The sequence below is a fragment of the Balaenoptera ricei genome, chromosome 1 (genome assembly GCF_028023285.1).
Source record: "Balaenoptera ricei isolate mBalRic1 chromosome 1, mBalRic1.hap2, whole genome shotgun sequence".
Lineage (NCBI taxonomy): Eukaryota > Metazoa > Chordata > Mammalia > Artiodactyla > Balaenopteridae > Balaenoptera > Balaenoptera ricei.
The window spans coordinates 142,864,806-143,153,163 of record NC_082639.1 but is presented as its reverse complement, the minus strand read 5'-3'; the positions used below and the strand labels follow the sequence as shown (position 1 = coordinate 143,153,163).

The window sequence follows — 288,358 nt, the reverse complement described above, 5'->3', positions numbered from 1 at the left end:
TTTCAGAAAATGAAAGGAGGGCATGCAATGTTTTAAAGTTTATCAAACGGGAAAGCAGTTTTTTTTTTTTTTTTTTAATGCAGGGATTTTTAAATAAGTTTGGAAAATACTATAAGAAGGAAAACACAGTCTGCTTTAATATTTTAGAAATCTTTGCCTCCGTACAAGAGAAAACTGACTGGTAAAAGCGAGAGGTAAGGAGGTCAAAGAAAACACATCTTCAACACCCATTGTTTAATAATTCAATGCAAACTCTCCTTATTATGCCTCTAAAAATCATTATTGTTCCGAGAGGGGCGCTGGGGAGAGGAGCAGCAGCCTCTGGGCACAGAATAAGACAGAGCAGCACGTGAAGTTCCAGGAGGTGCAGACATTCAAACCTGCTCCCTCCTCTTTCTGGAAACCCTGGTGGTGAGAGACAAATGCTCTTGAGCATCTGTTCGATAGGCAGTTGTGAGTGGCGGGGATTCTTTCTAAACATATTAGTAGCTGTTGTGTAAACAGCTGGGTTTAAGAAATAGCTCCATTTGCACCAGCCTATTATTTGATGAAGGAATTTGAGTGTGTGACCTTGTGTCTCTGAGAAGGTCAGAGCGGTTGATTGTTTGCTGGGTAAAATGCTGCATTGAAAAAGTATTGTGTGTTCAGGCACTTAGGCTTCCACTCTCATTCTGCACCAGTATTTCCACCCCAGTTTTCCTCTGTATTCTTCTTATTTTCAATTATTTGTGATTAGAAGGATGGTAAGATTCATAGGCTCCAGAGACCATATCTGCTTTATTCACCAGTGTGCTCTCAGGATATAGCATGGTGTCTGGCACATGGTAGGTACTCAGTGAATGAATAACCCAAAAGCTCTTGCCGTATCCCGCTCTGGACTCTGAGCTGGTCATTGCCCAAAGCTCATCTGAGTTCACTGGGTCAAATTCCAAAGAAAGCAAGAGAGTCAGTTTTCAATGATGAATGGGCAGTGTGCCATTGCCAGGCCCTTCTTGCTACCATTTGGAAAGCAAACCACTGTTTACCCTGCGAGCCTTTTGGAAGAAAATTGGCACTTTGACACACCACCCTCAAAGGGTCTACCAATCCCTGTTCTGGAAATACAAAATCTGGGTTTCCTCTATGGCTAAAGTCTTGGGCTTAGCCCCCTTGGGGCAGAAGCCAGGGATGAGGGAAGCCCTGGAAAGCAGCCAGTGCCATCAGCATGGCCTGCAGCGACATTCCTCTGGAGGAGGTCCTTGGTTCAAGCCAAAGGAGTCGGCCATTGGATGCACTTGAGAAGAGATAAACTGCAAACTGGGAATTGATATGTATGGAGCAGAGGAGCAGGAGACAGGGAATGCCAAAGCTGAAGAGAGGCGAGAGCAGGCGGGAGACAGGTCTTGCATGGACGAGGAACCCTGTGTTCTAGTCGTACTTCCTGGACTATGAAGTGTCCGATACTACAGGGAGGGTATGCAAAGGAGAGAAGTCAAGTAAGCAGAACCTAGGCCCCTGGGATCAGAATAAGGGCCTAGGACAGTGAGTCTCAGTAGAACATTAAAATCACCTGGGGAGCTTTTGCAACCCATGGATGCCTGATCACACCCTTAGAGATCCTGATTTAATTGGTTGGAAGTGGGGCCCAAGTCTCAGCGGGTTTCAAAAGCTCCCCAGGTGATTCTAATGTACACTAGATCAAGCAAAATTGAACAGAAAGCAGGAAGAACGTGCTTATCCACGTAACTTCTTGTCCCACAGCTGAGTCCTCTCACCTGCTGGCCCAGCTCACCCCAGGCACTGTGACCTAGTCTGAGCCTATTCCTAGTCCAGAGAAATTGAAGGGAGCTGATTTCCGTAGCTCAGGTGACTGGGTTAATTGGGGCGGTGCCCTCCACTTTCTTCTTTGGTCAGCCAGACAATGTCCTAAATCAGCTGAAGACCAAAAGCCTTGCATCATAAGCAGTGTGATTGAATTAGCATATAATACAGTGGTTTAACTTTAGGGTTGCCAGTTGCAAATTAAAATACAGGACACTGAATTCGGATTTAATTTTTTTTTATTTTTTTATTTATTATTAATATTATTTTTTATTTTTGGCTGTGTTGGGTCCTCGCCTCTGCGCGAGGGCCTTCTCCAGTTGCGGCAAGTGGGGGCCACTCCTCATCGCGGCGCGCGCGCCTCTCACTATCGCGGCCTCTCTTGTTGCGGAGCACAGGCTCCAGACGCGCAGGCTCAGTAATTGTGGCTCACGGGCCCAGCTGCTCCGCGGCATGTGGGATCTTCCCAGACCAGGGCTCGAACCCGTGTCCCCTGCATTGGCAGGCAGATTCCCAACCACTGCGCCACCAGGGAAGCCCCGGATTTAATTTTGAATAAACAATGGATAATTTTTTTTAGTATAAGTATGCACCATGCAATACTTGGGACATATTTGTACTAAAACTTATTTACCTGAAATTTAATAGGGCATCTTGTATTTTATCTGGCAAATCTACTTTAGGCTCAAATATTATGTTTGAATTTAAGAGCATGACTAGCTTTTTATAGCAAAATTGAAAAGATTGGGTTACTGTGTATGTAACCGTTTCACTCTCAGAAGTGTCAAGTTTGAATAAATTATGTGGTCATCCTATGCATGGTGACCCAGGCTGAGAATACCGGGCTGTACTCAGTAAGACAAGGATTTTATTGGTTAGTCCCATAAAGGAGATGATCTCTAGTTTTCTTTCTGGAAGCCTGGGGTAACAGAACATGAACTCCATCTGGGCAGCTACTGTTAAATCTACTGTACCTTTCTGTCTCACTGATGCCTTTCTGTAGCTGGAGGAGGTGGACCCTGTAGGAGGCAAGGATGGCAAATTCCCTCTCTGCCACCAGCATGCCCTGTACCGTGCCAGGAGTGGCAAGAGCTGCAAACCTGACTCTCCCCTGGGGTGGGGAACTCCTCTTACTTGCCCACCAGATCTGGAGACTAAGGCAGGTAGCCATAAAGCTGCTTTTATTTTTACCTTTAGCTGGTGTCTTTATCTGCCTGTAATGAACCATTCATTTACAGGAAAAAAGAACATGTTCTCAATTCTACCTTTGGAACTAGGAAATTAGTCTTTAACCAGATGAAAGCGCTCAGCACTAAACCAACTGCTGTTTGTTCCATGCTGTCCCTCTGTCTGTGTCCCTCTAACTGTAGTGGCCTGATCATACGTCACACCTAAGGCAGCTGCGAAGAATCAGCCCTGGGCCATGGTCATGGCCCTGATTCAGATATTTATCAGCCTGCCTCCCTGTGTGGGCGGCCCATCCATTACTGCATAGCAAGCATGCGCAGAGCACCTCAGCTTTCTGCCCAGCGCCTCATATTAGCCTCAGGTTTGCCTCCTTGCTCTGATCACCAGACTTTCTTCTCCCATTTATCAGACTTGCAGCTCCCTCCACCTGTCCCTCTGCTTGACTTAGGGCTTTATTGATCCTTGCGCTACAGCATTCTTAAAGCTATAAGATGCATAAGGGACATACTCTCTACTATCTTTGATCTCATGGGATCCCTCAGGACATTATACCTGAGACCCTCAATAACCTATTCCCTATCTGTCACCTAGTCGGGAGCAATATTCTGTCTAGGTGACAGCATTCACAGCACAGCCATATTACTCCAGTGTCCCAGGCCTCACCAGCCTGGGAGTACCATATTTGGTGATACCTCTTCTCACCCAGAATAGAGTCAGTTCGGTCTTTTCTCCACTTTCTCTACCTCTCCCCATATATTGCCAAGAATGCTTGGCTCGCTTTCCATGTATCGGCTCCTTTATAGCTGCTTCCTGAAAAGAAATAACAACTCTGACGAGTGCTTGCAGGCCCGTCTCCGCACCTGCTGACCTCTGGACGGCCCCGATAGCATCCCCGCCGCGGCTGACGTGGAGAGCTGGTCTCTGTTCTGAAATCTGGACAGGCTAGGGAGGCCAAAAGGAAAAAAAGAACACTATTTTTAAAAAATCATTTTAATTGTTATGACCATACCCACTTGCTGTTCTTTGACTTGCTGGACCAGCTCGTTCATCTTCCCCCTGAGCCGTTGGGGCACCTATAGCTTCTCACAGGCCAGGATGGAAAATGACAGGGAGGGTCCTCCCAGACGAGCCCCAACCAGGCTGAGTACCCAGCTAACTCTATACATCCTGGCCCGTGCAAGTCGCTTGCTCCGAGCTGCCAGACAGCCCGATGCTGAGAGCTGTCTCACGCCTGGATCTCCGTGGATCTCGGGTTCCCAAAGTCCCTGTTGCGTACTCCGCCCACCTCCTGCAACACCACCTGCTACCCTGGCTGGATAGTCCCGACATTGAATGCCTGGTCCCTTGTGCCCACCCGATCCTCTGTGGTCACGGAGATTCCCCTGTTTGGCCCCAGTTCTTACCATATCTGTGGCTGGGCTGCCACTGAGCACGTGGTCACCACCATGCTTTTGATTTGGCCTTTCCAAATAACCATCAGCCAAATGCCTTCTGAGCTTCCATTCCAACAGCATGCTGGAGGGAAAAAAAAAAAGGACAGATGGAAATGAGGAGGGTGCTCAGGCAAGAGCAGGCACTGAGAGGTGCCAGGGGAGAGCAGAGCAGTTATACCAGATAACCCTACTTCCTGATAAACGTTCTGTGCCCTTTCCTCTTATCACTAATTCACTGGGGCTGGAACATGGTGACTCAATCCCGCGGTGGAACTGAAAATAGAAAGGCCAATACAGATTTTTCCCTTCCCTAAGATGACTTACAATAGGAAATGTGAAAAAACTATAAGCACAGTGTTGTTCAATATTCCTAAAGAACCAATGAGTTGGATTGAGCATAATTTGATTTACCAAAAACTTTCATTTATACACATAAAAAAAAAAAAAGAGTTTGACTACTGTATAAAGCTAGATACTAACCTAACTTGTTGGAGAGCAAAGTTACAACATCTTATAAAATAAGTAAATGCTACTGAACACTTAGTGAGCTGAACATTCTCTATGTTAACTTTGTCAGCAAAGGCATGGGTTACCCAAAGTCATTTCTGATGTATCTCAACCATATAGAGCTATAAAATAAAATGAGTTCATTAGTTGTTGGGCCAGAGAACAAACGTTTCTTTATTTCTTAGGGACTCTGAGGTGTAGCCAAAAATTCAAATGCCTAGTATTTATCTCTAAATGTAACTTCTAGTGTTTCCTTTGAGACACCCTAGGAGGAACATCTCATATGAGCACTACGGTAATGCTATACTGGTCCATGTGCACTCTGGATCTTCAATGACACTGGTTTTATGACCTCGAACCACTTTAGATTCTACCTTAGCTCCTACCTGGCACAGTGACATCCAGTAACTGCTCCCCCCTGGGAAAGTACCCATGGCTCTTACATGTCCAGTGCTTGTGAGTTTCATTTCCTGAGCCACTGAATTCACCTGCTCCAACCCTCTACCTCACCCCGTTCTTCTAATCTCTTTCACTTCTAGCTTGGCTGCCTTTATACTGTTTTGTTTTGCTCCTTCAGTTCACATCCTGGGGAGACGAAATAGCATGCGATTCCAAGTCTGCCACTTACCAGTTCTTCACAACTTGCTCAGCCTCTCTGAGTTTCACTTTTCTCATCCATAATAATAATAATAATAATATACCTTCTTATATGGTTATTGCGAAGGTTAAAGGAGATAGAGCTGGAAAGTGCTTAGCAAAGTGCCTAGCACATAGTAAAAGCTCAATAAATGTCAGCCGTTATTAACTACTATCTGGCTTTCCTGAGATGGCCAAAGGCTCAGCCATTCTTCAAATTTCTTTTTGTTTAACTTGACACATTCATGGATTGCTTTGATAGAATCCTTTCCAGTGCAGCCTAGCAACTTAATCTTTCTCTGCTCACCTTTCATACGCTTTTATACCCAGTCTTATCTCTGTGGGTGAGGCCAGACACACGATTCCATATAGCAACAGAGACAATCAGAACATGTTCCTGTAAGTTCTCATCTACATGTGGAAGGAAGCAGCAGAGGCAAGTCTTACAATATCACCTCATTATCACAAATGCCAAATTTTGGTAAATCAAGAAGCACATTTTCAGAAACTTTTATCATAAATGTCAAACTCAAGATGATCTAATCTTGATCTTACCAAGAATATCATCTAAGAAATTCTCAAAATGGGTGCATCGAGACATTTTATAGGCAGTTATGCTTTCAGCTGGTTGTTGATTCCATTTATGAAATTTAAATCTGAAAAATAACCTATGGAACTGGATAATAACCCAGTATGCATTCCATAATCCTATATGACAGTTGGGGCAAACCTCATTATGACTTGGGTTTGAACTGTCACAAACTTTTCTCTTTGGAAAATAGCCTGCTTTCATTTGGGATCCATTTTTTCACTTTGGGGTAAAATGAAAGCCTCTCCACATGTCATTTCCAGAAAAATTATTGCCATGGACCATCAAAGCATCCATGTAAAGCACAGGGTCTGTATGGCAGTTTTGTACAGCACTACTGACAATAGCCAAGACATGGAAGCAACCTAAATGTCCATCAACAGATGAATGGATAAAGATGTGGTATATATACACAATGGCTGGATTGTATAATCCAGCCATAAAAAGGAATGAAATATTGCCATTTGTAGCAACATGGATGGACCTAGAGAATATTATAGTAAGTGAAGTAAGTCAGACAGAGAAAGGCAAATATTATGTGATATCACTTATATGTGGAATCTAAAAAACAATACAAATGAATTTACAAAACAGAAACAGACTCACAGACATAGAAAGCAAACTTATGGTTACCAAAGGGGAAAGGGGTGAGGAATAAATTAGGAGTATGGGATTAACAGATACACCCTACTACACATAAAACAGAAACAATAAGGGTTTACTATAGGGACTTCCCTGGTGGTCCAGTAGTTAAGACTCTGCGCTTCCACTGCAGGGGCATGGGTTCAATCCCTGGTGGGGGAACTAAGATCCTGCATGCTGTGCAGCAAAAAAAAAAAAAAAAAAAAGGATTTACTGTATAGCCAAGGAACTATATTCAATATCTTGTAATACCTATAATGGAAAAGAATGTGAAAAAATATATAAATAACTGAATCACTGCTGTACACTTGAAACTAACATTATATTATAAATTGACTATACTTTAATTTAAAAAAACACGGCTGTATATTCTGTTACATTCCACCTATTGAGAAGTTGTATCTATATCACTTTTTACTTCAGTCTTCAGCAACAGAACATGGTGAGTTTTGAGCCGGGTGGAGGCTAGGCTAAGCCAAAAGAGATGCCTATGGATGCAAAATTTAAGGAGGCACTCACTCTCAAGTTTGTGCCAGTATGGGCATTAATGTGTGATGCAAAAATCTTCACACTTTGCATCTCTCCATGTGCCTTTACCACAGACCTCCTTGTCTCTGATCATTTAAATTTTTTTTCTTTCTAGGCTTTGGACCAGACAGCACTGCCTGGGAAGCTGCATATATTCCCATGTTGGACCACTTTCTCTTCCACACAAACTGGATGACCAGGTATACTGCTCACTGCACTACCCATTGGGAAGATTTTCCCTTTCCACTGCCTTTCAAGGCTAACCCTTGAAATATCCACAGTCCAAATTGACCCATTCATAAACCAATCTCAGGCAGGTCTTTCAACTGGTCATGTGGGATCCCTCATAGGAACAACCCAATGCAATCATTGGGGGGTGACATGGGGATCTAGGCTACCTAGTCATGCAGCTGTCTCATGCCTTCAAGTCTTGCTTGGGCTCAATCCAAGATGTACCATTGTCAATTTATGGTAGACTTTGCTGGGCCAATCTGACTTTACGACTTGGTGAATGTGATGGAATCTAGCTCATGAGCAGTTCCAGAATCATGGTCATCTGATGTCTCAGGGTCAAGTGTTCCATTCCTACCAGGACCTAACTGTACACCTAGAGCTGTTTCACAAAGGACACCTAATTCTCTGATGTGGGTGGCATGAACTTATTCCAGAATCTCAGAGATCTGCATTGTGAATTTTTTCTGGAGCGTGTCATAAACTCCTCACTGCATCAAGGGAAACCCACCAGTGACACCTCCAACAACATAAGATCTGGTGAATCATGTGGCTGAAGTGACGGTGCTGATTGCAGTAGGCCTGGACTTGCTGCAGTGTCCTTTCCTGTTCTGGGCTCTATTCAAAAACTGGAAGCCATTGGTGTCACCTAGTATGTTGACTGGAGTAACATTTCCAGGTGTGGAATGTGGATCAGAATCCAAAGGGGTAGAACCAGGAGCTACGCTTCCTTCTTTTTGGCAGGGGATGCAAGATGCAGCAATTTATCTTTTACCTTGATTTCACCAATTATTCCCTATTTTTTTTCCTGCCTCTTCCATAATGGAAAAGGTCCAGTGCAATGAATCTGCTACCAGAAGGCTGGTGGGTCTCCCTAGGAACTCTGCATTGGTCTTCACTGTTGCCAAGTTAGGCTCTCAGTGGTGGCAGTAGCCATATCAACCTTGGTGGGAGGAAGTCCGTAACTTTGAGCCTATGAGTAGCTTCTATCCCTATTGCTGTGACTACTCTGAACATGAATTCATTAAGCACTGGAATGTCCGACTGAGATCCAAGAATGGGTCAACTTATCATCTTGACTTTTTGATAACCTTCTCTGCATTGAACATGCACAAGGGAAACAGACATCCTCATTCTGTGCCACTTCAAGATGTCCATCCTTATACATTTTTCAGTCTTCCTGTCACCAATCTTCCCTTCCTGTTCTTTCCAATTCTCTGACCATCCATCCACTGTCTGTGAATCAGTCAGTGCCTATTTTCCATCCTGACAGAGTGGATAACCAAATATACTTCTTTTGTTTTTCCCACTGGAAGGATGTCCCTTTACTATTGTCTAATATGCACCTGATTTGGGCTATAATGCTGCGGCAGTCCCCTTCTGGTTAATGTAGGCATACCGTGTAGAACCATTTGTAAAGTATATCTGAGTTTTCCCCCCTTGGTCAGTTGATCACAGTGGACTCCCTGTGATGTCATAGGTGTGAACTGAGGAAGAGGAGGCAATGCCATAGGATCAGGTGCTGTGGGAGTCTAAGGCACTGCTCATGCAACTTACTTGTGTCTTCAGGATCTTCTTGAGTCCTATCTCTTATACAATGTTTTCACTTGATGATGGATTGCTGCTGAGCATACTCTAAACTTATGAATTGCTGGACCAGATATTACAAAGTTCATGATGGGCAGCTCAGTTTGTATTGTCACTTGATGTACCAAATGTCTCCACCAGGGCCCTGTAGCAGGCTAGGAACTATTTCTTGAAAAGAGAATTATTACCTGAAGGAGCAAGCATAGCTTTGTCCCCCCAGACTCCAGGAGTCTGCATTGTGATTCTCCTCTTAGAATTGCCAAAAGCAAGCATCCCTATTTGCCACTGATACTTTGAGTATGGCTGGATCTATTGGGTCATATGACTACAATTGATGTAGAACCTTTTCTTGCTTTGGGCACAATTCAAAACTGGCAGCCTTTGGGTTATTCTGTAAATGGGTTGCAGTAGCACACTAAAATTAGGTGCATATTTCTTCTAAAGCCCAAAAAACCCTCTGCATTTTCGTGATGTTTATCTCTTACTCCATGGCATGTATGTGTGTAAGTAAGGTATCTGTGGTGCTTGCTACTTTCTGCTCCTCGGGTCTAATTAGCATGCCATCAATTAATGGAGCATCATAATTTTAAAAATATTTATTTATTTATTTTTGGCTGCATTGGGTCTTCGTTGCTGCATGCAGACTTTTCTCTAGTTGCATCGAGCGGGAGCTGCTCTTCATTGCGGTGCATGGGCTTCTCATTGCGGTGGCTTCTCTTGTTGCAGAACATGGACTCTAAGCACGTGGACTTCAGTATTTGTGGCACGTGGGCTTCAGTAGTTGTGGCTTGTGGGCTCTAGAGCGCAGGCTCAGTAGTTGTGGCACACGGGCTTAGTTGCTCCACGGCATGTGGAATCTTCCCGGACCAGGGCTCGAACCCATGTCCCCTGCATTGGCGGGCAGATTCTTAACCCCTGCGCCACCAGAGAAGTCCAAGGAGCATCACAATTTATGTGGAATGTTAAGGTGACTAAGATATCTTTGGCCTAGATTAGTGCAGGAAGCAAGAAAGTTGATGTAACCCTGAGGCAAATTCTTGCCACTTGAAAGCAAACTGCTGCTGATGGGTCTTGTAAATTAATATAGAGAAAAAAGCATTTACCAGATCGACAGCTGTATATTAGGAGTCAGGGTCTGAGATGATTTGCTCCAGAATATACACCAAATTGGAAAAACAATTGCAAAAAATGCCTGATTGATTTATGATAACCTACAATCATTCTCCAAAATTTATCTACCTTCTGCACAGTCCAAATAGGTGAGTAAAATGGGGGATGTGATAGTAATCACTGCCTTGGGATCTAAGTCTTTGATGGTGTCACTAAACTTGACAGTTCCCCCAAGGATGCAGTGTTGGTTTTTGCTTACTATTCTCATTAGGAGAGGATGTTCCAGGATGCTCTTCTTAGCTCTTCCTACTATAATAGCCATCACTCCATGGGTCAGGAAGCCAGTGTGGCAATTCTGTCAGTGGCCTAGCATGTCCATTCCAATTACACTTTCGGGAACTTGGGAAATAACCATACAACGAGCCCATGAACCTATTGAGCTCACTAGGTGTAGACATAGGCCAGAATGTCATATTGCCTGACCGCCATAAGTCCCTGGTGGACTATAGTGGGTTTTGGGGTCTTCTGGGATTAGCATCAATTTAGAAGGCTGTGTTAAGTTTCCTAGAGTTTCTGTAATAAATTACCAAAAACTTGGCTTTAAAGAACAGAATTCTAGGGCTTCCCTGGTGGCGCAGTGGTTGGGAGTCTGCCTGCCAGTGCAGAGGACACGGGTTCGAGCCCTGGTCTGGGAGGATCCCACATGCCACGGAGCGACTAGGCCCGTGAGCCACAATTGCTGAGCCTGCGCGTCTGGAGCCTGTGCTCCGCAGCCAGAGAGGCTGCGATAGTGAGAGGCCCGCACACAGCGATGAAGAGTGGCCCCCGCTTGCCGCAACTAGAGAAAGCCCTCGCACGGAACCGAAGACCCAACACAGCCATAAATAAATAAATAAAAAAAATTTAAAAAAAAAAAAAAAAAAAAAAAAAGAACAGAATTCTATTCTCTCATCATTCTGGAAACCAGAAGTCTGAAATTAAGGTGTTGACAGGGCTACTCTCCCTCTAAAGGCCCTGGAGGAGGATCCTTTCCTCTTCCAGGTTCTGGTGGCTCCTATTGGCTTGGGGTTGCATAACTCTAATCTCTGCCTCCATCTTCACATGGCCTTCTTTCCTATGTCTCCTGTCTCTCATAAGGGCATTTTTTTTTTTAAAGTTTTATTTACTTATTTATTTAATTTATTTATTTTGGCTGCATTGGGTCTTTGTCGCTGCACGCGGGCTTTCTCTACTTGTGGTGAGCAGGGGCTACTCTTCGTTGTGGTCCGCGGGCTTCTCATTGCAGTGTCTTCCCTTGTTGCAGCGCATGGGCTCCAGGCACATGGGCTTCAGTAGTTGTGGCTTGTGGGCTCAGTAGTTGTGGCTCGCGGGCTCTAGAGCGCAGGCTCCGTATTTGTGGCGCATGGGTTTAGTTGCTCCGTGACACGTGGGATCTTCCTGGACCAGGGCTCGAACCGTGTCCCCTGCATTGGCAGGCAGATTCTTTTTTTTTTAAATTTATTTATTTATGGCTGTGTTGGGTCTTTGTTTCTGTGCGAGGGCTTTCTCTAGTTGTGGCAAGCGGGGGCCACTCTTCATCGCGGTGCGCGGGCCTCTCACTATCGCAGCCTCTCTTGTTGCGGAGCACAGGCTCCAGACGCACAGGCTCAGTAGTTGTGGCTCACGGGCCCAGTTGCTCCGTGGCATGTGGGATCTTCCCAGACCAGGGCTCGAACCCGTGTCCCCTGCATTGGCAGGCAGATTCTCAACCACTGCGCCACCAGGGAAGCCCTGGCAGGCAGATTCTTAACGGACTGTACCACCAGGGAAGCCCTCTCATAAAGGCATTTTAATTGGATTTAAGTCCCACCCTAGTCCAGTATTATCCTTATATCTGCAAAGATGCTATTTCCAAATAAGATCACATTCTGAGATTCCAGGTGAACATTCATGTTTAGCCAGTGTCTAGTAATTCCATAAAAGCATGAGATTTTCCCTTTTCCCTGTATCCATCAAGCCTAGTAGATGAATGTAGACCCTTTATGGAAGGCTTGTAGGAAGATCCACAGTATATTTTTGTTGCAGTATTGTAGTGTCCTTTTTCAAAGTGACCCAATCTCCCTTTCACGCAAGGGGCTATGAGTCTACAAATTGGCTTAGATATGGGAACTGAGAGAGCATATCAAGTTAATTCTGGAGGAACCAAATGCTAAATTACTGTTGCATATATCTAAAAGCCCCTGAAAGGGAATTAAAAAAAAACTAACATTAGTTTGCAGAATTTTCCAGTGGTCATGAACTGGCAGCTTTGGAACTTAAAGGATATATAGTCACCAAAAAAAAAAAAAAAAAAAGCATAATAGTTAAAACAAAAGGCAATGAAAAACAACAGAAACAAAAAACAAGGCAACCATAGTCCACCAGGCTTTACTGTATTCTCCCTCCCTGAGCTCCTAACTACTTATTCCTTTATCCTGATCAAAATATGAATTAAGGAGTGTGCCAGCTGGGTAGATGCCCAGGGCACCAATTAATAAGTAAGCAGTAAAACATCAGTAGAATACATTGGCTATATGGTGTAAGTTAATGCAGATCTCCACAAGAGAATTTTTATGTAACTGGGGAATATGTAATTTGGTCATATTCCCACCAAACGAGACACTATCTCAAATGGAAAATTTACGATATTCCTGTCCCATAAATAAATAAATATTGAACAAATACCTAAAGAGTATTGACTTGAAGAGGGGCCACATTTTTAGCCTTCCTGAGGTGCCACCTATTTTGGTCGAACCTGCCTGTCTTTGTCCATATGATGGTCCTTAACTGGTTTTCTCCATGTCTCAGCTATTATCAAAACTCCTTTGAATTAATTTATTTTCCATTTGGTGTCCTGGTAAATGTTTGTGGAGGATTTAAAATAACAGGTGTTAAAATGTGGAATGACTGAGTTGAGTTTTCTAGGGACCCCTATTTCTCCAGGGGGAACCCTTTCAGAAGGTAGCAAAGCAACTGGTTAAATTGTTTCCCATTGTCTCATGGGACTCAAGACAACATGCCTGCTGAGGCTAGAGATTTAGAGCACTTTGTAAAAAGACATTAGGTGGGATTTTGGATGTGGTGGCTGCTTCTTGAAGATTTCAATAATATCTTAAAAGAAACAAACGTTCTAATCTATACAAAGGAATACTATTTAGCCATAAAAAGAAGGAAATCCTGCCATTTGCGACAACATGGATGGACCGCGAGGGTATTATGCTAAGTGAAATAAGTCAGACAGAGAAAGACAAATACTGTACAGTCTCACTTATATGTAGAATCTAAACAAACAAACAAATAAAAAACCAACTCATAGAAAAAGAGATCAGATTTGTGGTTGCCAGAGGCAGGAAGTGACGAGAGGGGGAATTGAATGAAGGCAGTCAAAATGTACAACCTTCCAGTAATAAGATACATAAGTACTGGGGATGTAATGTACAACATGATGACTATAGTTAACACTGCTGTATGGCATATTTGAAAGTTACTAAGAGTAGATCCTAAAAGTTCTCATCACAATAAATTTAAAAAAATTGGGGGTAACTATAAAGGTGATGGAAGTTAGCTAAACTTTTTGTGGTAATCATTTCACAATATATGTATGTCAAGTCATTATGCTGCAAGCCTTAAACTTGTACGGTGCTATATATTAATTATACCTTAATAAAGCTGAAAAAATAGAAACAAAACTCTATTTTAGTTGGCCCATCTGAAAGCAGAAAGGAAAAAGATAGGCAGCTTTATTAAAAAGAGGTCCTTTCTAAAAGGCCAAAATATCACGTGCTCTGAAGAACTGTTAAAGCTGAATTTTCTGGGGACTTCCCTGGTGGTCCACTGGTTAAGAATCCACCTTCCAATGCAGTGTATGTGGTTCGATCCCTGGTCAGGGAACTAAGATCCCACCGCACATTGCAAGGAAAGTTCCCGCGTACCGCAACGAAGATCCCGCGCAATTAAGACCTGGCACAGCTAAAAATAAAAATAAATAAATATATATTTTTTTAAAAGCTGAATTTTCTGGGCTAATCTGAAGTTAATACGGACAAAGTCAGGGATGATAGACACAAAGGAACCATAAGACTGAGGTCTGGGTAGAGGAGAGTAATGGGAAGAACATGGTCCCCCCACAAGCCCAGCCACTGCTAGATGGACAAGGGCAACTGTATAACACAGTGCCCAGACTGTGTTAAAACCCGTGGAGCAGTGGTGTGCCAAGGGCAAGAGCAGTGGGAACAGTTCAGTCCAGATGCAGACAATAAAGGGGTGCATAATCTGTGGAGAATTTCAAAACATTAATAAAAGTCTGTACTGTTTGGAACCATCCGAGATCACTGCTGCTGAAGTTCACATCTTTAACCCTGTGAAACTACATGCTCCTGCTTTGAAAAAGTAGATTTGAAACAAACTAGGGGGACTTCCCTGGTGGTCCAGGGGTTAAGACTCTGCACTTCTACTGCAAGGGGCACAGGTTTGATCCCTGGTCAGGGAACATCCTGCAAGCCAAGGCAAGAGAAAAAAAGAAAAAGAAATGAACTAGGATAGTATAGTGATTGCAAAAGTCAAAGAAAGAGAACTTGAGTTACTCCAATGAAGTAATTTCATGTGACTTTTTGAGTGTTTGTGCTTAAAATTAAAAATAGGGAAACTGAGGCTGAACTGCAAGGTATGTTATTGTTGGTAAGTAGAAGTTTCAGTTCATACAGGAAGTGGTTTACTGATTTTGAATAATATGTTTAAAATTAAAATTTATTTTCCTTTCTCGTTAATTATTATTTAAAAAATTTTTAATGTGGATATATTTTATTTTTATTTTTTAAACTTTATTTTATTGAAGTTATAGTTGATTTATCTTGTTAATTATTTTAAAACTGAAGAATGATCCAAGATAACAAATCATTTGTGCAGAAAAGAAAGCAAAAACTCATGGCTCTCTATGTATACATTATACTTTTCATTAAAAAATAAGTAAAATATATGATAATATTTTGAAAGAGGACTAAAAGTTTACACACAAAACCATAGGTAGTGATAACCTTAGCGAGGAGAGTTTTTTGTATGTCTATGTTTTTGTGGTGTTGTTTTGCATAAAACAAAATCCAAGTAATGTTAAACAAAAAAGAATGAACCAAGAAAATAAAATATTGCATTTGTGTTATGATTTATTAGTTGCCTAAGTTCAATCTTTTGTAAACATTTCAGTTTTATCAATATTCACTTATTAATTATTGGATAATTATGTACATAAAATATTATTATCTCAGACTGTAACCAAAGGATCAAAGTTCAAACTGGTAGGTTGATATAACCACTACTGAATAAATATTATGCCTTTTTCTCTTTTAGTACTGCACTATTTATTTTATTTTATCTTTTTAACTGGAATGATTATATATATGAAGTTCAATAAAAGAACATTTTCACTGTCTGCAATTCTATTCTGACCATTATGTGTTTCATTTCACAAGTATTACCAAAAAATTTTTCATTGTGTGAAGGAGGGGAGTGTTTAAAATGATCTCTTCTGGGGCTTCCCTGATGGCGCAGTGGTTGAGAATCTGCCTGCCAATGCAGGGGACACGAGTTCGAGCCCTGGTCTGGGAAGATCCCACATGCCGCGGAGCAACTGGGCCCGTGAGCCACAACTACTGAGCCTGTGTGTCTGGCCTGTGCTCTGCAACAAGAGAGGCCGCGACGGTGAGAGGCCCGCGCACCGCGATGAAGAGTGGCCCCCGCTTGCCACAAGTAGAGAAAGCCCTCGTGCAGCAATGAAGACCCAACACAGCCAAAAATAAAAAAAAAAAAAGATCTCTTCTGGGCATTAAATATAGCTGGGCATCAATTGATAATATGGAAGCTCAATGATAGGTACATGGTGGTTTATTATACTATTTCCTCTCTCTGTCTCTGTCTCTTTCTGTCTTTCTCTTTGTCTCTCTGTCTCTCTTTCTAGCTATACATCTATATCTATATATGTATACAAAATGTTCCATCATAAAAAGTTTAAAAAAATTATAGAGACCAAATACATGATATCAATTACGTGTATCTGGAGGGATTAGAGGACCAGGATTATAAATGTAGCCAGGAATGGGAAGAAACAGTAAACAGAGATTGGACCTGAGTCAATTCCCAGATAGTCATCATTTAATACATCTGCCTAAGTACAGTGAGTGTGAAGGTAGCTGCATTCAAAGGTTCAGGGATGGAGCAGACTTGGGGAAATTTGTAACTGTCAATACAACTTTTAACATTATGAAAGAAGTTCTCAGATCTTTATTACCACTGCATACCCCTTGGGATTCTGGGGACCCCTAGATCAAAGAATCTAGAATAGACAATATATTGTTATTTTCCTTTGTGGACTATACCCTAGAAGTTAATTAGAGTAAAGGGAGTGACAATAATTGAGACCACCAATAACATCAGGAACTAAAGAATTCTGATGGTAAATGATCTTCCCCTGGAGCCTGATTCTATTAATAAGATCTTTTATAATCATAGGAGTTATCAGATCCCCATAAAGTAGAACTCTTCAATCTCTAAAATAAAGAAGAGTCACAGAGCCCAGAGTAAAGCCCAGCGCAGGCAACAGTGATAATTTCTGCTTCCTTGCTTCCTCCCCATACAGCTATGCCCTGTGCAGTAATTCCCAAGAACTTGCATTCAAAGAGCTGTTTGCTAAATTCAGGGTTTCCCACTGAGATCTATAGAAGTGCAGTTGTTTTGATGAGAAAATGAGCTATTTGTAAACGGATTTCAATTTAATGGGTTTCTGCTGTTGCTTCTTTAGAACCAACTTTTTTTTTTTAACCTCTTTATTGGAGTATAATTGCCTTACAATGTTGTGTTAGTTTCTGCTGTATAACAAAGTGAATCAGCTATACATATACATATATCTCCACATCCCCTCCCTCTTGCATCTCCCTCCCACCCTCCCTATCCCACCCCTCTAGGTGGTCACAAAGCACCGATCTGATCTCCCTGTGCTATGTGGCTGCTTCCCACTAGCTATCTATTTTACATTTGGTAGTGTATATATGTCCATGCCACTCTCTCACTCTCTCACTTCGTCCCAGCTTACCCTTCCCCCTCCCCTTGTCCTCAAGTCCATTCTCTATGTCTGCGTCTTTATTCCTGTCTTGCCCCTAGGTTCTTCAGAACCTTTTTTTTTTTTTTTTTTTAGATTCCTTATATATATGTTATCTTTTCTGACTTCACTGTAATCTTTCCTCCACATCACCCCCGGTGGAAGGCAGTTGGGTAGCACTTTTACCAAAAGTTTAGGGTAATGGTGGGAGAGAAGTCGAATTATGCCAGAGCCCAGCAAACTCCTTAGGATGGAATAGCAGCTATTTCTGTTCTAGTGGTCGTTGGTTAGCCCTTTGATTGAGGATCTTGCCCTGGCGAGATCTTACCCTCTCCTCTTCAGGGCCCTAGCTTCCTATTGAATAGACTATCCCTGTATATACCTCTTTATCTCTTCCCTCTCTTTCTTATATTCTCCACCAGTTAGCACTCTTGTAGTGAATTATAGAATTTTAGAGGCTAAAAGGGCTTTACAACTAATTTAATCCAACTCTATCGTTTAACAGATAAGGAAACAGAAGTCCTATGAGGTTGGGCAATTGGCCTGTGATATCTGAGCCAAAACTGGGCCTAAAACCGGAGTTTTGCCTTTTCATCTAAGACTCTCGCACAAAACTATGCTGTTGCCATGGTTCTGAAGCTAGCAAGTCAGACCGATTTGAGGTGCTTATGGATGGATGAATGCACAGCATCAAACAATAGCTCTCTCAATGAAAAGAAAACCTGGCTGATAATTGAAACCTCTGAAACACAAGCAGAGATAGAAGTTGAAGGCTCTGCAGGCTGCCGCCCTGCCTGGGGCGGGGGGGGTGGGGTGGGTGGACGGGCACAGGAGGCCCTGGCTCCACTGTGTCCCCCCGGAGGGATCATGTGGGAAGCCTTTGGTTGCGTGACACTGTTGTAGGCACCCAGTGGATTTTACATCACCCAAAGCTATAAATGGTTTTGCATTAAAAAAAAAAAAAAAAAAAAAAGAATTACAGGTCTCCCACAGCCCACAAAAATATGCTCCACCCAAAAGGAAGCCCATAATTTGGCTGCATCCAGCTGGGTTAAACAAAATCGGAGCCAAGGTTGCCCGGTATTGTCCTGAGAGATGGCCTAGCATTAGCACGAATGAAAGAAATGTAAAATTACTCACAATGGGCTAGATTTTCTCCATGGGGAAAGCTCTAATAGTTACACAGCAAGACCTTGGCATCAGACAGGTAAGGTCTACTTGCTGCATGAAAATCACTGCCAAGCTATTATTTACAATTTTATAGCATCTCACATTCACAAATTGCCTAGCGATGAATTGAGGCAATTTCTCATAACAATTCTGAGTGGGAGGTTGAGGATTTTAACCCTTCTTTTACTAAGACACAAAAATATTGAGACAAAATATGCATCTACCATAAAAATAGCTGGCCTATTTATTTTGGCCATGGCCTGTGGTCTGTGACTTGGCCCAGTTTAGGGTGACCAAATGTTTGCCTGGGACGGAGGGGTTTCCTGGGATGTGGGACTTTCCATGCTAAAACTGGTCCAGTCCCAGGTAAGCCAAGAAAATTGGTCATCCTATACACAGAATGATGTTGCCTGTGCCTGGTGCTAATTCCTGGCCATTTCTATCTGCATATCTTAAATGAATATGGCTTTATTTGTTTATCCTAATCTGTTTTGTCTTTCTGTGTTTCAGAAGGCAGAGCCTAAAACTGAATTTTTGTTGCCTTCTCATGTTAGAATCCCTTAAAGTAGTATTTACTAGCTGATTGTTCAGTGTTACTCCATTTAGGGAATTCAAATAACTACCACTGACCTCTGAAATGTTTTTGGTATTATGTGTCCAAAAGGTGGCTTAAAGCAAAATGCAAGTAAGAGAACATGATTTTATTTTTCTACTAAGTAATCCAACTTGGACACCATTCTCTGTCTCCCTAGACCCAAAGGTCACACTTTATATCTGGGCTATTTTCTCTGACAGAAGAACATTTAAACTTATAAAAGTCAGATAGCCACCAGGATAGACATAAAGAAACAATTTACCTATGGCTAAGAAACCCCTGAGTCAAAATGAGTCCCTAACATCACAGACTATTTTATCACCAGCCAAGAGGATAAGAAAGGGCCATGCATGCCAACATTTTTATAAGTAGGATGTCATAAATTGGATAAAGTTTTCACTAGCATTATAAGATTAAAAATCCAGAAAAGTCTAAGTAAGGCAATATAACCACTGGCAGGGCCTACTGATGTAAGGCCTCAGGAGACAGGTCAGTGGCAAAGCAGGCCCCAAACACTTGCAGGTTACAGTGACAACCGCAGATTAACCTTTATCTGCAGAGTTCTGTTCCTGGTACATTCCACTGCCCTTTGGTGGGCAATACCATGACCTCTTTAAAGAAGGTCAGGGAAGCACAGAGGGTGCAAAGAATGAATCACAATCACAGAACTGGATTGAGGGTCAGTCCAGACAGACAGCTGTCTTTGGTGCCCATTTCTAAAGATTACTTTCAAGAATGAAGTAGAAATATGGTGCCAGGTAAGTTCAACCCAAGGTTCTGCATATAACTGGTAAAATATCAAAGTGGCCTTACACCAATGAAGTAGACCATATCGTCCAGTGAAAACAAAACAACATTCTTCCCCAGTGTCGGCCCCCACCAGCACTAAGTCAATTTGAAAGGCACTAAATTCTTAGTCCACCTGGGATCCCTGTATTTCTTGGTCTGCCCTATAGAAAGGCCTAGAGTATTTCTCACGCCAAGTACATGTTGTTCCAAAGCAATGCCCTGCCTCCACCTCTGGATTCCTGGATGTCTCAGGAGACACTAGTATTCTCCATAGTATTCAGGTGTAAGTGGTAGAGATTAATAAGATGGGGCTTGAGGAAGTTACTTGAAAGTTACAGCAAAAAGAATCTAAAAAAGAATGGGTATATGTATACGTATAACTGATTCACTTTACTGTACACCTGAAACTAACACAACATTGTAAATCAACTATAAGCCAATCAAACTTAATTTAAAAATAAAATAAAATTAGAATGTGATATCAAAAGAAAAAAGAAAAGTTACGGCAGCCTACCCTATCTAAAGGTAACCTCAGATCGCCTTGAGGCACATTTTTTCTCTCTGCGTGGTCCTTGCATTGTCCCTGCCTGGTTAGCCAGGTATAGTTGTGCGCAGGCATCTGTCACCCTGGGGAAAGGGGTAAAATGGGTCTTTTTGTGATCTGCCAAAGCCTATCAAGACGCTATTTTCCCTTAAGGATATTTAGATCTTGGCACAGAGCCCAGATCACCAGCCCCCAAACCTCTTTTTGTCCTGGTGAATTTCCCTTTTGGGCACCTTGTCCTCAGGTAGATTGGTTCATCTTTACCTCTGCAGGTCCAAAAGTATTATCTGAGGCCTGGCTTTGACAAACTACAGGAGCTTCCATTGCCCTAGAACCTTGACTATGCTCTGGTTAGCATATGGCCCAGGCAGGAAGGCCCTCAGGAGGTAGCCGCCCTGGCCTTGCACCGAACGTATGAACTTACCTCAGAGCCAGGGGTCCATCGCACCATGGATCCAAACCAGCAAGGACACCACTGCAGAATAGACAAGCTCTGTTGGATTGTGCATTGCCAGCTTTTGACAGCCCCGACTGGCCTGCTTGGGCCATTTGCCTACCTCTGAATTAATGGCAATGGTTAGAATGATGGTATACCTGGATTGGTCAACTTGGGTCAGCATATTCGCCAGTGAAGCTAGGAGAGGGATGGGGCACCATGATTGACAGCCTCACCAGGACCTGAAGGGGTGGGGAGCTCCAAGTCCCCAAAGAAATGAAGGAGTACCCTATCAAAACAAAAGGGGAAGGACTTCCCTGGTGGCGCAGTGGTTAAGAATCCGCCTGTCAATGCAGGGGACACGGGTTCGAGCCCTGGTCTGGGAAGATCCCACATGCCGCGGAGCAGCTAAGCCTGTGCACCACAACTACTGAGCCTGCGCCTGAGAGCCTGAGAGCCACAACTACTGAAGCCCACACACCTAGAGCTTGTGCTCCGCAGCAAGAGAAGCCACCGCAATGAGAAACCCGTGCACTGCAACGAAGAGTAGCCTCTGCTCGCCGCAACTAGAGAAAGCCCGCGTGCAGCAATGAAGACCCAACGCAGCAAAAATAAATAAAAACAAACAAACAAACAAAAAACCCAAAAGGGGAACGGCCATTTCTGGGTGAACACCTATTCTTTCAATGCTCTCTCACTGCCTACACAAGTCCAGTGTTTTTACAAGATTTCCACTTTGTGCAAAAGTGGAAAATTGACAAAGAGATGATATATTTCCCCTTGCTCCGTGTAAAAGATTAACATAATTTTACTACCACTCACTTGGAACATTACTCTATCAAACTGCTGGTAGGAACACAGACTAGCTTCTCTTTAAAAATATAGTTGAGTCAGAAAACAATATAATGAAAACTAAATTCCTTTATACTCAAAATCAGGTGATTAATGGAAAAGACATCTGACAAAAATAGGTAAAGAAAATGGCATCATTCCCAGTACACATAAATGTGTTTTTTTCCAGGGTGCCAGGTGTAGTCACCACTTTATTAATTCTTATAAAACCCCAGAGTGGGAAGAGGCAAATATAGAAGGATGATATTCTCTCGCTCGCTCACTGGCTTGTTCTCACTCTCTCTCTCAATCCATTTCAGAAATTCAAGAACTGAGACTTGGAAAAGGGCAGTGATTGGGCCAAGGTGGCACCCTAGGAGTGTTCTTGGTTGCCATGGATATGTTCAGCATCTGACATTTTTTTCTGATCAGGGCCCAAGAGAGAAGAGGCATCACTGATGCCTGAGTCACTGATGAAATGTATGTCCTCTCTCACGTCTCCTTTTGTTTCCATCAGAGTGTTTTCTAAGAGTGGGCAAGGCTGCACACTCCCCATCCGTTTCTGTTTGCCCAGTAGATTTAGGTGAACAGCACTCAGCAACGTTGGAAAGCAGGCAATTTAAGTTTATCTTCATCCTCTCGGTGCTCAGGGCCCTCTGTGGTCTGCTGGTTTTCACCAGCAAGGGAGGGGAGAATGTGATCTTGGTCCTTTCATATTAGGGTGAATGAGTTGCAGCCATAACTTAAGCATGTTAACTCTGTAAACTTAACTCTGAAGATGAAATGAAATACCTTACCCTTTTTAAATAGAATGTTAGGTAAACAGCAGAGACAGCCCTTCCCAAGCCTCCCAGAATCACACCATGCCTATTCCTAAAAGCACTGTTAAGCGAATAATATCATTTTAGGGCATGTGGACTCTAAGGAAAGCAGTAATTCCTGTTTTTTACTCCCTACAAGTTTTCTCTTTTCCCAGAGGAAAGAACAGCCACGGACTAGCCTAGTCTAGCTGTGTTGGAAAGAGGCTGGCTGGGGGCAAAATGCCCTGGCCGCCACCCCACCAGCAGAGGTGCTTTACTGTGGTCACTCTCTCTGTTTAAGTTCTCTCCTCTTTCCCCAGTCCTTGCCATGGAACCGGTCTCAGTTATACTATGCTCCTCTCCTCCAGACTCCAGGGATCCAGGATCTAAACTCACCCAAACCTCTCTCCACCCCTGACCCCCATACTTTCCTCTCTGGGCCAGGTTTCAACCATCCCTCATCGCACCATTACTATCAGCTGTTTAATCAGTTGGTCATAGACTCCCATCCTTATTTCCACTGTCGAAAACTTAGCCCTAAAGACTATTGGTCTGCGACTTTTTTTTTTTTTGGCATGAGGACCAATTCAGTAAAATAGAGAAAATAATATAATAAACCGCTATATTCCCATCACCCATATTCAATCGTTATCAAGTTTTTGCCATATTTACTTGATCTATACCTCCTTTTTTGTTATTTATTTATTCCTTTTATTTGCTGAAGCACTTTAAAGTAAATCCAAACATAATATTTCACCTCTGAATCTCTCAAAATATTGACTTAAAAAAAAACAAACCACAATGCCATTATCACACTTACCAAAATTACCAACAGTACTTTGGTGTCACGAATTAATTAAGTCTGTAATTAAGTTTCCCCTATTGTCTCTAAAGTGTCTGTTTATAGTTGGTTTGTTTGAATCAGGACCCAGACAAGGTCCCATATTACATTTGGTCATCATTGAAGCCTTTAAAACTAATTTCCCATCCCTGAGCATCTTTTTAAAAATTAATTTTAAAAAAGCAATCTAAATAGCATACCTTGACTGATCTGATTATAATGCTTAGGGATTTTGTTGTTGTTGTTTGTTTTGTTTTGTTTTTTCATTGAGATGAGACCTGGTGGTGTATGTGTGGTAGGAGTGGAGGGGGGGGCTTTAAGATATTGGCATCTAAGGAGGCAAATGGCACTGGATTCATCTGCAAGCCAGAAACAAAATAATAATTATAGCTAGCATGTATTCAAGGCTTACTATGTGCTAGCCATTGTTCTAAGTGCTTTGCATGTAATTATCTCATTTTTAAAAGACACCTGCATTGGGGGATTTTAGGGTGCTGGTGAAACAGGAAGAAAGTGCTGCCTTTTTTGGTTGGGGGAAGATTGTCTAAATGGGTCACAGAGCCTGTGAGTGTGTCTAGTGAGACAGCATAGGTGGATACGAAACTCTCTGAAGACTGGCTGAATATTCTTCTCTACTCTCAGCTATAAAGTAATGTAAAGGGAATGTTTTTGCCACCACAGAATATTTTCAGGAGTCTCAGGAAGGGAATAGTGTACTTCAAACCTTTGTCCTGGACAGGGCTCTTTCCCCCATCCCCATCCTGTGACTTAAGTCATATGTGCATGGCCCAAAATGCCACACCTCTGGCGGTAACCTGGGTGATTCATCCCTGGTGGTGGTGGCAGAAGGCTGGCTAGAATTACTTAGCATGGGGAGGCTTTCTCAATGCTCCCTGTGAGTAAATGGGATTATTATTCACCAACCAAAATAATTTTGGTTTCTTATCCCTGAAATGGGACCACAAGCCTTATTGCAAAACTTAGAAGGCCATGTGTTATTAAATACTGCTTTCTACACTTAAGGTGCTCCAGAGTCTGAAGTTGCTGTTGAAGACTCCAGACAGAAGCCCCATGGGAGATGGGCCTAAGCATAGGGATGCCTCTGACCTTGAAGTGCGTCAGGGTCAGAGGTTCACAGGGGACCTGACTATTGGGACACTGAAGATGCAGTTAGGGGAAGGCCCAGTTTGGTGCTAGGGAAAGCTGGGGCTAGACATAGCATCTAGTTCCATGAAACCAAATTAGAGTTGAGGCGGTCCAAGATCAGACTTAAATTAGAATCCCAGGTTTATAATCCCAGAACTAAGCTGGCAGAAAGGCATAAAACCAGGGTGGCACCAATCAGCGTAAAACAGTTCCTCTGAGTAAAATTCTCTTCCATCTGGTGTCTGTGGAAGACTAGAAGACCTGGCACGACAGCCAGCCTACCTCTGCCTTAAAGGCATTGATTGCTCTCTGAACCTAGATTTTTCCCCATAGGGCTGCCCTTATGGGCAGGCAGTCCTGGACTTTTCCGAGCACACCTCCTCCTGTTATGTGTCCATACAGAGCTGAACACTGACGTGTGGCAGGCAGGTAATATAAGAATTGCTTCTCTTGGGCAGTCCCTGGTCATCTTTATTAACTGGAAAATAAAACAAGGAATCATTGTTCAGTCAAAATATTTGGGTATAAATTGCTATCACTAATCAGAGCCCTAGTTATTCTATCCATTTGAACCTTTGAGAAAATATATGTTTAAGATCCATAAATGTCATTATCTTATTTTCTGCCTTAGGGAAACAAATCTATATAGAGATCCACAACCAAAATAAATAGGAATTTAAATCAAATGGGCTTGCACACCTAATGACCCCCTTCAGTGGTAGAAATGTTTAATGACAGTTTAGTTTATGGAAACCCCAGGGACCAGGTTCCAAACAGTCTCAGCTGGAAAACCCAAGTCTTATTCTTTTGGAAATTCTCAATGATATGTTTTCAAAGCAGCTGATAAAACAGTTAATTATAGTGAGATGTTTGGCTCCTCTGTAACATACACTTTCTTCTAGTCTATGATTGGAGTTTCTTGTCATGTACCCTGAGCAGGGCTAGCTAATGCTACCATATTTTTTTTTCCTTGGTGGGGGGAGAATCTCCTTAAATTATGACATAGGTAACACTTCAGATAAAAAGGCAAAATCTAGCATAAGAGCATTCGATCGATTTTCTCCAAATGTGTAGAGAACTAGGTACCCCACTAACCTCCATTTCTCCAAAGCCAGTAGCTTCTTTCTGTGTTGGAAATCTCTTGGACTGATCCAGGAGAGCTTTCATCTGGTCAAGAAAAGAAACCTCCCTTTCGGATATGTGGACTGTAAAGAAACAAGCAGCGAAAGAACTAAGAACTCTGACATCACCCCTGATTTGAAATGAGCAGAATCAGTTCTTACTGCTCTTGGTGGAAATTAGTTCTCTGTTCTAACTCAGAAGGGTGACAAGTTGATTCAATTCAATACAGGCTCGTATATCCAATTGCTTACTCAACATCTCCATTTGGAGGTTGAATGGACATCGCAAACAGGTCCCAAACCTAACTTTCAGTCTCTGTGCCACCCCACCTCCCTGCCTCTCACCATAAACCTGCTTCCACTACACCTTTCCCCATCTCAGTTTATAGCAACTCAACTTTCCCATGACTAAATCCAGAAACATCTTTGATGTCTTTTTCTCATTCCCTACAACCACTCTGTTGGGAAATCCTCTTGACTCTCTCTTCAAAATATATTCAGATTCCACCTCTTCTCTCCACCTTTACTACTATCATGTTGATCCAAGCCACTACTATCTCTTACCTGAATTACTAAAAAAAACCCTTCCACTCTTACCCCTCTACGATCTGTTCTTAACAGCAGCCAGCGATACTTTCAAAACATATTGTGCCACTGCTAGTCATAATCTTGCAATGTCTCCACATTTCACTCAGAGTGAAAACCAAAGCCCTTCCAATAGCTCACAAGACCTCAAAGGATCTCTCCCGTTCCCCAGCCCTGCTCTCCATGCCATTATCTCCCCAGACCTCCTCTACTGATTCTCTCCCTCTGCTCCCTTCACTCTACCCATGTTGGCCTTGCACAAGGCTGGCAGCGCTTGGCACAAACCATCTAGACATTTATTCTAGTTCAGTGACTCACATTTTAGGGAACGTTGGAATCCTCTGGAGGGGAATTGCTGGGCCCACCAGAGTTTCTGAGGGGGCCTGAAAATTTGCATTTCTGACAGATTCCCAGATGTTAATGCTGCTGGTCTGAGTGCAGACCACACTTTGAGAACCTCTGCTCTAGCTGTTCCTTCTGCCTGAAGCTCTTTCCCTGTGTACCTCCTTGACTTACTTCTTCACCTCTTACAAGCCTTTGCTCAAATGTTACCTTCTCAGTGAAACCTTGTCTGACCACTCTATTTTATATCGCCACCTACAACCTCACTCCTGTCACTCTTGATCAATCACCCTTACCCTGCTGTACTCTTGTTTTTCTGTAGCGCTCATTACCTTCTAACATTCTGTATAATTTATTAATACAAGCTCCTCAAGGTAGTCACCTTTTAATTTGTTCACTGCTGTGTCCCCAGCGCTTAGCACAGTGCCTGGCACATGGTAGGCGCTCAGTGAATATTTGCTGCATGACTGTTTGAATTCTTAATGTTCCCGTAAATTACAAGGGCAAGAATCCTAACGTCTTCACAGGCTTCTTCACAGCCTTCAAAGGAGACTGTGTTTTTTTTTTTTGCCTCTGTTTCTATTTTCATGCTACTTCCTTCTCTCATTCTCCTCACCTTAAATCTATCTTTTAGGTCAGATCTACTTTCAACGGTGGCAACTCAGCTGTTTCTAACTATTCTCTAGTTTCCTGGTTGTTATTTTCGTATATCCTGGTTTTAAAGCCTCTGAGAACAGAGACCGTGTTCTGAATAAATGGCCAAGTAGTAGGATCTGAATAAAGGCGTGTTGGGTGATTGAACATTATCTTAAAGAATGTTTAATAAAACAATGGCTGTTATATTCATATTTAAATAAAAGTCAACAATTCACAAAGCCCTTTCATATTAAATTCTTTTAATCTTCCTAAGAATTCTTTAGGTTAGGCAGAAAAAGTATAATTATGTTCATTTTACATCTGGGGAAAGTGAATTTAGGTTAATTTAGGTTAAAATTCAGATAACAGAAGCTACTTCATCGGGATGAAATTATGAAGTCACAGAAATTTCTAACACAAAGCTAGAACTCAAAATATGTTAGTTTCCCTTCTCTAAGAGATCTTAGAAAAGCCATAAGCTTTCGCATAAGCTAATATTTATTGGGTTCCTACAATGTCCCAAGAGCTTAATAAATCTTAAGCTCTATGTTTCTAGATCTTAAACTACACTCCTGTGATGTATTGTTTATTACCATTTACTGATTCAGTAACAGACTCCGAAAGATTAAATATCCTGCACACAGTCACACAGCTAGCAAGTAATGGAGTTAGGATTTGAACTCAGCTCCAAAATCATTTTTCTACTTCTGTAGAGCACAGTCTTTTTTTTTTTTTTTAATTAATTTATTTATTTATTTATTTTTGGCTGTGTTGGGTCTTCGTTTCTACGTGAGGGCCTTCTCCAGTTGCGGCAAGCGGGGGCCACTCTTCATCGTGGTGTGCTGGCCTCTCACTATCGCGGCCTCTCTTGTTGCGGAGCACAGGCTCCAGACGTGCAGGCTCAGTAGTTGTGGCTCACGGGCCCAGTTGCTCCGCAGCATGTGGGATCCTCCCAGACCAGGGCTCGAACCTGTGTCCCCCGCATTACCAGGCAGAATCTCAACCACTGTGCCACCAGGGAAGCCCAGAGCACAGTCTTTTAATGGTAAACTTTTCTTTTTTAAAATTTATTTATTTAACTTATTTATTTTTGGCTGCATTGTGTCTTCACTGCTGCACAAGGGCTTTCTCCAGTTGCGGCGAGGGGGGCTACTCTTCATTGTGGTGCTCGGGCTTCTCACTGTGGTAGCTTCTCTTGTTGCAGAACACGGGCTCTAGGTGCATGAGCTTCAGTAGTTGTGGCACGCAGGCTCAGTAGTTGTGGCACACGGGCTTAGTTGCTCCATGGCTTGTGGGATCTTCTCGGACCAGGGCTCAAACCCATGTCCCCTGCCTTGGCAGGCAGATTCTTAACCACTGCGCCACCAGGGAAGCCCAAGCACAGTCTGTTGACTCAGAGTCCAGGGCTCTTCTGTGCATGCCAACCACTAAATGTCATGCTGCTCTGTGCTAATTATTAAATTATTAGCTTCTTTTTATAAATTTTATACAAATTATAAATGAACATTAATGCTGGTCCTCTTGGTTCAGCTACAGGGCAGTGAATCTTAATGGCTCCTGATATGTTTTTTTCTTTGGCTTTTACATACATAGAAAGTTAAGGCTGAAACAGACCTAGAAGTCATGGGTCTTACAATTTTGTTTCACAAATAGGAAAACTAAAGTCCAAAGAGGATAAATGGGTTGCTTAAAATCAAAGCTAGGGGCAAGGTGAAACCAAGTTGTGTTTTGCTCTCAGTGCAGACCTTTCTTTTACAGAGTGCTTTTTTGAAGGCTTTCGTGACAAGCTGGATGGACATCCTTTCTGGTTTGTATGTAAAGTTGGTGGGCAATGCAGGGGTTGGCAAGTGGCAGCTGAAGTACCCTTCGGCGGCCTAGCCTTTTCCTCCTAATGGCAGCTGCTGTCATCAGCAGTGCATAATGGTGAGTAGATCCAGATCTGCATCACGTGGCAAAACTCAGTTGTGGCGAAATGATGGATAGAAGCAGCCAAGGCAGGAACTGGTGCAGCACCCAAATGTCCTGGCTCAGAGGACCAGGAGGCGGCAGGGTCCAGCTTAACAACGGCTGAGAGCTGACCACTCCCGTCTGCAGTAAGAGGCTGATGTGCAGTTCTTGGTGTGTGCAGGGTGTGAGATCACAAGCACAAGTCTTCCGTCTCCAAAAGATGTTTTCATATAAAAGGGAGATCCTAAGACCCTTTAAAACGTCCCCAGAAAGCTTGCTGCTGCCTTTTGCTGGGAGCGGACAGGGATACAGAATCCACAACCACAGCGCGGAGAACATTTCTGTTAAGCAAGTCACACGACGCTGACTATGCTTGAGGCTCATATTTGCAGAGACATTGAACTGAAGGCAGGGCGGGTGCATCTCTCAGAGCAAGTCCTGGTGGTGGGAGAACAAGGCAAATGCCTAATTGACCTAAAGTCCAAGATGAGAGTTTGCCCTTCTGCCTGCTCCTCAAAAAAAAAAAAAAATCCTGGAAAGGCTTCCAGCAAATTCCCTGAACTAGTCTCTAGTTGGTTCAAACTTTAACCTGACCACAATCTTGGGGTTGTTTTTTGTTTTTTGTTTTTTTATTTTATAGCTAATTTATTTATTTATTTATTATTTATTTTTGGCTGTGTTGGGTCTTCGGTTCGTGCGAGGGCTTTCTCTAGTTGCGGCAAGCGGGGGCCACTCTTCATCGCGGTGCGCGGGCCTTTCACTATCGCGGCCCCTCCCGTTGCGGGGCACAGGCTCCAGACGCGCAGGCTCAGTAGTTGTGGCTCACGGGCCCAGCTGCTCCGTGGCATGTGGGATCTTCCCAGACCACGGCTCGAACCCGTGTCCCCTACATTAACAGGCAGATTCTGAACCACTGCGCCACCAGGGAAGCCCCCTTGGGGTTGTTTTAAAAGAAATCTTCTTCTCCACTTCTGTATAACATTGACCATGTCAATAAAGTGGGCTCTAAAAGCTACTTCTGTAAACTGTAACATATCAATATTTCAATGTGGAGCCTTGAGGCTTGTCAGACAACCCCACTGCCCAGAGTAGAAACTCAACAAATATTTGATAAATAACTTCTTGAAAAATGACTTCCTCGTCTGAACTGGAAGCTTATCAACAGCATGGACTTTTTCTGCAGTCCCTTAAAAGTTCATTTCTTGGGCTTCCCTGGTGGCGCAGTGGTTGAGAATCTGCCTGCCAATGCAGGGCACACGGGTTCGAGCCCTGGTCTGGGAAGATCCCACATGCCGCGGAGCAACTGGGCCCGTGAGCCACAATTACTGAGCCTGCGCGTCTGGAGCCTGTGCTCTACAACGGGAGAGGCCGCGATAGTGAGAGGCCCGCGCACCGCCGTGAAGAGTGGTCCCCGCTTGCCGCAACTGGAGAAAGCCCTTGCACAGAAACGAAGACCCAACACAGCCATAAATTAATTAATTAATTAATTTGAAAAAAAAAAAGTTCATTTCTTGTGCTCACCTATGCAAAACTCTTTGCTCGGTGCTGAGCTTGCAGTAGATATTCAGTGTACATTTGCTGGCTAAGTGAGTGGATGACAGGAGCAGAGGAAGTGGGAATAATCTGCAGCCTTGTTCTTATGGGTCTCTCAGTATTCCCTTGCTGTGTCCTCCATCCACCCCCTCAGGACTTCGCGCCATCACACACACGTTCACGCACACCTTCTGCCATCAACCGTGGCCCTGGCACCACGGAGGGCCACCTGAGCACTTTTTCTATATGGATTCACCCGAGGCTAGAACCCTGCCAAACAATTACTTTCCAGGAACCATATGACTCTGTTCTGTTTCTGTGATGCAGCCAGAGTTCTGTGCCAATGAGCTCTGTGCAAGGATGGGGCTTATTCTTTCAAGCCACTCTATTAGAAAAATCCACCATTGGGCTGTTTGCCCATTAATTAAATTGTCTCGTGCGGATGGAAGGGTGGGGAAAAGATCTGGGCAAGAAAAGGATCTGGGCAAGCTGTCTATTCCATGTTTAAGTGAATTTATAATAAACTTTGAAAAGGGATTGCAGTTTTTTTCTTCTTTGAGATTGAAACCATTTTATGAGTAAATACCGGCAAAGAAATGTTATTATGTGATTTTCTTCTCCTATTGTATTATTCTTACTGCTGCTTTTTGTTTTGATGTCTTTATTAAAAGATGATCTTCCTTCAAAGTAAAGTCTGAATCTTATTTCAGAATGATTGCAGCAAAGAGCCCTGGCCGAAGGATCAGAGAACCACTGCTTCAGAACCATCGAAGGTTGAAATATTGACTTTACCCTCCTAAACCAAGGTGTCTGCCCTGCCTACATCAGGAGGTTCTTTTGAAGAGTTCTCCTGAATGCTCCTTGAAAAACTGTATAATGTATTATTTTTCAATATGTTAAGAATGTGGCCCTTTACTTCTTTTTAAGAAACTGTTGAGATTGGTAATGACCATTATATTGTAAGAGGGACCAGAAACTAGGTCAACCACCTAGGAATCCTATGTAGAGAAGGCAGGAGGGAAGATGGCAATGGGCAGAGAAGGAGGCATTAGACTGCCCCCAAGTGGCAGCTTGGGCATGAAGCCTGGATGGAGGTAGGAAAGGATGACCCCACTAGCTGGACCTGGAGTGAAAAAAGGAAACCATCTAAGAAGTCAAACTCATCTCTCCTAAGAACCTTTAAATACCATAAAGAAAAACAAAAAGCTAACATATTTCATGCAAACTGTGCCCCAACTCACTGGCTGCCCTTTTAAGGCCTGCCACTCAATTCACTCTCCGGTGAACACAATGAAGTGTTTAGATTCCATTAAGAAACCTCAAAAAAAATGAACAAACAAACAAACAAACCTTGGGCCTTTAGAGTTAGCGGGAAAGCTCTTTAAAAGCTCCTCACAAGCTATCATTTCTGCATTCAGAAAACCATTAGGACCTCCTCCTTTGGAAATACATGTGATTCTTTAGCTTCTGATTTTAAACATTAATATTTTCTTACAGTGACCTTTACCGTCAAGAACAAATTTCTCATGCCTCAGTAGACAATGCAGCCAATTTCTGAGGTGCTGAGATGTGGCTTGGATTTATAACAGTAAAGTGACATATCTGATGGAAGGAAAATTGGAGTCAGAAGGAGTTGGGGGAGTGGAAAAGTGGGATGCATAATCATCCTGAATTCTTAGAAACGCAATAGGATTCACCGAGGCTTTGGGTGAGCCTCGTGCCCGAGAAGGGTACTTGCCAGTTGGGTGATGGAGATATCAGGGGACCAGACTGAATCACAATGGGAAACATCTCCGTTTCCCTCCTAATGCTTTCAAGAAATGGAGACTTAGGCAGACACCCCGAGAGGCATCATGCAGTGGCAGGCAGAGGCAGCAAACTCTGGGGCAAGCTGTTGGGCTTGACTTCCAACTCTGTCACTGGCTGCATGTGCTTGGGCAGTCAGAGAGCCGTGTCTTCAGTACCCCTGAGAGCAAAATTCCAGGTAATTCGTATCAAATTCCACAAGTTAGCAAGATAAATACCCGCTTCTCTACCCAACAAACCCAATTTTACTAAATTTATGAATAGGATGGGCCTTCCCAGATCTCCTTGCAAAGGAGAAGGTAAGAATCTATGAGTAGAGGTAAAGAGTGTAGGCTTTCGAGACAGACGCCAGGGTTCAAATGCCAGCCCCACCACCTACTTGCTAGGTGGCCTCTTATTGTCTATTTAAGCCTCAGTTTCTTCATCTGTAAATGGGGAATAATAATAATTTCTGTCTCAGAAGGTAGTTGTGAGGATTAAATACAATGATATATGTAAATTTCTTAACACATTGCCTAGCACGGAGTAGGCACTCAATAAATGGTAGCTATAGTAATAATAATAATTTTCATCCTTGGTATTTGAGACATGATATCATGATGCTGGATTAAGTTGAAGGAGATTGGGATGTCAAAGACATCATCTGTATAAAGGTTTAAATCAAAAGGTATTTCACAGAATGTTTGACCTTCGTATCTCTCTTTTTAAAAATGGAATTATTTACTTTTAGTTCTAGTCACAAAAGAATACATGAACAACACAAAATTTGGATATTTTGCAAAGGCACAGAAATAACCATTGTTAATTATTTTATATATAACAATACTTAAATATATAAGCGTATATATATATATTTTATCTATTTTTTTTTTCTGTAAACTTTTTATTGACACACAACATACAAGCAAAAGGTGCTCAAACTTAAGTGAACAGCTTGACAGTTTTATACAAATTGATCTCACTATGTTACTACCAGCACTCTAAAACACCTCCGCTTTCCCACTTTCATTCACAAATCCTTCATAGGTAACTACGATCCTAAATACTAACACCAAAGATTGGCTTTGCCTATTTCTTTTTTCTATTATTTTCAATTTTATTTTATTTATTTTTTTATACAGCAGGTTCTTATTAGTCATCAATTTTATACACATCAGTGTATATATGTCAATCCCAATCACCCAATTCATCACACCCCACCCCCACCCCACCGTGGCTTTCCCCCCTTGGTGTCCATATGTTTGTTCTCTACATCTGTGTCTCTATTTCTGCCCTGCAAACCAGTTCATCTGTACCATTTTTCTAGGTTCCACACACATGCATTAATATACGATATTTGTTTTTCTCTTTCTGACTTACATCACTCTGTATGACAGTCTCTAGATCCATCCACATCTCAACAAATGAGCCAATTTCGTTCCTTTTTATGGCTGAGTAATATTCCATTGTATATATGTACCACATCTTCTTTATCCATTCGTCTGTCGATGGGCATTTAGGTTGCTTCCATGACCTGGCTATTGTAAATAGTGCTGCAATGAACATTGGGGTGCACGTGTCTTTTTGAATTATGGATTTCTCAAGGTATATGCCCAGTAGTGGGATTGCTGGATCGTATGGTAATTCTATTTTTAGTTTTTTAAGGAACCTCCATACTGTTCTCCATAGTGGCTGTATCAATTTACATTCCCACCAACAGTGCAAGAGGGTTCCCTTTTCTCCACACCCTCTCCAGCATTTGTTGTTTGTAGATTTTCCGATAATGCCCATTCTAACTGGTGTGAGGTGATACCTCATTGCAGTTTTGATTTGCATTTCTTTAATAATTAGTGATGTTGAGCATCTTTTCATGTGCTTCTTGGCCATCTGTATGTCTTCTTTGGAGAAATGTCTATTTAGGTCTTCTGCCCATTTTTGGATTGGGTTATTTGTTTCTTTAATATTGAGGTGAATGAGCTGTTTATATATTTTGGAGATTAATCCTTTGTCGGTTGATTAGTTTGCAAATATTTTCTCCCATTCTGATGGTTCTCTTTTCGTCTTGTTTGTAGTTCCCTTGCCTGTGCAAAAGCTTCTAAGTTTCATTAGGTCCCATTTGTTTATTTTTGTTTTTATTTCCATTACTCTAGAAGGTGGATCAAAAAAGATCTTGCTGTGATTTATGTCAAAGAGTGTTCTTCCTATGTTTTCCTCTAAGAGTTTTATAGTGTCTGGTCTTACATTTAGGTCTCAAATCCATTTTGAGTTTATTTTTGTGTGTGGTGTTAGGGAGTATTCTAATTTCATTCTTTTACATGTCGCTGTCCAGTTTTCCCAGCACCACTTATTGAAGAGGCTGTCTTTTCTCCATTTTATATCTTTGCCTCCTTTGTCATAGATTAGTTGACCATAGGTGTGTGGGTTTATCTCTGGGCTTTCTATCTTGTTCCATTGATCTATGTTTCTGTTTTTGTGCCAGTACTATATCGTCTTGATTACTGTAGCTTTGTAGTATAGTCTGAAGTCAGGGAGTCTGATTCCTCCAGCTCCGTCTTTTTCCCTCAAGACTGCTTTGGCTATTCGGGATCTTTTGTGTCTCCATACAAATTTTAAGATTTTTTTGTTCTAGTTCCATAAAAAATGCCATTGGTAGTTTGATAGGGATTGCATTGAATCTGTAGATTGCTTTGGGTAGTATAGTCATTTTCACAATACTGATTCTTCCAATCCAAGAACATGGTATATCTCTCCATCTGTTTGTATCATCTTTAATTTCTTTCATCAGTGTCTTATAGTTTTCTGCCTACAGGTCTTTTGTCTCCCTAGCTAGGTTTATTCCTAGGTATTTTATTCTTTTTGTTGCAGTGGTAAATGGGAGTGTTTCCTTAATTTCTCTTTCAGAGTTTTCATCATTAGTGTATAGGAATGCAAGAGATTTCTGTGCGTTAATTTTGTATCCTGCAACTTTACCAAACTCATTGATTAGCTCTAGTAGTTTTCTGGTGGTATATTTAGGATTCTCTATGCATAGTATCATGTCATCTGCAAACAGTGACAGTTTTACTTCTTCTTTTCCAATTCGTATTCCATTTATTTCTTTTTCTTCTCTGATTGCCGTGGCTAGGACTTCCAAAACTATGTTGAATAATAGTGGTGAGAGTGGACATCCTTGTCTTGTTCCTGATCTTAGAGGAAATGCTTTCCATTTTTCACCATTGAGAATGATGTTTGCTGTGGGTTTGTCATATATGGCCTTTATTATGTTGAGGTAGGTTCCCTCTTTGCCCACTTTCTGGAGAGTTTTTGTCATAAATGGGTGTTGAATTCTGTCAAAAGCTTTTTCTGCATCTATTGAGATGCTCATATGGTTTTTCTTCTTCAGTTTGTTAATATGGTGTATCACATTGATTGATTTGCATATATTGAAGAATCCTTGCATCCCTGGGATAAATCCCACTTGATCATTGTGTATGATCCTTTTAATGTGTTGTTGGATTCTGTTTGCTAGTATTTTGTTGAAGATTTTTGCATCTATATTCATCAGTGATATTGGTCTGTAATTTTCTTTTTTTGTAGTATCTTTGTCTGGTTTTGGTATCAGGGTTATGGTGGCCTCATAGAATGAGTTTGGGAGTGTTCCTTCCTCTGCAATTTTTTGGAAGAGTTTGAGAAGGATGGGTGTTAGCTCTTCTCTAAATGTTTGATAGAATTCACCTGTGAAGCCATCTGGTCCTGGACTTTTGTTTGTTGGAAGATTTTTTATCACAGTTTCAATTTCATTACTTGTGATTGGTCTATTCATATTTTCTATTTCTTCCTGGTTCAGTCTTGTAAGGTTATATCTTTCTAAGAATTTGTCCATTTCTTCCAGGTTGTCCATTTTATTGGCATAGAGTTGCTTGTAGTAGTCTTTTAGGATGCTTTGCATTTCTACGGTGTCTGTTGTAACTTCTCCTTTTTCATTTCTAATTTTATTGATTTGAGTCCTCTCCCTCTTTTTCTTGATGAGTCTGGCTAATGGTTTATCAATTTTGTTTATCTTCTCAAAGAACCAGTTTTACATTGATGAAATATTCCCATGCTTAATACACATGTATTCATATATGGGCTTGTCCTCTCTGTATTCAGTTCTTCTTATCCTATAGTTTCATATAGTGAGTTGAGGTTATTGCCTTGACTGTGACCACAACAGGATCATCATCTCAGGCTGCCTGAGATTGCTTATTGATCAGAGATCTGAAGCCAGTAAGCAGGCCTGGGGGATAAATAAGTCCAAAGGGATTCTTCTTTTTTTTTTTTAATAAATTTATTTATTAAAAAAAAAAAAAAAAAAAAAAGAACCAGCTTTTAGTTTTATTAATCTTTGCTATTGTTTTCTATTTCACTTATTTCTGCTCTGATCTTTATGATTTCTTTCCTTCTGCTAACTTTGGGTTTTGTTTGTTCTTCTTTCTCTATTTCCTTCAGGTGTAAGGTTACATTGTTTATTTGAGGTTTTTCTTGTTTCTTGAGGTAGGCTTGTATAGCTATAAACTTCCCTCTTAGAACTGCTTTTGCTGCATCCCATAGGTTTTGGGTCGTCGTGTTTTCATTGTCATTTGTCTCTAGGTATCTTTTGATCTCCTCTTTGATTTCTTCAGTGATCTCTTGGTTATTTAGTAACGTATTGTTTAGCCTCCATGTGTTTGTATTTTTTACGTTTTTTTCCCTGTAATTCATTTCTAATCTCATAGTGTTGTGGTCAGAAAAGATGCTTGGTATGATTTCAATTTTCTTAAATTTACTGAGGCTTGATTTGTGACCCAAGATGTGATCTATCCTGGAGAATGTTCCATGCGCACTTGAGAAGAAAGTGTAACCTGCTGTTTTTGGATGGAATGTCCTATAAATATCAATTAAATCTATCTGGTCTATTGTGTCATTTAAAGCTTCTGTTTCCTTATTTATTTTCATTTTGGATGATCTGTCCATTGGTGTAAGTGAGGTGTTAAATTCCCCCACTATTGTTGTGTTACTGTCGATTTCCTCTTTTATAGCTGTTAGCAGTTGCCTTATGTATTGAGGTGCTCCTATGTTGGGTGCATATATATTTATAATTGTTATATCTTCTTCTTGGATTGATCCCTTGATCATTATGTAGTGTCCTTCCTTGTCTCTTATAACATTCTTTATTTTAAAGTCTATTTTATCTGATACGAGTATTGCTACTCCAGCTTTCTTTTGATTTCCATTTACATGGAATATATTTTTCCATCCCCTCACTTTCAGTCTGTATGTGTCCCTAGGTCTGAAGTGGGTCTCTTGTAGACAGCATATATATGGGTCTTGTTTTTGTATCCATTCAGCAAGCCTGTGTCTTTTGGTTGGAGCATTTAATCCATTCACATTTAAGGTAATTATCAATATGTATGTTCCTATTACCATTTTCTTAATTGTTTTGGGTTTGTTTTTGTATGTCCTTTTCTTCTCTTGTGTTTCCCACTTAGAGAAGTTCCTTTAGCATTTGTTGTAGAGCTGGTTTGGTGGTGCTGAATTCTCTTAGCTTTTGCTTGTCTGTAAAACTTTTGATTTCTCCATTGAATCTGAATGAGATCCTTGCCGGGTAGAGTAATCTTGGTTGTAGGTTCTTCCCTTTCATCACTTTAAGTATATCATGCCACTCCCTGCTGGCTTGTAGAGTTTCTGCTGAGAAATCAGCTGTTAACCTGATGGGAGTTCCCTTGTATGTTATTTGTCATTTTTCCCTTGTAGATTTCAGTAATTTTTCCTTGTCTTTAATTTTTGCCAATTTGATTACTATGTGTCTCGGCATGTTTCTCCTTGGGTTTATCCTGCCTGAGACTCCCTGTGTTTCCTGGACTTGGGTGGGTACTTCCTTTCCCATGTTAGGGAAGTTTTCAACTATAATCTCTTCAAATATTTTCTCTGGTCCTTTCTCTCTCTTCTCCTTCTGGGACCCGTATAATGCCAATGTTGTTGCATTTAATGTTTCCCCAGAGGTCTCTTAGGCTGTCTTCATTTCTTCTCATTCTTTTTTCTTTAGTCTGTTCCGCTGCAGTGAATTCCACCATTCTGTCTTCCAGGTCACTTATCCGTTCTTCTGCCTCAGTTATTCTGCTATTGATTCCTTCTAGTGTAGTTTTCATTTCAGTTATTGTATTGTTCATCTCTGTTTGTTTGTTCTTTAATTCTTCTAGGTCTTTGTTAAACATTTCTTGCACCTTCTCGATCTTTGCCTCCATTCTTTTTCCGAGGTCCTGGATCATCTTCACTATCATTATTCTGAATTCTTTTTCTGGAAGGTTGCCTATCTCCACTTCATCTAGTTGTTTTTCTGGGGTTTTATCTTGTTCCTTCATCTGGTACATAGCCCTCTGCCTTTTCATCTTGTCTATCTTTTTGTGAATGTGGTTTTTGTTCCACAGGCTGCAGGATTGTAGTTCTTGCTTCTGCTGTCTGCCCTCTGGTGGATGAGGCTATCTAAGAGGCTTGTGCAAGTTTCCTGATGGGAGGGACTGGTGGTGGGTAGAGCTGACTGTTGCTCTGGTGGGCAGAGCTCAGTAAAACTTAATCTGCTTGAATGCTGATGGGTGGGGCTGGGTTCCCTCCCTGTTGATTGTTTGGCCTGAGGCAACCCAACTCTGGAGCCTACCTGGGCTCTTTGGTGAGGCTAATGGCAGACTCTGGGAGGGCTCATGCCAAGGAGTACTTCCCAGAACTTCTTCTGCCAGTGTCCTTGTTCTCAGGGTGAGACACAGCCACCCTCTGCCTCTGTAGGGGACCCTCCAACAGTAGCAGGTAGGTCTGGTTCAGTCTCCCCTGGGGTCACTGCTCCTTCCCCTGGGTTCTGATGTGCACACTACTTTGTGTGTGCCCTCCAAAAGTGGAGTATCTGTTTCCCCCAGTCCTGTCGAAGTCCTGCAATCAAATCCCACTAAGCTTCAAAGTCTGATTCTCTAGGAATTCTTCCTCCTGTTGCCGGACCCCCAGGTTGGGAAGCCTGACGTGGGGCTCAGAACCTTCACTCCAGTGGCTGGACTTCTGTGGTATAAGTGTTCTCCAGTCTGTGAGTCACCCACCCAGCAGTTATGGGATTTGATTTTCCTGTGATTGCATCCCTCCTACCATCTCATTGTGGCTTCTCCTTTGTCTTTGGATGTGGGGTATCTTTTTTGGTGAGTTCCAGTGTCTTCCTGTTGATGATTGTCCAGCAGCTAGTTGTGATTCTGGTGTTCTCACAAGAGGGAGTGAGAGCATGTCCTTCTACTCTGCCATTTTGGTTCAGGGCCCTATAAGCATATATATATTTTTTAAACAAAACTGAATTCATACTATACACAATTTTATAATCAGTTTTGTTTCATTCAAAATATGTTGTGCACATTGTGTTATTTGAAAACATGAGGTTTAATTTCTGCACACATTCTATTGATGAATATGCAATAATTTAATCAATGCTAGAGTGTTGAATATTTAGATTGCTTTCAGTTTTTTAACTATTGAAAATTATAATGCTTTTTTCTTAAGGATACAAACTCCAGTAGAGAAAGATGTGAATATATTAAGGGTTTTATTCATGTACTAGATTTCCCATTAGAGAAATGAGTATGATAAAATGTTTGCCAATTTGATAGGTGAAAATGAGATCTCATTAGTTATTGTATTTTGCATTTCTTGAATTTCTAGTGAATTTGGATATTTTAAATATATTTATGGCCACTTGTATTTCTTTTTTGGTGACTTCTCCATTCGTGTGTTCTTTGCCCATTTCTATTGAGGTGTTCCATTTTTTTTCTTAATTTGTAAGAGCCCTTATCTGTATGATATTAACCTTTTATCTATCATATATGTTGTAAAGTTCGAAGGGGGGTGGTTAAAGACTTCCGTTTCTGCTTCTCCTGGTAAAATTAAGTGGAAGAGCCGAATACAAAACTATATATGTAGTATGGTAGTCATTTTATTTTTAAAAGCACATAAAACTGAAGAAAATACTTATAAGGAACCCTATGAATAAGTTAATAATTTTCTTTTTTATGCTTTTTTCCATTTTCCCAATTCTTTGCAATGAACATATTTAAATTACAATTGTTGTGTGCTTTTCCTCCCAATTAGATTGTAAGTTCCTAGGGGACAGAGATACCTATACTTCACTTGTCCCCTGCAGTGGTTGACAACTGTCTGACAAATAATACATCAGTGAATTAATATTTTTATTTTATTTGACCATAAAAGCTGTATTCTCAGAGATATTTTCTTGTTACTTCCACTGTGGTCTTGGTTGATTGACTTGGGAAGCAGAGGAATTAATTAAAGAGACTAATTTTAGAAGAGGCAGTCGGCGGTGCTCAGGTTATATCAATAGGAAGCAACCTTTGAAGTTTTCAATTAACATCATCAGTTAACTCCCTCCCCTTACCCCTCAAGCTCTCTCCGAGGCTTGCTCATGAAGTATAGGAACACATTGACAAAATCTCAAGGACAAAAACTTCCTTCTCTACTTTTTAATAATTAAAAAAAAAAAATCAGTCTCAGAGCTGTCCCTGTGGTCACTAATGATCTAATGATGAAAAAGAATCAGGACTTTAGCCTTGTGGATATGAAATCCCAGCAGTTAGAGATGAGGGCAACGGGCAGAGAAATTGGTACTTGGGTAAGACACTGCCCTCCTGGTTCTCCATTGTTACATGGCATTTCCTTCACAATACAGGGTAAAAAGGGAATTTCTGGCATTGCTTTGCACCTAGGCCTGTTTGGAGTGTGGCAAATGGGATCCCATCACTGCCTGAGGAGGCACTGAGAGCTATCGTAGTGGGTGGTCAGGGTTGGTTTCAACTGAGTTTCCTGCAAATGGGCAAAGGCAACTTTACGTAATATGGCAAAGTAGCTGAGAAATGATATTTCATTTAGTAAATTTGGGGTCACAGTTGCTAGCATATTAGGATCAACTTTCCTAATGATTTTGCCTCAGATGAAAATGAGTCAGAGGTCATGCTTTTTGAGGATAAGCTCCAAGTGAGGACAGTGAGCTATTGGGTGTTTAGTGCCCTTCATGCTTTAGGTGGCAGAGCAGGTCGTTGCAAGATTGGTGTATGGCTTTGCCTGGAAGAGCTATCTCTCCTGAATAACAGATTATGGCTCTGGTAGAAAAGTACTCCTTGACGTTCTTATTGATCAGCTTTCAAAAAAGAGTAAGTAGAGTGGTGGGGCAGAGGGATGGTGCCAAAGCCCAGACACCTTCAGAGGCAGATGGGGACTTGCCTAAGTGCTCTATTCACTTGCGAGGGACCTAGTTTATCCACCTTCAATACTGAAGACACCCAGTATGGTTGCCTGATGCTTCTCCTGGTCAGCTTCCCTCAATATTTTTCCTCCTCCTTCTCCTACACCCTCCCCTCAATATCTCCCTCCATATGACTTGCTGGAACACCCTCTATTTCCTTACTTTATTTGAAAATAATGTATTGTCAAATAAATCAGTGTGTGTACACTTGAGTACAGCAGAAAAAGCCTTTTGTCTCTGGACAGAAGATACTTCGAAAAATCTCACCCCATTATCTTCCAGGTAATTTGTCTTTTAAATACTTTTCTCCCACGGAGAAAAATCCAAATGACAGTAAAAAGAGAAATGGTTCATTTAGAAGACACAGTAACGGTGTAACAGTATTTTCTTAGGGTATTAATTAATGAACCTCTAATTGCTACAGTTAAGTCACATAAAATGGTAGATATTAAAATCAGTTTTAAAAAAGAAGCTTTGCACATATCTCATTTTCCCCAAATAGCCACCTCTCCCATTCCCTTTAGGGTTGTAGGAAAAACCTGCAGTTTACAAAGTGCTTTTGCACACATTTTCTCATTTGGTCATTATGTGCTAAAGTACGATGACATTTCCTCCCTCATTTTCTAAATGAAGGTGCCCAGACAGGTTAGGTGATTTGCTCAAGGTCTCCCAGCTTCCTGCCGCTCAGCTTTGCTCACTGCTCGTTCTCTGCACGTTCACATCTCCGTGCTACCTTCTGTTTGAAACAAGATGGAAAACCATGTATTATCCTTGGCACTATTGTGTGACTAGGTTATTCTTGGCTTCGCTTTGTACCAGGCACCCTTTGAAATGTGATTCTGAGCTGGGAAAAGGGCTATTTTAATACATACAAATGAGGCTTAGTTGAATTTTTCCTAGTATGTGCCTATGACTAATGGAACACAGTGTCTCCCAGACTTGTTCCTTCAACACTCTGATAATGTTTGCTTTGCTAGAATCATGAAGTGAGAAGTTCATTTCCTTTCTAAATACCCTGGCAATGTATAGTAACCAGTTGGGAAAAGGAGATAGGTTAAAAAACAATTTTTTATAGATGATAAATAAAGGAGAACTTCCCATAAGTTTGGGGTTAGAGGCTGCTGATAGTCCTCAATAGAAAATGTGGGAAAAACAAAAACATCTTCAATAGAAAATATCAGAAAAGCAAAAAATCTTCCTGTGTATGTCTTGGGAGGTGGAAGTGCCTTAGTTCTGTCTGGAGAGCCCAGCACGACAACCCACCACCACTAATACCTACTCGGAAATTCAGAAACACAGGATGGTGTTTTCTTAATTGTTTTGGGTTTGAAACGGCATCAGAAACGGCACTCGAATCCTCAGGAAATGCACCTGAAGACTCCTTCACCACCCCAGCAGCAACAGCCGCTGATGTGACATCGCTAACACATAATGATTTGTGTAGGTAATGTTACCAGCATTAGTTTCCTCCAAGAGACATTTCCTGGCTCCAAATTGCTTCCAAGTATTTTAAAACAGCAGAAAAGTTTGTGATCCATTATGACAAAGCCAAAATAATTGCTGACACTGTGCTTAGTAATTGAGGGACTGTCTGGCCAGGTTATTTTCAGGTTTTCCAAAGAATAGACTCCTGTACGACAGCACTAAGTAAATGGAGTTTCCAGCAAAAAAAAAGGGTGAGAATTTTGTCAGGGTTCAAGTTCATATTGGGCTCAGGAACTCTCACCTCTGTGGTGTCACTGGGCACTGACATCACAGGCATATTTTCTATACTGAGAATTTGGGTCTCGCTTTAATTTTGCGGTTTTTAAAAAAAGAAGAAAAATAATTACCTGTTATGTGTCCACTATTATGTGGCATCTATAGAGTAAAGAAAGCCAAGGGCATGATTCATTGTCTCTTGAACACATTGCTCACATTCCTGCCCCCGAGCCTGTGCCCTTTGCTCAGCCCTTCTCCAGACGATGCCCTTGCCCCGCCTTCACTCCCACACCCCGCCAGCCCAGGAAGGGTATGGCCTGTGAGCCTCATCCCTGGCCTGCCATCTTTCTTCCTCTCCCAGTTCAGTGCTGTCTCCCTCCTCTGAACTCTTGCAGCCCTCCGGGTCTGCTAACACATTTACAACTTGGCACGCCCTCTGTGGTATGGATAATTATCTTTTATATGCCATCTCTGCAAATAAGCTGTAAGTCCCACCAGTACAGACAAATCTTTCCTTCTTTTCTTTCTTCACAAAAAAATTTCCCTGATAGCATGCCTCAGACCAACTAGGTACTCAAAACCATCTCTCAGTTGGTTCATGAAACCTAATCTCTTGGAGATAAGGCTTTTGGGAAGCAGTCCTGTCATTTCTCACCATTACCTGGCTTACGGTCTCCACTGCACTGTGGATTCATGTTGTTACAGCCTCTCAGAGCAAGGTCTGGGAGGAGAACCACGGTGTTTGTTTTATAACTCCATTGGAACGTGTGTTCTCTCTCATCTGTGGCTGTTATGCCAACCGGTGGCAAGGACATAATTAAGAATTATGAGGATTCACGAAGGCTGGGTGTTCTGGCTTAATGGAGTGCGAAGCTTGGCTCCAAGAAGGCCAAGGAAACAAGAGGAAGAAAAGACAGCAGCAGGAGGGTCCCGCCTTCTCTCCCGTGGCCACTGGAGAAAACCTCTGAGGGATTCAGTGTAGGAGTCAGACATCCTGTTCACTTTTCTATGGGGCTTGATTCACCTACTTCGAGAAGGAAGTGGGGCAAACAGATCCAAGTTCCTCGTGTTAAATGAAGCTCTTTCCATAGGAGAGCTGACAAAGCAGAGAAATGGGGGAGGGGGAAGGAGAGACAGCAGAAAGCTACATAGGAGAGCAAGTGAGGAGAAACAATTCAGCGGAAAGGGGATCAGAGCCGATATGAAAATTATCTCAGGAGAGGGAGGTTTTTGAGGGAGAGCTCTTGGGGAAAGGATTCAATTGCATGGAAGAAAATGTTAGGGAAATTTTTACCTGACTCTACAGAAAGGTTTGCTGAGTTAAGGGGTGAGTAATAGATCCGAATTCTGATGACCTAAGGAGTACGTGAAGGAGACAGCAAAGGTCACAGTGAGGAACGTGAGCTTGCAGTAGATGGAGCTGGGTTCAAATCTCAGCTGTGCGTCCCTGGCCCCGTTACTATCTCTGAGTCTCTGTCTCCTTATTTGTGAAATAAGTGTGTTTCCCACAGTGTTGTTGAGAGGATTCAGTGAGATAATGTGAGCAGTCAGTGAAGTCCCTGGCATGTGATAAATGGTTGTTCCATCTCTATAAGGGATGGAACAGAAGGATGGGATATTTCTTGATCTCTTTTTGGGCAACTCTGGCTTTGGGGCTCCGGAGGGTTGCAAGGAGGGACACAGTCAGAGAGAAATTCCTCATGGGGGGAATGCCTGACGCACTTCTAGGAACAATGATGTCCCACGTTGCATTTGAAATTATTTCCTGCCCCAAGCTATAATAGCTCTGTCTGCTCTCATTAGCCACAACAACTTCAGAAAAGTCTGTTATGTGCAACTGCTTTGTGTTAGTGGTGTTTCACAACAGAAGGGAGACAGGCCGTGTCTGTGCTTAGGCTCTGTTCAGTGGGATGGTAGATAGCGAACAGCAAGGACTGAGCAGGAAGCAGGATTTCAGAGCCAGGGTGGTGGGTACATTAAGGAGGACAATACTGTCTCCACAGCGAATATCAGAGGCAAGACTGGTCTCAGAAGGGAAGTAGATTCAGTAACATCCAGGTTAAATTAACAGATGCGCAGCCACACAGGTAGAAGAAACCGGGAAATACCTCGTTATTGAATTAACCCAACCAGAGCCCAGAATTGATAGGAAGGTTTTCTTGGGCCCTGCGCCCAATGGCAGTTTATCACGTACTGATTAAGTTAGGTCAAGCTGACTCACCTGGAGTAGCTCTAGCACATTCTAATTAGACTGTACCCACTAAGTTTACAAAGCCAGCATCTCTGAGTGTCAGCTGTGGCTCCATGCACCCTCCTTCTCCTCTGTGTGACAGGGAGGTTTCCCCGGGTCGCCAGCCTCAGGTATAGGCAAGATGCAGATTAACAGTAGCGCAAAAATGGCTCAAAAGAGAGAAGGATTCCTAGGATGGCTCACAACTACTGTCTGTCGTGTTGTGTCCATGGCTGCAGTGACTCTCCCTGATTGGCTGCTCCAGCACCACCAATGAAATGATGCATGAACCCCTCGGGTAATGTACCAGCCACTGAGGCCACTACCTTCACCACCGGCTTGCCTTGAGGGCGGTGCCTTCACACACGCTTCCTTTGCCCCTTTGCCAAAGGAAGGCGGGGAGCAGGGTCCACCCTCACACTCAGGTGGGAACAGGGCGCCTGCTATTCTCAGGCTCTTCCTTCCTCACCTGGTGCCAGTGAGTCTCCCCACTCTGCCTATGATGTCTTCTCAAAGGTAAGCAGCTCTGTCAAGGGCAAGGGCCGAACTGCTGCCATTCATCATTTCCTATCTCTTTAAATAAACCCCGTTCACCCACGCAAGTGGCATGAAAGCCCTTTGCAAGCATCTGTCCTAAGTCTCCGGAATTTCTTCAGACCATCCCCCACTTGCTCACTTGGCCCCTCGTTATTTATTCTAAGCTTTCCCATCAGGGACCTCTCCCCTTCTACCCACTGCATCCTCCCCCCCAGTTTCCATTGCACGCTACAGCTCCCGTCCTTCACCTTGGAGCTGATTCCCTGGTCTCAGCCGCTGCATTCCTCTGGACAGAATCCCAGCTTTCCTCTACCTCAAATACCTATGGCTGTGCTGAAACCTTTAAAACTCCGAGCAGTGAAAAAACATATAAACTATAATTTAAAAATTATAAACCCCAAAATAAACATAAACTCCAACAAATTAAATGTTGACCATTTAAATGCTTTTTTTTTTAACTGTCAAGTGCTCCCCCTACCTGAGTATTTGGAGGCCTGATTTGCTGGTGTTCAAAGCCTCCGCTCAGTCTGCCTACTGGGGAAGCACACGTGTCCCGCCACACAGTCTGCCCTATGCCCCCAACCCACTCCCACCCCACCCCACCCTGACCCTCGCCCTCTGCTGGACCCTAAAGGCCTGTAAGAACTGACCAGCAGCTGCGTTGCCTCGCTTCCCTTCCCCTCCCCATCCATCCCAGACCATGTATAGATCTGTTTTATCTCTTTGACTCACTCTCATTGAATTGATTGCTACACATTGCTGTTTCAACAAAGATGACTAAACCCCAAGTGTAGTGCTTATCTACACGAGAGATAGTGTTGACACACTACCAAATGGTCACTCCCCGCTCTGGCCGGGCCCAACCCTCCTGGGTGATAATTGAGAGGGGGAGAGCAAATCAAGCAACAGGCTGGGACAATTGTTCTGACCCCAAGCAAATTTATAGCGATCACCAGAACATCCATCATTTCTCACACCAAGCGTTTTATGCCAGCAGAGATGGTTATGCATAATTTATTGTCTAATTGACTTGACCAAAAGGCCATGAGAGAAATAACAGGCATACCCAGAAGACGCCCCCTCTCTTTCCTCCCCTCCCTCCCTCCCTCTGTTTCTCTTTCTCTTTTTCTTTCTTCTCTTTTTCTTTCTTCTTTTTTGTAAAATCAAAGTGCATTAAAACAGGGTTTTACTTTTTATGTATAACTCGAAATCTTGATCTCATAACCTCCTTCTCTGCGGCATAACCCTCCCTAAACTCCTTCTCAGAACTTCCTTGAATCAAGTGGAACTATTGCACCATATATGGCTCTGCCTTTAATTATTAGTTATTTCGATCACAAATAGTTGTCTCGTGATCGTATCCTTAGCAACGGGAGGAAGCCTCTTTGCCAGGGAAACCAGGAATGGTGTCTGCTACCCTAGGCAGTGCAGTCTTTCCTGGAACCTTAACCCTGCTTTTTAAAAATGTTTTTTGTACCAGCCTTTTTTGTATTCTTAGCCTACCCCCTTGTTTTCCACCCAGGTCTCAATGGCCGATATGCTTTCCTCCTAACTCACTCATTTTATTTCTTCTAACTAACCTTGACACCTTTAGAGCAGTCTCTTCAGAATCTCCTGCCTATGCCTCACCATCCACTCCACAATAGACACAGGTGCCACAGGAGGAGAGGGGAGTCAAGCCAGTCTAATATTTTGGAAATGATTTAAAGATTTTACCCAAGAAGAGATATTAAGGAGGTTCTCAAGATGGACAGTGGGGTGAAGACCAGATAAAGGAAGCAAAGTATATGGGCATGAGGAATGTATTAGTTTCCTTGAGCTGCTATAACAAAGTGTCACAAAGTAGGTGACAACAACAGACATTTATTGTCTCAGTTCTGGAGGCTGTAAGTCCAAAATCAAGATGTTAGTAGGGCCATGCTCCCTCTGGAACTTGTAGGGGAGAATCAGTCCTTGCCTCTTCCAGCTTCTGGTGGTTTGCTGGCAGCATTTGGCATTCCTTGGCTTGCAGCTGCATCCCTCCAATATCTGCCTTCGTTGCCACATGGTGTTCTCCCTGGGTGTCTCTGCGTTCACCTTTTCATCTTATAAGGACACCAGTCACACTGGATTTGGAGCCAACCCTATGCCAGTATGACCTTATCTTAACCAATTATATCTGCAATGACTCTATTTCTAAATGAGGTCACATTCTGAGGTACTGAGAGTTAGGACTTCAACATATCTTTCTAGGGGCGACACAATTCAACTCACAAGAAGGAGCATGACCGTCCTGAAAGCAGTTGGTATTTCAGTTTGGCTGGAAATTTGTGTATGACTAGGGAGTAGTAGGATGTGAAAACAATCTAGCAACTAATTAGAGAGCAAAACTATAGAGTTGGTAACAGTTTAACGTGGAAGAGTTCTTTCCATCTCTTATTCCAGCCCAGCAGCTTACAATTCTTTTGCCACTGGTCAAAAGAAAGATAGAGAACTACCATGCAGGTGAGCCAATAATGTCTTCTCTAACTGCCATTCCTTCATTTATTAATCCGATGATATTTATTGGGCAACATGTTCCAGGAACCATCCCAGGCAATGGGGATTCAGTGGCAAACAAGGCAGGCTTGTTTCTGCCCTTGCTTCTGCCCTTCTGGAAAAACAAAGTGTGGTCTTACTAGTCCTCGGCTATGACCTTCCTCACCAACAATGACAATAACAATGTTTGGAAGGAATTCCAAGGTAAAGAAATTAAAAACAGACAGGGGGCAAAGTACAAAACAAAACAGGGAATCATTTGAAAAGCAGAAAATAAGTGACATATTCCAGATGGGTGGCAAGCCTGTGCAAAGCTCTTTCTATGTCAAGGCCAATGCCCTTGACATACTGTAAGGTATCAGATAACTAACTCCTCCAAACTGCTAAGGCATGCTCATCATTCCAGTAATAAAAACAGAAATCCTCAACTGACCCTGCAGGAAGGTGACAATACAACATGTTGCCTAGTGCTCAGCCAGCAGCTGAAGTGCGAGAAGCACAGCAGGAAATACACAGCTATTTCTTCCATACATTAGGGATAATTGGGCTATGCCTGGACAGGCACAGTGAGTTGGAAGCAAGCCTTCAACTCTATTCTGGCAGCACACTTGTTGATAAATTGTAAAATGTCTCCTGGTTTCCATGGAAAAGAAGAAGATGTTGCTGACATGTGACTCAGTGCAATTATGTTCACTACAGTTAATATTTTCCATAAACTACAGATGGTCTCTGAACTGGGCGATATTTGCAGAAATCATATTCTAGTCCTATCAAATAATGCACAGAATTACCTTTGAAAGGAATAATAATAAAGCAACTCATCTCATCATTCAGCAAGTGACACTACCCTGGCGGGGAGTTTTCCATTAAATAGTATAATATGTTTTCACAAACAGTAGGGAAGTAGGAAGGAAAAAAGAGTAAGATAGTGAATGTCATTACGGATGTTCATGAATAGTTCTGCTTTTCTCTCTTTCTGGGTACATGGTAGGATTGTACTTCTCTGCTCCCTTTGAAGTTAGGCATGACCATCTGGCTGACTTTGGCTAATGAAATGTGTGCAGAAGTGACTTACGTTACTCCTGAGTGAAAGCTTAAAGAGCCAGTGCACAATTTGCTATATTATCCTTTACTGCTGCTTCTGTGGAAGCAGGTGTCGAGATGGGTCCTGTCGGCATGGGTCCCTGATGACTCTGACGAGCAGAGGAACACTGTGAGTGAAATCAAAGATTTGTGGGGTTAAGCCATTGAAGTTTGGGAGTTTTTGTTACTGCCACGTAACCTGTCCGTTCTGATGGATATCAGCAGTAAATTCTTCATGTAAACTCCTACCAAACAACTAATCAACCCCTTCAGTGTTAATGGGGTAGAGTTCTCAGATGGGTGAATGATGCCCCCCAAAGGGGATTCTCTTGGATGTGCACCTACCAGGGTAGATCTGTCAGGGAGGCCAAGGTTGGGCTCCAGATGGACTGTAGAGGCTTTAGTAGGAAGCTACTAGAACACCCTTATTTTAACTACTCGATTGTAATAGATGCTTTGGATAAAAGTGAGAAACTTCAATATGATAAAGGGTAATATGATTTTATCCTAGTCAATACTCAGCAATGAAGGCCCTAGAATATTATGAACAAAAGAATAAAAGAAAAAAAAAAGAAGGAAAACCAAGTCAATCGAATGCCACTCTAGTAGGTGGATTGTAGCCATCGAGTTAACGTCAAATTCATCCATCTCTCTCCTTACTATTCTCAACTCCCTTAACTAAGCCAATCTCATCACCTATTTTCACCTCAAAATTATACTCTTACACTTCAACTATGACTGCCATAGCTACCAGTTCCAGGGAAAGGGAGTACGGGGGAAGAAGAGGCTCTTCCTTTATCATAGGGAAACTCAAGATTTGCATCACTTCACCCCCATCTTTCCCTTCCCCTCCCTGCTGCTCACTCAGTCCCCTTCACCCCAAAGCCAGCTCTCTCTTGCAAGTGTGCTGTGATGGCTTTTCTTGCGTGGCTTCACTCACCTGCAATGCCCTTCACACTCCTTTTCCCTATTCAAATCTGACCACCTCTCAAGGCTGCGCTCCCACCTCCAGGAAGCTCTGGAGCCTTCCTCTCAACACCAGTCCTCACTGATATCCCTCTCTTCTGAATTCCTGTAGCAGTTAACAGTAACAGTCCTTGGTACGTCGTTTAGAGCTGAATTATGTAATGGGTGAGCCCTTCTTTTGTGCGTGTGGGTCCCGTCCCACAATCACTACGTTGGTCTGTGCACAACTCAAGTCTTCTTTTCCTTCTCATCCCTTCTTTCTCTGTCTTATGTCTCTTCATAAACTCACCCCACACCATGAACTGAAACACAAAATGGAACAGACCTTCCTATTAAGCAAAAGAGCATGACAACTTGATGTAACAAAATAATTCAAATATTACCTTTACGTATGATGATAACATGCCCTTTCAAAAAAGGTATGAGCTATGTAAGATGACTATGACATGAGAGTTATTTTTCTGTTTAGAAGTTAGAAAAGGACAAACTACATATTTAGGATAAAATATCACAAAAAGACTTCATTTTTATCTTCTTGGTATTTAAGCAAAAGTATGGCTCTTTGAATCATTTAAAAAATATGTCAATTAAAAAGAAATTTCAGGGCTTCCCTGGTGGCGCAGTGGTTGAGAATCCGTCTGCCAATGCAGGGGACACGGGTTCGAGCCCTGGTCCGGGAAGATCCCACATGCCACGGAGCAACTAAGCCTGTGTGCCACAACTACTGAGCCTGCACTCTAGAGCCCAAGAGCCACAACTACTGAAGCCTGCACGCCTAGAGCCGGTGCTCCTCAACAAAAGAAGCCACCGCAATGAGAAGCCCGCGCACCGCAACGAAGAGTAGCCCCTGCTCGCCACAACTAGAGAAAAGCCCGCGCGCAGCAACTAAGACGCAACGCAGCCAGAAATAAATAAATAAACAAATAAATTTATTTTTTAAAAAAAAAGAAATTTCAGGAACTTTCTACTGCTGTGTTGTGCTAAGCACAAATATAGGCTCAATGCCTTTGATGCTTCTCTATACCCATATACACTCATAGAATCAGAAATGGTAATTAGCATGTGGTCAATTGTCAACAAATTCTTGCTAACTGTTCACCTTCCCTATAAAGCACTCTGATTTTTTTGACCAAGGCTTTTTGAACTTGAGCTCTGGCTTTCTTATGCTGTTTCACTTATGCTCTATATCTATAACCACGTATTTTAGTCTTACGTAATTTGAAAATATGTGTGTGTATTTAAAAGCCTTTTTGGAAAAACCAGGGAAATTTGAATACAGAGGACTGCATACTAGATGATATTTGTTACTTTTCTTAAGTATGATAACGGCATTCTAGTTTTATACTAGAATTTCTTTATTTTTAGAAGATACATACTATAGTACTTAGGTTTTGAAGTATTATGATGTCTGCAGCTTATTTTCAAATGGTTCATCAAAAAATTATAGGTAGACAGATAAAGCAAATATAGCAAAATATTAACAATTATTGAATCCTGGAGATAGATAATTGGGTGATTAGTATTCTTTCAACTTTTCTGTACATTTGAAAGTGTTAATACTAAACAATTGATTTTAAAAAATTTATCATGAAATAAATCAGAAGCAGGAACATCAATATTCAGACCAATTAAAATAGCCAGTGATGTTTATGTGTATGCATGAGTGTGTGATACTTCTATGTACCCATATACCCATAGAATCAGAAATGGTAATTAGCATGTGGTCTGTTGGTAAGCTTTACAGTGCTGTTATTTCAGAGCAATACTTGATGCACTCTAATTAAGAAATCTTACTATTTTCTTGACACATTTGGGGGAATAAAGGAGGAGAGGTTTAATTCTACAGCCAAATTAAGGCCTAATATACATGGTCATTTGACATTTCAAGAGATGGAAGTTAAAAATTACTATAAGGCTTCAACTAGAAAAATAAATGAATAATTTTTAATCTAAAGATATTTTTAGAAAAAAGTACTACATTCAAAACTACTTGGATGTTATCCTCTATTTTTAAGGTAATATAAGTGAAACTGTTTACATGTGATTGTGTCTGCCTGACTAGATTTTCTTGATGATAAAAACCATTCCTAGTTTTTGATGACTAATGTCTGAACAACTCTTCCAAGCATAAATGTCACAAAATTCATCAAAGTCATGGTTTCTTCCAGGATGAGGCTCAGCTGTGAACATCAATATCAACATAGAAGGGATATTTCGGTGAATGCAAACTGAAAGAAAATTTGGCATATGAGAAATTCAAATTTTTGTACGTTTTCATTCGCCAAGTCTTTTAAAATAAGCATGTCATGATATACATGCTAAATATTTAATCATTTGCTGTGTATTTTACGATGTCAATTTTAAATTTAAAGTTCCCCAAAATATTTGGGATAAGAGGATAAGGCACACAGGTTTGGGAGTGTAAAATGTTAATTTACAAATAGTCAAGAAAAGAAAATCCAAACAAAAGCAAAAACAACAACCAACAATAATCAAAAGCCGGTAATGGCATAGATCTAGAGCTAAGTTATCTCATGCTACACTTTATGACCTCTGTTTCTTACTGTGACGTTCAGAATAGTACATGGACATGTCAGAACACTTTTTTTTAACAAAGCACATCTTTTTAAAAAAATTTTCTTTCTTTCTTTCTTTATACAGCAGGTTCTTATTAGTTATCTATTTTATACGTATTAGTGTATATATGTCAATCCCAATCTCCCAATTCATCCCACCCCACCCCCATTCCACCCCCCCACCCCGGCTTTCCCCCCTTGGTATCCATACATTTGTTCTCTACATCTGTGTCTCTATTTCTGCCCTGCAAACCAGTTCATCTGTACCATTTTTCTAGATTCCACATATATGTGTTAATATACGATATTTGTTTTTCTCTTTCTGACTTACTTCGCTCTCTATGGCAGTCTCTAGGTCCATCCATGTCTCTACAAATGACCCAGTTTTGTTACTTTTTATGGCTGAGTAATAATTCCATTATATATATGTACCACATCTTCTTTATCCATTTGTCTGTCAATGGGCATTTAGGTTGCTTCCATGACCCGGCTATTGTAAATAGTGCTGCAATGAGCATTGGAGTGCATGTGTCTTTTTGAATTATGGTTTTCTCTGGGTATATGCCCAGTAGTGGAATTGCTGGATCATATGGTAATTCTATTTTTAGTTTTTTAAGGAACCTCCATACTTTTCTCCACAGTGGCTCTAACAATTTACATTCCCACCAACAGTGCAAGAGGGTTCCCTTTTCTCCACACCCTCTCTAGCATTTTAACCAAGCACATCTTAACACAGCCTGCTTTCCTCTTCACTCTTACTTAGTTCCTGGGTTCTGAGTCTAAATAAGAAACAGAATTAGGGCTTGACTGCTGTTTAAAATAAAGATATAATTACATAAACGATTGTTCCATTCACTGTGCCATAGGACGTGTAAGGTCTGTCTTTCCTAAGCCTGAAAACCCAAAGGACAAAGATAATGCAGTAAGCCCGTCACGCTGGCAGGAAACAAACTTTGCTCTTTGTCGGCATCATGTGGTCAATATGTATATTACGCTTCCACTCTCTTGATGCCCAGCAAGATGATGTTTTCTACAACTGCTCAGACAGGAGACTTAAACTCACAGGACTCACTTTTTTCTGTAAAGAAATTATGCTTTATGAAGGAACAATGTGTTAGTTATGTTTTTCGTTTCTGGATCCTTTATTCTTCAAACCAGTAATTGTATCTAGAAAAAGATTACAAAGATGGATCAGAAAATATTCAGTTTCTTAGTTTCAAGTTCGGGGATACTTTCCTTAAAGATCTTTACTTCTGATGCACCCGCAAATAGTTCACATTAGCTTCTGACAATTGACTAATAGCTCCCTTGCCATTTAATGAATTCTGAGCACAGTGTGTTGTTTTAGTTGATGTAAAAGCCCCAGACTGCTTAGAGACCTGGGTGTTAGGTACACTGGTCACCCACCTAAATATAAGGCCTGATACAAGTCACTTATTGTTTAAAGAGCCTCTTCTGGAAAAATAATGGTGCTCGATTGAGGACTTTTTTTTTTTTTTTAAATTCATTTTGGCTGAACCGGGTCTCAGTTGCGGCATGCGGGATCCTTGCTGCAGCACGCGGATCTTTTAGTTGCGGCACACAGACTTCTTAGTTGCGGCACGTATGCGGGATCTAGTTCCCCCACCAGGGATCGAACCTGGGCCCCCTGCATTGGGGGCGTGGAGTCTCACCCACTGGACCGCCAGGGAAGTCCCTCGATTGAGGACTTTTATGGTGAGAGTATTCAGCTAAAAAAATCCTATTAGTATTTCGCTTCAGGTTGCATCACAAGATTTAGCACTTAATGTTAGTCTTATTTGATTTTCTAATTGTTTCATGAGTCCTGATCTTGTTTCTCCAGCTTAAATTTAAGTTACTTGATGGTAAGGATGATATCAGACTCTTCAGCCTGTGTACTTTTTACTTATTTTTATATATTATCTGAAAGATTAATGTCAGCACTTAATAATTTATTGTTGATTAATTTTTAGCAAGTCAAAATAACAGTATGAAATTTTTAAAGTACTTACATTTACTAATAAATAATACTCATTAAGCACCACTAATGTACTAGCTACTATATTAACAACAACAAAATGTTTCAGACGTGGCACAGAAGTCAGCCAGCTCTACACACTTAAGTCCACTGATTTTCTGTATTGCTCTGTGGTCCAGATTTATCAAGCAGAATGGAACCCTTTTAGTATTGATTTGTAAGAATATGCTAGGCTTTTATTATCTAATCCTGTTTTGCTTTGTGGCGTGTGATTTGCCCTTATAATTGTATCCATATAATGATAAATTGCATTGCACAAAATTCTATCATAAAGTCAGTTTCTAAACCCATAAACCCATCCCCCAGAAGTTTCTGTTACTTGTTCTGAGTTAAGCTGTCCACTATCGTCAAACAGACTCTGCTGAGGTGGTCTCAAAATTAGTCACTTTCCCCGCTTATTTTTTAGTAGGAAATATCTAACTATTCCTACAAACTTGAGGGTGTAACTTTTTTTCATTAAATTTTGCTCATACAGATTTCACAGACACTCCAAGGTCAGAACTCTGATTTTCCTGTCATGATTCCTGATTTAGTACAATTCTGCTGGTTATTCTATTTGAGGGTGGTCGAATGGACTTCAAGTTAAATTAAATCATGCAAATTAAATCATGCAGTGTAATATCTCTCTCTACCTGCTTATCTGTCTATATGCTGGAGACCCACTAATGTGCTTAAGGAGTTGGATTAAAGGCCAGGGTTTTCCTAGAAGATTATTCCTCAATGAATACTAACAATTTAATTTACTGTTGTAAAAAGAAGCCACTGATCTATAAGAATTCTATTCTTTTAAATATTTGCAAAATAATGTGGCCTTTGTTAAGCAAGGTTTTTTCCTCTTAGGAGTAGGTTAACTTATATTCCAATTTTTAGTTTATGGTGGGTAAGAGACAAAAACAGCTAACTATAGTTCTGCTGTTTGCTTATAGCAATATTGCTTGCTATTTTTATACCACTGTGCCTTTGCCCATGCTACATCTACTGCCTGGTATGCCCTTTTCCACATCACTTGTAATATTTTATTGTCCTTATTCATTTACTATTCAGCCCTTAAAGAACAATGACTGTGTCTTTTATACATTCACTCATTTACTTATTCAGTAAAGATTTAGCTACCTGCCAGATCTGGGGAATACAGAAGTGATAAAAACAGACAAAAATCCCTGTCTTCATGGAACTTATATAGAAATGATGTAATAAATGAGTAAAATATATTGTAGTTTACCTGGTGATAAGTGCTGAAGAAGAGGGATAGAGAGTGATGGTGAGGATGGGGTTGTGATTTTTAACAGTTGGTCAAAGAAGTTTTGACTAATGTGTCATGTGAGCAAAGACCTGAAGGAGGTGAGGGCAAATCATGTGTGTAGATATCTGAGGATAAAGTGTTCCAGAAAGAGGGACTAGCAAGTGAAAAGGCACTAAGATGGGAGTATTCTGGGTTATGCCTGGTTTGTAGAGAAGCCACATGAGGCCCATGTAACTGGAGTAGAGTGAGAGAGGGGAAAAATAATCACATTCATCCTAGTATCCTAGGGCTTAGTACTGTGTCTGAAACATATTGGGAATTACCATATTAATGAATTAATGAATATTTTGATGGCAGTGTAAAAAAATGCAAATTCAATCCAGGTATTTTTTTTTTTTAAACTTTGGGTTTATTTATTTATTTATTTATTTATTTATTTATGGCTGTGTTGGGTCTTCGTTTCTGTGCGAGGGCTTTCTCTAGTTGCGGCAAGCGGGGGCCACTCTTCATCGCGGTGCGCGGGCCTCTCACTATCACGGCCTCTCTTGTTGCGGAGCACAGGCTCCAGACGCGCAGGCTCAGTAGCTGTGGCTCACGAGCCTAGTTGCTCCGCGGCATGTGGGATCCTCCCAGACCAGGGCTCGAACCCGTGTTCCCTGCATTGGCAGGCAGATTCTCAACCACTGCGCCACCAGGGAAGCCCAGAATGTCCGATTTGAAGACAGAGATAAAAGTCTCCCTTTCTGGGGCATCAATGCTAGTACTCCTTTGATGATAAGGCTCCTTTCCTAGGTGCCAAAGCCATACGAACTTGCTGTGTACAAGCTAATCTGTTTTCTTGTTTGTTTTTAACTCTGAAGGAATGTACTCCTATCAGGTTTGATGTTCTTTCTTCTGAAAGAACATAAAATTGTGCTGAAAACCATGCTTCTCCACAGCAGTTCCTCAGAGCTACCGAGAGGCTAGCTCCTGGACTATAGTCCTCAGTTTGGCTCAAATAAAACTCTCCTCTATTCTTTTTTTCTTTTAAAATTTATTTATTTATTTATCTTTGGCTGCATTGAGTCTTCGTTTTGGTGTGCAGGCTTCTCATTGGCAGTGGCTTCTCTTGTTGTGGAGCATGGGCTCTAGGTGCGCTGGCTTCAGTAGTTGTGGCGCACGGGCTTAGTTGCTCCGTGGTATGTGGGATCTTCCCGGACCAGGGCTCGAACCCGTGTCCCTGCATTGACAGGCAGATTCTTAAGCACTGTGCCACCAGGGAAGTCTTCTCCTCTACTATTACAGATTGGTTATTGACTATTTTCTTTGACACTATCACAATCACGTTATAGTTTCTGCAGTTTTCTGAGTTCCTTCAGCGCAGAACTATGTAGTACATTTTTGTTTTCATTTTTCAGGGTCTGCCAAAGCACAGTGGCAAAGGCTGAGCTGGGAAGAAGCACCGTGCTAAGGGCCCTGGGGTGTGGGTGGGGTCCCATAAAGCTCAGCGAGATGGGGGTCACGCACGCATGCAAAGCAAGACACGGAGAGATTGGACCAATCACACAGTTTGGGCGCTGAAGGCCCCATCTCCCAAATTTTCATTCACAATTCAAGTTAGAACCAAACTCTCCAGCAACGGATGCAGGTATCCGAGGCCCATGTGGGGCGCTCGGGACACATAACCTTGGGAGGCGGGCGCAGGCGGAACCTTCGTCCTCAGCTCCAAGTTTCCCACGACTCCGCTTCTATCGCTACACTACCAAATAGACGGCCTCCTTCCTCCACCCCCGATGGCCTAGTATTTTCAACGAAACGATTAACAGACACCTCAATGACTGAGGACAGTTTCTCCAAGCAGCGTACCCCCAGCGCGGTCGCATGAGTCCCGCAACATAGGAGCGGTGCCCAACGAAGGGCCACCCACGCTTCCCCCGCCCAGTGCGAAAGAGGCCGCCGGCCGTAGCTCCGGGCGCGGGCTCTGCCGCTCACGCCGCCCCGCGCTCACGCCGCCCCGCCTCCCTCTCTCCAGGACTTCCTGCTGCTTCTCGCCGACCCCCGCCGCGCCGTTGGACGGACCCGGCCTATCCCGAGCGCGCTGTTAGCCAGGGGTAGCCGGAAGAGACCGGGCAGCGGGGGAGAGCTGCAGAGGGTGGCGGAGCCCGCTACGCACGCCCAGGGAGGGCAGGGGGAGAGAGGGAGGCAGAGTTAAGCGAGGAGCGCGAGTAAGTGAGATTGGGTCCGACTTGAGCTCGGGCTCAAGACGGAGACTGGTGGGCCAGGCCCCCAAGCCGGCGTCACACCCCGTCTGAAGAAGACAGGCGGTCACATGGCTTCGCCATTCCTGCCTGCGGGAGCCACTACGGGCTACAGCGGCGGAGAGCTGAGCTCGGGGGACGACTCCGTGGATGTGGAATCCCTTCAGAGCCCGGAGACCGAGGCGTCCAAGAGCCTGACAGAGCTGTTTGAGAAGGCTGCCGCGCACTTCCGAGGCCTGGTTCAAGGGGCCAGCAGGGAGCAGCTCTTGTACCTGTACGCCCGCTACAAGCAGGTAAAGTCGCAGGGAAGGGGTGGATGCGGGAGAGCGACCACGGGCCTTCTCTTTCCTCCAAAAAACAGGTAGTAAACGTGCTTGGTTAGTGGCTAGGTGTAATGAAGTTTGTATGTGTGTGTGTGTTGTTTTTTAATCATCTGCTAAGGATTAGCATCATTCTGGACATGGAAAGGACCTGTCTGCTCTCCTAGGAGTGATATTTAGCTGACCTTGAATGACAGTTTTTCTGTGTCTTCTCTGACTTGCTCAGTGGCCTTGCACTTACGTTTTCACCAGCTTCAGAACATTTACAAAACAAGATTTATCATTCGCTCTTGCCAGAGGGTCGTTTGCAAGTAAACGTAGTAATGTTAAAAAACAGTTTCTGAGAATAATATGATTGTAATAAAGAGGGTGATGCGATGCCAAATAAAGTATTACTACTTTTATGATTGTGATTTTTTTTTTTTTAACCCTAAATGTCTTAGACTTATGTTTTGGCTGAATATGCTTGTGTTAGATACAGTTATAAAAATTTTAGAGCTAGAAAACACCTGATGAAATAATGCCCTTCTCTTAGGAATAGAGAAATCGGAGAGAGTAGATAACTTGCCTAGGGTCATACAGAACTAGAACCAGATTGTAGCTCCTGACTCTAAGACTCCAAAGATTACCTGGAAGTATGGAAATAATAATAATAATAATGTCATATGAGACATCTTTAATTTATGCTCAAAGAGTAATTGGGTTAGAAAAATAATTGCTTTATCATAATCGACAAATACTTGTTCAGCATCTTTTATGGCAAAACACTTGGGTGTTATGCCTGTGGGGATGCAGAGAAGCAGAAGCATCATGACGCTTGTCATCAAGAGACAAAGTTACTTGAGGTGTTTAGATGTAAACATGTGAAAAATCGCTCACGAGAGTTAAGTAACAGTTCAGGAAAACTCCAGCTCTTTGGAGCACTGGAAGGAATGAAGTTCTGGATAACAGCCCATTTTATGCCTCTTGGTATCTGTTTCCCCCTGTAGTCTTTAAAAAAAAAAAAAAAGTTGTGGGGTCCCTCTGTATTCTTAAACTGGATACACTAAGTAGAGATGAATCTTCTTTTGAAGATTGATGAATATCAGTTAAAGTGACCTGAGAGATACAGCTGGTAGGAACAAATGGTATAAATTATAGTGTTGAATGAAAATACGCCTGAATGGGCCTCAGAATTTGTTTTCACGCAAAAGTCCTGGATATCTGTTTTCTCTTTGGTCATTTATCCTGTCCTCATAACATTAAAACGAGACTTCCAGTTATTTAACAAGAATTTATTGAGCATCGCGCTTGGACCAGTAACATGGCTGACTGATGGTTCTCTGGGCAGTATAAGACTGATTTTCTCCAGATTTCCTAAAAACATTGTTTTTCTTTCTATGACATATCTTTATTGATATTAGCATCATCATTATTAAATATCTGATATTCGAGTCATCAGTGAACTATAGTCACCTGTCAGCTGGCAGCCACTCTGTCTCAAGTATACTTCACCCAGATAGTCTGGAAGAGGCGTGTGTTCCCCACCCTGTTGACATCAGTGTGGTTAGAGATATTCTGTTTCTGGAAATAAAATTCCTTGTTATTGGAGAATAAGATTATGCTTACTTAGATATGTTAGGGCACACAGTGTTTATCAATCTCTTCTAAATATTTTGTTTTTATCAGAATTCTGTGGCAGTATTAAAAATAGCATCTTTGATAGAATAACAAAGTTGAAAGTCCAATATAATTCCTGTATGGTGGATCAGAATTTCTCATAAAATAATTACATTTCTCATAAAATCAACCTTTATCATAAAATAATTACATTTTCTATTCCAAATAGCACTCTATTTTGTCAGCAGGAAGAGGCTGAAAATAAGCTGAGATGTGAACCTTATTTTCTCAGGCAGAGCCCTAACATAACATAATAGCTCTTTTAGTCTCGGATAAGCCTATGGCTGCACAATTATCTTTTAGTGTAGTTTCAGAAAGATCACACCAATTAACAGGGTTTGTTTGGTCCTCCATGCATTAGCCTGCACTCTCCCAGCAAAAGATAACTAATTGACACCTGTGAAACTAGAAGACAATGAAAATTTCAAGCTCCTGTTGAGGAACCTTCAGCACTAGCACAAGTGGGGATACTCAGCATGTCCTCCTACTTTAACCTGGGTACACTTGATTCACTGGCATTTACCATTGGCAAACTTTGTTGAAATATTCTGTTTCAGGGGCACTTGATACATCATATATATATCAGAGAGAACAGAGTTTAGATGATGCTCTGTTAAAGTGCTGCATTTTATAACTGTTTCATAGCTTAGGATTCATCATCCCTGATTTGGAAACTTACTCACGATGTCCTAAAATCCTGTAGTTTTATTTTCCCAGTCTTTCTGGATCCAGAACTATTCTTTGAATTTGGGAATACAGAAGCTTCTGTATCAGTGAGGATACAGGGTCAGCTGCTGAACTTTTATTTTCATCTCACATAATGGTCTGGAGGTAGGTGATCTAGGGCTGATAGGGTGCTTCTGTTTCATGTGATCATCCAGGGGCTTAGTCTTTGTCTATCTTGTAGTTCAGCCATCCCTCAAGGCAGCAGTTCTCAAACTATGGTCCCCTGATAATCCCTCAGACTTTCACAGAATATAAAGTCAAAACTATTTTCATAATAACACCAAGACACTACAGGCATATGTCAGAGATATCAAGGGTTCAGTTGTAGACCACTGCAATAAAGCAAATAGCACAATAAAGTGAGTCATGTGAATGTTTTGGTTTCCCAATGCATATAAAAGTTATATTTATACTATACTGTAGTCCATTAAGTGTGCAAAAGTGTTATGTCTAAAAAATGTATATACCTCAATTAAAAAATACTTTATTGCTAAAAAATGCTAACCATCATCTGAGCCTTCAGTGACTCATAATCTTTTCGCTAGTGGAGGGTTTGAAATATTGGGAGAATTAGCAAAATGTAACCCAGGGACATGAAGTGAGCACATGCTATTGGAAAAATGGTGCCGATAGACTTGCTTGATACAGGGTGTCCACAAACCTTTAATTTGTGAAAAACGCAGTGTCTGCAAAGCACAATGAAGCAAAGTGCAGTAAAACGAGATATGCTTGTATTTGCCTTTTTTCTGTGCTGTCATGGCAGATAAAACTGCTGATGTGTTAGCATGAATCAAGGCAGTGGCAGCAGACTGTACTAGTAGTTATTTTTTTTTAACCACTATGTACTCTGAGTTAAAAAAAAAAAAAGGCCAGTTTCACTTTAAAATGTCTTTGATGAAGCAGTGAAAATTATTGATTTTTATTCAGTATTAACTCTTGAGTACATATCTTTTTAATATTGTGTGTGATGAAATGGGGGTACACACAAAATACTTCTCCTGCATACTGAATTATGTTGGTTGTTTTGAGGAAAAACACCTGTGTAATTTTTGGTTGCAAGTTGAGCTACCCACATGAAACATGATTTTTACTTAACAGAGCAACTCACTGATAAACTATGCTTATTCAGATTTGAGCATTTGGCATACAGTTTCTTGAAAATGAGTGAAGTCAGCCTGTCACTTCAAGGAAAACAACTGACAGTATTTGTTGCCAGTGACAACATTTGAGCCTTCGAGTGAAAATTAAGTTTGGAAAATCTGTATCTGCCACCCGATCTTGACAGCTTCCTAATACTGAAAAACATTTTTGATAAGATTAGTGGAGGTTTTAATGATTGTGAACTTCCGGTATTGTACGTATAATGAATTGTGACATTTGGAAGATCTGCGTAACTCAGTGAACTGTGTTTTCAAATATTTCAGGGAGTGAGGTTACAAATTATGTGTGGATAAAAGATACATTGAAAGTGCAGGTCAGACCAATGGATTTTAATGTAACAGTGTGAAAAATTTGTTGGTATCACTTCAGATTCCACATTGCAATTAACCTTAAAGAAACTGCCACTTGTTTAGTTTTGGTGTGATATCAAAGGCGAGTATCCACAATTATCTGAAAATGCTACTAAAATACTTTTCTAACAGCATATCTGTGTGAAGTTGAATTTTCTTCATTTACTTCAACCAAAACAGCATGTACTGCAATAGATTGAATGCAGAAGTAGAATACACCTGCCTTCTATTAAGGCAGACAGTAAAGAGATTTGCAAAATGTAAAACACTGTCACTTTTCTCACTAAATTTTTTTTGCTTTAAGATATATATTTTTCATAAAATTTTTTTATTTATGTTAACGTGTAATGAGTTTATTATTTTTAAATGAATTAATACATATTTTAAAATTTCTTTTCATTTCTAATCTGGTAAATATTGATAGATATAACCCACATAAACAAAAGCTCTTTGGGGGGCTCAGTTTCTAAGAGTGTAAAGGGATTATGAGACCAAAAGGTTTGTGAACTGCTGCCCTAAGATTCTCTTCCCATGGCCAGAGATGGCTCACCATACGCATGTTCTAGCCAGGGCAGAGGGAAAGGGAAGAACAAGCCCCCCTTTCCTTTTAAGGAAGATATTTGTATCACTTTCACATACATCCAGCCCCCTGAACCTGGGCAGAAGTTGCATGGCCACATGTAATGTTCAGCTCAATGACCATGTGTCCGGCTGAGGCTTCTATTACCATAGGAGAAAGGAAGGATAGATACTGGTATTTGTTTCTGCCACTGGCTATTGTCTGGATAAAAAAACACAAATAGTAATAACTGCTATTTTTATGATGTCTAGTAGTTTATCTCATTTCATATTTCTAACACAGTGGTTCAAGTGATTTTAGAGATGCCAGAACTGAAGCCTAGATTCTATGTGGCATATAAAACAGAGTGTTGTATAGTAGAGTAATATTGGACTTTGGTGTCTGCCGGTCCTGGAGTCAAGTCTTGACTCCTAATTCAAGATTTACTCATGTGTGAGCTTTTTATAGAATGAATTTGTAATAGCAAGCCTAACAGGATTGTTGTGTGGCTCATTTGACATACATATGTGTAACTTTTGGTTTATGGTGATTGTTCAAGAAAAGCAGCTCCTGCTCTTTCATCATTTCTTCCCCCGTCCCATCATAACAGGGCTGCCCCTGTGTAAATGTACATTTTAATAACAGCCAGAGGGCCATGTGATTAATGGCTAAGCAAATGATAGAGATGATGGTTGTTAGGAAATCAGAGATGGATGAGATCATTGTAGATGGAAAGGGTTCTTAGAATTTGAACCTTGAGTGGGACTGCAAGGAGATTTAGCATTTTGAAAAGCTGAGAGAAGAGTCTTTTTAGGTGAGGGAAATAACATGAGCAAAATAGAATAAAAATTCTAAATGCAGTTGTATAGATCAGTCTGGTTAGTGAGTAGACCATCAGTTTGATTTTAGCAGAACGCAAGTGTGTAAGAGTAGAAGGAGGTAGTGGGAAAGTCTTTGAGAAGTAGGTGGGGTCCAGATTGTGGTATTTAGCTTTAGGGAAAATAGGTATTTTGTTGAACACATGCCTAATGTATTCATTCTATATGCAACAAACTTTTTTTTTTACTGCCTTAAATTAGACACTATGTTATGTGCAATGAGCGACTTAAGAATGGTTTCTTAGAGGCTATATTCTAATAGCAAGATGAGACTACACAAACCTTGCTAACACAAGGTAAAAGTGAAAAGTGCCATCAGAGAGATACAGAGTAAGCGCTGTGATGGTTCATCAGAAAAAGAGATTACTGCTCGCAGTGGGAATCCAGCTGTGTAGTGAATTCTACACTTGCGTGAATTTCACTTATGCTTATTCACAATGAAAATAATTACTGTGTAGTTTAACTACAAGTGTTTGAGGATTGGAGATAAGTATTGACCACAAACAAGAGAAGATTATTGTGGAATAAATAGAATTTATGTTATTGAGAAACCTTGAAAATTTTTGTGTGTGGCTTTTAGCATCTAAATTTATATTGACTAGTTTCATAATAGGGCACGTTAAAAATAGTGTGCTTTATCCTGGAATTTGAGAGAGATAAAATGCTGATAGTGTTATGAGAATCAACACAGACAGACGGTATGATGAATTCTGATAAACTGTACTTTAAAGCTTGTTTATTGCATGTTTAAAAATTCTTCTACATTACAAATGGTAATAAGGGTTGCATAATCTATATTTATAATTTGTTTTATATATATAATTTGTCTACTAATTTAGGAATGCACTGTTTGTCACCCTTTTAAAAAAATTTTTTTTTTAATGTATTACACTGTTAGATAACAGTTGTTTTATGCAGTAAGCCAAAGCAGCCTGTATTTAAAGTTTTTTTGGTTTGCTTTTGCAAAGCATGTTAAATTTTGTTATTTTATATGATGCAGATATTTTCTAACTTAGAGTTACGAAGTTTAACCTATAGTTACGAAGTTACTAGATTTAAAAATTAGAAGTTTCTCTGACATTTCTTTGAAAAATAAGTTCTTGATTTTACCCCTCTCCCGCTTGATTTAGGTCAAAGTTGGAAATTGCAATACTCCTAAACCAAGCTTCTTGGACTTTGAAGGAAAGCAAAAATGGTAAGAAATTCTTGGGATCTAATGTGGTTGTTGTAAATGGCTTAGGTGTTCAGGAATTAGAAAGTAGTGAGCAGATTAAAGAATTAGTTTTCTATTAATCTCTTTCTGCTGTAGACTGTGCTAATGATAGGCAGTTGGGAGAGAGATTAAAAGAATCCGATTTTAGATAAATCTCCTGAAGGGTTCTTATGCCATGATGTTGGTATATAAGTAGTTCACAACAGACACACATTCCTTACATATGAATTGCTTCTTAGAGAGGGACCAAAAGAGCTATTGGCTGGAATTTTCCTTCCCTGTCATACAGCCCCTAATGGGTCACCACTTCTCCCCTCTGGAGGGATCTTTGGAAGAAGGCCAGGAGGATGGGAAGGTAGAAGAGCAGGGTAAATCCCCAATTTTTACTCTTCTCCCCTTCCCAATTTTATCTGCTCATTTCTAGCGCCCTTCTGTTCCTTGCCCACCCACACCATGGTGTAGAAGTGCGTATAATACCCTGTTGGGCAGAAGGGGGAAAAAATAGATACTGAGTCTACTTCTTTCCTGAATACATAAAAAGATTATGCCCTCCTAGATTTTTTTTACTTATAATTCAAAGATTACCTCTTATCATTTGAGGCCTTATTTCCTCTTACCTTGTCTAAGTGAAAAGAGAGAAATTGCATACAATAGGGAACCTTAGTTATAGAAGGAAGGACTTTGGAGCATCAGCCCTGGAATTAAAAGTAGAGAGAGTAGGGTTTAAAAAGAAAAGATGAAATATGGTTGTAGAGAGAAGAAACGTATTTCACAATGTGGTCCCCTGGACAAGTTGCCTGTCTAGGAAATGCTTGTTACTCAGCTGTGAGGAGATGTAGAGCTTGAACCCGAATGCAAATAATAATGTCATTAAGCACAACTGTTTAGTTCAGCTGACTTTTTTTTGTGTAAGACATTCTCAGTGAAGGAAGCAGTGCTTTGATTTTCATTCTGGTGCAGGTTTTCTTTTCTGATGATAACGAATAGTTCTCTGACTGGCATTTTATTACTGTTGTAGAGAATACCTGATGTAAATTTTATTGTGAGTTTTTTGTTTTAGTTTAAGAATTATAATTCACCATTATTTTTTTCCCCAAGTTTGCCTGTTATCTCACTGTTTTTAGTAATTTTTAAAAGTTTAGACTTTACAACCACTATAATAATAATTCAGTCAAGAATCATCAATGGATGTTAAAATCATTAGATGAAAAACTACTCAGGAACAATATTCACACAATCTGATCCACAGTTTACTTATTAATTACAAAGAGGAAACCTGGAGATACTGCTTTTACTAAGTCCTGACTCCTATCATGATGGGACAAACTGCTGTCATGTGATGAATTGTAAACAACATGTCACCTATATGTTACTCTTGCCAAATATTTAACCTGATTCTAATCATGATTAATCATTTTTGGCAAGAACACTCTGTAGGTGAGGAAACAATCAGACAAATGCAAATTGAAAGATATTTTATAAAACAGCTGGTTCAGACTCTTAAAAAATAGCAATATCATGGAAGACAAAAAAGGCTAAAGATACATGAAACTCAGTGCTATGTGTAAATGTTGATTGGCTCCTCATCTGGGAGAAGAAAGCTATAAAGAACCTTTTGGGGAAGTCAGGGAAATCTGAATACGGTCTATATATATTTATTTAATAGTACTGATATTAAGTTTCTTCACTTTAAAGAATATATATTTGGCTGATACATTTGGGGTAAAGTGTTATGATGTATACAAGTAACTTTCAAGAGATTTCTGCAAAAATAAATTTAGAAAACCTCAGAAAGATGTTCTGTTTATCACAGGAGCAGGCAGGTAGTGAGAAAACTGTGGGACTGAGTTCTGTTTTACAGTAGATCAGTGGCTGTACTTCCCGGTTGGAGGTAGAAAGAATTGGCAGGGAAAAGCCAAGAAGGAGGCCTGTCCTAGCAACTGGCAAAAAAGAAGAAAAGGAGAATGCAGAAGGGGGCTCAGGACTAAAATACTGCTCTTGGTATTAAACTGCAGGAAGTCCCTACCTTCTTACTCATTGTATTCTTATCTCTGTCTTCACCTCCCCTCGCTTTTGTTGTTTTTGAATTTTATTTTATTTATTTTTTTATACCGCAGGTTCTTATTATCTATTTTATACATATTAGTGTATATATGTCAATTCCAATCTCCCAATTCATCACACCACCACCACCCCTCCCCCACCACTTTCCCCCCTTGGTGTCCATACGTTTCTTCTCTACATCTTTGTCTCAATTTCTGCCCTGCAAACCGGTTCATCTGTACCATTTTTCTAGGTTATACATATATGCGTTAATATACGATATTTGTTTTTCTCTTCCTGACTTACTTCACTCTGTATGACAGTCCCTGGATCCATCCACGTCTCTACAAATGACCCAATTTCGTTCCGTTTTATGGCTGAGTAATATTCCATTGTATATATGTACCACATCTTCTTTATCCATTTGTCTGTCGATGGGCATTTAGGTTGCTTCCATGACCTGGCTATTGTAAATAGTGCTGCAATGAACATTGGGGTGCATGTGTCTTTTTGAATTATGGATTTCTCTGGGTATATGCCCAGTAGTGGGATTGCTGGATCACATGGTAATTCTATTTTTAGTTTTTTAAGGGACCACCATACTGTTCTCCATAGTGGCTGTATCAATTTACATTCCCACCAACAGTGCAAGAGGGTTCCCTTTTCTCCACACCCTCTCCAGCATTTGTTGTTTGTAGATTTTCTGACGATGCCCATTCTAACTGGTGTGAGGTGATACCTCATTGTAGTTTTGATTTGTATTTCTCTAATAATTAGTGATGTTGAGCAGCTTTTCATGTGCTTCCTGGCCATCTGTATGTCTTCTTTGGAGAAATGTCTATTTAGGTCTTCTGCCCATTTTTGGATTGGGTTGTTTGTTTTTTTAATATTGAGCTGCGTGAGCTGTTTATATATTTTGGAGATTAATCCTTTGTCGGTTGATTAGTTTGCAAATATTTTCTCCCATTCTGAGGGTTGTCTTTTCGTCTTGTTTGTAGTTCCCTTGCCTGTGCAAAAGCTTCTAAGTTTCATTAGGTCCCATTTGTTTATTTTTGTTTTTATTTCCATTACTCTAGGAGGTGGATCAAAAAAGATCTTGCTGTGATTTATGTCAAAGAGTGTTCTTCCTGTGTTTTCCTCTGAGAGTTTTAAAGTGTCTGGTCTTACATTTAGGTCTCTAATCCATTTTGAGTTTATTTTTGTGTATGATGTTAGGGAGTGTTCTAATTTCATTCTTTTACATGTAGCTGTCCAGTTTTCCCAGCACCACTTATTGAAGAGACTGTCTTTTCTCCATTGTATATCCTTGCCTCCTTTGTCATGGATTAGTTGACCATAGGTGCGTGGGTTTATCTCTGGGCTTTCTATCTTGTTCCATTGATCTATGTTTCTGTTTTTGTGCCAGTACCATATTGTCTTGATTACTGTAGCTTTGTAGTATAGTCTGAAGTCAGGGAGTCTGATTCCTCCAGCTCCGTTTTTTTCCCTCAAGACCGCTTTGGCTATTCGGGGTCTTTTGTGTCTCCATACAAATTTTAAGATTTTTTGTTCTAGTTCTGTGAAAAATGCCAGTGGTAATTTGATAGGGATTGCATTGAATCTGTAGATTGCTTTGGGTAGTATAGTCATTTTCACAATATTGATTCTTCCAGTCCAAGAACATGGTATATCTCTCCATCTGTTTGTATCATCTTTAATTTCTTTCATCAGTGTCTTATAGTTTTCTGCCTACAGGTCTTTTATCTCCCTAGGTAGGTTTAATCCTAGGTATTTTATTCTTTTTGTTGCAGTGGTAAATGGGAGTGTTTCCTTAATTTCTTTTTCTGATCTTTCATTGTTAGTGTATAGGAATGGAAGAGATTCCTGTGCATTAATTTTGTATCCTGCAACTTTACCAAATTCATTGATTAGCTCTAGTAGTTTTCTGGTGGCATCTTTAGGATTCTCTATGTATAGTATCATGTCATCTGCAAACAGTGACAGTTTTACTTCTTCTTTTCCAATTCGTATTCCTTTTATTTCTTTTTCTTCTCTGATTGCTGTGGCTAGGTGAAAACTGTGTTGAATAATAGTGGTGAGAGTGGACATCCTTGTCTTGTTTCTGATCTTAGAGGAAATGCTTTCAGTTTTTCACCATTGAGAATGATGTTTGCTGTAGGTTTGTCATATATGGTCTTTATTATGTTGAGGTAGGTTCCCTCTATGCCCACTTTCTGGAGAGTTTTTATCATAAATGGGTGTTGAGTTCTGTCAAAAGCTTTTTCTGCATCTATTGAGATGATCATATGGTTTTTCTTCTTCAGTTTGTTAATATGGTATATATCACATTGATTGATTTGCGTATATTGAGGAATCCTTGCATCCCTGGGATAAATGCCACTTGATCGTGGTGTATGATCCTTTTAATGTGTTGTTGGATTCTGTTTGCTAGTATTTTGTTGAGGATATTTGCATCTATATTCATCAGTGATATAGGTCTGTAATTTTCTTTTTTTGTAGTGTCTTTGTCTGGTTTTGGTATCAGGGTGATGGTGGCGTCATAGAATGAGTTTGGGAGTTTTCCTTCCTCTGCAGTTTTTTGGAAGAGTTTGAGAAGGATGGGTGTTAGCTCTTCTCTAAATGTTTGATAGAATTCACCTGTGAAGCCATCTGGTCCTGGACTTTTGTTTGTTGGAAGATTTTTAATCACAGTTTCAATTTCATTACTTGTGATTGGTCTATTCATATTTTCTGTTTCTTCCTGCTTCAGTCTTGGAAGGTTATACCTTTCTAAGAATTTGTCCATTTCTTCCAGGTTGTCCATTTTATTGGCATAGAGTTGCTTGTAGTAGTCTCTTAGGATGCTTTGTATTTCTGCAGTGTCTGTTGTAACTTCTCCTTTTTCATTTCTAATTTTATTGATTTGAGTCCTCTCCCTCTTTTTCTTGATGAGTCTGGCTAATGGTTTATCAATTTTGTTTATCTTCTCAAAGAACCAGCTTTTAGTTTTATTGATCTTTGCTATTGTTTTCTTTGTTTCTATTTCATTTATTTCTGCTCTGATCTTTATGATTTCTTTCCTTCTACTAGCTTTGGGTTTTGTTTGTTCTTCTTTCTCTAGTTGTTTTACCTGTAGAGTTAGATTGTTTATTTGAGATGTTTGTTGTTTCTTTAGGTAGGATTGTGTTGGTGTAAACGTCCCTCTTAGAACTGCTTTTGCTGCATCCCATAGGTTTTGGATCGTCATGTTTTCATTGTCATTTGTCTCTAGGTAGTTTTTTATTTCCTCTTTGATTTCTTCAGTGATCTCTTGGTTATTTAGTAATCTGTTGTTTAGCCTCCATGTATTTGTGTTTTTTACGTTTTTTCCCTGTAATTGATTTCTGGTCTCATAGTGTTGTGGTCAGAAAAGATGCTTGATATGATTTCAGTGTTCTTAAATAACTGAGGCTTGATTTGTGACCCAAGATGTGATCTGTCCTGGAGAATGTTCTGTGTGCACTTGAGAAGAAAGTGTCATCTGCTGTTTTGGATGGAATGTCCTGTAAATATCAATTAAATATATCTGGTCTATTGTGTCATTTAAAGCTTGTGTTTCCTTATTAATTTTCTGTTTGGATTATCTGTCCATTGGCGTAAGTGAGGTGTTAAAGTCCCCCACTGTTATTGTGTTACTGTCGATTTCCTCTTTTATAGCTGTTAGCAGTTGCCTTGTGTATTGAGGTGCTCCTATGTTGGGTGCATATATATTTACAATTGTTGTATCTTCTCCTTGGATTGATCCCTTGATCATTATGTAGTGTCCTTCCTTGTCTCTTGTAACATTCTTTATTTTAAAGTCTGTTTCATATGATACGAGAATTGCTACTCCAGCTTTCTTTTGATTTCCATTTGCATGGAATATCTTTTTCCATCCCCTCACTTTCAGTCTGTATGTGTCCCTAGGTCTGAAGTGGGTCTCTTGTAGACAGCATATATACGGGTCTTATTTTTGTATCCATTCAACCAGTCTATGTCTTCTGGTTGGAACATATAATCCATTTACATTTAAGGTAGTTATCGATATTTATGTTCCTATTACCATTTTCTTAATTGTTTTGGGTTTGTTTTTGTAGGTCCTTTTCTTCTCTTGTGTTTCCCACTTAGAGAAATTCCTTTAGCATTTGTTGTAAAGCTGGTTTGGTGGTGCTGAATTCTCTTAGCTTTTGCTTGTCTGTAAAGCTTTTGATTTCTACATCGAATCTGAATGAAATCCTTGCCGGGTAGAGTAATCTTGGTTGTAGGTTCTTCCCTTTCATCACTTTAAATATTTCATGCAACTCCCTTCTGGCTTGTAGACTTTCTGCTGAGAAATCAGCTGTTAACCTTATGGGAGTTCCCTTGTATGTTATTTGTCGTTTTTCCCTTGCTGCTTTCAATAGTTTTTCCTTGTCTTTAATTTTTGCCAGTTTGATTACTCTGTGTCTCACCGTGTTTCTCCTTGGGTTTATCCTGTATGGGACTCTCTGTGCTTCCTGGACTTGGGTGGCTATTTCCTTTCCCATGTTAGGGGACTCCTTCTTGGTCCCCTATAATGCGAATGTTGTTGCGTTTAATGTTGTCCCAGCGGTCTCTTAGGCTGTCTTCATTTCTTTTCATTCTTTTGTCTTTATTCTGTTCTGCAGCAGTGAATTCCACCATTCTGTCTTCCAGGTCACTAATCCGTTCTTCTTCCTCAGTTATTCTGCTTTTGATTCCTTCTAGTGTAGTTTTCATTTCAGTTACTGTATTGGTCATCTCTGTTTGTTTGTTCCTTAATTCTTCTAGGTCTTTGTTAAACATATCTTGCATCTTCTCGATCTTTGTCTCCATTCTTTTTCCGAGGTCCTGTATCATCTTCACTATCATTATTCTGAATTCTTTTTCTGGAAGGTTGCCTATCTCCACTTCATTTAGTTATTTTTCTAGGGTTTCATCTTTTTCCTTCATCTGGTACGTAGCCCTCTGCCTTTTCATCTTGTCTATCTTTCTGTGAATGTGGTTTTTGTTGCACAGGCTGCAGGATTGTAGTTCTTGCTTCTGCTGTCTGCCCTCTGGTGGATGAGGCTATCTCAGAGGCTTGTGCACATCTCCTGATGGGAGGGACTGATGGTGGGTAGAGCTGACTGTTGCTCTGATGGGCAGAGCTCAGTAAGACTTTAATCCGTTTGTCTGCTGATGGGTGGGGCTGGATTCCCTCCCTGTTGGTTGTTTGGCCTGAGGCGACCCAACTCTGGAGCCTACCCAGGCTCTTTGGTGGGGCTAATGGCAGACTCTGGGAGGGCTCATGCCAGGGAGTACTTCCCAGAACTTCTGCTGCCAGTGTCCTTGTCCTCACAGTGAGCCACAGCCACCCCCTGCCTCTGCAGGAGACCCTCCAACACTAGCAGGTAGGTCTGGTTCAGTCTCCTATGGGGTCACTGCTCCTTCTCCTGGGTCCCGATGTGCACACTACTTTGTGTGTGCCCTCCAAGAGTGGAGTCTCTGTTTCCCCCAGTCCTGTTGAAGTCCTGCAGTCAAATCCCGCTAGCCTTCAGAGTCTGATTTTCTGGGAATTCCTCCTCCCGTTGCCATACCCCCAGGTTGGGAATCCTGACGTGGGGCTCAGAACCTTCACTCCAGTGGGTGGACTTCTGTAGTATAATTGTTCTCCAGTTTGTGAGTCATCCACCCAGCACTTATGGGATTTGATTGTATTGTGATTGCACCCCTTGTATCATCTCATTGTGGCTTCTCTTTGTCTTTGGATGTGGGGTGTCTTTTTTGGTGAGTTCCAGTGTCTTCCTGTTGATGATTGTTCAGCAGTTGGTTGTGATTCTGGTGCTCTCGCAAGAGGGAGTGAGCACACGTCCTTCTGCTCCACCATCTTGAACCAAAAAACCCTCCCCTCGCTTTTGATGTCCCTGCCCAAAGCCTCAGGATCCACTACTAGCAGCTTAGAGATGAGATAACAGCAGAAGGGGAGGTATATTTCTCACATCTTAAAATAAGAAGTTTGAAGCATTTCCCACAGAATATTGTTTTGTGTGACGAACGGTTAATATATTACTGAAATGCCACAAACACAGTTAATTCGTAAGGTGGGAACTACTCTTATTGTTTATAGACCGTACATTCTCAACAGGGGTTTGAAATTTGGGTTTGGGGGAGTTTTAAAATCTTAGATATTACAATAGTGTGTTGTCTTCCAAAATTCAACAGATGTGCAATATATGTGTAATTTAAAAATTTCATGGGGGAGGGTGATTAGGAAAAAAAATATCTAAAAGGGCTGCTTAGGTGGGGTGATAAGGTCTGTATTGCTGTGGACCAATGAAATGCAAAAAGAGAAAGCTTCTCATATATGGCTTATTATATCTGTATCTCCTGACCCTTAAAACGTGTGTGCCTTTTTTTAATAACAAAAAGAAGAAATATACTGTTTGTGTTCCTTACATAGTTAATGATAGGTCATTTTGGATATTCTCTACTTTAGGGAAGCATGGAAAGCACTTGGTGATTCAAGCCCCAGCCGAGCAATGCAGGAGTACATTGCCGTAGTTAAAAAATTAGATCCAAGTTGGAATCCTCAGGTAAGACCTAATTGTAAATAATATTTTCCAAAAACGTATTATCTTTCGCTCAAATAAATGTTTAAAACTAAGATTTAGGCTTAAATAGCATCCTTAAAGTTTTATTTTCTCAAATCAAAAGATTATAAAGGTATTGCAGTATTTATCTAAAAATACTATTGCTTATATGTTAACATTATCAGCTACTGATACTGAGAACTTCTCTGAATTGTAGAGAATTTTTAAAAGCATAATTGTAATTTCAATCGTGTGGAAACTCAATTCATTTCAGAATTTGAAAGAGTTTAACTTGAGATCATATTATTATCTTGAGAAAGGGAAGGTTTTTTTTTTTTTTAATGAGCACTTTCTATGAAAGTACAAAATGCTTGTTGATAGGGATAAAATATGAATGACATGCTTTCTGCCATTATGTAAAGTACCTTATAGAATATAAAACATATCAAAAATAGAGTAACAGTATAAAACAATAATAATGTGAATGCTAGGGTATCCAGTGGAAGAACAGATTACTTTGGACTTTGGGGGCAGTTATTACATTGTTACATATTTATTACCAGTATGAAGGAATTTTATTCCACCAGTGATGGAATCTTAAAGTGTCAGAGTTGTAAGGAATCTTAAAGATTTATATGTTATGACATATAAAAGTATATCTTAATTATGAGTACAAAGGGGGAGAGGTAACCAAGTTAGGAAATCTCTAATGATACGACTGCCATTCGGAAATCATTGAAACATTTCCTGATGTTTTTGATGTGCATGAGTATTCATTCTCAGAAACATTCCTTTTTATTAATATCTTTTATAGAATGTCAAGTTTGCGTACAGACATATACCATAAAGGTCCTCCTAAGGACTTAAACTCTGAAATTCAGTGGTAAAAACAGGTGCACCTCTGAGCTGAACTCAGCCTGAACACAAATGGCATGATATTTATTTATTTATTAACATCTTTATTGGAGTATAATTGCTTTACAATGATGTGTTAGTTTCTGCTGTATAACAAAGTGAATCAGCTATACGTATACATATATCCCCATATCTCCTCCCTATTGTGTCTCCTCCCACCCTCCCTATCCCACCCCTCTAGGTGGTCACAAAGCACCGAGCTGATCTCCCTGTGGCACGATATTTAAAAAAAACAAAAACAAGACTTGAAATTGCATGCCCTTAAATGAGTCCTTACTCTTCAGGTCCAGCCACTGTGGTCTCAGTTCTTCCCTATTGACTTATACTTGACTGTTTCTGATGCCTGGCTTATGTAGGCATTTGAGTTGATAACTTCTGTTAAATGACAGAATTTATGATTTCTTAACCTTCAATACTTTAATTACTAAGTAAAATTCCGTTAACTATGACTCTTACAAATGCACAGTCCATGTAGTTAGGTAGTTCTTCCTTAGGGAAACCCAAACAGGCATTACAGATGTTTTTAAAAATATCTAAATTTTACCTATTGAACTTGTAAAACTTGAGTAAACTAAGCAGAACCAAAGATACTTTCTTTCTTTTTTTTCTTTTCTTTCAACATCTTCATTGGACAGATACTTTCAAGTAAAAATGATTCTTTACTACATTGTTCTAAAAATATGTTAACATCATAATCTAGTTGTAAAGAGGAACTGTATGTTTCATTTACATTTTAATTTTTAGCTTAAACTTTCTGAGCTGGTCCCTTTGACTCATAGCTTTTTTTCCCCCTTGTTTTTGATTGGTATGGGCAGGTCATAATCTCAATCTCAAGAGATTTGGTATTTGGTTCATTATCTTCTAGGTTAAAAGAACCATTTTCTTTTGATATTTGTTTCTATAAATGATGAAATAATAACTCTCATGTTGAGTGTGTTAAGTTCTTTGCATGTATTGCCCTTTGAAATCTTTATAAGAATTTTAAGAATTAGGAACTATTATTGTCTGTATTTTAAAAAAGAGAAAATTCAGGCACAGAGAGGCTTAGTAACTTTTCTAACATTAGTCAGCTGATGAATGGTGGTGCCAGCATTTGGGCCTATGCTTATACGAGTCCAGATCCCCACCCCTAATCACTCTGCTATCTGTTCTATAGCTGACATTATGTGTATTAAGAAAAGCATGTAAACTTAAGTGTATGGAAAATTCAAGTAAAGATATTTATTTATTTTAAATTTATTATTTTAAAATTTTATTTTATTTTTGGCTGTGTTGGGTCTTTGCTGCTGCATGCGGGCTTTCTCTAGTTGCGGTGAGCGGGACTACTCTTTGTTGCTGTGTGCGGGCTTCTCATTGCAGTGGCTTCTCTTGTTGAGGAACATGGTCTCTAGGCGTGTGAGCTTCAGCAGTTGTGGCGTGTGGGCTCAGTAGTTGTGGCTCACGGGCTCTAGAGCACAGGCTCAGTAGTTGTGGCACACGGGCGTAGTTGCTCTGCGGCATGTGGGATCTTCCTGGACCAGGGCTCGAACCCGTGTCCCCCTACATTGGCAGGCGATTCTTAACCACTGTGCCACCAGGGAAGCCCAAGATAGTTACTTTTTAAATCAAAGCTACATGGTACCTTGAAGTATAAAATGAATAGTGCTTTAAAATGTAACCCTTTGCCTGTTTTGTGTTTTGTTTCGTCTTTCTCAAGAATGTACTGTTGAATGTCTAATATAATCAAGGCAATTCTTTTGCTTTTACTTACATAGTTTTTTGGGAGGGAGGCAGAGAGGGTGAGTTTTTATTTTGGTATAATTTACTTTTATTTCTATTATTTTTAACAAATAAAAATTATATATATTTAAGGTATACAATGTGATGTTTTGATGTTTGGTATATATCTTGTGAAATGATTATCACAGTCAAACTAATCAATATATCCCTCACCTCCCATATTTATCATGGTTTTATGTGTGTGTGTGTGGTGAGAACACTTGAGATCTACTCTCTAAGCAAATTTCATGTATACGATACATTATTATTAATTAGTGTACTTATTAGTAACTAATAATAGTACATTATTATTAACTAATGTATACTGGATGTAACTTTTTTAAAGTTTCAAGAATAGTACAAGACACTTCTGCATGGCCTTTGTCTAGTTACATCAGTTTTTTTTTACATTTGTTTTAACATTCTTTCTCTATTTACTCATAAATACATACATACTACATATAAATAAGTTTTTTCTGAATTATTTTATTATTATTTTTGAACTAAAAGTTGTAGACATCATGTCCCTTTACTACTTCAACATGTTACTATACTGCAGTTATCAAAATTGGTAAATTTTTTTTTTTTTTGGTGTCATGAATTCTTTTGAAATTCTTTTTTTTCCAGAACCCTGGGCTCAAGAGTTACTACAGGGCATGCGTGCATGTGTGTATGTGTGTAGATATGTGTGTGTATACATATTTCTTTTAATATAAAAGTTGTAAATGTATATTTAAGGTGTATAATATGATTTGATGTATATATACATAGTGAAATGATTAGTTAGTCAAGCTAACTAATATAACATCTCCTCTCATAGTCACCTTTTCTCTATGTGTGTGTGATGAAAACACCTGAGGTTTACTTTCTTAGTGTATTTCCAGTATTCAGTATTATTAACTGTAGTCATCATGCCTGTACATTAGATCTCTAGACTTATTCATCCTGCATAACTGCAACTTTGTACCATTTGACCAATATCTCGCTATTTCCCCTAGCCATTGGTAAACAACATTGTATTCTCTGCTTCTAAGAATTTCACTTTTTAATTTTTTTAGATTCTATATATGAGATCATATAATACTTGTCTTTCTCTGTCTGGCTTATTTCACTTAGCATAATGTCCTCCAGGTTCATCCATGTTGTCATAATGGTAGGATTTCCTTCGTATACACACACACACACACACACACACACACACACACACACTATATCTTGTTTATGCATTCATCCATACATGGACACATAGGTTGTTTCCATATATTGGCTATTGTGAATAATGCTAAAAACATGAGAGGGCAGATATCCCTTTGATATCCTGATTTCATTTCCTTTAGATATATACCCAGAGGTGAGATTGCTGGATCATTTGGGAGTTCTATTTTTAATTTTTTGAAGAACCTCCATACTGCTTCTCATAATGGCTATAGCAATTTACATTCCTACCAATAATGTACAATTCTCTTTTCTCAAAATCAGGAATTTTAACATTGATTCAATATTACTGTCAAATCCATAGTTCATATTCAGGTTTATCATTTATCTAAAATATGTCTTTCATAGTTATTTTTTAAAATTCTGATCCATCATCCAGTCCAGGATCATACATTGCATCTAGTTGTCATGTCTCTTTAGTCTCCTTTAATCTGGAATGGTTTCTCAGCCTTTCTTTTTCTCTCTTGACTGTGATATTTTTGAAGAGTATAGGCCAGTTATTTTGTAGAATGCCCCTCAATTTATTTGTTTTCTCATGAGTAGATTTAGATCATACGTTTTTAAGAGGAATACCACAGAATTCTTCTCAATGCATTATACCAGGACATACATGATGTCTGTTTACCCCAAAATTGGTTGTTAACATTGATCACTCGCTTAAGGTGGTGTCTGCCGATTTCTCTACTGAAACTTTCCTTTTTCTCCCTTTGTAATTAATGAGTAATTTGTGGGGAGATACTTCGAGACTATGTATATATCCTTTTCCTAATCAGATTTCACTGACTAGTTTTAACATCCATTAATGATTTTCTAACTCCATCATTTCTTCTACATTTATTATTTGGCATTCCACTGTAAGGGTGGGCTTTCCCTTCTCCCCTATTTATTTATTCATTTTCAAGAACTGTGAAAGGTGTAGGATTGTACCCTACTTGCAAGCTAATAAGTTAGCCTGTTACTGTTTCTTAGATGCTGGCAGAGGCTCCTGGGTCTGAGCCAAAGGACTTTATTATTCATGGCATGGCAAACTGCATGAGCTTCATTTGATTTGCATCAGTTTCTTGTGTCCCCTAAGTCCCACAGGGATGATGCAGGTGGGCCTAGATGGATTCCTGCATATGCAGTGGGTTGTGCTATAGGGAAGGAGCACTGAGCTTTGGGGATTCACCACTTTTATAGCAGGTAGAAGCAAGCCTGCTATTTGTCAGGGGTTGGGAAGACATGACGTCATCCCTGAAGGTGGCTTACGGTACATACAACCCTGAGAAAAGGCCTAGATAAAGAGTGGTCAGAGGGCTTCCTTGGTGGTCCAGTGGTTAAGAATCCACCTGCCAATGCAGGGGACACGGGGTCGAGCCCTGGTCTGGGAAGATCGCACATGCCGTGGAGCAACTAAGCCCGTGCGCCACAACTACTGAGCCTGTGCTCTAGAGCCTGCAAGCCACAACTACTGAGCCCACGAGCCACAACTACTGAAGCCTGCGTGCCTAGAGCCCGTGCTCCGCAACAAGAGAAGCCACCGCAATGAGAAGCCTGCACACCGCAATGAAGAGTAGCCCCCGCTCGCTGCAACTAGAGAAAGCCCACACACAGCAACGAGGACCCAACACAGCCAAAAATAAATACAATAAAATAAATTAATTAAAAAAATTAAAAAGCTTTAAAAAAAAAAAAAAGAGTGGTCAGAGCCTGGCATACTGAACATGAATGTATAGGGATACTCAGGGCCCATGGTTGATTGCCTCACCCAATATAAACCAGTATATACTCATAGATTTCTATTTTATTCAATGGGTAATAGTCAATTACCATCATTATTTGGCCACTGGGAGCCCATTCAAGATGGCTCCCCTGTCCTTTTGATATGTCTCCATCATTCTTTGAGCACTTTCTTACTTTCTGGCACAAGATGTTTCAGGCTGTATTAGTCTCCTAGGGTTGCCGTAACAAAGTACCACAAACTAGTACTTTGTAGTTTAAAACAACAGAAATTTATTCTCTTGTAGTACTGGAGACCAGAAATCTGAAAGTAAGGTGTTAGCAGAGCCATGCTGTCTTTGGAAGCTTCAGGGAGGAATCCGTCCTTACCTCGGCCAGCTTCTGATGGCCTCAGATAGTCCTTAGTTTGTGGCAGCATAACTCCAGTTGCTGTCTCTGTCGTCACATGGCCTTCTTCTCTGTCTCTGTATCCAGATCTCCCTTACTTTCTCTTATATGGACAGCCAGTCATTGGATTTAGGGCTCACCTTAAACCTCATCTTAACTTTTTCCCCTAGCTTTATTGAGATGTAACTGACATATAACATTGTGTAAGTTTAAGGTGTACAGTATGTTGATTTGACACATATGTATTGCAAAATGATTACCACCATAGCTAACACCTCCATCATGTCACATAATTACTATTTCTGTTTTGTGGTGAGAACATTAAAGATCTACTCCTTTAGTAACTTTCAAGTATATAATACATTATTATTAACTATAATCACCATGCTGTACATTAGATTCCCAGAACTTATTCATCTTATAGCTTGAAGTTTGTACCTTTGACCAACATTTTCCCCATTTCTCCCCCACTCCCGAGGCCCCTGGTAAAAACCATTCTACTCTTTGTTTCTATGAGTTTGGCTTTTATAGGTTCCACATGTAAGTAATGTTACGTAGTATTTGTCTTTCTCTGACTTTTTTTCACTTAGAATAATACCTTCAAGGCCCATTCATGTTGTTGCAAATGGTAGGATTTCCTTCTTTCTCATGGCTGAATAATATATATATATCATACTTTCTTTATTAATTCATCTGTTGCTAGACACTTAGGTTGTTTCCATATCTTGGCTATTGTAAATAATGCTGCAATGGACATGGGAGTAAAGATATTTCTTCAAGATCCAGTTTTCATTTCTTTTGGATATAAACACAGATGTGAGATTGCTGGATCATATGGTAGTTTTTTGAGAACCCTCCATAGTGTTTTCCATAGTGGTTGTACCAGTTTACATTTCTTTTTTTTTAAAAAATTAATTAATTAATTTATTTTTGGCTGCATTGGGTCTTCATTGCCACGCGTGGGCTTTCTCTAGTTGCAGCGAGTGGGGGCTACTCTTTGTTGGGGTGCGCAGGCTTCTCATTGCAGTGGCTTCTCTTGTTGCGGAGCACGGCCTCTAGGTGCGCAGGCTTCAGTAGTTGTGGCTTGCGGGCTCTAGAGCGCAGGCTCAGTTTTTGTGGCACATGGGCTTAGTTGCTCTGTGGCATGTGGGATCTTCCTGGACCAGGGCTCAAACCCGTGTCCCCTGCATTGGCAGGCAGATTCTTAACCACTGCAACACCAGGGAAGTCCCCAATTTACATTTCTACTAGCATCGCACAAGGGTTTTTTTTTCTCCACCTCCTCACCAACACTTATCTCTCGTCTTTTTGATGATAGCCATTCTAACAGGTGTGATGTTTCACTGTGGTTTTGATTTGCATTTCCCTGATGATTAGTGATGTCAAGCACCTTTTCATGTATTTGTTGGCTATTTGAATGTCTTCTTCAGAAAAATGTCTATTCATTTCTGCCCATTTTTAAATCGGATTTTTTTCTTTTTTTGCTGTTGAGTTATATGAGTTCTTTATATGTTTTGAATATTAATCCTTTATTACATATGTGATTTGCAAATATTTTCTCCCATTCAGTAGGTTATCTTTTCCTTTTGTTGATGGCTTCCATTGCTGTTTGGAAGTTTTTAGTTTGGTGTAGTCCCATTTATTAATTTTTGCTTTTGTTGCTTTTGCTTTGTGTGTCAAATCCAAAAAATCATTGCCGAGACCAGTGTCAAGGAGCTTTTCCCCTATGTTTTCTTCTAGGAGCTTTATGATTTTTTTTTTTTATGCTTATGTTCTTAACCCATTTCAGGTTAATGTTTGTAGGTAGTATAAGATAAGGGTCCAATTTCATTCTTCTACCTGTGCTTATCCAGTTTTCCCAACACCATTTATTGAAGAGACTACCCTTTCAATTGCTTGTCAAATATTAGTTGACTATATACCTCATCTTGATGACATCTGCAAAGACCCTGTTTCCAAATAAGGTCTCATTCTCAGATACCTGGGGTTGGGACTTGGACATATCTTTGGGGGTGGGGGGCAACAATTCAACTCACTACACAGGCTCATCTTATACTTTCCCTGTCCTTATCCTAGAATTGGCTGTTTCCCTTTGGTTCCTTTCAGTAGAGAATGATATTTAGAAACCAAAGTCTGGGTGTTGGTTATGTTCATTGCTACCGCTGTCTACTTCTAGACCCTCTCAGCAGACATACCTGAAAAATACATATACTCAAATGTATGTATATATTAACATACATACACACATATACTTATATCTATGTGTACACACATAAATATGTATGCATACAGATGTGTACATACACACAGATATATATTCATTGTAGACACAGACATGTGGGTATATACACACACACACCTACATAACCCTCTCTAACCTATGTATCCTATGTCTGTATTTTTATATTTACTTACACATTAAAAACCACAAGTTCATATTGGTACCTCTGATTCCAACCCAACACTATAGAGTACATTGTAGTCTTCCCTCTTTCCATATTTGTAACTCCTTTCTACAACAGAACCCTGGCTCCTAATATTCTCATTATATTTACTCATTATATGACCTAGAATACACAGGAAGCAGTTTCAGAATTGCTAACCTATACTGCTGTGAAAAGCAAGTTTACTAACTCAAGTTCACTGTTTGTTTACAGGTTGTTTATGTTTTTTATTTTTTAAAGTAAAATTTATGTAAGGTGAAATGCTCAAATCTTAAGTGTATAATTTGACATTTTAACAAATATTCAAGGTACTTTTGTAAAAACTTTGATAAAATTGGAAAATAATTGCATCTCAGTCACCTTGTTTTTCCTGACTGCTTCCTAATTGACTGTGGTCATTTGGACGATTAAGATTCTTTTTAATGTGAATGCCCTGTCCCATGAAGTAACTCTGTTCTGAAGTGGCTGCCTTGCTTCTAAATAGATAACATGGACACAGATGTGTTTTTATAGCCCGATAAATATATTAGCAGTTCTAGAAGAGGACATTTTCAAAATTAAAGAATTAAGTGTTTTTCTGTAATTCCTAGTTAATATTTGATGTATTTCCATAGCTCTTTTGAGAAGATTCTTATTCCAAGGTGCATAGTGTGATGAGTAGCATTCCTTTTGAGTCCTCTGTGAAGGCTTTTGAGTATGAATAGCAGGATGATTTAATTTGAGTTTATTTGGTATCTGTTGGTCCTACACATTAGGCCAAAAAAGAAAAAAAAGCATTTAATGACCTCTTTGTAGATCTTATTAAAAGACCAATATCATGTATTTTGCATATATAATTAAAGTTTATCTGTCATAGATTACTGTTTCATGTTGAACCAAATGTAAAATGAGGACTTTTGTCCTTTTTTTGGACATCTGTTAAGGTAGTATTGATATTAGTCATTCATTCATTCTACTCATTCATTGTACACTTATTGTGTATAGGTTATAGCCCTAGAGGCTGGGAATGTATCAGTGAACAAAGGAGAACCATCTCTGTTCTTAGGAAGTTTACAGTTTGGCAGGCATAAGTAATAAAATAAGTAAATATTATAATGTGTGAGAAGGTGATCAGTGCTATGGAGAGAAAGCAGCGGAGAAGGATACGATATACGGGAGGTGGGGTTACAATTTTTTTTTTATTTTTTAAAATAAATTTACTTATTTATTTTTGGCTGCATTGGGTCTTTACTGCTGCGTGCAGGCTTTCTCTAGTTGCGGCGAGTGGGGGCTACTCTTCATTGTGGTGCACGGGCTTCTTGTTGCGGTGACTTCTCTTGTTGCGGAGCACGGGCTCTAGGTGTGCAGGCTTCAGTAGCTGTGGCACGTGGGCTCAGTAGTTGTGGCGCACGGGCTTAGTTGCTCCGTGGCATGTGGGATCTTCCTGGACCAGGGCTCAAACCCGTGTCCCCTGCATTGGCAGGCGGATTCTTAACCACTGCGCCACCAGGGAATTCCGGGGGTTACAATTTTAAATGATATGGTCAAGGAAGGCTCACTGAAGAGGTGACATTGAGCATAGATATGAAGGAGTGAAAGAGTGAACCGTACAGGTATCTGGGGAAGAGCATTCTGTATGGAGGAAATAGCCAGTGCAAGTCCCTAAGGCAGGATCATGCCTATTGTGCTCTAGAAACTGCTAGGAGGACTGAATAGGTATATGGGAATGGGGGCAGGGTAGAGAAATAGGAGATGAGGTAGGGTGGAGCACATGGGATAGTCTATCATAAGGATTATGGCTTTTATTCTATGAGAAGGGAAATACACTTTGATTATAAACTTGTAAAAAGATATAGATATTCTATATTGCCCAGTAAATACTATTTTAATGAAGGTAATACAGGCATCTGGAAATAGAAATTCAAACAGTATGAAAGGGTATAAAATAAAACTTTATAAAGTTCTTTGTCCCATACATCATATACTCGTTCAGTCCTATTTCCTAGTAGACCTATCCACTTGTAACTGTTTCTGTAATTGTGCATTGCTACCTCCATAGCACTAACATCTAAGTTTTTTTCTTTTAAAAAAGTGTTCTTTGTAAATTGAACATTTATTTGTCTGACAGACAGATGAAGGTTAATCAGGATAGTTCCTGCAGTTTCATTCCTCTTTGCCGTGTACCTCCATTTCTACTCACACGTAGTAAAGCCTCTTGCGACCACCAGAGGGAGCAAAGTTCATTATAAATGGGAATTTTGTTCTCAGGAATTTCTAGGGCTTTCTGTGTGTTTCAGTAGTATTGTTAAAACCTTGCTTCTCATTGGCCATTTACTCTTTTGCCTCTTTTTAAAACTCCTTAGATCTTTAAAATTTTTATGTTTACTTGGGATCTTACTAGTGACTTTATTTTTCTTCACCTTACTGGTCTGATGACTCTTAGGTTAGCATCCACTGTATTGTATTTGTGTATTGTCCATAAAGATAAATAGCATAGATGGGAGAACTGACACTCTCTTTTGTTCTAAGTGGTTATCTAGCTGTGAAGTAGCCTTTTGTAAATTTTGCTGCTATTCATCTGTGGTTTTTGCAGCATCATCTGCTTATCTTTTACCTATAAATATTCACTGAATATTAGAATAGATAAATTCATACATATAGTATACTTACCTAAAAGGTAGTCATCATTTTTGAAATTTATATTTAATAGTTAGGCAGATATGTATATTTTGACCAGGAAGTTATCTTCTTTGATTTTTTTCCTTGTCATTCATATTTAATTTTTGTAGACTATCAGGTATTGGTATTGAATTGTTTCTTTTCTCTAGCTGCCTGATGCTGGAGGATAATTCTATAAGTTACCTTTTTTCATGTATGAAAACTCTCATCTCAGAACTTCATCTAACCTTTATATAGTACTACATTTAGTCTATAAGCGCCTCAAAGCCTAGGACCATGTTGGATTCATCTTTGTATTCTGACCATACTGCCTACAGTGTTTAGCGCAGGGCAATGCCACAGAAGGTATCTACCAAGTAGTTCTTAGATTATTCTAATTTCCTTTTCAAATGACACTACTTCCTTTACATTTCTCTCTTAGGACAGGACCCTGTTCTGGCTCCTCTCTTGTTTCTTCAAGTTCCAGGGCATAACTTGTACTCTGGAAATTAAGTATTAAGGAGATTATTTAATTCAGAAAACATTTATAAAGCATGAGATATGCAGGATGCTATTTTAATTCCTGAAAAAACTACTTGGAAATAGAAAATTTAGCATTTATTGTTGAGGACTAACAATGGTGCCAAAGAGATTAAAATATACAGACATGGAGAAAGTAAATTCTGAATTAAGATTTGAATGTGAGGGACTTCCCTAGTGGTCCAGTGGTTAAGACTCTGTGCTTCCACTGCAGGAGGCATGGGTTCGATCCCTGCTCCGGGAACTAAGGTCCCGTATGCTGCGCAGCGCAGCCAAAAAAAAAAAAAAAGATTTGAATGTGAATGTGGTAAAGGCCACTTTTAAGGTGATAGGAATATCATAAAGCGCAAAGTCTGCATAATTAAATATTGTTTTGCCCAAGCCTGTGTTGATGTTTCTCCCTACTATTCTTGCAGTTTTAACTACTGCCTATGTTGATTCTAAATTTATTTTTTAGCCCTAACCTTTTCTGTGATCCTGATCAGGGCTCAGAATTTTTAGAGCAGGATCACAAAAAATATTTTTTAAAAAGTGAAATGCCTACAGAGGCCAGGCCATTAATATAAATGAATGAACTGGGTTGGAATTTACATATAGTCATGAGAATTGTGGTTTACAGGGGAGTGCATGCCCATATAAACAAAGGAAATGGACCTTTGCTCTAGCCGGTTATTGCTATGAGTGCCCAGTAGTGCTAGATCAGATATGAAATCTTGGTGTTAGTGTGCTATCTCTTGATTTTTGAATGAGGCTTTAAAAGAAGAAAGTTGAAGTTGGCTAGGCTGTTGCAATACAGTGTGAGCCAAATCAAATACATCTACAGGTACATTCAGTCTTAAGGGCTCTACCTTTAGACTTTGTTTTAGGTTCATGTGTCAAAATACTCACTGAGTATTTTTACTTTAGTGTTGCAGTGGCACTTCTACATGTTCTCCCTATTTTGAATCTGGTCCCATTCAATCCTGTCCTCTACATTGCTTCTAAAATGGCTTATCTAAAATACATATTTGACCATGTTTTCCCAGTTTAAAAGTGATTCTCTTTTACTTACAGGCTAAATTAGTATGGTATACAAACTCCACTATAATCTGTTTCATATTTATATTACAATCCCACCTCCTGCCCCTCTTCAACCTTTATTTTAAGTTCCAGTACTATCAGACTTAAAATATTGTTTCACCATCCTGACTATGCGTCAGAATCCCTTTAGGGAACTTTAAAAATAGAGATGCATAATCTTTACTCCAGATTTCCTTAAAATTTACTGGTAGGGTCCTGACATCTCTTTTTGTTTATTTGTTTTGGTTTTGTTTTAATGGCTCACCAATCACTTCGAAGCGGTCTGAGGTTGTCAGTGTCTACCGCCCTACATCTTGCTGTTTTACATCTTCTGATTTTAGTTCAAGTTTTTTTCTCTATTTGGAGAACTCTTTCTGTTTACTAGATTAATTTATGCTCATCCTTGAAGACTAAGTTCAGTGTATTTTCACCTCTAGGAATCTTTTCCCCATTCCTTGAACCGTACAGAGATAGGCAAAGTGACTGTTCTTTGTGGTCCTCTGCTTTCGTTGTTCTCACCATTTTGAATTGAAATTATTTTTCTCTTCCACTATACTTTAAACTTTTCCAGAATTAAGATTGTCTTATTAATATTTATATTTGCTGTACCAGCACAGTATCTGAAACAGAAGATGATCAATAAACGTTGGACTGGACTGATCTGGCAGTTGTGTTGTGTGTGGTGCAGGGGAGGGGTTGAAGAAGAGTTTGAGTCCATATAGCTAAAAGTGCAGTTTGCCTGGATTACCTTAGTACTTGTGTGTGCTACACCTCTGCTTGTTTTTGCTGTGTATAGCTTTCCCAATTATTAAATACCAAGTTAATGGAAAATCAGGTTAAGGCCTTGTGTAAATTGAATTCTGAATTCAGTATCTTTATTCCTTTTTTATATGTGTTGTGTCCGTGTTTTCTTTCTTTCTTTTTTTCGTTTTTCTTTGGTTGTGTTGGGTCTTAGTTGCGGCAGGTGGGCTCCTTAGTTGTGGCATGTGAACTCTTAGTTGCGGCATGCATGTGGGATCTAGTTCCTGGACCAGGGATCGAACCCGGGCCCCCTGCATTGGGAGTGCAGAGTCTTAACCACTGCACCACCAGGGAAGTCCCGTGTCCGTGTTTTCTTAGGTTTGCTTTGTCTGGATTAATTGGGTAACATTAATTGGGTTAAATACTGTATTCCTTATGCAGGAACATGAAAGTTAATGCCATATTTAACTGCAAATTGAAATTTGGGTGAGTCAGAGGGGAGGAGAGACTTTAAAAGAAGTTGAAGAATATTTGAAATAGACATTTCTCTAGAATAAACCTGTTTTTTTAAAAGAGCTTTTAAAAAAGAGCAGAAGAATTTTGCTTCAGTAACAAGGCAGGAAAATCCAGAATTCCTTGGCTGGATTATATTGTGATTTAGGTAAATTGAATTGTCTTTTAGATCAATGGACTATAGAGGGCAGTGTTTTACAGCTTAAAGTGACTGATTTTCAAATACACTTGCCTATATTGTGCTTATTTTGTGTTTTTGTTTCCCTTATAGACACAAACTACAGTAACTGCAAGGTTAGAAATTAAGAATTTTCTTGCTGTATTTAATAAATCAAAATATACTGGGTTTTTTTTTTTTACAGTAAATTTTATTTTATTTTTTTAATTAATTTTGGTTTTGGCTGCATTGAGTCTTCATTGCTGTGCACGGGCTTTCTCTAGTTGCGGCAAGCGGGAGCTACTCTTCGTTGAGGTGCGCAGGCTTCTCATTGCGGTGGCTTCTTTTGTTGCGGAGCACAGGCTCCAGACGCACAAGCTTCAGTAGTTGTGGCTCGCGGGCTCTCAGGCTCAGTAGTTGTGGCTCACAGGCTTAGTTGCTCCATGGCACGTGAGATCTTCCCAGACCAGGGCTCAAACCCATGTCCCTTGCATTGGCAGGCGGATTCTTAACCACTGCGCCACCAGGGAAGCCGCAGATATACTGTTTTAATGAAAGATTAAGATATACTTTAAATAAAGAACATATTATTTTTGCATCTAAAGACGTTGGTGCCTTGGAATAATAGATGAGAACTAAAAATGGGAAAAGATTTTGTTGTCTAGTTCAATTCATATAAACTAAGAAAAATAAGCAACAAATTTTATTTGGTAATCTAAATTTATTAGACAGTTTGGAGAAATTAGTATCCTGTGTAACTAAACTTTTCTTTTACAAAAGAATGCTTAAGACTTCCTTATTTGTGCAATAGAATAGGATATATTTCTTTGTAAGTAAAGCAGTTACACATTTGAGTAGACTAACTGAATTATGATATTAAAGCCATAGGCAGAAGAAATAGGGAGGAGTAGGTCTTTTGGAATGGATTGTTTTTCAGATTTATTTTGATTCAAAAAACAACTTAAATTTATTAATTAGGAATTACTAATTGAAACTGCCTTTTATCTAGTTTCAAAATGACAAGGAGATTATTTTTTTCTCCTGAAAAACTGTTCTAATAGCAGAATTCTGTTATAACATGTTTTGTTATTGGGAACAAAGAGTAAATATATTTTGGGTCAAATTTGTTAGCCTCCATGAACAGCTAATTTCTGATACAGAAAAGCATGGTGTATTAGTGAAAAATAAAATGGACTGCGCTACTGACTTCACAAAGGGTTGCACAATATTTAGGAACTATTGAATGCTTAATGCTTGTATGTGTTTGTGTGTGTTTGCCAGTTGAATCCAGTGGTCCCTATTTGTGGTTAAAAAATATATGTTTTGGTTAGTTTTAGAGGAGAATTAACAAATAGATATTCATCTGGTACATTCATTGGGTATTTTCACCTTTATTCCATGCATTTACTTGTCTTTGAGTTTTTTTAGTTTTCTCCTGTTATATTTGCCAATTGAGGAAAGGAAGCAGTATGTAAACCTGTGCACATATGTGTGTGTATGCAAAAACTTTGAGTGACAGCTTCATTCTTTATTAAAAACATAGTTTAGTGGTATAACTTAAATGAAACTTGTGAATACTTTTAGGACTCATGTTCCATCTTTTTTTTTCTTTTTTTTAAACATATATTTGTATTTCCAAATAAAGTCCTTCAATCAGTTCTTTATTTATTTATTTAGTTATGGCTGTGTTGGGTCTTCGTTTCTGTGCGAGGGCTTTCTCTAGTTGTGGCAAGCGGGGGCCACTCTTCATCGCGGTGCGCGGGCCTCTCACTGTCGCGGCCTCTCTTGTTGCAGAGCACAGGCTCCAGACGCGCAGGCTCCGTAGTTGAGGCTCACGGGCCCAGTTGCTACGCGGCATGTGGGATCTTCCCAGACCAGGGCTCGAACCCGTGTCCCCTGCACTGGCAGGCAGACTCTCAACCACTGCGCCACCAGGGAAGCCCCTCATGTTCCATCTTTAAATAACACCATAGTTTTGCATTAGTGAAGTCATATAAAATTACTTTGGGATAGATAAACTTCTAGGGTTTCATTGATATTGGTGGGATAGGGTTGCATTGGAACCAGATTCTGATTTTAATATATCATGGGTGTTAGTTTTGATATTTCTTCTGGTAGCACCTAGTCATAATAAATAAGTGTAGTCATGTCACAGTTTTCCAGTTTCTTCTTAGGTTGAATATTCTATATATTTGAAAAAAATTTAGTGAAACTCTTAGTAATGTGTAATTTTAATTGAAGTAAAAGGGAAATACACTTGGGAAAGATAAGTTGTTTTTCTTTTTTAAATGTCCCAGTTACTCTTTTTAATATATAATTAGGTTTTATCATAGCGTTTCTCCACCCTCTAGTAGTCATGACACTGGGTCATTTTTTTTATTATTATTTATTTCTTTATGGCTGCACCGGGTAGTTGCAGCATGCGGGATCTTCATTTCAATGTGTGGGCTCTTAGTTGTGGCATGCGGACTCTTAGTTGCGGTATGTGAACTCTTAGTTGTGGCATGCATGCGGGATCTAGTTCCCTGACCAGGGATTGACCCCGAGCCCCCTGCACTGGGAGCGCGGAGTGTTACCCACTGGACCACCAGGGAAGTCCCGACGCTGGGTCATTTTAAATGTAGGACCTGAAGATTTGTTAATTGGATTTGAAATCCAGTGAAGGGAGATAGTTTTTTATTCCCCATTTACTTAAGAAAAAACTGCTTGGACAATTCAGTGTATCTCCTTCTTGAAAGTTTTAAAAATTCTTAACATTTTGGGATATTAAAATTTAGTATTATAAACCTAAATGGATAAGTTTTGAGGTTGATTTCCCTTCCCATCTCCCCAAATTTGGATCGTGTGAGAAAGTTTTGTATATCGAGAGACTGAATGTTTTAAATGTCTAATATTTTTGTACTATAGCTGACTAAATGATTTTTATTACTATTTTAATCTTTTTAATTTTTATAGCCCATGGGTAATTTCTCGTGTGTATGTTTTATTCCATGGAATTATTCTATATTCTTGTTCATTACTCTAGTACTGTACTAGATTTCTGTACTTCCAGTCTTTGTTTTCTTTTCAGATCTATTTGTGTTGTAAAACTAGGGGTGAATGTGTTAATTTGTCCTTTGAGATTCAGTTCAGCTAAGATTTATTGAGCTTTTTCAGGCTGCATTACTTAGCATAAACTAATGCTGTAATCCTGCTGAAATCTTACAATAATAATGATTAATTATATGTCATCTTCTGAAATTTTTAAAGAATTGATGTACTTTGGAATGTGATTTTCCCAGTAAACTCAAGATGCCAAATCACTTAGTTTTTACCTCTTTCCTCTAGCATTTCTGCTGATCATTGTAAAATCCTGAAATCATCCAATTCAATTACTGTGTCATTGGGCTGTGACTTAAAAAAAAAACTGAATTAGAAGATTTTATGATTTTTTTGCAATTATTGGTGATATATGTATTATATGCCTTTGTGTTTGTGGTATCTTGCAAGGAAATTTAAATTGGAGACATTTCCCTTTCGACCAATAGCTAACCTCCTTTGGCTTTATCCAGAGCTTCTACGGATGCCTGAGAGGTGCTTCAACTGAGTCTGCCCTGAGTCGTGATACTGTCATCTTCTGATAATCTGAGTCATTCTTGCCTATCAGTAAGGTGTGTAGCAATTCTTTCATAGTCTAGCTTTTTGCCAGGTGTCACCTCATCATATAAATCAACTCTGAGTAATGAAGTAATGGAAGAGTTAACATATTTGGTACCCAAATGACCCCAGAGGGTTTGACACTGTAGTTGGAACCCTCAGATCAGGCCCTGCCATGTGTATATAAAAGTTCCTAAAATTTCAGCACATCAGAAATAATATCATTAAATGTATAACTTTAGTAATTAGAGATGTAAGCATTGTCCAGTGTTTACAACTTTGTGTGTGTCTCTGTGTGTATGTGCATGTGTGAGAGAGGTTTTTGAGGAAACACATTGGTGTAAACCTCTGCTGAGGCTGAAAACCATGCATCTTGAATAATTTGTTATACGAACCACACTTGTGTTTTGTTTGATCATTTTTATGCTTAGATAAAACCTGCAGTCTTTGACTGCCTTATGCCTGTTGGAAAAGAGTGAAGTGTCGGTTATATCTTTCCTTCCAAGATGACAGATTAACTTTCAATTATTTGTATCATTTAGGAACAAGAAAATACCAATTGCAAACAACAGGACAACAGTTCTTGAGTTGCAAATTTCTATTTAAGTTGTTTTCACAGGTTAATTCAAAAAGCTCTGGAATTTTGGAAAACTTAGAATATACTTTTGTTCAAATACCACTTTTAAGAAATGGGTTCATTTTAACAAAAAACTTAACAGTTAAGTATTTTTACCCATCTTCAAACAATAATATTTGGTTTTAAATGCTACTTCAATCTTGTACTTTTAAAGTCAGTTCAGCTTAACTTTAAATATTCTTTTAAAATATCTTTTATAGGGAGCAAAAGCAAAGTACCCTCTTAATGCCTAGATAATAAGATTTAGTATTTGTATGAAAATGTTAAAATCTGTGTTGCTATCTTTTCTAGGCCCTTAAAATTTTTTTTTTTCTATATATTGGAGTTTCTCATCAGCTGTGTAAATATAGAATCATGGGAGGCTTGGGATCTTCAAGCATTTGAAATGTTGTAATATATACGCTAGTTTAAGTGTGTGCCCTTTTACAGATAGCCCTCATTTCATGCACAGTCCTGTATTTAAATAACTCATATCATTGCTATTCTAAGTAGTGCTTTTGCAGATTGACTTTTTTCCCATAGCTCCATAATTTATAAGAAAACATAAAATGAAAAGACTAGACCAAAATGATTTTGGTGCATGGTTATAATCTTAATATCAGTACTGAGAATAAAGACTAAGTCTGTTCAGAATAGACTGGTTAACTAGCTGATCAACTTAAATTTCATATAGTAATTCCTTTTCATTGTTTAGTTTGTGTTTTTTTGCATTTAATTTGTAGGTTTAGGGTGTCTTTGATTTTATGTCTTTTGAGAAATTTATGATCCGGTGCTTTATTTATGACATCGTCATCTTAGCTTTGGCAACTGATTGAAATACAATATAGGGAAATTTAGTATGTATTTTTTAAAAGCTTAAATTGGGAAAATGAACCAACAGTGCTAATGTGGAGCAAAGTAAGAAGGGACTGGCAGGTTAATTTCTTTATACTTCTATTGGTCTTTTATTGTTATAATCTTATTCACAATATGTGACATGATTTGCTTTTGGAGATTTGTAGTATATTGTCATGTTTTAAAGTTGTGAAGGAAGATTATAATTCATTGAGATTATATATGTAGAAAAGAGTTTGTAAAGTGTAGAGGGTAATGCAAATATAAATTATTTTTATTGTTATACCAACTATTATATTGAACAGAGGCAAGAATTTTATTAATATGCTACCAAAAAATAAATGGGATGCAGTGTTAGTGTTGCTGGGGATATTAGCGAGTGATAACATAGCACATGGTAGCTTATGTAGAATAAATAACTAGGTTGAAATTATAGAGGAATTATTCAGAGGGAAAAGTTAATACATTTCCTTTGTGGCTGTACCATATCATGCCTAAAATTATATAGGACTGACTTAGTTAAGTCTAAGTCATATTCCTGTAATTTAGAGTTGGAAAATAGTTTTTTTTCTGTGTATATCGAATCTGTCAGCTGCATGAATTAGATTTTGTTAGCCAAGTTGAAAATAAATACATTTGTTTTAAAAAAAAATATTACAAAGACTTGGGTTTAAAACACTATCTGAATACTACATTGTTTTCAGTCTCACTGTAGAGTAACTCCCTTCTGGAGGCATTATAGTTTTATTCATATTACAGTGCATGTGAAGTAAGACTTCCAGCTATTTGACACAGTTTCCAATTTGAGACCAAATATATTACTAACTATAGCTTTTAGAGTCAATAGGTACCATATGTTTGTTGGTCTTTCAATTTTTAGAGTATGGCAAAGATGAAAAGGGTGAGAGAGAGGGGTGATGGATTGACCCTTGGGTACAATGCAGAAATCAAATAAAAAAAAACAATAAGGATAATTCTTAAAAGGAAAAAAAGCATAAGAGGAAAGAGAGATGTCAGAAATTTGAGTCTGAATTTCTTGGTGCCTGTCCTTGTTTGAAGAAAAGGTTCTGTATTGAAGGAGGTTATGTTATGGTCAAATCCTGACAGTGATAAAAGAAAATTCCAACTGGACATTGGCAATGAGCTTGATTGGCTTAGAGACAGAGATGATGGCAAGCAGGGGTCATTGTTCTGACTGATACTGAGGCATTCTGGCCAGAGCTTGAGGTAACATGGAAGCTGATTGGAAATGTAAACTTGTCTTCTATGTGGAAGTTTCCCTGATAGAGTGAAAAGTAATTATGGAACCTGGGATAAGGAAGTTGTCATGTTCTTGCCTTGTCCTCTTCTGTTATTTCTATGGTTAGGATAACCAGCAAAGATTTTATGGTACTCTATGTAAGCTGATAGCCTTAAGTGTCTGATTCATAGGTAACCCAAAATAATTTTAGGAAATAGTGCAGAGCTGAGAGTAAAAGAATTCGGTAGTTTAATTATAGACTCCTAACGGAAGGGTGAGAAAGTACACCTGAAATGTATAAGAATAAGCCATCCCCAGAAGGAATATGAATGCCAGTCGATAGTGAAAGATGCTCTATCTCACTAATAACCAAGAAATGTAAGCTTAAGCAATGTATACTACTTTGCATTTGACAGATTGAATTAAAAGACTTGTTGGCAGAGCACAAGGAAGTCAGCACAGGCATGCACTTTTAGTGGAGCATGGATTGGCAGCAATCTTCTAGGAGATGATTTCTTCACCTCCTAAAACCACTTGCCCACTTAGCTTTTGCTGTGAGGCTTAGCTTCAGCAGGACCTCCTACCTGACCAGAGTCTTGGAAACTTTGACTCCTTCTCTTCCTTCTGGGCTCAGGGTGTGTGGCAGAAGCTCTTTCTCCAACAGCTGCTTAGAGGGGTTAGGTGGCAAGCCCAGAAGTTCAGGGGACAGACTTTGACCAAGGAGAGGCAAGAGATGGGAAGAAACTGGCAGTTAAATTGCTTTTCCTTTCTTGCTTTTCTTCGTTTCCCATTCTGAGATACGGTGGTCCATTTAGCCTAACTAGAAGACATCCTGTGTGACCTCGGTCAGTGAAGCCAGCTTGGTAACAGTACCATCTTTTGTTTGCTTTTCCTCCTTACCTGCCTCACCTCTCTTTCTCTCTCGTTCTTCATATGCTGAGATTTTACCTCCCAAGAATTTCTTAACTTGGAAGGTTTGCCTCAAGTTCTGTTCTTTAGGAAATGTAGGCTGAGAAGCTAACAATTTCAGTTCTGAGACTCTACTCTATAAAAATATTTGCAGGTTCTGGAAGATCTGTGTATAGGGATGTACATTGCAACATTGTTTGCCTTACTGAGCAGTTGGAAACAATCTAAATGGTCATCAATAGGGAAATGGTTAAATAATGATATATTATACAGTGGAATACTGTCCAGCAATAAAAAGAATGATATGGAAAGTTTTCCATGATATACTGTGTGAGACAGAGTGCAGATCAGTATGTTTAGTTTGATCCCAATTGGGGAAATTAAGCCACCAAACAAATCAGGTATAGGCACAGGTACAGTACTGAAAGGAATAATGTAGAATTGGGAATGTTGTTAAGTTAGGAAAGAGAGGGATTTCTACTTTCACCTTACACACTTTTATAAAATTGAATTTTTCTACATTGAATATGTAATGAAACAATGTGAAAAACTTGCTACTTAAATCATATAGATAATGGGATAATTATTAAAAATTTAGAATAAATATGCTTAGGAGATAGAAAGCATATCAGAGTGCTTAGTTCATCCAATATTAATCTTGGAGGATCATGAAGAAACTAACTTTTTAACTTTGTTTATTACACATATACATACGTATATATACATATATATATATATATAATGTGTGTATGTTTATGTATATAGATATAGATATGTTTGATATAAGCTGGGGCATTATTCAAAGTGCTTTATGGATATTATTTACTGGTCACAATAGCTCTGTGAGGTAGGTGCTGTTATTATTCCTGTTTTACAGATTAGGGACCCAAGGCTAGAAAACGTTTAAAAAACACAGAAAGCAAAACCTTTGACGTCATATAGGTTTAACAGTGGCGGTTAGGAAATTAAACTAATGCTGCCTGACTCCTGAGGCTCTAACCTCTGCCTGAGGTTCTAACCATACTGTTTCTAATTCAGTCCTATAGTATTAGTCATCACAGCCTATATATGATCTGATTGTAAAGCTGCTTGCATACTACTTGACATAGATAGCCAAGTTTTATTGTCTTTGCTGGGTGGAAATGGATTTTTTAAAAAATCAAAGTGGAAATTGTTTTTCTTCCCAAATGTAAAAAATTTTATAGAAACTTTTAGAAAACACGGACAAGTTTTTAGATGAAAATAAGGATTGTCTTTAAAATAACCATTGTTGACATTTTGGTGTTTATTTTGAAAATTTTCTGTGTATAGTCACTTACACATATAGTTAGAATTAAAAAAGTTTTTTTTTCTCCAAATGGGATTATGCTACTCAGACTATTTTTTAAAATCTGCTTTACTTGCCAGTTATCACAGTCATCTTTCCGTGTGTGTGTGTGTATAAATTTCTAATGGCAGCATAGTATGTTATTGTATGGATGAACCCCATTTAATTTAGCCAGTATTCTGTGTTTGGATGTTCAGCTGTTTTCTTCCTTTCTTTTCTTTTTATTATTACTATTTTTTTAATTGAAGTATAGTTGATTTATAATATTATTTTAGTTTCAGGTGTACAACATAATGATTCAATATTTTTATAGATTATACTTCATTTAAAATTATTATAAAATATTGTCTGTATTCTTTGCGCTGTAGGTATATCCTTGTAGTTTATTTATATTATACATAGTAGTTTGTACCTCTTAATCCCCTACCCCTATCTTGCCCCTCCCCCATACCCTCTCCCCTCTGGTAACCACTAGCTTGTTTTCTATATTTGTCACACTGTTTCTGTTTTGTTATATTCATTCATTTGTTTTATCTTTTAGATACCACATATAAGTGATAACATACAGTATTTTTCTTTCTCTGTCTGACTTATTTCACTAAGCATAATAACCTCCAGGTCCATCCATGTTGTTGCAAATGGCAAAATTTCATTCTCTTTTTTAATTGGCTGAGTAATATTCCATTATGTATGTACTATCTTTATCCATTTATATGTTGATGGATACTTAGTTTGCTTCTATGTCTTGGCTGTTGTAAAAATGCTACTATGAACATTGGGCTGCATGTATCTTTTTGAACTAGTGTTTTCATTTTCTTCTGATATATGCCCAGGAGTGAAATTTGCTGGATCATATGGTAGTTTTATTTTTAGTTTTTTGACGAACCTCCATACTGTTTTCCATAGTGGCTACACCAATTTACATTCCCACCAACAGTGTATTAGGGTTCTCTTTTCTCCACATCCTTGTCAGCATTTATTATTTGTAGACTTTTTGATGATAGCCATTCTTACAGGTATGAGGTGGTATCTCCTTGTGTTTTTTTTTTAAGATTTTTTTCTTGGTTATTTAAATGTTCTTTTATTTTTTTATTTTTAAATTAATTAATTAATTATTTTTGGCTATGTTGGGTCTTCGTTTCTGTGCAAGGGCTTTCTCTAGTTGTGGCAAGCGGGGGCCACTCTTCATCGCGGTGCGCGGGCCTCTCACTTTCACGGCCCCTCCTGTTGCGGGGCACAGGCTCCAGGCGCGCAGGCTCAGTAATTGTGGCTCACGGGCCCAGCTGCTCCGCGGCGTTGGGATCTTCCCAGACCAGGGCTTGAACCCATGTCCCCTGCATTGGCAGGCAGACTCCCAACCACTGCGCCACCAGGAAAGCCCCTCTCCTTGTGTTTTTGATTTGCATTTCTCTGATGATTAGCAATATTGAGCATCTTTTCGTTGTCCTTTGACTGTCTTTATGTCTTCTTTGGAAAAATGTCTATTTGGGTCTTCTGCCCATTTTTTAATTGGGTTGTTTGTTGATATTGAGTTGTATGAGCTGTTTATATATATTGGATATTAACCTCTTATCAGTCATATCATTTTCAAATATTTTTTCCATCCAGTAGGCTGTCTTTTCATTTTGTTGATGGTTTCTTTTGCTGTGCAAAAGCTTTTAAGTTTAATTAGGTCCCATGTGTTTATTTTTGCTTTTGTTTCTTTTGCCTTAGGCGACACATCCAAAAAGAAAAAAAATCCCTATGATTTGTGTCAAAGAGTGTTCTATGTTCTCTTCTAGGAGTTTTATGGTTTCAGGTCTTACATTTGGTCTTTAATCCATTTTGAGCTTATTTTTGTATATGGTGTGAGAAAATGTTCTAATTTCATTGTTTTACATGTAGCTGTCCAGTTTTCCCAGCACTTATTGAAGAGACTGTCTTTTCCTCATTGTATATTCTTGACTCCTTTGTCATAGATTAATTGATCATAAGTGTATGGGTTTATTTCTGGGCTCGCTGTTCTGTTCTATTGATCTATGTGTCTGTTTTTGTGCCAGTACCATACTGTTTTGATTATTGTAGCTTTGTAGCATAGTCTGAAGTTAGGGAGCACAATAGTTCCAGCTTTATTCTTTTTCCTCAAGATGGCTTTGGCTATTTGGGGTCTTTTGTGGTTCCATATAAATGTTAGGATTATTTGTTCTAGTTCTGTGAAAAACTTCATGGGTACTTTGATAGGGATTGCATTAAATCTGTAGATTGCTTTGGGTAGTATGGACATTTAACAGTATTAATTCTTCCAGTCCATGAACATGGGATATCTTCCCATTTCTTTGTATCATCTTCAATTTCCTTCATCAGTGCTTTATAGTTTTCAGAGTATAGGTCTTTTACTTTCTTGGTTAAGTTTATTTCTAGGTATTTTATTCTTTTTGAGGTCTTTTTTTTTTTTTTTTTTTTACCCTTGCAGATAATGCTGCAATAAACATTTTTCTACTTATGTTTTTACACACTTACCTAATTATTTCTTCAGAATGAATTCCTAGAGGTCAGTAGCCAAGTTTTTTAGTTTCAGTTTTTTATTGATGATTTAGACTCATCAAACAGTGCATTGTTTGTCTAGGAAGAAATAATACTGTCTTGTGTTTTCTCTTAGTCACTTGCAACTTTTCATTAATGGTTAATAATTATTATTAACAAATGGGACCTAATTAAACTTAAAGGCTTTTGCACAGCAAAGGAAAACATAAACAACACAAAAATACAACCCACAGAATGGGAGAAAATATTTGCAAACGATGTGACTGACAAGGGTTTAATCTCCAAAATACACAAACAGCTCACACAGCTAAATATCAAAAAAACAAACAACCCAATCAAAAAATGGGCAGAAGATCTAAATAGACATTTCTCCAAAGAAGACATACAGATAGCCAAACAACACATGAAAAAACGCTCAGTGTCTCTAATTACTAGAGAAATGCAAACCAAAACTACAATAAGGTATCACCTCACACTGGTCAGAATGGCCATCATCAAAAAGTCTACAAACAATAAATGCTGGAGAGGGTATGGAGAAAAAGGAACCCTTCTACACTGTTGGTGGGAATGTAAATTGGTGCAGCCACCATGGAGAACAGTATGGAGTTTCCTTAAAAAACTAAAAATAGAGCTACCATATACGATCCTGTAATCTCACTCCTGGGCATATATACGGAGAAAACCATAATTCAAAAAGATACGTGCACCCCAGTGTTCATTGCAGCACTCTTTACAACAGCCAAGACATGGAAGCAACCTAAATGTCCATTGACAGTTGAATGGATAAAGAAGATGTGGTACATATATACAGTGGAATACTATTCAGCCATAAAAAAGAATGAAATAATGCCATCTTGCAGCAACACGGAAGGACCTAGAGATTATCATACTAGATGAAGTAAGTCAGACAGAGAAAGACAAATATCATATGACATCACTTAATCTAAAAAAAAATGATACAAATGAACTTATTTACAAAACAGAAACAGACTCACAGACTCAGAAAACAACTTATGGTTACCAAAGGGGAAAGGTGGTGGGGAGGGATAAATTAGGAGGTTGGGATTAACATATACACACTACTATCTATAAAATAGATAATCAACAGGAACTCTACTCAATATTCTTTAATAACCTATATGGGAAAAGTATCTGAAAAAGAATAGATATATGTATATGTATAACTTAATCACTTTGCTGTAGACCTGAAACTAACACAACATTGCAAATCAGCTATACTCCAAGATAAAATTCAAAATAAGGACAGAAGAAAAAGAAAAAAACTATTGAATTCTCTTAGGGAATATTGAGCACCCACTGTGAACATGGCAACACCTCACTAGGTGTTATTTTTAGAATTTTTCTCTGGTTAAATCTGTGACTACCATCTGTGAGCTGGAGTTGCTTCATGGTAAAGGATGGAAACAATATAGGAGAATAGTATTCCATAGGATTTGGAGGGAAAAGAATGAAATATAACTTTAAAAATATGTAGATTATACTTTTCCTTATGTGGTATTTGTCTACTTCATTGTAAGTGACTTAATACTTTTCTCTTCCCTCCTATGAACTTTTAGCTCCAGGAGGTTAAGAGAACATATCTGTCTCAGTCACCATTGTACTCCCAGTTAGGAGGCAGTAACTATAAGTTGAATTAATGAATAGATGAGAAATAATATTTATACAGTGAAGTATGACGTCTGTTTCCTAGGTTGTTCATAGAACTATAGCTACTGAGTCTTTTGGACGTATGTTATGATGTTGCTAAAAATAAAGTTTTAAAGCTATATAGATGAGGACTTCCCTGGTGATGCAGTGGTTAAGAATCTGCCTGCCAGCTCCGTTTACAATAGCCAGGACGTGCAAGCAACCTAAGTGTTCATCGACAGATGAATGGATAAAGAAGATGTGGCACATATATACAGTGGAATATTACTCAGCCATAAAAAGAAACAAAATTGAGTTATTTGTAGTGAGGTGGTTGGACCTAGAGTCTGTCATACAGAGTGAAGTAAGTCAGAAAGAAAAAAACAAATACCATATGCTAGCACATATATATGGAATCTAAAAAAAAAAAAAAAAAGGTTCTGAAGAACCTAGGGGCAGGACAGGAATAAAGACTCAGACGTAGAGAATGGGCTTGAGGACACGGGGAGGGGGAAGGGTAAGCTGGGATGAAGGGAGAGAGTGGCATGGACATATATACACTACCAAATGTAAAATAGCTAGCTAGTGGGAAGCAGCCGCATAGCACAGGGAGATCAGCTCAGTGCTTTGTGTCCACCTAGAGGGGTGGGATAGGGAGGGTGGGAGGGAGACACAAGAGGGAGGAGATATGGGGATATATGTATATGTATAGCTGATTCACTTTGTTATAAAGCAGAAACTAACACACCATTGTAAAGCAATTATACTCTAATAAAGATGTTAAAAAAAAAAAAAAAGAAAAGAATCTGCCTGCCAGTGCAGGGGACATGGGTTCGAGCCCTGGTCCAGGAAGATCCCACATGCCATGGAGCAACAGAGCCCGTGTGCCACAACTACTGAGCCTGCGCTCTAGAGCCCTCGAGCCACAACTACTGAAGCCCATGAGCCTAGAGCCCGTGCTCTACAACAAGAGAAGCCACCACAATGAGAAGCCCGCGCACCGCAGCGAAGAGTAGCCCTCACTCGCCGCAACTAGAGAAAGCCCGCACACAGCAACGAAGACCCAACACAGCCAAAAAAAAAAAACTATATAGAAGAAACCAACATTCTCAGTTCATTTAATTAAGCCATACCATTTTATATGTCCATACCATTTCATAAAGCAAGGTAGTGAACTATCATTCTGTTTCCACATTATGCAGCCTAATTATAAACTCAGGGTCAGACCTATACTGGGAGATGGCAGACCAATAAATCAGTATTACAAATGATATGCCCCAAAGGAGTGTTTACCAGTTACTTTAGCCAGCTTACAAATGAATAGCTTAAGACCACGAGTAATTAGATAGGATCGAGAGTAAAGAGTACCTATAAAATTGATGGCAAGTTTCTTGGTATTTGAGGGTTGTTACCTCTTTTATGTTGATTGTTGTTCTAAGTTATCACTGGTAATCTCTGTATAGATGTTTCATCTTTCACTTTTCAATAGTAAAAGCTAAATAATCTTGGTTATAGCTATGAGAAAATAGGAAAAAATCACAAGCAGCAAGTTTTCTGGATCAATTGGAAAGTATTTTGGCATCCATGATCTGTTACTTTCTTGCATAAGCAAACTATTAATTAAAGGTAAATTTTAATGAAGATTCATCATAATTGTTTTAATAATAAAACAAAGTGTTTTTATTTGAAATTTAAATACACCCAATAATACATCATTAATTTCTTTCTCCACCAAGTCAAGGAAACCAGCAAGTGCTGGGAAAGTATAAGGCTCTTAGTAAATAAGCATTATAACCAAACTGCCAGACCACCTACAGATGACCTGATTCATTGCCAGTGACCACCAAAAGCCTATGAACTTTAAAAAATTTTGATTTAGAATATTTAAAATACTGTTTACGTTAAAGGATACTTAGAATAATTAGTTTGATCTACTTGATATTTTTGTTATTGTACAAAGTATGATGATCTCTCACCTTTGAAAATGTTTGAAAATGGTTAAATTTCAAAGACCTGGTTTAAACTTGTATATTGATCATTGTTTCATTATTATTATTATTTTTATTAATTATGTTAATAGTTTATTTCCTTTCTAAGTGTTCTTTAATGTTCTTCCCAATCATGAGATTCTCTATTTCAGTAGATGTTTGGGTAGCGTACAAAATATTAAATTCCTGTAATATGCATTGTACTACTATGCTGTAGCTACTGAGTTACAAAGAAAGATTTAATAATATGCTCGTTTGTTTATTCATTTACTTATCCTTCAGTCAGCTTGCCTGGCCTTTGTGCTAGATTTGGGGATACAAAAGTAAATAAGGTATAATCTTTTTTCTCAGAGAGATCAAAATCAGGTGAAAGAAAAAAATTTAAACTGATCATTATGGTGGAGTTTGAAGAATACTAATAGCATTATGAACAAAGGGCTGTGGAATCACAGGAATGACTATCTGCTTGTTGACAGGTGGAAAGCCATGAAGGTCATTTTTAAGTAGGGTCTTAGGGTTTGAGTAGGTTTATTAGAGGAAGAAGAGGATGGAACAGCATTTTGGGTAGAGGCAGCAGGTACAAAGGAGTAGATGCATAAGAGAGTTTGGCATATTTAGAAAATGGAGAGAAGTTTCATGTGTATGGATCATTGGTTAGGAAAATATGGATGGATAGATGAGCACTGCTAGATCATTTTTTATCAGCATTGTGAAATTCCTTCTGTAGCGAGGAGAGACTACCTTTTACTGTTCTTTAAAAGAAAAAAACTATTTTTTAAAATTTTATAATTCATTCATATATTAAAGATATTTAAATGCTCACTACTTGGTAGACCTTACATTATTGCTTGAGAATTATTAATGTAATAATTGAACCTGATTAAGTAAGATGTTTAGATAGTGATCTAGAAAAATGCATATGTGGAAGAACTAGATTTTATGACTCGATTTGAAAGGATATAAAGAGGTACGTTAGAGTAGTGTAAATGTATACTTATACTTATCAAGATATAAAAATAGAAACAGTCTGTCAATGATGTTTTCTTTTTTAAACTTGTAATTTCAATTGTGTTAACGTCTGTTTTACCAATTTCTGAAGGATTCTCTTTCATAAACCTTTGGTGTCCGATACAGTCTGCTCCTTCAATTCTGTTGTGAGATAGGCCTTATTTACTAGATTCTGTCAGAACTCATATTAGCCAGGATGGAATGTCAGAAGGAACAGCTATCACTCTAGTCTGTAAGGGAACAGTTGTCAGCAAATTCAGGGAAAGGGAACAAACGCCCAATTAGGTGAAGATATTCTGGAGAGGCTGGCAGTTTAGGTTACCAGTTCTATCTCATGTGTTGAGTATTGACTATGATGGATAAAATTCTTTCAGATTAGTGTGTTTTTATTGTTTTAAGGATTATAAAACTCTTAGACGTTATTTGATATAGCCTGGAAGTATCCTTCCTTCTGACAGTTTTGCAAGTGATAAAACAGACCCAGAGTAGGCTGCACGTTAAGGATAACTTAGAAACTAACCTTAAAGAGTTTCCTTTTGGAATTGTGATGTTTTGGCCAACGTAGCTTAAAAATCACTGTCTTAGACTATAATGCTTATCATTTATATTTAACTACATCATCTATGAAAGTTTCTTTTAAATCACAAAATATGGGTACTTTGAAAATAAATGACTCCAAATTTGTTAATTGCTGTGGAGATTACAACCCCACTGCAGAGAAACTGCTTTCAAATCACATGTGTAGTAAATATTTTTATAGAAATATGGTCATAAATAGTCCCAGGAAATCCCTCTTGAATATACTATATTTACATTTCAATTTTATGTTGTTGGTTTGTTGCTTTAAAATTGAATATAATTAGAATAAATAACATGCTAGTGGCTTCATTTTACATTTTGAGTCAAAGCTTACTAATTTAAACCTTTACCCCCAGAATAGCATCTTGAGTAAACACATGTGGTTTACCAGGTTTAAATATTTTCTTGAGATCATGTGTGTTTGATTTTTCCTTTTGTAAAATTTATGTGTTGTATAAATACAACTAGATACGTAACAATCCTTTCCTGTACAAGCATCCGTCACTTAATAGAATTCTGAATAAGAGGAATTTATATGAATTAAATTAAAAATTGACTTAATTTTTTTCCTCTTCCCCTTGGAACTTGAGGATCTTAGCACTGCACATATATTACCAGATGGAGTGCCAAAGTCCTCTTACTGTGTGTGTTACAGTTAAATTGAAATGAATGTGTGAGAACACTTTTAAACATGTACTAACAGCTATTAGTGAGATCCCTAAGTCCCTACTAAATAGACCTTTATATTGGGAATAGAATAGTCACCAAGGACCAGTTTTCTCATTTGCCTATCATCATCAGATTTCGTTAGCTGTTTGTCAGTTCTACCTAATTTGACCTGGATCTCCTTAGCAAAACTAGGATTGAACATTTCAGTCTCTGGCTTTATGAATGATTTCCCCACATCCAAGGATACCCTTAAAAAACTGTACAGATAAAATTGGGGGAGATGTTAGGAAATAGAACAGTAAATTATAGTTATGGAGGAAGTGCAAAAAAAGTTAAGATTATTGACAGTGGTTTCAAAATTAGAAATATTAAGGTGAACTGGAGTCAAATTACTAAAATATTAGAAATTTCTCTTAAATAACTATAATATCTTAAGCTCTCTATTATACTACTAGATTGCCTGATGAGCTTTCACTCTCAGTGTCTTTTTTTTTTTATAAATTTATTTATTTATTTATATTTATTTTTGGCTGTGTTGGGTCTTCGTTTCTGTGCGAGGGCTTTCTCCAGTTGCGGAGAGCAGGGGCCACTCTTCATCGAGGTGCGCGGGCCTCTCACCGTCGCAGCCTCTCCCGTTGCGGAGCACAGGCTCCAGACGCGCAGGCTCAGTAGTCGTGGCGCACGGGCCTAGTCGCTTCGCGGCGTGTGGGATCTTCCCAGACCAGGGCTCGAACCTGTGTCCCCTACTGTGGAGATCCTGAAAACTATAATTACTTTTACTAGAATGTTTGAAGCTATATGTTTTAAAATTTGGTACCTTCTAAGTGTGATTGTATTACATATGGAGAACAGTTTTATCCTGGAACATATGTTTCTCTTTATGATAAAGGTTAACAGGAAAATGACAAAAATTAGTTTTATACCAAAATCCTTAGGAACTGTTAGCTCAAATCTAAGTTTTTAATTCCTACTTTCAAGTCCTCTATAATTTGTATCTCTATCCCCAGCTTCTCCAGATTTATCTCTAACTTTACCCACTGTAAACTTGACTTCCATCTGACATGCTTCCTCATCATCCCTCAGATACAGTGAAGTTATTATGCCTTTCTTTCCTCATGCTCGTTCCTGACATGCTTTTTTTTTTTTAACCGTTTCTACCTCTGTGTTTTTTGTTTTTTTTAAATCTCTGATCAATTCCTGTTTACTCCATGAAGTCCAGTCCATACTAACTTGCCCCTTTCTATAAATTTATATTTATTGTTTATAGTGTACATTTTAATATTTGATCTTATTTGATTTATACCTTGTTTTCTTACCTTGTTTTATGTGGCAGCATAGCCTAAATCCTTGGTAATACTCAGTGTCTTAACAGCAGTTACCTCAATTAGTGTACCTTTCAATGATAAGAGAGTAAGTGCTTAAAAGTACTTACAGTGTTGAATTGAGTTGAACTGAAAAAAGTTGGGGATATTTATTAACATAAATTATGCCTCATAATATGGCATGTGTGCTTTTTGAGGGTGGTTCTGACAATTAGGTGTCTTTTTTCATTGTCTTTGAAAACGTTTCAGTTGCGGAATCATGCTTATTCACTGAAGGGCTATTTTGAGCCATGCTATGGGAGAGATATATTAAACTAGCATGTACATTATCAACATTGATAAAAAGTTAATATTTGTAGTACACTAGACTTTTATGGAATAATACCTTTAGTGTTCATGTATGTCTGTGTCCTTGTATTTTATTGTATGAAAGCTCTCTTCTGTTCCTTCGATTAATTTTGCCTACCTCAAAAGAAGCCACTCATTCTGATTCATCTTAGCTTCTCCCCCTCCTTAAATGATTATAATTTTTCTCTGACTACTGATTTTAGGTTTCCTTAGCACTGATCTGATTGTCGAGGTCTTTTGAGCAATAACGAACAAAGCAGACGTAATTTTTTTTTCTAGTCTAGTAGACCTATGAGCTCTGATTTCTCTACTGAGACAAGGTGAGATGATGTAAAAGAGACCCTTCTTTTCTTAGGAGAATGCTGAGAAATGGTAGGTCCCTCTCAAACGAAGAGATTTAGTCTACCAGGCTGGGTTAGGACTGCCAAAGTAAACAGGATTCACCATGTATAGGACCATATAGCATGTGGTGGGTGTGATCCCTCTCTACTTGCTAAGGGAATCTTTCTTTTAACTTTGTCAGGTGGTTGGGCCCCTGAAGTTTAGTTTTACTGCCATGGTAGATTTCTATCCTAACCTTTGGGCCTATGGATCTCTTGTCCTGCACCCTCTCCTTTTAGGTATACCATAATTTCTTCCAGACTTGTTTAAGTTGAGTTGCTTCAGTACGTTATATGGAGGGAGAGGGAACCAAGGATATGTGTTTAGTCTACCAGCTTCCTGTTATTGTTTTTAGGTTAAGTGTGCTGTTTCTGCTGTCTTTCTGATGTTTCCAGAGTTTCCAGGTTTTCAGGGCTCTCTGTTTTATATAGTTTCCAAATACGGAAAGCTTTTGTTATAGTGTGATGTTATGAAAGATAATTTATTTGGACTCTTGCTAAAGATCAACATTTAGTCATAGTCATTGTGAGTCTTTCTGATATTCTTCGTAGTTAGTTGAAAGGTATAGGTGGAAATATCTTTTAGAATTACATATTAGTTGTTCCTGTATCATTCTTATCAAAAGAATGTTGTGCATGCCTGCTGTGACTATAGCCACTGTGCTCACTCTTCACCTGCTTTCTTAGGGCAGAATTTCTGGATCAGATGCATCCAAGGTAAAGTTTACCGTGTCTCTTCGGGCTGACCCTCAGTAGTAACAGAAAATACCAGAGCAATTATTGCACACACATTAATGGTCTTCTAATCTCCAGCCTTGCATGTAATTGCTGCTGTCAAATACAATTACTGTCTGCCCAGGTTTCTTTCCCTGGGGGCAGTCATGCCATGCCTTGGTATAGAGTTAGAAAATGCAAAGAGAGTTTCTGAAACTTTTTGAAGGTTTTGCTTATATCTACTTTGAAAATTTTAAATTATAAAACTACACTGCCTTTTTTATTTTTTAGAAGATTGACCTGATTAAGTCTGACAGTAATAAGAGAAGAATAAGAAAAATGATTTGAAGGTTCATTGATTGTAATTGTATTTCTAAACAGTTAATTATGAATACATTTCCTTTATGCATTGGCACCACATTGGCCACAGTTCAGGAAATATAATGCTAGACTGGTGTTCCTTTTTTAAAAGTATGTATACTAGTTAAAGCTCTACACAATCTTGAATTAATTAGATTTTTGTGATTGTAGTTATAGGATAAGATCATACTCTAGTAGTTCTAGATTGGAGATTGCCTATTGTATAGTAATGCCTCCTTGATTTCAGATCTGGGGATGAACTATTCCACATGGGTGAATTTTTCAGCTAACCGGATGTATTCTTTAAAATAGCTAAACGTTTAAAATTTTTAGGTAAAACCTTTTCTAATATAATCATGTTTTCTAGCTTCTTTAAACATAATTTACTAAGCACATTTTATCGTTTTCCTCACAGGATTATCGTTACATTTACTAATCATTGTGAAGCTAGTGGGAAGCAGCCACATAGCACAAGGAGATCAGCTAGGTGCTTTGTGACTACCTAGAGGGATGGGATAGGGAGGGTGGGAGGGAGATGCAAGAGGGAGGAGATATGGGGATATATATATGTATATGTGTATGTATAGCTGATTCACTTTGTTATAAAGCAGAAACTAATACACCATTGTAAAGCAATTATACTCCAGTAAAGATGTTTAAAAAAAAAAAAAGAAAATAAAATTAATGTGATGAGCTTAAAGGCTAGTTAGGGTATGGATTTTTTATGTCTTCACCTACTATCTTGAAACTTTGTGCTGTTTTGGGTGCCTTTTTTAAAATTGAGACACAGCATAATTCATACATTATACAGTTCACCCATTTGAAGTGTTCAATTCAGTGTTTTTTAGCATATTCACAAAGTTGTACAACCATTACCATGATCAATTTTAGAACATTTTCATCATTTCAAGAAGAAACTCCATATCCTTTAGCCATCGGTTTCAACCTCCCGATTTCCTTCGGCCCTAAGCAACCAGTAATCTACTTTATGTCTCTATAGATTTGCCTATTCTGGACATTTCAAATAAATAGAATCATATGTGATCTTTTGTGACTGGCTTCTTTCATTTAGTTTAGCATGGAAGAACAAAGATTCTTCCAAGTTGCAGCATGTATCAGCACTTCATTCCTTTTTATGGCCAAATAATATTCCATCGTATGGATATACCACATTTTGTCTATCTGTTCTTTTGTTGATGGACATCTGGGTTGTTTCCACTTTTTAGTGTTATTATGAATAACACTGTAAGAACATTCATGTGCATATTTCTGTGTGGACGTATGTCTTCGTTTCTCACGGGTATGAGGAATTGCCAGACTTTTCTCCAAAGTGGCTGCAACATGTTGCATTCCCATCAACAGTGTATGAGGGTTCTGATTGCTCTACATCCTTGTCAGTACTCATTATTTTTCATCTTTTTGATTACAGGCATCTTAGTAAGTGTGAAGTTGTATCTCATTGTGGTTTTGATTTGCATTCCCCTGATGGCTAATGATGTTGAGCATCCTTTCATGTGCTTATTGGCCATTTGTATATTATCTTTTTTATTATTATATTGATCTTTCTTCTCTTATTTTAGGGCTGTACTCTTATAGTTAGAAAGAATGTTAGTGGTTGTTTAGACTAATTTTCTGTCTCCAGGTTATTCCAACATACAGTTTTTTAGATTCTATTAGAAGACTACTAATGATGGAAATATACTGTTTCTGAAGAAGTTCCCCTAATTTTTTTTAACAACTCTAATTATTAGAAGCGTCTTTCTATAGTAGGCCAGAATCTGGTGCACTGTTTTTTTTGTTGTTGTTGCTGTTACTGTTATTGTTGTTTTTTAATTTGTTCTATTTTTGCTTTCTAGGCCTACATATGAGTCCAGTTCTTCATCTACATAAGAGTCCTTCATTGTTTTAAGACAGCTTTTAAATCTCCTCTTCGTCAGGCTAGATATTCCTAATTTCTAAAATTGTTCTTCATCCCATCACCATCAAGTCCCACCACCATCCCAGTCATTCTTTGTGAACAAGTTTCTGTTTCTAATAGCTTTGGAATTGAACAAACTGTTTGAGATATAGTGTGACCACTATAGAATAAAACTTTTCTCTCATTTGAATACTGTACTTTTAGGGATGTAGCTTAAAACTACTCTAACATTTTTGGTAGCCACATTACAATGTTAATTCTTTAGCTTTCAGGAAACTAAAATCTCAGATCTTTTCACACGTTCTGTTATGTAATGTTTGTTCTGTACCAAGTTCATTACCTTATGTGTACTCAATATTAAATTCCATTTACTTGATTCATCATATTATTCTAACATTAAGATATTCTTTTGGATCATGAATGTGTCATCTAGGTTTGATGACCCTGTCATCAGGAAATTTGATTAGCATGCTTTTTTGTACCACAAGTCAACTTTTTTTTTTTTTTTTGGGCTGCCTTGGGTCTTCGTTGCTGTGCGCAGGCTTTCTCTAGTTGCGGCGAGTGGGGGCTACTCTTCGTTGCGGTGCGCGGGCTTCTTATTGTGGCGGCTTCTCTTGTTGCAGAGTATGGGCTCTAGGCGCATGGTCTTCAGTAGTTGCAGCACACAGGCTCAGTAGTTGCGGTGCTCAGGCCCTAGAGTGCACAGGCTTCAGTAGTTGGGGTGCATGGGCTCAGTAGTTGCGGCACGCAGGCTCTAGGGCACGTGGGTTTCAGTAGTTGTGGTGCATGGGCTTAGTTGCTCTGCGGCATGTGGGATCTTCCTGGACCAGGGATTGAACCCATGTTCCCTGCATTGGCAGGCGGATTCTTTACCACTGCGCCACCAGGGAAGTCCTTAAGTCAGCTATTGATGAAGGTGGTATATAATATGGATAGGGTCAGAGACTGACTTTGCTGCTAGAAACTTAACTGGAGATTTTTGATCCATTTATACATGACTTCTGGTTAGATACTCAGTAATAATAAAAAATAATTATTAGCATAAATGCTGGAGAGGGTGTGGAGAAAAGGGTGGGTATGAAAATTGGTGTAGCCACTATGGAGAACGGTATGGAGGTTCCTTAAATAACTAAAAATAGAGCTACCATATGATCCAGCAATCCCACGCCTGGGCATATATTCAGAAAAGATGAAAACTCTAATTCGAAAAGATATGTACACCCCAGTGTTCATAGCAGCACTATTTACAATAGCCAAGACATGGAAGCAACCTAAGTGTTCATCAACAGGTTAATGGATAAAGAAGATGTGGTACATATGTACAATGGAATATTACTCATCCATGAAAAAGAATGAAATAATGCCATTTACAGCAACATGGATGGACCTAGAGAATATCATACTAAGTGAAGTAAATCAGAGAGAGAAAGCAGATATTATATATTACTTATATGTGGAATCTGACAAATTAATACAAATGAATTTATTTACAAAACAGAAACAGACTCCCAGACATAGAAAACAAACTTATGGTTACCAAAGCAGAAAGGAGGGGAGGGATAAATTTGGAGTATGGAATTATCAGATACACACTACTATGTTTAAAATAGATAAACAACAAGGATTTTCTCTATAGCACAGGGAGCTATATTCAATATCTCATAATAACCTATAATGGTGAAGAATCTGAAAATATATATACATATATATAACTGAATCACTTTGCTGTACACCTGAAACTAACATAATATTGTAAATTAACTTTATTTATTTATTTCATTGAAGCAAGCTTAAGACAGGAAAGAAAAATTATTAGCTGTATTTACTGAGCTCTTACTATGAGCCATGCATTATGCTAAGTGCTTTAGATATGTTACTCTATTTAGTCCTCACCACAATCCTATAAAGCAGACACTATTATTATCTGTATTTTCTAGACAAGAAAACTGAAGCTTAGGGAAGTTAATAATTCATCCTGAAGTTACACAGCTAATAAGTGGTAGAGTAGGATTTGAATAATCTCTGTCATTCTAAAATTTATACTTAACTAAAATTCACTCTCATGTGAAAATCAGCCTTATTTGAAGTTATGCCTTATTTTTCTTAACCATTTATTCATGCATTCAGTAAATATTTATTAAGTGCCTTCTATGTGCCAGGCACTGTTCTAAGTTCCTAGGATATATCACTGAGCAAAAATGGACAAAAATCTTTCCCCTCGTGGAGCTTAAATTCTACCACAGGAAGACAAGGATAGGAGTATAGAATGAAGGGGGTATTGGGTTACAGTTTTAAATAGGGTGGTAAGGGTAAGCTGTATTGAAAAGGGTGACATTTGGACTTTAAATTGGTAAAGGAGTGAACTACTTTATTTTTTAAATTCTTTTCCATTATGGTTTATTACAGGATACTGAATACAGTTCCCTGTGCTATACATTAGGACCTTGTTGTTTATCCATTCTCTATATAGTAGTTTGCATTTGCTAATCTCAAACTCCTAATCCATCCCTTCCCTTCCCGACCCCTCCTCCCCCTTGGCAACCACAAGTCTGTTCTCTGTATCTGTGAGTCTGTTGTTAATGTATTTTTAAGGATTTTTTTCACCTATGTTAATGAGAGCAATTGTCTTCCTTTTTTTGTATCATTCTTGCCAGGCATAAGTGTCAAAGTTATTCTGATCTTATAAAAAGAAATGGGAAGTGTTCCCTCGTCTTCTATTTTCCAGAAAAATTTTTGTAAGATTGGCATTATTTCTTACCTAAGTGATTGAATGAATATAACAGTGAAGCTATCTGGTTTTCTTTGCAGTGAGGTTTTTAATTAAAGATTCAATTTCTTTAATAGATATGGGACTATTCAGATGTTTCACTTTTTATTCATTCAGCTTTGGTAAATTGTTTTTTTGAGAAATTTGTCCATTTTTTCCAAATAACCAATTTATTTGGCTTAAGTTGTTCATAAGATTTACTTATTAATTTTTGATTCTCTAAGATATGTAGTGATGTCCCTTTTCATTCCTGATATTGGTCTTTTGTCTTTTTTCTCTTCTTCATCATTCTTGCTAAAATTTTTCTGATCTTTTCACAAAACCAGTTTTTGGTTTTGCTTATTTTTCTCTAGTGAACATCTGTTTTCTGTTTCATTGGCTTTTCCCCTTATCTTTATATTTCTTTATATTTTCTTTAAATTTAATTTTTTGTTCTTTTTGTAGCTTCTTGAAATGGAAACTTAAATTACTATGTTCTTTTGGGAATTAAAAATCACTCAAGGGGTGTGGATCGTACCCGGTGACTGGCGGTAGCTCTGCTCAGTGGAGTAGGTCTGAGTGGAGAAGAGCAAACTGATCGAGAGGGCTTCGGCGGGACCATAGACAACGGATTCACGTATGAAGATTATCAGAACACTGCAAAATGGCTTTTGTCTCACACCAAACACCGACCTCAAGTGGCGGTGATCTGTGGTTCTGGGTTAGGAGGTCTGAGTGACAAATTAACTCAGGCCCAGATCTTTGACTACAGTGAAATACCGAACTTTCCCAAAAGTACAGTGCCAGGTCATGCTGGTCGACTGGTGTTTGGGATCTTGAATGGCAGAGGCTGTGTGATGATGCAGGGCAGGTTCCACATGTATGAAGGCTACCCGCTCTGGAAGGTGACGTTCCCAGTGAGGGTTTTCCAGCTTCTGGGTGTGGACACCCTAGTGGTCACCAATGCAGCTGGAGGGCTCAATCCCAAGTTTGAGGTTGGAGATATCATGCTGATCCGCGATCACATCAATCTACCTGGTTTCTGCGGTGAGAACCCTCTCAGAGGGTCCAATGATGAAAGGTTTGGAGTTCGTTTCCCTTCCATGTCTGATGCCTATGACCGGGATATGAGGCAGAAGGCTCACAGTACCTGGAAACAAATGGGAGAGCAGAGAGAGTTACAGGAAGGAACCTATGTGATGGTGGCAGGCCCCACCTTTGAGACTGTGGCAGAGTGTCGTCTGCTGCAGAAGCTGGGGGCAGATGCTGTTGGCATGAGCACAGTACCAGAAGTTATAGTTGCAAGGCACTGTGGTCTTCGAGTCTTTGGTTTCTCTCTCATCACTAACAAGGTCATCTGGGATTATGAAAGCCAGGAGAAGGCTAATCACAAAGAAGTACTAGAGGCCGGGAAGCAAGCTGCGCAGAAATTGGAGCAATTTGTCTCCATTCTTATGGCTAGCATTCCACTGCCTGACAATGCCAGTTAACCAGGCCTGGAGTGGTCTGGCATCTCCCTTCCGGGATCCAAGGAGCTGCTACCTACTTTGGCCTCTTGCTGGAGTCACGTGCCTCTGCCCTTAGGTAGTGACAGAAAGGAGTGTCACCTGCCCTACTTCTCCCACCAGACCTTTCTGGTACAGAGTGCTCTTCTGCTCAGTTGTCATCACAAAATGATTTCCACCCCTATTCCTCTTCAAGAGCCCAAGCCCTACCACACATCCAAGGATTTGCCCAGGATTTGACTTGGGGCTGTCCAACTCAGCCTAGTAGCTACTGCTAGCTTTTTGAGATGATCCTGTCACATTCCTGGGGGCTTAGCTCTGCTCCTCAAAGCACTGGAGACCACACAAGGAACAGCCTATTCCTTTTGGAGTTCTATACTATCATACTTTGAGAATAAAGAGAAAGATGAAATTAAAAAAAAAAAAAATCACTCAAGGACTTCCCTGGTGGCGCAGTGGTTAAGAATCCACCTGCGAATGCAGGGGACACGGGTTCGAGCCCTGGTCTGGGAAGATCCCACATGCCACAGAGCAACTAAGCTCATGCGCCACAACTACTGAGCCCAAGCTCTAGAGCCCGTGAGCCACAACTACTGAGCCTGCGTGCCACAACTACTGAAGCACGCATTCCTAGAGCCTGTGCTTCACAACAAGAGAAACCACCGCAATGAGAAGCCCGTGCATCGCAACGAGGAGTAGCCCCCACTCGCCACAACTAGAGAAAGCCCGCGTGCAGCAACGAAAACCAAACAGCCAAAAAAAAAAAAACCACTCAAGAAGAAACTTACTGAGGATAAACATCCAGATACATTCTTAACTTTTACTGGATTCTATGGCTTTTCACTTGAAAAAAAGGAGGAATTTGTTCTTGTTTCATCAAACAGGATGTTGATGAATAGAAAGAAAGGGCTCAAAATAAAAATTTCCTTGCCTATGTAAGGCTAATCTTATTTAAGTGTAAGCTAAAAACAGACAGACGGTTTATCTCAGGACTGCAATACATGGGGCATAGAAAGATAAATAAAGTAGCATTTCCCCAGAGAGTATATTTTAGACCCCCGACAATAATAAAAGTATCTTAAGTAACTGTCTCTGACCCATGCAGATACTGCAGAATATCGTCAAAGAGGAATGAATAGGAATTGTTTCTTTCAGTTAAATGAGTAGTTCACTCCTTTACCAATTTAAAGTCCTTATTCACTAAACTTGTCTTGCTTATCAGTCTCTGCACCTCTTTTTCATGAAATCATCCATTTTATTAAGATAGTTGGTTGAATGGAGGCAAAAGTAATGGAAAAGAGAATGGAATGGAAACAGTTTAGCAATACTAATCTATTCATTTGTGTATTCCCATTCATGCATTCTGTCAAAAATCATTCAGAGTTATTGGAATTCAGGGATGATGACAGTGGTTATAGCATAGTTCTTGAATTTTCCCGAATCCTTAACAAAATAATTAGGATAGCATAACCAAAAGCACTTGGGCAATATCTGTAACAAAACCTAGTTGATCAGAGAAACTAGGGACAAACTATCAACAGCTCCAAGATTTGTGTAGCATTGGCATCTCTGTAGGAGGAAGCAGAAGGAAACAGTAGGGAGTCTAATTGACCTGAGAATGGCAGAAGCCTAAAATTGCCCACAGGTGAAGAGTACAGGGGGTTCATGGGTAAGGTTTTCTAGAGCTGTCTGGAGCTCTAGAGTTTCAAAGTTAAGCAGCCAAAACTTCCCATCCAGTACACAGCCTCACACTGAGAGGAATCTGCAGACAAGTCAAGCAGGACAAGGACAATGAAGACAAAAGGAAAAAGAAACCAGATAAGAGTGGGCGAGGGGACCAGAGCCAAGTGATCTTGAAAGTATCCTAGGGGCCAGATTTTTAATTACTTCATGAAAATAACAGAAAAGGGACTTACATACCTAAAACTATATCCTGATTCACATTTCTATCTTAAAATTTCAAAAACATTAATTTCACGTAAAGATGAGCAACAGCAAAAGAATTATGGTTGAAACCTATACAAAGTTACTATAATTCAGAATTGTATCTTTTTTCTTATAATATCCAGAAGCTGTATTAATGGTTAAAACAATGAAAGTGTGCTAATATTTTTATGGGTCTTGGTAGGATTGCAATATTGCTTTCCAAAAGAGTAATACCATTGTACCAAGAGCATTAGGGCCATTAACTTAGTATAGTGCCTGTTTCACTGCAGTTTTACCAATTTGGATAATTTTGTTACCCTAATGGAATTAGTTTAAAATCTGTTGCTCGTTGTTGTTTTAATTTGCATTTTCTTAAATGATTATGGATGTTGAACTTTTTTCCAAGTAGTGATATAACATTATTGATATTTATGTATGTACGTGAATAAAATCCTAAACCTCTGTGTCACTTCAAATACTAATTGTTGCCTGCTCATAACCGTGGTCTGTGTATCCATTGAATCTTAATGTTTTTCTTACATATGAGATCATTTCGATATATTGCTTAGAATATTGTAGAAATATTAGCCATTCGTTTTATTTGCTTAAAATGCAGTTCCATCTTATTTATTTTTACTACATTATTACAGAAATGCCAGTTTAAGTACTTGAATCTGTTAGTTTTTTATGATTTTCTTTGGTGCTTAAAATCTAAGAAAAAGTTATAATTTCTTTATAGTATGATAAATACTATATTCAGAATCATCTTCTAAAGAACATTGAAATCTTGATCAGTTACATTTCTAGAAAGTTAGTTATAATAACCTGAAGGTAATCTTCCATGATAGGCATTTAAAAACAGCATTAAATTGAGTAAAAATACCTCACAAAGGTAAGTACCTTACATATTGTACACTGGAAACTGGGCATGTATACAAGTGATAATCTTTTGTACCTTAGGTTTTTTTTTTTTTTTTAATAAATTTATTTATTTTTGGCTGCGTTGGGTCTTCGTTGCTGCGCATGGGCTTTCTTTTAGTTGCAGCGAGCAGGGGCTACTCTTCGTTGTGGTGCGCGGGCTTCTCACTGCGGTGGCTTCTCTTGTTGGAGAGCATGGGCTCTAGGCACACGGGCTTCAGTAGTTGTGGCTCATGGGCTTAGTTGCTCCGCGGCATGTGGGATCTTCCCGGACCAGGGCTCGAACCTGTGTTCTCTGCATTGGCAGGCAGATTCTTAACCACGGTGCCACCAGGGAAGCTCCTGTGCCTCAGTTTTAAAGTACCCTAGAACCAAGACAATTGATAATAGCCAGGGAATTAAGAAGACAAAATTAATATATTCATTCTTTAATTCCATTATAGAGTGGTAAAAGAGCAATTTGTGATTTTTTTTTGGCTTTGTTTTGTTGTACAAAGTGATGAAATTTACTTGGTGGATTATAAGGATTTTATACGAGTTCTGTTGACCATGTTATCTGGAAAAATTATCTCATATATTTTAGTGATGCAGATTAAAGCATTTGGCGCAAAAAAGGTGTGTTTTAGTTTTTTTCATCTTTTAAAAAATCTGCATCACTTTTTAAGTTAGTGTATGTAGTATATATATACAAGCACACATATATATAAGATATTAGGAAATGTTGAAATTTGGAGGTTTGGATAAAATGTCCACTTGCACATATTATTTCTGCTTTTTTCCCTTTTATCTAAAATTATTTTCCAATAACAATTTAAGCATTTATGTACTATTTCTAGATAATTGACATTTTTTATTAAATGTCTGTTTTTAAGGTTTTAGGAGATGATTATTTTAAACTATGCTGTACGTTTGTAATTTTAAGAGAAGCTAAGATTTAAAAACATAGATTTATGGAGTTTATCTTTCTTGAGGAATTTTATAAGTATTACTGTTACAAATAGCAACCAGCAATATTTTCTTTTGTTTTAAAAATTATTTATTTATTTATTTATTTTTGGCTGCATTGGGTCTTCGTTGCTGTGCACGGGCTTTCTCTAGTTGCGGCGAGTAGGGGCTACTCTTTGTTGTGGTGTGCGGGCTTCTCATCGCGGTGGCTTCTCTGGTTGCGGAGCACGGGCTCTAGACCGCAGACTCAGTAGTTGTGGCGCATGGGCTTAGTTGCTCCGCGGCATGTGGGATCTTCCCGGACCAGAGCTCAAACCTGTGTCCCCTGCATTGGCAGGCAGGTTCTTAACCACTGCGCCACCAGGGAAGTCCCACCAACAATAATTTCATGGTAAAGTGTTTTTTTTTTTTTTAAATGCCCTTAATGAGAGATAAAGCTAAGGTAAGATTAATATTCTTAGTTTTGTATGTGAAAATGAATAACTTCATGTTTCAGGGAAAAAATAGCAGTGACTATTTTAAAGGGATTATTAGAAAAATGTTCTTTTTTAAGGGCTTAGAACTATCTTATTAGTCTCTTTAATTGATTAAATTGTGCATAATATAGCATAATAAATTAGCCTCAAAAAATGTTAAAGAGTTAACATGTTTATTTTAATTTTAAAGCTTCCTTTTGAACTGATAAAGTACTTAAAAATCTTTTAAATGTACACTTGAGAGAGAGCAAGATTTTAATTCAGAATATTTGTAAATATTTGATAATGGTTTCTAAAATAGCTTAGAGAGGTTGCGTAGTTTAATAGAAAGAGCATAGTCTTTGGATACCAGAAGATCTTGGTTTGGGACTCAATTCTGCACTTACTATGAGGCATTGGGTATTTCACCTCTCTTTATCTTCAGTTTTCTAATCTGTAAAATGGAGATATATTTTATCAAATATAAGGCAAACATTCAGTTTCTAACATTTAAAAAATTATAGATGTGTTTTTAAATTGATGGAGTACTATATCTAATTGGCTGTGTTGTCTTTCTTAGCATTATAGAAAATAATGGTACTTCTTATAATTGGTGATGTCTTAGATTGCATGAGATACAGTAAAAATGCCAATGTTATAGAATTGTTTTGAAGTTGGAATTGGATAGTATATATAAAGTGCAAAGCACATGGAAGACGCTCCTGAAGTCCTAGTTTCCTTTTTTTTTTTCCCCCCCTTAATGACAGTGTCGTTGGTTGGTTGGTTTGGGGATTTGTTGTTTTACCAGGAGAATCAGAAGTTTAAAACTATTAGATAAAAGACTTGTGGTTCTATATTGTTGGTCACCACATCAAAATATCTTGCATCTGTGTTGCTGAGACATTTTCACTTTGGAGAAATGGCCATATTGTGACTAATAATAATTATATATCAGCTAACACTTATATAGTGTCTACTTTGTGCTGGGCACTGTTGGTTTTACATATATATTTTATATCTTGGAAACACCCTTATGAGATAGGTACTATTACTTTTATTTTTATAAATGAGGAAACTGAGGCAGAGAGATTAATTTACCCAAATTCCTATAGCTAGACCTATAAACAAATTAAGCAAACAAACCGATAAAGCAGAAGCCAAGAAAGGTAGCACATGGAAGCAAGAAACTCCCTCCTTGCACATATTAGCCTGATAATCTTTGGAACAGTTATTTTTCAGATAGAAAGTTTCACAAGGTTTTACATCTTGACCCAACCCAGCAACTGACTAAGGTAGAATCTGAATCAAGTGATAAAGATTCAGCTAACAACTTACCTTTCTCCCTTGAGTGAAGGAGCATTTCAGTGTCTCAAATAATATAGTCACAGGCAATATAAGAATTGGCAAGTTTTATCCTACTGGCTGCCAACTTGGAGTCTCTTTCTTTAACTGCTGATGCAACATAAAAATAATGGATTTTGAGTAGAGAGAAATGGAATAAACTTCTTAAACCTCTATGAGAAGCATTTCATTGGAGTGGAAATCAAGAGAGTAAAAGTAGCCAAATTTAGCCCTTCTTATAGATGAAGTGGATAGAGAACAAAACTAATGCATCTTTGGCACCTTTATTCTGAATTCAATCTGATAATGGCAGATTATTTAAAAAATTTTTTTTTGCCTCAGATATAATCTCCCACCCCACTCTCCCAAAATTGTCACCAGCATTGTAATATGCCTGTGCAGTTGCTGCAGAAAGAGGAATTAATCCCAGGAAGAAATATACTTAGAATGCACTATAATCAAATTATAGAGTCAGTTTTTTCCCTGAAGATTTTAATTAAAACTGTATTATGCTTTATGTACAAAGGTATTCATCATATCTTTGTTTATGAATGAAAAAATGAAAATACCTAGACAGTTGTCAGATAATGGTTAAGTAAATTATGGTACATTACTTCATGGAATATTATGCTGTTTTTTAAATTAATGTTTTTGGAACTTCTGCTCTTGGGCATGGTGGTATAATAGGGACAAGATTTACCCTTTTATTTAAAACAGGAAGAAAACAAGACACAGTTGTTGAAATAATGATTTTCAGACATTGCACTGAAAGTAGTATGAAACTATGAGAGAAGAGAAAGTAAACCCTACAGTTTCCTCAGCTTATTATCTGGAAGCAATTTCAGCGCAGGGAGGGGGGATCCAAAAGAGCTTGGCCACCTTGCCAATTTGAGCCAGACTGAATATACAGGGCTGCATACTAGAGAGGATGCTCTTGCATACAAAGGGAGAGTTCCAGAGATCTATAGAAGGGTCTCTCTGGCTGAATACTAATCTGTGAATGTGTGAGAGGAAACTAACAGGCTGGAGAATGAAATAGAAGAAAGCAACAAGCCATACAATTCGTGGAGTTGACATAGGACTGAGACTCTTTCATTTCCTACTGGTCAGAGTGGAAAGAAAATGTAGTGTATGGGGCATATGATGGAGGCCTCTGAAGGATTTCACTTCAGTACTGGGGCTAAATTAAGCTCTAGATTAAAGGCTGCTCTGCCCCTGCCTTAACAAAGCTTAAAAATGAGCCTTGAAAGGATCAAATTGATTCCATGTAACTGAATTAATGCCCAAACAAAGTCTAACATAATTTAAAGGAACACAACAAAATCCAGCAAACAAGAGTGTAAAATTTATAATATCTGGCTTACGGTAAAAGTCTTTCAAGCATGCAAAAGTAGCAGGAAAATATGATCCATAACCAGGAGAAAAACCTGTCAGTGAAAGCAGGCACAGAAATGATAAAGATGAAAAACAGCTATTATAAATATATTCTATAGATTCAAGAAAATAGAGGAAAACATGAACACAATGGAGAGAGATACAGAAGATACCAGAAAGACCCAAGTGGAACTTGTGGAGATGAGAGTTAACATCTGAAATGAAAAATACACTGGAAAGAATTAACAGCAGATTAGACATTGCATAAGAAAAGATCAGTGAACTTGGAAGATATAGCAGGTGAAACAAAAATGAAGCACAGAGCATAAAAAGACTGAACAAATACACATATAATTGGAATCCCTTAAAGAAGAGAAAAAGTGAGAGAGAAGACAAAAAGTTTAATAAATAACGGCTGAAAATTTTAAACATTTGATGAAACCATAAACCAGAGTTTTTCAACCTTTGCATTATTGACATTTGGGGCTGGGTAATTCTTTGCTGTGGAGGGCTGTCCTGTGCATTGTAGGATGTTTAGTAGTAACCCTGGTCTTTACTCACTAGATGCCAATAAGATCACCCACTTGTGACAAACAAATGGAGGATAGGGGCAAAAAAAAAACAACAAAGAAAAACTTCCCTAGTTGAGAATCACTGCCATACACCAATAGAACAAGAAGCTCAATGAATGTCAAGCAGAAGAAATGTAAATAAAATGATACCGTGACACATCATAATCAAATTGTTGAAAATCAGTGAAAAAGAGAAACTCTTTTTTTTTTTTTTTAATTTATTTATTTATTTGTTTATTTATTTATGGCTGTGTTGGGTCTTCGTTTCTGTGCGAGGGCTTTCTCTAGTTGCGGCAAGTGGGGACCACTCTTCATCGTGGTGCGCGGGCCTCTCACTATCGCGGCCTCTCTTGTTGCGGAGCACAGGGTCCAGACGCGCAGGCTCAGTAATTGTGGCTCACGGGCCTAGTTGCTCCGCGGCATGTGGGATCTTCCCAGACCAGGGCTTGAACCTGTGTCCTCTGCACTGGCAGGCAGATTCTCAACCACTGCGCCACCAAGGAAGCCCAAGAGAAACTCTTAAAAGCATGCATACCAAAAAAAAAAAAAAAAAGTGATACAGAGGAACAAAGGTAAGAACTGCAGCAGACTTCTCTTCAATAGATCAATAGGGGCACCATCAAAAGGAAAAAACTATCAACTTATAATCTATACCAGTTAAAATAGCTTTCAGAAATGAAGGTGATTTGCTTACCATGAAAATGGTTGTTTATGAAAAGTTCACAGGTAGCATTATACTCAAGGATGAAAAATGGAAAGCTTTCCCCTTAAGATCAGGAATAAGACAGGATGCTTTCTTTTACCATGTACTATAAATTCTAGCCAGAGCAATTAGACGAGAAAAAGAAAATAAACAGCAGCCAAATTGGAAAGAAAGAAATAAAACTATCTCTGTTCACAGATAACATGATCCTAAATACAGAAAATCCAAAAAAACCACCAAAAACTACTAGAGTTAATAAACATTCAGCAAAGTTGCAAGATACGAGATCAACATGCAGAAATCGGTTGGGTTAATATACACCAGCAGTGAACACCCCAAAATGGAAACTAAGGAAACTATTCCATTTACAGTAGCATCCAAAATAATAAAATACCCAGGAATAGTTTTAAAAGGAGGTGAAAGATTTTACACTGAAACTATAAACCGTTGCTGAGACAAAGAAGACCTAGATAAATGGAAAGACATACCATGTTCATAGATTGAAAGATTTTATATTGTTAGATGGCAGTATTACTTAAAGTGACCTACAGATTCAATGCAGTCTATCAAAATTCCAACTGCCATTTTTGCAGAAATGGAAAAGCTGATCCTCAAATATATATGGAATTATAAAGGAACCCGAATAACCAAAACAATATTGAAAAAGAACAAAATTGGAGAATTCACACCTGCAATTTCAAAACTTACTACAAAATAACAGTAATTAAAACAGTGTTGTACTGGCATAAAGATAGGCACATGGACCAGTGGAATAGAACTGAGTCCAGAAATAAACCCTCACATTTATGGTCAGTTGATTTTTGATGAAGATGCCAAGACCATTCAGTGGAGAAGAATAATCTCTTAAATGATGCTGGGACAACTGGATATCTGCATACAAAAGAATGAAGGTGCATTCTTATATCACACTATATACAAAAATTCACTCAAAAGGGATCAATGACCTAAAAAAATATGAATTAGAACTATATTGACTGAAGTAAATAGGTACTTATCTCAGTGATTTTTGATTTGGCCATGAATTCTTAGATATGACAGCAAAAACACAGACAACCAAAGAAAAGATGGTAAACAGGACTTCATCAATATTAAAACTTTTCTGCTATCCAAAAAAATACTATCCAAAAAAGTAAAAAGACATTCTACAGTAAGGGAGGAAATATTTGCAAATCATATCTGATAAAGATCTAGTATCCAGAATATATGAATAACTCATAAAAGATAACTAATAAATGGGTTGAATATAGCCATTTCTCCAGAGAATGACCCACAATCACATGAAATATTAGTTATTAGGGAAATGCAAATCAAAACCACAGGGAGGTATTACTTCACACACACTAAGGTGACTATAATAAAAAAGACATAATAACAAGCGTTGGCAAGGTTGTGGAGAAATTGGAACCATCTTACATTGTTGGTGGGAATGTAAAATGGTGCAGGTGTTGTGGAAAACAGTTTGGTGGTTCTTCCAAAAGTTACACATAGAATTATCATATGACCCAGCAATTCTGCTCCTAGGTATATATACCCAAAAGAATTAAAAACAGGTACTCAAATAGCTGTACACAAATGTTCATGTTAATAATAGGGAAAAATTGGGGGAGAGGGGTATATGGCAACACTCTGTACCTTCTGCTCATTTTTCTTTAAACTTAAAACTACTCTAAAAAATAAAGGCTGTTAACTAAGTGAAAGAAATATACTCATTCCTTTCCAATACCATATAACTCCTAATTACTAGTATGTATTTTCACAGCAAATAATTACCAAGCAAACCACAGGTATCTATTCTGAATTGCCTACTTCACGTTAAGGGTTTCAGTGAATGACACCGTTAGAAACTATGACTGTCTTGTGAAAAACTGTGTGTTTTTGCCTCTAGTCTTGCCCCCCTAAAATACATTAATTGCTTTCTGACAAAAGACATGAACACCTCAGTTCTCTAACATTCTAAGCATACCCTCACCACAGGGCCTTTGCAATGGCTGTTTCCTATTCATGGGACAGTTTCCCCCAGATATGTGCAGGACTCACTTGTTTACTTCCTTTATGTCTTTATTCAAACGACCTTCTCAGTGAGGCCCTCCCAGACCATCTTATTTAAAATTCCAACCCTCTTCCCTACACTAATTTTTTTCTATAGCACTCATTACTTTTTAATATTAGAAAACTTTATCTTCTGTCTCCCTCAGACATGACATGATTTTGGTATGTTAATTTTGTATCCTATAACTTTTCTGGAATCATTTGTTACCTCTAACAGATTGATTGGTGGGAGGGGAGTATGTCTTTAGGGTTGTCTGTGTATAAGATCATGTTGTCTATGAAAGGAGATAATTTTACTTCTTCCTTTCTAACTTGGGTGCCTTTATTTCTTTTTCTTGCCTAATTGCTGTGGCTAGGACTTCGAATACATTGTTGAATAAAAGTGGTAAGAATGGGCATCCTTGTCTTGTTCCTGATCTTAAAGGTAAAGCTTTCAGCTTTTTACTGTTGAGTATGATGTTAGTTGTGGGCTTGTCATATATGGCCTTTATTATGTTGAGGTACATTCCCTGTGTACCCGCATTGTTCAGAGTTTTTATCATGAACAGATATTGAATTTTATCAAGTGCTTTTTCTGCATCTGTTGAGATGATCATATGATCTTTATCCTTAATTTTGTTAATGTGATATATCACATTGATTGATTTGTGGGTGTTGAGCCATCTTTGCATTCCTAGGATAAATCCTACTTGATCATGGTGTTTAATCCTTTTAATGTTTTGTTGAATTTGGTTTGCTAATATTTTCTTGAGGAGTTTTACATCTATGTTCACCATCAATATTGGCCTGTAATTTTCTATTTGTTTTCTTATTGTTGAGTTTTAAGAGTCTTTTAAGATATATGTTGAATACCAGTCCTTTAATAGATTTGTGTTTGCAAAGGTTTTTTTCCCAGTTTGTGGTTTGTCATTTCATTCTCTTAATGGTGTCTTTCACAGAGCAGACTTTTTAATTTTAATAAACACTAACATCAGTTTTTTTCTTTCATGGATCATGGTTTTGGTGTTGTTTCTAAAAAGTGATTGCAAACCTAAGGTCACCTAAATTTTCTGCTATGTTATCTTCTTGGAGTCAGTTCTTTTTCAGGAAACTGTGCTTGACACTATACTTGATTCTCTCTCTCTCTCTTTTTCCTTTGGTATCCAGTTTTCTCATTTCCAATTTTGTTATTCATTTAGCAAGCATCTCTTGGGCAGCAAGTATGTTTCAACTTTATCCTACTAATGGAGTATGTATTTAGAATGTAATTGGATTAAATAAAGTAAGTTCTCCCTTTGGATTGTGCTTTTTTAGTATAAGGGAAAACATTCTCTATCCTGAAAATTCTTTGCAGCATTTATGCTCTAAGACTGGTCCTCAGAGGAGAGAGGGAACTTGCATTTACTTTGTGCTTCTTTTTTGCCAACATCAGGCTATTGTACTTTATATACTTTATTATTTAATCATGATGGTAGTTGTTGTTTATGACATTATACCTTTGTTTCTGTCATAAATTGATAACCGACTTCTTCACCTCAAAAATCTGCACCATTTCTTGAAACTTTAGTTCCCCTAATGGTGTTACGAACTGACAGAATATGCTGCCTACAGGATCTTTACCTTAGCCAAGTGATTCACAGACCAAAAGAAACAAACAAAAGAAGTAACAACAATAAAGCAAAACCCCTTCTTTAAAGTAAGAAAAAAAACACGTATAGGGGAACTGTCTATATTTTTCTGAAGTGAAATTAATTATTTTTGCAGTCAAATTAAATAATAAAAGTAATTTTGACTCTAAGATAATATTTATGTTCAGAATCAGAGTTTTTATTTTTGTAGGGTGTCCTGGCCTAAAAACTGTCAATATTGCAAGAGATGTGGGCTTTTGCACAGGTTGCAGTTTGATCTTTCAGACAACAGTAATAGCCAGGTTCACTGCTTCTACATACATGTTTTGGAAGAATCTTACTTTTAAGTTTAATCTTAACCTTGTGCTTTTTGAGAACATAGAGGGACAGAGCCTACTGAATACTTGATTTTGGAAAGCGTTTCCATAAGTTTGCTTTTTTTCTTTTGTTTTAGAGCTCAACCTCCTTTCCTCTCTCCCTTCTACCTTCTCATCCTTCCTTCTTGCCACCTAAAAATATTTTTTTTATTTTTTTATGGTTAAATTTTAAGTTTTACTACAATTTAGTTTCTTATTTGGGAACTTTAATTTTGTTAACCTAGATATGATTTTCCTGATCACATTCAGGTCTGGTATTTATATTTCATATTTTGTTTTCATTTTTCCACACTGAATGTCTCTGTTTTCCACAATGAACATAGCTAACATAATCAGCTAGGGGAATGGCTCTTAGGTGGCTCCAGAAGGCAGTAGTGGAATAACCTTAGCTTGCTAGAGGATATTCATTCTGCTGATGTGATGACCTGAGAGTCCTCTTGCCTTTCTGACGCCATCCTAAAATTGTCACTAGGGCCTTAGAGAAATGGTGGACCATCAAATATTAGTGTTCCTTAACAGAGTAGTATTTTGTAACCGGTTTAAATGCACATTGCTTTAATCCATGTGTCTTTTTTCCACCAATTCCCCCCCCGCCCCCCACAGTCACCAGAGAAGAAAGGAAAAGAAGCAAATACTGGTTTTGGTGGGCCAGTTGTTAGTTCTCTGTATCACGAAGAAATCATCAGGTAAATTCTTTTCTGGTCTTCAACAATAGGGGTATATACATATATGTATATGTATAGTATGTGTGTGTGTGTGTTTATAAATTTATTTATTTAATACCCAAAACTTTCATTTGAAGAACTTTTTCTTAACATGAAACCGATTTGGTGGTATCTCTAGGAGGATAATAAATGGCAGGAAATAAATTTTTATGTGTATAATCTTTAAAATTTTTAAGTATCTGAATCAGTGCCAGGTATAATAACCTTTCTCCCACGTAAGTAGTTGGTAGGGCAAGGTTTTGTGTCTCAATCTAAAGCTATGGATTTTTGTTGTTGTTCTCATTAGTTTTCCTCAAAATATCGTTATTTCTTTTAAATATTTTAATTTCTGTAGTTTATTTACTCTAGCTACAAGTTAAAAATCATTTCAGCTTTACAAGATGAAAAAGTTCTGGAGACTGGTTGCACAACAATATGAATATACTTAATACTACCAAAGCGGACACTTAGAGATGGTTAAGATGATAAATTTTATGTCATGTATTTTTAACAAAATTAAAAAATTTTTAAACGTCATTTTGCATTATTTAACAAAGTTCCTTAAATTTTGTATGTTATGTATGACATTTCTTGGATTATCGTTTTCTTTACACACTGTGTAAATCAGAAAAAGGATTCTATCCTGCTTTAAAGCCATGTGACACATTCTTCTAAGATTGTTACTTTACAAGCAGAAACAAGAAATAGGAACTTCTGATGCTCTTACCCTTCTGCGTCATCTGAGCTTTACTTTTCTTACTACTAACATGAAATAAATGAGCTCTAATTTTCAAGTGGAAAATTGAGTTCACCTAAATTGAAGGGAAATATCTGTCTTCATAGAATGAAGAGGAAATTGTACCAAAATTTTATGCTTCACTCTTGCAGAAGAGTTGCTGACATTATTCACCACATAAAGAAGTAGTGATAAGAACTGCCAGGTAGAATTCTAGAAGGAAAGCTATTGATACCCCTCTGAATCAAAAACTTCAAATACTCATAGTTTCCAGTTAATGACCAGTTAATACTAAGGGCCCTGTCTTGAATCTGTTTGCATAGCAAGCACATCGTTTTTTACTAAGATTAAATGTCTACTTGGGGTGAGATAGTGGAAGACTGATGGAGATTTGAGGGGGATGAAGATACCCTTTAAGAATGCTGCTAGCCTGGAGTACATTTGCCACGCTGATCCCTTTGAGGTACCCTGAAAGCTCTGAGAAGCCCATGTAGTTTTGAGGAAGCACAGTTTAAAAAACATTTTCAGAGTTTAACTCCCCCTTCCCCTTAACCCTTATAGAATCAGAACATGTTTGGGGGGTTCTTAATTTGTATATTCTCTACTTAGAGCTTCTAAAAAATGGTGTATTAGAACCTTAACCGTATTAATCAAAGTTTATTAAATGTTCAAATCAAGTCAGTAAACCCTTAAGAGTCATTTTTCCAGGAGGGGAGGTTAGTCATTCCTTCTCTGTGTTCCCATAGTCTTTTATTCACACTTTTGTTATAGCATCTGTGACATTATGCTACATTGGATTATAATTTTAAAAAATTTGTCCTTTCTACTAAACTGTTAGTTTTTGGAGAGCAAGGATAGTATTTTATCCATCTGTGTATTCTCAGTATCTGGGGAAGTTCCCAGAACTTAGTAGGTACCTAGTAAAAGTGCCCAGAGCTTGGGAGGTATCCACAGCTGCTTCCCCCAAGGAGCTGAAAGTTTAGTGACTGGCTCACACACAGTTAGCCTAGTGGCCCTATCATAAATCAGACATGCCCATCCTCACCTCTTTTCCTAAAGAAATGTATAGGCCACTTTCCTAGTTAGATAATTAAATGGAGATAGTTTCTTAACTTTGCTTTTTTAAAATCACTATACTTAACTTTCTAATAATATCAGTCACTTATCTATAGTGATCTTTATTTTGTGTACTGATTTCCTTAAGGGCTCCCAGACTCTAGTATTTTTCAAAATGACACGTTGAATACAGTTTCTTTTGTAATATCCAGTGACATGACTGATCACAGTAGCTCTGCAGAACAGAAAACAAATCAAATGTACTCCTGTTGATGTGATAGTAGATATCTGGGTAATTGGAGTATTCCTAAGAGTTAAACTAAACTGGAAAAGTTAACCTACCTGCTTATCCTCTACCCAATTCCTAAAGAAGTGACTCAGATTTAAATCAATATTTAGAATTTTGATCTTGAGAAAAATGACAAAATAATATAGCTTTATCTTCATAAAGTAGAGATTTTAATTCAACTCAACACACGTTTATTATGAACCTGTGGTGAGACAAAATATTGTGGATATTTGTGCTTCTCAGCTTCTTCACATTTGAATAGTATGTTTTTGGTATTTTTGGCATCTACATTTGAGTATGTTTAATAAACCTTATTGGTTGAGTGAAATATGAACCTCCGCTATTGGCAAAACTGGTTAGTCTTGGCCTTATTTCATTAAGTCATCCAAGTATTAGTCTTCTTATGATAGGCTCTAAATCATTGTATTCTGGAACATACTGTTAAGATATGAAACAGTAAGGAACATGAATGTGAGAGAGCCACTGAAAGCCTTTCAGTTACAAACTGTAGTTTTGTTACTACTACAGTAGATCAGAAATCACAGCAACTAGTCATATTCTTATATTAGAGAATTCATCCTGTAACAATTCCAGTATCAAACTAGATCATGATAAAAGTTATTGTATAATGAAATGTTCGTTTATTCCAGTGAAGGACCAGATATAGTCCCTATTGTTTCTTAAGTATAAGAATGCAGTTACTGCAGTGAAAACAGGCTATTTGTTGAAGTTTGTATAATCAAATTTTGCTTGTACTTTGGTGAAATTTAATATCTGGTGTTTTATTTTTCGAAGAGAAAATTGTGCTTTAATTGAGGTTAATTGCAGTTTCTTGGCAGAATTAATGTTCAGCTGAGGTGAAAGTGACAGTAGGTTTTATAATTTTAGAAACATCAAATGGTAAACTTGGATGAAAGGAAAAGCTTTCTTGTATAGAACCATTAAAAAGAACATAAAAATGTATTTTGAAGGTCTGTTTTGGGTACTTTAATATATAAACTTCTAATTTTTTCCACATTTAAAAAAATTTATTTATTTACTTATTTTTGGCTGCGTTGGGTCTTCATTGCTGCATGCGGGCTTTCTCTAGTTGGGGCGAGCGGGGGCTACTCTTTGTTGCAGTGCACGGGCTTTTCGTTGCTTTGGCTTCTCTTGTTGTGGAGCACGGGCTCTAGGCACGCGGACTTCGGTAGTTGTGGCATGCGAGCGTGTCCCCTGCATTGGCAGGTGGATTCTTAACCACTGCGCCACCAGGGAAGCCCTCCACATTTCTGAAGGTTAGGAAAATCAGTATCTAATGAATCCCTTTACTAAGGCTTGGGCTCCATTGTTGTGGCAGCTTCTTGACTAATATGCATTGTAGGTGATAAGTTAAGGGCCCATTTTAGTTTTATTGTAAATGTTCCTGGGCCAAGGGCCACTGGGGCCAATTCTGAGCTTGCTCCCTGCCTGTTTTGGTTCTGACCTTTATTTCCACTCTTTCACAGAAAGTGACAATATAATGTCATAGGTACAGATCTCTGTGTTAATATTCCAGAGCCCTGACACCGATTTCTCATTCTGAAGCTACTTAATTGTTCTGTAGTATAATGGAGGAGATATAAGGTGAGGCTAATTAAGTGCAAAAAATTATGGAGCCTGCTGGAATTCAAATGGTGGTTCCATCTCTTATTAGCTCTGTGACCTTGGACAAGTTACTTATCTATAAAATGGGGATGATTATAGTATATTATGCTTTCTCATATAGCATTTTTGTGGATTATATGAATACTTATATACAGGCATCCTAGAATAGTATGTGGCACAAAATAAGTTACTTTGTAACTATTAGTTTTATTAGTATTGTTACTAAGCATAGAGTCCCCACAGTGGAGACTCAGGGCACAGGGCTGATGGTGGGAGCTAAAAGCACCTAACTATGGAATTAGGTACAGGTTGTTTGCTTTTGCAGAAGAAAATGGCAAACCGGGAAGGGAGACCAATGCTACTAGATCTGAGTTTGGAACTATAGAAACAAGAGAGTGACAGATCTTGTGACTCTAGTCTTGAGATCACTTGTGTTTCATTTAAACTGCAGACTGGCACAAAAAGCTCTGGTTAATAAGTATAGGGCTTTGCAAAGAGTCAAATGCTTCTGTACTACATATACTGACTCACTTAACAGGGAATCACTTTCAGTGACTTGTATAACTGAGAAGGTTTTACCTCGACGTTGGCACATAAATTGAGAAATTAGGACATGATTTAAAAATACAACAAATGAAATGTGTGCAGTATCCAACCCACCCTGCAATAACATTTGATCTTCCCTGTTATATTTTGTAGTTTGATGCTATGTAATCTATCAGAATCTTATTAATCCCACTTACACAGGCAGCCATCTGGACCTTCTTTAAGCAAGACCTGACCAGTATACAACTAAAGTGATTGATGGACTCTGGAATTGATTAGTTGTTCTGTGAGACAAATGAACTGTTTTGGCAGAAAATACCAGAGGTCACTGCTGTGGTCAGACACAAGAGCCTGTAGAATTTTAAAGAGATGCTTTCATCATTGACTTATAAAGTTAAAAATTTTAAACCATAATAGATTTTGAAAATATTTTAGAAATATTTTTTCACTGGTTGCTGTCTAGTCCTGATTATAAAATGGTAAACTGTAAGTATAAAAAACTAGAATGAAAGTGATAATTTTATGCTTTAATTTTGTATTTTTGGTGAAAATATGAACTGAAATAAAAGTAGCATAAAAACCAGTCACTTACACATAAATTGTACTCTAAAATTTTCCTGAAAGAGATGTAATTGGAGAAAAAGCTACACATAGCTTTGGTTTACATGGTTTAATGTGATTAATAGAATCAAATAGTATAAAATTCCATTTAGTTATTTATTCAAAGCTTCACATTGTTAACAACCTGTTTTAACAAATCTATTTAAGACTCTGAAACACCAAGAGTATGTATTACACATATTTTGTATTTAAAAAGTTGAGTATTTGGATTTTTATGCTTTTAGTAGGCTGAGTCACTCTGGGATACTACTGTCCCATTGATACCACTGCCCTTAGCACCAAAAAGATTATCCTGCTTCCCTCCATCTGTTTGGCTGGTAGTAGTGAAATCCTTCCCCGTTTCACCATGTTGCCTATGATCAACATTGTGTTAACACTTTGGTGATAGGTGATAAAATGGATGACATATGTCTTGTTACATTCTGGTTATTCTTTGAGGTCTGCACAAGTGTGTATAGGCAAGTGGGCAACTCCCCCTTGAGAATGTGACTGCTCAGAATGAACTTGAGTTATGGATTTATTCAGCCTGTAAAACCTCAGCTGGCATAAATAATTGAGAAAGCAAAGGTTTGTCTGTGGTGCATACCTCAGGGACTCATGGCTCCCTTCCTTCTCTCTACCTCCCTTTCTTATGAAAATGATCCCAGTTGCACTCCTAGATAATAACACACCAAGCAATTAAAAGCCATGGGTGGCTGGAGAGAGGAGAAAAGGTTTAGTTAATGAGCTTTTCCTCTTCCAGTGCCCATGAGAGCCTCAGGAATGACAAGGCGATTAAAGCGAAGAGATAATTATAGATTATGTGAAAATGGGTCCCTTGGGATGAGCAGGTCTTGACATAAACAATAACTGTTGTAAAAGTCTCCTGGCTCTCATATTCACCCTTTTCTTGCGTGCTTTATTTAGCTCCTGTGTGCTCAGCGTCATGATGCCAACCAAGCATATACGCAAATCTACCTGTTTGCAGATCAACATCCCTTTCTGAACAAGAGGTCATTCATCAACTAAAACCATCATCTTCTCTTCCTCACTCCTTCTCTTCTTTCTTTTTCCTTTCACATCATCCTTTTCCTCACTCTACCCCTTCTAATCTTTTCCTTCTCTCTTTCTTATATCCTTATCCGTATATATTACCTATGAAATGCTAGGCACTTAGTCTTGTTTAAGTGTTTAGCGTGTGTGTGTGCACGCATACGTGTACGTGCAATTATAAAGACACATATGGTTATGGATATACTATGTTATAATAAAAGGTGGTTATATGTGTTACAGATAATATAAATAAATGTTTTCTCCTATTAAAATGCTTTACAGATATATTTAAAGAAAGATATTTTAAAAGTGTTAGCAAAGATGTAAGTTTTGTGTGATAGACAAAGTCATCTTCTTAATTCTCATTGAATTGTTACCAGCTATTCTCTCAATGCTGAAAGCAAGCAATTTTGGTTCATTTCATTGCTTTTCAATTTATGAGGTCTTTGCTGATTGCATTGTATATATTAATAAATGCTGGTGTTTATTGAAGTTTGAGTTCTGTGTGAGAAAGGCATTATTACATTAATTACATGGTTTTTTATTTTAAAATTTTTACGTACTATAAAATTTTATATATTCATTAGATAAGTATTTTTAACAGTATTTCATGTAAAGTACGTCATTCCTAGGTCTATATGTCGTATTGGTCTTTTCTGTCTCTCTCTCACATCTCCTAACACATGAGAAATTCTGTTTCTTCATGTTCAAAATAATCCAAATTCATCTGCTTCTCATTATCACTGCTATCATGCCTTTTGCATTACCATCACTACTCTAAACAGCCATCTTCTCTTGGCCAGGACACTACAGAACAATTTACAAACTGGATTCCTCACTTCCTTTTCTGTCTCCTCCCCAGATTTATAACTCAAATCTCATAGCACTTTCCTGTTTAAAATCCTGTAATGATTTCCCATAGCACTTAGGATAGAATTTTAAAATCCTTAACATGTCTTGCAGGGCCCCTCATTGTCTCATCTAATGCCAATTTCCCCCTCCCCACTTGTTCACTCTGCTCCAACTAATTGGCCTATTTTTATTTCCTTGAAGGTCCAATTAATATTTGTTAGGTAAATTGATGGAGAGTGTTATATGAATATGAAAAATGACTCCAGCTTAAAATATATGCTAAAATCTTAAGGTAATAAAAATGTCAGCTAATATATATTGACCACTTATTGTATGCTAGTAACTATACCACATGTGTTATATGTATTATTCCACTTAACCTTCAGAATGATCCTATGAGATGTAGGTATTATTAATATCCCTGTTTTACAGATGAGGAAACTGAGACTCAGAGAGGTTAGGTTACTTGTCCAAGGTCACATGGTTAGTAACTGCTCTTAACTGCTACACTGTACTGCTTCTGAGATATTTGAGGAATCATTGTAATCTCCAATTATTGAAATTGAATTTGATAGTTGTTATTATATTAATATAGTGAGTATCTTCAGTTTACATTTTTAATTAAATTTCTTTTCCATTTAGTGTTTTTAAAAATGTGCTTCACTGGTAAAATTAGAGACTGTAGTCTTTAATTTATCAATATACTGATGATGATGTTTCCCTTAGATTAATTGTTTTTATTGATTTTAGACTTACCTTAATGGTTGAGAATGTAACTCATCTCTGTAGCCAAGGGAGTCTATAGATTTTTCTGATGTGGGCACTGGTTTTAGAGGGATTGATCAGAACTGAACTACGTTTTTTCTCATGGACATTTAGAGTATCAGAAATTTTCAATCGACTTTTTTAGAGTTAAGCAGGTTTTAACAGGTGAAAATGCATTTTTAGTAACTAGTGTTTTTATAAATTATGCCTAAATAACTTTTCCAGTATAACAAGTTATCTACAAGAAGTACCTGGGGCATTGATCTTTCCCTTGTCATTGCTCGTTTGAAAAAATATGAGAAAAATATTTTAAAATGTAAGTGGTTTCATTTGAAGGGACCCTTATCAACATAAGTAAGATAGTAAATAGAACTTTTTATTTGAGGCTTTTAAGAATTTTATGGTCCTAGAACTAAATACACTACATATACAACCCAGTCTGAAAATAGTTATTACTTGGTGAAAGATGTTGCCATTACCACATAATAGGAAGTGGTAAAACCAACTGGTTATTTCCTATAACTGTCTGAAACCAAGTGCAGATATAGTAACACTCTGAGTGGGAGGATTGTGATTCAATACATATGAATTCTCTCAATCATCTACTTGTCCATTTGTCACTGTGTATTTGGAACCTACCTTATTACTTTACTGATGAAAACACCATTGGTTTTAGAACACCATTATTTAAATACCATTAAGGAAAAAAAAGTCACTAATTAATTGTAAGATGCTGAAGGTTATAAGATCCATCAGTGATGTTAAAATATGAGAAAAATATGTGTTTACCCAGTTGGCAGTGAAATATGCCAACTTAGTAAACAATTTCTAGGTGTTTATTTGGTACCTAGGATTTCAAGAATTATTTTAAGAACAACTTAACAAACAACATAAAGCACTTTCTTAGTGCTTTGATCTCATTGCTAGGCTTCTCGAGCATTGTTACTGCTGAAGCAGTGTTCTGTCTCTTCCAGGACTTAGGACCGAAGTGTTTCAGAAAGGAGGTGCTATTTGTAAAATTTTACCTAAGGATCATAGTATAGACTCTCATTTATGGTCTTTGATAAGACTGAGACTCAAAAACAGTGTTTTACAAGGTGATGTTAACATCTAAAATTTTAATTAGATATTAAAAGTGGAGATTTTTAATATGCTAAGTATGACAACTACGACTACTATTTAATCCTTAAGTTAGGAGTTGACTTTACCTGTTTTGCTCCTTACACCAGTTTCCTTAAAAACCTTTGAGTAAGAATAGATTCTTTCAGGGAGAGAAACAGCTGTAAGTAAAATTAAAATATGCCTGTATTTTTTTTTATATTTGTAAATTAAAACATGCTTTTTTTTAAAATACAGAGGGTAGCTTAATTTTTTTGTAGACATTTTATCTCAACTTCTAAAATATTAATGGTTTATAGTCATATCAAAAATTATATAAAGATTTTATATGTGTATATATAAAATAAAGATTTTATATATATCTATACAGTTGATCCTTGAACAAGGTACGGGTTAATCCAAGTATAACTTATAGTTGGCCCTCCATATCCACAGTTCCTCTGCATCTGTGGATTCAACCAACCATAGAATGTGTAGGACTATAGTATTTACTATTGAAAAATATCCACATGTAAGTGGACCTGCAGAGTTCAAACCTACATTGTTCAAAGGCCAACTGTATATCAAGGTTATATAAAAAAGAATCAACAATAGGCTTTGTGCTTTGTATCTGGCGTACATAGTAGGATGTTGGAAATCATAGTCAAATGAGATCAGTGAGATGATATCATTGTTTCCTAACATTATATTTGAACAGAAGAGTAATAATCCTTTACCTTTCTGATTGACAACTTCTGGCCACACATCCAACAAATAAATAAGGAACTTAAATTCCTACAAAGAAGTAGTATTCACCAGCAGTACTGCTGAATTTTGTAAGACATGTGCAGGCTTTCGTCCTTGAAAGATTGGCTCCTAAGGAGCTTCACAGAGTGGCTTTTTGGTGAATTTACCTTAGGTCAGGGTCCATTCTTCAATCTCAAAGATCTAAATAAAAGGCACATAGATGACCAGACCCTCAGAAACAATGTAGCAGTAATAAAATTTATCTGAAACTGATGTGTAAACTAAATGGCTTATTTATTTACCAATATATATCTTTATAGTGATCCAAATGCTTTGATACCCTGTGTACCCTCAGTCTGAGTATTGAGGAACCCAGAAAGACAGTCAGGTGACCATTTGTGAATGTTAAATAGAGTGAGAGAAGGGGAATTATTTTTAGATTTGCTTTAGCCAAAGTCCTAATGATGCCTCTAGAACAGACTGTCTCCCAGCAGAGAAATACCTCAGAATGCCTTTTTGCCTTCGATTAACTGTTTCTTTTGGGCGGTGTTCAAAATTGGCTTCACAGATTTTTGCTTCCTCCTGTGGTTCATTGCTAACCATTGCTACCTCCTACTCATGGTAGTTGTCTCATTGTTTTGTTTTTTTAGATGTGTTAAGGTTAGTGTCTGAATCAAGCAGCTCTTCAAGTTATCTAGGAGACGTTCTTTTCTCCTCTCATTAGTAGCTTTTATTTAGTTTGTTTAGCTTCAAGAGGACAATTTTACTACCCTTTACTTCAAGTTTTGGAAGGTAGATAAATATTCTGTTCCCCAAATAATTTGTTACTTAACATTTGTTACTTACATTATATGCAGTGTACCAAGGAGGTTCTTTGTGATCTGTTGTCCACCTTTATCCCTTTAACTTTATCTCCCAACACCCTGCCGTAACCAGTTGCTTGCAGTTCCCCTGAACACCTCATTTTGTTGTGCTTTTCCTTTTCTTCTGTTCTTCAGGATCCTTCAGTAACTTAGCTGGGTTGTCAGTTTATCCTTCAAGGCTAGGTTGTAATGTCAACTCTTCTGTAACACCTTCTTTGATCATCCTTGGTTGAATGGCCCACTCCTTGGTTTGGGCCTCTACTTTATAGAATATTGGGTTACAGCAGTGATATTTTAAAAACCTTTGCTGATGTAGTTCCTAAGAAAATTTTGTAAGACTATTCCCTTTAATATTTTTATGATAGCATCTAAAATTTTTATTTAAAAATTTAAATAATTGCAAAGGGCATAATTTCTGGCATTTTGTAAATAATGGAATTTTAAAATAAACAGATTACTGTTTTAGATGTATCCAATAGAATCTAAATACTATAATGAAATCCATTTTTAAAAACACGTCAACATGTTACCATTGAGGGAAACTGGGAAAATACTACCAGCTCTCTGTATTATTTCTTACAACTGCACATTTCAATTGTCTTGAAATAGAAAGTTTAATTAAAATAAATAAAATTCTGATCTTGATTTTAAAATACAGAATAAGGTCTTTAATAGTTAGAAATTTTACATCATTCCTTTTTCTCCTTTAATTCTACTTCTCCCACACAATTTTATTTTAAAGCAATATATTTTTGTGTAGTCTTAGCACACTATCAATTCTTTGCAACAGAAATATGTATATAAGTTGGAATTGTTAAAATTTTAATTTTCTGTGATGCAAAAGCTTTAAGCATTAAATTTTTCTCATTTGAATTATAACTTATTTCTATACAGCTGATCAACATTCATTATACATTTTGTTAAATAATTATTAAGCATAAGTTAAATTTTATTGGAAATGTGTCTTAATGTTAAAAATAGTTTATTTAACAGATGAATGTTATTTTATTAGAATGAGACAGAGTTCAGCATCGTCTTTTTTTTTTAAATTTTATTTATTTTTGGCTGCATTGGGTCTTCATTGCTGCGCACGGGCTTTCTCTAGTTGTGGTGAGCGGGGGCTACTCTTCATTGCGGTGCGCGGGCTTCTCATTGCAGTGGCTTCTCTTGTTGTGGTGCACGGGCTCTAGGCACGTGGGCTTCAGTAGTTGTGGCTCATGGGCTCTAGAGCACAGGCTCAATAGTTGTGGCGCACGGGCTTAGTTGCTCCGCGGCATGTGGGATCTTCCCGGACTAGGGATTGAACCCATGTCCCCTGCATTGGCAGGTGGGTTCTTAACCACTGCACCACCAGGGAAGTCCTAGCATCAAGTCTTCTTTGTTTTATTTCACCTCTTCCATCCTCTAACCTTAGTTGTAGGAGGGCTTCCCAAAACCAGTTTTTCACCGAAATTGTCCCTTTATTTGGTACCATGGACAATTTATACCTTGGGGAAGTACAACCTGGGATTAATTTTTTTTCCCAAACCTTTCCTACCTAGCACAATGGACTCTTGTATGACATGAGTTTGACCTGCGCATGTTCACTTACATTTTTTCACGAAATATGTGCTACAGTACTACACAATCCACGGTTGATTGAATCCTCAGATGGAGAACCCCCAGATACCGTGGGTTGATTGTAAAGTTAATTGATGGATTAACTATTAACAGTTATTTTTGACTGTGGGGGGCCGGTCCAAGGGTCAACTGTATATTAGTTAAACAGAGTACTTTTAAGCAAAAGAGTAACAGATTTAGTTAATAGTCGTTTGCTAAATCTTAGTAAAGTCTTTTGGTTATGTTTCCTAGAAGTATACCATAGTATGGAGAGAGGTGTATGCTTTTCTTTTATGAACTAGGAGAATGGTTGAGCAGGAGGAATGTTGTAAAGGGGAATGGCGATGAAATATTTACCACAGGAACTTTTCAGGTAGATCAATTTAGGAAAGAATGTGTTTATTTAGAAGTTTAGCTGAAATTGATTCTCTTAAAATTTTCCATTCCTGCATATTCTTTTGGGTCTTTCTGTACCCCAAGAGCCCACAGGTGTACATTCCTTGATTTGAGGAATTTGTGGCATTTGTTTATATTTGTGTAAGTATTGGCTTACCCTTCTTTGTGTTTTCATTCATTCAATAAATACTTTTTCTTTGTCTATTTACTGGAATACTGTTTTTATATCTGATTGCCAGTTGCTTGATAAATACATGAATTGAATTGAAGTATTTACTGAATGTGTCTATTAAATAGTTAGATTTCTGAGCTAGCCCCATAATTGTGTTTTTTAATTCTGTGAGGTAGATGACAAGTAGTTAAATGGACTTTAGATGGCTTGCCATCTTTAGAGGGCTAACTCTCTGAAGTAGTCTTTTGACAGGAAAATGCAGTCTTTGTAGAAAGTGATGCAGATAGCATTTTTAGGAGTGGGCAAGAATCTCTTCTTCCCGTGATTCTGATGAAAGACAGCTATACTTAAACACCATCCCTCTCTTCCACAAGTGTGTGCCCTTATATTTCAAAAGAATTTCAAAGAAAACCAGTGGTTTTTTTCATTCAGATAAATGTATTTTCTGTCAATTTTAGGAAATTTGGAGTAATCTAAAGAGAGTCTTGTGCTATGATAATATGGGACATTCTTGAGGGTAGCATCGTGAAAATAATTCATACTCATCTATAGAGAGTGGATATGATAATTTTATCACTCACATTCATCAGAGAGAAGGAAAAAGATAACAGGGTAAGAATCAAAAGAGAAGGGAAGATAAAGTGAGAAGATGTAGAAGGGCACTAACATTTATTAAGGCTCTACTATATTTGGTAATGGTTGAATTTGTTTGCACCTGTTGTTTCGTTTAAGTATAGATATACAGAGAAAAATTGCCTGTGGAAGACTGTATTAACTGGGAAATACAGAGGGAAAAAGACAGAATTTGATTTGTATATTGTACATAATCTTGTTGGGGGCAAGAAAGGAGATAACGGAAAGATGTTGCTCCAGATGTTTCTCCATTTTGGCCACTAGGTGGTGACATTGTATAAAGACAGCTTGGTTGCTGGCAAGTAAGATAGTGAAAACTTGAAGTGGGGATAGATAACTATATTTAACAACTAAGCCCAAGAGTATTACTTAATATTTTTTAATATTAGGCACACAGCTTTGTAGCACATTTGTGGTGACTTTTATTGACTTTCCCATTTTATATTTAATTTATATTGTGTACTCTACCCTGAAGTATTTTATAAATACCTCTATGTGCCTAACATACTTAGCAATGATAAACTGCAGTTGATAAGCAGGTATACAAATGAAAAAATGCCCCGACCTCCAAAAAATTCACATACCAAAACAAAATAATTGATATAAATGATACATATAAGAAACATTGAGAATATATTAAGCAATATAAACATTTTAAATAAGTTTGTACTATATTTACTTTTTTACTGCTTATGGCATAAGTGTACATGCACATTTGGAATTAAGGAAAAAGGACCACACGGAAGGTCCTCTCATCTCTGAATTATCTTTGCATTTTACTGGGTATGGGTAACTTACATCCCAAGGATCCTCCATACTTTCCTTTCTGTGCCCCACCACCAACTCCCCATTATTTTCAAATCCAAAACAATTGGTGAGTAGTGTATTTTTTATTATGACTTAAAATGATGCAATACTTTCTCTCACAGTTGAAGTTTCTGCCTCTTGAATTAGAGGGGTCTCTGTTATTGTATTGAAGGACAATAGGTCCCTCTCTTTCCCAAGTCAGAATGCTGAATGCACTTTTTCATAGAAAGTATTTTTTGTGATAGTTAAATATAGCTAAAATACTATTATATGCAGCCTTAATTTACAAAATCAGACTTCTCCTTTCAGGGGTTTTGGCCTCAGACTTCACTATTTTCTTCCAGAATAAGTGATCTGGAAAAGCATTTTCTCTTTTGCAAATGAACATTTTCAAGAGACCCTATTTTTTTTTAAAACATGATTTTTTTCCTGGAAACTTAGCTCATTTTCTCCAGCTTGAAGCAGGCTGTTTCTCCTCTGTATTCTGATAGGCCTTTTCAAAGATCCAATTTTACCTTATGTTAATGGTATATAGATTTTTATCATCTCAGCCATACTGTACATGTATTGAATGCAAAGTTTCTTGCTTATCCTTATCATCTCTTATCAACAGAATCTTGTCCAGTGCCTTGCATGTAGTAGGTGCTCAATTAAATACATGACATGCATAAGGAAGGCTTAGACTGTTAATGTCAAAGTAGTGTGTTTTAAGTTAATCATCTCTGACTAGAAATAACTTTTTATAGGGTATATTGTATTGGCTTTTAAGATAGAAGGACTCCTGTGGTCAGATGCTTTTTTTCTGATGAATGGAAGCAATGACCTTACAGGTTGTAGAACATACTAGTTATAATGTTTGAAACTCAAATTGCATTATTTTATGCCTGTTTAGAAAATGTAGAACAGTTTCATTATTAATATTCCAAATTACTGATCTTTTGGGAGTCACAGATCCTTTTGAGAACCTCATTGAAGCTACCTCCCCCTTCCCCACCTACCCATTGCCAACACAGTCAGAAAAATGCATTATGCATTTGCACAGATAATTCTATATACTGTGTTAGAGAACTCACAGACATCATGTTAAGAACTTCTGCTTTAGATTCTGGAAGAGACTACAGCTTACTAATTGAGATGTAGCTTGATATAATAGAAAAATGGACTATACACAAAATCAGTTGATCTGAGTCCTTGATAAATGTGATGCCATTTGACAGGTCATATAACCTCTCCTTACCTGTTTCTTTATCTGTGAAGTGAAGCAGCTGTTGGATAAGATTAAGTGAATTAGTACATTGATATGCCTAGAATAGTGCTGAGTACATACTGTGCTTCCCAGTCTTTATTTTTATTATCTCATGAAGAACTTCTGAATTTTGTGATGCTCTAATTATCTTTCCCTTAAGAAAATTACTTTGGTGTGTGTGTGTATATATGTTCGTGTGTGTGTGTAATTTCTTAAAAACTTGGATAGCAACCAACTTATCATTCTTTTATTCTGTAAGAGAAGTAGTAAGCTATGTCCTGATCTTTTGCTACCTCTATGATCTTTTGCTACCTCTATACAGGCAATAGTAAATGACCTTCTCACTGCAGTACTACAACTGAATATTCTGAGTCAGAGGATATATGTTCCTGTCAGTGTATAAAAGTAACTGGGGAGAGAAAGAGCACTGAGAAAATCTACTCAAGATGTTATATTAGTGTACTAGTGTAACTTGTTAAAGCAGATGAAGCTATTCTCTATAATTATAGTTGCTAGGAACTTTAGTCTTTTTTTTTTTTTTTTAATGTCTGAAACATTTATATTAACATATTTCCATACAAATAACCCAATGAAAGTTTAGTATTAGTTGTTTTGTTTGTTTTTTTATACTGCAGGTTCTTATTAGGCATCAATTTTATACACATCAGTGTATACATGTCAATCCCAATCGCCCAATTCAGCACAACACCATCCCCACCCCACTGCAGTTTTCCCCCCTTGGTGTCCATATGTCCATTCTCTACATCTGTGTCTCAACTTCTGCCCTGCAAACCGGCTCATCTGTACCATTTTTCTAGGTTCCACATACATGCGTTAATATACGATATTTGTTTTTCTCTTTCTGACTTACTTCACTTTGTATGACAGTCTCTAGATCCATCCACGTCTCAACAAATGACTTAATTTCGTTCCTTTTTATGGCTGAGTAATATTCCATTGTATATATGTACCACAACTTCTTTATCCATTCGTCTGTTGATGGGCATTTAGGTTGCTTCCATGACTTGGCTATTGTAAATAGTGCTGCAATGAACATTCGGGTGCATGTGTCTTTTTGAATTATGGTTTTCTCTGGGTATATGCCCAGTAGTGGGATTGCTGGGTCATATGGTAATTCTATTTTTAGTTTTTTAAGGAACCTCCATATTGTTCTCCATAGTGGCTGTATCAATTTACATTCCCACCAACAGTGCAAGAGGGTTCCCTTTTCTCCACACCCTCTCCAGCATTTGTTGTTTGTAGATTTTCTGATGATGCCCATTCTAACTGGTGTGAGGTGATACCTCATTGTAGTTTTGATTTGCATTTCTCTAATAATTAGTGATGTTGAGCATCTTTTCATGTGCTTCGTGGCCGTCTGTATGTCTTCTTTGGAGAAATGTCTATTTAGGTCTTCTGCCCATTTTTGGATTGGGGTGTTTGTTTCTTTAATATTGAGCTGAATGAGCTGTTTATATATTTTGGAGATTAATCCTTTGTCTGTTGATTCGTTTGCAAATATTTTCTCCCATTCCGAGGGTTGTCTTTTCGTCTTGTTTATGGTTTCCTTTGCTGTGCAAAAGCTTTGAAGTTTCATTAGGTCCCATTTGTTTATTTTTTGTTTTTATTTCCATTACTCTAGGAGGTGGATCAAAAAAGATCTTGCTGTGATTTATGTCAAAGAGTGTTCTTCCTATGTTTTCCTTTAAGAGTTTTATAGTGTCCAGCCTTACGTTTAGGTCTCGAATCCATTTTGAGTTTATTTTTGTGTATGGTGTTAGGGAGTATTCTAATTTCATTCTTTTACATGTAGCTGTCCAGTTTTCCCAGCACCACTTATTGAAGAGACTGTCTTTTCTCCATTGTATATCTTTGCCTCCTTTGTCATAGATTAGTTGATCATAGGTGCGTGGGTTTATCTCTGGGCTTTCTATCTTGTTCCATTGATCTATGTTTCTGTTTTTGTGCCAGTACCATACTGTCTTGATTACTGTAGCTTTGTAGTATACTCTAAGTCAGGGAGTCTGATTCCTCCAGCTCCGTTTTTTTCCCTCAAGACTGCTTTGGCTATTCGGGGTCTTTTGTGTCTCCATACAAATTTTAAGATGATTTGTTCTAGTTCAGTAAAAAATGCCATTGGTAATTTGATAGGGATTGCATTGAATCTGTAGATTGCTTTGGGTAGTAGAGTCATTTTCACAATGTTGATTCTTCCAGTCCAAGAACATGGTATATCTCTCCATCTGTTTGTATCATCTTTAATTTCTTTCATCAGTGTCTTATAGTTTTCTGCATACAGGTCTTTTGTCTCCCTAGGTAGGTTTATTCCTAGATATTTTATTCTTTTTGTTGCAATGGTAAATGGGAGTGTTTCCATAATTTCTCTTTCAGATTTTTCATCATTAGTGTATAGGAATGCAAGAGATTTCTGTGCATTAATTTTGTATCCTGCAGCTTTACCATATTCATTAATTAGTTCTAGCAGTTTTCTGGTGGCAGTTTTAGGATTCTCTGTGTATAATATCATGTCATCTGCAAACAGTGACAGTTTTACTTCTTCTTTTCCAATTTGTATTCCTTTTATTTCTTTTTCTTCTCTGATTGCTGTGGCTAGGACTTCCAGAACTATGTTGAATAATAGTGGTGAGAGTGGACATCCTTGTCTCGTTCCTGATCTTAGAGGAAATGCTTTCAGTTTTTCACCATTGAGAATGATGTTTGCTGTGGGTTTGTCATATATGGCCTTTATTATGTTGAGGTAGGTTCCCTCTTTGCCCACTTTCTGGAGAGTTTTTATCATAAATGGGTGTTGAATTTTGTCAAAAGCTTTTTCTGCATCAATTGAGATGATCATATGGTTTTTCTTCTTCAATTTGTTAATATGGTGTATCACATTGATTGATTTGCGTATATTGAAGAATCCTTGCATCCCTGGGATAAATCCCACTTGATCGTGGTGCATGATCCTTTTAATGTGTTGTTGGATTCTGTTTGCTAGTATTTTGTTGAGGATTTTTGCATCTATGTTCATCAGTGATATTGGTCTGTAATTTTCTTTCTTTGTAGTGTCCTTGTCTGGTTTTGGTATCAGGGTGATGGTGGCCTCTTAGAATGAGTTTGGGAGTGTTCCTTCCTCTGCAATTTTTTGGAAGAGTTTGAGAAGGATAGGTGTTAGCTCTTCTCTAAATGTTTGATAGAATTCACCTGTGAAGCCATCTGGTCCTGGACTTTTGTTTGTTGGAAGATTTTTTATCACAGTTTTCAATTTCATTGCTTGTGATTGGTCTGTTCATATTTTCTGTTTCTTCCTGGTTCAGTCTTGTAAGGTTATACCTTTCTAAGAATTTGTCCATTTCTTCCAGGTTGTCCATTTTATTGGCATAAAGTTGCTTGTAGTAGTCTCTTAGGATGCTTTGTATTTCTGCAGTGTCTGTTGTAACTTCTCCTTTTTCATTTCTGATTTTATTGATTTGAGTCCTCTCCCTCTTTTTCTTGATGAGTCTGGCTAATGGCTTATCAATTTTGTTTATCTTCTCAAAGAACCAGCTTTTAGTTTTATTGATCTTTGCTATTGTTTTCTTTGTTTCTATTTCATTTATTTCTGCTCTGATCTTTATGATTTCTTTCCTTCTGCTAACTTTGGGTTTTGTTTGTTCTTCTTTCTCTAGTTTCTTTAGGTGTAAGGTTAGATTTTTTACTTGAGATTTTTCTTGTTTCTTTAGGTAGGCTTGTATAGCTATAAACTTCCCTCTTAGAACTGCTTTTGCTGCATCCCATAGGTTTTGGGTCGTCGTGTTTTCGTTGTCATTTGTCTCTAGGTATTTTTTGATTTCCTCTTTGATTTCTTCAGTTATCTCTTGGTTATTTAGTAACGTATTGTTTAGCCTCCATGTGTTTGTCATTTTTACGTTTTTTTCCCTGTAATTCATTTCTAATCTCATAGCATTGTGGTTAGAAAAGATGCTTGATATGATTTCAATTTTCTTAAATTTACTGAGGCTTGATTTGTGACCCAAGATGTGATCTATCCTGGAGAATGTTCCGTGTGCACTTGAGAAGAACGTGTAATCTGCTGTTTTTGGATGGAATATCCTATAAATATCAATTAAATCTATCTGGTCTATTGTGTCATTTAAAGCTTCTGTTTCCTTATTTATTTTCATTTTCGATGATCTGTCTATTGGTGTAAGTGAGGTGTTAAAGTCCCCCACTATTATTGTGTTACTGTCAATTTCCTTTTTTATGGCTGTTAGTAGTTGCCTTATGTATTGAGGTGCTCCTGTGTTGGGTGCATATATATTTATAATTGTTGTATCTTCTCCTTGGATTGATCCCTTGATCATTATGTAGTGTCCTTCTTTGTCTCTTGTAACATTCTTTACTTTAAAGTCTATTTTATCTGATATGAGTATAGCTACTCCAGCTTTCTTTTGATTTCCATTTGCATGGAATATCTTTTTCCATCCCCTCACTTTCAGTCTGTATGTGTACCTAGGTCTAAAGTGGGTCTCTTGTAGACAGCATATATATGGGTCTTGTTTTTGTATCCATTCAGCAAGCCTGTGTCTTTTGGTTGGAGCATTTAATCCATTCACGTTTAAGGTAATTATCGATATGTATGTTCCTATTAACATTTTCTTAATTGTTTTGGGTTTGTTTTTGTAGGTCCTTTTCCTCTCTTGTGTTTCCCACTTAGAGAAGTTCCTTTAGCATTTGTTGTAGAGCTGGTTTGGTGGTGCTGAATTCTCTTAGCTTTTGCTTGTCTGTAAAGCTTTTGATTTCTCCATCAAATCTAAATGAGATCCTTGCCGGGTAGAGTAATCTTGGTTGTAGGTTCTTCCCTTTCATCACTTTAAGTATATCATGCCACTCCCTTCTGGCTTGTAGAGTTTCTGCTGAGAAATCAGCTGTTAACCTTATGGGAGTTCCCTTGTATGTTATTTGTCGTTTTTCCCTTGCTGCTTTCAATAATTTTTCTTTGTCTTTAATTTTTGCCAGTTTGATTACTATGTGTCTTGGCGTGTTTCTCCTTGGGTTTATCCTGTATGGGACTCTCTGTGCTTCCTGGACTTGGGTGGCTATTTCCTTTCCCATGTTAGGGAAGTTTTCTACTATAATCTCTTCAAATATTTTCTCTGGCCCTTTCTCTCTCTCTTCTCCTTCTGGGACCCCTATAATGCGAATGTTGTTGCGTTTAATGTTGTCCCAGAGGTCTCTTAGGCTGTCTTCATTTCTTCTCATTCTTTTTTCTTTAGTCTGTTCCGCTGCAGTGAATTCCACCATTCTGTCTTCCAGGTCACTTATCCATTCTTCTGCCTCAGTTATTCTGCTATTGATTCCTTCTAGTGTAGTTTTCATTTCAGTTATTGTATTGGTCATCTCTGTTTGTTTGTTCTTTAATTCTTCTAGGTCTTTGTTAATCATTTCTTGCATCTTCTCAATCTTTGCCTCCATTCTTATTCCGAGGTCCTGGATCATCTTCACTATCATTATTCTGAATTCTTTTTCTGGAAGGTTGCCTATCTCCACTTCATTTAGATGTTTTTCTGGGGTTTTTTCTTGTTCCTTCATCTGATATATAGCCCTCTGCCTTTTCATCTTGTCTATCTTTCTGTAACTGTGGGTTTTGGTCCACAGGCTGCAGGATTGTAGTTTTTCTTGCTTCTGCTGTCTGTCCTCTGGTGGTTGAGGCTATCTACGTGGCTGTCTCCAGCAGCCGGTGGCTAAAAGAGTAGGTCTCTGCATGTGCTGCCAGAATCTTAAACGTTTACATAGAGGTGTTCACTGGGTTCAGTCACGGATTCGGTACAGATCGTCTCAAGAACCCCTTACTCTCTCAAGGCTGTGTGCTTGAAACAGCTCCTAAGCCTGAGGGTCTACGCGCTGCAGGAAGATGAGAGCGCCTGCGGCGGCTTGCAAGCCGTGAATATTGCCACGAACCCTGCTGCCGCCGTTGTGGAATCCGGCTTCCCACGCCGCTGCCGGAAGAGGGCCGGAACTTTAGTCTTTTCAGAGATTGGATATATTACATCTTACTGAAAATCCACTATTGTTCATGTAAAATTCTTTAGAAAAACAGATTCCATTAATGTTTGCAGCAAACAGATTGTATTAAAAATATGTAACTTTTATGTATTACCTAGTAAGACAAACACTATTTTTTTTTTTTACTCTAATTAGGGAAGAAGACAAAAACATATTTGATTACTGCAGGGAAAACAACATTGACCATATAACCAAAGTCTTCAAATCAAAAAACGTGGATGTGAATATGAAAGATGAAGAGGTATGAAAAACATGCACTGTTAATTATTTTCTTATGCTTTGTTGTTTTGCCCCAGTGCTTTTTTTCTACACAGCAGACCTCTGAACTACAACTCAAACTACATTATGGTTAAGAGTATATCAGAATATCTAAATGAGATGGTGTCACCCAGTTAAGATACTGTGTGTCTGTTTCCATCATATTTCTGTCCATTATAGAAGTTACTAGCTGAAACTTGCAGCAGGAAAATAACTTATATTTGTTCATGTTAAAGGGAGAGACTATTAACATATTTATGTGAAATCTATAGGTAATATAAAAATATTTATAAATAGCTTTAGTATCTTCTATCATTATACCTGAAACAAGCATATTGTCCTTTGCCCAGTAACTGTATTTCTAGAAAACTGTCAAAATTTTGGTAAATCCAATCATTTAAATGCAGGCCCTCTATTTAAAGGGATCCTATACTAAATTATTTTGTAAAATATGTTACTTATTAATTTATTTATTTTGTGAATAAAACTGTTCACATATTGAGCTTAAACTGTCCCTGAATTATAGTTGTTTAAAAAGGAGCAAAATTTACTAATCACTTTTAATCATTTTTCTCATTCTTTGATAATGCAGTGAAGATGATCAAAATGACCAGAAGGTGGCAATTGTTAGGAAGAGGACATGCAGTGGTCATAGATGATGCGTAGAGTAGATGATCAACTTCTGTATTAATTGAGGGCTCTCTATACAGGTTAGCCCTTAATATTATCTCACTTTTAGGCAGCATCTTTCCTGTAATATATTTTTAGTGACATCTGGAACTGAAAATGTAAGACTGTAATTCTACAGTAAAGTTTGTTCTCCTATAAATAATGAAAGGAGTCAAGAAAGATGTCGCTAGAGAAAAGTGGAAGCCAGATTGTGAAACAGTAACACCGGCTCTTCTGATTCCCACTTGGGTTCTTTTTTTGCCTTTCAGGATCAGAATACATTTTATTTTAGTCAATCAGGCACGATTGCTTCCCTTGATTTTTATTGTTGTTTTTAATGTTTGTGCTCATGAGTTAAGATTTTTATGAAGTTAATACATGTAGATAGTTCAAAGGAAATCAAATAGTACTATAAGTCTTACAACAAAAAATGTACTCCCTTATCTGCATCCTTCTCACATTTGATTCTAGCTCCCTTGAGGCAAAAACTTTCAGTGCTTTTAGTTGTTTCTTTTGCAATTTACCTACATAATTCTAAATAATATACTTGTATCTCTTGATTTTCCAAGTCTAAACATTATTGATTTTCTTCTATGTTATATTAGGATTTAGCTCTTTTACTCATCTTCCCCCTCTCTCTCCCCACCCTCTTAACATAGTTATATCACAATTTTTAGTGTCAGTTTTCTGATTGCATCTCTATTATATCAGTGTTTTTATTATAATTACAAATTATACTATAATTAATAATGTAATATAGTCAATTATGATTATAATATAACTATATTATTATGACTATGTAAATATTGTTTGTTGCTGAGCTATGGACTGTATTATGTGTATTAGTCAGCTTTTGCTGTAGCAAAAACAAAACAAACAAAACCCCAAACTTCAGTGGCTAACAACATTTATTTCTTGCTCATATCAAAAGCCTTGGAACCAGTTGAGACTCTGCTGGCTTCTACTAGCCTTGTTTGTGCTCAGTTCATCTTGATTTCATATGTCTTCTCATTCTGAGATCTAATCCCAATGGATAGACCCTATATGGGGCAGACAATAAAGGCAGACAGAACCAGACCCCACAAATACATTTAAAGCTTTCCTTGGATGTAGCATGTGTCACATCTACTCACATTCCTTTGTCTAAAACAAGTCACAAGGCCAAGCCCCAGGTCACTATAGTAGGAAGTCCGCTCTGATTACAGGGAAGCAAGGCAAGGGTGGAAAGGGAATGAATAAATTATATAATTATGAATAATGCAATTTACATACCATGGTACAACATTTTGTTTTTCTTAAGGTTAATAATGGCCTCTTTTTTTTCTTTCTTTCTTGGTCTTCTATGTTCTTATTGCAATTCTTTCCTCAAATTGCCCAGTAGCGGTCTTCTCTGTGCAGTCAAGCACATCAGATAATCAATCCCATTTTTTTTTAGCAATATCCCTCTGGAACCCTCCTTCCTTCTTCATCTCTAAACTGGACTGGTTGTTCTCTAGGCCTCTCGCATAGATGTCATTCTGGGATTATGCTTTACCACTGTCTTTGGAATTCTCTTCCCCTTTTTCCTGGATTTTTCTGTTTTCTGGATCCCAGGTCTTCATCTTTTATTGTTTACTTCTGTGTTTTGATGGAGTGTCTCGTCCACTAGTGTCCTCTTTTATTTATTTCCTGGTTTTGAAGGAGCATTTCCTTTAGTAGCTTCCTGGGTAAATGTTTTGAGATCTTCCTTGTTGAAAATGTTTCTATCAGAGCTCTTGGTGTATTCCATATGCTCAGTAAAGATTTGATGAATTATGAGTGAATGAATGAATAAGCAGAAGCAGCATAGTATAATGGTGATGAGCTGGACTACCTGGGTCTAAGTGCTAGCACTGTCACTTCCTAGCTGTATGACCTTTGTCAAGTTCATTCTGTCTAGGTTCCTAATGTGTAAAATGAGAATAAGTACCTGTGTCAGAATTGTTTTGAGTATTATATGTAAGACACTCAAACAGTACCTGAAACACACATGCCAAGCACTCAAATGTTAGCTGTCTTGATCATCCTTAGTGAATAATATGAATGAAGGATGATGTTATAATGAAGAAATGAAGAAACCACAACTTTTTTTTTGTAAAGACTTAATTTTTTTTTTTTAAGAACAGAGCAGTTTTAGGTTTTATAATAAATTTGAGAGGAAGGTACAGAGATTTCCCATATGACCCAACATTATTAACATGGTACTTTTTTTTTTTTAAACCAAGGATGAACCTACAGTGATATATCATTACCATCCAAAGTCCATAATTTACTTTAGGGTTCCTCTTGGTGTTGTATATTCTATGTATTTGGACAAATGTATAATGAAATATTCATCATTACAGTATCATACAGACTCTTTTCACTGCCCTAAAAATCCTGTGTGCTCTGAATATTCATATCCCCCGCTACCCTGGCAACCACTGATCTTTTGGTTGTCTCCATAGTTTTGCCTTTTCCAGAAGGCCATATAGTTGGAATCGCGCAGTATGTAGACTTTTCAGATTGGCTTCTTTCACTTAGTAATGTGCATTTGAGTTTCCTCCATATCTTCTGATGGCGTGAGAGCTCATTTCCTTTCAGCACCGAATAATACTCCATTGTTTAGACGTACCACGGTTTATTTATCCATTCACCTCCTGAGGACTTTTCTTGGTTGCCTCTGAGTTTTGGCAGTTATGAATAAAGCTGCTATAAACATCCATGGGCACGTTTTGTGTAGACGTAAGTTTTCAGTTCCTTTGGGTAAATAACAGGGAGTACAATTTGTAGATGATATGGTAAGAGTATGTTTAGTTTATTAAGAAACCACCAAATTGTCTTCCAAAATGGCTGTGCCATCTTGTATTCCTACCATCCATGAATGATGCTCTTTTGTTAGGTATATACACGTTAAGAATTGTTACATCTTCTTGGAGAATTGACCTCTTTATCATTATGTAATACCCTTCTTTATCCCTCATAACTTTACTTACTTTGAAGTTTGTTCTGATTGAAATTAATATAGCTAATCCTGTTTTCCTATTGTGTGTTAGCATGGTATTTTTTTCTCCATCCATTTACTTTTAATCTATATGTGCCTATATATTTCAAGTAGGTTCTTATAGACAGCATATTGTTGGGTTGTGTTTTTGATCCACTCTGACAATCTGTCTTTTAATTGGTACACTTAGGCCATTGACATTCAGAGTGATTACTGATATAGTTGGATTAATATTTACCATATTTGTTACTGTTTTCTATATGTTGCCCTTGTTCTTTGTTCCTGTTTTTGTCTTCCACTCTTTTCCTGCCTTTTGTGGTTTTAATTGAGCATTTAATATGATTCCATTTTCTTTCCTTTCTTAGCATATCAGTTATGCTTTTTTTGACCTTTTATAGTGGTTGTCCTAGAGTTTGCAATATACATTTATAACTAATCTAAGTCCACTTTCAAATAACATGATACCATCATGGGTAGTGTTAGTGCCTTATAAAAACAAAATATTCCTAATTCCTCCCTCCTGTCCCTTGTATCATTGCTGTCACTCATTTCACTTACATAAAAGCATGCATAAGTATGTATATATGTGTGTTTGTGTATTTGTACACACATAAGATATATATATGATACATAAGCATGTATAATCAAATACATTGTTGCTATTATTTTGAACAAACTGTTAGATCAATTAAGAGTAAGAAAAATAAAAGTTTTTATAGTACCTTCACTATTCCTTCTTTGATGCTCCTTCTTTCTTTATGTAGATCAGTTTCTGACCTACATTATTTTCCTTCTCTCTAAAGAATTTCTTTTAACATTTCTTGCAAGGGAGGTGTATTGGCAACAGATTTCCTCAATATTTGTTTGAGAAAGTCTTTATTTCTCCTTCACTTTTGAAGGATAATTTCTCAGGATACAGAATTCTAGGTTAGCAGGGGTTTTTCCTCAACAGTTTAAATATGTCACTCCACTCTCTTCGCGCTTGCATGGTTTCTGAGGAGAAGTCTGATGTAATTCTTATCTTTGTTTCTCTATAAGCGATGTGTTTTTTTTCCTCCGGCTTCTTTCAGGATTTTTCTTTATCTTTAATTTGCTGTAATTTGAAAATGATATGCCTAGTGTAGTTTTTGAAGCATTTATTTTGCTTGGTATTCTCTGAGCTTCCTGGATCTGTGGCTTGGTGTCTAGCATTAATTTGAGGAAATTCGGTCATTGTTTCAGGTATTCTTCTGTTCCTTTCTCTGTTTCTTCTCCTTCTGGTATCCCCATTATGCATACATTGTATCTTTTGTATTTGTCCCATAGCCCTTGGATACTCTGTTCTGGGTTTTCTTTCTTTCTTTTTTTTTTAAACATCTTTATTGAAGTATAATTGCTTTACAATGGTGTGTTAGTTTCTGCTTTATAACAAAGTGAATCAGTTATACATATACATATGTTCCCATATCTCTTCCCTCTTGCATCTCCCTCCCTCCCACCCTCCCCATCCCACCCCTCTAGGTGGTCACAAAGCACCGAGCTGATCTCCCTGTGCTATGCGGCTGCTTCCCACTAGCTATCTATTTTACATTTGGTAGTGTATATATGTCCATGACACTCTCTCACCCTGTCACATCTCACCCCTTCCCCTCCCCATATCCTCAAGTCCATTCTGTAGTAGGTCTGTGTCTTTATTCCCGTCTTGCCACTAGGTTCTTCATGGCCTTTTTTTTTTTTTCCTTAGATTCCGTATATATGTGTTAGCATACCGTATTTGTTTTTCTCTTTCTGACTTACTTCACTCTGTATGACAGACTCTAACTCCATCCACCTCATTACAAATACCTCCATTTCATTTCTTTTTATGGCTGAGTAATATTCCATTGTATATATGTGCCACATCTTCTTTATCCATTCATCCGATGATGGACACTTAGGTTGCTTCCATGTCCTGGCTATTGTAAATAGAGCTGCAATGAGCATTTTGGTACATGACTCTTTTTGAACTATGGTTTTCTCAGGGTATATGCCCAGTAGTGGGATTGCTGGGTCATATGGTAGTTCTATTTGTAGTTTTTTAAGGAACCTCCATACTGTTCTCCATAGTGGCTGTATCAATTTACATTCCCACCAACAGTGCAAGAGTGTTCCCTTTCCTCCACACCCTCTCCAGCATTTATTGTTTCTAGATTTTTTGATGATGGCCATTCTGACCGGTGTGAGATGATATCTCATTGTAGTTTTGATTTGCATTTCTCTAATGATTAATGATGTTGAGCATTCTTTCATGTGTCTGTTGGCAATCTGTATATCTTCTTTGGAGAAATGTCTATTTAGGTCTTCTGCCCATTTTTGGATTGGGTTGTTTGTTTTATTGATATTGAGCTGCATGAGCTGCTTGTATATCTTGGAGATTAATCCTTTGTCAGTTACTTCGTTTGCAGATATTTTCTCCCATTCTGATGGTTGTCTTTTGGTCTTGTTTATGGTTTCCTTTGCTGTGAAAAAGCTTTTAAGTTTCATTAGGTCCCATTTGTTTATTTGTGTTCTTATTTCCATTTCTCTGGGAGCTGGGTCAAAAAGAATCTTGCTGTGATGTATGTCATAGAATGTTCTGCCTATGTTTTCCTCTAAGAGTTTGATAGTGTCTGGTCTTACACTTAGGTCTTTAATCCATTTTGAGTTTATTTTTATGTATGGTGTCAAGGAGTGTTCTGATTTCATACTTTTACATGTATCTGTCCAATTTTCCCAGCACCACTTATTGAAGAGGCTGTCTTTTCTCCACTGTATATGCTTGCCTCCTTTATCAAAGATAAGGTGACCATATGTGCGTGGGTTTATCTCTGGGCTTTCTATCCTGTTCCATTGATCTATATTTCTGTTTTTGTGCCAGTACCAAACTATCTTGATTACTGTAGCTTTGTAATATAGTCTGAAGTCAGGGAGACTGATTCCCCCAGCTCCATTTTTCGTTCTCAAGATTGCTTTGGCTATTCGGGGTCTTTTGTGTTTCCATACAAATTGTGAAATTTTTTGTTCTAGTTCTGTGAAAAATGCCAGTGGTAGTTTGATAGGGATTGCATTGAATCTGTAGATTGCTTTGGGTAGTAGAGTCATTTTCACAATGTTGATTCTTCCAATCCAAGAACATGGTATATCTCTCCATCTATTTGTAGCATCTTTAATTTCTTTCATCAGTGTCTTATAATTTTCTGCATACAGGTCTTTTGTCTCCTTAGGTAGGTTTATTCCTAGATATTTTATTCTTTTTGTTGCAATGGTAAACGGGAGTGTTTTCTTAATTTCACTTTCAGATTTTTCGTCATTAGTGTATAGAAATGCAAGAGCTTTCTGTGCATTAATTTTGTATCCTGCTACTTTACCAAATTCATTGATTAGCTCTAGGAGTTTTCTGGTAGCATCTTTAGGATTTTCTATGTATAGTATCATGTCATCTGCAAACAGTGACAGCTTTACTTCTTCTTTTCCGATTTGGATTCCTTTTATTTCTTTTTCTTCTCTGATTGCTGTGGCTAACACTTCCAAAACTATGTTGAATAATAGTGGTGAGAGTGGGCAACCTTGTCTTGTTCCTGATCTTAGTGGAAATGGTTTCAGTTTTTCACCATTGAGGACAATGTTGGCTGTGGGTTTGTCATATATGGCCTTTATTATGTTGAGGAAAGTTCCATCTATGCCTCCTTTTTGCAGGGCTTTTATCATAAATGGGTGTTGAATTTTGTTGAAAGCTTTCTCTGCATCTATTGAGATGATCATATGGTTTTTCTCCTTCAATTTGTTAATATGGTGTATCACATTGATTGATTTGCGTATATTGAAGAATCCTTGCATTCCTGGAATAAACCCCACTTGATCATGGTGTATGATCCTTTTAATGTGCTGTTGGATTCTGTTTGCCAGTATTTTGTTGAGGATTTTTGCATCTATGTTCATCAGTGATATTGGCCTGTAGTTTTCTTTCTTTGTGACATCTTTGTCTGGTTTTGGTATCAGGGTGATGGTGGCCTCGTAGAATGAGTTTGGGAGTGTTCCTCCCTCTGCAATATTTTGGAAGAGTTTGAGAAGGATAGGTGTTAGCTCTTCTCTAAATGTTTGATAGAATTCACCTATGAAGCCATCTGGTCCTGGGCTTTTGTTTGTTGGAAGGTTTTTAATCACAGTTTCAATTTCAGTGCTTGTGATTGGTCTGTTCATATTTTCTATTTCTTCCTGGTTCAGTCTTGGCAGGTTGTGCATTTCTAAGAATCTGTCCATTTCTTCCAGGTTGTCCATTTTATTGTCATAGAGTTGCTTGTAGTAATCTCTCATGATCTTTTGTATTTCTGCAGTGTCAGTGGTTACTTCTCCTTTTTCATTTCTAATTCTATTGATTTGAGTCTTCTCCCTTTTTCTCTTGATGAGTCTGGCTAATGGTTTATCAATTTTGTTTATCTTCTCAAAGAACCAGCTTTTAGTTTCATTGATTTTTGCTATTGTTTCCTTCATTTCTTTTTCATTTATTTCTGACCTGATCTTTATGATTTCTTTCTTTCTGCTAGCTTTGGGGGTTTTTTGTTCTTCTTTCTCTAATTGCTTTAGGTGCAAGGTTAGGTTGTTTATTCGAGATGTTTCCTGTTTCTTGAGGTAGGCTTGTATTGCTATAAACTTCCCTCTTAGCACTGCTTTTGCTGCGTCTCATAGGTTTTGGGTCGTCGTGTCTCCATTGTCATTTGTTTCTAGGTATTTTTTGATTCCCCCTTTGATTTCTTCAGTGATCACTTCGTTATTAAGTAGTGTATTGTGTAGCCTCCATGTGTTTGTATTTTTGACAGATCTTTTCCTGTAATTGATATCTAGTCTCATAGCGTTGTGGTCGGAAAAGATACTTGATACGATTTCAATTTTCTTAAATTTACCAAGGCTTGATTTGTGACCCAAGATATGATCTATCCTGGAGAATGTTCCATGAGCACTTGAGAAAAATGTGTATTCTGTTGTTTTTGGGTGGAATGTCCTATAAATATCAATTAAGTCCATCTTGTTTAATGTATCATTTAAAGCTTGTGTTTCCTTATTTATTTTCATTTTGGATGATCTGTCCATTGGTGAAAGTGGGGTGTTAAAGTCCCCTACTATGATTGTGTGGCTGTCGATTTCCCCTTTTATGGCTGTTAGTATTTGCCTTATGTACTGAGGTGCTCCTGTGTTGGGTGCATAAATATTTACAATTGTTATACCTTCCTCTTGGATCGATCCCTTGATCATTATATAGTGTCCTTCTTTGTCTCTTGTAATAGTCTTTATTTTAAAGTCTATTTTGTCTGATATGAGAATTGCTACTCCAGCTTTCTTTTGATTTCCATTTGCGTGGAATATCTTTTTCCATCCCCTCACTTTCAGTCTGTATGTGTCTCTAGGTCTGAAGTGGGTCTCTTGTAGACAGCATATATATGGGTCTTGTTTTTGTATCCATTCAGCCAGTCTGTGTCTTTTGGTGGGAGCATTTAATCCATTTACATTCGAGGTAATTATCAATATGTATGTTCCTATTCCCATTTTCTTAAATGTTTTGGGTTTGTTATTGTAGGTGTTTTCCTTCTCTTGTGTTTCTTGCCTAGAGAAGTTCCTGTAGCATTTGTTGTAAAGCTGGTTTGGTGGTGCTGAACTCTCTCAGCTTTTGCTTGTCTGTAAAGGTTTTAATTTCTCCATCACATCTGAATGAGATCCTTGCTGGGTAGAGTAATCTTGGTTGTAGGTTTTTCTCCTTCATCACTTTAAATATATCCTGCCACTCCCTTCTGGCTTGCAGAGTTTCTGCTGAAAGATCAGATGTTAACCTTATGGGGATTCCCTTGTGTGTTATTTGTTGTTTTTCCCTTGCTGCTTTTAATATGTTTTCTTTATATTTAATTTTTGACAGTTTGATTAGTATGTGTCTTGGCGTGTTTCTCCTTGGATTTATCCTGTATGGGACTCTCTGTGCTTCCAGGACTTGATTAACTATTTCCTTTCCCATATTAGGGAAGTTTTCAACTATAATCTCTTCAAATATTTTCTCAGTCCCTTTCTTTTTCTCTTCTTCTTCTGGGACCCCTATAATTCGAATGTTGGTGCGTTTAATGTTGTCCCAGAGGTCTCTGAGTTTGTCCTCAGTTCTTTTCATTCTTTTTTCTTTATCCTGCTCTGCAGTAGTTATTTCCACCATTTTATCTTCCAGGTCACTTATCCGTTCTTCTGCCTCAGTTATTCTGCTGTTGATCCCATCTAGAGTATTTTTAATTTCATTTATTGTGTTTTTCATCGTTGCTTGGTTCCTCTTTAGTTCTTCTACGTCCTTGTTAAATGTTTCTTGCATTTTGTCTATTCTATTTCCAAGATTTTGGATCATCCTTACTATCATTATTCTGAATTCTTTTTCAGGTAGACTACCTATTTCCTCTTCATTTGTTAGGTCTGGTGTGTTTTGACCCTGCTCCTTCATCTGCTGCGTGTTTTTCTGTCGTCTCATTTTGCTTATCTTACTGTGTTTGGGGTCTCCTTTTCACAGGCTGCAGGTTCGTAGTTCCCGTTGTTTTTGGTATCTTTCCCCAGTGGCTAAGGTTGGTTCATTGGGTTGTGGAGGCTTCCTGGTGGAGGGAACTAGTGCCTGAGTTCTGGTGGATGAGGCTGGATCTTGTCTTTCTGGTGGGCACGTCCACGTCTGGTGGTGTATTTTGGGGTGTCTGTGGCCTTATTATGATTTTAGGCAGCCTCTCTGCTAATGGATGGGGCTGTGTTCCTGTCTTGCTAGTTGTTTGGCATAGGGTGTCCAGCCCTGTAACTTGCTGGTCGTTGAGTGAAGCTGGGTCTTGATGTTGAGATGGAGATCTCTGAGAGATTTTTGCCGTTTGGTATTACGTGGAGCTGGGAGGTCTCTTGTGGACCAGTGTCCTGAAGTTGGGTCTCCCACCTCAGAGGCACAGCCCTGATGCCTGGCTGGAGCACCAAGAGCCTTTCATCCACACGGCTCAGAGTAAAAGGGAGAAAAAATAGAAAGAAAGAAAGAAAGAGGATATAATATAGTGAAGTAAAATAAAGGTATTATAAAGCAAAGCTATACAGACAAAATCTCACCCAGAAGCATATACATATACACTCACAAAAAAAGGAACAGGGGAAAAATTAATATATCCTGCTCCCAAAGTCCACCTCCTGAATTTGGGATGATTCGTTGTCTATTCAGGTATTCAACAGATGCAGGCACATCAAGTTGTTTGTGGAGTTTTAATCCGCTGCTTCTGAGGCTGCTGGGAGAGATTTCCCTTTCTCTTCTTTGTTCGCACAGCTCCCGGGGTTCAGCTTTGGATTTGGACCCGCCTCTGCGTGTAGGTCGCCTGAGGGCGTCTGTTCCCCGCCCAGACAGAACGGGGTTAAAGGAGCAGCTGCTTCTGGGGCTCTGGCTCACTCAGGCCGGGGGGAGGGAGGGGTACAGAGGAGGTGGGGCGAGCCTGCGGCGGCAGAGGCCGGCATGACGTTGCACCAGCCTGAGGCGCGCTGTGCATTCTCCCGGGAAAGTTGTCCCTGGATCACGGGACCCTGGCAGTGGCGGGCTGCACCGGCTCCTGGGAGGGATGGTGTGAAGAGTGACCTGTGCTCTCACACAGGCTTTTTGGTGGCGGCAGCAGCAGCCTTAGCGTCTCACGCCTGTCTCTGGGGCCCGCGCTGATCGCCACGGCTCACGCCCGTCTCTGGAGTTTGTTTAAGCGGCACTCTGAATCCCCTCTCCTTGCGCGCCGCGAAACAAAGAGGCAAGAAAAAGTCTCTTGCCTCTTCGGCAGCTGCAGACTTTTTCCCGGACTCCCTCCCAGCCAGCTGTGGTGCGCTAACCCCTTAAGGCTGTGTACACACCGCCAACCCCAGTCCTCTCCCTGCGATCCGACCGAAGCCCGAGCCTCAGCTCCCAGCCCCCACCCGCCCCGGCGGGTGAGCAGACAAGCCTCTTGGGCTGGTGAGTGCTGCTCGGCACCGAGCCTCTGTGCGGGAATCTCTCTGCTTTGCCTTCCGCACCCCTGTGGCTGTGCTCTCCTCCGTGGCTCCGAAGCTCCCCCCTCCGCCACCCGCAGTCTCCGCCCACGAAGGGGCTTCCTAGTGCGTGGAAACCTTTCCTCCTTCACGGCTCCCTCCCACTTGTGCAGGTCCCGTCCCTATTCTTTTGTCTCTGTTATTTCTTTTTTCTTTTGCCCTACCCAAGTACGTGGGGAGTTTCTTGCCTTTTGGGAGGTCTGACGTTTTGTGCCAGCGTTCAGTGGGTGTTCTGTAGGAGCAGTTCCACGTGTAGATGTATTTCTACTGTATCTGTGGGAAGGAACGTGATCTCCGCGTCTTACTCTTCCGCCATCTTCTCTCCGGCCCATAAACCAATTTTGTACGTAACAAAAGACAAAGGAAACCCCCCCAGAAGTTTTTACTTATGATTTCTCTTGGGTGAGGTACTAACCTGGGTTAAAAAGCAACATTTTCAGAACAGTCTGAAGAAAGGCCTGATGTTCTAGGGGGCTGGGTAAAGGCAGAGCAAGTCTCAGAGAGCAGGGGAAAGACTCTTTTTTTTTTTTTTTTTCCAGTCTTTGTTCTCTTCACTTTTCAGTTTTTGAGGATTCTATTGATACATCTTCTAGCTCAGAGATTTTTTCTTCAGCCATGTCTGGTATACTAATAAGCCCATCACAGGCATTTTTAAAATTTCTGTTACAGTGGTTTTTTTATCTCTATCATTTCTTTTTGGTTATTAGGATTTCCATTTCTCTGCTTACATTGTCTATCTGTTCTTGCATGGTGCCTGCTTTATTCATTAGAGCCCTTAGCATATTAATCATAGTTGTTTTAAATTCTCAACCTGATAATTCCAACATCTCTGCCCTGTTTCATTCTGATGCTTACTCTGTTTCTTCAAATTGTGGATTTTTTGCCTTTTGCTTTATCTTGTAATTTTTACTGATAGCTGGACTTGATATACCAGATAAAAGGAACTGCTATAAATAGGCCCTTAGTAATGTGGTGGTGAGGTGTTGGGGAGATGGTCCTATGGTCCTATGATTCGGTCTCAGTTTTGTAGTGAGCCTATGCCTCTGGACTGGGAATCTCACAAATGTTTCTCATTTTTTTTCCCTCCCCCTTTAGATGGGACAGAATGGCTGGAGTAGACTGGAGTTGGGTATTTCCCTTCCCCCAGGTCAGTTAGGCTCTGATAATACCCCAACAGGTTAGGTGCTGGTTAACCAGTTTCCCCTGAAGGCAGGCGGTTTTGAGAACAACAGAGTGCTTTGGCATATTTCAGAATGGTTAATTTCCCCTCCCCCTGCCAGAAGCATGAGGGGATGTTTCTCTGACATTTATTGTGGGAACCTACTCAAGCTCCTAGAAGTAAATCTCACACTATTGGCGGGGGTGGGGATAGAGGGGTTGAGTAGATGCCCTTGGAGTTTTTAACCCTCAGAGTTGTCTGCACTGTGCCTTCCTCAATTCATTAATTACAGTCAGGTTTTCCTACCTGGATCTGATTCCCCAGGCGGTTTCCACTTGTGAGGCTCTGCTCCAGGATGTCGAGTTCACCTATCTGTCTCTCTAGTCTCAGGGGCAGTGGTTTGCCCTGTGTCTTTCCCTTTCTTATGGATCTAAGAATTGTTGATTTTTCAGTCTCTTCAGCTTTCTTGTTTGTTGTTAGGACGGAGTGGCAACTTCCTAGCTCCTTATATATGGAACTGGAAACGAAAAGCCCACTTAACTTTACAAGGTCACTTTTTCACTGGAAATAATTGTGTATGTACTATATTATCCCTGTTAGAATTCTCCATCTTTCAAATAATACTATTTTATACAGTGTGGGTTATAGTTTACAGAGTACTTTTCCCATATTTACAACTCTGTAAGGTACTTTCACTTATTACCGTGTTGTCTTCACAACAGCCCTGTAAGGTAGATGTTATCCTTATTTCACAGACAGGAGCTATTTCAGAGATGTACACGTTACTTGTTTGAATACATACAACTGCTAAGTGGAAATGCAGGACTGAGAGAGTGTTCTTTTCACCACTGGATTTAAGAAGGGTAATCAATTTCCAGTCGACCCTGCTACTGTTGTGCTCTGATTTGCAACAATTTCTTTTATAAAATAGTCAAATCCACCTGTGACCTCTGCAAGGATCATTGGGCAGCAATGTTAGGGATAAAATAAATGTCCAGAACTCAAATAGCTTACACTAAACACCATTTTTTTGTGAAAATAAAAGTAACGCTTGTAAAATATCTTGCTTCTGTCATTTAGTGACTTTGATATAGTGCGGTTTCCCAGGTCTTCCAGTTTGTTACCCATGCAGCTACCTTTCCCCCACGTCTGCCAGAACACTTGTGTTTCCATGAACAGATGAAGTGCTTACACATTCATAGACTGAGACACCCAGAATTCAGTTGGGTTCTCTCATTGCTCCAAGCAGATTTCTGCCCTTTCAGCCATGACAACTCAGGCTGGGCTCTGAATACTGATGGCAAATCCTTTTATTATTAATCAGGGATTTGTATGAATTAATTTAAGAACGTGAGGGAGGTGGGAGCTTAAAATTAGAATCAAACTTGACATCCTAAATAAAATAAAGGGTACTGCTTCATGACACTTAAAGCTCTAGCAAATAAAACAACTTTGCAAGTTTTGATGATGGATTAAAAGTATATAATCTCAAAGTTAAGTTGCTAGCTAAATACTTTTAACCCCTTTATCAGAAAAAAGACATTTCCCTACTATAATAAGTTGGGTAACAATTACAATTTTGAAAGGACATCCAGGTCTTCTAGGTGTTTGTCTAATATTTGAACTTGAGTTATTTCACTGCTGATTGCCTAAGATTCTTTGGGATGGTATACGACTTTATTTAAAATGTTCATTCAGCAGATTCAGCCCAATTTCAGTCTTTCCCTGAGATGATTAAAAATTACATTTATTGCACTTAAAATTTTTTGTGAGCACATAGAGAAATTTAATTATAGTCATAACATGATAAGCCACATTTGCACTCCCACATATTGAAATAAACATAATTATTATATTGCCTAAAAATGCTTAGATTTGAATCTATAGCTATCATAGCACATGAACATATATATATATATAAAATGCCTTTTAAATAAAATATTCCTATTCTATAATGAAGTTATTTTATTATGCACAAGTATAGTTCCTGGTGTGTATCTTTTATTTAAGTTGTAATTGCTACAAATATAGTAAGGCATATATTTCTAATTTGAGAAAATTACGTGGTGTTTCCTACTGATACGGTAATTAGGATGCTGTCTATATTTCACGTAATAGAAAAAAGTTCTGTAGTTATACTTACTATTCAGGACGCTGTAGGTTCCAAGTTTATAGCATCATGGTGTTCTATGTACTCATTTTTTATTTAAATTACAGCTTTTATTAAATTTTTTAATCATTTGCAGAAATGTTTGGAAATTGAGGTGTAGATAATATGAAGAGAAATGTGAAGATCTAAAAGCTTATACATTTTTTAAAATGGTGCTTCAACTTTTATTTTTTGAGTCAGTTAATATAACTCTTCACACATGCCGCATATTTATAGTTCTTCCAAGAAAATATCTTGGATGATTTAAATAATTTATAAAGTATGCTTAATATATGAACAGAATATTTCTTATCAATCATCAGGCACATATTATGTCTGCACAATTCTTGTCACACAATTTATTTTTCAGATCAGTGCCATATACAGTAGACACTGAATACATGCTTCTTAGTGATATTTAAATAATATTTTGTTTATTTCTAATTAATTTATTTTTGGCTGTGTTGGGTCTCGTTGCGGTGCGCGAGCTTCTCATTGTGGTGTCTTCTCTTGTTGTGGAGCACGGGTTCTAGATGCGTGGGCTTCAGTAGTTGTGGCACACGGGCTCAGTAGTTGGGGCACACGGGCTCTAGAGCGCAGGCTCAGTAGTTGTGGCTCACGGGCTTAGTTGCTCCGTGGCACGTGGGATCTTCCCAGACCAGGGCTCGAACTCATGTCCCCTGCATTGGCAGGCGGATTCTTAACCACTGCGCCACCAGGGAAGTCCCTTAAATAGTATTTTAAACTTTTACATTAATTTAAATTTGTTTTAGAACAAATGTAGCAATATAATAATATTTGAACGAATTAGATGACATTATTCCAGTGCAGCTATCATCACTCCCCCAAGAAGCATTCATACAATTCATTGGTTTTTCCATAGATTTTTGTCTAATACACTCAAAAATTCCTCTTTCATTGAGCTACTTCTTTAGTTAAGTTCTTTCTGTCCTTTTGAAGGTCTAATTTTATACCATTTTCCATATGTTTATTGATTCTTTCAAATACTTTGAAGAAGATCACCTTTCTCTTGACTCCATTCCTTTCTGTACTTGCTTTGTTTTAAACAATGGTTTCATGAGCAGTGATGGGGGCCCTCTGTGTTTTGTTTTGTTTTGTTTTTTTAAAATTTATTTTTATTTATTTATGGCTGTGTTGGGTCTTCGTTTCTGTGCGAGGGCTTTCTCTAGTTGCGGCAAGTGGGGGCCACCCTTCACCGCGGTGCGCGGGCCTCTCACTATCGCGGCCTCTCTTGTTGCGGGGCACAGGCTCCAGACGCACAGACTCAGTAATTGTGGCTCACAGGCCCAGTTGCTCCGCGGCATGTGGAATCTTCCCAGACCAGGGCTCGAACCCGTGTTCCCTGCATTGGCAGGCAGACTCCCAACCACTGCGCCACCAGGGAAGCCCACTTGCTTTGTTTTAAATTTGTGGCTCATGTCAGAATACAGTTTACATGCTTTTGGCTTGAGAAACTGCTGCAAAATCTGGCAAAACTGACAGTACTAACCTAACAAAGAAGCAAAAGTTTTAAGAGGCAGAGTCAGTGTACTAAGGCTCAATTTATGCTTCTATTTAAGAAAGGAAGGAAAAAATGCATCCTCTTAAATAACTTTGTACACTTGAGTATATGTTAGTTCAGTTATGTAGTTGATTAATGTATTAATTTGAAGGAACTCTGTTTATTCACACTAATAATTGAGAAATGCATTCTAAACTGTCAAATTATGCTCATTTGTATTAATACAGGCAGCACCATTTAAAAATCAAGCCTATGGTAATACTTTACACCAAGAAACTCATACTTAATGCAAAATGAGAAAATAGTGAAAGTCATTTAAATCTTATGAGCTTTGGCAGCATACTTCTTTTTGATTTTTTTATCATGCTAAAATATACATAACAAAATTCACAGATTTAACCATTTTCAAGTGTACAGTTCTGTGTCATTAAGTACTTTTACATTGTTTAACCATCACCACCGTTTATATCCAGAACTTTTTCATCTTCCCCAACTGAAATTCTGGACCTATTAAACACTAACTCCTCATTCCTCCCCTTCCCACAGCCCCTGGCAGCCACCATTCTACTTTCTGTGTCTATGAATCTGACTCCTCTAGGTACTTAGTGTAAATGGAATCATACAGTCATACACAAGCTCTCTTGAGACTGGCTTATTTCAGTTAGCATAATGTCTTCAAGGTTCGTCCATGTTATAACATGTCAAAGTTTCCTTCTTTTTTAAAATGAATGATATTTATATGTATATACTGCATTTTGTTTATTTAAATATCCATCTGTGGACAATTGGGTTGCTTTCATATTTTGGCTATTGTGAATAATGCGGCTGTGAATGTGGGTATGCAAATTTTTGTTTGATTTTTTCCAACACTTTATTATGAAAATTTGTAAACATACAGGAAAGTTGAAAGAATTTTACAGTGAACATCTATATCCCTACCACTAGATTCTACCACTAGTTATTTTACTATGTCTGCTTTATCAATATCTAGCCGTTTCTCTATCCATCCATCAATTGATCTTATGTTTGATGCATTTCAGAGTATTTTATAGACAATAAATTTTCTTCTAAATGCTTCAGCATACATATCATTAACTAGAGTTCAGTATTAGTTTGGGTGTTCTTTTAAGGTAACATGTATATATACAATGAAATGCACAAATCTGAAGTGCACATTCAGTTAATTTTGACAAATGCACATACCTGTGTAACTGAAACTCCTGTCAAGATATAGAACATTACTGTCACCGCAGAAGATTCCCTCATGCCCCATCCCAGGTGGTTCTTTCTCCTAATCGTACAAAGGTAACCACTGTTCTGATAATTCTTCTACCATAGATTGGTTTTGCCTGTTCTAGAACTTTATATAGATGGAATCATAATATGTACTTTTTTGTGTAAGGCTTCTTTCATTTAGCATAGTGTTTTTGAAGTTCATTGATATTGTCATATAGATCAGTATTTCCTTCCTTTATATTGCTGACTAATATTCCATTGTATGAATATGAATACATCATAGTGTATTTATCCATTATCTTCTGATGGACACCTGGCTACCTTATTATTATCAGTGGATTACTTATTACTTTATACAGGATGAAGTAATATCTCCCTTGCTTACTCCTTAACCCTTTAGTTACTAACATTATGGCTTAGTAAATGCTTATAAAGGGAGTTTCTAAAGTAGTGTATTTAAAATCCTTCTGAATTCCCTGATAGCTCAGCAATACCATTTCCTTTTACCTTAGATCTTAGCCAGTGAAGGAGATCAAGTATTCACTTATTTTAAATGTGTATTAGCTTCCATGCTAGCCACATCTTGAGATCATAAACTACCACCCAATCCTACTGCTGTCTGAGTTTTTGAAAGAACATTGTTGGTTCACTAATGAGGGGTGGGTGGAAGTAGGAGGCTTTGTGTAGTTTCTGGTGGTTGCAGGTGGGGGAGTTCTCACTGTAGCCAACTGCTACACTGGCAGCAGCAAAGGGTAGAAGATAGGGATAGGAGAGAGGAGGCAGAGGCACTACAGGTTATTGGTAGCTGAAGTCAATCATTTGTAAATTGAAACCCAATTTTTTGGAGAGAGAAATTCAAGTCAACCTATTTGCAGTATTTCACTTAGTAATTAGACAGTACTATACCATACCATCTTTTATAGAATGGCAACTCTTAACAAATTTAAACATACCAACTTGGCCATGTTTTTGTCTACTGTATGTATGGTGTACATGCTTGTTTGTATCTGTTCTCAAAATACCCTAAGAACATCGAGTCATTTTATAATACCATCTCTTTTCATTTAATTTGTGATATACAGGAGAAAATCTAATTTTAAAAAATTCTACATGGTTTAAGAACAAGTAACCAAGGATATCAAAGAAGCATATAAAATATTAAGACCCACTCTGTATTTTCCAGAAGGTATGAAAGTAATACCACTTAATAGGTTAGCTGCCACCCTGCACTTTCCAAGCACTTTAGAGTCATTCATCTGTCTGAGGTAATACGGTATTTGCACCCTTGGTTAACAGATGGGAACTCTTTCTTCCCCGCTGTGTTTTACTGTATTTGAATTCCAGAATTTATCCAGAACTCTCCAAACAGTGCTTGTGGTCTTCTGCTGGCCTAACAAAGATTCCTTTTAATAATGGCTTTCCCCACAAATATCCCAAATAGTTCTGCGATATTCTTTCAGAAGTTATTAAAACTAGAAGCAACAAACAAACAATTGCCAGCTTTTGTGGTAACAGTAAAAATAAATTTAACTTGAAAACTTGTAAGAGATTATATCATTCATAGAAGATAAAACAATTATATCTAAAAATAGGTAAAATATCTCATAAGTTTGTATAAAATCTTTAAGCAAATATAAATTTAATGTGCACCTAATTGATGGTTTTCCTTCTGGAAGAGAAATTATAGAATCCTGTATCTAAAATAATTTAATAAATTTAATAATTGCATTATATTGGTCCATATATGTTTATGGTTAACAAAGAGAAAGGAAAGAAACCACAGGTGTTTATTTACTGATTTTATCAGTAGGGGTTACGAAGATAGTATCTCTGCAAATTACTGGTTATTTATTACTTGAACTAATAATCTTAAATTAGAGTATGTTTACAGGAACTCTACAATTTGAAAAAGTAAAGAGTTGTCACATTCAGATACCTGGTTGTGCTGATCTTTGTTCATTTAAATGCAGGATATTTGAAGGCAAAAATTCCAAAGCCTGATTTATTTTATCTGTGCTTATTTACAAGTATGTTTAATCCTGCTCTTGTTTTTGAACTTCTTAATGCTGCATAAAAATATTAATCATTAGGTGGTCTTAATGTAGCTATCTTCAGCACTTCTGCAGAACGTCATTGTCAGAGAATTCAGTCTAATTCAAGGTTAATTAGTGTACCATTAAAATAATGTGTTACAAAAATTAATTACATTGCAGGTCAGAAAACCTGTTAAAAAGCATAGTGTAAATGTCTGAGAGCACATCATCCTCCTTAAAACATTGCTATACAAGTGCCACCCTTCTAGAAAATATATCCAAAGTGAAAATCACTACTGAGGTCCAGTCATAGGTGTTTCCTCTAAAGTAAATTTTTGGCACCACATATGGGAAATTTAAAATATAACTCCCCATTAACAGTAAAATGCGTTGCTTGTCTGCTTTCCCACCGAAACAGCTAAGGATTTATAATTTAGCATTAGTCGATGTAACCCTGTTGGGTTAAACCTAAGGGGAGAAATCAGGAATCTGGTTGAGAAATAGAAATTATCTGTACATCTTGTAGTAAAAATACTAGATATATTAATATTATGTTTTCTTACTTAACTATTAGGTACTTCTGGTAGGTGCCCTGTGTAAGTCTATCAGACATCATTTTAACTATGTAGTAATTCTTGTTAATAATTTAACTTAATAGCCATAAAATGTACAGTTAAAATTAGAACTAAGAATGATACAGACTTTGACATTTTATCTGATTATTTTAATGTAAAAGCTGTGGAACAATTACATTGAACTATAAAATTTTTATACATTGGTATTAGTTCTGAGAGTCTAATTAGAATATCTGTTTATTCATATGGAGGGTTTTGAAATTTGTGCTCTAGTAACACTAAATCAGTACACATTAGAGCTGGAGAACATTTAACATAGGCAGCTCTATTCTCTACTCCACAATACATTTTTTACTTGGCTTTAAGAATTGTCTCCATTTAAAAAATTTTTTAGTGAGCTCTGAACAAACTAGTTTTGCTGTTACAATAAACTGTGAATGATTTGCCCACGTTTTAAAATTTTCTGCTTCCCTTCCTCTTTGGATTTTGTGTAAGCCTATTGAAAAACAGATATTCACAGGTAAGTAAAAATAAATTGAACAAATGAAAGAAAAAGAAAAGGACAATTTGTAAGGAAGAAGTTGTATTACTTTTTTTGTTTGTTTGTTTCAAGAATAGTTCCTGGTTTAATTAGTTGAACTAATAGGTATGTGAAGAGAGTCTGAAAGGTGAAGTGTGTGAGTTTAGAAAAGCTTTCTTGAAAGGTGCTTTTTACTTTAAAGTCATCTTTGTCCCAGCTTATATCTGCTTAAATCTTTTCTAAAATGACATAAAGCAGGGATTTCAACTTAATTTGGAAAAACATTCCATTCTTTAAAAAATGACATCACTACCACCCTGAAAAAAGTAGTGTTAAGCCATACATCACTCATTTCTTCAGAAAAGCCCTTACCTTTGGGGGTTTTGTTTATTCTTTGGACCAAGTAGGCTCCTTTCATTAACTAAACCAGGATTTCTGACAGTGGAGAAAAGAATTAACACATTGAGAGTAACTGTTCATCCTTGGTAGACAACAGTTAAAATTAATGTTTCATATTTAGTACTTTTGTCTCCTAACAGTTAATATCTGTTCTGTTTTACAAGTGGCTTTCACAGTCAACATTTGAAGATAAACACTAGCAGACTTTACTAATGTTTTGGGGATATTTCAGGGTGTAAATTTGGGATATGAAGGGGAAATGCTTAGTTTCAAAGTGATTAAATTTTCTTACATTTTAAGGAATAAACTTGAGGAAATTTAGATAAACTGCATTTAGATTATGATCTCTACCTAGGTTTAAGTACTCATTTTTTTTTTTATCCATAGGATTTTTTTCACTAGAAGTGGACATAATTTAAAACTATCTCTTACCTTTATAGAGTACTTTAAAATTTACAAAGCATTATTTTGTAACTCATTCATTCAACAAATGTTACTGGTATTATTGTTGTTAGTGTTATCCCCATGCTGTGGGTGAGGAAACTGTTCAGGCTGAAGAAAGTCACTGGGCTAGTACAGAACAGATTCCAGAAGTAGAACTCAGGATTTTCTATTGATTTCCAGTCTGCTGCTTTTCCCATAGAACATTTTATATCAATCATTCTTAGAATAGTTAAGCTACATTTTTGCACATTACTCTGTCTTTCTTCAGACCTTATATCTTTTATATGGTCCCACAGCTGGATTAACAAATTCATTTATCTTTTTCTGTGTTTTTAGGGCAGAGCTCTACTCCATTGGGCTTGTGATCGAGGACATAAGGAACTAGTCACAGTCCTGCTACAACATAGGGCTGATATTAACTGTCAGGTAAGAGTGATGAAAAGGGAGCTTTTTTTAAAAAATTGGGGTAAAACCCACATAAAATAAAATTTACCATATTAACAATTTTAAAGTGTACGGTCGAGTGGCATTAATACATTTAACAATGTGCAACCATCACTACTGTCTTGTCCTGCAGCATTTTCATCACCCCGGAAGTACGCTTTGTACCCATTAAGCAGTCACTCCCTATTTCCCCCTCACTCCAGACCTTAGCAACAACTAATCTGCTTTCTCAATGGATTTGCCTCTTCTAGATATTTCATATAAATGGAATCATAAAATATGTGGCCTTTGTTTCTGGCTTCTTTCACTTGGCATATTTTCAAGGATTATCCATGTTGTAACGTGTAACAGTACTTCATTCCTTTTTGTGGCTAAATAATATTCCGTTGTATGGATAGACCACATTTTACCAATTCATCAGCTGATGAGCAGTTGGGTTGTTTCCACCCTTTGGCAGTTGTGAATAATTGCGGTGAACAATTTGTGTACATGTTTTTGTTTAAACACTTGTTTTCAGTTCTTTTGGTTCTGTACCTAGGAGGAGAATTTAAGTTATATGGTAATTTGATGTTTAACTTTTTGAGGAACCTCCAAACTTTTCCACAGGAGCTACACCATTTTACATTCCCACCAGCAATTCATGAGTGTTCCAATTTTTCCACTTCTTCACCAATACACATTATTTTTCTGTTCATTAGCCATTCTAGTGGGCATGAAGTGATATCTCATCATGGTATGGTTTTGATTTGCATTTCCCTAATGACTAATGATGTTGAGTATCTTTTCATGTACTTGTTGACAGTTTATATGTCTTCTTTGGAAAAATGTCTATTTAAGTGTTTCACCCCTTTTTAAACTGAGTCGTCTTTTATATTTAAGATCTAAAAATTCTTTATATATATTCTAGACATTAGACCATTATCAGATGTATGATTTGCAGATATCTTCTCCCTTTTCGTGGGCTGTCTTTTCGCTTTCTTAATAGTGTCCTTTGGTGCATGTAAAGTTTTTAATTTTGATGAAGTCCAGTGTATCTATTTCCTTTTGTTGGTTGTGCTTTTGGCATCATACCTAAGAAACCTTTGCCAAATCCAAGGTCGTTAAGATTTACCCCGAAGTTTTCTTTCTTTCTTTTTCTCTTTTTTTTTTTTGACTGTGGCAAAATATATATAACATAAAATTTACCACTTTAACCATTTTAAGTGTACAGTTCTGTGGCATTAACTACTTTTATGGTGTTCAACCATCACCACCATTCATCTCTAGAACCTTTTCATCTTCTCCAATTGAAACTCTGTACTCAAAACTAGTTCCCCATTCCCCACCCCACCCCCTCAGCCCCTGGCAGCCACCATTCTACTTTCTCTATTCATGAATTTGACTACTCTAGATACCTCACATAAGTAGAATCATACAATATTTGTCCTTTTGTGACTGGCTTATTTCACTTAGCATAATGTCTTCAAGGTTCATCCCTGATGTAGCATGTGTCAGAATTTCTTTCCTTTTTAAAACTAAATAATGTTGCATTGTATGTATATACCATATTTTGTTTATCCAGATATCCATCTACAGACACTTAGGTGACTTTCATCTTTTGGCTGTTGTGATTAATACTTCTATGAATATGGGTAACAAATGTCTGTTTGAGTCCTTGCTTTCACTTCTTTTGAGTATATACCCAGAAGTGGAATTGCTGGATCATATGGTAATTCTTTGTTTAATGTTTTGAAGAATCACCATACCATTTCCACAGTGGCTGCACGATTCTACCTTCCCATCAACAGTGCACAGTTGTTCCAGTTTCTCCAAATCCTTACCAACACTTGTTATTTTCTGTATTTCTGATATTAGCCATCCTGGTGGGTGTGAAGTGGTATCATTGTGGTTTTAATTTCACTTCCATAATGATTAATGATGTTGAACATTATTAATGTTGAACAATCAATTTTGGCCATTTGTATATCTTCTTTGGAGAAATGTCTGTTCATGTCTTTTGCCCATTCTTTTTTTTTTTTTTTTTTTTTTTTTAGCCGCTGCAAAAAGCTTTATTGTTTCCATTTGGTCCAAGGCTTGGTAGAGGGCTCCAGGGTGGTTAAAAAGCTGCCTAGTGGCTGCAGAGAGGGGCTTCAGGTAGAAGCCCTAACACCAGAGGGGCTCCTCAAAGGCCACTGGGCTCCGGAGACTCCTAGTCGTGCTTGAGGGTGAGCCTTTCGAAGAGATACTCGCCCAGCCCAGCCTGGGGACCAGCCAGCCTGCGGAGGTTGGTCAGGTGGTCACCCATCTTCTTGATGAGTTTCACCTCCTCATCTAGGAAGTGGCTCTCCAGGAAGTCGCAGAGGTGGGGGTCTGCGCGGGCACAACCCAGGGCATGCTGATCCAGAAGGGCCTGGTTCAGGTTCTTCTCCATGTTAATGGCGGCTTCCATAGCATCCTGAGTTTTACCCCACTCATCTTAAGATGGCTTCTGCATGTCCTGGAAGAGGGCGCGGCCGCCGCGTTTGTTTTGCCTTTTCAAGAGATGCTCGGCGCTCTTGTGCTTCTCTTCGGCCAATTCGCGGAAAAAGTGGCCCACGCCCTCCAGAGCCACATCGTCGCGGTCGAAATAGAAGCCCAGAGAGAGGTAGGTGTAGGAGGCCCGCAGATACATGTTGACCAGGCGGTTGACGGCGGCCTCCACCTCGGTGGAATAATTCTGACGAATCCGGGAGCTCATGGTTGATCGGTAATAAGGAGTTCGGCTCAAAAAATGGTGTTGGCTGGTCCCGGTGACCGAGGACAGCTGAGTGGCTGACTCCGAAGGTTGGAGGGTGGATAGATGAGTGGCTGACTCCGAAGGTTGGAGGGTGGTCGGAGGCTGGAGAAAAGGGCGACCCTGGGTCTGTTCCGTCCAAACACTGTTGAAGCAAGAGACAGATCCGGGGAACTGCCGAGCGCAATGGACTGCCCATTCTTTAATTGGGTTGTTTGGGGTTTTTTTGTTGTTAAGCTGTAAGAAGTCTTTATATAGTCTGGATATCAACCCCTTATCAGATGCATGATTTACAAATATTTTCTCCCATTCTTTGGGTTTTCTTTCACTCTGCTGATAATAGTGTCCTTTGATGCACAATAGTTTAAAATTTTGATGAATTTCAACTTATGTATTTTTCCTTTTGTTGCCTGTGTTTTTGGTGTCATATCCAAGAAATTATTGCAAAATGCCATGCCATGAAGCTTTTCCCCAGGTTTTCTTTAAGAGCTTTATAATTTTAGCTTTGTTTTTTGACCCATTTTGAGTAAAAGGTAACGTAAGGGTCCAGCTTCATTTTTTTGCATGTGGATATTCAGTTTTCCCAGCGCCATTTGTTGAGAGGCTGTCCTTTCTTCACTGAATGGTCCTGACACCCCTTGTCAAAAATCACTTGACCATGTATGCAAGAGTTTGGGATCTCTATTCTATTCCATCGGTCTATATGTCTGTCTTTATGCCACTACTACACTGGTTTGATTACTGTAGCTTTGTAGTAATTTTTGAAATCAGGAAGTGTGAGACTTCCAACTTGTTTTTCTTTTTCAAGATTGTTTTGGCTATTCTGGGTCCCTTAAGTTTCCATATGAATTTTAGGATGGATTTTTCTAATTCTACGAAAAAGTCATTGGGGTTTTGATGAGGTTGCATTGAATCTGTAGATCGATTTGGGGAGTACAGGTTTCCCCTGCTCTCTGAAAGTAAAGCATTCCTACGAAACCTTTTGTAAGCCAAAATGATGTAAAGCAAAGAAGCAGTTACCTTAGGACACATCTTGTGAACGAATGCACAGAGTAAACTGAGATAAAGCACAGATGCTCACACAGTTAAAAGTTATGGTGGCTTCGTGCTGAGATGCACAGTGTAGTTCCTGGAGAAGGAGCTAGGTGGTGCCGCTCTTGGTGCTCAGGGTGCACGCTGCCTCTACAATAGCCAGCGGCAAAACAAAGGGCAAGCGCTGGTTTTGCTTTTCGCCTTTTTTTGTAAAAGCAAAAATCGTCTTCAGATTTCTTTCGGTTAGCAAAAATAGGTACTAATGTAGGTCTTTAGTAAAAGTGAAGTGGCATAAAGCAGACTTTTGAAAAGCAAGAGATACCTGTATTGTCATCTTAACAATGGTAAGTCTTCCAATCCATGGAATGGCCTTTCCTTGTGTCTCTAATTTCTTTCAGCATTGTTTTATAATTTTCAGTGTACAGTACGTTTGCCTCCTTGGTTTAGTTTATTCCTGAGTATTTTATTCTTCTTTGACACTGTTGTAAATGAAACTATTTTCTAAATTTCTTTTTTTGATTATTCATTGTTAGTGTTTAGAAATGCAAGTGATTTTTGTGTGTTGATTTTTTATCCTGCAACTTTGCTGAATTTGCTTATTCTAACAGCTTTTTGTGGAATCTTAAGGGTTTTCTACATATAAGATATGTTATCTATGAACAGAGATAATTTTACTTCTTCCTTTCCAACTTGGATGCCTCTTATTTCATTTTCTTGCCTAATTGCTCTGACTAGACCTTCTAGTACTATGTTGAATAAAAGTAGTGAAAGTGGGCATCCTTGTCTTATTTAGGAGTTTGCTTTTTAATTTAGTATAAATTATACTAAAGATAGATATAAAATGCTTTTCCTTTACATAATATTTGTTGGCATATACATCCATTCCACTTTAGCCTCCTGGGCTCACCCTGAATTTTTCATCAAGTCTGAAATTTTCAGTTCTAATTATACTCTCCAATTCATTTCATTCTAAATCTCTTATTTGACTTTATGGAAATCCCGAGTCCCTTGACTGATCTACCTTCTCCCATATTAGTTCATTTTGTCCACTCTCATGCAATTATCCTCATCTTCATTCCCATTCCTTGTTTTTCAACTGTGGTAGCCACCTGGAAAAACGCTAATTCTGATTACAGTTGCCTGCCTTCTATACATCTACACTCTGGGTCTGGGCAAAGCTAGAAAAAAAAATTACTCAGCCCAGATATTATCATAAATCATGGTATCCATCTTTAATTTTGACTGGCAAGTCTTACAGTCTTTCTTATTCTCACATTTTCCCTTATTTCACAGACAAAATAGAAGACCTCTTTGTCTGCAACCTGTCTCTCAGCCAGTAGCTGCAGCAACATATATTTCTTGGACACCCCTCAGACATTTCAAACGCACAGTGTCTAACACTGAACTTACCATCTCTCAACAGCCACCGCCACCCCCACCGTAATTGGCATCAGCATCCACCCAGTCCTCCAGGACTCATCCTTGATTCTTCTCTCATTTTCACACCCACTGAAGTCCTATAGGTTCTGCCTGCTAAGTGTACCTCAAATCTGTCCACTTCTCTATTTCAGCATTGCCAGCACACTAGTTTAAGCTTATTAAATTATTTCAGCAGCTCTCAACTATATCCCTGCTTCTAATCTTGACATCCTTCGATACATTTCCCACTTTTCATCTAGAGAGTCTTTCTAAAATGCTAATTTTCAGGGGCTCCCTGGTGGCGCAGAGGTTGAGAATCTGCCTACCAATGCAGGGGACACGGGCTCGAGCCCTGGTCCGGGAAGATCCCACATGCCGCAGAGCAACTGAGCCCGTGCACCTCAACTACTGAGCCTGTGCTCTAGAGCCCGCGAGCCACAACTACTGAAGCTCGTGCGCCTAGAGCCCGTGCTCCACAACGAGAGAAGCCACTGCAATGAGAAGTCCACGCACTGCAACAAGGACCCAACACAGCCAAAAATAAATAAATAAAATAAATAAATTAGGGGAAAAAAAGAATAAAATGCTAACTTTCAGATGTTCTCTTGTTTACTTTTATTATTCTAAGATAAAATCTAAATTTAATTTTCCCTGTAAAACCCTTCATGATCTGGACCTTGCTTACCTCTCCACTTATTTCTCAGCACACTCCTAGCTTATGGTATGCTGAGTTCCACTGGTTCTGAAGAACTTGACATGCTGCTCACCTGTTGGCCTTCTTTTTTTTTTTTGAACATCTTTATAGGAGTGTAATTGCTTTACATTATTGTGTTAGTTTCTGCTGTATAACAAAGTGAATCAGCTATATGTATACATATATCCCCATATCCCCTCCCTCTTCAGCCTCCCTCCCACCCTCCCTATCTCACCCCTCTAGATGGTCACAAAGCACCAACCTGATCTCCCTGTGCTATGCGGCTGCTTCCCACTAGCTATCTATTTTACATTTCGTAGTGTATATATGTCAGTGCCACTCTCTCCCTTCGTCCCGGCTTATCCTTCCCCTTCCAGTGTCCTCAAGTCTATTTTCTACGTCTGCGTCTTTATTCCTGTCCTGCCCCTAGGTTCTTCAGAACCTTTTTAGATTCCATATATATCTGTTAGCATACAGTATTTGTTTTCCTCTTTCTGACTTACTTCATTCTGTATGACAGACTCTAGGTCCATCCACCTCACTACAAATAACTCAATTTCGTTTCTTTTTATGGCTGAGTAGTAGTCCATTGTATATATGAGCCACATCTTCTTTACCCATTCTACTGTCAGTGGACACTTAGGTTGCTTCCATGTCCTGGCTATTGTATGTAGTACTGCAATGAACATTTTGGTACATGACTCTTTTTGAATTGTGGTTTTCTCAGGTATATGCCCAGTAGTGGGATTGCTGGGTCGTATGGTAGTTCTATTTTTAGTATTTTAAGGAACCTCCATACTGTTCTCCATAGTGGCTGTATCAATTTACATTCCCACCAACAGTGCAAGAGGGTTCCCTTTACTCCACACCCTCTCCAGCATTTATTGTTTGTAGATTTTTTGATGATGGCCATTCTCACTGGTGTGAGGAGATACCTCATTGTAGTTCTGATTTGCATTTCTCTAATAATTAGTGATGCTGAGCATCCTTTCATGTGTTTGTTGGCAATCTGTATATCTTCTTTGGAGAAATGTCTATTTAGGTCTTCTGCCCATTTTTGGATTGGGTTGTTTGTTTTATTGATATTGAGCTGCATGAGCTGCTTGTATATTTTGGAGATGAATCCTTTGTCAGTTGCTTCGTTTGCAAATATTTTCTCCCATTCTGAGGGTTGTCTTTTCGTCCTGTTTATGGTTTCCTTTGCTGTGCAAAAGCTTTTAAGTTTCATTAGGTCCCATTTGTTTATTTGTGTTTTTATTTCCATTTCTCTAGGAGGTGGGTCAAAAAGGATCTTGCTGTGATTTATGTCACAGAGTGTTCTGCCTATGTTTTCCTCTAAGAGTTTTATAGTGTCTGGCCTTACATTTAGGTCTTTAATCCATTTTGAGTTTATTTTTGTGTATGGTGTTAGGGAGTGTTCTAATTTCATTCTTTTACATGTAGCTATCCAGTTTTCCCAGCACCGCTTATTCAAGAGGCTGTCTTTTCTCCATTATATATTCTTGCCTCCTTTATCAAAGATAAGGTGACCATATGTGCGTGGGTTTATCTCTGGGCTTTCTATCCTGTTCCATTGATCTATATTTCTGTTTTTGTGCCAGTGCCATACTGTCTTGATTACTGTAGCTTTGTAGTATAGTCTGAAATCAGGGAGCCTGATTCCTCCAGCTCCGTTTTTCTTTCTCAAGATTGCTTTGGCTATTTGAGGTCTTTCGTGTTTCAATACAGATTGTAACATTTTTTGTTCTAGTTCTGTGAAAAATGCCATTGGTAGTTTGATAGGGATTGCATTGAATCTGTAGATTGCTTTGGGTAGTAGAGTCATTTTCACAATGTTGATTCTTCCAATCCAAGAACATGGTATATCTCTCCATCTGTTGGTATCATCTTTAATTTCTTTCATCAGTGTCTTACAGTTTTCTGCATACAGGTCTTTTGTCTGCTTAGGTAGGTTTATTCCTAGGTATTTTATTCTTTTTGTTGCAGTGGTAAATGGGAGTGTTTCCTTAATTTCAGTTTCAGATTTTTCATCATTAGTGTATAGGAATGGAAGAGCTTTCTGTGCATTAATTTTGTATCCTGCTACTTTACCACATTCATTGATTAGCTCTAGTAGTTTTCTGGTAGCATATTTAGGATTCTGTATGTATAGTATTATGTCATCTGCAAACAGTGACAGTTTCACTTCTTCTTTTCATATTTGGATTCCTTTTATTTCTTTTTCTTCTCTGATTTCTGTGGCTAAAACTTCTAAAACTATGTTGAATAATAGTGGTGAGAGTGGGCAGCCTTGTCTTGTTCCTGATGTGAGTGGAAATGGTTTCAGTTTTTCACCATTGAGGACAATGTTGGCTGTGGGTTTGTCATATATGGCCTTTATTATGTTGAGGTAAGTTCCCTCTATGCCTACTTTTGGAGAGTTTTTATCATAAATGGGTGTTGAATTTTTTTGAAAGCTTTTTCTGCATCTATTGAGATGCTCATATGGTTTTTCTTCTTCAGTTTGTTAATATGGTGTATCACATTGATTGATTTGCATATATTGAAGAATCCTTGCATTCCTGGGATAAACCCCACTTGATCATGGTATTAGATCCTTTTAATGTGCTGTTGGATTCTGTTTGCTAGTATTTTGTTGAGGATTTTCGCATCTATGTTCATTAGTGATACTGGCGTGTAGTTTTCTTGTTTTGGAACATCTTTTTCTGGTTTTGGTATCAGCGTTATGGTGGCCTCGTAGAAGGAGTTTGGGAGTGTTCCTCCCTCTGCTATATTTTGGAAGAGTTTGAGAAGGATAGGTCTTAGCTCTTCTGTAAATGTTTGATAGAATTCATCTGTGAAGCCATCTGGTCCTGGGCTTTTGTTTGTTGGAAGATTTTTAATCACAGTTTCAATTTCAGTGCTTGTGATTGGTCTGTTTATATTTTCTGTTTCTTCTGGGTTCAGCCTGGAAGGTTGTGCTTTTCTACGAATATGTCCATTTCTTCCAGGTTGTCTATTTTATTGGCATATAGATGCTTTTAGTAATCTCTCATGGTCCTTTGTATTTCTGCAGTGTCAGTTGTTACTTCTCCTTTTTCATTTCTAATTCTGTTGATTTGTCTTCTCCCTTTTTCTCTTGATGCATCTGGCTAATGGTTTATCAATTTTGTTTATCTTCTCAAAGAACCAGCTTTTAGTTTTGTTGATCTTTGCTATCATTTCCTTCATTTCTCTTTCATTTATTTCTGATCTGATCTTTATGATTTCGTTCCTTCTGCTAACTTTGGGGATTTTTTGGTCTTCTTTCTCTAATTGCTTTAGATGTAAGGTTAGGTTGTTTATTTCAGATTTTTCTTGTTTCTTGAGGTAGGATTGTATTGCTGTGAACTTCCCTCTTAGAACTGCTTTTGCTGCATCCCATAGGTTTTGGGTCATCGTGTTTTCATTGTCATCTGTTTCTAGGTATTTTTTGATTTCCTCTTTGATTTCTTCAGTGAGCTCTTGGTTATTTAGTAGCATGTTGTTTAGCCTCCATGTGTTTGTATTTTTTTAACAGTTTTTTTTTCTGTAATTGATATCTAGGCTCATAGCGTTGTGGTCGGAAAAGATACTTGATACGTTTCAATATTCTTAAATTTACCAAAGCTTGATTTGTGACCCAAGATATGATCTATCCTGGAGAATGTTCCATGAGCACTTGAGAAGAAAGTGTATTCTGTTGTTTTGGATGGAATGTCCTATAAATATCAGTTAGGTCCATCTTGTTTAATGTGTCATTTAAAGCTTGTGTTTCCTTATTTATTTTCATTTTGGTTGATCTGTCCATTGGTGAAAGTGGGGTGTTAAAGTCCCCTACTATGATTATGTTACTGTCCATTTCCCCTTTTATGGCTGTTAGCATTTTTTGCCTTATGTATTGAGGTGCTCCTATGTTGGGTGCATAAATATTTACAACTGTTATATTTTTTTCTTGGATTGATCCCTTGATCATTATGTAGTGTCCTTCTTTGTCTCCTGTAATAGTCTTTATTTTAAAGTCTATTTTGTCTGATATGAGAATTGCTACTCCAGCTTTCTTTTGATTTCCGTTTTCATGGAATATCTTTTTCCATCCCCTCACTTTCAGTCTGTATGTGTCCCTAGGTTGAAGTGAGTCTCTTGTAGACAGCATATATGTGGGTCTTGTTTTTGTATCCATTCAGCCTGTCTAGGTCTTTTGGTTGGAGCATTTAATCCATTTACATTTAAGGTAATTATCAATATATATGTTCCTATTACCATTTTCTTAATTGTTTTGGGTTTGTTATTGTAGGTCCTTTCCTTCTCTTGTGTTTCCTGCCTAGAGAAGTTCCTTTAGCATTTGTTGTAAAGCTGGTTTGGTGGTGCAGAATTCTCTGAGCTTTTTCATGTCTGTAAAGGTTTTAATTTCTCCATGAAATCTGAATGAGATCCTTGCTGGGTAGAGTAATCTTGGTTGTAGGTTTTTCCCTTTCATCACTTTAAATATGTCATGCCACTCCTTTCTGGCTTGCAGAGTTTCTGCTGAAAGATCAGCTGTTAACCTTATGAGGATTCCTTTGTACGTTACTTGTTGCTTTTCCGTTGTTGCTTTTAATATTTTTTCTTTGTATTTAATTTTTAATAGTTTGATTAATATGTGTCTTGGCGTGTTTCTCCTTGGATTTATCCTGTATGGGACTCTCTGTGCTTCCTCAACTTGATTGACTATTTCCTTTCCTATATTAGGGAAGTTTTCAACTATAATCTCTTCATATCTTTTCTCAGTCCCTTTCTTTGTCTCTTTTTTTTCTGGGACCCGTATAATTCGAATGTTGGTGCGTTTAATGTTGTCCCAGAGGTATCTGAGACTGTCCTCAATTCTTTTCATTCTTTTTTCTTTATTCTGCTCTGTGGTAGTTATTTCTACTATTTTATCTTCCAGGTCACTTATCCATTATTCTGCCTCAGTTATTCTGCTATTGATTCCTTCTAGAGAATTTTTAATTTCATTTATTGTGTTGTTCATCTCTGTTTGTTTGCTCTTTAGTTCTTCTAGGTCCTTGTTAAACGTTTCTTGTATTTTCTCCATTCTATTTCCAAGATTTTGGATTATGTTTACTATCATTACTCTGAATTCTTTTTCAGGTAGGCTGCCTGTTTCCTCTTCATTTGTTAGGTCTGGTGGGTTTTTACCTTGCTCCTTCATCTCCTGTATATTTCTCTGTCTTCCCGTTTTGCTTAACTTACTGTGTTTGGGGTCTCCTTTTCGCAGGCTGCAGGTTCGTAGTTCCTGTTGTTTTTGGTGTCCGCCCCCAGTAGGTAAGGTTGGTTCAGTGGGTTGTGTAGGCTTCCTGGTGGAGGGGACTAGTGCCCGTGTTCTGGTGGATGAGGCTGGATCTTGTCTTTCTGGTGGGCAGGACTGAGTCCGGTGGTGTGTTTTGGGGTGTCTGTGAACTTACTGTGATTTTAGGCAGCCTCTCTGCTAATGTATGGGGTTGTGTTCCTGTCTTGCTAGTTGTTTGGCATGGGGTGTCCAGCACTGGAGCTTGCTGGTCGTTGAGTGGAGCTGGGTCTTAGCGTTGAGACGGAGATCTCTGGGACAGCTCTCGCCAATTGATATTACATGGGACCAGGAGGTCTCTGGTGGTCCAGTGTCCTGAACTTGGCTCTCCCACTTCCGAGGCTCAGGCCTGACACCCAGCTGGAGCACTAAGACCATGTCAGACACATGGCTCAGAAGAAAAGGGAGAAAAAAACAATAAAATAAAATAAAGTTATTAAAATAAAAAAAAATTTTTTAATTATTAAAATTAAAAAAAAAGTAATTAAAAAAAAGAGAGCAACCAAACCAATAAACAAATCCACCAATGATAACAAGCACTAAAAACTAAACTAAGATAAACATATAAATCAGAAAGTAGTCAGTCTCATACAGCAAACCCCAAGTCTACAGTTGCTCCCGAAGTCCACTTCCTCAATTTTGGGATGATCATTGTCTATTTAAGTATTCCACAGATGCAGGGAGATCAAGTTGATTGTGGAGATTTTATCTGCTGCTCCTGAGGCTGCTGGGAGAGATTTCCCTTTCTCTTCTTTCTTCGCACAGCTCCTGGGGTTCAGCTGTGGATTTGGCCCTGCCTCTGCGTGTAGGTCGCCTGAGGGCGTCTGTACTTCACCCAGACAGGAGGGGGTTAAAGGAGAAGCTGATTAGGGGGCTCTGGCTCACTCAGGCCGGGGTGAGGGAGGGGTACAGAATACAGGGTGAGCCTGCAGCGGCGGAGGCCGATGTGACATTGCCACAGCCTGAGTTGTGCCGTGTGTTCTCCTGGGGAAGTTGTCCCTGGATCACGGGACCCTGGCAGTGACGGGATGCACAGTTCCCAGGCGGGGAGGTGTGGATAGTGACCTGTGCTTGCACACAGGCTCTTTGGTGGCTGCAGCAGCAGGCTTAGCATTTCATGCCCATCTCTGGTGTCCACGCTGATAGCCACAGCTCACGCCTGTCTCTGAAGCTCATTTAGGCAGTGCTCTGAATCCCCTCTCCTTGTGCACCCCGAAACAATGGTCTCTTGCCTCTTAGATCCAGAGTTTTTTCCCGAACTCCCTCTCAGCTATCTGTGGTGAATCAGCCCCTTTCAGGCTGTGTTCACGCAGCCAACCCCAGTCCTCACCCTGGGATCTGACCTCTGAAGCCCGAGCCTCAGCCCCCAGCCCCCACCCACCCCAGTGGGTGAAGCAAACAAGCTTCTCAGGATGGAGAGTGCTGGTCGGCACCGATCCTCTGTGTGGGAATCTCTCCGCTTTGCCCTCTGTACCCCTCTTGCTGCGCTCCCCTCTGTGGCTCCGAAGCTTCCCCCCCACCCACCCCATGTCTCCACCAGTGAAGGAGCTTCCTAGTATGTGGAAGCATTTCCTCCTTCACAGCTCCCTCCCAGAGGTGCAGGTCCCGTCCCTATTCTTTTGTCTCTGTATTTTCTTTTTTCTTTTGCCCTACCCAGGTACGTGGGGAGTTCTTGCCTATTGGGAAGTCTTAGGTATCCTGCCAGCGTTCAGTAGGTGTTCTGTAGGAGTTGTTCCATATGTAGATGTATTTTTGATGTATTTGTGGGGAGGAAGGTGATCTCTCCACATCTAACTCCTCCGCTGTCTTGAAGGTCCTCCTGTTGGCCTTCTTGGATACTGTTTTCTGTCTCCTTCGCTCTCCCTCCTAGGCCTCAGTTTACACATCATTTCCTCCAGGAAGCCTTCCTTCACTCTGACCAGATAGACACTCCCACTTATATAGCTCCCTGTTCTTAAGCTCATCAAAGAGCTACCACAGTGCAGTCACCTTGTATTGTAATTCATTGTTTACATGTCTGTCCTCAGCACCACCATATACAGGTACCAGAGTATGGTTGTATGACCAGTGCCTCGTATGTCTGACATATAGTCAGTGCTCAGTAAAGACTGAACAAAGGAATATCAGCTTATAAAGAAGTTGACAAAATGTTAGAAAAATACATCATGAGAACCAGAAAAGACCAAAGCATTTACCAGAACCTTTTGGGTATCCTTGTTATTTTATTAGAATAAATACTTCTTTCCCCGTTAGACATGTGTGCATTCTTCTTGGGCCAGTTCCCTAGCTTCGAGTCATAGGTCAAACTCATAACCTTAGGCCATATATATTTCACTGATTTTTTTTTTTTAGTGGTTTGTATATATACAAAGGAAAAAAACCTCAAAAAATACAAAAGACTAACTTTAAAAAATTCTGTCTCCTATCCTTGTTTCAGAACTTTGAAGCTTTAAGGAACATTAGCACTTTCTTTGTGATATAATTATTATTAAAACTTTTCTTCTAGTACTTTCATCATTTCATGGTTTCTGTGATCCATCTAGAATTAATTTGTGTCACATGTATGCAATAGGAATTTTATTTTTGTCCAGATGTTGCCAGCTTTGCTTTTGTGTAGATGATTAGCTAGTTGTTCCAATAATGTTTATTGAATAATCTTTTCTCTACTGATTTGAAGTGTCTTCTTTTTATAGTCTCACTTCATCTACATATTTCACTGCATTTCTGGGCTGTTCTATTCTATTGCTCTGTTTTTCAGTTCATGTACTTGTGCTATGCTGTTGTAAGTATTGTAGCTTCAAAATATGTTTTAATACCTGGCAGGATAGATTATTTAATTACTTATTCAGAATATTCTCTGTTATTTTTGCTTGTTTATTTTTCTTTGTGAACTTTGAAATCATCTTTCCAACCCTCACTTCCCCCAGTCACCACCAACACTAAGTTAAAAAAACAAACAAAAACTTATTGGTGCACTCATGACTTTTATTTAGTTTGCATTGTCGGGGGTAGTATTTTGGAGCGAAGTGTCACCAGTTTAGGCTCAGCCTGAAGTTTTTGCCTGTGGGTTTCGTGTATTCTATTTGTTTGAGTGTTATAAGACAAACAATACAAAAACTGCTGTATGTGGCTTTATAGAATGCTGTTTACCTAACACTAAACTTTAATGCAAAGTAAAAGTTCCACGTAGGTTTTTAGGATGGATCAGTTGGGACTATATGCCTGGCCAGTGTTTTCCTTGCCCTCTTTGTTTTCATATGACCACTCTGTGTTGCCCCTAGCCTTGGTTTTCCTTTATTATTGACAATCCTAATCCATATGATCTAGCTTCAGTTAAGGGAATGCTTTTGGCTTTGTCAGTTTGGGTTGCTAACATGCTTCCAAATTAGAGGGCTTTTGGAGATTAACTCTCAGAATAGCTTTCCCCTTGTAATTTCTTCTTAGGTTTCCTTATTGAAAAGTCTTTTCAAATATAAACAATACAAACATAATAAATGGAAGGAAATGTTCATCTCCCTCATGACTCAGTCTTTCTGAAACAACATTATTATTGACTGGCCTATTGGTTGCCAAAAAGGAAAATCAATTTTATTAGAAGTATTTGCTTGGCCACAGATCTTGGTACTAACCCAGCAGAGACAGGCTGATGTTATCAAGTATCTGAAGACTAATTTTTACCATTAGCCTGAAACGGAGTAGTAATTAAAGATATGTCAACGTCTACTCTGTGTTTTCCTGTCATTTTTACCTTTCAGTATATCTCATATATACTTTTATTGCACTGCAGTTTCTGCATTCTGTGACTCTGATGGAATTGGATCTTTTAATTTTATTTCTGAGAAAGATCCTTTATAGATTTCATTTGTTATCTGGCAGTATTATGGACACAGTTTTGTCTTTTCCACTGCTTGGTATTGATTTTTAGTTCAGCTCTGGAAGTTAGGTCCTTAACTACATTTGAGATTAGGATATGGGTTAAATACACACCCCACCCCCACCCCCGCCAGACCTCTTGAGTAAGTTTAATCTTTAAGTCCTGGAGAATGATTAAAACCACTCTAAAAGCATGTTTAAAAGTATCCGAATGCTAGATTTATTGCTAGACTTCTCAGATTTATTGTAAAGTAGTGTTAAGGAAATAAGCGAGGTTGGGGGAGAAGTGGGAGCATCTGTGGTGTTGGATGTCTACACTGTGTCCTGGGTGTTAAGCACTTCGAAAGAATATTTTGAGTGTTACTGAAATGTTTAAGGACTTTGTGATTTATAAATTACATAAACTTACGGTTTATATAATGGCACAGAGCAGCATACCCTCTCACTGAATACCTTCATGACTGTGTGTTATAGAAAATTTCAAAAAACATGAGATTTAACTAGATTTATTGCAGTGATCATTTTGTAATATATACAGATATCGAATCATTGTGTTGTATACCTGAAACGAATATGATGTTATATGTCAGTTATATCTCAGTTTTAGTAAAGAATACTTGTGAAATGAAAGAATCTGAAAAGAAGAAATTCTATATGCAGATATAGTTTTATGAAATAAGTAGGAAATATATATTTTTTAAAAAAAGAATGGGGATAATGAGAATTCTAGATTTCTCCAGGGTGTTGTGGGGCTTAAAATGATGACAGCAGCCCCTGTACCTCAGGGCCAGCCTGCTGTTCTTTGGCTGCGTCTACCCTTCCCCAAGTTCACCAAGCATATTGCTGCCAGTAGAGCCTTCCCAAGACTGCTGTTTATTATGTCACTGACCTGTTCAAAACTCTTTTTTTTTTTTTTTAATAAATTTATTTATTTATTCATTTATGGCTGTGTTGGGTCTTCACTTCTGTGCGAGGGCTTTCTCTAGTTGCGGCAAGCGGGGCCACTCTTCATCGCGGTGCGCGGGCCTCTCACTATCGCGGCCTCTCTTGTTGCGGAGCACAGGCTCCAGACGCGCAGGCTCAGTAGTTGTGGTGCACGGGCTTAGTTGCTCCGCGGCATGTGGGATCTTCCCAGACCAGGGCGTGAACCCATGTCCCCTGCATTGGCAGGCAGACTCTCAACCACTGCGCCACCAGAGAAGCCCTGTTCAAAACTCTTTAATGACTGCCCTGCTTATAGGATGAATTCCAAACTCCCTAGATTTGAATTCAGAGTTCTCTATCATGGGTGGGGGGCGGGCGGCAAGAGAAAAGTATATAAAGCAGTAAATAAAACCATCTGTAATTCTATTGTGTGTGTGTTGGGGGGGGTAGGATATAAAACAGTTTTTTAGTATTTGCCGTGTACCAAGCATCTTATGTATAGTCATCACATTAATCCGATAATGTAGGTATGTTATTATCTGCATTTTCGTGATAAAGAAACAGAAGGCATAGAGCTAGTAAGTGACAGAGTTTAGACTTGAACATGTTCTGATTCCAAAGCCCAAGCCCTTATCCTCTCCTCTGTAAAATTTGAGTACATTTCCTTCTCATCTTTATTTTTTCTGCTTACATGTGTATAACATACTTTAAAGATAGTTGATACATTATTGCACACAGAGTAGTTTTTCTTAATTATCTAAAATACTGAGATAAAAAATACATTCAGTGAGGTACATATAGTACAAAAAATTAAGTATACAACCCAATGCATTATATATATGTGTGTGTGTATCTGTGCAACTGCCATCTATATCAAATTAGAATATTTCCAGAACCCCTTGTAGGTTTGTTTCCATAAGCTACTTCCTGTCACTATCAATCCTTCCACCCCTGCTCTGAGGTAACTATTATTCTGACTTCCATCATCATCAGTTAGTTCTGTTTCTTCTTGAAATTCAGATATTTAGAATATTATAATAATATTCTTTTGGATCAGGCTTATTATGCTCAATAAAACAGTTGTGAGAGTCATCCACGTTGTTACGTATTTCATTTGTTCCTTTATTTGTATTGCTGTGTAACATTTCATTGCATGCATATACCACAATATATCCATTCTCCTGTTGACGGATATTTAATTTTTAGGGACTTTTTTTTTCCCTTCAGTTTTAAGCTACTATGAATAAAGTGCCCGTGAACATTCTTGAACATGGACATATACACATATATTTCCATTCCTCTTGTATATATACTTAGAAGCAGAATTGCTGGGTGGTAAGACAACTGTGTTTAACCTTTTGGGGAACTGCTATGGTTTTTCAAAGAGGCTTCCCCATTTTACATTCCCACCAGCAATGTATGAGAGTTCCAGTTTCTCAACGTCCTTGTCAACATTTGTTATTATCAGTCTTTTTTATTACACCCATCCTAGCATATCTCATTGTGGTTTTGAATTTCATTTCCCCTGTGGTTAATGATGTTGAGCATCTTTTCATGTGCTTACTGACCATTTTTATATGTTCTTTTTTTTAATAGTGTATGATTCATGATTATTTATTTATTTATACATTTATAGATTGATTCATTGATTGATTGATTTTTGCCTGCATTGGGTCTTCATTGCTGCGCACAGGCTTTCTCTAGTTGCGGCAAGCGGGGGCTACTCTTTGTTGTGGTGCACAGGCTTCTCATTGCAGTGGCTTCTCTTGTTGCAGAGCACGGGCTTCAGTAGTTGCAGCACGTGGGCTCAGTAGTTGCAGCACTCGGGCCCTAGAGCATGCAGGCTTCTGTGGCGCATGGGCTCAGTAGTTGTGGCACGTGGGCTCAGTAGTTGTGGCTCGCGGGCTCTAGAGCGTAGACTCAGCAGTTGTGGTGCACGGGCTTAGCTGCTCCGCGGCATGTGGGATCTTCCCAGACCAGGGCTCGAACCCATGTCCCCTGCATTGGCAGGCGGATTCTTAACCACTGTGCCACCAGGGAAGTCCCTTTATATGTTCTTTAGGTAGATGTCTATTCAGATCCTGTGCCTATTTTATTTTTAATTGGGTGGGGAAAAAAAAGACGTGGGAAGCACAGTAAGGTTCTTTAGAAGCAGAATCTGTTGAGGGATGTAATGGACTCAGGGCCAGCCTTTTAAGGTAAATCATCATTTGTGACTCATGTTACCATCCTCTCATCTGTCTGAGATATTTACCTGGGTGAAATCAGCTTTGAGGACTACCATTGGTGACCTCAGGGAAAATATGTCACAACAGTTGCCTAAAAGGTGTGAATACAAGGGAGTAGGTTGGAGGCTTTGCTTAGGTGATGGTATTAGTAGTGGGATGAATGAAGACAGTACCTGAATCAGACCTTTTATTTTGCTTTTGGCATTTTAAAAAAACCTCCCTAAATTCCCTACCCACCATTAGGAGAGACACCCCCCACCCCCCTTCAAAGAACAGGGACTAGGGTAATTTCATGGATTCATCTAATTCCTTAAGGGTCTCTCTGTACCTTGAACAACTAGAGCAAACAGTTACTAACAGTGCCTATGCCTATTTTAAAAACTGAATTGTCTCTTTATTATTGAGTTGTAAGAGTTACATATTTTGAGTGTAAGTCCCTTACAAAATATATGATTTATAGGGAGTTCCCTGGTGGTCCATTGGTTAGGACTCTGCGCTTCCATTGTAGGGGGCAGGGGTTTGATCCCTGGTAGGGGAACTAGGATCCCTGTGTGCCATGTGGTGTGGCAAAAAAAAAAAGTGTGTGTGTGTGTGTGTATATACACACACATATATATACACGATTTATAAATATTTTCTTCCATTCAGTGGATTGTCTTTTCACTTGCTTGATAGTGTCCTTTGAAGCACAAAAATTTTTAATTTTGATAAAACCTAATTTATCTATTTTTTAATTTTGTTGTTTGTGTTTTTGGTGTTGTTGCTAAGAAACTATTGTCTAATCAGAGATCATAGTGATTAAGCCTTTTTCTTCTGATAGCTTTATAGTATTATCTCTTATGTTTAGGTCTTTGATTCATTTTGAATTAATTGTGTATGATGTGAGATAGGAGTCTGACTTCATTCTTTTAAGTACGGATATCCAGTTGTTTCAGCATCATTTATTGAAAAGACTATTCTTTCCCCCATTGAATTGTTGTAGTACCCTTGTCAAAAATCAGTTGACCATAAATTGTGAGGGTTTATTTCCAGATTTTAAGTTCTGTTCCATTGATTGATATCTCTACCCTTAAGCCTGTACCACACTGTCTTGATTACTATAGCTTTGTAGTAAGTTTTGAAACTGAGATGTGTGAGTTCTCCAGCTTTGTTCTTTTTTTTTTTTTCCAAGATTGTTTTGGCTATTCTGAGTCCCTTGAATTTCTATTTGAATTTTACAATCAACTTGTTCATTTCCACACAAAAAAAAAGGCAGCTGAGATTTTGATGGGGATTACATTGAATCTGTAGATCAATTTGGAGAGTAGGGCCATTTTAAGATTTTAAGTCTTCTAATTCATGAACATGAAATGTCTCCCCATTCATTTAGATCTTATTTAATTTCTTTCAGTGCTTTGTAGTTTTTAGTGCACAAGTCTTACACTTCTTTTGTTAAATTTATTCCTAAGTATTTTATTCTTTTTACTGCTGTTGTAAATAGAATTGTTTTCTTAATTTCTTTTCTGATTGTTAATTGTTAGTGTATGGAAATACAATTGATTTTTTTTGTATTGATCTTGTATCCTGCATTCTTGTTGAACTCACAGTTCTAATAGGTTGTGGGGCGGGTGGTGTTCTATATACATGATTATGTCATCTACAAATAAAGATATCTGAATGCCTTTTATTTCATTTTCTGGCTTACTTGCCTTATCTAAAACCTTCAATAAAATGTTGCATAGAAGTAGCAAAAGCAGACATTCTTGTCTTGTTCCTTATCTTATAGGGAAAGTATTCAGTCTTTCACCATTAAGAATGATGTTGGGATTGATCCATTTTTTAAAATAAATGAATTTATTTTTATTTATTTATTTATTTATTTATTTATTTATTGCTGCATTGGGTCTTTGTTGCTGTGCGTAGGCTTTCTCTACTTGCAGCGAGCAGAGGATACTCTTCTTTGTGGTCCGTGGGCTTCTCATTGCAGTGGCTTCTCTTGTTGTGGGCTCCAGCAGTTGTGGCACGTGGGCTCCGTAGTTGTGGCTCATGGGCTGTAGAGCTCAGGCTCAGTAGTTGTGGTGCATGAGCTTGGTTGCTCCGCGGCATGTAGGACCTTCCCGGACCAGGGCTCAAACCTGTGTCCCCTGCATTGGCAGGCGGATTCTTAACAACTGCGCTACCAGGGAAGTGATCCATTTTTAATCGTTAAACTAGCCTTGCTTTCTTATAATAAATCTCACTTGCTGGATTCAGTTTGGTAATATCTTATTTAGAGTTTTTGCATCTGTAACCATAAGGAATACTGATTGACCTGTAATTTTCTTTTGTTGTAGTGTTCCTATCAAGTTTTGCTATCAGTTATACTAGCCTCATAAAACTAGAAGGGAAATATTCCTTCTTTATTATCTAAAAGAATGTGTTTAGGATTATTATTAGCCATTCCTTTAAATCTTAGGTAAGGGGTCTTCAGTTCCAGGCAAGACTCATTTCTCCCTATTCTTCCTCCTAAGTACAGGTAAAAACCCAACTGTGAAAGGTTGGAAGAGGGCAGATTGGGGACTTAGAGAATTGAGGAATGACACTGCAGTGACTTCTCTTGAGTTTTCTTTTTGCTTCCCATGTATCCTGAACTGGGCTCTCGAGAAACCCACATCCCAGAAATGCCAACAGGTACAGAAAAGAAAAACCTGTTTTCTCTCACCAAAGGACAGGGAAAGAGGCAGTCTAGCAGAATGGAACTTTTCAATAGTACCCACCCTGCCCCAGCCAAACACCATGCAGAAAGACATGTGCCACCCTTTGTAATGTTTGGAGGTCAAGAGGGAAGCCTAGACATCCCCTGGCTGGTAGCAGACAATGCTCTCCTTCCTCACCAGGGTGGTATTAACAGAGGCTGAGCAGGAACCCTGGACTTGCACCTCCTGCACAAAAGTAGCAGGCAGTGCTCCCTTCTCCCACAAGGGTGGTATCAGTGGAAGCCAAGTGGTAAAGTTGGACAACTACCCCCCCCCACTCTAGAAATAAAAGCAGCAGTAAAATGGTACTTACCCCCCTTTCCAAATAGAAAGTGGTGCTGTGGGGGTGGCGGTATTTCAGAGAAGAGGAAGCTGGAGAATGGGGTTCTTTAAACTTGTGTATGGAGTCCTAGGAAGATCCCAAAGTGACTCACACATTAAACTGACTGGAATTAACACAACAAGAGGTTTGAAAACTGAACCACAGTGTGGAATACTGCCCAGGTTTTCACATGGACCTCTAGGTAGCACGAAAACAAAGCAGACCAGAATCTCACTTTAAGGACTCTGAAAACTAAATTGTCATTGGACCTACAAGTCATAAAACTAGGACAGGACATGCATGAGAAACTTATATAAGGAGATTGCCTGCTAAAATAAAATAGATTTAAATAGGATCCAGATTCTCATAGCATACTCAAATTGAAAATTATTCATCATACAAAGAACCAGGAAAATCACAACTTGAATGAGAAAAGGCAACCAACACACACCCAACACTAAGGTGACTCAGATGTTAAAATTATCTGACAGTTGTTTAATCATAAAAATGTTTCAGTGAGCAGTTATGAACATTCTTGAAACAAATGAAATGAAAAAAAAATTAGGAAATCTCAGCGAAGGAATAGAAGATAAAAAAAGAACTAAATGGAAATTGTAGAACTGAAGATGTTATACAATGACTGAAATAAAAATTTGCTGAGTGAGCTAAATACCAGAATGGAGACGACAAAGAAAAGGATCAGTGAACTGGAAGACAGATCAACAGACATTACCTGATTTGAAAAACAGAGAAAGTAGATGGAAAAGAAATCAGCAGCATCTCCAGGACCTGTGGGATAATTACAAAAAAATCTAACTTTCTCATCATTGGAGTCCCAGAAGGAGAAGAGTGTGAAGCTGAAAAATATTCAAAGAAATAATGGCTGAAAACTTCCCAGTCTGATGAAAGATGTTACAGATTCAAGAAGCTGAGCAAACCCTGAACAGATAAACCTGAAAAACTCTATGCCAAAATACTTCAAAGTCAAACTTTAGAAAATTAAAGAGAAGAAAACATTGAAAACAGCTAGTAGGAAAGAATACATTATATCTATAGGGGAACAGTGATTCAAATGATTTTTCGTGGAGGCCAGAGGAAGTGTCACCACATTCTTCAAGTGCTGAAAGAAAAGCTCTCAACTCATAATTCTATAACCAGTTAAAATATCCTTCAGGAATAAAGGTAAAATAAAGGCATTCTCAAATGAAGGAAAACTAAGAGAATTTGTCACCAGCAGACCTACTCTTAAAAAATGGCTAAATGGAAGTTCTTTAAATAAAGAGGAAATGATAATAGAAGGAAACTTGGAACATAAACAACAAAGAGAAACAACAACGGAATGGGTAAAAAATAGGGGTAAACATGAGTTTTTTTTAGAAATTGCATTTGACCATTGAATCAAAAATGTTAACATCATCTGATGTAGTGCTCAATGTATGTACAGGAAATATTTAAGACAGTAACATTATAAAAGATGGAGGAAGGGACTTCTCGTTTCAGCTTCAACGTGTAAAGAACAGAAATTATTATTCTGTCTTTACAACAATAGTTGAACAAACTGAAAAGTAATGACTACATCAGATAACTGCCACCCTGATACCTGAAGAGGCTGACAAACACAAATAATCACAGCTCAGATCACCTGGAGCAGAACCCATTGGAACCATAAACTGATAGGAACACAAGTGGTAATTGATGAATTGCTGGAGGCTGAGTGTGGACTGGCTTGAGAGGGAGTAACTCCTTGGGGGTTCAGTCTTAGGTGTGCCCTACACTCTTTCATGAGTTTTACTTTCAGGAGCCCTCCTTCAGGTTCTCACAGTGAAGATCTGAGGAAAAAACCTTGTTTCTGGCAGGAGGAGGGGGGAATAACCATGTTGAAATACACCTAGAGCATTCTCGATAGCAAAGGCCTACACTCCAGGGAAAAGACTTTTTTTATATATATATATATATATATATATATATATATGTATGTATGTATACTGACATATGTCAGTTTTAATAAGTCGGGTTTTTGATGGAATTTGTCCATTTCATCTTAAGTTATAAAAGATTGACCTGATGTTATTCATAATATCATTTTGCTATCATTGTAGTATCTTTAGGGTGTATAGTGATATCTCTTTTTAAAAATTTTCTGATACTGGTAACCTATTTTTTTACTGATTATTCTTGCTAAGGGTTTATCAACTTTAATCCTTTCAGAGAATGAGCTTTTAGCTTTGTTGATTGTTTTCATTTTACATTTGGTGTCTGTCATTGATTTTTGCTCCTTATTCTTTCCTTCTACTATTTTTGGACTTAATTTGCTGTTCTTTTTCTGACTTCTTGACATGGAAGCTTAGATCATTGTTCAACTGTTCTGATAGGTGTACTTAGAAGTATACATTTCTCTATATGTATTACTTTAAATGCATTTAGTAAATTTTTACGTATTGTTATTATCCTCTAGTCAAAATATTTTTAAATTTCTGCTGCAGTTTCTTTCTTTGAATCACGGGTTATCCAGATGTGTGTTTAATTGCCCCACATTTGGGGATTTTATAGTTATCTCTTTATATTCATTTCTAGTTTGATTCTATTATTATAAGAGAACAGGCTTGAGAGTTTTCAGTATTTTGAAATTAACACTTGCTTTTTGGCCCATTATAGTGTATATTTTGGGGAATGTTGCATGTTTGCTTGGGAAGACTCTGTATTTTGCAATTGTTTGCTGTAGACTTATACAAATATCATTTAGGTAAGGTTGGTTGATAGTGTTAGTCGAGTGTGCTAAATTCTTACTGGTTTTTTGTTTGCTTGTTTATCACTCACTGAGAATTATGTTGAAATCTCCAATTATGATTTATCTGTTTTACCTCTTAGTTCTGTTCATTTTTATATATCTTGAACTATGTTATTAGATACAAATTTAAAGTTGTTTTCTCTTACTGTTGAATTGACCCTTTTATCATTGAGAAATGGCCATTTTAAAGTCTGTTCATTCTTGCCTTAAAGTGTACTTTGTCCAGTGTTGTGTAGCCACATCAGCTTTCCTGTGGCTCGTGTTTGCCTTGTATATTTTTTTCTGTTCTTTTACTTTTACCCTATCTCTGTGTTAGTCTTCTTGGGCTTCCATAACAAAATACCACAGACTGGGTGACTTAAACAACAGCCATTTTCTCACAGCTCTGAGGGCTTCAAGTCCAAGATCAAGGTACTGGCAGGGTTAATTCCTGGTGAGACCTTTGTAGTGCCTTACAGACAGCTGCCTTTTCACTGTATCCTCACATGACCTTTCTTTTTTTTTTTTTTCCCCAATATATTTTAACAATTTTTTTTAACATTTTTATTGGAGTATAATTGCTTTACAATGGTGTGTTAGTTTCTGCTTTATAACAAAATGAATCAGTTATACATATACATATATCCCCATATCTCTTCCCTCTTGCATCTCCCTCCCTCCCACCCTCCCTATCCCACCCTTCTAGCTGGCTCACATGACCTTTCTATCAGTGCCTTCGTGGAGAGAGATCTCTGATGTCTCTTCCTTTTATAGGACACAAGTCCTATCAGATCAAGGCCCCACACTTATGACCTCACTTAACTTTACCTCCTTAAAGGCCCTGTCTTCAAATACAGTCACATTGGTGGTTAGGGCTTAAACATGAATTTTTTTGGTGGGGGCGCTGTGGAGAGGGAGACACAATTCAGCCTATTAACATTATGTCTTTATATTTAAAGTGTGTTTCTTTTGTTCTTTTTGGCCGCAGCTTGTGGGATCTTAGCTCCCCGACCAGGGATCAAACCCAGGCCCACAGCAGTGAAGGCACTGCGTCTTAACCACTTGATCTCCAGGGAATTTCCTAAAGTGCGTTTCTTATAAACAGCGTGTAGTTGAGTCTTAGTTTTTATCCAGTGTGATAATCTTTTCATTGCAGTGTTTAATTTTTTTACATTTAATGTAATTACTGGTATAGTTCTGTTTAATTTTACCACCTTTCTTTTTGTTTTTTATTTTTTGTTTGTCTCACCTGCTTTTTGTCTTTGTTTTTCCTTTCCCAACGTCTTTTGTATTTGTCAAGTATTTTTTTAATTACTTCATTTTACCTTTTTTATTGGGTGTTTGTTATTCCTTTTAGAATCATTCTTTTAGTGGTTATGATAGAAACTACAAAATAGTCCCTTAACTTATTATAGTCTACCTTAAATTAATACTTTTGCCATGCCCTGAACACTGTAAAAATCTTAAAGTGGTTTAATTCTGTTTAGTTTTTTTCCTGCTTGTGTTGCTGTAATTATGATATATTTTTACTTCTGCATTTGCTGCATTCCTCACAAGATACTGTTTTTGCATTAAATAGTCAATAATCTTTTACTCTTATTCACATATTTACTCTTTCTGATGCTCTTTCACTTCTTGCACTTTCCTGATTCTATCTGGTATCATTTTTCTTTTGCCTGAAGAACTTTAATATTTCTTATAGTATTGACTTGTAGTGATGAATCATCTCAGCTTCAGTTGTCTGAGTATGTCTTTTCCACTTATAGTTTAGAAAGGTAATTTTTGTTGATAGAGAATTCTGTGTTGGCCAGTTTATTTTTTCCTGCCCTTTAGAGCTATCATTCTGTTGTCTTCTAGCTCTCATATTTTGTTTTGAGAAGTTAGCCACAATTCTTTCTGTTGTTCCTCTGAAGATGGTGTGTCTTTTTTGCTCTGATTGCATTTAAGATTTTTTCTATATTTCATTTTCCAGCAGTGGCTATGTGTTTTTTGTTTGTTTTTTAAGTTTTGCTTGGGGCTCCACATTGAGTCCTTGATTACAGATACTGTAATTTTATATGTCTAGAATGATTTGATTTGATTAATTTCACCTGTTCCCTTTTTCTGTTGAAAATTTCCATCTTTTCCTCTATTTTTTTTCACATATTTATAATGATCATTGTAAAAGTTCTTGTCTTTTAATTCAAATAGCTGAATCATCTTTGAGGCTGTTTCTTTTGGCTTTTTTTCTTTTGTTTATGGATCGCAATCTCCTACTTGTTCACATGCCTAAATTAAATTTTTTTTCATTTTGAAACAACCTCAAATTTATACAAACAATAAGAGTATGTTTGAATCTTAAACCTTGAACTAGAAGAGTATTTTGCCAACTTTATGCCCTACCACCCCTATGCAAACAAGGACATTCTACTATGTAACCACAATTCAACCATCACAGTCAAGATATATCATCACTGATATATTACAACCATCTAATCATTTTTTTTTTGCCTTTTTTTTTTTTAATTTTTATGTATTTATTTATTTATTTATGGCTGTGTTGGGTCTTTGTTTCTGTGCAAGGGCTTTCTCTAGTTGCGGCAAGCGGGGGCCACTCTTCATCGCGGTGTGCGGGCCTCTCACTATCGCGGCCTCTCTTGTTGCAGAGCACAGGCTCCAGACGCGCAGGCTCAGTAATTGTGGCTCACGGGCCCAGCTGCTCCACGGCATGTGGGATCTTCCCAGACCAGGGCTCGAACCCCTGTCCCCTGCATTAGCAGGCAGATTCTCAACCACTGCGCCACCAGGGAAGCCCCAGCTTTTGGTTTTTGTACTTCTTTTTCACTTAATGTTATATAGTGACCATTTTTCCATGTCATTCAGTATTTTTCAACATGTTTATTATTGTTTTTTTTTAATAGCTCATCAAACTGAGGGCCTTATAGTGTGCAAGAATATATGAGAAACAATAAGATAAATGTGGTGCATCTTTGCAGAGTATTCATTTTCCTTGAAGATTTGGGGAATACAAACAATTTAACTCAGAAGTAGCTCCAAAAATCATTTGATACGTAAACAGACATGGATATATAATTGTGGAATAGGATATAAAATGCACACAAATTATTTAGATAAAACAAGACTTCAAGGAAATTTCACGTTTTCAACAAGGCCATGCAGTCACTTAAGATATTCCTCCTTTTTCTTGTTTTTCAAGTCTTTCTCCCAAGAGGAAGTAGTTTTTAATTTAGACTTATGTTTCTTCTCTTTTTCTCAGTATTCAAGTATATAAATATCACTAAGTAGTTCCATTTTCTAATTTTAGGAGACATGTATTGATCTTCCCTTTCTTTTGTCTGCTTTTTAAAAAAATTCTCCCTAGGAAATAGAAAAGGTTTGCCTTCTCCTTTTTACTATCTTTATTGTATATGTAGACACTATTCTTATTTGTAGGATTAAAGCAAATATTTAAATTGGACTGCAAAAGTTAGATGTTTAAGAAAAAGTAGAATATACTAGTAAATGACTTAAGTAGTAATCTTTTTGTAAACTAATCAAAGAATATTTAAATTATTTACTTTTTCAAATTTTTAAATTATCATAGATTTATAAACCCATTTACAAATATATATGTAGTTGACTGTAGCTGACATACAGAGAGAGAAGTTATAAATCATAAGAGCTGAAATTTGAGTCTCAGAATTACTGTAGTGACAGATACCTTGAGGCCATGGCATTCTTTTTTTTTTTTTTTTTTTTTGATGTGGACCATTTTTAAAGTCTTTACTGAATTTGTTACAATATTGCTTCTGTTTTATGCTTTGGTTTTTTTGGGTTTTTTGGCCACGAGGCATGTAGGATCTTAGCTCCCCAACCAGGGATCAAACCTGCACCCCCTGCATTGGAAGGCAAAGTCTTAATGGACTGCTAGGAAAGTCCCAGGGGCCATGGCATTCTTATTGGAATGACATTAAACTAATTACGTTGCATTAAATAAATTCTAAGATGACTTTTTAAATATTTTAACATCTTGAAATTGAGATACATCTTACAATCACTGTTAACCAAATAATGTAGTTGTCATTGCCTGTGCTTGAATGAAGTTAGTTTTCAGTTGTTAATATTGTTGCTTCAGTTGAGTTACATTCATTGTTATGTTGGCTTTAATTGCCATCTGAAGTATTTTCAGGAAGATGACTATAATTGCATATTGAAACAAAAAATTATTGTGTATGAAGAAAGGCACAAAAATAGAAGTGAGAGGAATGACCATTATTCCATAGTTTTGTGTGTGTGTGTGTATGACCAAAAAAACCTCTTCAAGGCAGGGTTACTTTCTTTTTTGAATCCAACTGTTGAGTAGAGTATTGTGCACTGGTTATCAATCCCAAGGGTGTAGGGTACCATGCACTGATTACTAATCCCGGGGGAGGACTGCAACTACATGGAGGATAGCAAACGTCATCACTATGCCGCCTACCAGGAATAGAAATCCAAACACTTCTGTCCATTGCATCTTGGTATCAGAGTCACCAAGCAAGTCACAACACAGTCAAGTACTGGATAGAACAGTACTTTGCTTACATAGAAAAGAGATAGAGCAATATCAGCTTCAATAGTGGTTGTTGGTTCCCCATGGCCAACAGATCTCTCCAGGTGTCCAGTGCATGGCAGTTTGCCTATGCACACCCTTCTCTAGCTGCAATGGAAGGAACCCCATCCCCTCCCCAATGAGGACAGAAACAGTAATGGGTTATCCAGCTGCCATATGACATACACGCTTAAAGGAGAGACCAAAGACTACTTATTGAGCCTGAAACAAGGGATGATATTTCTACACGAGATGATAAGAGCCCTGTGATGGGCTTTCTGTCTCTTGGTAAGGCCCATTCTTCCGCAGCTGAGTGGGGGAGTCGAAAGACTGCCCAAATGAGACTGCCTTTCCCAACACCAGCATTAACAGTTTATGCTAGATTTTTTAAAAACTTTTTGTTTGGAAATAATTTTAGGCTCTATAGCTTAAAAGTTGCAAAAACAGTGCAGAGTTTCTGTATACCCCTCACCAAGATTTCCCCAATAACTTCTTACACATCCATAATACAGTTGTCTAAATCAGGAAATTAACATTGGTATGATATTGTTATTTAAACTACAGACCCTATTTGAATTTCAACAGTTTTCCTACTAGTGTTGAAAATGTTTTCCCTTTTAAGGTCCTATCCAGTTTGGTATTAGTTATTATTTCTTCTTAGCCTCCTCCAATCTGTAATAGTTCTTCACCCTTTTCGTGTCTTTCATGATCTTGACACTTTTTAAAGAGAACGGATCAGCTGTTTTGGATTTGGACTTGCCTAATGTTTTCTCTTGATTGGAATTACATTGTACATTTTTGACCAGAATATCACAAAAGTGATATGCCCTTCTCAGTCATGTATTAAGGGGTTCTTAATGTCAGTATATCTTATCACTGTTACGTTAATGGTGAGCACTTTGTTAAGGAAGCATCTGTCTGGTTTCTCTGCTGCAAAGTACTATATGTCCTTTTTAGTTAATACTCATGGGAGAGGTACTTTGAGACTATGCAAGTCTTGTTTTTCCTCAAACTTCTGCCCACTAATTTTAACATCCATCAGTGGATCTTGTCTGCAACAATTATTATTGTGGTGTTTGCCTAATGGTGATTTTCTCTCTTCCTCTTTCCTTGCGCCTTTATTATTAATTGGAGTTCTTCTGTAAAGAGGAACCAACCCTTTTCCTCTACTCCAGGCTCATCTTGTATTTTCCCTACCCCAGCCCCAAATCAACCATTTCTCCAAGGATCTCTGGTTCCTTTAATTGAAGAATGGTGGGTTTTTTTAAAATTTAATTTTATTTATTTTTTTATACAGCAGGTTCTTATTAGTTATCCATTTTATACATATTAGTCTATATATGTCAGTCCCAATCTCCCAAGTCATCCCACCACCACCACCACCACCCACCCCGGCACTTAAGAATGGTATTTTGAAACCAAGATCTGGGCACCAGGTATGATCATTCCTATTGGAATATCACTGCTTCTTGGTTCTCTCAGCAGGTAGGGCTAGGAAATACATGTAGATGTAGGAAATATATGTTTGTATACTAATCCATGCTTATATGTACACTATATTTCTGCATCAATCTGTATATATTTTGAACACTGTGTTTATTGATAGCTTCAATTATAATCCAACACTACAGAGTTTAGTCTACCCTTTCTTTATTTGTTACTTTTTTCTCCAATAAAAAACTCTCGCCCTGATTTATTTTGTTAAACTCTAGTGTACACATAAAGTAGTTTCAGAATTACTAACCCATACATCTGTGAAACACATTTACTAACTAAATTAAAACATTTTTGTATAGTTCATTTTGCCACTAGCCTTAGAGTATCCAGTCAAGATACTGTTTTCTAGAGTTACTTAAGTTAGTTTTCTTCCCTACCACATTCAGTATGATTGTGTTACTTGGGTCAGGTTCATTCATCAGTGTTTGTATATCGGTCATTTTAGATTTGCCCCACATACTAGTTGGTTGTAATTTTTTGTTTATTTTGGGGTTATGTCAAACATTACTATCATTCTAAGAGTCACAATGGTATACAAAGATACACTCAGAGAATTGTTCCTTCCTTCTCATCCCAACTACCCCAGTCCCACCCCCTACTTCTTTCCACTACTTTCTTTTTTTTTTATTCTTTTCTCTTTAAAATTGAAGTATAATTGAATTACAATGTTTTGCTAATTTCTGCCATACAGCAAAGTGACTCAGTTACACATATGTTTACATTCTTTTCCATCATGGTTTATCCCAGGAGATTAGATATATATAGTTCCCTATGCTATACAGTAGGACCTGGTTGTTTATCCATTCTAAATGTAATAGTTTGCATCTACTAACCCCGAACTCCCAGTCCATCCCTCTCCTCCCCCAACCCCGTTGGCAACCAAGTCAGTTCTCTATGTCTGTGAGTCTGTTCTTGCTTTGTAAATAGGTTCATTTGTGTCATATTTTAGATTCCACATATAAGTGATATCATATGATTTTGTCTTTCTCTTTCTGACTTACTTCACTCACTATGCTAATCTCTAGTTGCATCCATGTTGCTGTAAATGGCATTATTTCATTCTTTTTTATGGCCGAGTAGTATTCCATTGTATATATGTACCACATCTTCTTTATCCATTCATCTGTCGATGGGCATTTAGGTTGTTTCCATGTCTTGGCTATTGTGAATAGTGCTGCTATGAACATGGGGGTGCATGTATCTTTTTGAATTATAGTTTTGTCCAAATATATGCCCAGGAGTGGGATTGCTGGATCATATGGTAATTGTATTTTTAATAGTTTTCTGAGGAACCACCGTACTCTTTTCCATAGTGGCTGCACCAACTTACATTCCCACCAACAGTGTAGGAAGGTTCCCTTTTCTCCACACCCTCTCCAGCATTTGTTATTTGTAGACTTTTTAATGATGGCCATTCTGACTGGTGTGAGGTGGTACCTTATTGTAGTTTTGATTGGCATTTCTCTAATAATTAGTGATGTTGAGCATCTTTTCATGTGCCTAACGGCCATTTGTGTGTTTGCTTTGGAGAAATGTCTGTTGAGGTCTTCTGCCCATTTTTCGATTGAGTTGTTTGTTTTTTTGTTGTTGAGTTGTATGAGCTGTTTGTGTATTTTGGAGATTAAGCCCTTGTCAGTAGCATTGTTTGCAAATATTTTCTCCCATTTCATAGGTTGTCTTTTTTTTTTTTTTTTTTTTTTATGGTTTCCTTTGCTGTGCAAAAGCTTGTAAGTTTGATTAGGTCCCATTTGTTTATTTTTGTTTTTATTTCTATTACCTTGGGAGACTGACCTAAGAAAACATTGGTACGATTTATGTCAGAGAATGTTTTGCCTATGCTTTTTTCTAGGAGTTTTATGGTGTCATGTCTTATGTTTAAGTCTTTAAGCCATTTTGAGTTTATTTTTGTGCATGGTGTGAGGGTGTATTCTAACTTCATTGATTTACATGTGGCTGTCCAACTTCCCCAACACCACTTGCTGAAGAGACTTTTCCCCACTGTATATTCTTGACTCCTTTGTCAAAGATTAATTGACCATAGGTGTGTGGGTTTATTTCTGGGCTCTTTATTCTGTTCCATTGATCCATATGTCTGTTTTTGTACCAATACCACATTTCGATTACTGTAGCTTTGTAATATTGTCTGAAGTCTGGGAGGGTTATGCCGCCTGCTATGTGTTTTTTTTTTTTCCCGTCAGGATTGCTATGGCAATTCTGGGTCTTTTATGGTTCCATACAATTTTTTGGATTATTTGTTCTAGTTCTGTGAAAAATGTCATGGGTAATTTGATAAGGATCACATTAAATCTGTACATTGCTTTGGATAGTATTGCCATTTTAACAGTATTAATCCTTCTAATCCAAGATCATGGGATATCTTTTCATTTCTTTGAATCCTCTTTAATTTCCTTTATTAATGTTTTATAGTTGTCAGCATATAAGTATTTCATTTCTACTACTTTCTTATCCATTCCCTATAGGTAACCAGTCTCTTTTGTTTCTGACCTATCCTTCCCATATCTCTTTTGCACTAATGAGCAGATACATGACCATTTTCACTTATCCTCTTCTAATTTACATGAAATATAACATTCTATAGATACTCTTTCACACTTCATTTCTGTCATTTAACAGTAGGTCCTGAAAGTTACTCCATATCATTTCATAGAGATCTTTCTCCTTTTTTCATAGCTGCATAGTACTCTTTGTGTGGATATGTCACAGTTTATTCAACCACTCTCCTGTGTATGAGAATTTAGGTCATTTCCAGTATTTTGCACTTACAGTGCTACAACTAATAACCTTGTGCATATGTATTTTCATACTGTTGGATATGTACCTTCAGGATGGTTTCCTATAAGTGGAATTACTGGGTCAGAAGGTAAGTGCATACATAGTATTTTTAAGTGTTGCCAAATTTCTCTCCACAAGGGTTGTACCAAATTGCATTCACACTAGCAATATATGAGAGTGCCTTTTTCCTTATAGTCTTGTCAGTATACTGTATTCTTCATATTTTTACATTTTTGCCAGTCTGGTAGAGAAGTGGTATCCCAGTGTTGTTTTAGTTGCATGTGTGAATTTTTATGTTTTTTCATATGTTTGAGGGCCATTTTTGTATCCTTTTTTGTGTGTGCATTGTCTGTTCACATCTTTCTGTCAGGTTTTTGGCCTATTATACCTCAATTTTTAAGAATTCTTTATGTAGTAGGGGTATTAGCCCTTTGTTTGTGGCATATGTTGCAGATATTTCCCCCCAGCTTTTTCAGTTGTCTTTTGGGTTTGCTTATGGTATATTTTGTCATATAATTTTTTTTTAATTTCGACATAGATTTACCAGCCTTTTTATTGCCTCTGGATTTTAAGTCATGGATAAAAGCTTTTTCTTATACCAAGGTTAAAGAGTAATTCACCTATGTTTTCTTCTAGTACTTGTATGGTTTCATAGTTTACATTTAGATCCCTAAATATATTGTATGAGAAATGCGCCTAGTTTTGTCTTTTTCCAAATGGCCTCCCAGTTGTCCCAGCATCATTTATTTAAAGTCCATTCCCCAGTAATATGAGATTCCAACTTTGTCATATATTGAATTTTCATATCTATATTTGGGTCTAATTCTGGATTTTCTAGTGTATTAAACTGGTCTATTTGTCTATTTGTCTAAAAGTACCAATACAACAATGTTTAATAAAGAGGCTTCATAGTAGGTATTAAAGTCTAGAACAGTTATTTCTCCCTCATAGTTTTTCTTTTTAAATGTTTTCCTGGCTATTCTTGCATGTTTTTTGTTTTATCTGAACTTTAATATCAGTTTGTGTAACTCCATAAAATAGCTTGTTGGTGTTTTTATTGGGATTTCACTGAATTTATAAATTAGGGAGAACTGACATAATCATGATGTTGATTCATCCTATCCAAATACAGGGGATGTGTTTCCATTTGATCAAGTCTACTTTTGCGTCTTTCAGGAGTATTTAAAATTTTTGCTCTTAAAGGTTTTGCACATTTCTAGTTAAATTTATTCTTAAATATTTATCTACTTTGTTGCTGTAAACTGCTTACTATTTGTGAGCTTTCCAAATAATGTTTGAGACTTTCAGCTCTCTAATTTGTTTACTTTAATGTAGTTCCCATACCATTTATATGGCATTAAGTCACTGTCTACATTTCAAATATTTCAACTGTAAGTGAAGGCATAAAAATGTTAAATTTTTGTTTTCCCTTACATATTGTAGTCGTGACCCTAATTAAGGGGTCATTTGAAAAGCCTGGGCTAATGTGTTAAATCACCTGTATGATTTGCTAGAGAATTGCTTTAATTCCACTTAAGAATATGCTGCAACTTAATGAAAGTCAGGTGTGAAAACAGACGCTGTTTGCCAAAACACATTTTGTCATTTGATCTTCTTTTCCTGCTGAGTAGATCATTATGAAAATAGCCTTAGTCTTCAAATTATTACTTTAATCCTTGATTCTCTCACACATTGTGAAGAGTCCAGTTCTCATACCAGTTTTACTCTCTTCCTAGATTACTAACATGTTTTGGGTGCTGAGGAAGAAATGTTTACTAGTAGTGAGCTTAGAACGTTTCCATGGGAAAATATAAAATTCTTCTTTAAAATGAATGAAGTTTTATATAATCTACAGAACCTAAGTGAATGTGTACGTGATAGGGGAACGTGGGGGTGATGGAAATTAAATCCAATAGCTATACTTTTAAAAATTATAATTGATTTATTTTTAATTATAAGAATCATTTTCATGTGTACCTATTTCTTTCCTGCAAGATTATTTGATAAGAACATTTCCATTCTTAAAGCCTTGATAAATCACTGATTTACAATGTTATGGTATAACCTTTTATACTCAGAATGTGTCTTCCAGTATACATGGAATTCTTGGCATTTTGAGGGCAGAGCTTTAATTTTGCATTGCTTTTAGTATTGAAATTACTATTAAACAGCATTCTAATTAAATCTTTTCTTTATGTACCCTAGAGCCAATGAAAACTCAAAGTTTCAATAATCAACAAGTAAAAGCATTTTACTTATCAAAACACCAATTGATAATGTATATGCTTTTTACGATTCTCTTTATACTTTCTAAAAATCTTATGATTTCAGTATCAAATACTAAACACTACATCCCAGAATGCAAATATTTTTTACATTTTAAAATATTTTTTTATATTTAGGGTGTAAGTCATAAAGTTAGAACAGTGTATTTAGCAATTCCTGATCCCACTGATTATTTTTGAAATCAACATGGTTTAGAATTCTCATTGGCCAGTATGTAATCTGTCACAGTGGGTTATGGATTAAAAATAATTATATTTGTACATTTTTATTTTTTGCAAGCTTGGCTATTGCCTTGTCAGTGGCATTCTGATCTGTCTGCTTTTAATGTACTAACTAGCAATAGAGAAACTCTTTTTGCTAAAAACTAGTATTTTTCATAGATGATGGTGTGTTTTTTTCCTTCGTGTTCTGAGATTATTCAATGTTTTAAGTTACATTTTTGAAAATAATTGCTTTGATGAGTTACTCTCTAATGAAACTCTAAAATAGCAGTAAAGTGCTAAAATGCAAGTACTTTTATTTCTCTATGCAAAGAACATGTTTAGAAAGCTGAAATAAAAGGGGGAATTCCAAAGGATGAAAAGAAGTAAAAAGTAAATGAGGTAATCAAAGTCAGAGAAATTGGTATTGGCAGGTTCTGAATGATGTTTTTAGATGAGCAATCTTTCAAAATACTTCTTGTACATTGCTGCTATTCCTTTATTTATTATTAAAATAACATGATCCATGAGGAGCTTGGGGTGACTCTCGACCTAGCTAATTCTAATTAATCCAGTCAGGGAGAGCAGTAGGGTAAGTGGAGCAGTCTATCGGATTGAAATTCATAACTTAATTGAGGTCAAAGTCCCAGTCTGGGAGAACAAAAGTCTTTTGCTAGGACCAGGCAGATCAATAGCAATAAATATCTGGCTTGGATACAAGTAGCTTATAGTGACAGATTATCTGACAGTGGCCAGAGTTCTTGGTTCTGTTAAGGGCAAAGTCTTGAGCATGTCATGCTTCTTGCTGATGTTCAGTCCATACCCATGACACTTGGAAAGAAGTAAATAATACTCTCAAGAACTCTTTGAAAGTCTTGTGGAAGCACCATGTATGAAACTCCAAGTGACTTCTATTTGTTGCAATCAAAAGTACATTCTCTAATGATACTTTTTTTTTTTAATGAGAGAGTAGTTTCTATCACATTACCAGTAAGATCCAAATGATTTGCAAAGTTGATTAATCATTAGAGCTAACTTTCCCATTAATAATTCAAAAAGAGTATTTAGAATTACTTTGGGGGAAGAACATAATACAAGCCTGTGTTGTCTTAATTTGTAGCTAAATGTAAAAGTTAAGAGGACCATGTTACGTTAACATTAAGGAGTTAGTGTTAACTCTTTTTTAAGTGTGATAATGGTATTGTGGTTGTGTAGGAATTTTATTTATTGTTAGGTGCACAGTGAATATTTAAGGACAAGATGTCATGATGTCTATAATTTCTTTAACCTCCTTTAACAAAAAAGTAAAAGAAAATATGGCAAAATGTTAACAATGATTAAATATGAGTAGTGAGTCTCTACTCTTATATATATAAATATTTTCATAATAAAAAGTAATAACAAAGAAGAACCATGTGCAATAAAACCATTAGGCTAGTGTGTTACTAGGAAAGGTTTCCCTCTGTCCCATTGTATTTATATTTTCAGTTTCTACTTCGTTGTCAAAAACTGGACCATTTTATGTATTATATTATTGTTTAACCATAATAATAATAATTAATTAGTACAGAACTTTGGCATTTCATTCATCGTTTAATAACACTATTGCCACTCAGGCTCAACTCCTGTCTTACTGTGGGAAAGGGACTCCTAAGATCTGCAAGTGTTGGCCTCGTAAGGTACGAAGAGCTTCATAGTATATATTCCATTTCCATTGGCACTTCTCTGGTCCAGATTATCATTCCTTCATGTGTATATTATTGTGGCAACTTATTAATGTCACTTTTTTATCCTGTATAATTATGACAGATTAGTCTTCCTTAAATGGCATTATCTAAATGTTACTTCAGTATCTAGATGATTCCATGATAAAAAAAAACTTCCAGTGGTCTCTTATCTATTAATCAATTCTCAACTTTTATTGTTACTGTCAAAGCCCCATCTCTATGACTAAACTGTTTTATCTAATGTTCCTTACTGTATGAAGTGGGTGAGCTCACTTTGTATATCCCAGAGGTTCCCAAACCTGGATCATCACAATCAACTATAGATCTTTTAAAAACAAGCCTCAGCTCTAGAAATTATGATTACTCAGTAGGTAAGTCAGGGGTAAGGGGCATTGGGAAGATAATTTCAAAATTATAAACATCTACACCTAATTCTCTGGTACCAGGTTTGTAATTTTAAACCCTCTATTCACCTGCCAGTCCTTCAGTGCTTCCTAATCTTAAATAGGAGTTAGGATAAAAACAATCAGATTAAACTAATTCATTCCTGTGATGAATCACTAACAACTGGTTAGAATTCCCAGATATAGTTGCATTTTTAAAGGAGGGATGCAAATTTAGACATAGTCTTACTGGCTGAGCACTTGCTGTTTTTCAAATAGTTGTGCAAGATATGTCTACATATTTGGTCTCATTTTTCCTTATAATAATCCTGTGAAATGAATTTTTCTGTATAATAATCCAAAGTCACACAGCTACTGCAAAGTGAAGATTCAGATCCAAGTTTTCCAATAACAAATGAGCTATGATTAGTGAATTTTCAGCTAGTTTATCAAAATAAAGTGAAATCAAGGCTTTTTAGAGAACATATTTTTAAGCAGAACAAATAACAAGGCAGTCCAACATGAGGTCATTTTCTAGCCTGTTTCTACAGTTTCTTCCGTTTGTTCATTTTGGAAATCCCATATTTTCTATAAGTTCATGTATGCACCAAAATAATAATAAAACAACTCCTCTGATGGCAAATGGGAGAACACAGGTGTAGTCTTTTAAGAGTCATTTGGAAGCCAAATGTAGTCAGAGACTATCTATCCTGAGGAGTTCAAGAAAGCATGGTAGAAAATTTCCTAACCTAGGAAGGTGAAATTAAAGAAAAGGATCCTCAGTTCTCAAGAAAACTACACTATATAAATAGAATATTCTCCGACAGTTTTATTGAACTAGTGTTATTGTATTAATTGTGTTTACCTTACTATCCACTGTGCGTTGTTTCTCCAGTTGGTTGTGAGTTCTCTTAGTGCAGGGATCATGTTTTCTGTTTAAGTATTCCAAGTGGTCTCTTGCATAATGTTTGACATACAGTATACATTCAGTAAATATTGATAAAATATTGAAAAATGACTGTTCCTTTGTAGATAAATTCAAAGCCTGAAACACATACACATGTTTATGAGTGTGCACAGAAAGACACACACAAAATCCTTTTCCCTCTTTTCATTAAAGCATCACCTCTTTTGGGAAGACCCTGACCTAACCCCCCTCCTTTTCCTCCAACCACAACCTCTCTTTAGACCTTCCCTCTTTTGCACTCCTATAGTATACTTTTTTTACATCTGTCATAGAATATATGATTTTTTATTATAATTATCTCCATTCGTAAGACTCTAGGCTCCTTGAGAGTAGGAACTTTGATATTTTTACGTTCCCAACTCCTAACATAATACTTGACATGTCACTTAGTGTGTTTTTGATAAAGACTAATGATTTAGGATAGAAATAATAATGCCTCAAAGAAATGATGTCTTTTAGAAATTTATGGAAAGAATAAAAGGAATGAAATTAGATTAGGAAAACTTGATCTTAACAAGGTTATATGTATACATCATGACGTTCTCGACAGATCTGGTGAACATGCTTTGTTCTGCAAGAATTGTTTGAGTGTGGCAGGCTTAAACAAATACGTTGTAACACATATATCAGATAGACATTCTAAGGCAGTAGATGCTGAAGAGTATGTTCTGAAGATAAGTTAAATGCACTCTTAATTGCAGGTTATGCATTATGAAACCGCAGCGCCCGTGTTGAAGTTACTTATTGCTCTTGACAGTTATCTTGGCAGTGGACTCGTTCATGGAGCTGTTATCTTTTTCAGACCATTCTTTATTTTTTATAAATGCAATTTCTTATTTTAACTGACCTTTTAAAACTGTGAGTGGGTTGAAAGAATTATAGACAATCTCTTAAAACTGTGGTAGAAGGTATTTGTTTATGACTAGAGTAGTAAGAAGAAAGAGGTGAGGTGTAAGATAATCGTCTCTCTTTTATTTTCCTTTTCCCACAATGTAAAATTTACATCCACTTTGTACTTTTAAATCATATCTTCCACCAGGGATGCAATTGACTTAGGTAGAGACCAGTCCAAATGGCCCAGTTTACTTCCAGGATTCAAACCAAGGGCAGATCTTGCTGCCAGCATGTGTGCCCCTAGGCCTGAAGAGTGGCCAACCGGCAAGTGACTGGAAGGTGAGGGAATGGATTGAGCTTGGACATGGGAGCTGTGTCTATATACTCATGTCTGTGAGGCCCTTTGTGATGTAGGATGGAGCCAGGGGTGGGTAAAGAAGGAGTTCTGGAGATCTCCACTTGTACTCTTGCCCTGGGCGCACAAATGTTAGGAGGAGGCCTACTTACCAGCTTGGTGGTTTTCAGAGTGCTCTGTCAATCTCCCCAGAGGTACCTAGAAATCCACCCCCAACCCCCACCCCACTTCAACTTTTACCTGTTTTAAGATTAGGCTTCTGAATAAGGTTTTGTTTTTTAAAAGAGTTCCCCTGTCATAGATTATGAAGGTAGAGACTGTCCTCACTGTGTACCAAGGCTTTAGTATTATTTAAGTCCTGGGAGCTTTGGAGGCATTTTGTGAATATTTTTTGAATAATAAAACAAATATATTCATCCCCATATGCAAAGAAATCTCTACACCTCCAAAAAATGTAGGCAGAGTTTTCTGGGTTAACAGAGAAAGACAAATGTCAATACAAAAGAAGCCTGAGAACTGTGAACAAGGATAATTAAACCAGTATTTAAAGACCAAATATCTTTATCATTTTTTTATTCTAAAGATATGTTTATATATATTAACTCATTCTATCCTTACAGGAGTTCTGTGTGGCATTATCCTCATTTCACTAAACTGAGAACTCAGAGAGGTTATGGGAACAGCTTGAGGGTACAAAGCTAATAAGTAGGATAGCTAGAGTTCACACTTAGGTATTTTGACGGCAGATTCATTCATGCTTTTTCCCTGCATTATGCTGCTGTCATACTCTTATCACACTGCCTCAGTACTTTTTAGAATTCATAGCCATCTGATGCATTTTATGAGGATTATAATAAATTCTCCATGTCCTATATTTTCTTATCTATAATGAAATTCTTTTATGTAGACATTTTGTTCACCAGTTTTCCCCTTCAGTGTGACTTTTAATTCGTGTTTCTATTCTTACAGCTCAAAATTTTCTTTAATGTTATTTTCTTCTGTCATTTTTATATCGAATAGTCGCTTCTTTTGCTGCGTTTGTATCTGAGAATGAACAACTGGCTCACAGTACAGTGTGAATCAAGTTCAAATTACTTTGAGTTCAAAGAACGCCCAGTGTCATCTTATTTTTACATCTAACTGAATTATAGAACACTGTCAAAGTGTTATGACCTGGTATAGTAAATTGCTCCTTCCTAATGGTCTCCTGGCTACATTTTCTCTTGCTGTTGTTGTAAAACAGAAATTGTTGACATCTTATGCTTTCATAAGCTTGAAAACAAAAGAACTGGTTTTTTTATCCCCAGGCAATCCACTTTATCATAATGGTTTCTGAACATCTCAGCTACTACCTACAGCTGAATCTTAACATTTTATACACTTTAAAGTTGATTATGCCCTCAATATGGATTAATTCTATAATTCTGTAACTTTTTAAAAAGTCAGGCAGTTCTTCTTCATTGAACTTAAGAAATGGATCCGCCATTTGCCTTAAAAGAACTAACTTGAAGAATGCACTTGACACAGGGAGAGGGAAGGGTAAGCTGGGATGAAGTGAGAGAGTGGCATGGACATATATACACTACCAAATGTAAAAGAGATGGCTAGTGGGAAGCAGCCGCATAGTACAGGGAGATCAGCTTGGTGCTTTGTGACCACCTAGAGGGGTGGGATAGGGATGATGGGAGGAAGACGTAAGAGAGAGGAGATATGGGGATATATGTATATGTATAGCTGATTCACTTTGTTATAAAGCAGAAACTAACACACCATTGTAAAGCAATTATACTCCAATAAAGATGTTAAAAAAAAAAAACAACTAGTTTGAGTGTTGAAATGGTGGCTCACTGATGATTTCTGAAATTTATTATTTAAATGTATGCATGTTATAAAATCTTTTTCTCAAAGAAATGTACTATATTTTATTCTATTTCTTTTATAGTTTCATTTTATATTACATTTAAATCTGATCCATTTGGAATTTATCCTGATCTATATTTAGGACAGATACAAATTTGTCACAATGTCATTTAAATCTCAAATGCCATTTCAAATCTGTTTCCCACAATTTGAGATGCCACCTCTATTGAAACCTAAGTATTTTATGCATTAGTATCCATTTGTGGACTTACAGTATATTAAACTTTAATCATTGGTTTATCTATATGTATGATAACACAGCTCATGCAGCTCAATATCAAAAAAAATTAAAACTGATTCTACCAGTTTTAATTAATGAGTCTTTATTGTATATTTTTATCATATGGTTGCTTAAGTCTCCCCTTACTGCTATTCTGTTTTTTTAATGAACCTTACAATTTACCCTTTCCTTTTTTTTAATTTTTATTTTATATTGGGGTACAGTTGATTAACAATGTTGTGTTAGTTTCAGGTATATAGCACAGTGATTCATTTATACATATACATGTATCTATTCTTCTTCACATTCTTTTCCTATTTACATTATTACAGAATATTGAGAAGAGTTCCCTGTGCTATACAGTAGGCTCCTATTGGTTACCTATGTTAAATATAGTAGTGCATATATGTCAATCCCAAACTCCCAATTTATACCTCCCCCCAACCTTTCCCCTTTGATAACCATAAGCTTGTTTTCTAAGTCTGTGTGTTTCTGTTTTGTAAATAAGTTCATTTGTATCAATTTTTTTTAGATTCTGCATAGAAGTGATATCATATTATATCTTTCTCTTTTCTTTTTAACATCTTTATTGGAGTATAATTGCTTTACAATGGTGTGTTAGTTTCTGCTTTATGAAAAAGTGAATCAGCTATACATATACATATGTCCCCATATCTCTTTCCTCTTGCATCTCCCTCCCTCCCGCCCACCCTATCCCACTCCTCTAGGTGGTCACAAAGCACCAAGCTGATCTCCCTGTGCTATGTGGCTGCTTCCCACTAGCTATCGGTTTTACATTTGGTAGTGTATATATGTCCATGCCCCTCTCTCACTTCGTCCCAGCTTACCCTTCCCCCTCCCTGTGTCCTCAACTCCATTCTATAGTAGGTCTGTGTCTTTATTCCTGTCCTGCCCCTAGGTTCTTCATGACCTTTTTTTTTTTTTTTTTTTTAGATTCCATATATATGTGTTAGCATACGGTATTTGTTTTTCTCTTTCTGACTTACTTCACTCTGTATGACAGACTATAGGTCCATCCACCTCACTACAAATAACTAAATTTCATTTCTTTTTATGGCTGAGTAATATTCCCCTGTATATATGTGCCACATCTTCTTTATCCATTCATCTGTTGATGGGCACTTAGGTTGCTTCCATGTCCTGGCTATTGTAAATAGAGCTGCAGTGAACATTGCTTTACATGACTCTTTTTTTTTTTTTTTTTTGTGACTCTTTTTGAATTATGGTTTTCTCAGGGTATATGCCCAGTAGTGGGATTGCTGGGTCATATGGTAGTTCTATTTTTAGTTTTATAAGGAACCGCCATACTGTTCTCCATAATGGCTGTATCAATTTACATTCCCACCGACAGTGCAAGACGGTTCCCTTTTCTCCACACCCTCTCCAGCATTTATTGTTTCTAGATTTTTTGATGATGGCCATTCTGACCGGTGTGAGATGATATCTCATTGTAGTTTTGATTTGCATTTCTCTAATGATTAATGATGTTGAGCATTCTTTCATGTGTGTGTTGGCAATCTGTATATCTTCTTTGGAGAAATGTCTATTTAGGTCTTCTGCCCATTTTTGGATTGGGTTGTTTGTTTTTTTGATATTGAGCTGCATGAGCTGCTTGTATATTTTGGAGATAAATCCTTTGTCAGTTGCTTCATTTGCAAATATATTCTCCCATTCTGAGGGTTGTCTTTTCATCTTGTTTATGGTTTCCTTTGCTTTGCAAAAGCTTTTAAGTTTCATTAGGTCCCATTTGTTTATTTTTGTTTTTATTTCCATTACTCTAGGAGGTGGGTCAAAAAGGATCTTGCTGTGATTTATGTCATAAGAGTGTTCTGCCTATGTTTTCCTCTAAGAGTTTTATAGTGTCTGGCCTCACATTTAGGTCTTTAATCCATTTTGAGTTTATTTTTGTGTATGGTATTAGGGAGTGTTCTAATTTCATTCTTTTACATGTAGCTGTCCAGTTTTCCCAGCACCACTTATTGAAGAGGCTGTCTTTTCTCCACTGTATATTCTTGCCTCCTTTATCAAAAATAAGGTGACCCTATGTGCGTGGGTTTATCTCTGGGCTTTCTATCCTGTTCCATTGATCTATATTTCTGTTTTTATGCCAGTACCATATTGTCTTGATTACTGTAGCTTTGTAGTATAGTCTGAAGTCAAGGAGCCTGATTCCTCCAGCTCCGTTTTTCTTTCTCAAGATTGCTTTGGCTATTTGGAGTCTTTTGTATTTCCATACAAATTGTGAAATTTTTTGTTCTAGTTCTGTGAAAAATGCCAGTGGTAGTTTGATAAGGATTGCATTGAATCTGTAGATTGCTTTGGGTAGTAGAGTCATTTTCACAATGTTGATTCTTCCAGTCCAAGAACATGGTATATCTCTCCATCTAGTTGTATCATCTTTAATTTCTTTCATCAGTGTCTTATAATTTTCTGCATACAGGTTTTTTATCTCCTTAGGTAGATTTATTCCTAGATATTTTATTCTTTTTGTTGCAGTGGTAAATAGGAGTGTTTCCTTAACTTCACTTTCAGATTTTTCATCATTAGTGTATAGGAATGCAAAGATTTCTGTGCATTAACTTTGTATCCTGCTACTTTACCAAATTCATTGATTAGCTCTAGTAGTTTTCTGGTAGCATCTTTAGGATTAGCTCTAGTAGTTTTCTGGTAGCATCTTTAGGATTCTCTATGTATAGTATCATGTCATCTGCAAACAGTGACAGCTTTACTTCTTCTTTTCCAATTTGGATTCCTTTTATTTCTTTTTCTTCTCTGATTGCTGTGGCTAAAACTTCCAAAACAATGTTGAGTAACAGTGGTGAGAATGGGCAACCTTGTCTTGTTCCTGATCTTAGTGGAAATGCTTTCAGTTTTTCACCACTGAAGACGATGTTGGCTGTGGGTTTGTCATATATGGCCTTTATTATGTTGAGGTAAGTTCCCTCTATGCCTACTTTCTGGAGGGTTTTTATCATAAATGGGTGTTGAATTTTGTCGAAAGCTTTTTCTGCATCGATTGAGATGATCATATGGTTTTTATTCTTCAATTTGTTAATATGGTGTATCACATTGATTGATTTGCATATATTTCAGATGCCTTGCATTCCTGGGATAAACCCCACTTGATCATGGTGTATGATCCTTTTAATGTGCTGTTGGGTTCTGTTTGCTATTATTTTGTTGAGGATTTTTGTGTCTGTGTTCATCAGTGATATTGGCCTGTAGTTTTCTTTCTTTGTGACATCCTTGTCTGGTTTTGGTATCAGGGTGATGGTGGCCTCATAGAATGAGTTTGCGAGTGTTCCTCTCTATGCTATATTTTGCAAGAGTTTGAAAAGAATAGGTGTTAGCTCTTCTCTAAATATTTGATAGAATTCGCCTGTGAAGCCATCTGGTCCTGGGCTTTTGTTTGTTGGAAGATTTTTAATCACAGTTTCAATTTCATTACTTATGATTGGTCTGCTTATATTTTCTTTTTCTTCCTGGTTCAGTGTCGGAAGGTTGTGCTTTTCTAAGAATTTGTCCATTTCTTCCAGGTTGTCCATTTTATTGGCATATAGTTGCTTGTAGTAATCTCTCATGATCCTTTGTATTTCTGCAGTGTCAGTTGTTACTTCTCCTTTTTCATTTCTAATTCTGTTGATTTGAGTCTTCTCCCTGTTTTTCTTGATGACTCTGGCTAATACTTTATCAATTTTGTTTATCTGCTCAAAGAACCAGTTTTTAGTTTTATTGATATTTGCTATTGTTTCCTTCATTTCTTTTTCATTTATTTCTGATCTGATCTTTATGATTTCTTTCCTTCTGCTGACTTTGGGGTTTTTTTGTTCTTTCTCTGATTGCTTTAGGTGTAAGGTTAGGTTGTTTATTTGAGATGTTTCTTGTTTCTTAAGGTAGGATTGTATTGCTATAAACTTCCCTCTTAGAAATGCTTTTCTTGCATCCCATAGGTTTTGGGTCGTCGTGTTTTCATTATCATTTGTTTCTAGGTATTTTTTTGATTTCCTCTTTGATTTCTTCAGTTATCTCTTGGTTATTAATAGTGTATTTTTTAGCCTCCATATGTTTGTATTTTTTACAGATTTTTTTCCTGTAATTCATAACTAGTCTCATAGCACTGTGGTCAGAAAAGATACTTGATACGTTTCAATATTCTTAAATTTACCAAAGCTTGATTTGTGACCCAAGACATGCTCTATCCTGGAGAATGTTCCATGAGCACTTGAGAAGAAAGGGTATTCTGTTGTTTTTGGATGGAATGTCCTATAAATATCAATTAAGTCCATGTTGTTTAATGTATCATTTAAAGCTTATGTTTCCTTATTTATTTTCATTTTGGTTGATCTATCCATTGGCGCAAGTGGGGTGTTAAAAGTCCCCTACTATGATTATGTTACTGTCCATTTCCCCTTTTATGGCTGTTAGCATTTGCCTTATGTATTGAGGTGCTCCTGTGTTGGGTGCATAAATATTTACAATTGTTATATCTTCTTCTTGGATTGATCCCTTGATCATTATGTAGTGTCCTTCTTTGTCTCTTGTAATAGTCTTTATTTTAAAGTCTATTTTGTCTGTTATGAGAATTGCTACTCCAGCTTTCTTTTGATTTCCATTTGCATGGAATATCTTTTTCCATCCCCTCACTTTCAGTCTGTACGTGTCCCTAAGTCTGAAGTGGGTCTCTTGTAGACAGCATATATACGGGTCTTGTTTTTGTATCCATTCAGCCAGTCTGTGTCTTTTGGTTAGAGCATTTAATTCATTTACATTTAAGGTAGTTATTGATATGTGTTGTCTTGTTACCATTTTCTTAATTGTTTTGGGTTTGTTATTGTAGGTCTTTTCCTTGTCTTGATTTTCCTGCCTAGAGAAGTTCCTGTAGCATTTGTTGTAAAGCTGGTTTGGTGTTGCTGAATTCTCTTAGCTTTTGCTTGTCTGTAAAGGTTTTAATTTCTCTGTCGAATCTGAATGAGAGCCTTGCTGGTAGAGTATTCTTGGTTGTAGGTTCTTCCCTTTCATGGCTTTTTTAAAAAAATATTTATTTATTTATTTTATTTATTTATTTTTTTATGGCTGCATCGGGTCTTAGTTGTGGCATGCAGGATCTTTCGTTGCAGTGCGCAGGCTCTTTGTTGCGATGCATGGGCTTTTCTCTAGTTGTGGCGCACAGGCTCCAGAGCGCGTGGACTCTGTAGTTTGTGGCACGTAAGCGCTCTAGTTGAGGTGCCTGAGCTCAGTAGTTGTGGCCTGCAGGATTAGTTGCCCCATGGCATGTGGGATCTTAGTTCCTCGACCAGCGATCGAACCTGTGTCCTCTGCATTGGAAGGTGGATTCTTTTACCACTGTACCACCAGGGAAGTCTCTTCATCACTTTAAATATATCACGCCACTCCCTTCTGGCCTGCAGAGTTTCTGCTGAGAAATCAGCTGATAACCTTGTCGGCATTTCCATGTCTGTTATTTTGTTTCTTTTCTCTTGTTGCTTTTAAGATTTTTTGTCTTCAATTTTTGTCATTTTGCTTACTGTGTGTCTCAGGGTGTTCCTCCTTGGGTTTATCCTTCCTGGGACTCTGCGCTTCCTGGACTTGGGTGACTGTTTCCTTCCCCATGTTAGGGAAGTTTTCAGCTATTATCTCTTCAAGTATTTTCTCAGGTCCTCTCTCTCTCTCTCTCTCCTTCTGGGACCCCTGTAATGTGAATGTTGTTGCATTTAATGTTGTCCCAGAGGTCTCTGGGACAGTCCTCATTTCTTTTCATTCTTTTTTCTTTATTCTGTTGCATGGCAGTGATTTCCACCCTTCTTCCAGCTCACTTATCCATTCTTCTGCCTCACTTATTCTGCTATTGATTCCTTCTAGTGTATTTTTCATTTCAGTTATTGTATTGTTTACCTCTGTATGTTCTTTAGTTCTTCTAGGTTTTTGTTAAACATTTCTTGTATTTTACCGATCTGTGCCTCCATTCTTTTTCCAAGATCTTGGATCATCTTTATTATCATTCCTCTGAATTCTTTTGGGGTAGACTGCCTATCATCTCTACTTCACTTAGTTGTTCTTCTGGGGGTTTATCTTGTTCCTTCATCTGGGACATATTCCTCTGCTGTCTCATTTTGCCTCACTTTCTGTGATTGCAGTTTTCGTTCTGCAGGTTGCAGGGTTGTAGTTCTTCTTGCTTCTGCTGTCTGCCCCCTGGTGGATGAGGCTGTCTGAGAGACTTGTGCAGGCCTCCTGGTAGGAGGGAATGGGTCTTGTCCCTCTGGTGGGCAGGGCTGTGTCAGGGGGTGTGTTTAGAGGGCAACTGTGTACTCACTCAGGAAGACTTTAAGTAGCCTGTCTGCTGATGGGTGGGGCTGTGTTCCTGCCCTGTTGGTCGTTGGCCTGAGGCAACCCAGCACTGGAGCCTACAGGCTGCTGGGTGGGGCCAGGTCTTGATGAGAAAATGATGGCCCCCAGGAGGGCTCATACCAATGAGTAGTCCCCAGAACTACTGCTGCCAATGTCTTTGTCCCCGCAGTGAGCCACAGCCATTCTCCGCCTCCACAGGAGACCCCCCCAATACCAGCAGTTTAGTCTGGCCCAGGCTCTTATGAGTCTATTGCTTTTTTCCCTGGGTCCTGGTGCACACAAGACATTGTGTGCACCCTCCAAGAGTGGAATTTCTGTTTCCCCCAGTCCTGTGTAATTCCTGCGATCAAACCCCACTGACCTTCAAAGCCAAATTCTGTAGGAGCTCCTCGTCCCATTGCCAGACCCCCAGGCTGAGGAGCCTGACGTGGACTCAGAGCTTTCACTCCTGTGGGAGAACTTCTGTGGTATAATTATTTTCCAGTTTGTGGGTCACCCACCCAGTGGGTATGGGATTTGATTTTATTGTGATTGTGTCCCTCTTACTGTCTTGTTGTGGCTTCTTCTTTGTCTTTGGATATAGGGTATCTTTTTTGGTAGGTTTTGGTAGGTTCCAGCATTTTTTTTTTTTGTCAGTGGTTGTGCAGCAGTTACTTGTGATTTTGGTGTTTTTGCAAGAGGTGAGCTCACGTCCTTCTACTCTGCCATCTTGTCTCTGCCTCTATAAAATATATCTCCCTGTGCTCAGTGTTGCTGAGTCTAAAATATTCTTCTAAATGTCACATTATGAGGATGAATTAAAGGTGAGGGAGTTACACAAAGTAACAAAATGCTCCCAAATGAGTCAACAGAATAAGGTCTGGAAATGGTGAGCTTGCCATTTTGATGATCAAACTGATACACTCAGAGAGTGGTTAATAATGCCTGAAAGATGGGAATAAGAATTCAGGAAAGAAAGTGACTCTTTAAAGAAAAGGTGATCTTTCTGTAAAATAAGTGCTATAGAATATTTATGGGCTAATTCATATGCACAGGTATAGAGATTGATTATGCACAAATATTATCTGTAGAAAATTTGACAGTTATTGTGGACAGTAGGTGAACAATGAGACTGCAATGTAGTGTTTATCTTAGAAAAACCAACATAACACCACCACTATAGTAACAGGAATATCATCTATAAAAACCAAAGCAAAATACTATTATATATGTAGCAGACTATAGTTAATATAAAGCATAAAACTTAGACTTTTGTATTTCATAAAGGGTGTTGATAAATTTGAAGAATCTAGAGAAACAGTTCAAAAAATCAGTAGTTTGGAAATGGAATTTTTTTAGGACAGTCTCATGGTCACAAACTGGCATGGGTCATATGCAGCCCAAAGATCTTTTTTTGTTTAGCACCTATAGTGTTACAACACAGTTTATTTATAATTAACTGTCAGTTGGTTTCACATAAAATACAGATATTAGGATTCTCTTGAAAAATCTGAAAATATGGTAATCCTGCACAAATTCCCATAGGACAACAATCAGATAGAGCTGAGTAGCTACTGCCCTCTGTTGACAGGCCTTGAGCTCTCCAGTTCCCATCACCCCACTATTGCTTCCCTGACCCAATTAACCTCCCTCTTCTATTTACTGCCTGAGGACATATGAGGGGTCTATAACCTTATGTTTAGAAAGACTAGGTTTGGAGTCAGGTTACCTAGATTCCAGTTTCTATTCTGCTACTAATTGTGTGACCTTGAATAAAGCATAATTGTAAAATCTTAAAGGTAGAAGGGAATTTAAAGACCGTCTGGTTCAACTTCCAACCTAATGCAGGAATTCACTCTGATAAATTTTCAAAAGGTGGTTAAGCCAGCTAGCCTCGGTTTGAGCATTTCTGTTTACTTCACAAAGTAAAGTAAAAGCCTGTTCCATTTTAGAAAGTTCTAGCTATTAGAAACTTTTCTACACCTTGAGTCTGAGTCTGCGTACATGCAGTACTAAAACTGTACATTGTATAAAATACTTTCTCATAGTACAGAACAAAGTAGAACTATAGTAACTTAATAGATGTGATATGAAAGACAAGGTATCTACCTTCATACTTCCTTTTATTTAAAAGTATAGTTTGTATGTAAAATGTACTAGGCCATCAAATGGGTGAATGATTTTATAGCAAAGCATGATACAGATGTAAATACCATTATAATATTAGTTAGATTGTAGCCAGACCAGTTATAGAGTTTCATTGTAGACTTAGTAACCAATTTTTATGTTATCATTGGAAATATTTGCCATTTCTTTCAAAAAAAAAAAAAGGAAAGAAGACTTAAAGATATCTTGTTTGTATAATGGCATTTGTCAGTGTGTTCATACTTTTTCATTTTCCAGGACTTGCAGACTTAATCCCATGAGCTCACTTCTAATATCAGTAAAGGGTATGAGCTGTCTATGTGGTTCAAGCTGCCACTTGAGGGTTTCTCCTTCCTGTGGAGCTTTCTAATGGAATTCAAGGTTCTCTCTAAGGGTGAGCATTATGAAGCCTTCCCAGGCTGCTTGAGAGGAGGAAGTGCACCATAGGTTCAAGGACACAGGCAAAGTTTAATGTGCACAAACATGCTTCTGCTCCTGCTTACTCTGATTGGCAAGGTTAACTCTGAAAGGCTGCAGCTTTTAAAAGTGATTTGATTAAACCCACCACTTTATTCCTTTCAGTTTTCCCCCTCCCCTTCAAGCACCAAACCACCACCTCCTTTGTCTTTGCAGTCTTTGCTTTACCAGTTACCTTTTGTCTCTCTTTTTTTGTGATTTTGTGTCAAATTTTGACATTTTGTGAAACAGAATAATGATTTCAAAAGTAAAGTAACTTGCATCATTGAAAGTTTTGCCATTTCCACACTTATGTTTTCTATACTTATGTTTTATAAAACACCAAATCCCTTACCTTCATTTGACTTATGTTATGATGTAAGGAAAGATAGAATTATCACTTACATTAGCAATTTGCTTAGATTTACCACAGCCTTTTATCAAGAATTGGTTTGTATACAATGAGTTCCTTTCACAGCAGTTTTTTAAAAAATAATCTTTTAATTACAAAAACTCCAACCATGTGCAAAATTAGGGAGAATAATATACCGCCAAACTTCTGTGTACTCATCATCCAGTTTCAGCAATTACCGATTCATGGCCAATCTTTTTAATCTATACTTCTTCCCTATAATAGTGGTCTTTAACCTTTTTAGGGAGAATATAAGGAGAGCTATGAACACCAAAGAGAAAGGATATGGATGTAGAATTTTTGCAAACAGGTTTAATATGTTCATATACTTGCTGAAGCCCTTCCATGGGTGTCCTAGGAATCTAAGAATCCCGAATAAGAATTCCTGCATTCCAGCAAAAAGAACACTGAATTTTCTCAGCTTTTTTATTCACATGAATGTAAGGATTTGGGATTAGCAAAGGTCCTCCTATGAAAGCAACAGTAAAGTTAAGCCAATGACAGCGTCTTTTAATGATTAAATATTCATTATAGAATTTCATAATATACTCCCTTACTGCCATTTTCAGCTTCTTTTCCCTTTGGTTGCTTGTTAGTTTGTCTTTTTATAATTGATGGTTCTTTTACAAAAGTTGACAGACTTGGTAGATGTTCAGTGACTCAACTCTCAAGGCCTAACAACTTAGAATTTCATCCATAGCTTCTGAGTTATTGCTAACAGCTAAAAAAAAAGAAAACTACCTCTCCCTATATATCCAGGATAGAATAAATAATAATGAAATGCATTAAGTTGTTAAGAACTGGGGCTTCCCTGGTGGCGCAGTGGTTGAGAGTCTGCCTGCCAATGCAGGGGACACGGGTTCGAGCCCTGGTCTGGGAGGATCCCACATGCCGCGGAGCAACTGGGCCCGTGAGCCACAATTGCTGAGCCTGCGCGTCTGGAGCCTGTGCTCCACAAGAGAGGCCGCGATAGTGAGAGGCCCGCGCAACGCGATGAAGAGTGGCCCCCGCTTGCCACAGCTAGAGAAGGCCCTCGCAGAGAAACGAAGACCCAACACAGCCATAAATAAAATAAATAAATAATAGTTAAAAAAAAAAAAAAAAAAAGGATCATGCTACCTATCATGTTACTATCTTTGTTCATCTTTGGTGATCATATACATATAGTCCCAAAATTCATGGAGCCTATAATCTAATGGGGAGAATAGATAATAAACAAATGAGAAAATTATTTTAAAAAAAAAAAAGTTGTTAAGAACTTAAGTAATAAAGCTGAAGTTTCCATTAAAGAGGATACTAGCTTTTAAGTACAAATATTTAATTAATAAAACATATTTATCAGAACTGTAGGGATGGCTGATTGGACATGACAGAAGGGTAATCTTTCTTTTTCTCAACCTCCTTCACATTCTTCTTTTGTCAGCTGCTGGTACTTCACTAAGCCTCCCTCTGAAATAGCTGTGGTCATAGGGTAGACTCAAAAGACGAGCAGTTAGTAAAACATGCAGGATTCCCCTGTAGAACTATTTTGTTTTTGAACCCCATACCATCTGACCCTGATGTGAGCTAAAAGTATTTTTTAAAAGCAGGTAATAATAGAGGAATAGTTGACATAATTTAATTATTAATAATTTTATTTCAAAATAATAGATATATTATCTTTTCTCTTCGGCATGGTTTCTCCTCTTTTTCTTCTTTGTGTGGGGAGCTAGGGGACAGAGTAAGGTGTATGATTCTCATTTGAGTATGGGTAAAAATATTTCTATTAAAGTGATGATTCAGAAAGGAACCACCCTTATTTGTAGATAGCCCCCACCCCTTTTTTTAAAGTCCTCCATTCTGGCATGCCCTCTGTATTATGGTTGGAAGTACTTTTAATATTTTATTGAAGAGGGAAAGAATCAACAACAACAAAAAATCCCATAATGTTTAATGGTTATATCCATTCAACAAATACACCAAAATAAATATATGATCATAGAAGGTAGATATTCATATATTTCATATATCATATTTCTATAGATATGTGCAATCCATATAAAATAGATCAACTTGTTTTTATTAATTGATGTTTCTGCAGTATTTTGAAAGTTGTATAATGTGGGGTTTTACCCCATTACAGGTTGGGAATACACAGTCTTTCTTTGCTCTGCAGTACCTCTTTCTATTGAGAGAAGGTTGAATGCCTAATCTCTGTGCTCTCCTTGGGCTTTGTTCAAGGCCAAATTCTTCAAGAAATTTTTCAGGAAGCTCAATATGAAAATATCACATATAAAAAGATTAACCATCACTTCCAATACATTTTAAAATATTTTCTTTTTTATAAGTAAGTGTCCTAAAAATTTGTTTCAGATATTTTACAGATTCCATCGTGGTTCATTTTTTTTGTTATTTGGACTGAAGTTGAGCTCTCTACTGTTTGAGGTAGTGCCCTAACCTCTCTCAATAGAGAGATGTCTAAGCACCTGTTTAAAAAAAATAAAGATGCCTGTTGCCTGTAACAAAAAGGCAAAAAACTATCCCCACCTACAATTTATTAAACCTTGACATACTGCATTACTTAAGAATTCTCAGAGAAAATTAAAACCCTTTTGACTGGGTTCTGCCATGCAGGGAAATTTTTAGTGACATTTAAAAGGTTTCTCTTGTGTTCCTCTAATGGGATAAGTAAAAAAGGCTTGTTTTAGCCCAGCAAATGGGGGGACAATCCAATTTCCTTGATTCCATCAAGACACTTTTAAAGCATTAGCCTGTGCAGTAAAAAAAATTCAACTGACCCCCTTTGCCTGATGGCTTTGAAAAGTATCCTGATGTGTAGGTATTTGCCCAACACAGCATACTTGGTTATTGCTCTTCCAACACATCCGTTGATGGAAAAATCTTATGTGAAGCTCCAATAAATGTCAGTTTATGTTACAGAACTATAAAAACAGTGCACCAGACTATAATGGTCTCTCTGATGGGCAGCCTTTCCCTGGAAGATGAAAAGAAATCCTGCCAAGTATGTTTAAATTTAAAAATTAAGGAAAAGATAAATTGTTTAAAATAATAATTTAGTGAACTTTTTGTTACATTCAGTTTGTTCACTGCTATTGATATTTACTTCTATTTGTCCAAAAGATGGTGCTCATTTACAGAGAATATACTAGCACAGGGCAGTGGTCCTCAAATGTTGACTAGTATAAAAATCATCTGGGCTTGTTAAAACAAGTTTCTGGGCCCAACCCCCGGCGTTTCTGGTTCCATAGGTCTGGGGTGGAGCCTAATTTGCATTTTTCACAAGTTTCCAGGTGGAACTGATACTGCTTCTCTGAGACCCACACTTGGAGAACCACTGGCCTAGGGGATCTGTGAAAAGATACTCACCTCTGGATCAGTGGTTCAAAATTTGAATCAAATCACTTAGCCTGAAAGTCATTAACATCTGAGAGCACTCTGATGTGTGAAAAATGTGTTGATGGACATCAATATAGTCTTGAGTGGACAGGCATGTATTTGACATTTGGCCTTCTCTTTGACAGTCTTTAAAACCCATTCTGAAGGGAGGGAAACATAAAGATGATGGAGCTTTCATTTTAGAGACAGTGCAGGAGAGAAAAGTATGGGAGCTCTATATTACTGAAAAAAACAGAAACTGAACATAAGTTTTCTGTGACCCATTGCCTAATAGTAGAATGAAGCTGTTGTTTATGGTATCCTGATATTTAAAATTTTCTTTTTAATGAGAACTTCTTCCCTTTAACTATGTAAAAACCCAGAGCACCTTCTTACTATTTAAAAAAAAGTAAATTACATTTGATATTCTGATTCTTTGAAACTTGATCATTTTTGTGTAAGAAATAATGGTAATTGTGTTATCCAGAATATTTCACTCTAGCTATATCAGCAGTATTTCCTTTGAAATACTTAGAATTGATCTAATAGCCTACTTTTACTCAAGAGTCTAGAGAGTTAGATACTATTTATTCATTTGTCCTTAAAATGTACCTGTGAAGTAAATAGGAGACCAAAAATAATCACCTTTTGACGAGAAGAAATTATAGCAGAGAGATTTGTTGGTGTCTGAAAATCATAGAGACAAAACTGGAAAGAAAGAAACTTAGGAACCTCAGATAGACCCTTTTAAAGAAGGTAGTCCAGCACTCAGTCTCATTTTCTTCTGGTGGAAGAATAACGTATGCTAATCCGTACATGTATATCTGTTCTTACAGTGTCTAAATGCTTTATAGTGATTCATAATGTTCTTCTGTTCTACACTTTCATTTTCTTCTATCTGTCCTAGTAAATTCCATTCAAACAAATCTTTTTTCATAAAATATTTATATATCTTATATTTTATAACACTATATTTTTAAAAAGACTGATACATAACATTGATTCATGTCATCTGCGAAGCTATCGTTTGTCTGTTTTTTAATGGTTTCCTTTTAAAGTTATGGAAATACCATATAGTAATAGAGGAGGCCCCCCAAAATCTATCTGATTTGTTTTATTCATTGCACTGTCACCTTTTAAAAATATTTGTTGAATTTGTGGCTAGCTTTGAAGCAAAACAAATGCTGCTGTTTTTAAAGAGTTATCAGTTGCTTTGTGCTTCCTTCGGGAGTAAGGGTACTATCTGCATTACTTAAAACTCAGTTTGAAAATAATTAAAGGTGACTTTGAAATTTCCATGGGTTAAATGAATGGAATCAGGTAATCAGCACTTTTCCGGAGCCCTCCTGCGTTTCCCTAGAGTCCTCTGAGCCTACATTTTGTGATTCCTTTCTAGCACCAACCTTCTTTTTTGTTTTGGTTTTTCTCCTCAGCTAAGGATAGGTAATCAAGTCAAATGATAATGATCCACATGGGAGCAGGTATATTCTGCTGACCTTTCCCTGCGGTGCAGTGAGTACTGAAGATGGAGTCCAGAGAAGACTGCACAGAGGAGGTCAGTGCAGAAGTGGGAGCAGTTAATCTCTCCCCTGCTCTGATATCCGACAGCTGGTCTCACATGGGCCTGGTGCCAGCAGTGTCTTTACAGGCTTTGTGGCAGAGATTATTTAAAGGAGATTAATCCCTCTAAACCCCTTATATTTTAATTATTTCTGTATGTATTTATAAAACCTGCAGTCTGCTTGTTTCAGGGCACAGTTGTCCAAGCCCTTGTCTTTAACCTGGTTTCCACAATCAGACAAGTCTATCTCTTTTACCACAAAGGATACACCATTGATTTGATTTTCCTTGTTACTGAAATTGTTTGGGGTTTTTTTATTCATTTGTTTTTTGGTTGGTTTTGGTTTTTGGCTTCTGTTTGATATTATTAACATTACTGTTTGAGAGGATAACTAAAGTTAATATGACTTATTTTAGAATATCTGCTAAAATGCTGTTTTTGTATTACATGATAGGAATCTAAAGTTGTAGACTGTAGGATGTGAAAACCTCTGGGTATTATTAAAAAACAATAGATCTTTCAGGGTATTATATTTTAAAGATTGATTAGTGGACATGCCTACCACGGTTTCCAGCACTGTCAGCTAACTTTATGCCTGACCAGGGCATCCAGAACAAAGATTTCTGCCTCTCCAATTTATGTTATTGAGGACTATCAAAATTTCCTTCGAATTTGAGTTCACACAGTATGAAAGAACAAAAATCCTTCATTAAGAAAAAAAATAGCTATGAACTATCCTTTGTGGCATTGGAGCATCACGTCTCTAGCCACCATGGAAGTGCTTCTGTCCTTAACATGCAAGGAAGCATGTCTGCCTCTTCATGCACTCTATTGCCCCTTCTTTCCAATAGCTAGGAAAGGAATTCTTTGGGAATCATCCTCCTGAAGGTCTTCTGCCTTCTAGGGAACCTCTAATAGGGCCTGTCTTGATTTAGAATGTGTTCATGATATTTGTATCTTCTAACTACTTGTTTTAGAAAGAAAACGTGTCTGAATTAAATACATACATAGATACATAAATAAGATCTGTGGGAGTAGCATAAAGATCTTTTATACTCCACATATTTTGTGAATGCATTTTAATTGGTGTTAGTTGAACTTTTTCCTTGTCTCTTTCCAAAAAATGAATTCTCTTTCCTGTAACTGTTATTTTTCAATAATAGGTATTATGGAAGCATATATTACCATAAAGAATCAGATTGTAATATAATAGTATAATACCGAATAATATAAACAGTCTATTTTGTATAATATGTTCTCATATTTGAACTGATCTAAACTTCCTATATATACAATGTTAATTTTTAAAACCATAAAAATATGCCAAATTCTATTAAAAGCTAGGGAAATCCTTAGTTAGAAATTCTTATCTGACTTGAAGACGATTAGAATATGCTTCAAAGTTTCAGGTAGAAGAATGGCATGCTTAGGACAGTGCTTGCAAAAGGGATGGGAGACCAGATAAATTATTAGGGAGGCTGTTGTAGGAATTAGTGGATTAGAAGGTTAGGACCTGGCTAAGGTCCATTACTGTAGAGAAAGAAAGAATCAGATACAGTACAGAAGGAGAATTCAATCAACTTCACTTGATGAAGGACAGTATAAGAGGTAAAGAGAAGGGATAGAAGTTGAATATGACTCCAAAACCATAGGCAAAAAAGTTTTCTGGTTTTGATATGGCTAACTTTAGGGGGCTATCATGAAATTCATTTAAAATGTCCTAAAGGAAAAAAAAAGCCAAAAGAGAACATTTGTACACACAGAGATGTTTTTCCAAAAGAATAGTAGATTCTAAGAGAAGGCTGAATCTTTATTTTAAAATCTCAGATACTGAAAAATCTCCATATAAATATGAAGATATACAGAGAAACCCATAAAGTCCCAGTAGTGTTTAAGAGCATAAGCTTTGAAGCCAGAGACTTAATTTAAGTTCTGGCTCTGCACCTTATAAATCCTGTGACCTCAGACAAAGTTACTTAACCTAACTAAGCTTCAGTTTCTTCATTTGTGAAATGAGATAACTTAATACCTACTTCATAAGGTTGTTGGGTGGATTACATAAGAGAACACATAAATTGCTTAGCGCAGTAAACAGATTTGCTACTACCATCATTGTTTTTACTCACAACTGACTAAAATCAGTCTTTCTTGATATATTGGCAGGCTATAGGCAGAAAGGTATACAAAATGAACTATCATTAAAGTTGCCCACAATACTGCATCTTTGTCTGTTTTGCTAACTCATACAAGGCATGTATATCTTTATTATAGAATTCTAATTCATAGATGACTTGAAGTCTTTTGTTCGTATTTTTAAACCAATACCAGAAGTAATACCTTCTTATTTGACTCATAGTTGTACAGCCATACACAAAAGTTATTAAATTACAGTTGGGAGGTAGAGGTAGAGTAGGGGAATAAACTAAAACAAACATTTATTGAGACTCTTAATACAATCATTCATTCCCCTTAATAAAATCAGTCACTTATGCCAGAAAAACAGCTCAAAATAGTTTTATCTTTGAATATGTGGATTTTGCTACCTCTCTTTCCATAGGCTGTGTCCTTTTTTATTGGGTCCCCTGAGAAAAGAGCTTATCTAATATTTCTTTCGGATACCCAGGAAAGAATTTAGGCAGCAGGACTAATGTGGACAGTAAAAACTGAAGTAAAAATCTTTCCATGTTTTTAAAGATTTAAAAAATTACTCTAAAAGAGGATGAAAGTGTGTGGATGGCGATAAAAGCCACCATTTGATTATATTTATCGGCAAATAGTTCTGAAGAAATTACAGTATGAAAAACTGAAATTGTAGCTTCAGGGGAAATAGAGGGTTAAATCTCTGAGCTGTAGAAGCAGATTGTGTTTTCCTTTTGTGATCTGGGCTGACAAGACATCAGTATTCTATTCATCTGTTGGGAATTAGGCTGTTAATCCAATCAATGACTCTTGAGTGAGCTGTGGCCTACCTCCCCCACTGGGGAACAATCGGATCAAACTACAGATTGTTTAAGAGCACAGTGCTGTCCTCATGTCAGGTGGAATTCTCAAACGCTCCCTGGTGAATTGGGGATAGGGAAAGCTGCCTTGGCCCATTTATCCTCCTCCTTAAATAACCAGGTGTCTGCTTCATCCATAGGAAAGCATTAGGCAATAGTGACAACAGGAGTGCAATAGAAATCCATTAACTTTAACTCACAAAAGTGTGGGTGAAAGGAAGCAATGCTTCCAAACACCCCACAAAACAGCTTATATACAAGTTTTTTTCACTTTATTCATATTTTTTCCCTACTCCTCAAACCCTAAATCATTTTTTCTGTGGGCTTTTTTTATTGGTTGTTGTTAACAATTCTGTATCAGTGAATTTTGTTAACCACCATGGGCTCTTTCTGTGTATTTATACTGCCCTGCCTATATTTTTATAAGTCATCAGGGTAGAAGTAAATTTTAATATAGATTATGGGAACACTAATTAAATAAAATTTTAATTTTAAAATATCTTTCTCTGAGGAATGCTAATTAAATAAAATTTTAATTTTAAAATATCGTAGTCTGAGCATACATAATTTTGACATCTTTTGCAGCCTAGCAAAATTTAATTTCTAATTACTGATTTAATAGTCCATTAAGTACATTTGGAAATTATTATTGAACTGATTAGATAGATGTTCAGGGTTGCCGTTATCTTCTATGAAATGCTATCTCAATTTTTCCTTTTAAACAGTAAGGTGAAATGAGCTATCATAAAGCAAAATATCCAAAATACAAAGAGAAATTCTCAAAGAAGGTACTTACAACCCCAATCTTAGTGAAGACAGGCTTAAAGGATAATTTTATTGCTTTCTATCTACATTACATAGGAGTGTTCCAAAAAGAATTTCCTAAATTTGCCAATTTTATCCATTCATCCTGCGTATATAGCACACACCTTTTATACCCAGGACTCGTCTTAAGCATTGGAATTACCACCGTGAACAAGACAGACAAGGTCCACACTCTCTGGGAGCATACATTCTAGTGAGGGAAACATACCAAGAACAATAAATAAGATGCTATCAGATAAGCACTAACAAATAAGTGAAGTAGATTGGTTACTTTGAACAGAGTGATCAAGTAAGACTTTACTGAGGAAGTAATAGTTAAACAGAGACTTCAATGGAGAGAAGGTACTGTAAGTCATTCCCCAAATCCCTGAAACAGGAATGAGCTTGACATACAAGAGCAGACTACTTATATGTGTGCTGTTTCCCAGACCAGAGGGTTTCAGGCCTGGCAAAGCATCTGAATTTCCTTAGGAACTCTGTAAGTATAAAGATATCTGAGCCTCTAGCTCTAGAAATCCTGGTTCGGCAGGACTGGATAGGATGAAACCTGTGCATCCAGTGCCATGAGCAGTACGGAAAACCTACTCCAGCCAGTGTAGATAGTTTCCTCCCTTGAATACATCACATACTTACCTACTTCCATCTGTGCCTTTGCACATGTTTTTCCTTTGCCGGTAATGATCACCCCTATCCTCTCACACATCCATCCATCCTCACCCTTTCAAATACCATGTGCTCTTCAAGGAAGCACAGAGCACTATTTCTGAAGTATTCTTACCAAAAACAGTTGAACCCAAATTTAATAAAACCTATTAAATACGTGTGATAATGATGTAATGGCATCAAAAGAAAGTAAACTGGCAAATCTGGACTATGGGACATTCTGCTGAACGACTGGACTCTTTCTGTAATAAGTCAGTGGCATTTTTTAAAAAGTGAGATAATAAGAAACTCATGAAATAAAAAGAACAGTTAGGAGCCAGAATGTAATCAGGTGCCATAGTATGAGATATTCTGAAAGTACTTTGGGAGAGGTAATGGGGGAGAAATTAGTATGAGCCACAGTAGTCAGAGACATCTTCAAGAGGGAATTGTGGCCTATCGTGAACTGTAAAAGCTAGGTGCTATTTGATGGCCACTGAGGTGGGAATAGGGTTAGGTAGCAGAAACAGCTCAATCTAGATATGTGTTTTTCATGAAGAATAATTGGATAAAGTGGATCCAGACCATGGATGCTTCGATGCTTAGATTAAGGAACTTGTACTACTGTGTGTGTGCATGCATGTGTGTGTGTTTTTAAAAGGAGTAACATAATGGATTTTTTTAGAATGATGAATCTAGTGATGGTGTACTACTACTAGGGAGAAAGGCAACAGGGAAGAATAGCAGTGAAGAAACCATTCTGTTTATTCAGGTATGAATTGATGAAGGATTTATATTTGAGTAACAACAGCAGAAGATATTAACTAATTTCCCAGATATCAAAAGGAAAGTGCCTATTTCATAGCACCCTCTGTAGATGCGGAACCATTTTATGGACCTAGCAGACTGTGAAAATTTTCATTGTGACACCAGTCAGAATGGCCATCATTTAAAAGTCTACAAATAGAATGCTGGAGAGGGTGTGGAGAAAAGGGAACCCTCCTACACTGTTGGTGGGAATGTAAATTGGTACGGCCACTGTGGAAAACAGTATGGAGGTTCCTCAGAAAACTAAAATAGAATTACCATATGACCCACCAATCCCACTCCTGGACATATATCTGGACAAAACTAATTCAAAAAGATATATACACCCCTATGTTCATAGCAACGCTGTTCACAGTAGCCAAGACGTGGAAACAACCTAAATGTCCATCAATAGAGGAATAAATAAAGAAGAGATGTGGTACATATATACAATGGAATACTACTCAGCCATAAAAAAGAATGAAATGATGCCATTTGCAGCAACATGGATGCAACTAGAGATTATCATACTAAGTGAACTAAGTCAGAAAGACAAAATCATATGAAATCACTTACATGGGGAATCTAAAATATGACACAAATGAACCTATCTACGAAGCAGAAACAGATTCACAGAGAACAGACTTACGGTTGCCAAGGGGTTGGTGAGGGAGGGATGCACTAGGAGTTTGGGGTTAGTAGATGCAAACTATTACATATAGAATGGATGGACAACAGGTCCTACTGTATAGCATAGGGAACTATATTCAATGTCCTGGGATAAACTATAATGGAAAAGAATATGAAAAAGAAAATATATATATGTATAATTGAGTCACTTTGCTGTACAGCAGAAATTAATACAACATTGTAAATCAACTACACTTCAATTTAAAAAATCTTTTTTCATTGTGAAAGTGAAAAGTGAATGAGTAGGAAAGGAAAGAATCATTTCTTGGATTTCTCGACTGTATGTCTGATTATTTACCATAGAAGGGATTTAGAATCGAATAGATTGAAGTATATTGAGCTTTTACTGTATAGTATTATAGAAACAGTAATGCAGTAAGCAAAACACCCTTCAGAAGAGAAAATAGTTTGGCTCTGTTCCCTCATGTACCTAAAAATGTATAGACTAAGCTACAGCTTCTCAAAATATGCATACTTGAAAAAGTACAGCAATCAACCAACGAGAAGTAAAAATAAATGTGGGGTCCTGAAGAGTAAGATAATTCACTCTCTGAATGTGATATGTCAGTTTTGAGATTATGGTTAATAGGAATTACACAAGCACGCTAGATATGAGACTGTAATTTAGGCTACCTATTGTCTTTAACAAAAAGAAAAATTTTAACTACATTTCTTCTGTGCATTGTATTTATTTGTGTTGACTCCCCTTGCTCCTTTTCAGTAGCATAGTACAGTTGAGAAAACATGTATTTTGATGCTGGGCCTTGGGCAAGTTATATATATAATCTCTCTGAGCCTCATTTTACCCAGCTTGGAAATGGGAATAATAATGTTTATGTTAAGGGTTGTTGTGAGGATTAAAAAAAAATGATGTTCATAAAGCTTCCAGCACACAATAGGTATTCAGCCAATGTTTGTTCCTTTTTCTTTCCTTCTTCTAATAAATCCTCAAGTGTGTAGCACACTTTGCAAAGTTAAACATTCTAGATTAGTGTGGGTTTCAAATAGCTGAACAGTTACATTCTGCTTTTTATTTTTTAACTGTTTTTCTATAAAAATTTTTTTTCTAAAATATATTCTGTACTTCATTGCCTCCTTCTTAAATCATTGGCTGTACCACAGGTATTTATAGATGGTGAAGCACAGAGCCAAAGCTTCTCTTTTCCTCTTGAGATTGCTAAAATCTACTGGTTGGCATGCAGCCCAGCGCTCTTTATGGCTGGCTATTCTCTGTGGTCTAAAATGTCTGCAGCTTGCCACCTCTGTCACAGCTTCTGATTTCTGCTGGCTGCTACTACTGCTGCCCCCATTCTTTCTTCTAATTACCATTAGGCTCTGCTGGCCCTCCTACCGTTTCTGCTCTCTAGTCCTTGCTTTCCTTCACTTTTCACTTTCCATGTGTCTTCTGCCTCCTGTTGCATCTCATATTTCATAGACAAAGACTGGCCTTTCGTTGCTTTGTCAACCCAGCTAGAAGCATCCTTCTATACAGGAGCCAACTGGTCACAACTTTTTAAATATGGTTCGTATCAGCATCTTTCCCCTGTACGGTGGGCTCTATTCCAGGTACTTGAGAATGCCAAAAAATCAAGCCCCTAGATTAGTGAGGTATAACTAGATTTGATTTTCCTGCAAGTAGTTTATTTTTGTCTCATTTAACTTTTATTTCATGCCAAGTTTTGTGCTAGATAGAAGGGATGAAGGAACTCTAGGGGTCCGTAAAGTTAAACTATGCTATAGCTCTTACCTTCAAAAGAGCAGGAAGACACAAGCATATTCATAAATAATACAAGGTAAAAGATGAAGGGGAATGAGAGAAAGTTTTAAGTAAGGATTGTGAAGGCTCAAGGTTCTACTTCAAGTTATAAAGAAAAGTGGCAGCTTGTGAACCCAATCTCAGAGTAGTGGGTGATAGCTTAGAGTTCTGCAAGCGTCAGAACAGGGGAACAGGTCAGAGGGAGGGGAGCTTTCATGATTCCCTACCATTTTAAAGATAGTGGTAAAGAATCACTTAGGTACAGAGTCACATGGGTACATTTTTTCTTTTCTTATTTGAGAGTCTGTGTCTTTAAATTCCCTGAATTACTTTGTTATTCATTTGTGTTCCTTATGAATTTTTATTTGGAAACAAAGGATATGGAGGTGCAGTGTAGGGGGTGTACATTTCTATGCTTTTAAGTTTGATTTTTAAGCATGGTTTAATTTTTCTACATTTTAACTTTATTATATGATTTTATTTTTAATTCAACTGAGTATTTTTCCTTTACCCTGATGTATAATCCCTTATAATGATTTCAAATGTATGACCAATGTTAATTTATTAGAATTGTTTTTGCTGTTTATAACAACTCCATATTTATTAAATTTGAACATTTCCTTTAAGCTAAAGCGGAAAGGAAAAGCATAAATAACCATGACAAACAACCCTCTTCTGGTGTGGTCATTTGAAATGAAACAACCAAAAAATTTAATTAACTTAAATTTAGAAAAATTAGCTGATATAAGTTGTAAACCAGATGAGTAAAAGCTTTCACTTACTCATTCTTGACATTCAATTCCATTTATTCTTTGTAATATACTTTAAAACAGAATGTTTATAAAGACTAAGGTTTGGGTTCCTATATCCTATTTTGAGGTTACCAAGAAAAAACTGTTTGGAGTCATATTCGTGCTTTAATACAAACTCCACTTTAACACACAAAGAGGAAAAACAGAGATAAAGATTTTGCAGATACAAGATGATGTGTATTATTAAAACATCATAATCATAATAGTAAGAGTATTGTAATATAGTAGTCGATTTAAAATAATTATTAATAATGATTAAAACCCGAACAGGCTTTATTTAGGTGAGTCATAATCATCAAGTTTATTGATCGAACATTTCTTGAGTGCTTATTATGTGCCAGGCATACAAAAGATGAATAAAAGAAGAAGAATTTGCATTTGGATCCCTAAAGACTACAATTTGGTTAGAGAGTAATTTTAAATAATCATCTTTTCTTTGTTTTACCCACATACCTATTCTTTAGACATGTCAAGGTAATTGGACATATAAACAATTCAGAGTTGAGGAAAATTTTTTTATGTCTTTTTAAAGCCTGATCCTTTTCTCTAGTACTCTTGGAAGACAGAAAAGTTAATAGGATTAGAAGACAACCTGGTTGTCCTCCTGTCTTTCGACTCCCCACTTGCCAATCAGTTCTGTGATTGCAGTCAAGGTTCTCGTGTTCATGCCTCTGCTCTGATTGATTTCTAGGTGGACACACTCTAAGTTGAAAGATCCAAAATCTCAATATTTCACATTAAACACAAGAACACTTCAGCCCACAACATCTGAACTCAAAAGCCCCAAATTAGGCATGGTGATCTGAGGAGCATAGCAAACAAGAAATGGATGGGGCGGGGGGGGGGGAGGGGGCGTGGTACAGGCAGGCAGGTAACCCTATCATGCTTATAACTGTAAATAGACATTTATAACTGATCATAGTTTTAATCGGTTTGATCAATATTTGGCAATAGCCAAGTAATAATCACTGAAAAATGTTTGTAAATGTATAGATGGTATTCAGATTCAGAGAGAGTACAAATGAACAGTAACTTTTTCTTATTTTAAAGTGATATCAGTGTATTTTAGAAATTTTTACAAAATACAAATAATAAGTATAAAGAAAAAGGTTTCAGTCGTCCATAGTCTTACCCTTGAGATAACCCTTATTATCACTTTGGATGCTTTCCTTATCTTTTTTCTTATAGGTAGATAATACATTTTAAAAACAAAAATGGGATCATATTGTACATAGTTTTATATCCTACTTTGTTTACTTATCATGAATATCTTCTCATATGCATATCAGATATTCTTCTTCAGCACAATTTCTAGGATGGCTGCCTAGTATTCTGTCCTACAAGTATATTATACTGTAGCCATTCCACTGTTTAGATGTTGAGGTTGTTCTCTTTTGCAGTATATAAGCTAGATTGTAAACTCCATGAAGGCAAAGACTATAACTGGTTTATTTATCACTGTGTCCCTGATATATAGTAGGCTTTCAGAAAATAGATGTTTAAATTAATTCTTCTACTCTTCCGTGTCTGTACCTATGCAGCTACACCTGACAGGAGAAAAATACATAACTATGCTCACTTCAGGCTTAGAACCACTAATCTCATGTGGGCCTTCAGTGCTGCCCAGCAGTGACACTACATTTCCCTACTCCATTATATCTTCCCTCTGTTAGATGACTCTTTCATACGTTCTCGTCTCTCCTCAAAATTCAAACACCTCCTTCCTTATCCTCTGCTGATGACCTTCCTTCCCGTTTAACTGAAGTGAAACAAGAGTCATTAAAAAAGAACTTCCACGAGTTCTACCATCTTATCTGTCTACCTGCCTGCATCTGTACTTACATAGCCCACTTTCCCTCCTATGAGTATGTGTGAACTATCTGTGCTTCTAAGGCCAGCCCCTCTGTTAATGTACTAGGTGCCATCCTACTCAAAGACCTTACTGCATGTATCCTTTTTCGCATTATCAGTTTTCCGTCTTCTGTATAGGTTCCCTCAGATATAAATACGCTGCTGTCTCTCCACCCCACTTAACTGTCGGACTGCCCCATTTCACTCCTCTTTACAGCAAAATTCTGTGAAAGAGTTGTTTATACTCTAATTCCTCCTTCCCCATTATCTCTTGAACCCACGTGAATTAGGTGTTCACTTCTGTCATTCTTCTTGTTCTTATCAGAAGGACAGTAACTTCTATTTTGCTAAATCCAGTGACCACTTTTCAGTCCTTACCATACCTGACCTATCAGCAGCATTTGGTACAACTGATTACTTTTTCTTTCAATACTTTATTCTCTTGTGTTCTAGGACATTGATTTTCTTACTACCTTACTGGCCTTCTTGGTCCCTTTTGATCATTCTTCATCAGTAGTTCTTTCTCAGTCCCTTTTGCTTGCTCCTTTTCTTGTCCTCCTGTCTTGAAATGCCCCAGAGTTCAATCGTCCGATCTCTTCATTTTTCTATACTCAACCCTTTGGTGATTTCTTCCAGTCTCTGGGCTTTAAATATCTGCCTTCGGATCTCAAGTTTATACCTCCAGCCCATACCTCTCTTCTGAACTTCAGATCCATATATCTAACTGCCTGCTTGACCTCTCTCTTATATCTGTCTGATAGAGATCCCAAACTATTATTATGTCCAAAACCAAACTCCTGACCTTACCCACAAAACCTGCTTCTCCCCAAGTCTTTTTCATCTTAGTTAATGGCAATTATATCCTTGTTGCTCAAGTCACATTCTTGGTGGAATCCTTAACCTCTTCTCTTTTTCTTACATGAATATCTAATCTATCAGCAAATTCTATTACTTCTACCTTCATAATATGTCCAGAATCTAACTACTTCTCACCTTATCTTCTGCTAGCACTTTGGCCCAAGTCCCCACCATATCTTATCTGGATGGTTGAAATAAGCTACCCTTCAGTCTGTTCTCAACCTGGCAGCCAGAGTGATCCTCTTAACACATAAATGAAGTCAAGTTACTCCTCTGCTCAAAACCCTCTGGCAACCTCCCATTGAATTCAGAATAAAAGCCAAAATCCTTACAATGGCTTACAAGGCCCTATGCCATCTGACCCTCAGATCTCTCATACCTCATCGTCTATGACCAATCTAACTTGCTCACTTGGCCCCAGCCATACACTTGCCTCTTTTTGGTTCCTGAAACATGCCAGGCACATAACCATCTCAGGGCCTGGGTACTTGCTCATCTTGCTCCCTCTATTGCTTTTCCCCCAAATATTCATACAGCTTGTTCTCTCGCTTCCTTCAGGTTTTTCACTCTCAGTAATCTTCCCGATAAGCCCTACACTGACTACCTTATTTTAAGTTGAAACTCATTCTACCCTGCCTCCAGCATTCCTCATTCTTTTCTGCTTTGTTTTTCTCTGTAGCATTTATCATCATCTAACATATTATGTATTTGACTTACTTAGTTTACTTTCTATATCCCCCTCCTCCAAAACTAGGGTAGAGATTTTTGTCTTTTTTTATTTATTGCACCTAGAACAGTGCCTGGCACACAGTAGGTACTCAGGAAATAACTGTTAATGAGTGAATGTAAGCAGTGAACATCCTTGGCAGATAAATATTTGTACAAATCCATGATTCATTTATTCATTCACTCAGTAAAATGAGTGCTTCCTGTGTATCGGACTCTATGCAAGGTGCTAGGAGTATAACAGTCAAAAGGTCACACATGGTTCCTAACCTGATGGAGCGCATAATCAAATGAAAATAAATACATCCTTTAACTATAAATGGTAATAAATGCTAGTGAAGAAACAATGAGGGGATTGAACTAAAGAATAACAATAGGAGGTGACCTCTTTGAAGCAAATAATCCAAGAGGACTTTCTCTACATAGATGACAGGCTGGGACTTGAAAGATGAGGTAGGAGCCAGCCACGTGAAGAGCAGGAAGAACAACATTTTGTGAGCTCAGATTAGAAAGTTAGGTGGGGCTAAATGTTGCAGGGTTTCCTAGCCCAGTGGTTCTCAAAGTATGGACTGGGAGCCCCTGGGGGTCTTTGTGATATTTTCAGGGGGTCCATAAAGTCATTGCTATTTCATAATAATTTTAAGACATTTTATGTACTCGTTTTCACACTCATTCTCTCATGAGCATTCAGTGGCATTTTCCAGAGGCCACATGACAGGTATCACAACAGATTGAATGCAGAACTAGAAACGAATATCCAGTTATTTTCTGTTTAGCCAGACTTTAAAGAGATTTGCAAAAATGTAAAGTAATGCCACGCTTCTATGCTTTCTTACCTTTTGGAAAATATATTTATTTTCATTTTTGAAATTAAGTTACTTAGAGTAACATGTAATGGTTTTTTTTTTTTTTTTTAATATTTAACCACATGTGTTTTTTTTTTTTTTTTAATTTATTTATTTATTTATTTATTTATGGCTGTGTTGGGTCTTCGTTTCTGTGCGAGGGCTTTCTCTAGTGCGGCAAGCGGGGGCCACTCTTCATCGCGGTGCGCGGGCCTCTCATTATCGCGGCCTCTCTTGTTGCGGAGCACAGGCTCCAGACGCGCAGGCTCAGCAATTGTGGCTCACGGGCCTAGTCGCTCCGCGGCATGTGGGATCCTCCCAGACCAGGGCTGGAACCCGTGTCCCCTGCATTGGCAGGCAGATTCTCAACCACTGCGCCACCAGGGAAGCCCCATGTAATGGTTTTTAAAATTTCTCAACTTTAATTTCTAATATGGTAAGTACTGATAGATTTAAACTACATAAACAAAAACTCTTTGAGGTCCTCAGTAATTTTGAAGACTTATTGAAAAGGGGTCCTGAGACCAAAAAGGTGAAGAACTGTTGTCCTAGGCCATAGCAAACGTTTGGGACTTTCTTCTTAGAGCAATAGGAAGTCATTGAAGGGCATTAAACCAAAGTAATGACATGATCTAATTTAACTTTTGAAAAGGCTACTCTCACTGCTGTCCAAAGAATAGATTGGAGTAGGCTGACAGTGGGAGAGGGGAGGAAGGGGACAAATATGAAGTCACTGCATCAGTCCAGGTAAGAAATGATGGAGCTTTGTACTGAGAGGGTGTATGCGTTTCCTAGAACTGGCATAACAAAGTGCCACAAACTGGGTGGCCTAAAACAACAGAAATGTATTGTCAGTACAGTCACTCTCCCTCTGAAACCTATAGGGGAGAATCCTTCCTTGCTGCTTGGAGCTTCTAGTGTTTGCCGACAATTCTTGGCATTCCTTGGCTTATGGATGCATCACTCTAATCTATTTCCAAATAAGGTCATATTCTGAGGTGCTGGGAGTTAGGATTTCAACATGTCTTTTGGGGGAACACAGTTCATAACAGGTGGTAACAATGGGGATGAGAAGTGAAGACATATATGTATTTTAGAAGTAGAACCAATAGGATTGCTTATGGAATAGATACAGACGATGAAGCAGAGAAATCAAGGATGGAACTCACATTTCTGAGTTGAGAAGCTAGATAAATAGTAGAGCCAAATGACGTGAACACTTGGGGATGGGACCATGTTCCTTGGATAAATTCCCAGAAGTGAAATTGCTAGGCCCCCATTTTCTTAAGTATCTTCGTGCATGTATTCTTCTAGATAAGTTAGCTTTATTAGTATTATTTAATATTATTTAGGTTTATTCTATCAGATCCTCCTGATTTAAACAGTCAGATGTAGTAAAATACAATATTGTAGACCAATTCAAAGAACTTAGGCAAAAAGAAAATAAAAATAGAACATTTGCCATGGAAGAACTTCTCATAATCAAAGTGGTAAAGTCCAGTGAGATCCCAAAGTATTTCAAATTAAACTTCTTGATAGGAAATCTGGCTATATGAGTTTAATAACCATGTTATGAGATTAATTACAACTTCCCCTGCTGGATGAAAAGCTGGCCTTAGGTAAAAATGTCTAAGTTCCCTGGTAACATGATGAGGATAAGGATGTCACTTACATTACTAAGCAACATTACTTAAGATAAAAATGACCTCCTGATTGGTAAGTTGTAACTGCAAAGGAATGATAAATTCCTGACGGTGACACTGCACTTTGGACTGTCCTGAGTTTCTTATAATTGGGCTATCCATTGTGTGACCCTAGAAGCTACTGTTACAAGATACAATGGCTCCTATAAAGCAGCAGGTTCTCCAAACAAAGATAGACCCACATCTAACAATATGGATCTCCTCCTCACGCCTGAGCTATATCTCCTAGAGAGAAGATAGCACGTAGATGGCTGGACAAGCTGTCACATGAATTACTGCAAGAACTCCAGTCTGACACTGCCCTGATGGCAAGTTCCGAATGGTTTCTGTCTGAAATCCTTCTGAGTAAACTGATGCCAAGTGTGTTGAGTAGTAGTCTTATGAGTCTGAATGATTAGATGAACCTAAGAAGACCACCTTGTGGGCATAGCACATACATTATCCATCCTTTAGTTTCAGCTGCTCACTTATACTGTGCCTACTTTACTCCAATTCCTCTCTCTCTCCAGTAATTTTAATAACATGTTGAAGTCAATGAAGTCATCTTAGCTTCAGTTCCTAAAGCAAACTTGTTTTTTTTTTTTTAATATTTATTTGTCCATGCTGTGTCTTAGTTGTGGCACACAGGATTTTCATTGCCACGTGCAGGATCTTTAGTTGCTGCATGTGGAATCTTTTAGTTGTGGCATGCGGGATCTAGTTCCTTGACCAGGGATCGAACCCAGGCCCCCTGCATTGGGAGCATGGAGTCTTAACCTCTAGGCCACCAGGGAAATCTCGGCAAACTTGTTCTTGAGAACATTTGTGTAGATGTGAATCTGCTTTGTTGCCTTAGAAGGAATGAGTAATCAATAAGTGCTGCCTTTGGTTGTTTTCCTTTCAGTTATTTTCTTATCATGTTTCCCTGTTTTGCGGTGGATTAGATGGGTGTCCAGAGACAGAAAGAGAGCAGGTGAAACAGTGACATATAACTTAACCAGTGCCTTATTACTCAGCCTCCTCAAGTCTCTAGAAAGTGATCAAACTCTGCACAGTGGGAGCCCCTTCTGGTGGAGAAGCAAGAATGCCAAGTGTGCAGTGGAACAGCTCCAGGTTGCTCCCCTTCTCAGCCAAAGCAGTACCACCTTCATATTTGCCTCAATTACTTGTCACTCCAGATTCCAATGAACAAAAGCTTCTGTAGTGTAAAAAATATACCTACATTGAAAATCAGTGATGGAGAATATAGCCCAAAACCAAGATAAAATATACAGATCTGTGATAAAATACAGCAGATCATGTTGTGAGACCATCACAGACCGTGGCTCAGAGACTATTCCTAATTTTAGACACAACCTGAGAAACTCACTTATCTGATTTCCAGCCCTCAGCAGAAGTAGAAAATAATCAGGAGTATAGGTGCACTGACAGTAATAAAGGATATTGGATAATCCCATGACTAAGGAAAAGCTTTAAATAAATAAGTAAAACTCAGTAAAAAGCAAAAGTAGTCTAGGGCCATTTAGTGGAAGACCAAAGAGCTTTATATACCTTGATGCCCTGTGAAGGCATCATTCATAGTGTAGCATGTACAATAAATGTTTTTGTTCACTCATATGCCCAGACATTTACTTGGTGCAAGACATTGAGAGACATCATCGGTTTACGATGATAACTCTGAATCATCAAGAAGAGGTTAAATCATCTCCCATCTTCTCCATGTAGAGTGAAAAGGAGAAGTAAGATACCTTGGAAAGTTAATAAGGGTGGTGTTTTTAATGTTCGCATGCTCAAAGAGTAATGTTCCAATTATTTTTAAAACCTGCTGACAGGTTTTTCACTCTCTAAAGGTGCAAGTTAAATGAAGTGTTACTATACCTACTTTTTTCTTTTTTTGAGAAAGAGGAGTATGCCTGTAGCCATCTGAAGGCTTAACTCATGCATCAGAAAAATTCTTAGAAAAATAATCATAAAATATGTGTGCAAACATCTAAATTGTCAGATTAGTTTAATCATATTCTAATATAGAGTCACAGATCTCACAGATTAGGAGAGGCAATACATTCCAAGCTTAGAAATATTAAAAATTATCTAAAATTATATTACAAACTCAGAAATTTTATCACTACTTCTAATTCCTCACAACCTATTTTGAGTGTCTCCCTTATCATATATTCACTTGAAATAATACTAAAATAGAATTTATATTCTAAATATCAAATTACTGGAGAAGAACAAAATCTCATTAGTCACATTGGAAAATCCATCCTTTATATGCAGCTCTATTATTACTCTTTTAATGGTTCATGCCACATACTGTATCTTTAGAAGTAACATTGGTAGAGATGGTAGATCAGATCTGAATTAGAGTATCAATGTCACTATGCTCACAGAAAAGAAAAGGAAACCCAGTGACACTCAGGAGAATTTTCTGCTCACAGAGAACATCTAGGAAGCATGTTATTTCCATGACTAAAATATATATGTGTGTGTGTATGGATAGACAGACAGACAGATAGATCTGGACTTGGAAATGAGGCTATTGATTCAGCTTGATAAAATGCATTTAACAGTAGAAAAATAACTAGGATTTGGCTGATACAGAGTTTTATGCACAGAAAACAGCAATATTATCAGTGACTTAATAAGTTAATATTTTTTATCAATACTTCATTTGGTAGAATTTAAAAAAATACTTCTAATTAATATTGTTAAAATGGCCATACTACCCAAAGCAATCTACAGATTTAATGCAATCCCTATCAAATTACCCATGACATTTTTCACAGAACTAGAACAAATAATCCCAAAATTCATATGGAACCATAAAAGACCCAGAATTGCCAAAGCCATCCTGAAGAAAAAGAACCGGGTAGGAAGCATAACACTCCCAAACATCAGACAATACTGCAAAGCTACAGTAATCAAAACAGCATGGTATTGGCACAAAAACAGACATATGTATCAATGGAACAGAATAAAGAGCCCAGAAATAAACCCACACACCTATGGTCAATTAATCTTCGACAAAGGAGTCAAGAATATACAGTGGGGAAAAGTCTCTTCAGCAAGTGGTGTTGGGAAAGTTGGACAGCCACGTGTAAATCAATGAAGTTAGAACACACCCTCACACCATACACAAAAGTAAACTCAAAATGGCTTAAAGACTTTAACATAAGACATGACACCATAAAACTACTAGAAGAGATCATAGGCAAAACATTCTCTGACATAGAACTGTACCAAGGTTTTCTTAGGTCAGTCTCCCAAGGCAGTAGAAATAAAAACAAAAATTAACAAATGGGACCTAATTAAACTTAAAAGCTTCTACACAGCAAAGGAAACCATAAACAAAATGAAAAGACAATACAGAATGGGAGAAAATATTTGCAAATGATGCAACTGACAAGGGCTTAATTTCCAAAATATACAAACAGCTCATATAGCTCAACAACAACAAAAGAACAACAAGCCAATTGAAAAATGGGCAGAAGACCTCAACAGACATTTCTCCAAAGAAGAAATACAGATGTCCAATAGGCACGTGAAAATATGCTCAACATTGCTAATTACTAGAGAAATGCAAATCACAGCTACAAGGAGGTACCACCTCGGTCCAGTCAAAATGGGCATCATTAAGAAGTCTACAAATAACAAATGCTGGAGAGGGTGTGGAGAAAAGGGAACCCTCCTACACTGTTGGTGGGGATGTAAGTTGGCACAGCCACCGTGGAAAACAGTATGGTTGTTCCTCAGAAAACTAAAAATAGAATTACCATATGATCCAGCAATCCCAGTCCCAGACACGTATCCAGGCAAAACTATAATTCAAAAAGATACATGCACCCCAATGTTCATAGCAGCACTGTTCACAATAGCCAAGACATGGAAACAGCCTAAGTGTGCATCAACAGATGAATGGATACAGAAGATGTGGTGCATATATACAATGGAATACTACTCGGCCATAAAAAAGAATGAAATAATGCCATTTACAGCAACATGGATGCAACTAGAGATTATCATACTAAGTGAAGTAAGTCAGAAAGAGAAAGACAAGTACCATATGATATCACTTACGTGTGGAATCTGAAATATGACACAAATAAACCTATCTATGAAACAAAAACAGAATCATGGACGTAGAGAACAGACCGGTGGTTGCCAATGGGGAGGGGGTTGGGGGAGGGATGGAGTGGGAGGTTGGGGTTAGCAGATGTAAGCTTTTATATATAGAATGGGTGGAAAACAGAGTCCTATTGTATAGCACAGAGAACTATATTCAATATCCTATGATAAACCATAATGGAAAAGAATATTTTAAAAAAGAATGTGTGTATACACATATATATATATATATATATATATATATGTAAAACTGAATCACTTTGCTGTATAGCAGAAATTAATACAACATTGTAAATCAACTATACTTCAATTAAAAAACAGTAAATAAAATTTAAATATATATGTACATATATTTGATAGCATGCCCAATCTGAAGAAACTTAGTCCTTAAAGAAAATAATTATTAATAAAATGGAGATAATGATCAAAAATAAGAAAGTAAGAAAGGATTAGTGTAGAATACATGTGGGGAAAGAAATAATCTGTATAAATTCAAGAGAGACCAACTTGTGCTTTTCACATAGGAGAAAAAGGAATCTGAAGGTAATAGTGATTTTTCACTGAGTTAACTGTAAACTGAGTCTCCTGTTCATGACTGTTTGGGCCCTTGTAGGATTATTACATCTGGCATTATGCTCTACACTGTAGGAAATATGTAGGGACTTTTTTTTTTAAGTTCAGATAAAAGAAAAAAGGTCAGTCAAGAGATTAAAGAATAAACCAATAAGGAAAGATTAAATAATATATTCATTCTCTCATTTCATGAACATTTATTGAGCACACATGTTATGCAAGACACTGTGATGGGCACTGGATGAAAGACATAGTACTTGCATACAAGAAGTTTACAGTCTTAATGGAAGAGACAGACAAGTACATATAGTGTAAGCTATGCTGCAGTGGTAGAAAAGAGGGGCCCCTAACCCCACCTAAGGAGTTGAGGAGGTTTCCTAAAGAAGATGAACTGAATCTTAAAGGCTGAGGGGATTTCCTTTTCTTACAAGATTCCAGACTAAATAATCTGAAGATTCTCCCACTACAAAATACCCAGAAACGCAGAATAAAATCCCTTTAAATGCATAGTAGAGCTTACAAAAATACAAGGTAGTTCTCTGAGGGCCAAAACAAACACAGCTAAGAAACAAACTACAATAGTAAGCCTTAAATTTTTAATAAGCCCAAAGCTTTAAAAAGAAAATGGTAAGTTTAAACCAACACTTGGCTGCCGTGAAAGGAAGGATTGGCCAGTCTCAGTACCCATGAGGTAGAGATCTCTCTAAAAACAGCAACCACCATCAGGAAGAAGTAGACTTTAAAACTCTGCCCACCAACACAGAGTTGACATGGAGAGTTTTTCTTGGCCTGTACTCCAATCCCAGGAGTGGGAGGTGGGATCGAGTGAGGTTTGCCCTTTTAAAATTTACACTATTGGATTACCACACCTACCACACCTTACCCAATCACCTTTCCCCACGTTCCCCATGCTCCCCACACTCGCTACACCTCAGACGGCCCTGCTACGTTATTCTTTATCCCATAAATATGCTAGCCCCTTGTCTTCCGGGAGCCAGATTTGAGATTTGTTCTACTGTCTTCTCCTTGGCTGCCTTATGAATAAGCACTGTCTTCTCTGCAAACCTCGGGTGTCTCAGCATTTTGGCTTGCTGTGTTTCTGACAAAGGGAACCTGGCTTGGAGAAATCGCCCAGCAAAGAGAAATCCAAGACACCAGTCAGATTTTTACCACATTTGTCTACACCATGTGGCTGACAGTGTCTTGGTGCTCCAGCCAGGTGTCAGGCCTGAGCCTCTGAGGTGGGAGATCCGAGTTCAGGACATTGGACCACCAGAGACCTCCTGGCCCCACGTAATATGAATCAGCGAGAGCTCTCCCACAGATCTCCGTCTCAATGCTAAGACCCAGCTCCACTCAACAACCAGCAAGCTCCAGTGCTGACACCCCAAAACACACCACTGGACGTGTTCTTGCCCACCAGAAAGACAAGATCCAGCCTCATCCACCAGAACACAGGCACCAGTCCCCTCCACCAGGAAGCCTACACAACCCACTGAACCAATCTTACCCACTGGGTGCAGACACCAAAAACAACGGGAACTATGAACCTGCTGCCAGCAAAAAGGAGACCCCAAATACAGTAAGTTAAGCAAAATGGGAAGACAGAGAAATATACAGGAGATGAAGGAGCAAGGTAAAAACCCACCACACCAAACAAATGAAGAGGAAATAGCCTACCTGAAAAAGAATTCAGAGTCATGATAGTAAAGATAATCCAAAATCTTGGAATAGAATGGAGAAAATACAGGAAACATTTAACAAGGACCTAGAAGAACTAAAGAGCAAATGATGAACAACACAATAAATGAAATTAAAAATTCTCTAGAAGGAATCAATAGCAGAATAACTGAGGCAGAAGAACAGATGAATGACCTGGAAGATAAAATAGTGGAAATAACTACTGCAGAGCAGAATAAAGAAAAGAGCATGAAAAGAATTGAGGACAGTCTCAGACACCTCTGGGACAACATTAAACGCACCAACATTCGAATTATACAGGTCCCAGAAGAAGAAGAGAAAAAGAAAGGGACTGAGAAAATATTTGAAGAGATTATAGTTGAAAACTTCCTTAATATGGGAAAGGAAATAGTCAAGTCCAGGAAGAGCAGAGAGTCCCATACAGGATAAATCCAAGGAGAAACATGCCAAGACACATATTAATCAAACTATCAAAAATTAAATACAAAGAAAAAATATTAAAAGCAACAAGTAACATACAAGGGAATCCTCATAAGGTTAACAGCTGATCTTTCAGCCGAAACTCTGCAAGCCAGAAGGGAGTGGCAGGACATATTTAAAGTGATGAAGGGGAAAAACCTACAACCAAGATTTCTCTACTCAGCAAGGATCTCATTCAGATTTGATGGAGAAATTAAAACCTTTACAGACATGCAAAAGCTGAAAGAATTCAGCACCACCAAACCAGTTTTACAACAAATGCTAAAGGAACTTCTCTAGGCAGGAAACACAAGAGAAGCAAAAGACCTACAGTAACAAACCCAAAACAATTAAGAACATGGTAATAGAAACATACATATCGATAATTACCTTAAATGTAAATGGATTAAATGATCCAACCAAAAGACCTAGACTGGCTGAATGGATATAAAAACAAGATCTGTATATATGCTGTCTACAAGAGACACACTTCAGACCTAGGGACACATACAGACTGAAAGGGGCTGGAAAAAGATATTCCATGCAAATGGAAATCAAACAAAAGCTGGAGTAGCAATTTCTCATATCAGAAAAAATAGGATTTAAAATAAAGACTAGGGGCTTCCCTGGTGGCGCAGGGGTTGAGAATCTGCCTGCTAATGCAGGGGACACGGGTTCGAGCCCTGGTCTGGGAAGATCCCACATGCCGCGGAGCAACTAAGCCCGTGAGCCACAACTACTGAGCCTGCGCGTCTGGAGCCTGTGCCCCGCAGCAAGAGAGGCCGCGATAGTGAGAGGCCCGCGCACCGCGATGAAGAGTGGCCCCCGCTTGCCACAACTAGAGAAAGCCCTCGCACAGAAACGAAGACCAAACACAGCCATAAATAAACAAATAAATAAATAAATAAATAAAATTTAAAAAAAATAAATAAATAAAGACTATTACAGGAGACAAAGAAGGACACTACATAATGATCAAGGGATCAATCCAAGAAGATATAACAATTGTAAATATTTATGCACCCAACATAGGAGCACCTCAATACATAAGGCAAATGCTAACAGCCATAAAAGGGGAAATCAAGAGTAACACAGTAATAGCAGGGGACTTTAACACCCCACTTTCACCAATGGACAGATCAACCAAAATGAAAATAAATAAGGAAACACAAGCTTTAAATGACACATTAACAAGATGGACTTAATTTATATTTATAGGACATTCCATCCAAAAACAACAGGATACACTTTCTCCTCAAGTTCTCATGGAACATTCTCCAGGGTAGATCACATCTTGGGTCACAAATCAATCCTTGGTAAATTTAAGAAAATTGAAAACGTATCAAGTATCTTTTCCGACCATAATGCTATAAGACTAGATATCAATTACAGAAAAAAAAACTGTAAAAAATACAAACACTTGGAGGCTAAACAATACACTACTAAATAACCAAGAGATCACTGAAGAAATCAAAGAGGAAATCAAAAAATACCTAGAAATAAATGACAATGAAAACATGATGGCCCAAAACCTATGGGATACAGCAAAAGCAGTTCTAAGAGGGAAGTTTATAGCAATACAATCCTACCTCAAGAAACAAGAAAAATCTCAAACAACTTAACCTTACACCTAAAGCAATTCGAAGAACCAAAAAACCCCTAAGTTAGCAGAAGGAAAGAAATCATGAAGATCAGATCAGAAATAAATGAAAAAGAAATGAAGGAAACAATACCAAAGAACAATAAAACTAAAAGCTGGTTCTTTGAGAAGATAAACAAAATTGATAAACCATTAGCCAGATGCATCAAGAAAAAAGGGAGAAAGACTCAAATCAATAGAATTAGAAGTGAAAAAGGAGAAGTAACAACTGACACTGCAGAAATACAAAGGATCATGAGATTACTACAAGCAACTGTATGCCAATAAAATGGACAACCTGGAAGAAATGGACAAATTCTTAGAAAAGCACAACCTTCTGAGACTGAACCAGGAAGAAATAGAAAATATAAACAGACCAATCACAAGCACTGAAATTGAAACTGGGATTAAAAATCTTCCAACATACAAAAGCCTAGGACCAAATGGATTCACAGGTGAATTTTATCAAACATTTACGCAAGAGTTAACACCTATCCTTCTCAAACTCTTCCAAAATATAGCAGAGGGAGGAGCACTCCCAAACTCATTGTACGAGGCCACCATCACCTTGATACCAAAACCAGACAAAGATGTTACAAAAAAAGAAAACTACAGACCAATATCACTGAGGAACACAGATGCAAAAATCCTCAACAAAATACTAGCAAACAGGATCCAGCAGCACATTAAAAGGATCATACACCATGATCAAGTGGGGTTTATCCCAGGAATGCAAGGATTCTTCAATATATGCAAATCAATCAATGTGATACACCATATTGACAAATTGAAGGATAAAAAGCATATGATAATCTCAATCGATGCAGAAAAAGCTTTCGACAAATTTCAATACCCATTTATGATAAAAACTCTCCAGAAAGTAGGCATAGAGGAAACTTACCTCAACATAATAAAGGTCATATATGACAAACGCACAACCAACATTGCTCTCAATGGTGAAAAACTGAAAGCATTTCCACTCAGATCAGGAACAAGAGAAGGTTGCCCACTCTCACCAGTATTATTCAGCATAGTTTTGGAAGTTTTAGCCACAGCAATCAGAGAAGAAAAAGAAATAAAAGGAATCCAAATAGTAAAAGAAGTAAAACTGTCAACTGTTTGCAGATGACATGATACTATACATAGAGAATCCTAAAGATGCTATCAGAAAACTACTAGAGCTAATCAATGAATTTGGTAAAGTAGCAGGATACAAAGTGCATGCACAGAAATCTCTTGCACTCCCATTTACCATTGCAACAAAAAGAATAAACCTACCTAAGGAGACAAAAGACCTATATGCAGAAAACTGTAAGACACTGATGAAAGAAATTAAAGATGATACAAACAGATGGAGAGAAATACCATGTTCTTGGACTGGAAGAATCAACATTGTGAAAATGACTATACTACCCAAAGCAATCTACAGATTCAGTGCAGTCCCTATCAAACTACCAATGGCATTTTTCACAGCACTAGAACAAAAAATGTCACAATTTGTATTGAAACACAAAAGACCTCGAATAGCCAACGCAATCTTGAGAAAGAAAAACGGAGCTGGAGGAATCAGGCTCCCTGACTTCAGACTAATACTACAAAGCTACAGTAATCAAGACAGTATGGCACTGGCACAAAAACAGAACTACAGATCAATGGAACAGGATTGAAAGCCCAGAGATAAACCCACGCACATATGGTCACCTTATCTTTGATAAAGGAGGCAAGAATATACAGTGGAGAAAAGACAGCCTCTTCAATAAGTGGTGCTGGGAAAACTGGACAGCTACATGTAAAAGTTTGAAATTAGAACACTCCGTAACACCATACACAAAAATAAACTCAAAATGGATATAAGACCTAAATGTAAGGCCAGACACTATCAAACTCTTACAGGAAAACATAGGCAGAACACTCTATGACGTAAATCACAGCAAGATTCTTTTTGACCCACCTCCTAGAGAAATGGAAATACAAACAAAAATAAACAAATGGGACCTAGTGAAGTTTAAAAGCTTTTGCACAGCAAAGGAAACCATAAACAAGACCAAAAGACAACCCTCAGAATGGGAGAATATATTTACAAATGAAGCAGCTGACAGAGGATTTATCTCCAAAATTTACAAGCAGCTCATGCAGCTCAATACCAAAAAAAAAAAAAAAACCCAATCCAAAAATGGGCTGAAGACCTAAATAGACATTTCTCCAAAGAAGATATACAGATTGCCAACACACACATGAAAGAATGCTCAACATCATTAATCATTAGAGAAATGCAAATCAAAACTACAATGAGATATCATCAAAATGGCCATCATCAAAAAATCTACAAACAATAAATGCTGGAGAGGGTGTGGAGAAAAGGGAACCCTCTTGCATTGTGGGTGGGAATGTAAATTGATACAGCCACTATGGAGAACAATTTGGAGGTTCCTTATAAAACTAAAAATAGAACTACCGTAAGACCCAGCAATCCCACTACTGGGCATATACCCTGAGAAAACCATAATTCAAAAAGAGTCATGTACCACAATGTTCATTGCAGCTCTATTTACAATAGCCAGGACATGGAAGCAACCTAAGTGTCCATCAACAGATGAATGGATAAAGAAGATGTGGGACATATATACAGTGGAATATTACTCAGCCATAAAAAGAAAAGAAATTGAATTATTTGTTGTGAGGTGGATGGACCTAGAGTCTGTCATACAGAGTGAAGTAAGTCAGAAAGAGAAAAACAAATACCGTATGCTAACACATATATATGGAATCTAAAAAAAAAAGAAAAGTACCTAGGGGGCAGGACAGGAATAAAGATGCAGACGTAGAGAATGGACTTGAGGACACGGGGAGGGGGAAGGGTAAGCTGAGATGAAGTGAGAGGCACTGACATATATACACTACCAAATGTTAAATAGATAGCTAATGGGAAGCAGCCGCATAGCGCACGCAGGGAGACCAGCTCGGTGCTTTGTGACCACCTAGAGGCACAGGATAGGGAGGGTGGGAGGGAGACGCAAGAGAGAGGGGCTATGGGGATGTATGTATATATATATAGTTGATTCACTTTGTTATTTAGCAGCAACTAACACAACAATGTAAAGCAATTATACTCCTATAAAGATGTTAAAAAAAAAATAATTTACACTACTTAAGTGTTCAGAAGTCCCCAAGCTAAGAAATCAGCATAGGGATATCAGACTGCTAATATCTCCGTGGTGCCTGGCAGAAACAAAAGCAAAATCATTCTGGAGGGACAGAATCTCAATCCAGAGAATACAGCACAGAATTTTTCACAGATAAAACCCCACTTAAAATGAATTTACAGTCTAAAATTATAAAGCACACAGGAAGCAATCAATAATACTCAAATCTCAGGCAGCACCACAAACATCACGTGTAGCGTGACCTGCTTCCTCTCCCTGAGCTCAAATAAAAGAAATTTAGGTACTATAGGTCTACTTAAAATGGTTAAATATATCAAAGATGAATTTTAAAATAGGAGAAAAGAGCAAAACACTATAAAGTTGGAGGATAGTTTTCAAGCAGAGTGAAGAGCATTTACAGCTGTGGGAGTCCAGATAGGTATTCTTACTGGGAATCAGCAGTCACAAAATTGGGAGGAAGATCACCAAGGCTTGGGTCACAAATTGCCTTGAGTTCTATATTAGTCAGGACTCTTTGTTTGCAAGTGACAAAAAGATCACATTTGCCTAGAGGGTATTTTGTTGTTGGCTCACCTAACCAAGAAAGGCAAGGACATAGCTGGAATGACAAGGACCAGAGACTCACACTCTCTCTGGATCTTTCACCACTACTTTCTTCTTTGTGGATACTTCATTCTCTCCTACTGCAGACCGGTTTTCTCCAAAAAGTGGAGAACAGTGCTACTTGTATAAGTTTTTGGCCCACATCTTTTACTTTTTCTTTTCTTTTTTAAAAAATTGTGCTAAGATATACATGAGAAAATTAACTACTTTAAGCATTTTTAGGTGCACAGGTCAGTGGCGTTAAGTACATTCACATTGTGTGCAACCGTCACCACTACCCATCTCCAGAACGTTTTCATCATCCCATAGTGAAACTCTGTACCCACTAAACAATAACTCCCCATTCCTCCCTCCCTCCAGCCGCTGGTAACCACTATTCTATTTCTGTCTCTCTGAATTTGACTACTCTAAGCACTTCATATAAGTGGAATAATACAATATTTATCTTTTTGTATCTGTCTTTATTCACTACATCATTTTCTTTTGACCAGAGAGCAAAAGACCTTCTCTGCATACACACTTCTGTCTCCTAGCTCCATTTTTTTAAATCCTGAAAGAAAACTCTTAATTGATTTGGCTTGAGTGACTTGCTTACTTTTAGACCAGGAGGATGATGGATGCTATGATTTGCTCAGCTTGGGTTGCATGGCTACCCTAGACTCTTTCTCAATTGTCTGTGTGTACATATCTTCTCATAAAGTTGTTCCTTGTTCTTTCTATCTAAAATAGCATCAGACATCACGCTAGACTCTATTATGCCTTTTTTTTTCAGAGCACGTATCACTACCTGTTATAGATTTATTTGCTTACTACTTCACCTATCACTAGAATGTAAGATTTATAACATGAGAGACCTTCTCTGTTTTTGTCACCTCTTTGTTCCCAGTACCTAGAACAGTGCCTGGGCCATAGTAGGAGCTCAATAAACATTTTTAATTAATTAATTAGTTGGAAGTTGGGGTGGAGATAGAGATTTAGTATTCATTGGTAAAAGTGACTAAAATAATAATTATGCTTCCACCTCTCTAGTGAAGATAAGCAATTACAAATTGAATGAAACTGAACTTTGAGTATATATGAACACAGTGATTAAACAAGAAAGTTATGCACAAATAGCAAGAGAACTAGTTTCTAAAGATGGATAATTGTGGAAAATATAACCCTGCATGATGGATGCATGAGTTAGAGTCCTGAAACTGCAATAGATGAAACTCTTTCTGAAATTGCTTTCTGTTGCCAGGCATTTAAGCTATAAATGTGAATGTATAAACCCATCAGATGTGTGTACCCATACACACACATACACTTTTACAGATTAACTCTGGAAACTAGCAAAGCAGATACGAGTCTAAAGCCATAATGAGCAGTGCAGTTCTTTCAAATGTGCCCTTGGCCATAGTCAGGCAAGTCCATATACTCTGGAGTACAACTTCACACTGTTGTGCTGCCCCACATAATCATCTCTTCAATCCTGTTTACTGTAGCTGCCTCAGCTCTCTTCTCCTACCCGCCCTTAACCTCAAGGGCAGGGCAAGGCAGAGAGGAGCTGGGAGCAAAGCAGGGGCTGTATCGAAAAACTCAAGAAAGTAGTAGGCAAAAATTATCTCTTCCTGACTTCTTGATGCTGCTTTCCATCTTTCACTCCCCTTAGAGTTTATTATTATCCTTATGTTTAATGGGCATCCCAAATGTAGCCACTGTTGCACCTCAGATGAGTCTACCCTACTCACAGGGTTCCTCAAAATTACTTCTTTCTTATCTCCTCCCACCCACCCACCCCTCACCTCCAAATCCAATGAGAACTCTTATTCCCTGGTAGGAAAACAGTTTAATTAAACTGTGTTGTCTCAAAGTTGTTTCTCTACCCCCACCAGCTGTTATCCCTGCCAAGCTTCTCTAGGTGTTAAAAAGCCCTTAAGGCATGACTTTTTTCTTACTACCTATCTGAACCAGAAAATAAGCTCTCTGTGGCAGCTTTTTGCTTTTCTTCTTAGGTGATTAAATAGAAAGAACCACACCCAAAACCTTCTGGGAACCAACTGCCACATTCAGCTTTTAGGAAATGGGAAAGGTAGATATGGCTTGTCCAAGAGTAGTTGATTTAAATCATAATACCACCCTGTCTCAGTTATTCACAATAATGGTTAATCATTTATTCTTAATTACCAGGGGCTTAATAATGACCATGCACATACTAAATGCATATCAACTAAACTACTAAATTCTACTTTTCACCTGTACTTAATCTTGATTATGTGTTGCTCATGTAATGTGATCACCTGCTCTCAGCTTAAGAAATATCATTGCTCAGATGGAAAGATATACCATGTTCTTGGATTGGAAGAATCAACATTGTGAAAATGACTGTACTACCCAAGGCAATCTACAGATTCAATGCAATCCCTATCAAATTACCAATAGCATTTTTCACAGAACTAGAACAAAAAATTTTTAAATTTGTACGGAAACACAAAAGACCCTGAATATCCAAAGCAATCCTGAGAAAGAAAAACAGAGCTGGAGGAATCAGGCTCCCTGACTTCAGACTATACTACAAAGCTACAGTAATCAAAACAGTATGGTACTGGCATAAAAACAGAAATATAGATCAGTGGAACAGGATAGAAAGCCCAGAAATAAACCCACACAGCTGTGGTCAGTTAATCTATGACAAAGGAGGAAAGAATATACAATGGAGAAAAAACAATCCCTTCAATAAATGGCTGGGAAAACTGGACAGCTACATGTAAAAGAATGAAATTAAAATACTCCCTAACGCCATACACAAAAATAAACTCAAGATGGATTAAAGACCTAAATGTAAGACCAGATAATATAAAACTCTTAGAGGAAAACGTAGGCAGAACACTCTTGGACATAAGCCACAGCAATATCTTTTTGGATCCACCTCCTAGAGTAATGAAAATAAAAACAAAAATAAACAAATGGGACCTAATTAAACTTAAAAGCTTCCGCACAGCAAAGAAAGCCATAAACAAAATGAAAAGACAACCCACAGGATGGGAGAAAATATTTGCAAACGAAGCAGCCAACCAAGGATTAATCTCCAAAATTTACAAACAGCTCATTCAGCTCAATATCAAAAAAAAACAAACAAACAACCCAACCAAAAAGTGGGCAGAAGATCTAAATAGACATTTCTCTAAAGAAAGACTTACAGATGGCCAAAAAGCACATGAAAAGATGCTCAACATGGCTAATCATTAGAGAAGTGCAAATCAAAACTACAGTGAGGAATCACCTCACACCAGTCAGAATGGCCATCATCAAAAAGTCTACAAACAATAAATGCTGGAGAGGGTGTGGAGAAAAGGGGACCCCTCCTACACTTTTGGTGGGAATGTAAACTGGTACAACCACTATGGAGAACAGTGTGGAGGTTCCTTAAAAAACTAAGAACAGAGCTACTATATGATCCAGCAATCCCAGTCCTGGGCATATATCTGGAGAAAACCATGGTTTGAAAGGATACATGCACCCCAATGTTCACTGCAGTGCTGTTTACAGTAGCCAAGACATAGAAGCAACAGAGGAATGGATATAGAAGATGTAGTACATATATACAATGGAATATTAGCCATAAAAAATGAATGAAATAATGCCATTTGCAGCAACATGGATGGACCTAGAGATTATCATACTAAATGAAGTCAGAGAAAGACAAATATCGTATGTTATAACTTATATGTGGAATCCAAAAAAATGATACAAATGAACTTATTTACAAAACAGAACAGACTCAGAGATTTCGAAAACTTATGTTTACCAAAGGGGAGAGGCAGGGGGAGAGATAAATTAGGAGTTTGAGATTAACATAGACACACTACTATATATAAAATAGATAACCAACAAGGACCTGCTGTATAGCACAGAGAACTCTACTCAATATTCTGTAATAACCTATATGGGAAAAGAATCTGAAAAAGAATAGATACAGGTATACGTATGACTGAATCACTTCGCTGTACACCTGAAACTAACAACACTGTAAATCAATTATACTCCAATATAAAATAAAAATTAAGTTTAAAAAAAAAGAAATAGCATTGCTAAAAGACTTATCTGTGCTATAACTAGTTTATGTAGTTAGAGTATCTTGGTTTTAAAGGAATAAAAAAATTAACTGAACAGTTGGAGTTTCCTGAGTATATGTGGGAACTTTTGACTTTAACAACTTGTAGGACTTTGTGTGCCTTGAAATCACATTTCTTTATGATATTTGATATGATTGGGAAACCTAGCGTTATAAGCCTGGAATCTGTGAATCTTTGAAAAGGGATTAAAAAGCTACGAACTCTTACTGTAAATCATAGACTTCTTAGATAGATTTTGGGAATGTGCTTAGAAAAAAAACATAATACTAGCAAGATAAGTGATATACAAGAGTCCATTTTTCTGCCACTAACTGCAGATCTGGTCATCCCGTCACTCTAACTGTAGCTGCTGCAGTGTACAAGTCACCGTTCAGCATTCTCCTTTTCTCCTAGATGGAGAGTTTGGTCAAAAGTTACTGTGAGGCTCAAAGAACTGACTTTTCCTGTATCTGTTAAACCTATGGAAATTTGGTATATCAGATATATTTGCTGTAGCTTATGTACCTTCATACTTTTGCAATAACTTAGGTTCTAAAATATATTGTTTGTTTCTTTTATAGGACAATGAAGGTCAAACAGCTCTACATTATGGTAAGATGCTTTTAAATTATTACTAATTATATTTGACTTTTCTCTATTTGTTTATCTCAACTTTGTCCAGCCCAACATAGTGCTTAGAAAAATGCCTAGCTACTAGCAGAAATACAGTAACTAAAAAAAAAAAAAGAAAAAAAAAACAGATTAATAACCTGTAAAGTTGGAGATATGTTAAAATTCTTATGGACACATTCACAGTAAATTGAGCATTTCTACACAATCAACAGAAATGGAGGCTCCTCCAATCCCCTTTTGAAAATTTATTATTTCATTCTTGTTACTGTCAGTGACAAGTAAGATGCTAATCACTGTCACTTAGGGGCTAGAATCTCTCCTATAAGAAATGCTTTCTTGGGCTTCCCTGATGGTGCAGTGGTTGAGAATCTGCCTGCCAATGCAGGGGACACGGGTTCGAGCCCTGGTCTGGGAAGATCCCACATGCCGCGGAGCAGCTAAGCCCGTGAGCCACAGCTACTGAGCCTGCGCATCTGGAGCCTGTGCTCCGCAACAACAGAGGCTGTGACAGTGAGAGGCCCACGCACCGCGATGAAGAGTGGCCCCCGCTCACCGCAACTGGAGAAAGCCCTCGCACAGAAACGAAGACCCAACAAAGCCAAATATAAATAAATAAATAAACTTCTTTAAAAAGAAATGCTTTCTTGATGTAGTTGAAGTGAAGAAAAATAGATTTTATTTTTTAAGTTATTTCCCCTATTAACTGATTAGCGTGGTTAACTAATCTTCACTTAAGTAATCTGTAAAATAGAGGATGATCTGTAACATGGAAATAATATGGCTCTCGAAGAGCTACTGGGTAATTTCAGTGAAGTAAAAGATACTGAAGTGTTTTGTAAACTGTAAAGTACCAGAAAAAGTGTTGTTACTTTTCATCTATTTGGGTGTGAATGTGGTTGAATAAAAGACAGCCATCAATATTTAAACTAGAATATATCAAGAACATCTCCCAGTCAGTAAGAAAGACAATCAGGGCTTCCCTGGTGGCGCAGTGGTTAAGAACCTGCCTGCCAACGCAGGGGACACGGGTTTGAGCCCTGGTCCGGGAAGATCCCACATGCTGCAGAGCAACTAAGCCCATGCACCACAACTACTGAGCCTGTGCTCTAGAGCCCACGAGCCACAACTACTGAGCCTGTGCGCCACAACTACTGAAGCCTGCACCTAGAGCCCATGCTCTGCAAGAAGAGAAGCTACTGTGATGAGAAGCCCGCGCACCACAACGAAGAGTAGCCCCCACTCACCACAACTAGAGAAAGCCTGCGTGCAGCAATGAAGACCCAACACAGCCAAAAATAAATAAATAAAATTTAAAAATTTATATTAAAAAAAAGACAATCAAATGCAAAAAATAGACTCCAAAAAACAGATAGTCAGCTCACAAATGGAAAGAGCCAAATAACGAATAAACAAGGTGCTCACCTTCACCAATAACTTTCAAGAACTATGAATAATCTGATATTGTACTCTACTTGCAAACTAACAAATTAGCTTGATACAGTCTTATGAATGCTGGCAAAAGACACACAACTCATGGATCAGAGACAAAAGACTATTATCCACAGCATAGCAAGCAGCATGAGCTTTGTGTTTGTGTTATTTCCCCTTGAGTCCCACAGGAGCTATGAAGAGAAGCCCAGGTAGGTCCTGCACACATAGTGTGTCATAGCTTAGAAATCCTAAGCTTAGGGAACTCTAGTCTTTTATAATAAGCTGCCAGAAGACCTGCTCAACCTTTGCTCTGGAGGACACATATGTTTATTATACTGGACAATAAACAAACCTGCCTTCCACTCTGGAAAGAAACAGTACCTCTGTTGTTGAAGGCTGTTCACTATATAAACATTTTTGGAAAGATAGTCCAGAATAAAAGCTGTCATTACCTCGGCTCACAAGGGATGCAGAAACATGAGAGTCCCTTGGAGAATTGTCTCCCAACAGTAATCAGGGAATGCAGATTCACACATTTAGATATAACTTCACACAGATTCGCAACATGTAAACATTTACAAAGATTAGTATTAGGGTGTAGAGGAACAAGAACTCTCATACATTGCTGTTGGGAGTGTCAACTGTTGCAATCACTTTGGAGATGAATTTGGCAAAGTCTAGTGAAGTTGAAGGTACACATACCATACAACCCAGCAATTTCACTTCTAGTATATTCCCTAGAAATACTCCCCAAAATGTATATAATGAGACATAATTAAGAACATGTATTGCAGCATTACTTGTAATAGCCAAAAACTTGTTTTATTAGCCTTTATATTCCTCTGTATTCTGTACTTAAAATAGTTGTTAATTTAAATTGCATATATATATACACACATATATGCATACATGTATATTCTGTGTTACCAAATGCCTTTGAAAGGTGTGCCATTAAAAATGTGCATATCCAAGACTTCCCTGGTGGCGCGGTGCTTAAGAATCCGCCTGCCAATGCAGGGGACGTGGGTTCAATCCCTGGTCTGCGAAGATCCCACATGCCGCGGAGCAGCTAAGCCCGTGCTACACAACTACTGAGCCTGCACTCTAGAGCCCGTGAGCCACAACTACTGAGCCCACGTGCTGCAACTACTGAAGCCGGCGTGCCTAGAGCCCGTGCTCCGCAACAAGAGAAGCCACCGCAACGAGAAGCCCGCACACCGCAACGAAGAGTAGCCCCCACTCGCCTCAACTAGAGAAAGCCCGCGTGCAGCAACAAAGACCCAAGGCAGCCAAAAAAAAAAAAAAAAAAGCATATCTATCACAGTATACAGGTCATCACTAGACTCCTTTCTATAAACAGCCCTCCGAAGTAATTATTGTTTTCCCCAGTTTATAAATGAGGAAATCAAAACTCAAAGAAGTTAATAAACTTACCTAAGGGAGCCAGAGATTCAAACCCATATCTCTAGATTTACCAGGAAAGGAGAGAAAAACAAATGCCTTCCCCTGCCTCCTTCCACAGTACTCACATCTCTGACTCTGCAAAGGTGTTTATAGAATTCTGTCAGATAGCTCCTCTGACATCACCAAATGCTGGCTACTCTTAACTCTCATTTTCGACCCAGGAAAAAACGTTTCTCAGCTACCTCCCTAGCTGTTTGAACTTGGCATGAGTCAAACAACCACAGATAATCTGAAAGGGAAAAAGAAACTCTTCAACAGTGGTTGTGAGGCCCTCAGCATAAAATTCAGGGCTGCGCCTTCTTCCTGATGCCTGGCTTCTTGAAGCCAGGCAAACTTTTTATTTCAAAATACGTGCCATTTTTTATTTCAAAATACGTGCCATAACGTCCAGAGTTCACTGCTCGGCTTAGAAAGACAACTCCGCCAGTGCAACCACATGCTGTGCTAAATCAGTTCTTATTTTCATCCCCTCATTCCTTCTTTCATCCACTCATTAGACATTTTTTAGTGCCTTCTCTGTGGCATGTTTTGTGTTTTCCTTTTATTTCTCCATCCAGAAACTGTAGAAACAGTTAAACCAGACTAAATATGCCCTTGAGAATGTAGATGAGTCACTCTGTCATCCCTAGTTAACCATTAAGGGTGAATGCCTTTACAGATGTGGGAATGTGTCCATTTAAGTTTGATATGTGTAAACTTCATTTCTGTATAGCAGCAGGGTTGGGAATTTTTTTTTTTTTTTTTTTTTTGGCTGCACCGTGCGGCGTGTGGGATCTTAGTTCCCTGACCAGGGATCAAACCCACGCCCCCTGCATTAGAAGCACGAAGTCTTAACCACTCGACCGCCAGGGAAGTCCCTCAAAGGTCTTTCTGACTGGCTTCAAAATAAGCTATATATTCTTTATGTACTGATATGGAAAAATCTCTAAGATATATTGTTAAGTGAAAGGAATAAGGTGCAGCACAGTATATATACTGTGCTGCCATGAATATATCTGTATACATTTGCTAGTAAATGGAACAATACACAAAAAGTGAATGTTGGTTGCCTAAGGGAAGAAGTGTGGAGCTAGAATACAAGCACAGGATAAAAGTGTTCTCCTATAAACCCTTTAATGACTTCTGTATTTGGAACCATATGCATGTATCTATTTGAAGATTCAATTTAAATTATTTTAAATTTAAATTATTTTAAATCTAAATATCATAGGCTCTATTAGTACTATAAATACAACTTAATTATATTCCATTCATTCAACAAATATTTAATGAGCACCTACTATTTGCTGGATAAAATATACCAAACATCCTTTTCAAGGTAACAGATGTCCCCAGACGTTGGGTGTCCTTCACCTCCCAGCCAATAAACAAGGACCTGATAACCATAGTGCCTAGTGTGTGAGTTAACACTGTCTAATCTGGCGAAACTGTGGGCTTGGGTTTCAATGCCAGCAAACCCTGGAAATGTTGCTTCTTGAGTAATGGGAAGTTGGAACTGAGACCTGAATCCAGAGTAAGCCAGCACTTTCAAAGGACTGCATCCTCAGTAGGAAAAAAAAGTTAAATTAGATTAGAAAAAGTTGACCCACTAGTGTAAGGAAGGAAAACAAGCTTATCTGCCACAGACCAGAATCTGGGTGGAAGAAAAGCCCCACCTCATGCAAGTTTGGGGTTTAAATTTATACTCTGTTGCAGAAATTCTCAAGTTGAGAAATTAACACAAGTATACTAGGCTGGTTACCCCTAAAGGAACTGGCAGAAGCAAATGCTAAACTTCTCTTGAGAGACACATCCTCAACCAATGCAGCACAAAATTCCTACAGAAAGAAGTTCTGCTGAAAATGAGTTCACAATCCAGAATTACAGATTACACCTGAGTGAATGTCAGCGGACGTAGTAAACCACAGGATTAAACTTTAAGGAATTTAAGTAAAATTATTGGATAGAAATTATAAGAAAAAAATTGTATAAAATCAAGAAATCAGGAACACAAGAACAAGACACTCCAAAAAAGAACAAGCAGATTTGAAAGAGAATCAAATAGAACTTCAGTAAGTGAAAAAATATAGAAATCTTACAATATGAATAGGTTAAAGTGCAGAATTGGCACAGGTAAAAAAAAACCAACAAATTATGGTGAACTGAAAGGTAGTTCTAAAAGGCAGTACAGAAAGATAATGAAATGGAATTGTAAAAGAGACACTGAGTGTAAAATGATGAATCTCACGAACCTACTGTTTTGTATCTGGCATCCTGAACTCAGTATGTACTATATGCTTCCATTTATATGAAGATCAAAAACAGGAAAAACTCATCTCCAGCATTAGCAGACAGGATAATGGTCACCTTGGGGAACTGGGTAGGTGGCATTTGGAAGGGATTAACAGGGCAGGGGTGCTTCTGAGATTCTAATGATGAGCTGATTCTTGATCTGTGTGCTAGTTACATGGATAAATTTATCTTAAGAAAGTTTATGTTTATTGTTTTGGTACTCTTCTGTATGTATTTTATACTCTAATAAAGTTTACACACATACAAAAAAAAAATCCAAACCTAGGCAGATATAAGATGGTGGTGTTACTGTTTTCATATATATAATCTCTTAACCTTTCCAACAGATGTCTGAGCTAGGCCTTGTTTTCCTACATCTGCAGGTGAAAAACTGAAGTCCAGATAAGTGAAATGACCTTGACAGGGTAACACAAGCTGTAGGTGGCAGAGCCAAGACACTTGTCCAGATCTTCTGATTCCACTTCCAGTCGTCTTTTCATAACTCTGTAAATAATTACAATCCTAGTATCCTTTTAAAGCACACATTATTTTGTGGAAGATAGTCTTTTATCGTTGGTTACCTTGGTCAGTGGGTCAGGCTATTTTTCAAAACTGTACTTATGAGTAAACACATATATATGTGTCCATTTGTGCACCTTCATATTCCTATTTCTGTTCACTGAGAGTTTAGACAATCATAAAAATTATCCCTGATTCAGGAATCCTGCCCAAAATTGATCTAGTAAAATGATTTCTATTTCTATCTCTCAGATTAGTTTATTCATTGTAGAAAGAACAAAACAAATACCATATGTTATAATCAAGATAATTAAACGCTCCAATAATATTATTAGTTAGAGGTTTTGGCATTACAAATATATAAAACTAAAATATTCTGACAACTCAGGAATGTTTCATGAGATTAATACTTTAATGATCACTTTTAGGTGTGATTAATTTTTAATTTAGATTTTCTTACTAGGTCACTAGACTTTTGCCCAATTTTAAGGTTGTCAAAACAGAGCTTGGCATGTAACAATAATAATAATTACCATTTATTAAGCACCTACTATATGCCAGGGAATCTGCTGGGCATATTTTATCCATTTAGTCATTTAATGTTATTTAATCTTTTTATTTAATAGGCACTCAATAGCTATTTGTTGATTTTATTTTATTTTAGGACCCTTAACCTATTCTTGGAACTTTCATAACACTATAAATATAGTTAAATCCAGTGATTGCAGACAATGTTGGGGATGTCTTGGGGGCTTAGCTATTATTTTTTATGAATTACAGTTTGGCTTGACAGCTGTCCTTGTGTTGACAGCTCTTCTGATTATAGCAGTTGTCAAACTCCATCCTTAAGCAGGTTGTAAATCCTGCCTTCTTCCGATTAAAACTGGGTCAGAGCCAATGGCAGGTTAACTAGAGGCCAGTGTTCTACTACTGTATGTCCTTACTAGTTCGCTCTACATGCGCTTTGTATAGCAGCATACTAAAACCTTCATTCGCCTCTGTTTTACTTTGGTGTTTTTGAATCTTCAGGTATTGGTCCTCCTGTTATTTTGTGATTTAAACATGGTCCCTGCTGAAGAGTATATTAGTATAAGTGTGGGCTTCCTTGTAAATGGCCTGTTAGCCCTCCCCTCCTCCCCCTCCACTGGGAATACTAACATCATTGCATCTGTGTCTCCCAGGGGAAATCAGGGCTTTTCCTTGCACGTGCAGTCATGTGATTTCAGAGTGGGCAGGCTTTGTATCCTCATGAGCCCTTGGTCTTCCACGTAAAGCACCATCTGTTCTGTTCCTTGCACGCTGTTACAGGGCAGTGGGAGGAGGCATTAGAGTGAAAATAAATAAAATAAAAAAAGAAAGAAATTCATCATCAAAACCCTGAGGATTAATGGAGTCAGAAGGCTCACTGCTCTGAATGAAAATTCATCTTCACCTGTGCCAGTGTCAGGGCTGCGTCTATGGCACTTGACAAATAGAGGTTCCCAGGGTACCGTAAATTCAGCAACTATTCTAATCCCTGTAGGCTTGCTCAGGCTTTTCCGAGATGGGCTTATGACTGTTTTTGTATTTCCCAGCACACTGTGGGCACCAATATCCCCTCATTAATTTGGTAAAATGTTAGCACCCTTTCCTTCTCATCCCACTCTCATCTTCTTTGTCTTTGTCCATTTTGAGGCAGAGGGCAGCTCACACATTTCTGAAAGAGGACTCTGCCTTGTGAATTGTGCTTCATGGAAGATGCCAAAGGCAGAGAAATCAATTAACTAATGAATTTTGAGCAAATACTAATCCCCAATACTGTGTTAGATGAAGAGGAGAATATAGAAAAGCATATACTCAAGTAGCTCACCATCTAGTTGGGAGCACAGAGCATATATTTTCAAAAACTGTTTGTTGGGCACCTATACCTGCCATAGGCTCTATGCTAAACATAAACATAATTGATGCCTATCAACAGTGACTCTCCAAGAGGTACTACAAATGCCCTCCTCATACCGGGGTAAGATTCACCTATGTGCTTTCCCTTTGTCCTTTAAATCAGTCTATCTCTTCTCGTCCTTTTTTTTTTTTTCCTCTCTACTACAACTTCCTGGTTGCTTATGCTCTCATATCAGTCTGTCTTTGCATAAACCCAGGCATTTGTTAATAAAACTCCTTTCCTTGTGGGTACCATATCCCTTACTCTGAAGTACTATTTTGCAACTCTTAAATTCCAAATTTAAATCTCACTTTATAGTTACAATTGAGCTAAAATTTCATTTACATTTGTTAGGTTAAGGGATTGTAATACAGCCCAGTTAAGCCTTTTCTCAGCTGGTTGGCAGTAGTCCTCTACATGTGAAACTTAAAAATTTAAGCTCCATTCCTGGGTTAGTATTCATAGATTATATCATATCTCACTACTGGAAAAGTCACATCATCATACAGATTGTATGAAATTAATGCCCCTTTGTCTGAGATGGCCAGCTTAGTGTCTTCAGCCATAGTACACAGCTACTTAGCCTTGATCTTCATGCTCAGCAGTCTCAAGTGTTGGGTTAGATTTGAGCTAAAGTGTGATCTGACAGACCATGGTAGTTATTACCATGTATCACAGATTTATACACTGGGAAATTTATTCCTCTGATACTGCTTTAAAAGTTCCAATTTTAAAACCTAACCAAGTGTTTCTCACAATAAGTTGAGACTGATAGCTGTGGCAAAAATGTTAAATGATTATTCTTTAAAATATAAATGTCACGTAGCTAGTTTTATGCAGGATAAATATCCTCTTTCACAGCTACTTGATACTAGGCAATGTGTCTTTAACTTTGTTATGTTTCCTAAGAGACTGTCTTCCATTGGAATCTAACTTGAGACTGTCTTCCACTGGAATCTAACTTGGTGTACAGTGATTCATGGTAAAACCTTTCAAAAATGTAAAATAAAAATGTTCAGGGCTTCCCTGGTGGCGCAGTGGTTGAGAATCTGCCTGCCAATGCAGGGGACACGGGTTCGAGCCCTGGTCTGGGAGGATCCCACATGCCGCGGAGCACCTGGGCCCGTGAGCCACAATTACTGAGCCTGCGCGTCTGGAGGCTGTGCTCCGCAACAAGAGAGGCCACGATAGTGAGAGGCCCGCGCACCGCGATGAAGAGTGGCCCCCGCTTGCCGCAACTGGAGAAAGCCCTCGCACAGAAATGAAGACCCAACACAGCCATAAATAAATTAATTAATTAATTAATTAATTTTAAAAAAATGTTCATTATTTTGGGAGATGATTTTAAACTCTCAAAGGGATGTTATAATCCTAAACAGTTTATTGGTAAATATATCCTGTCTCTGCCTTCCTCCCTATCTAAGGCATACCCCAAAACATGATCTCAGCCCATTAACACCTGTCCCAGGATAAGAATAGGCAAATTTGCCTTTCTGTACCATTTTCTCCTACTCTCTATTCACTTATTCAAATATTAATTTAACATTTATAATTCTAGTAGCCTTCTAAGAAATCCCACTAAAGGCAGAGAGATAGGGTTGCCAGATGGTCTGATTTTAGCTCAGAAAAATTTCTGCCTTCCACCACTATTCCCTTAGAACCACCTCTGAGTCTGTGCTATTATAAATTAGAGTTTGGTACCTAAGTCTGTCAGGATGGATAATATAAAGAATCACCAAAGCTGTCGCAAATTTGTAACTTATCACAACCTGGTTTTGGCTGTTGGCTCTATGCCCACTTCACAGCATATAGCCAGGGAGCCCTGAGCTGAAAGCACCCACCAGGGGAGAGGAGACAGACGAGGGAGCCATAGAAAGAAACTCTTTTATCTTTACATGAGTACCAACAAAGTGCAAAAGAAGAAATGTCACTACTAAATCATTTAAGACCAAACTCCCGGAGAGTTCTGCTTCCACTTAAGACAGAGAAAACTGCAACAGAACATTGCTCCCACACTAACAAGAAGAAAATGCTAGATAATCTACAAAATCGTAACTTTTCTTAAACCCATCAGACAGTAGAAGTTGCGTGTCAGCAAAGTAAACCAAATTCCAAAGAATGCCAAGCCCCTATAAGATACACCAACTGTTTCACCTTTGATAGAGCACCTGAGGAAGAGGCAGCCACCATAAAAGCAGATAAGAAGAAAACAGCTAAAATTAACAAATTCTTAAGGTGAGCTAGTATGACATTTTAGAATAACTGGGAGCTTCAGACCCAAGAAGACTTTTCACTCATGTACTTTTTTTCATTAACTGGGTGCTGTAAGACAAATTGAGAACAGAGAGATCCCTCCTCAGTGGCACACAGGCATGAAATCGTGCCATTTCCCTAGACCCTTATTTCATACAAAGAAAAATCCTTAAGCCACTGGTGGAAAAGCTGAAAGCTCTTCTATTCTCTCCTCCTGTCCCTGGGCCTAGGCAGATATCCACTGCCTTTGGAGGAGGAGTGAAAGCAAACCCTGTCTGCCACTGTGGCGGGACAGGGAGCCCCTGGGCTCCAGATCCTGTGTTGACACAAAGCAGAGATCTCTTGCCCCTGGGGGCTGGACAGGGATTTCCCACTCAAGACATGTTTTCTCTCACACAAGGCAGAATTTGGCTGACATTTGGGGGGGCAAGGAGGATGCAAGAACACTGAGAAATTGCCACCGCTGAGGGCCTAAGACTGAGACTAGACTAAAAGGACAAAGAACTCTATCCCACTCTCACCATGAGACTCACTCTGAGTAATAAGCAGTAGCAGTCTTATAATGGATGAGGAGAAAAAGTACAGAGACTCCCTCTGTGGTAGATGTGCGGAGACTACTGAAAGCTGAGGGTGGAGTGAGAATTCTAAAAAAAAACCCTCTGGCGCCCAGGCCTCACACTAACCATAAGGTAGCAGCAGCCCACAGCTGGAGGAATTTAAGTGTGTGATGTGCTGAGGTTATCCATAGTAACAACAAAACCAAACCCGGTTCAACAGCTGACTAGATTGACTCAACACCCATACTAATGGCATGACAGAAGAAAAGGCATGCCCATTTCTGGGTGTAAATAGTATTATTTACTTCAGCATCCACTGTCCTCCTACACACAATATTCCGCATTCAAGAAAGCAAGGAAAAAACAGCCCTTTTCAAGCAATAAATGAGTAATTGATAGAGCAAGTAGATAAAAATTCAGCAAGGATTTGAAAGACTTGAACCATACTATCAACCAACTTGACCTAATTGACATTTATAGAACATTACACCTAATATACACAATATACATTGTTTCAAGTACACATGGAACATTTACCAAGATAGACCATATTCTAGGCCATAAAACTAACCTTAAGCATAAAAGAAGTCATACAAAGTTTGCTCTGTGACCACCACAGAATTAAATTAGAAATCAATAACAGACACGTATCTGGAAAATCCCTAATTGTATGAAATTTCAACACACTTCTAAATAACTCGTAGGTCAAAGAAGAAATTCCAAGAGAAATAAAATATTTTGAATTGAATGAAATGAAAACACCCCACCAAAAGTTGTGAGATGCAGCTAAAACAGTGCTTAGAGGAAAATTGGATCTTTTATTAAGAAAGGTCTCAAATCAACGATCTAAGATTCTACCTTGAAAATTTTTTGAAAAAGAAAAGCAAAGTAAGCTCAAGATACGCATTCTAATAAAAATAAAGATCAGAGCAGAAATCATTGAAATAGAAAACCAAAAATCAATGAAACCATTGAAAACCTTTAAAAAGGTCAATAAAACTGATAGACCTCTAGCCAGACCAATTTAGAAGAGGAAAAACAAATTAACAATTTCAGAAATGAAAGGGAGTCATCAACACAGATCCTACAGATATTATGAAGCAAATAAGGGAACATTAACTTTTTACCAATAAATTAGATAACTTAGAGTAAATGGACACACTTCCTAAAGACACAAACTAACAACATTCTCTCAAAAAGAAATAGAGAACCTAGATAGCCCTATATCTATTGAAGAGATTGAGAATTTGTTACTGAAAACTTTCCCACAACAAAATCTCCAGGCCCTGATTGCTTCACTGTGAATTCTACTAAATATTTAAGGAAGAAATAATACCAGTTCTACACACAAACTCTTCCAGAAAATAAGAGGAGGGAATACTGCCAAACTAATTCTATGAGACTAACATTACCCTAATACCAAAACCAGAAGAAGACCCTAGAGGAAAAGAAAACTACAGGCTGACATGTCTCATGAATATAGATGCAAAAAATCTTTAATAAAATGTTAGCAAATTGAGGGGCTTCCCTGGTGGCGCAGTGGTTGAGAATCTGCCTGCCAATGCAGGGAATATGGGTTCGAGCCCTGGTCTGGGAAGATCCCACATGCCGCGGAGCAACTGGGCCCGTGAGCCACAATTACTGAGCCTGCGCGTCTGGAGCCTGTGCTCCGCAACAAGAGAGGCCGCGATGGTGAGAGGCCCGCGCACCGTGATGAAGAGTGGCCCCCGCTTGCCACAACTAGAGAAAGCCCTCGCACAGAAACGAAGACCTGACACAGCCATAAATAAATAAAATTAAAAAAAAAAAGAAATGTTAGCAAATTGAAAATAGCAATATACAAAAAGGGTAATTATAACCAAATGTGTTTATCCCAGGAATCTAAGGTTGGTTCAGCAGCTGAAAATCATTGTATTTCACCATATCAGACAAATCAAAACCAAAAATAAAACGTGATTATCTCCATATATGTAGAAAAAGCCATTGAAAAATTCAACCTCCTTCATGATTTGGAAAAAACAACAAAAAACAAAAACAGAACAACAACAACAAAAAAAACAGAGCAAAATAGGAATAGAGGGAACTTCTTCAGCCTGAAGAAATCAGTAGCTAATATCATCCTTAATGGTAAAATGCTGAATGCTTTCCTTCTGACTGGGAACAAGGCAGAGATGTCCACTCTCTCCATTTTGATTCAACATTGTACTGGAAGTTCTAGCTAGTGCATTAAGGGAAAGGAAGGGTCCCAGCACCCTTTACTGCCTTCCTAGAGAGACTTACTCCATGATATTTATATCCAGTATTTATGTTGGTCTGTTTCTGGGCTCTCTGTTCTGTTCCATTGATCTGTTTTTCTATTCTTTTGCCAATACCATACTGTCTTAATTATTATAGCTTTATCATAAGTCTTGAAGTCAGACAGTGTCTGTCTTCCAGCTTTGTTCTTCTCCTTCAATATTGTGTTGGCTCTTCTGGATCTTTTGCCTCTCCATATAAACTGTACAGTTTGTTGATATCCACAGCCTGACTTGCTGGGATTTTGGTTGGGAAGAACTGACATCATCTTGACAGTACTGAATCTTCCTATCCATGAATGTGGAATATCTCTCCATTTATTTACTTTGTTGATTTTGTTCTGAGCTTTATAGTTTTTCTCATATAGATCTTGTAAATATGTTAGATTTATACCTCAGTATTTCATTTTGGGGGTGCTAATGTAAATGGTATTATGTTTTTAATTTCAAATTCCACTTGTCCATTGCTGGAAAGCAATTGACTTTTGTACATTAACATTATATTCTGTGACATTGCTCTAATTGCTTATTTGTTCCAGGAGTTTTTTTGTCAGTTCTTTTGGATTTTCCACATGGACTATCATGTCATCTGCAAACAAAGACAGTTTTATTTCTTCCTCCCTAATCTGTATATCTTTTATTTCCTTTTCATGTCTTATTGCATTACCTAGAACTTCCAGTACAGTGTTCAAAAGGAGTGGTGAGAAGGGATATCCTTGCCTTATACCCGATCTTAGTGTGAAAGCTTTGAGTTTCTCACCAGTAAGTATGATTTTAGCTATAGGCTTTTTGTAGATGTTCTTTATCACATTGAGGAAGTTCCCAAGGAGTGACATCAGCAACATAGTGGAGTGAAAAGCTACCTTTGTCTCTCCCTTTCAATCTGCAACCAGTAAAACATTCATAACTCAACTCAACATAACTCAAAGGTGCCTCTGCCCAACACACCAGGATGCTAGAGAATTCCACACATCTGTACATCTAAAGGTCAGTGGACTGGAACACATATAGGAGGCAGAACCAAGGAAACAGTGGAGGTGGTACCTGTAGTCCTGGCCTTCCCACCACAGCAGCTGAGCCCACAGCCCCAGAGAACCCAGTAGCAGCCGGGGAGGCAGTGCACATGACTCCAGCTACAGCAACACCTGCGGCCACAGGCAACTGGGCAACAGCAGTAGTGGGGCCTGGGACCCCATCCCTCCAGCCACTGATGTGCCCACCACTCCAGCCACCTGCCCCCTCCCCCTGAATCTGCAGCAGCAGAGCCCACTAACCTTATAATACCAGACATGGAAGAGGTGCCCTCACAACTGCTGCTTCCCCCCTTCCCTTACTCTCCCCATGCAGTGGCAGAGCCTGTGACTCAGGGGATCCCAGACACAAGGGAGAGCCCACCATCCTGGTACACCAGGTGGTGATGCCAGCAACACTGGCAGAAGCAAGGCACCAGTGACCCCAGAGATGCAAGAACTGATAATGTGGGCAGGGGGCCACATGTTATGGGCAGTACAGGGTAGAAAGTGCTAACTCTCAAATGTAACAAGAGGCAGCTCAGGTAAGAGAAACCAGAAACTTATGCTATAGTGCCACCTACTGGAAAACAGAAAGCCTCTGATTTCTAACCTGTTGCTACTTCAGATGTGCTGGCAGAGGAACAACTCATCAAGCACCATGAAGAACTAGAGTAGCACTACCACAGAAAGAAAATGACAGTTCTCCAGAAACCAAACTTAAAGTCATGGAATATTGTGATCTAACTGATAGAGAATTCAAAATAGTGAACATGAAGAAACTCAGCAAACAACAAGAAAATTCAGAAAGGCAGTTCAGTGAGCTCAGGAATAAAATGAATGAACAGAAGTAATACTTTGCCAAAGAGATTTAAACTCTAAAAAAGAACCAAACAAGTTTTGGAGCTGAAGAACTCAATAAATGAGATAAAGAATGCATTAGAAAGCAGTGAAAGGGGACTTCCCTGGTGGTCCAGTGGTTGAGAGTCCGCCTTCCAATGCAGGGGATGTGGGTTCAATCCCTGGTCAGGGAACTAAGATCCCACATGCCGCGGGTCAACTAAGCCCACACGCCACAACTAAAGAGCCTGCATGCTGCAGCTACAGAGCCCACGCACTCTGGAGCCTGTGCACCACAACTACAGAGCCCACATGCTCTGGAGCCTGCACCACAACTAGAGAGCCCACATGCCACAACTAGAGAGAAGCCTGCAAACCGCAACAAAGAGCCCGCGTGCCGCAGCTAAGACCCAATGCAGCCAAAAGTAAATAAATGTTTAACAAAACAAAACAAAACATTGGAAACAGAGCAGACCACATAGAAGAGAGAATTAGAGAGCTCAAAGATAGAAATCTAAAATTTATACAAGTAGAAGGAAGAGAAATAGTATTAAAAAATGAGGAAATTCTGCAAGAGCTATCTCACTCTTTCAGGAGGGGCACCATTAGGATAATAGGTATCCCAGCAGGGCAATAGAAGGAGAAAGGAGAAGAAAGTTTATTTAAAGAAATAGCTGAGAACTTCTCAAGTCGAGGAAGTTCCCCTCAATTTCTAGTTAACTGAGAGGTTTTTTTTTTTTAATCACAAATGAGTGTTAGATTTTGTCAAGTTATTTTTCTACATCTATTGATATGATCATGTGATTTTATTTTTTTGCCTATTCATACAATGGATTATATTAATTGATTTTCAAGCGTTGAACCAGCCTTGCCCACCTGGGATAAATCCCACTTGGTTGTGGTGTATAATTCTTTTTATTCATTGTTGAGTTCAATTTGCTAATATTTTGTTGAGGGTTTTGTGTTTATGTCCATGAGAGAGATCAGTCTGTAGTTTTTTTCCCCTTTCTTATAATGTTTTTGCCTGGTTTTTGTTATTAGAGTAATGATGGCCTCATAGAATGATTTAGGAAATATTCTCTCTACTTCTGCCTTCTGAAAGAGATTGTAGATATCTGGTATAATTTCTTCTTTAAATGTTTAGTAGAATTCACCAGTGAACCCACATAGGCCTGATACTTTCTAGTTTGGAAGGTTATTAATCATTTATTTGATTTCTTTACTAGTTACAGGCCTATTCAGAATGTATATTTTTTCTTGTGTGAATTTTGGCAAATTGTGTCTTTCAAGGAATTGGTCCATCTCATGTAGATTATCATATTTGTAGGCATAGAATTGTTTGTAGTATTCCTTTATATCCTTTTAATGTCTATTGGACCTGTAGTAATGTCCCCTCTTTCATTTCTGATATTAGTAATTTGTGTCCTCTCTTTTCTTATTTAACTTGGCTAGAGGCTGATTGATTTTATTGATCTTTTCAAAGAACTACCTTTTGATTTTATTGATTTTCTCTATTGATTTCCTGTTTTCAACTTCATTGATTTCTGTTGTAATTCCTTTTTTTTTTTTTTTTTTTTCTGCTTACTTTGGATTTAATTTGCTCTTCTTTTTCCAGTTTCCTAAGGTGGGAACTTAGATTATTGATTTTATATCTTTCTTCTTTTCTAATACATGCATTCAATGCTATAAATTTCCCTCTAAGCACTGCTTTTGATGCATCCCACAAATTTTGATAAGTTGTGTTTTCATTTTCATTTAGTTCAAAATAATTTAATTTCTTTGATTTTTTTTTTGACCAATGTATTATTACTTACTACAAACTTACTATAAAGATACAGAAATCAAAACAGTGTGATATTGGTGTAGGGTGAGGTGTATAGATCAATGAAACAAGATAAATAACCTAGAAATAGACCAAACCACACATGGGTAATTGATTTTTGACAGAAGTGCCAAGGTAAGTCAGTGGAGGAAAGGATACTCTAACAAATGGTGCTGTAACAGTTGGATATACACATACATACTGGAGGGAAGAAAAGCCTCAACCCTTTTCTCATACCCTCCACAAAAATTACCTTGAAATGGATCAGAGACCTATACATAAGAGCTAAAATATAAAGAACTAGAACAAAATGTGGAAGAAAATCTTTGTGATCTTGAGATAGACAAAGACTTCTTATATAGGACACAAAAAGCACAAAACATAAAAGAAAAAAAATAAATTGGACTTCATTCAAAATTTAAAAATTTTACCCTTCAAAAGATACTGTTAATAAAAGACAAGACACAGAGTGGGAAAAAATATTTATAAAACATATTTGGAAAAAAAATATCCAAGAATATATAAAGAATAATTCTAACTTTATTGAAAAGACACCCCAATTAATAAGTGGACAAAAGATTTGGATAACTCACCAATGGTAGATGATTGGCAAATAAGTACATAAAAAGATGTTCATCATTAGACACTAGGGAAATGTAAATTATAAACCACAATAAGAAGACCTGACTATACTATATAGTACCTATACTATAGGTACTAGAGACCTGACTAGAATGGCTAAAAAGAATTTTAATGATAATAACAACTGCTGACAAGGATACAGAGCAACTAGAATTCATACATACTGGTGGGAATACAAACTTTGGAAGTTTGGTAGTTTCTTATTCAAGTTTAATATTCACTTGCCATGTGGCTCAGCAGTCCCACTCTAGATATTTACTCAAAAGATGTGAAAACATAAAAGAGCCATACAAAGACATGTATCCAAGTGTTCATAGGATCTTATTTATAATGGCCAAAAACTGAACACAAGCCAGATGCCTACATACCTTTATACAATGGAATACTACTCAGCAATAAAAGGGAAAGAACTACTCATACCTGCAGCAACATGGATGGATCTCAAAAGCATCATGCTCAATGAAAGAAGCCAGACACAGAAGACTATAGGCTGTATGATTTCCATTTCTGGAAAAGGCAAAACCTAAGGACAGAAATCAGATCAGTGGTTGCCAGGGGCAGTGGGTGGGGGTAAGAGGATTGGCTGCAGAGAGGCCAGAAGGAACTTTTGGGGGTTATGGACATGTCTTATGTCTCTATTGTAATGGTAGCTACACAAGTAGACACATTTACCAGAATTCAAATTTTTAAGAAGAATGAATATTACTTCAATTTTTTAAAAAAGGGAGAAAAACCAGGGAATCTTGCTCTGTATGTTAACTGGCACAATCCAAAGTGGATGAAGAATCTGGGACAGACAAGATGGCAGAGTAGAAGGATCTGGAGCTCACCTCTTCTCACACGCACACCAAAATCACAACTAACTGCTGAACAGCCATTGATAAAAAAGACTGGAACCTACCAAAAAAGATATTCTACATCCAAAGACACAAAGAAAAAACCACAACAAAACAGTAGGAGGGGCGAGCTCGTGATATAAACAATTCCCAAAGCACCCAGGTGGGTGACCCACAAACTGGAGAATAATTATATCGCAGAAGTTCTCCCACAGGAGTGAGTTCTGAGCCCCACATCAGGCTTCCCAGCCTAGGGGTCTGGCATCGGGTGGAGGAACCCCCAGAGTACCTGTCTTTGAAGGCCAGAGGGGCTTGATTGCAAGAGCTGCACAGGACTGGGGGAAACAGAGACTCCACTCTTGGAGGGTGCACACAAGGTCTCACATACACCAGGACCCAGGGCAAAAGCATTGACTTTGTAGGAGCCCAGGCCAGACCTACCTGCTGGTCTTGGTGGGTCTCCTGGGGAGGTGGGGGTGGGGGGGGCAGCTGTAGCTCACCCTGGGAACATGGACACTGGTGGCGGTGGCAGAAATATTGGAGAGCGTCATCTACATGAACTCTCATTGAAGGCAGACATCTTGCCTGGGTCATAAGCACCGAGGCCTGGCCCCACCCAACCGCCTGTAGGCCCCAGTTCTGGGACGTCTCAGGCCAGACAACAGGGCAGGAACACAGCCCCAACCATCAGCAAATAGGTTGCCTAAGACTTCCTGAGCACACAGCCACCTCTAGATAGGTCCCTTGACATGGCCCTGCCCACCAGAGGGCCAAGACCCAGCTCCACCCATCAGTGGACAGGTACCAGTCCCTTCTGCCAGAAAGCCTGCACAAGCCTCCAGACCAACCTCACCCGCCAGGGGACAAACACCGGAAAACTATGATCCTACAGCCTGCAGAACTGAGTCCATAAACTCAGGTCAGAACCTACCCTGGGAACAGCTGGTCCCTGCCCCTGAGTGATGAGAGGGGAATGCACTGCTGGGACGAGGACCACTTCTCCAAGGTCAAGAAATGTAACTAACCTACCACAGAAACAAAAATACAAATAGAAATTTAAACAAAATGAGACAGCAAAGGAATATGCTGCAGACGAAGTAACAAGATAAAACCCCAGAAGGACAACTAAGTGAAGTGGAGATAGGCAATCTACCCGAGAAAGAGTTCCAAGTAATGATCATAAAGATGATCCAAGAACTCAGGAAAAGAATGGATGCATAGATCAAGAAGTTCTTAGCAAAGAGAAAATATAAAGAACAACCAAACAGAGTTGACGAATACAGTAATGAGATGAAAAATACATTAGAAGGAATCAATAGCAGAATAAATGAGGCAGAAGAACGAATCAGTGAGCTGAAGACAGAATGGTGGAAATCATTGCCATGGAACAGGATAAAGAAAAAATGAAAAGGAATGAGGACAGTTTAAGAGACCTCTGGGACATCACATGCACTACCAGTCACATTATAGGGGTCTCAGAAGGAGAAAGAGAGAAAGGGCCTGAGAAGATATTTGAAGAGGTAATAGCTGAAAACCGCCCTAACATGGGAAAGGAAACTGTCACCCAAGTCCAGGAAGCACAGAGAGTCCCATACAGGATTAAGCCAAGGATTAACACACCAAGACACATAGTAATCAAATTGACAAAAATTAAAGACAAAATATTAAGAGCAACAAGGGAAAAGCAATAAATAACATACAAGGAGACTCCCATAAGGCTAGCAGCAGATTTTTCAGCAGAAACTCTGCAGGCCAGAAGGGAGTGGCATGATATATTTAAAGTGATAAAAGAGAAAAATCTACAACCAAGAATACCCAGCAAGGCTCTCATTTAGATTTGATGGAGAAATCAAAAGCTTTACAGACTAGCAAAAGCTAAGAGAATTTAGCACCACCAGGCCAGCTTTGCAACAAATGCTAAAGAAACTTCTCTAGATGAAAAAGAAAGGGTCACAACTAGAAAAAAAATTACAAATGGGAAAGCTCACCAGTAAAGGCGAACATACTGTAAAGGTAGGAAATCATCCACACACAAATATGATATCAAAACCAGCAACTGTGAGAAGAGGATAGTACAAATACAGGATATTGGAAATACATTTGAAATTAAAAGACCAGCAACTTAAAACAATCTTGCTTATATATAGACTGCTATATCAAAACCTCATGGTAACCGCAAACCGAAAATCTACCATAGATACACACAAATAAAAGAAAAAAGAATCCAAACACAACTCTAAAGTTAGTCATCAAATCACAAGAGAAGAGAACAGAAGAGGAAAGGGAAAAAAAAGTCCTCCAATGCCTAGCTAAGCACTTGTGCTTTGAGCATGTGTGTTTCCTTCTGCCCAAATCCTGAACGAGGTACTATACTAGCTACCCAACCCTCCAACCAGGCAGATCAGAATTCAAAGAACCTGGAGCAGCCTTGAGGTCCATAGGCTCACATAAGAATATGATTCCCTCTATAATAAACATAAAAGTAACTACCATTTAATAAGCATCTACTATTTGAGTCCTCTATTAGACCCTGGACATGCATTTTCATTTTCCTAGGAAGACCATCTGAGGATAGTTACTCAAGGTCACGCAAACCCAGATGGATTCTAGAATCCATGTTCTTTCTATGGCACTACTTACGAATAAGGGCCTGTCCACCTGGGTCTCCAGGTTAATGTGGCAGTTTCCTCGTTTTGGAGCTGTATCCCTATTCTGAATGTAGGCATTCTTGACTGAGGTTCTGACACTCCGTATATATCTTACTAGCCCCACCCCCCTGCAGTGGTTGGACCTGACTTGTGTACTAGGTCACTGGCTGGAGCCCTGCTCCTTCAGGGATGGGTTTCTGGCAACAAGGCCATTCAGTGGTGACTGTCCAGACCTACTGCTGGCCCCACCCACCACCAAAGCCTTGGGGTGGGGTTAGTTCACTCAGCCTGATCTACTTTCAACACCTTCTCCATAGTAAATACTGATGAGAGATATTTGGATGACCACCTACTGTGGGCCAGCATTACATTAAGCACCTAAAATTTATTGTTGAACTTGAGTGGTACTTATCCGCCCTGGACCCTCAGGCTGCCTGTCGTCCGAGCCCACATCAGATCATGGCAAAAAGCCAGTATTCCTTTAGTATGCTGACATAGTTGAAAAGGCCTTGTGCAAAAGATATACTAAGAAACAACAAATGTGAGATATACACAGAGAGACTCTGGTTTCCTACAGAATCATGGGTTGTAGGTCCTAGTTCACATTGTCATCAGGGAACTCACCCAACACAGGTTTGTAAAATTACATCAGTAGCAATAAGGAAGTTGGAAAAAGTAGTGATTGGTAAGGTTGAGAGTCATAATGATTAGTCTCAGGTGGGAGCAGTTCATCCTATAGGCACTATACCACACATCAGTTCTTTACAATGTGCATGAAAGTCACCTGTGGCTCTTGTTACACCATGGATTCTGACTCAGTACATCTGAGGTGAGGCCTGAAGCTCTGCATTTCTAACAAGCTCCCCTAATACGCTGAAAGCCACTGATCCTCAGAGTACACTTTGCATGGCAAGCCCATAGACCTCCTTGACACAGGTTTTAAAAAGGAAAAAAATAGAGTTGACTTAACTAGGATCTAAGTCATGCATGTAGGTGGCATTAAAACCTTCCAGCCAAGGTTCATGATCTTACCACAAAAGTAATCATTCGTAGAGGAAAAAGACCAAACCAGCCCTGAGTCTCAAGAGCATTAGGAAGATGGATCCCGGCATTGAGGGGTCTGGAAATACATATAGAAATCAGGATAGGGAAAGAATGTGCAGCAGTCATAGAAATAACGACAACGTTGTTCAACTGTTTGAAAAGCAGAGAAGAAGGTAGCCTGGGGTATTTGAAGTCAGGCCTGGAACGCCAGACCCAGACTCACTGGCACAGAAAAGGCCAACTTCAAAGTCTGAACAACAAGCAATGGAAAGAAATCAGCGCAGGCAAACCAACACCGTCACAAATGTCCAGAAGGCAATCAGGTAGATTCCCAGATGTGGGAAGTGAACTTACCTGCTCATCTTCAGCTTCCAGAAGGAACGGAGCAAGGGAAATCAAAGCGTCCTAGTGCCAGAGGAAATAGCATGTTCAGCAAGGAATCCAGGAGACAATGAAGTACGGGAGCTGGAAAACTCAGCAAAAGCTCAGCTCTGCTACCCACGTCACATCCGACGTAAAGTTACGTCATACTGAACCAATGAGAGGCCTGTGTTCCTTCTTACCTGTGTGGGGCATTATCAATACGTGTGAGTTAAGTGGCTCTAGCTGTGAAAATTGACAAATAGTATGAGGCAGGAAGCACGCTGGTAGAGCCCTGAGTCTCAAAGTGAGGTCCCAGATCATCAGTATCAGCATCACCTGGGAACCTGTTAGGAAATGTAAAGTCTCAGTCCTGCTCCAAACCTACCAAACAGAAACTGCGGGGGTGGCACCCTGCAGTCTGTGGTCCAACAAGCCCTCCAGGTGATTCTGATGCAGGCTCACTGCAGTAGAGTCTAGTGAAAGCCTGGTGGAGAGAGAAGGCCAGGTGTGGCAAAGGACAGTCATTATGAGTAGGCTTGATAATGGCGCTTTTAAAGAGCTGGTGGGGCTTCCCTGGTGGCGCAGTGGTTAAGAATCCACCTGCCACTGCAGGGGATATGGGTTTGAGCCCTGGTCCGGGAAGATCCCACATGCCGCAGAGCAACTAAGCCCGTGAGCCACAACTACCACCAAGCCTGCACTCGAGAGCCCACGAGCCACACTACTGAGCCCACACACCACAACTACCGAAGCCTGCACGCCTGGAGCCCACGCTGTGCAACAAGAGAAGCCACTGCAGTGAGAAGCCCACACACCACAACGAAGAGTAGCCCCTGCTCGCCACAACTAGAGAAAGCCCACGTGCAGCAACGAAGACCCAACACAGCCAAGAATAAATAAATTAATTAAAATAAAGAAAAGAGCTAGTGAAGTCTTAAAACCTGTTTATAGAGAGAAGAAAACCCAGTAGAGATAATGTAAAATAATAATTAATAAAACGTGCTCAGTGATCAACAATGAAAACCAAAGTGGATGAATGTAAATTGTAGTAAAAATTGCAAGTGAAAATTTAATAACAGGCATTATCAGTCTTTGCTTCTTAAGCTTTTTATTTCCCAACCACATAAATGTGTCTACTGGTAAGGACACCATTAGGAATTTTCAATAATCTGTATGTCTCCTTCAAATGTATTTCTCCAGCATGGTTAGAGAAACCACCTTAGGTAGGTAGCTCTTTGGCCAGAGTGATCCTGTAATATAAATATATTTAATAAGAGTATCCAGAAAAATTGCTAAAAATCCTGAGCCCAAAACATATGTCTTCAGAAAGTCACACAGTACAGTAAAAATGGAGATAGTAGTGTGTATGGGGTGAGTGGGTTGTTTTTTTTTTTTTCAGATTCAAATTTTACCTCCCTGCTGAGCTTATCAATATAGATATCCCCTAGTACCACATATTTATCATGTCCCAAACAGTATTATTTCTACCCCTCCATAATTTTCTGCTTCTGTTCCCCTCCAAAAACTTTTGCTCTTCCTTCTTCTGGTTCTTTATTTTAGAGATGTCACCAGCATCTATGTGTTCTCCAAGACTAGAAACATAGGTCATCTTTGCTTCTTCTAATTCTTTTGCCCATTGTTCTTTTGGATTGATTTGTTAAAGTTTTTTTTTTGTTTTAGTATTAAGGATATTAGCTCTTATCTGTGTTATGTAGGTGAATATGTTTCCCAGTTTATGGTTTACTTTTTTATATAGTATTTTTGTGTGTGTGGTATAGCTATTTTAAATTTCTGTTCAAATTTATCAGTTTAAGGTTTCTATATAATCAGATTTATCAGTAATTTTATCAAGTGTAGAAATACTCAGGCTGTTTTATTCAGTAAACATTACGATCACAGGCCTTGGGCCTAAGAGCTTTTCAAAAACCTATAAAAGTACTTGAAATCTGAAACAAAATATCTTTGCTACAGAAAACAAAAAGAAAATTGCAAAATATAAATAATTAAATGTTTAGCTAGGTGTCTACAAATATGACATTATATCAGTTTCGTTAATTATTAAATTTAGTATTCACAAACATTTTTTTAAAAAAAGGTACATCCGTACTTTGCTATGTCCTACCTGAATTTCAGTGGCTCTCTTATGCAGTCCCTTCTTTTTTCTTTTTTTTTCCCTTCAGGATTGTCTTTTTTTTTTTTTTTTAACATCTTTATTGGAGTATAATTGCTTTACAATGGTGTGTTAGTTTCTGCGGTATAACAAAGTGAATCAGCCATACATACACATATATCCCCAAATCTCCTCCCTCTTGCATCTCCCTCCCACCCTCCTTATCCCACCCCTCTAGATGGTCACAAAGCACTGAGCTGATCTCCCTGAGCTATGCAGCTGCTTCCCACTAGCTATCTATTTTACATTTGGTAGTGTATATATGTCCTTGCCACCCTCTCACTTTGTCCCAGCTTACCCTTCCCCCTCCCCGTGTCCTCAAGTCCATTCTCTGTGTCTGCGTCTTTATTCCTGTCCTGCCCCTAGGTTCTTCAGAACCATTTTTTTTTTTTAGATTCCATATATATGTGTTAGCATACGGTATTTGTTTTTCTCTTTCTGACTTACTTCACTCTCTGTGACAGTCTCTACATCCATCCACCTCACTACAAAGAACTCAATTTCGTTTCTTTTTATGGCTGAGTAATATTCCATTTTATATACGTGCCACATCTTTATAGGTTGCTTCCATGTCCTGGCTATTGTAAATAGAGCTGCAATGAACATTGTGGTACGTGACTCTTTTTGAATTATGGTTTTCTCAGGGTATATGCCCAGCAGTGGGATTGCTGGGTTGTATGGTAGTTCTATTTTTAGTTTTTTAAGGAACCTCCATACTGTTTTCCATAGTGGCTGTATCAATTTACATTCCCAACAACACTGCAAGAGGGTTCCCTTCTCTCCACACCCTCTCCAGCATTTATTTATCAGTCCCTTCTTTATACTCCTGCCAACACTAGCTAATTTCAAGCCCCCTAAAAGGACTACCACAGTCCCTTAACTGGTCTACCTGCCACAAATGCCTAGGTTCTCCAAGTCACTCTAGAATTATCATCCTAACACAGAGGTCAAATTATGCTACTCCCCTCCTCATAAATGCCAGACTTCTTAGTATGGCTTTCAAGACTTCGTATAGTTTAACTTAAATCCAGCCTCTGCTTTTGACCCTCTATATTGCTTCTCTGAGCCAGCAGACAGTTCTCTCAGCATTCCCTGTGCTCTCCTGCTTCTCTTAATGTTGTTTTGTCACTCTGCAATGCCTTTTCTTCTAAGTTTACCTGGAATTTTACTCTGTCCTCAAAGCTCAGCTTACATACCACCTACTTGTAGTATTTTTCCTGATTCCTTAGCTTCCTCCTCCTCTCCCACATCCCCCTCACCTTTGCAGGTTGTGTGTGTGTGTGTGTGTGTGTGTGTGTGTGTGTCCCCGCCTGCCACAGTGTTTATTCATCCTTCTCAGTTCCTCAGAGCAGGAATCTTACCTGTATCCTTGATAGGACTCATATGGTATGTATTCAGTAAAATACCCATTGAATCAAACTACTTACCCTTCTTGCTCTCCCTGTTAAAAACCTTTTGTTGTTGCTGTTGTGTAATATATCACACTACAAAATTGTATATAAAATGTATATGAAGAATTTAAAATGTACCTTTAAAAAATTGTATACCTACCACGTAGTTTAAGGAAGAGAACATTGCCAGTATCTTTGAAACCCCCTGTGTGTGTGCCTATCCAATTATACGGCCTTCCCTATACCGCCCCCCACCCCAGATTAGCACTATCCCAAATTTCATACCACTATTTTCCCTTAGAGTTTCACTTCGTATTTGTGTCTCTGAACAATGGTGTTTAGTCTTGCCTGTTTTTAAAATTGTGTTTAAATGGAAACATACTGTATGTATTCTACTAATTTGCTTTTTCCCTTCAACATTATGTTCTAGAGATAAACTCGTTATATGACGCTATAGGTCATTAGTTTTCATTTTGGTAAGGGATTTCATTGTATATGTAAACAATATTTTATTTTTACATGTTATTCTTAATGGGCATTTGAGTTGTCTACATTTGGGGTCTATCACAAACAGGGCTACTATACGTACATTCTTGCAGATATCTCTTGGAGAACACATGCAAAGGTTTCTAGAGAGTATAACTAGGAGTAGAATTGCTGGGTCCAAGGGTAGGCATTTGTTTAGGTTTAACGTGTAATGCCACCTTGTTGTCCAAAGTGATGCACAGTGTACACTCTCCACAGTGCAGAGGGGAGTTTCCCTTGCTCCAGGCCTCCTCCATGCTTGGTATTGTCTCAGTTTTTAGTTTTCAATTATCTAGTGGGTGTGAAATGTTATCTCCTGGTTTTAATTTTTACTTCCGTGATTACTAATGTGGTTGCTCATCTTTTCATATGTTTGTTGCTATTTATGTTTTATCTTGTGTGAAATGCCTATTTTTGACTTCAGCCCAGTTGTCTCAGTGCCATCTAATTAATGGAGCTTTGTTTCCTTGCTGACCTTCAATGCCAGCATTGTCACAGTCAAGTTTCTGTACATGTGCAAAAGAATGGATGGCTCTCTCTTCTAGCCCTTTGGTCTGTTTGTCCATCCTGGGGGCAGGACCATACCATCTTCATAATAAGTCTTGATATCTGTAGGTCCCTTTCCTCCTCCTGTGTCTTGTGTGATTGGTGCCATTTTTTTTAAGGCTGCTTTAGAGGGATGGTCTGATTACTAGGCCACCTTTTTTTCTTTCTTCATTTACGAATTTTAAAGTTCAGTTAGTTACCCACTTATTCCCTCTTCAAAGACAAAACAAAATCTTTTCTTTGACATTTACAATATTTTGAGCCTTTTGACTTAGCCTACAAACTTATCATTTTGATCAAAGTAAATGAAATACTTAAACTACTTTTGTTCCTTCCCTTCATCCCATCCTGAAGAACAGAGTCCAAAAAGCCTCACAATTTAAAAAAATGTATTTGTTTGTTAGCTTCTGGGCAGCCACAGAGGCAAATTTGATTTTCCTAACACTGGCAAACCCACCGTCACGGCGCAGTTCCGTTACAAGACCTCATCGCCCCCGGCCACTGTCCCGTCGCCCACTGTTCAGGATTCCTTATTGCTCAGCACTTGCCTTTCCTGCTGAAGTCTAGTACTGTCTGTCTCATGGTAACTTGGTTTTCGTATTTGTTGATTTTCCTGTCAGCTGCTGCCTGTGAGTTTTTGGACATTGTCGAGCTGCTGCTCCAGTCCGGCGCCGACCCCACGCTCCGAGACCAGGACGGCTGCCTGCCGGAGGAGGCGACAGGGTGCAGAGCGGTCACTTTGATGTTACAGCAGCACACAACTGGCAAGGCTTAATCAAAAGACTGGAAACCCACAGTCTATAACAGCACAGGGCTTCAGTGGTGAAAGAAAACTTCAAAAGTAACACTTCTTTTGCCACCCATCTTTGGTATACATTGGCTAATAAAATCAGTTGTGCGGAACTGGGGTTTTGAAGTCTCAGCAATTCCTTCTACTTGCATATATTCCAGCAAGTACCGTTTGGTGATGAACATGTGTACTGTGCATAATACAATCCAATTCCGCTGAGCGTGCTCTGAAATTTATCACTGTTCTAGAGGCTGGGAGAAGAGGCGACGCATCGTATTTCACAATTTTAAACATGACTGCTCTTTTAAAAAACATACAGAAGGGAAATAGAACCGGCAGTACTACACTGACAATTAGGGAAAGTTCCATGAAATCCCAATATGGTGGAGCTCAAACGGTCTCATGGCATTTGGTACAGCTGGTCTAAATAAGTAGCTAAAACATCTATTCTTTTCTCAGACAGAATTGGGAAGATAGGAAAGAAGAGGGCTGTTAAGAAAGCAAAAGGGAGAAAGGGCAGAGTTTTGTCACATAAGGGATATAAAAGTCAGAGGAACAACCAGATTTACAGAAGACCTCAGAATCTTGGACATTTTAGGATGGAAACACAGATTCTAGAGAATTCACCGGTTAGGTCAGGATTCCTTAAACTCACCGTTACAAAACAGGGAGGAACCTCCTTAGGGCCCTTTTAATTGGCTATAATGTTCCTGTCGCATATGGCAGCAGTCTCTGTAACTAGCTCAGGCCTGAACTGTTAGGCCTATTTGGGTCTAATATGAAACAGCCGTAATGCCCCAATACTTAGGTGTGATTGAAGTTACTTCTGGAGCACTTCTATTTTTTATTAAAAACATAGACAAGTACGCCGCAGGTTTTATTTAAAGGATAGACAAGTATGCCACTGTTGAAACTGGCTCCCTACATTTTCCCCTTTAAGCCTCAAGAACTCCATCTGGGAAATTCCTTGACATTTCTTATTATGTGAGGAAAGTAGATAGTTGTCATAGGAAGAGAAATGAAGAAACAAGTTGAGATGCCAAGATAACCATTTAAAGGATAATTTTTCTAACATGTCACTCCTAAGATAACAATAAACTTGTTTAGTGGAGCCCTCAACAATGGACAAGAGTTTCATTAGCTCAAGCTAACCTGTCCTTCTGGAAGAAGCCCCTCCAGAGCAGAAATGAGGCATATTAATAATGCTGCTTATTTTGTGATTTTTCTAACCTCTTATTTTCTGAGATGTAAACCAAAACCACTCACCAAGATTATTCATTTTTTATATGACTTCTTAATTATCTGTGGAAGTGATAAGTACATTAGTACATACTGAAATGTTACTGTAATTCTAGCAGAGCTTTCTCTTCATTATGTTCTTTTCCCACAGTCCCAGCTACATTGCAACCTACTGTTCAGCTAAATTCTCTTATGTTCCACATTAATTGAATGTGTTTTAAGTAACATTATTCATTAGTTACAGTAAAAGTGACCAAGATGTTGCATGCAGCTTTTAACTGATATTACTTTGTGCATTTTTTGGACATTAGCAAATCAAAAAGTGTTTATTCATTTCCGATTTACAGGGTAGTTAGCTGAGCAAAAAGCTATCAAGGAACTCCTTTTTTCATTTCTCTTTTGTAATTCGATCTGGGTATTTCTTAGACAAGTTTTTAATAAGCTGTTTTGCCACATCTAAAACAGGTTGTTTTTAAATAAAGAATGTAATTTGGTTTTTATTAATTTTATTTTAAAGTTTTCACATTTGCATTGAAAGCTATCACTAAAAACAGTCATCAACTTAACATTTTCAAGTGCATTTTAAAATCAGGTTCCAAAATCTCTATACTTTTGTTGCCCGTATGTGAATTTTCAAAAACCTTACTGTCGTATATAACAATCTATGGATCTTCTCCCTGTGCCTTATTAAGGGGAAGATTTCATTCATAAATGTCAGAGAAAACTGGATCTTGGTTTGTTTTCATGCCCCTTAAATTATTGAACTATTATGTAGTGCATCACACTTCAGCCAGATCACGAGTTCCATTGCCAAAGCTTCAGTGGTTACCACCAAGCAAAGAACACAAATATACTGGACCAGAAAGCTGGCTAACTTCCTCAGATATGTGGTGAACCACTTTTTCATATAGTTCAG

At 38.1% G+C, this 288,358-nt stretch overlaps 2 protein-coding genes and 1 pseudogene across 3 annotated transcripts; 2 read left to right on the top strand and 1 right to left on the bottom strand.

Moving 5' to 3' along the window:
* Window positions 1-58,387: 58,387 nt before the first annotated feature.
* ACBD6 (acyl-CoA binding domain containing 6) lies at window positions 58,388-286,316 on the top strand. 2 transcript variants are annotated; one of them, XM_059937445.1, is made up of 8 exons: window positions 58,392-59,158; window positions 65,649-65,713; window positions 74,247-74,343; window positions 127,607-127,689; window positions 148,972-149,077; window positions 171,181-171,270; window positions 258,818-258,848; window positions 286,034-286,316. In XM_059937445.1, the coding sequence occupies exons 1-8, from the start codon at window positions 58,937-58,939 to the stop codon at window positions 286,186-286,188; spliced, it is 849 nt and encodes a 282-aa protein (XP_059793428.1). In that variant the 5' UTR covers window positions 58,392-58,936; the 3' UTR covers window positions 286,189-286,316. The 2 variants fall into 2 exon arrangements, with proteins under 2 accessions (XP_059793433.1, XP_059793428.1); XM_059937450.1 differs by lacking the exons at window positions 127,607-127,689; window positions 148,972-149,077 and having other exon boundaries at window positions 58,388-59,158.
* LOC132347316 (purine nucleoside phosphorylase-like) lies at window positions 113,756-115,143 on the top strand (the record flags this gene model as incomplete). Its single annotated transcript, XM_059893754.1, has 1 exon — window positions 113,756-115,143. A coding segment is annotated over one exon (945 nt), but the record flags the coding sequence as incomplete, so codon positions are not given.
* On the bottom strand, window positions 173,353-174,207 carry LOC132353019 (ferritin light chain-like; annotated as a pseudogene).
* Window positions 286,317-288,358: the final 2,042 nt, after the last annotated feature.

Coding starts and splice junctions, on each gene's coding strand:
- ACBD6 (XM_059937445.1), top strand. CDS start 58,937: ATGGCTTCGCCATTCCTGCCTGCGGGAGCCACTACGGGCTACAGCGGC. Junction 65,714..74,246: donor TTTGAAGGAAAGCAAAAATG/GTAAGAAATTCT, acceptor TCTCTACTTTAG/GGAAGCATGGAAAGCACTTG. Junction 171,271..258,817: donor GGGCTGATATTAACTGTCAG/GTAAGAGTGATG, acceptor TTTCTTTTATAG/GACAATGAAGGTCAAACAGC.